At 32.3% G+C, this 288358-nt stretch overlaps 14 protein-coding genes and 2 long non-coding RNA genes across 35 annotated transcripts; 9 read left to right on the top strand and 7 right to left on the bottom strand.

Moving 5' to 3' along the window:
* Window positions 1–90869: 90869 nt before the first annotated feature.
* On the top strand, window positions 90870–99187 carry LOC149094690 (uncharacterized). The gene is made up of 7 exons (XM_089267897.1): window positions 90870–90970; window positions 91032–91088; window positions 96957–97104; window positions 97290–97463; window positions 97523–97643; window positions 97701–98446; window positions 98528–99187. The coding sequence occupies exons 1-7, from the start codon at window positions 90908–90910 to the stop codon at window positions 99061–99063; spliced, it is 1845 nt and encodes a 614-aa protein (XP_089124023.1). The 5' UTR covers window positions 90870–90907; the 3' UTR covers window positions 99064–99187.
* LOC149094691 (uncharacterized) lies at window positions 92239–93846 on the top strand. The gene is made up of 3 exons (XM_089266790.1): window positions 92239–92345; window positions 92404–93149; window positions 93219–93846. Exons 1-2 carry the CDS (start codon window positions 92242–92244, stop codon window positions 92981–92983), a joined length of 684 nt encoding a protein of 227 aa, XP_089122916.1. The 5' UTR covers window positions 92239–92241; the 3' UTR covers window positions 92984–93149; window positions 93219–93846.
* On the top strand, window positions 94674–96935 carry LOC112538521 (uncharacterized). The gene is made up of 9 exons (XM_025160164.2): window positions 94674–94774; window positions 94842–94912; window positions 94981–95128; window positions 95199–95335; window positions 95476–95715; window positions 95793–95936; window positions 95994–96266; window positions 96355–96468; window positions 96547–96935. The coding sequence occupies exons 1-9, from the start codon at window positions 94714–94716 to the stop codon at window positions 96655–96657; spliced, it is 1299 nt and encodes a 432-aa protein (XP_025015932.2). The 5' UTR covers window positions 94674–94713; the 3' UTR covers window positions 96658–96935.
* A 3108-nt stretch (window positions 99188–102295) lies between the features above and the next one.
* Window positions 102296–105833, top strand: LOC107371938 (uncharacterized). Its single transcript, XM_089267888.1, has 10 exons — window positions 102296–102435; window positions 102521–102658; window positions 102712–102984; window positions 103061–103174; window positions 103233–103289; window positions 103643–103790; window positions 103965–104138; window positions 104204–104321; window positions 104380–105119; window positions 105197–105833. The coding sequence occupies exons 1-10, from the start codon at window positions 102433–102435 to the stop codon at window positions 105736–105738; spliced, it is 2307 nt and encodes a 768-aa protein (XP_089124014.1). The 5' UTR covers window positions 102296–102432; the 3' UTR covers window positions 105739–105833.
* Window positions 105834–126933: 21100 nt separating this feature from the next.
* Window positions 126934–143816, bottom strand: LOC107372198 (uncharacterized). Its single transcript, XM_015940385.3, has 4 exons — window positions 142641–143816; window positions 129880–130118; window positions 129459–129559; window positions 126934–129378 (listed from the first exon to the last, which is right to left on the bottom strand). Exons 1-4 carry the CDS (start codon window positions 142804–142806, stop codon window positions 128229–128231), a joined length of 1656 nt encoding a protein of 551 aa, XP_015795871.2. The 5' UTR covers window positions 142807–143816; the 3' UTR covers window positions 126934–128228.
* Window positions 143817–145028: 1212 nt separating this feature from the next.
* Window positions 145029–158125, bottom strand: LOC107372201 (uncharacterized). Of its 3 annotated transcripts, XR_016197825.1 has the most exons (15): window positions 157981–158125; window positions 155548–157886; window positions 154817–155008; window positions 154117–154741; window positions 153345–153588; window positions 152915–153216; window positions 152598–152835; window positions 151780–151854; window positions 149820–151593; window positions 149457–149736; window positions 148128–149281; window positions 147808–147964; window positions 147340–147608; window positions 147095–147280; window positions 145029–145319 (listed from the first exon to the last, which is right to left on the bottom strand). XR_016197825.1 is itself a non-coding variant. In XM_089266011.1 (8 exons), exons 1-3 carry the CDS (start codon window positions 155977–155979, stop codon window positions 154738–154740), a joined length of 414 nt encoding a protein of 137 aa, XP_089122137.1. In that variant the 3' UTR covers window positions 150359–151593; window positions 151780–151854; window positions 152598–152835; window positions 152915–153216; window positions 153345–153588; window positions 154117–154737. The 3 variants fall into 3 exon arrangements, 1 of the variants encoding a protein (XP_089122137.1); XR_001570973.3 differs by lacking the exons at window positions 145029–145319; window positions 147095–147280; window positions 147340–147608 and having other exon boundaries at window positions 147630–147964; XM_089266011.1 differs by lacking the exons at window positions 145029–145319; window positions 147095–147280; window positions 147340–147608; ... (2 more) ...; window positions 149457–149736; window positions 157981–158125 and having other exon boundaries at window positions 150359–151593; window positions 155762–155979.
* Window positions 158126–158224: 99 nt separating this feature from the next.
* On the top strand, window positions 158225–166867 carry LOC107372202 (uncharacterized). 13 transcript variants are annotated; one of them, XR_016197830.1, is made up of 11 exons: window positions 158225–158800; window positions 158930–159196; window positions 159281–159475; window positions 159552–159654; window positions 159828–160058; window positions 161105–163390; window positions 163566–163847; window positions 163987–164368; window positions 164976–165193; window positions 165308–165495; window positions 165693–166867. It is a non-coding gene; the product is annotated as an uncharacterized LOC107372202 (long non-coding RNA). The 13 variants fall into 13 exon arrangements; XR_016197827.1 differs by having other exon boundaries at window positions 163987–164651; window positions 164976–165495; window positions 165693–165721; window positions 165950–166867; XR_003081687.2 differs by having other exon boundaries at window positions 163987–164651; window positions 164976–165495; window positions 165950–166867.
* Window positions 166868–167015: 148 nt separating this feature from the next.
* On the bottom strand, window positions 167016–168995 carry LOC107372200 (peroxisomal membrane protein PEX13). The gene is made up of 2 exons (XM_015940386.2): window positions 168862–168995; window positions 167016–168689 (listed from the first exon to the last, which is right to left on the bottom strand). Coding segments are annotated over exons 1-2 (1092 nt in total). The 5' UTR covers window positions 168863–168995; the 3' UTR covers window positions 167016–167598.
* A 191-nt stretch (window positions 168996–169186) lies between these two features.
* On the bottom strand, window positions 169187–176740 carry LOC107372197 (mitogen-activated protein kinase kinase kinase 15). 4 transcript variants are annotated; one of them, XM_015940381.3, is made up of 8 exons: window positions 176544–176740; window positions 176005–176477; window positions 174702–175751; window positions 172934–173114; window positions 172704–172837; window positions 171750–172601; window positions 170712–170804; window positions 169187–170459 (listed from the first exon to the last, which is right to left on the bottom strand). In XM_015940381.3, the coding sequence occupies exons 1-8, from the start codon at window positions 176640–176642 to the stop codon at window positions 169391–169393; spliced, it is 3951 nt and encodes a 1316-aa protein (XP_015795867.1). In that variant the 5' UTR covers window positions 176643–176740; the 3' UTR covers window positions 169187–169390. The 4 variants fall into 4 exon arrangements, with proteins under 4 accessions (XP_015795867.1, XP_089122135.1, XP_015795869.1 ...); XM_089266009.1 differs by having other exon boundaries at window positions 169187–170438; XM_015940383.3 differs by lacking the exon at window positions 170712–170804.
* A 95-nt stretch (window positions 176741–176835) lies between these two features.
* Fip1 (Factor interacting with poly(A) polymerase 1) lies at window positions 176836–178682 on the top strand. The gene has a single exon (XM_015940087.2). It carries the CDS (start codon window positions 177033–177035, stop codon window positions 178578–178580), a length of 1548 nt encoding a protein of 515 aa, XP_015795573.2. The 5' UTR covers window positions 176836–177032; the 3' UTR covers window positions 178581–178682.
* A 108-nt stretch (window positions 178683–178790) lies between these two features.
* Window positions 178791–179626, top strand: bisc (TM2 domain-containing protein 1 biscotti). The gene is made up of 2 exons (XM_015925754.3): window positions 178791–179301; window positions 179390–179626. Exons 1-2 carry the CDS (start codon window positions 178935–178937, stop codon window positions 179617–179619), a joined length of 597 nt encoding a protein of 198 aa, XP_015781240.1. The 5' UTR covers window positions 178791–178934; the 3' UTR covers window positions 179620–179626.
* Window positions 179627–180818: 1192 nt separating this feature from the next.
* On the bottom strand, window positions 180819–182609 carry LOC107372036 (uncharacterized). The gene is made up of 2 exons (XR_001570944.3): window positions 181785–182609; window positions 180819–181676 (listed from the first exon to the last, which is right to left on the bottom strand). It is a non-coding gene; the product is annotated as an uncharacterized LOC107372036 (long non-coding RNA).
* A 924-nt stretch (window positions 182610–183533) lies between these two features.
* LOC107359287 (insulin gene enhancer protein ISL-1) lies at window positions 183534–210007 on the top strand. 3 transcript variants are annotated; one of them, XM_089266781.1, is made up of 4 exons: window positions 183534–184262; window positions 184432–184640; window positions 199995–200473; window positions 208803–210007. In XM_089266781.1, the coding sequence occupies exons 1-4, from the start codon at window positions 184087–184089 to the stop codon at window positions 209022–209024; spliced, it is 1086 nt and encodes a 361-aa protein (XP_089122907.1). In that variant the 5' UTR covers window positions 183534–184086; the 3' UTR covers window positions 209025–210007. The 3 variants fall into 3 exon arrangements, with proteins under 3 accessions (XP_089122907.1, XP_089122908.1, XP_089122906.1); XM_089266782.1 differs by lacking the exon at window positions 208803–210007 and having other exon boundaries at window positions 183534–183726; window positions 183821–184262; window positions 199995–200729; XM_089266780.1 differs by having other exon boundaries at window positions 183828–184262; window positions 184432–184664.
* Window positions 210008–230748: 20741 nt separating this feature from the next.
* Window positions 230749–245046, top strand: LOC107359326 (potassium voltage-gated channel subfamily A member 1-like). The gene is made up of 4 exons (XM_015925810.3): window positions 230749–231687; window positions 242520–242738; window positions 242817–243354; window positions 243763–245046. Exons 1-4 carry the CDS (start codon window positions 231578–231580, stop codon window positions 244657–244659), a joined length of 1764 nt encoding a protein of 587 aa, XP_015781296.1. The 5' UTR covers window positions 230749–231577; the 3' UTR covers window positions 244660–245046.
* A 4617-nt stretch (window positions 245047–249663) lies between these two features.
* On the bottom strand, window positions 249664–254236 carry LOC107359314 (uncharacterized). The gene is made up of 14 exons (XM_015925800.3): window positions 253983–254236; window positions 253844–253914; window positions 253626–253773; window positions 253405–253553; window positions 253073–253312; window positions 252848–252991; window positions 252518–252793; window positions 252321–252434; window positions 252204–252260; window positions 251764–251911; window positions 251365–251538; window positions 251179–251302; window positions 250381–251120; window positions 249664–250304 (listed from the first exon to the last, which is right to left on the bottom strand). Exons 1-14 carry the CDS (start codon window positions 254041–254043, stop codon window positions 249763–249765), a joined length of 2988 nt encoding a protein of 995 aa, XP_015781286.2. The 5' UTR covers window positions 254044–254236; the 3' UTR covers window positions 249664–249762.
* A 1071-nt stretch (window positions 254237–255307) lies between these two features.
* On the bottom strand, window positions 255308–260862 carry LOC107359200 (ATP-binding cassette sub-family C member 1). Its single transcript, XM_015925673.3, has 11 exons — window positions 260723–260862; window positions 260478–260654; window positions 260251–260376; window positions 259951–260088; window positions 259751–259882; window positions 259200–259679; window positions 258665–259123; window positions 258457–258603; window positions 256844–258385; window positions 256335–256763; window positions 255308–256211 (listed from the first exon to the last, which is right to left on the bottom strand). Exons 1-11 carry the CDS (start codon window positions 260756–260758, stop codon window positions 255432–255434), a joined length of 4446 nt encoding a protein of 1481 aa, XP_015781159.2. The 5' UTR covers window positions 260759–260862; the 3' UTR covers window positions 255308–255431.
* Window positions 260863–288358: the final 27496 nt, after the last annotated feature.

Here is a 288358-nt window from a genome sequence, read left to right as displayed (position 1 = left end):
TGAACCTGGCCAGCCTGAGATTCAGCAAGAAGGTGAGCAAAGAAATGAACCTGAGGCGGAGAACACGGTTGAAGAAGAGTAACGAGCTGACGAATAGATGAAAACTGATCCGGTGAGTGCGCCATTACCTACACGTCAATCTGTTATGATACTGGCAGCTGCAGACCCTTGGCCATGTGAAACTATGGATATCTCCGAAATGTTTGACAATGTTTTGTAATTGTTAATCTTCACTTTTTCATGTCATACATTTCAATACATTTTCTTTGATGATTTTTCATTGTATTTTGTATTTCCTATACTTTACATCATGAATGCTTTCAATACAATTTGAATTGGAGGTATTTTGAATGTATCAAGTTCAGCGATCGTAGCTGGACACGTGTATAAATTCCATCATGAAAAAATATCTGTATTATTTTCAGTTTTTTTCCTTATGCACACTCTTTTGGAGAGTATTTTTCACTTTACGCGTAGACTTCATCTTACCTGGCTACTCTTTGGTTGAAATCATATGCTGATCATATTCTCTCTATCACTAGCTGATTTGAGGTATTTATTCAAACAGGATGAAATGAGTCTTGAAAAAGTGGAGAAATTCAAATAGCCCAACGAATTTGGAGTGATGCAACCTCACTACTGTTTATATTCAGCCCGTATCATTATTATCCATGCCTTTAACAAACAACCAAATCATATTGGCTATGAGTTGTACAGTGGAAGGTATAATATCGATCAGTTTGTGAGGTAAATTTGATAAAGCATGATAAGTTAGTAAATTAGACAAATAGCCATTGGTTTGAGGTATAACTTGATTCATCTAATAAAGTGGAATCAAGGATGAAGAAGAAAAGTAAAAGCAATGTTGGTAAAAATAGCATAAAAAATATATTTGTGATTCGTTCTGCAGAGAGAAGAAAAAAAGATTTATCTCTTTTTGCTTTCTTGCAATGATATGGAGAGTGGGAAGAATGAAGGAAAAGGGGCTAAAAGGAAAGAAAAGGTTAGATGAATTGGTTCAAATGAAAAAGAGGTAAGAAAAAAGGATAATTTCCAAGAAAAATAAAGAGTTGAGCAGAGAAAAAAGTATTACTCGAATAGTTATAACAAAGGTTATCCAGAATAAAAAACATGGAAAGACATGAGAAGATAAAAAAGTTGCTAATAACAGTTGATATCCACACAAGTTGTATTTTCCTCTCATTTCTACTAATGTTGAAGCTAAACTTTCACAAGGGGTAGAAAGGAGTTGTAATGTTTCTATTCTTGCCAAATTCCAGATTAGAACAGTTTTTGTTCTTTTCTTCCAAACATCGGTTCTAATGGTCAACTTGCTTGTTTAGATTTTTTATGTTACAATCTTGTCTACCAATTGATTACAAGACTGAAAAAAAGTTGAAAAAACACTTGTTTTCCAGTGATAACGACCAATTTCATCGTCAGTGTAATTTCACTTGACATTAGACAAAATACGAAAAAGGAACGATTCTGAAGCTGGACAATGCATTTTGATCATCAATGAAATGTCTTTATATCCTTAATGGCACGTTCATTACAAGAAAATTGCTTGGAATAAATGAATGCAGAATTTGTGCGACAAATGATTCTATTTCAGTACAATTACAGAACCTAATTGTGCTGTTAAGTGCAAATGAGTAGAAGTGAATTGCATGGTGCATCTGAATTTCCATGAAATTTGAAACAAAATTAGAACATTGTATTGTATCTTGGGGCGGAAAACTTTCTAAATGAGAATAAGTAAACGATCATTTTTACCTGCAGGTAATTTTGGTCCATTTTTTTTCATTCCTTCTTAATCAAAAACCAAAGATAAAGGCAAAGAGTGAGAACAAATTTTGTTGCAACAAAACATCTGTATTACCATGGAACAAATTGCAAAGTTTATTCACAGAAATTGAAAGAAATGGAAAATGCTGATGAGTATAAATTAATGATTACAAGTGAATAATTTTTCCATCTTCTTTACTCATTACCACATTACCAGTGAGGAAAAAACTCCCAGAAGGCGATTTAATTTTGAAAATCAATTTTTACTCCAAGACATTCATAATTGTTAACCTAATCATTCATTTGTATTAAAGTTTACATTCAACTTGTATTCATTTTGCTAACAAGAATAGAAACTGTTCAACTGTCTCAGGTTGCATCAACCATCATCATGCTCATCATCATTATTCCATTGTCTGTGAGGTGCAACAAAAAAATGAGTTTCGAAACTTATGTACAAATATTGTTCTTCTTTTTACTCAGTGAACTGAACACAAAAAAAAGAGTAAAACTCTTGTTATCTTATTTTCTCCTCATCACCTTTCGTCTTGCTCTTAATTCCCATTTGCAATTACTCGAAACAGTTTGTTACATTTTAACTTTTTATTTTGCTTTTTTGTTTCTCTTTGACTTTTCCTTGCAACATTTGATAGATCATCTAAAAGCTTGCAAATAATGCAAGAGATGAGGAGAGAAAAAAAACTGTTGACATTTTAGCGCTATGGTTACCATGAATTACTGAGCACGGTGAATTGTGATTATTGTTTGAATCAAGAGAAGAGACGAAGAGAAGAGTAAAAAAACAGTAAAATTCTCACCCAAACTAGACTCGAGTTTTAGTTGTAGAGCATCTTTCCTTGTATCATTAGCAGCATCAGTAAACAATGGTGTAAAACAAGGAAAAGAAGAGCTAATTTGCAAGATAAGTTAATACCTCATCAGTTTATTATCATCATTAGTATTCAACTTGGAGTGTGTATAACTTACGCATATGTATTTACTTTTAATGATTTGTAAACACAAAGTAGCAACAGTAAAAGTAGAGAAAAAAAGCAAAGAATCAAAAGTTTTCAAGCAAATTGAAATGAGACTAGAGACTGGAAAAAGAGTGCAAAAAAGCAGATAATCAACATTAATTGAAATGGAAGCTAGAAGACAAATGAAGGAAGAAAGTTGCTGGGAGTTTAATTGCAGCAAAATGTTGTTATGGTTATAATGGAGTTGAAAATTGAATCTTGTAATCTTATAAACTTGTAAACTTGCGAAATTATTGGATTGATCTTTTAATGTTTCAAGAGGACATTGCCAGGGAATGCGGAGTAAAGGGAAGGAAGAGAAAAAGAGAAATCTCTTTTTATTCCTGATTCCATTATCAAATGTTTATCAATATTTGATTGCAACTTGATCATCTTCTTTCATTTACTATTAATCATCACAAGTTTCATCTACTTTAATCTAAATCAATTTTGGGTTAAATGTGACCACAGAGTTTCGGTTCAAATGATAATTGTTTGATTAGAAGTGTTCAAATGTGCAAATTCAATTGACACAATCAACATTAGTAAACTATTCTATTTTGTTGCTGCTTTACCAGTTCCAATTCATGTTTGTTTCATTATTGCATCAAGAATTTCATTTAACTTCATTAAGGGAATGATGATCATCAGGAAAAAAAAGAAGATGAGGAAGATGAAGCAAGGCGAAAAAAAGAGAAACAAGGAAAGAATGAAAATGTTGAAGAGGCAGAGAAGAGTGAAGAGAGAGAGATAGAAACAGAAGATGCGAATGAAGATGAAAATGTGGAGAATGATGTTAAGCACTCGATACAAATTATCTGCAATCACAAATTAATTTGACGCTTGATTGAATAGCTATTGATCCATTAGAGCTGAAACAGTGAAAAACTGTTGAATCATCTTTTTCTTCTCTTCCTTCTTGGTGGTGTTGATGATGATGATGATTAAGATGCTACAGAAGGATAGTGTTAAGTTTAAAGAGTTGAATGAAGAGGAAAAGGAAGAATAAAGAGAGAGAGAGAGAGAAAAAATTCATTTTTGAAGCTGTTGATTGAACCAACAACGCGGTTTACCCCAAAAACAAGGCAAAAAACACATGCAATACTCTTTGAATGAAACGATTAATTGGCTTGTAAAAATTGGATTAACTTTCATGTAACTGTATGCTTTTGTTTGGCAGAAACTTTTGTTCATTTTCATCCATCATTTAAACGATCAACTGATTTTCCTTCCACTTTATCTCTTGTTGGAAAAGGCAAAGGCAAAGAAATGAGTTGCATTGCCATCAGGATTACGGGTGAAATGAAAATCAGATAAACTCGAGCAATAATTTGCTACTTACTCAGCCTATTGAATAGACTGGATTCACCTGTTTATCAACTTCATTCATCAACAACATTGTTCAACACACTTTACTTTTATTCTTGTTCTCTTCATTATCTAATATAATTATTTTGTTCATCTTTTTCCATCATTCTTTTTTTTCTCTCATCTTCTTCCTTTGCTTTTTTTGTCTTACTCTTTATCTTCATCACTTTGAATTGTTTCTTTTCTTTTCTTCTCTCGAGGCTCTCAGTCTTGACATTGCCAACACAACGGAAGGTGATAATTTATAGCTCTGTCTTACAAGTACAATGTGTTTAGTTTGCGATCATCAATTAACCAAATCTCGGTTTTTTCGCTTTACTCCACTCATCTTAGACTTTAATTAAAATTGAAAAATTTTCTCGCAACTCTGTTTACGTTAATTTTAACGCTAATCACCATTTGTTTATTCATTTAGCGCTCTCTTCCAATCAACATTACCTCTGAGATTGTTCATCATTTCTCACCTTTTTGATGAGCTTCATTAATTTAAAAGTTTTTTTGTTCGCTCATTGTTAATGAACAAAAGACGCGAATGTAGAAGAGTTTATTTTACCTTTTCTTTTAGCCCTGCAACAGATTAAACCATTTACCAATTTGAGCATGCAAAGTTCATGTTGATAGCAAGCCATGCATATTAGTTTTTGATGGTAAAATGAAAAATCCAATTAAGCAAAAACATTGGAAAAACATGGAAAAAGAAAATCAAATTTCAACTTGAATTGAATTTCTAAATGAAAATGCTCAAATTAAATCATTTACTCCAAAAAATTGAGATACATTTGCTTATTAACCTGTAACTCTGCCTTGTAACTTGTCAATGTTGTGCTCATCAAATCATGAAAAAAATTCAGTTCGCATATTAGCAAATGCCAGTAATTGCAACCTCTGGGAATCAATTTTATCATGCAAAGCAACAGTAATTTTTCAATTTTTGCCAAAAATATTGATAATGATTGAGTTCAACTTTTGATTATTGCTTGTTGACTTTATATTTGATTCCATTATCTGTGTCAAAATGAAATTTGAAGAAGAAGAAAAATCATGAAAGTTTTAGAGAGAAAAGAAAAAAAATAGTCGATATAAAGCAACATAATAACCTTGTTTCATGTTGTTCCATTGATGGTAACTTGGAACTGAAAAATAACAATAATACTTTGATCCATTTTAGCTTGATGCAAGTCTTGTGAAGCGCAAACATGTTTACTCATCTGAATTAAATGTTGCAATTTTTATACTTGAGCTTATAATATTGTTATTTGTGTTTTTTGTTGCTGGGTAAACGATATAATGTATTAACAAGTACCAAGTGCTCAACTCACTGTTATTATGGGCAAATGTTTGACCGAGAAAGAGGCAAAGGCTAAGGTTAAAAAGCAAACAAATCAATCAAAGTTGATAATCGTAAAAATGGGAAATAAAGGAAAAAAAGAAGCAAAAAGATGAAAGTTTTCTCGTTAAGTGATAATAAAAATAAATCAAAGGCAAGTTATGAAGCAAAAGTTTTGGATCGTTTGAATCAAAAAAGTTGGTAAAGCTACAAATGATGGTAAACATGAGAAACAAGGAGCGCAAATGTACAATGTTGATGTGAGCTCGAGGGAACGGAAGTTTCACTCTGTTAATACCATTTAAGTTGACGCGTGCAAATATCCGTTAACAATTGCATCTTAAAGTAAAGAGAGAAGATCATTGTTTGGTGGTGGTCATGATGATGATAATGATGATTATGCTGATGGTGATAGGAATAAAGGCAGTGTACAAGAAGAGAGAGGGAAACAGAGAACCAAAAATGCGATATAATGGACCAGTCTCTTTTATCCCCTTTCGTAATATGTGAATGTGTGCCTTTCAATCAGTGGGCAATTCTTTTGCTTATACTGCCCATAAAGAGTCTCTTGTGAATCCAAATGCATCACTTGGATCATTCATCAAATTGAATTAAATGGCTCTTGAAGTAACCCACTAGTTACTCTCTTACTTTTCCACTTTATCCTTTTATCCTTTGCTTCATCATTTTCATCATTATCTTCAACAGAAGAAAAATGGAACCATTCTTAGGATTGTACATTACTCAATGGTTCATCTTTCTTTTCCATTTCATGGCTACTGAGCTCAGATTTTCGGAGGCAATCATCGTTGAGATTTTTGGTCCAAACTCAAAAGATTGCAATTATAACACGAAAATTGTAACCATTCTAATGCATTGCAATACAGTTGCTTGAGGACAGTTCATTCACTAGGCTAGACAGAGTCAACAAGAAAAGCTGCTAATTTGATGCATGAATGAGCCGAGGAACAAGAAGCGGAACAGTAAAAATTCAATGACATGTAATGACTTGTAATTTGTTAGCGATTCTATGGTTTTTTCCAGCACTTTTTCGCATCATTGTCTCAAAGCTAAAATATCAAATTGTAAAGTGTATTTTGAATAAGCACATTTTCCGTTCAACTTGGAAAAATTTGTTGCTTAACTGAAGCAAAATTAGATAAACGAAATTGTAGAACGAGATTGAGAAGCTCTTGAATTGCAATCATTCGAGGCTAGATTGATAATATTCTTGTGTGATTTGCAAATTGTACGCGTGCAGTGTTTTTGCTGCCGGCTTTGAGTAGATAAACATTGAAATTGAAAAATCCGTTTCTCTGCCTTTCTCCAGATTATAATGCTGAACGCCTCGGTGATTCGAAAAACTCGAAAAAACTTTTTCTTTTATACCAACTCGCAGATGTTTCCTGACAAAAGATTGAAGATCGGTTAGAATAATGCTGTAATGATGCTCTGAAATTGTTTGCTCTGGAAATAAAACCATGAAAAGTGGAACTACTTTAATATTAACACTTGTTAACTGAATATTTTTATATTCAATTTCAATTCCCAAGCTTGAACATGCTTACAAGTTACTTTACTATTTACATTTCAATCTTTATTTTTTTATTAAAATTCTCACCTCTCAACTTTTTTTCACCTTTACTTTTACCTTTTCAAATGAACCCATTTTTTCCATCATCACAATTATGTTGATTTGATGACGATAAAAAGAAGTATTAAATTGCTACATTTTGTTCAACTGTTGGAAAGAACTGAAAGAAAAGGAATGCAAAAAGTAAAGGTAAATGTAAAAAGTGAAACATTTTAATACATTTACAAACTTGATAACAAGAGTGAACAATAGAAGGGAAATTAGAGTAGAGAGAAAAGTTACAAAATTGGAAAAACTCAAGTTTTGCATGTTAATAACTTTCAATGGAAACATTTACTCAAATTAGCTCAACACTTTTTTTGCACATTTTAACTTGAATACCATTGGGATGACCAAAGACTGATTTGCATTTAATTTATAACAATCATTATTACCTGGATACTGTAATATTATCAATCTTCTTCATTTGCATCATTCTCATTGTCTGCTCTTTCTCCAGTCAACTTCACTTTTCTTCTCATTTTGTCAAAAGCAAAATCTTTTGGGATTTTCTTGTGAAAGATTAACAAACTGTGCAATGTTAAACATTGTTCAGTTGAAATTTAAACAGAATGAAGAAGAAGAACAAAAAAAATAAAGTAAAACATTCAAGTCTACATCAAAGTAAAAGCAGCATTTGTTATTTTTTAATAAAAGTTAATGAATTTGTTTCATTTTAATTCAAAGTGCAGCCCAACAGAATATACTGAATTATCAGAATAAGTTACTTATGATGAAAATTTGTTGCACTTGTTTTACTTGTTTTGCCTTTTAATCAATTTAACCAACTGAATCAATCAACAGCTCGATGTTTATAAATTGTTTCATTTTACTGTTCAACTTTGAACTCGAAAAAATTACAATTGAAGCATAAAATAAATTTGAATGAAAATGAACAAAATGAATTTTTAAGTTTCAGCACTTTATACTTGTTGATGGATGAACAAAAATTTAATTATAAATGCAAAGCTATCATCATGCCTTTGAAGAGCAAAGAAGCTTTTGCTTTAATCGACTGAAAAGCTTTGCAAGACTTTTCAAGACATTTATAGAAGATCTTTTTGCGATAAGATGCGTTTCAAGATCCAAAACGCCAATGACGATTGAATATAAAAAAACTTTTTCGTTGAATTGTAGGTTTGATCAAATTGTTTTGACGATAAAATATCGGATTTCCAATACAATAAGAGAGAAAATTGAGAAAAAGTCAAAGATGAAATAATTGTTGAGATGGTCAAGAGTAGCATTGAAAATGACAGAAAATTGTTGCTACTCTTGAAACGAGTATCATTATTAAATTCATTAATATAACAATAAACCAAATGATAGGTAAGTGCAACTTGTGTTAGGTTTGATTAAATGATAACTTTTTGTCCTTTATATTAATAGATTGGGCTGCTTTGAATTAGTGTTTTTGTCTAGCTTGTTTGATTGATTTACGATACAAAAACTCAGCAATAATAAAAGTTAAACAAATGGATAAAATCATTGTCATCATATTGTAAAGATGATGATGATCCAAGTAATAATAATAATGATAATAATAGAAAAATGAAAAGGTAGAAGCAAAAATAAGAAATGAACCTTTTTCGTTTCCATTATGGTTAATGTGTTCTGTGATTATCTGATTTCAACTTTTTTTTCTACTCATTTCATTGTCAATTTCATTTGTCTTTGTCAACCACACCTCTTATTATTGTTTGCTCAGTAAACCCGGAAACCGATACATGGATGATGATGATGAAACAAGATTAAAACAATGGTTGACATTAAATGATAAGCCAATTGCAAAAAAAGTTATAAATCACAGTAAATTAATTCAAGTCAACTTGGATCTGATTAAGTTATTAAAGAGTAACATTGGATAAGCTGAGAGACGAAATACAAGGTTGCTACCTTGAGAGTGCAATTGAATTGTGGAAAATGCTGCAAATGAAGAAATAGAATACAAGAGATGAAGATGAGGATGAGGATGAAAAGGGAAAAACAGGGAGAAAATTCTCTTGGTTGCATGTCAACAATCAACAGTGGGTAACCAAATTGAGTTTCGCTACATTTACTTTAATTGGTTTATGGACCAATGAGAAGCTGCTTGAACCAATGAGACCAATGAAAACCTTTAACCTCACTCTATTCAAGTTTTCCCCTTCATCATCTTTCTTCTTTTCTGGTCTTCTACTCATCTTTTCATTGCCTCTCGATTTTTCCATACTAATCGTAAGATTGATCTTCTCAGTTCTCTATCATTGATGATATTACGTACAATGAGTCTTCTTTTATCTCTTTTATTCTCATCTTCATCAGTTAGTTATTACTCCAACCTTTGAATCCATTCAGTCTAAACTTGGAATCATGCTTGACCAAGGAATCATTTGTGACACAAACTATTTTCTCCATCATCTTCAACTTTATCCTTTGATAGAAGTAAAACACACGCACACAACATTCCCAAATGACATTATCATTTACTTTTACTAGTTAACTACTTTTTAACTTTATCCTCTTCCATCTTGCAGCTTCAAGATAACTATTTTCATCCTCATCCTCATCTTTATCTTCATTTAATTTTTTCTTTGTACCCTCTTTTCTCTCTTTGCGCTCTTAATTCATTCACATTCTATTTACTCGAATCGACAAATATCTCTCTTATGCTAGATGAATTTCATCCAATTTTTCATTTTTGACTCTTCTCTTTTCTTAGAAATCTCTTCAAACTTAGCCTTTTTTATATCTGTTTTGTTAATTATTATCTTACAACTGAAAGACAGCATTTCAGGAATTTTGGTGCTCTATAAAAGAGACAGGCCAGTACTGCATAGAAAGAATTTTTTATGAACACAAGTGCAAAATTTTTTGCTAAATACGTAAGAACGTAAGAAAGGACAAAAAACGTTAGAGATGCAGGGAAAGAGTACTACAATAATGGAAGGTGAAACACGCTAGAAAGATTCACGCTTTTTAGATGTAGAGTTTGATTTCAATTCTAATGAAAAGATTGATTTTGTTTTGCCAGCTTACGAAAATCGTAATTTTCTCTATAATTTGATTATTGCAGAAAATGGCCAGTTTTACGGGTTTTCAGTCGAAAATAAATCACTATAGAAAGTCAATATTGGATTTTACATCTAAAAAATCTTTTTCTAGCTTGGTTCAAATTGGTATTTCCAATTAAATTTGAATTGTTTCTATTTGGGTTTAACGCATGATGAACATTCTTTCAACAACTAACAATCTAATTACATCCAACAATACAGAAAAAGCAATTATATTCCATTGAAGAACGTCGCCTTTTGGAAAAAACAACCGATTTTAAAAATTGTTGCCTATCTAAAATCATGAAGAATCAGTCTGTGTAACCGATGTAAATTTTCTGTTTAAATTTATAAAATGAAAGTAGTATGGAAACATACGCTTCTGAGCCACAGAACGGAAACGGAAATAGGGAAAAAACTCGTGCGCCCCCTCAGTCACTGACCCCTTGACAAACACCGTCTTTCAACGGCTATTCTATCCCCTGAGGCACTTCCGCTTGAACACCGTCTTTCAACGACAATTTTACCGTCTGACATTCCCGGTTGTTCACCATCTTTTAACGACTATTTGAAGGTCATGTTTACAATTCACACCGTCTTTCAAAGAGATTTTTTTATCATGAGGACAAATACGATTAACACTGTCTTTCAGCTAGGTTTTTAATAAACACCGTCTTGTAACGACGTATTGTTATTAACTTCATCTTCCAGTATCATTTAACGATCGAGCATGGATATTGCAATACGTGCCGTTTCTCTAAAAATCGCCGAATCTCCTCCGTTACAGTCCAGCATAATCTTCTCATGAATGCCGATCATTTGACATTTTAGCCGAATCACATATATGGTTTGTCTGTCAGAACATTGCGAATTCCAGGTTCAAATTCGATCGCTAGACCTAACCGATGGATAATTGAAACAGTATTGGATTAGCCAAGCTATGATTTTTCAATGCTTAGAGTTTAATGGAAATTGAATAGAAAGATATAAAAGAATTGAATGGTTTACGTCTAAAATGAATACAAAAATAAATGGTTACAAGAAAATAATTTGAAGAACAAGAGATACATTCAAAATGAACCGAATACGAAAAACAAATGGAGTACAAGAAAAATCATTTGAACAATAAGGGATACATTCAAAATAAACGAAGACAATTATAAATGTGTATGAGAAAAAGAATCTTTTTAAGCATAATGATTAAACCAAAATGTGACTTCAATCACCAGTCTTGAATTATTGTTTATAATATTCAACTAAATCTTTTGGTACATCAGGATCGTGCATTGCGTTGCTCATATCCTCTTTTTTGATGATGATAGCATATGGGTATATTCCAATATTGTCAGGCCTTGAATACGACAAAGGAATACTGAGTTTTTTGATTTTTGGATTCATTGCTTTTTCTCTTGCAAACCTTCCTGAACAATCCAATCGTAAATAGGTTCATTCATTCTCAGTATATTTGATACCACTCACATGTCTTTTCATGTAATACAACTCATCATCTGTGTAATTACAATACGCACATTTATAAGTGTACGGCTTTGATTCAACTCTTTTAGCAACTCTTGCCATTTCTGTTGAATAATGTTTTGCTCCGCTTTCAATCACTTGTTACATTGTGTATTCTGGACATTCTTTTGTAGTCTCAGCATTATGTAAATATTCTGTAGTATCATATTAATTCGAGAAATCAAAAAGACGCTTTTCTGGATGACCTTTAATGGTACCGAGAATATTCACTCTCCACTTACTGCAAATATTTGTTACTTTTGCGAATGATTTCCTATTTACGAGCTGAATCTGCCTTGCTTTCCCTGAGGAAACTTTTGATTTACTTCTGGTTGTAACTCACCTTGATGTTGAAGGCACTGCCTCTGTGGTAGTTTGCAATCTTGAGGTATTGTTTGATGGTAAAGGAGAGGATAGAGTAGAGGTAGTGGCCAATGTCGGAGTCGGAGCTAAAGGCAGTGTTTGGAAACATTTGTCTTGCTAATGATGTCGCTATTGATTGATCTCTTGGGTTTTTAAATAGTGAAATATATTGTGAATTCGAAGAAATATTTCTGCTCTCATAAATAGGTTTTGACAAATAAAAATTACAGATACATTTCTATGATGACTGCCTTTCGTAAACACATTGATGCTTCATACATTAAATCATCGATTATAATTCAAGTTGGTCTTTTATCCAGCTTAATTTCATCAGGTAAACCTTTGATGAATTCAACTTGCTGCAAGGAATCGAAAATTTCTTGGTATTTACAATAGAAATAAATTATTCTTTCTGGTATCGGATCACAAATCAGTTCTCTTTTAACAAGTTTTCAGTTTCAGTTTTCTCACAAATTCAGTTTTTCCACTTTCTGTTGGACCCGCAATGAGCATAGTAAAAGAATGAAGTAAATAAATTTTATAAGACATTTATTTTTAAATAAGATAAGTCATGCTTATATAATTTATTACAATTTTTATTATTTGATTACGATTTTAGGTACATTTGCTTCATCCTGCGTTTCCAGGCATATTACCACAAACATCTTGTCCTCGTTGCTGTTTTTGATGAGCTGGGCCTTTCTCAACCCATTTTTTGCATTCCGATCATTGCATTAAGGCTGTCTCCCCCGATCTTTTTATGAAGCGCACATGGTTCCAAGTTTGGCAGCATATTACTCAAGGTTGCACCAAGCTTTTCAATATTCTTCTGGGGATTCCGAGGGACTTGAGAATTTCCTCTGCCTCTTTTGACTTGCAAGCGATAAGGAAGTGGTCATCATCAATGTTCATATCATAGAACGTCCATCAATTTTGTTCAATTCGGTTCCCGTCTTTACGCGAAATGGCAAACCGTGATGATGATTTGTTAGGTATGTTGCTTGTCTCTGATCACTAGCTGATAGTTGCTCCAACTTCAAACCATGATCCACACTGAAGACAGTTGCACCTGCTTCACTCAGTACAGCAATTGCACGAGGATGAAACTTGTCATTATGGTAGAAGCCATTGAAAGATGATATATTGATGCCTTCAAAAAGGGTAACATTCGTTCTCCTTCTTTCAGTCAAAATTCAGGTCGAAAATAGACATTGAAAGACAGTGTTAATCGTATTTGTCCTCAGGAAATAAAAATGTCGTTGAAAGATGGTGTTCAAGCGGAAATGTCAGACGGCGGAAGTGCCTCAGGGGATAAAATAGCCGTTGAAAAACGATGTTCGTCAGACGGTCAGTGACTGAGGGGGCGCACGAGTTTTTTCCCTATTTCCGTTTTCGTATGTTTCTATACTACTAATGAAAAATTGTAATCAACATTCTGCAGTCATGAGAAAGAAGAAAAGTAAACTGACAATAAACAAATGAACTATCTCGTCAATAGATTGAAATCCTTCAAGACGGTCGCTCTAGAAGATAATGTTTGCCGCAAAGCTCAGGTTTTTATTATGTTGAAGAAACTAAATTGGTGGCTTGTTTTTCTTTCGGTTTGCAAATCTTCTTAAAACTGGTGAAAAAAATAAAATCAATGATTTTAATGCCAGCTTCAGTCCGGATTGCCCCTTCATTTGCTGGCGTGATATCAGCCTTTGTACGGCATATTAATATAGCGAATATTATGGTTATCCCGAAGAAAATCTGCAATTGGCTTACAGCGCTCACTTGACTTTGAGATCGAGCAGAATCGAGAAGCATGCTGATATTTATTCACAAAAGTTTCTTGAAAGCTTTGTGATAAACCCAGAAAAAGTTTATCAACTCTTTCAAATGCAAATTATTTGCAGATACTCTTTCAAGGACACTCTATTACCAAAAAGCTAAAAGCTTTCTCGTTGAAAGTGGCTTCTTTTACACGGGGTTCAAACAAACAATACAATGTGCTTTCCGTCGGCTGGCTACTGATAGCATGTCAAATTAAATTGCATCATGAACTTAGTCCAAATTGTCCGTTTTCTAACCATGAAAAATATGACAGTGAAAGAAACTTCTGTGTAGTTTGCTTGGTGCAAGTGGCAAAAATACTTCATGTTACCTGCCACCATCTATCCGTCTGCAGTAATTGCGATGTAAAAATGAAGTCTGAAGATCAGTGCTGTCCCATATGTAGAATGAAAATCAATCACAAGATAACTTGTATATCTCCTTAAAAGTAATACTTTCCTTAAACAAATCCATGTCTCCTAAAGTCCTCCTAAATACTTTATCATTTATAATTAAATTTTCTAATTTTTTGTTCTTTTTTTCTTTTTTTATCATATTTTAGTTAACATGGTTGCCACTCGAAGACCACGAACATTCATTCATTAAACTGCATCGTGAATTAAGCCCGAAGTGCCAATTTTTGAACAATGAAAATGAACAGTGAAAAATATTACATTGAAAAAAATTTCTGTGTGGTTTGCTTGGTTCAAGCTGTTAAAATATTATATGTTTCCTTGCCATCATCTGTCTGTATGCGTATCTTGTGATGAAAAAATGAAAACTGAAAATCAGTGCTGCCCAATATGTAGAGTTAAAATTAATGACAAGATCACTTGTATATCCCCTTAAAAGTAATTCGGAATTCCTTAGACCAATACAAGATTTCATTTATTTCATTCATTTATTAATTTTTTTTGTTTTTTTTCTTTGTTCTTGCAGGAAAATGGTCACTACACGCAGGTGCAACGATTTCCGACGCAAATTTGTCAAACGTGCTCCATTGAGAAGCAAGATCTTTAGTCTTTATTGGGTGCTGCGTGTCAACAAGATTGTCTTTGGTGCCACGCTTAACTCGAGGGTTCGTACATTAGACGCGTCTTTGATGTCGCCAAGTTTACAACATATGGGTGGTGCGGAACGGGAATATATCAAGAATATTTTGGAGGTGCTGGAATAAAATGAATTTTATTCAGATGACTCTAAACGGTTGACGAACAATCTCTTAGATATGTAAATAATGATGAAATCTAATGAGTAATAATCATTGCTTCATGTTCTTGCATAGTTTTTATGTCAAAATTTCAAAATGACTTATGTACACGGTGATTGGGTTTTACTTTTTGATGATTAAATATTTTTAACTCATAATCATGTGTTATGTTGTCTCTAACTGGGAACTTTTGCTATAAAAAACATGTATAATAAAATTTTATCTCAGTTGCAAACAAAACATTGCGTTGACTACATGAATCCTTTCATTCATAAACCAGTAGTTAGTAACAGTGTCTACATTTATTAGGGGTATCAAAAAGTTCTGTCGTTTTTTCACTACTGATTTAGCTTCAATTTTAAATAAGTTCTGATTATTAGATTGATCTAAAAATTTCAGGGATACAAGAGCGTCCATATAAAAGTATGCAGGTCATTTTTCAAAAGGATCGGATATAATTAACTATAATTAATTAGCTAATCAATATGCACCAATTTAAAAGAAATTTAAAGGTGCCAGAACTTATTGATATTTTTGATGAAAAAATTCAAATTAAAATAAAAAATTAACGTCAATCGAAAGCTTAAAGTCCATATAATTGTTGATCAAAATTTGATTCTTCTAATCATTACCATTATTAAATTGTTTTATTATAAGTGGGAAAAAGTTTAACATTGAGTTTCCATAGAAAGACTTTTTTAGACTTTTTTTTCAATTTTGATGAAAAACCTATTGAAAAGTCTCATAGAAAATAGTCAAAAAAATGAGTTTTTTTGAGATATTAATTTGAATAATTTAATAATGGTAATGATTAGAAGAATCAAATTTTGGTGAACAGTTATATGGACCTTAAGCTTTCGATTGGTGTTAATTTTTCATTTCAATTTGCTTTTTTTCACCAAAAATATCAATAAGTTCTGACACCTTTAAATTTCCTTTTAAACTTGTGCATAATGATTAGCTAATTAGCTATAGTTAATCAACTCCGATCGCATCGGAAAATGGCCTGCATACATTTAAATAGATGTTCTTGTATCCCTGAAATTATTAAATCAATCTAATAATCAGAACTAATTTAAAATTGAAGTAAAATTTGCTGGTAAAAAAAACGACAGAACTTTTTGATACCCCTAATATAATGGCACTGAATTGAAAACTTTCAAATCATGTTTCATATCACATTTGAAGATAAATTTCTCAAAAAAGTTTTTCATCTACTAGTTCAGGGAAAAGCAATCGTATTCCATCGAAAAACGATTCCTTTAGGATAAATCAACCGATTTCAAAAATTGTTAATTTAACGAAAGTTCATGAAGATGTAGTCTGTGTGACTGAAAATTGCAAGAACCCTTGCTTAGCTTCACTGTATGGCAAGTATCTAAAAAAATTGCATGAAAAATCACACATGAATCAGTTCATTGTCAAACATGTAATAATTCTAGATCAGACATATTGATAGACAAAAAAAATCGTCAATAAGCAAAAATTACAAGTGAACTCGAAGACCTTATGTATATTTGCACATAGAAACAAATTCCCTAGAGTTCGACAACTTAATAATTGGTTGATCAACTGAAAATTTACTTTAAATTGAAGGTTTAGATTGTGTACTTTCACTACTACTCATTTAATTTAAGATTTTTTTGAGCATTTGACTCGCTAAAATTCCTAATGATCTATTATGGAAACCAATGTTAAATTATAACAATAAAAAATTGTCTTCCAAATGTTCCTCTATTCCATTGATCTTTACATCGTGTTGTTGATTCTTAGTGTTGCTCCTTGGCGAAGTGAGAAAATAGTGAGATTAAAGGGAAAAAGTTATCAAATTTTGTGCAATTGCTCAGGGAGTGAGACTAATGTAAAAGTGTGATCATAACAAGATAAAGATGCTGATAATCATGATAAAGAGTTGCGCTTCATCAACTCTTAGGATTTCTGAAATTCATTTGTAAATGCGTGATTCTCATTGAGAAATATTTCCTCATTTTCTTCTTTTCTGATTTTCGTTGATTAAAACAGAAGTTCAGATGAAGATGGAATGCTTAAGTGAGGGAGAAATAAAAAAGTAAAATACAAGAGAATTGTGACTTGAAATAGTATTATTTTTCTATCAATATAATATGTGTGTAATGTAAATGTGAGTACACTTAACTGTGAAATCAGGTGCATCCTACCATGAGAATGTTTTCTGTGTGAATACAACATTCAATTTCAAATTCATTGTTGATAATACAAATTTTCTTCTTCCATTTCTACTTTTGTCTGTTTTGTTCATCTCAGTCAGCCTTAACTTTTAGTCTATTATACTCTAAAAGTTCAACTTTATCAAAGAGAAGAATCAATGGAAAAGAAAGAATAAATAAATAGAAAATAGAAAACAGAAAATAGACATGGGCCTGAAAAAAAGTTCATTATTGCTCACAATTTTTGTTCAGTTTTTTCTTCTTCGTTTCTCTTCAAATCATGTTCTTTTGCTTCTCCTTTTCTTTCATCAGCACAAACAATGATACAGTTTGTATTGGCTGTAATAAGATAACAAGCCAGGATAATGAATCAATAAAAGTTGTAAAAGTAACCAAAATACAGGATGAAGAGAACGTCATGAATAAAAGAATGAAACGATTGAAACTTTATTGAATCTAAAGATAATATTTTTTCTTCTTTTCTATTGCACTTTTTTTCACAGCTCAAATACCGTTTCCAGTGAACACTTAACGAGTAAATATTTTTGTTTTGCCACTTATTGTTTACTCTTTTTTCCCCTCTAAACTGTTCAATCGATTGATTGATATCAATTCAACTTGCCTGATGATGATGATGATGATTGTGGTTTCCAATGATTTTTGGCTTAAGATTTGATGAGGGTAAGAATGAGATTCAGTAGAGTTTAACTATTAATGAGCTAATCAAAATGTTGAGATTACTTGGGAAAGAAATTGCAGAGAGGCAAGCAAAAAAAGAGTTAGAGTTTGTTTAGTTGGTCAGTTAGAAAGGTCAAGAGAAGAGGAAAAGGAAAAATAGTTTCAAGAGAGAAGCATTACTTTTGCTCTTTTTTCTACTTGTTCTCCTTCCTCTTTTGAAAAACCTTTCAGTGGTACACACTTGTTTAATCAGAGAAAAATCAGTTGAAAAAGTATGAATTGAAGAAATGAACTGGACTGGAGTAGCAAAACCTTGTTTGACCAGCATTTGGAGTCACAAATAGATTTTTGCCTAAAAATGTTTCCTTCAACATCTAATTGAGAATTCAAGTCAAGGGTTAGAAACTTAGCCAATCATCTCATCTTTTTCTTCACACATCTTCGTGTTGCTCTGAAAACACTGAATCAATCCCAAGATTGATCCAGTCTCGATAATTAGATGATTATCAGTTGTGAAAACATCATCACGAGTTTAGTTGAAAATTTTTATACTTCAGGCACATTTAGACTAAAATGACCAAGTTGAATTGCCAAAAGTAGAAAACGTATAAAACTTGATTCTCTAGTTTAGCAATCAACCTTCGCACCGTTATTGGACGAAAATTTGATATTATAGATGACACGAGTTCATTTTCAGAATGCACAATGACAAGATTCTGTTTTCATTAAAATAATCGTTCTCCATGCTCTTTAATAGTATTTTTATGGGAAAATTTTGTCAGTTGAAAATTGTTGATTACTCTAGCATCGATCCAATGAATCAATTTTCCCACTTATTTCATCACACTATTTCATTGATGAAATTGTAATTATCTTTAGGTTATTGAACCATTCGACTTGCAGCTATATCGGTTACATATTATTTTCACTTAATAATTGTGTATTCATAAAGATCTTGTACATTTACAAGGATATGAAAATTTAGGTTGACGATAAAGATGAATAAATGGCCAACTTTTGACTGATTAATAGGTGAAGGAATGATAATATGAAACAAAAAAATGTTATCGGACAGAAGAGAGAAAGAGAGTGAACTCAAATTCCGAGAATGCTAATATTGCAGAGTATGAATATTTTGCTGATAAAATATTAATAATATTAATAATTATAATAATCAATCGTACACATGATGCAGAGTTTTCTTTCTTCTCCTCTCTTTTCTGTATCTCTGCATCTTTTGCTCGCATTAAAACTCGTAATATTATTATTATTAACATTATGATTACACATATAAATATATTTTTATGTATGAAATGACAAAAAAATATCCATAATTAGAGGAATGGAAGCGATCCCTCAAGAATCATTGGGCAAAGTTACCTTCCATCATAAACAGATGCATATACTCAATCATTATTATTGCATACATAAATTATATTAATATTACCATTTAAATTCTCAAAGATGCACACAGCTTTTCATCATTTATATCCGGTAATGTGTGAATATTGAAAAATTAAATTGACGCAAATAATGGATAACCTCTGCCTCTATCTAACTTATAATCAAGACTAAATTAATTGGAAAGACTGAATCGAGGATTCACCAGTATGTTTTCAACAACTAATCTTGAACCTTTCAGAGTCTCACTTTAAATATTACGATATGCATAATAGTTGGTACACTGCAATTCGCAAAAACTAGTGAACATACCACAAGATAATTTGCAAGCAGCACCACACAGCAGCCTGTTATTCGCGATTATACCTCCACCCAATTTGATCATTAAAAATACAACTACGATGGCTTGCTTTTTTATATGCATGGTGCCACTGTGCGCGTCGATTCGGTGGCTTAATAACTGTAAATATAATACAACTCATATTTCTTGAGGACAACCGAATAGTTTTGATAGTGTAACTTCAATGATATCACTTTATGCAGTTTTTCAGTTCACTTGAAAACGAACTGTTAAGATTTCTTTACTTTTACATGTCTTATATTTTGAAATATCGTCAAACCTCAAATATGCCAAAACTTTAATCGCAACCAAATGTGAATTCACTGTGCCCTTTCAGAGATTGAAAACGATGTATCAGCCTTAGATTCCAGGCTCCTGATGGAGAATACGATTCGCAAAGAGCACTTAGACAAGGCTACATTGACCCTCGAAGGTTACCAGCTGACCATCATTTGACCGTGTTTTTACTAACCTTAGCTCATTTCCCCGAGAGTTAATAAATCAAGAGATTCAAGAACACACGAATTGAAATACATCAAATACCGTTTCCGTTGGGGCAGGCTTTGGCTAGCTGGCTTTCGGCCCAATATTGGCATGAAAAATGTAAATGAATTTTTGCTCCTGGAAACATATTTAGAGACTGCTCTTATGATGGTTTCAACAATTTAGATCCCATTGACCGAGAATGGTAAAATTGGAAGTTTTTTAAATGAAGGCTTACCAAAAAATTTTAACATGTAAAACAAGAAGAGTAATAACAGAGAGAGTACTAGGGAGCCAGCTGACAGACATTGACGTTATCTTCGTTTCAGCTATACACTAGTTTCACGGATAAGTTAATTTTTGATCTACGCGCCGTCTACTATACTACCAATGGTATAATTAAGCATCTTACGTATAGTAGACGGCGCTGATCAAAAATTAACTTATCCGTGAAACTAGTGTACTTCAAAACAAGTCTCTATTCAAAACGATGAAGAAACTTGAAATATTAGTTAGACTGTATTACCTATTGGAAATATTTCAGAATAAACGATTTCTTGATTAGATGAGCTTAAAATCAATTTATAAGGAAAATATGCAATTTATAATACAAGTATCAAGAATATGACCAATGAATCTTATAATCTTAAGATTGGTCTTAAAAAGCACCAGAAGAAAAAACTGAGAATGGCTGACAATTATGGAAATTGCCATTGAATGCAATAATAATTGATGATAGTGATATAACAATTGCTATTTATTAGTTTGTTTTGTGCAATGCATTCTTTCTCGAATTGTTCACATGGGAGACTTTGACCTGACCATGTGAGCAGAGGGCATAAAGTAAAGTTCTGCTTTTTTGCCAATCTCTCCATTCACTAGTTTCAACATCAATGTCATCATCTCTGACTTGCTTTCCATGATGATCACGAGGATTATTACGGTTATGGTGATGATGTGAAACCATCATCAATAACTGTAGAGGAAAAATGATAAAATAAATTAATAATATGATAACAATTTTACAATTGATATTGTTTAGTTTGAGATTTCTTGTTTTCTTCATTGACTTTGTTTTATTGTTTTTGTTCACTGATGTACTTTTGTTTTCTGTATACTTTACTTCTATCCTGAACTGTTTTGTTTTTTCATCCTTCATCCTCTTCTTTTTGGGCCCAAATAAATTGAATATTTGTATTGAAATAAATTTCTACTTGCAACTTTTCTCTTTTCGCTCTTTTTTTCTGTTCTCTTCACTTCATCATCATCGTAGCCTGTAGTATCATTCACAGTAATAACAAACTTGGCTGAGCCTTTTTTTCTCACACAATTTTCATTTTCCTTTTTCTTGCTATTCCAATCCAAAGAATCCAACATCCCAGAAGACTCTTGCTGTGTAACCTCAATTCAAATTGATAAATTACTTTGATGGATGAAGATTTAAGTTGGAGTGAACAAAGAACGAAGGCAAAAAAGAAAGAAGCAAAAAAAGTGGAAAAAGAAGAGACAGAGGAGATCTTGATTTACTTGTATAATGGTTACGTTGAGTATGATGATGAAGCTGAGCATCATTTTCACAGAGAGAATCTGATAAACACCAAGATGAACAAATGTACAAATATAATAATAATGATGATAATAACAATTCAAAGATGATGTACTTCAGTTGATTCAGTTTTTTTTCATTTTCAACTTTGGATTCAGTTTTCCATTTCTTTTGCTCTCTCCTTTTCCGTATTCAATCTAGGAAAATACTGAAAAAACTATTCTCCAAGAAAACGACATTTAGTTCTGCAGAGAGAAATAAAGAGTAAAGAACAAAAAAGTGAATGAATGAAAATGGAAACTTTGTAATGGAGTAAGAATAAAAAACAATGATGAACAGCGAGAAAAAAAGGGAATTCAATTTTGCATTTGACGAGGATTCGACAGAGAATTTGCAGGAAAAAAAATGAAAAAAAGTCTGAAGAAAACAAGAGAAAAAAGGAGAAGAATCAAACCATTGGAATAATATTAGTTATCATATTCATATCTACTGTTATTAAAATCACATGAACATAATTTGAGTCATGAAAAGCAAACATGAATTACCTTTTGAGAATTGAAAAGCGTATAAAGATGAGTTTACTCGTTTTTTTGCTTCGAAATGAAAGAATTGAAGCAAAGAAAAAAAGAAATCTTTCAATCTCTTTTCATTTTTGTTTATGAAAAGCGACATTAAATTTGTGCTGAAATTTTCATCACAATTGTATTGATTCATTTTCCCTTTTTATCAACAGACTAATGTGATTGTTGGTTAGATCAAGGATGAAATGGATTCAAGTAAATATTACAAAAATAACATTCAACAGAAAAAGTTTGATGCAGGGTTTAATTACCTTTATCATTATCGACAGTAACTAAACTTTCTGGAACCAAATAGCACACAAAAAGAGCAAGCTAGCAAGTTGATACAAGTTCAAGTGTGTTGGGTTAGAATCAATAAAGTGTGAATGATCAATAATTTGAGAATTATCGGAAAGTGAAAAGAAAAAAAGTAAATTTGCTAAATTAAATTACCTTATCAAAGTTAATACAAATCAACATCTTGTTACAAGGTTTACTCGAGATTCAAGTGAATAAATAATGTTTATCGAGAAAAAAACGGATAAACTCGAGTAACGTTCAACTGAATGTAAATCAGAAAAAAGATTGTAATGATGAGGAAATTGGCTAAAGTTGTATTTTTGTTCACTGAGTTTGAATTTTCCTATTGAATATAAACACTGAACTGGTAAACACCAATTACTGGGAAAATTAAAATTCTCTCACTCTGCCGTCACTAATTTTCGCGGAAAAAGTTGACCTTTTGTAATTATTATATGACTGCAAGATACTTAGTTACAAAGACACATAAAGACGTACAACTAAAGGTATTTCCAGGTGTCGAGCCAACAACATTAAACAAGCTAAACATGAAATTTGCAGTCAATTGATTAAGCATTGGTCGACTGTACTTTCATTAAGTGAATCATAAAGAGGACAAAACTTGGGGATAAAACAGATAGTTGGTGAAAGATGAAGAAAAGGTGAAGAAAATAAGGTTGAATTTTAAAACTTAAAAAAAGGGTATGTAAAGCAAAATCTCACTTCTGTTGCGGCCTAACCACAACACTCACAATGCACATTTCCAAATTAAATCTAGTTTTTTATCAAGCTCTTTTAGAATATCATTACTTGAAAAAGTTTAACAGAAGTGCGATTTTGCTTTACATACCCCTTTAGTTGCACTGCTTAACGAAATAAACACTGTTCTCCGTACTAAATCTTTAAAAGACTTTTCTTAGCTTATACTTATTTCATCGCATCAGGAATGAGGAAATCGAAATCAGTATCAGATACGCACGGTCCTGTATCGTTTCACCAAAGTAATTCTTTTACACTTTAAAAATAGAGCTCAAGATTTAACAACAAATGTTTCTTAGCCGAAACAAAGTAAAATAGTGTAAGATTATTAAACTTACTCTAAAGGGAGTTCCAATTGAACTGAACTTTTATTATTCTAAACCATTTACTTATATCTTGATTACAATGGTCCCTATCGATCGAGGCACAGCTACGATCGATAGGGTGTAAACCTTTCTTAATATGACTTTTCTAATTTATTACATTATATATTATTCATTCTAACATAGGTGTGTAACATATACCGGCCACCATTCTGAACAGCCACTGTTCAGTTACATTAATAGTGTAAGCCTGAAATGTCAATCTGTTGTTCGTTGGTGGGTCCTAATCTTTGAAGATGAATGCCATCCCTCAAGCTCTATGAGAGGAGAGTTTATCTCCGCTCCTATGGTATATGAAATTTCACCTTTAGAAGATTTGCTCCTGAGTATGATCCCACTTAAACTTCTAGGATCTTCATTTCCACACTAGCGACAGCAGTTTGGTCCAACTCCGCAGAATTCAAGTTGATAAGTCTCTTCTTCTGTGAGGGGAGACCAAGACAGCATCCTTTGTTTTTCGTTGGATTGTCTGGTCGGAATTTTTTACAACATCCCTTATAATCGGACTTGTGGATTGGTATACAGGTATTCAGTATTCCACTCTTCACAACACCATTTACAAACTATTGAAAATTGACTACGAAGACGATTGAATGGACTACCAACTAGGGTAAAAATGGTAGGATATTCTTCAAAATCTAGGGGAGGTGTTGAGAGGGCAGTACGAGCAAGTTCGGAGTAGCATTCACAGAACACATTAATATTTGCATCACTAGCCAGGATAAACTGTCTCTGATCATAATTTATTAAAGTACCTCTATGACAAGGGATTTTTGTCATGGAAGACTGTATCCAAGATCTTCCCAATCTACTGACCGGAGAGAAAGGAACAACATCGACGAAAGCAAAATCCCAAGGTTCCAGTGGGTCGTTACAATCTTCAAGATAATCGTACTCGGGTTCGACATTTGCATGTCTGACTTGGCATTGAGATTTAACAGACTTTGCAAATGCAGATAACTTAGCGTCATTGGACGAACCTTCAATAGCATGGTCCATACTAATAAATAGTCCTAAGGCAGCTTAGTCCGCATTATCTGCAAATTCTTCATAGGAAATTTTCTCAAGTCCACCTTGAAAAGGACAACAGAAGGAATAGGAGGCACCTCCAATAATGCCAACATACTGGATGGTTCCGTCCTAAACTGTATTTTTGAGACCCAAGTCACTAGCATAGTGTATTATATATTGCCAGAATACTACGCTTTGTCTACTTCGGCTGCAGAATGGAATGAATGCCTTGTAAGATTTGTCATTCATCTCAAGGCCTTCATTGTAAGATAAAGAGATAGGCCTTTTGTTAATTGGATTTAGGATAAGGGAATTACAATTATCATTATGTTCAATAGAGCTGCATTTATAGAGTTACAATTTTTAGGAATAAAACTATGTTCTAAGGATCTAATACAATATACCGGCCGCCATTCTGAACAACCAATGTTCAGTTACAATATTATTCAGATGGTTCAATACCTATAATATTTAGCTTTATCTTTGACTTTTGGTTTACAGGGATATCTATAGGTAATACAATAATAACAGTTGGTTTAAAACAATATTGGTGCTGTCTGACAAATTTAGCATCATCTAACAGAGTATGGTCTAACCTCAAGATCGCACCAACTTTACAACCAATAGTTTCCTCGATCTTTTGTCTTAAAACTGCACCGGACTCAAGTAAGGACAGGTTATTAACTTAGAATGTTTTATCTAGATATACCAAAAAAAATTTAGTGTACTTTTCATGCGGGTTATTAACACTGCTCATGGGATTGGATGTAGATGGTATTGGTATCATGGAATCACTATGTGATCTGGCTAATTCTAATTGAATTACTTTATTTTCTAATTCTTTTATTCTTGTTTCTGCTCCTGCTGTAATTTGTTTTCTGAGGGTATTTTCTAAAGTTAATTTTTTAATTTCTTCATCTTTAGATTTAAGCTCTGCTTGGTTAGAAATGAGTTCTTCCATACAATAACTTGAATGTATTTCTTGATTCCAATTTTTGGAGGTGCATCTCGTGCAATTTTGGGGCAAGTATTTGTGTGTGAATCAAACTCTGCGTTGTCTATGATTTCTCTACATGTAGGGAATCCACAATATACTTTTAATCTATTCCATTCTTCTATTCTAAAACTACGAATAATTCTATTTTTTACTCTAGGTTCTAATTTGCCAATATCATTTAGTTGTTGTATTTGGGCTTGTGTTGTTGGGTCATTTCTCTGTTCTTCAATAAGATTAATATTTTCCTGTTCACTAATTAAAAGTGCGAAGATATCGTCGCCTTGTTCTTTATCATCATCATCTATTTTACTGAATTGGGGATCATTGGTAGGATAACGACTTAAACAATCGGCATCGGCGTGTTTTTTCCCAGATTCATAAGTTATTTTAAATTCGAAAGCTCGTAGCGTCATGGCATAACGCATTAGTCTTGGGGGTAGTTTAGTCTTGGATTTTAAGAAGCATAATGCACAATGATCAGTTACAACTTCGAATGTGATGCCTTCGAGATAATGTCTAATCTTCTCAAAAGCATAGATTATAGCAAGACATTCTTTGTCTGAAATGGTATAGTTGATTTCTGCACCTCTTATTTGTCTACTTGCAAAAGCGATAGGTTTCCATTTATCTTCGTGTTTTTGTAGCAGAATTGCTCCTAAACCTACATCAGAAGCATCAGTTCTCAACTGTGTTTCTAGCATGTAATTATAATGCGCCAAAACAGGTGCTTTGACTAAACAATTTTTCAGGTATTCAAAAGCTTCTATTTGAGTTGGTCCCCAAATAAAAGGAACTTCCTTCTTCGTTAATTGGGTTAGTGGTTGTACAATTTTAGCAAAATCCTTGATAAAGGAACAACATCGACGAAAGCAAAATCACAAGGTTTCGGTGGATCGCAACAATCTTCTAGGTAATCGTATTCAAGTTTGACATGTGCATGTCTGACTTGGCATTGGGATTTTATTGACTGTGTAAATGCTTTGAAGTTTACTGGAAGGAAATCAGATCTTTTAACCGAGATTGATATGATTTTGATAATTGAAAATGCAATAAGAGACGGAATATCATGCGAGGTGTCAAGATATGCAAAAGTAAATAATTCATTCAAAGCAAACTAAAGATGATCAATATACGATATGGGTGGGGGATTGGAACGATGTGAATGATGAATATCAATCAGTTGATGTAAAGAATAAAGACCAAGCAGGGGATGAAAATGATTAAAAAGATGTTCAGTTAACTGCGGAATGGGATTTGTCAGCATTCGAAGAAATTCCCGAACAACCACCTGATCAAAATATGGAGAATATTCCTGAAATGTTTGACAATGTTTAGTGCTTGTAATAATTTACACCTTTGTATTTGTTATAAAATTAAATAATGGAATTGGCTAAATAAAAATGTCATTACTTCTCGAATTTACAAAATAATTTTTCTATGAAATTCAGAATCAGTGGCATTGCTTGCTCATTAGACAAAAAAAATTATAACAATTATAACAATTGACTTACTGATTATCATTTACATTGTTCCTATGATAGTTATTTACAGTAAAAAAGTCATATTGTCGACTCTGTTTGAGTTCTCAAATTCGTTGCGATAAAAATTACTGTTGCATTTTAAAAGGATTGTATAAAAATATTGCATATTTCATGTCTGTAGTTACTAATTTTCACCTTTTTGTGTCGTAAATACATCTTTGTGAGTCGAGTGATTCCTTTGCAAATATCTTCTTTAGTTCAAATATTACTAAATACCACCAATCTCCTTGGTTCATAATTATCTGCATTTAGAATTGCTCGGATGTCTTTTATTCGATTTTCGGCAACCAGTGCACGAGCGAGAGAATGGAGAGTTGATGATGAAGCTATTTATTTAGTGCTTTTTGATGAAATTCAGATACAATATCATTACTTCCTCAATCAACACAAAACAATTTTTAATTAAGTTTACAAGTTTTATTTGGTTCAATACTAATGCTCGAATAACAGATGAAAAACAATATACCTCCAATAAGATTAATAAGAATTCTCTATCATTATCACCCTCATTGTCATCATCAGTCTTCGCCACGTACAGCTTCGGATGCGACAGTACAGTGCTAGTTTTGTTATTCATTTTCATGATTTTTTAGTCTTATTTTGTTCTCCTGGTTTCAGTTTCCTCTCAACGCTATCTTTATGATGAACTTTTCCAGCAGAAAGCTGAACTTCAAATAAGGTTCATGTTGTTCTGAATCTTTCTTTCCATGGCTCACCTTTTTCTCACTTCCATCTCCTTCAATGTATTAGAGTTATGATTAAAACCTATTCTGTGTGGTGCCATCTATTGCATTGGTTGATTGAAGCTGACTGAGTTTTTCGCATACCTGGATAAATGGATTACCAGAGTTATTTTCATTTCAGGTTAACCACCAAGTTGATGTCAAGCACATTCTCATTTTGAAACTTCACTCTTTGGTAAACCATTTTCATTAGTTTGAATCAATCTATGTGTTTCGATTGATTTTGGTAAAAATTATGAAATCTGTTGCCGGAGCGATGAACAAGTTGTTTCAAAAATAAGGTTATGCCATTCTTTTTATTAAACCAAAATCAATATAAAAGTTTTGAAATTATGATTTAAACTGAATAAAATGCATTGGACAAATAATGTTAGCCAAAACTAAACGTCTCTTCTGTATTTTAAATTTGACTCCAAGGGTGACTCAAGTTTAATTTGTTGTGGGCCATTTAGCTTTGGCTGCTTAAAAAACTCATTTTACATGCTATTAAACTTGTCCGAGTTTCATCTTTTTCCAAACAAGTCTTTCAATTTCCTTCATTCCCTATCCTTTTGGGTTCATTCACTATCAACAATATGCAGCTTGAACATCATCTTGAACACTTGAACTTTGATTGAGCGCAAAGAATCGCAAATTAAAACCAAACCATTTATATCAAACCCAGGTGACCTTTTTTCCAATGCTCCTTACAAATGTTAAATCAGTCGAAAAAAAGGTTAAAAATTTTAATGCAAAAATTGATTCCATTGCAAAAGGCCTGATAAAATGTTGAACAAGTAGCTGCAGGTTTACAGTAACATGAGTGAAGCTACCATTAAAGCTGCCAAGGTAAAAGTTGTATCTTGAGCAGAACATTTTTCAAGTAAATTTAATGACTATTTATGGTTATTACTTGAACCTTTTTTGACCATTCAATATTTCATCATTTTTTTCGCTCTTTCAAGTTTGTTATCATAATTATAAAAGCTTAACCTGATCTTAACGATAGTCGATTAAATGATCCCTGAAACTTTTATATTTATTAGTTTAATGTTGAAATATATTTATATTATTGCATATAAATATTAGACTATAACTGAATTAATTTCAACTTTTATGCTTGTTTAAAGCTTTCAAGCTCAAACAAACATCTCATTCGATTAGCCAAAGTGATAATCAATATGGATGATAATAAATGCCAATAAATTATGAAAACAAAAATAGTGGGCAGAAGAAAAGAGTTAAAGCGAACAAGAAGAGGAAAAAAAAGAGAAATGAAAAGTTGGCAAAAGTGTGCCAAAAGGATTGAAAGATCATTTTTATTGTCGAAGATTAAATGAACAATTGAAATGTTTAATGTGCTGCTAATGTACATAAGTAATGGTAATGAGTTGATGACTATCAGTGTAGCATTGAAATGATTGAGCAAAGTAGAAAGAAGGAGAAAGAATATAAAAAAAAGAAAAGGTTTGACTTTCGATTTTAAAGGTAATAATAGCGAGAGTGAAATGAAGGAAATGAAAATGAGCAACATTATATATAAATAACAAGAAACAACAATCGTCAAGTTACCGGTTAACCGCAGGAAACTTTATCCACTTCTAGCTCAAAGGTAAACATTACTTCATCTGTAGATCAACAGTATACATTAATAATAATAGCTTGTAACATATACATTTAGTTTGCTTCTGAATTATTATTATTATTTTTATGATGCAAACCGAAGGATCAAGTCCAATATACTCTGCTTATTTTCCCTTCTTTTCCCTATTATCTTTAGGGAATGATAAACAATGATTTAGATATACATAGATGTACATATTTACGTGTGTTTCATGTGTACCATAACTGAATATTTAGATTTCACCAGAGACAAAAGACTTTGCAATGGCCAAACATAATGTAATGCCATTAAGTTAGAATCTGTTGAGAGAAAGTTTAGGATTCAAAAGATTAACATTTTGAATTAAAAGCAAAAAGCATTTCTTTTTTTTGCAGAAAAAAACTATTTACTGTGAAAAGTATTAATAGTTTAGTTTTGCAATAAATGTCGGCTTGGATGAATTATGAAAATGGGTTAAATTTAGATTCAGCAATATATTGAAAGTTTCGAGATTTTTATTTCTTCTTTTTCTCTTTGAGGATAATTATCAATAAATGTTGGTATGGGCTTGGCTTGCTTAAATTAGTAGATAAGTTATGAGATTTTACTGGCAACATTCGAAATTGATTTTTTCGATTTAGTTCTATTTTGAAAGTCGGTAAAAACTTTGATAAACTTTTGAAATTGAATATTTATTAAAGTTTTTGCAAGGTTTCACAAAGTTTGGCTTGGTTCTTTTCTTGCATTGAAATTTTTGTTGATTCAAAGCGAAAGTTGAATCGAAGCAAATCAATAGTTCATCTGGTAAAAGATGAAAAATGAAAATTTAGTTGACAATATTCATGGGTAGAGATTTAGTGAAAAAAAGCTATTCTATTGCACCTTTTACTGAACATTTTTCACACTTGAAGATGTGCATGTTTAAAAGTATTAAGAGTGAAACCTTTTCTCTTCTTATGAAGCATCCTTTTTTAATCGTCAACACCAACACCATTATGATAATTATTATGAATGATACAGTTGATGCCTTTGAAGTAAATGGACAAGAAAAAATGACAAATTATCTTGAAGTGCAAAACTGAAAACATGTAAATTGAGAGTGAAAAGTGTTGGATACAAAGAAGTGTTGATGATGATTTTGATGGTGACAAGAAGAAGGAGAAGCAGAAAAAAAGTGATGAAAAGAAAGTTTAGTCTGAAAAGAGAGGCAAGAGAAGAGCGTAAAAAAGTATCAAAAGTCTGAATGGTTGAGAATGTAATGATGACAAGAGGAAGAAAACATAGGAAATAAGTGATGTTACAAAGAGTGCTAATGAAGAGATGAAAGTAGAGACAGGGCAGAAAAGAGAAGCAGAAAAAAACATAGTCAACAGTATTAAAGACAAACATGGAAACAAATGATGTTGATGATGATGAAAATGAGGATGATAATGAAACAAAAAAGTGAATACGAGAAGCCAAGCATAAACGGTTAATTGTCATTTCCGCCCAAATATTAACGTCTAATGGGTAACCACGCAAAGAATCAGGCTAACCTTATCCAAGGTGTGCTCAAGAATCGTGAGCTTTTTTTCCCCAGTTTCCTTTGGTAAACTTTACTTTTGACTTTAACTTTTTTTACTTTCTCTTGTTTTTGTTGCAAATCAATTGGCGATCTCACCATTTGCGCATTCATTTATATACACTTGTTATGTTCAATCAATTGTGCCACATTGACCATGGTCAAAGCAAAAGGTTAACTTGTTTAACTTGATGTGACATTAAAGACCAGAAAAGACTGAAGGTAGAGACGAAAATAAAAGTTTCAATTTTGATAATTAGCTAACTCAACTGAAGCCCAAGGGAAACCATTTTTGTGTGTCAATCATATTGTTGGTTGAAACAGCTTTTATCAAATTGTTCAAGTTTTCACCTTTTTTGTGTTTTCCCTTTTTTTATACTTTACCTGACCCAAAACTGCTACTTTTTTCACTCTCGATAATAATAATGATCGTTATTTTTATTAATATACTTTGCCAACGTTTTTTACTCATTAACTGATTTTCCTAGCCTCTCCGATAATTGCAACTCTCATGGTTCCAACCAAGACCGGAATTAATTAATTATTTGCTTTTTTCTCTGTTGGCGACTTTTTTGTTTCATTTTTTTTTCTTCTTCTTCTTCCCTCGTTTTTTATTGTGCTGTTTATAATTTTTTCATCATCATTTTATCGTAATTATTTTTTGCAACTTTCATGGTCATCATGTACTTTGAATTTATCCACTTGTAAACATTGAAGCAAATAAAAAAGTTGAAACAAAATCACTTTTTGAGGTAAAAAGAAAAAACTTTTGATGGAAAAATGAAAAATTGATTGTTTCTTTACTTTGCCAGTAATTAATCACAACTCACCTTTAGTTTAAAACTTTAATGTTACAACAGAAACAGCAGCAAACTGAAACATTATATCATTCAGATGATTTCGTTTTATTCGTTTTTTTCATTCCACTTTCTTCAAAGCGTAAAAACTTTTATTAATTGCCCACAACTTTTCATTGATCAAATGGATAACATTTAACCGTGTCTCTGTCAAAATCCAAAAGAACTTTTCACTCGCAGAAAAAAATAATCAAATTTCCAAATTGAAACTCTTCTCTTGAAGATTACACTTTTGTGAATCGATACTAAAATGGACCAAATCATTTCCAGAATTTAAATGGAATTTTGATTTTCTAATTCAATATAAATCTGGACAAAAACATTGACTAAATCAAAATGTAAGGATAAACTTTTTGCTGATCTTTGAATGATGAAAACTGTCACGAGGAAATTGCAACTCTAAACACTGAGATGAGTAAAGTTTGTTGAGTTGGATTGGCAAAAGAAGCGTTTCATCAATCATCAATTGTTACCTCAATATTGACTCTCTATTTGTTTTATAATGCAAAAATAATTTATCCAAGTCAAAGTAATCCTTGAATGGTGAAGCAATGGAAAAAATTAAATCTTTTAAATCTGCAACGTTTCTTCTTCTCTCTCGACATTCTGTATCAACTAATCTTGAAACAAGTTAAACTCGATTCAAATGGAAATGACGAGTAAAGTTGTAAATATGTTCAATGTTTTTTTCTACCATGAAAAGTACATTGGAATAAAAAGAGAGGAGAAAGAGTAAAATAAAATATTGATGTATTCAAGTTTATTCAACTTTAAAATTTGATGAATCTTTTTGCAACTTTTTCTGATCCTTGTTTCTTTTTACACCTTGCAAGATTTTCACATTTTTTGAGGTTTTCTTTTTGACCTTATCCCGAAATTCAATTGCAATTCAAGGAATATACTTTTCCATCAGATTCGACATTTTTTTAAAAAGAAATTGGTGACAAAGTTTCAACAAGATTATCATGCAAAAGGATAAAGGCAAAATCGAAGAGAAAAAAAGATGAAAATTATTCAATCAATCATTTATCGTAAAAGTTGTTGAATGGCAAAAAGATTACAAGATGGGAAACATTTCAAGAAACAAAAGAAGAGCAGAAAAAAAAGAAAAACCTTTCATGATGATGACAAGTAAACTTTTTTTTATCGTAATCATTTTACATTAATCAATCTTAATCTTACAGAGTCAATAAGATAGTAATTAACTTAATCTAATGGAAGCAAGATTTTTCTCTCTGCTTTTTTGCTCTTCTCTTGCCTTTCTCTTGCTCTTCCCTTCAATCAATTTAGATTCATTTATCAGTCACTGTCCATCGCCCAGAAACAAAATATAACCCTGATAATGTGTTAGCATTTATTTTATTTCCATTTTTTCTTCTTTTTTCTCTTCTCTTCTCTTCTCCTTTCCTTTCCATTTTCAGTCTCAGTCAACAGGGTAACGTTGATGCTCATCATTATTACAACTACTGCCATTATTATTAATAATAATGTATAACATTATATTTCCCTAAGCTCAAATAGTTTTTACCCAATTCATCTTATTTCGTTTCACTCTTTTACTCTCCATCTCATCATTTCTTTTGCATCATTATCATTATCATGGTTTTGGTCTTCATCTTTATTAGATCAGTTTGCTATCGAAGGAAGATGGAGAAAGCAAAAACAGAAACATCTTTTAATGGCATTGGCTTAGAATTTTTTTCATTTCCCATAAAAATGAAAGTCTGAAAGGTCTTTTAATACAAAGGCAAAAAGGGTAAAAAAGAGTGGAGCAACAACAAAAAAGTACAACAGAAAAGGCAACAAGCTCACCTTTGGAAGGTGCATTTTCCTTTCCTTTTTTTCTTCTCTTTCTTTTCTTTCCATTTTGTCTATCTTAACTTACCTTTAGCTTTAATAGTTCAACTTTATTAGTTTTCCCTGTGAGATTCTTATTATCTGATGATGATAATAATAATGATGATGATAAGCTGACCAAAGTTGAATCAAGGTAGTGAAAGCGTGTTGAGCTTTCAGATACAAAGTAAATTTTTGTATCAAATGGATTCTGTTAAGACATTTACTTTAATCACATGGGATCAGCACGAAACCTTTTTATACTTTCAACGCTCAGTAAATGTCTACCTACATACACAGCACTCACACACACATAATACATTGGAAAACTGCATTTTTTTCAATTCTCTCATCATTAACATGGTAAAGTGATATTTATTGAAAGGAAACTCATTCCGTTATCAAATCAATTTCGAGTCAACCAAGCAAACCTGATTCAAGGTATTGGATATTGAATAACCGCAAAAACACTTAGAACACAGAAAACTTTTTTTACACCTTTTCTTGTTCAATAAGGTTAAAGTAAATCAGAAGAGAAAAAAATGTTAACACAAAGACAGAATTATCTCTAGTTTAATCATGATAACAATAATTATCAGATTGAACAAGATTCTTAATTCGACAAAAGCATTTCAGTCACTTTTTCTCTTCTTTTTCGTCCTTCTCTCGCCACTTCATCAGCATTCTAATGTTGAACAATAGCCGAGATTCTTGCCTTTAATACACAGCCTCCCAGTCTTTCACTTACTCCCTGTCTTTCGCCAAGAATTTGGAATGATTAGGAGGTGAAAGAGAGGAAAATGTATTCTTATTCCTTTAGCGCTATTCTTACCTTATCCATTGTAATCTAGTAATAATCTGACTATAATAGGAAACTATTATTTCTTCATCAACATTCTAATAGTTACTTTTTTCTCTTCTTTCTTTTTCTTTTCCTTATTCATCTTCTTTCTGGTTTCATACATCATTATAATAAAGTTTATCCATTTATCTAAATGTTTACAGTAACAACTTGTTATTCTTGAATCTTTTTCCTTTTCTTTCTACCTTAATATCTTTACTCCTTGACAAACACTTTCATTTTTTTGGCTCACTCTATTCTTGCTTCTTCATCTTTATCTTCTTCTTCTTCTTCATTTCCATTTCCACCAAGCTCATCTCTTCTTGCATCAACAGAAAACTCAGATTCGTACTGAACTCGAGTTTCCTTTTCTTTTACCTTAAATGTCAATCCTCGGAGTTTTTCCTATCCTTTTTGCCTCCCAAGATAATAATAATATCAGTTATGTTCATGTGTAAAACTGTTTATAATACCAGTTATATCCAAACATTTATCGATGAATATACAGAAACTAATACTTTTAGATAAAACAAGAAGAGAAAATAAGAGAAAGAAAAAAAGTGTTTACAATTTTTGCTTCTTATTCCAATTTTCATCAAGCCCAATTGAGCATTGTTTATCTTTTAGTTGAATGTCAAAACCGACGAATTGCGAGTCTTTAGGAAACAAGCAACGAGTAAAGCAAAGGTAAACTTACCAAAGTAAAAAAACGTAAAAATGCTTCAAACAAAAACTCGAAACTGATAAAGGATAGGAAAAGGTTGCAAAATTTTATCAAGAAAAACTTGCTTCTTGAAAACAGTAAAGCTGAACTTCTATTCATTCATTTTCTATTTAACCACAAAAGTTGCTTCGCACTAATTGCAAAAATTTTGACGGATAATTTGAAATGTCGAAATGAAACTTGTTCTTTGTTTCAATTGGTTCATGTTGATTTCAGATGTTTCCTTCATTGTCTTATCTTCATTCAAACCTTTCATCAGAAGCTTAAATTTTTGGCTCACCAACAACTGCACTTTTCACTCTTCTCTCCATGAACTTTGGTAAACTTGAACAATCTGTCTCATGGTGGATATAACTTTTGATACAAGAGTAAACAAAGTTTATGTAGGTACAAACTCATCAACATGAAGATGGATCTGAAGGAATGGAACAGGAAAAAATAGGTTAATAATAAACTGTTGAAACTGACATAATGTTGTATCAATAATGGTTGAGATACAGAGATACATCTTGCTAAATAATTCTCACTATTTATTCAGTAATGATAAACATAACAAGTGAAATTGCATTTATCGATTAGATGAAACGGAAAGAAAGAAAGGCAACAGAGAGAAAAAAATGTTTCTCATTGAAGGTTGTATTCATTGTTTTTGTGTTCATCAAAATGCAATAAGTACATGAAAATAAATCATCAATCATGCTCATCAACAGTTTTAATCTCAACTTTTCATGATTGATAATTTTGCACTCATTATTGCACGGATTAACTTTGTCCAACCAACTTTAAGGTGAAAAAAGTTGAACATTTGATGGAAAGAAATAAAATTTTCGAGAAAATTTTTACACTTTTGGTGCAACTTTTTGCCCAACATTGAAAAGTTTAACAATAATTGACATGGAATCTGATAACTGGCAAAAATCAGTTGAAAGATTAATAGTGACATTAACCTGTTTATGGAGGTTTTATTGTGCAATTTGATGGTGAATGTGCAAGAAAAGGTTAAAAGTTTCAATCAGAAAGCTTCAAAATTCATCAAGCTTAAAAAAGTGAAGCAAAAAAAGTAATCAAATCCATCTAGAAGCTAATCAATATTGCGAACTAATGAACTCGGATGAACTCAAACATTTTGGTGACTTTACAATGTGAGAGGTTAATTGTTGACAATTTTTATTTTCCAAGCAATCTTTTTCTTTTTCCCAACTCACATTCCAAATTTTCAACACGTAACTTTGACTCAATTATTTTTGACTGAAAAAAATAATTGAGACAACATTTTGACTCCATTTTTATTGGCTTTTTGATTCCATATTTGTTCAACATCATGCATCAAAGCAAGCGATTGTACTGATTAGTTATGCAGTTGGAAGAGAGAGAAAAAGGTCAACCAAAATTCCGTCCAAGATTACTTGGATAACATTTGTTCACGCTCATCATTATTATTGTTGCTGGTACAACATGATGATTACTTTTAATCCATAAAAGCAAAAATTCTAAAAGCGAATGTGTCCGAGAATAGATTTCTCAGTTGGATTCCAAATGCTGGAAATCGCATTCAATAATGTTATTAGTTGGATGGAGAAGGAAGAAAATGCTGAAAGGGAGTGAGAAAAAATAATAAGCAGAAAAAAAACGTCAGATGAGATAATAATAAAGGGAATAAGGGATAAAAAAGCAAGAATGAGAAGTAGATGAAACAGATATTGTTAATAATGATGATGATGATAATGATAATGATAATGATAATGATAATATAAAAATAAAAGGTATTATGTTTTGGATGATATTGTATATATTTGGACAGTCAAAGAATTGAAACATATTGCTTGGTCAAAATAGTGATTAAAATGAATGATAACTGATATGGAGTGAAAAGTTATCATTATTGATACACTTGGAGTTAAGTGAAAATGCAAAGGAAATACATGAGTTTTTGTTTACATGAGAGTAAAAAGGAAAACAAATACAGAGTTTGAGAGAAGGAAAAACGATAGGAAAAAAGAGAAATGTTGACTTGCATGATGAGCAAGTGAAATTGAGAAGACGATTTTTTCTCTGATAATTATTGAGTTATTTAGAATCAAGATTGAAACCATTTTTTTCTTCTTCTTTTGCAGTTCACTTGCAACTGCTGATGATAGCAACATTCAACTTGTCAGTATTTACCATTAGTTGGACCACTTGAAATTTGGCTGATCAAATATGAATCCATCAAGTGATTGGTAAAAATGTCCATTCAATATGAAAGAATAGAGAAAACTGTTCAATTGATATTCGTATGCAAGATAGCAGATCAGATGTTGACATGAATTATGCAGAAAACTTTTTTTCTGGTCCCAGATTTGGTAACATTTTGCTTTCCATTGGCACCAAGACAACACTCTTTTAGTTTTGTTTTTTCTTCTCTCTTTGTTCTCTGTATAATATCTCAAATTAGTTTTAGCAATGATTATCATAGCTCTTACTGTGAAAAAATATTGAATTACATGAGTCGAAATGATTTTCTTTTTTGTTCTGTCGGGAAACTTTTTCTCTCCCAATCATCATCTTGTCCTTTCTCACTCCCTATTTATTCATGTTTTCACCATCAAATATGCAATGAAATGTTCTTTGCTTCTCATTGTTGATTCACAACATTCAATCATGAAATGTGCTACGTTTTATTGAAATAAACCTAACAAATTGCAATATGATATTGCAATAAGAGAAGAGTGAAGATGAGATGAAAAGATTGAATGGAAAGCAACTATTAATTGAGTTTTCATCAAAAAGACACAATTTTGCCTGCATATGATGCAAATCTATTGTGATGAAAGGTGAAAAACCTGATAGACTGCAATCAGACGAACATTAATTTTCACACAAGATTAACAGTTTTCGAGATTCATTTATGTATTAGGTAAACCAGAAAGTCTTTGACAGTTTTTTAATAAATGATTTCAAATGATTAATTAAAATAGTTAAATTCATTCAATTGTTTTGATTTTTTCTAAAATTATAAATCAAAGTTTTCTCTTTAATTTGCACCCAATTTCATGATTAAAAACATTGGTTAACATACTTAAATTGTGATTTAATTAAATTATCATTTCTTAAAAATTTCAAGTTCTAAATCAAATTGTTGATTAAAAATGATCAGAAATTTTTAATTAAGAGTATTTAATATCAATCGAAAGCTCAAATTTCATATAATCATTGATAAAAATTTGAAATCTCTAATCATTACCATTATTTAATTATTTCAATTAGAAAAAATCAAAACAATTGAATGAATTTAACTATTTTAATTAATCATTTGAAATCATTTATTAAAAACTGTCAAAGACTTTCTGGTTTACCTAATAGTTTGGCGGATTTTAACTTTTTTCAAGCTCTTCCCACTTTAAATCAATTATCAAGTTTTCACTATTTTTTCTGGATTATTTAATTCTCACGGTATCTATTCAGGTGAGATAATCATAAATAAAAATAAAACAACTCTCTCAGTTATTGAATAACTAATTAATCAGAGACAAACTGTAATGAAAAATCTCATTTTCTTTGCTATTTTCTTTGCTCTCTTAGTAAATTCAATTGCTTAAACAAATCGTTACATTTGATTTAATCTCAAGAATTTTTTCATTTCTATGTTACTACATCGTACATCAAAGATGCAAGATCAAAGCAATTGCTTTTAAATGTACAGATTTGGCAGTGCGATTGATATTCTATAAGAATTGAATTTTCTAATGACATGGCGATCTGTTCGAAAGTCCTCATCAAAATTTCGATATTTCAGCTATTTCAGATGTCATAGATGGACAAATGATTCATTTTAATCGCGAAACTGTGCTTTTTAACGTGATAGATTGTTCATTAATCAAATACTGTGTAACTTCGTAATCAGTTGAGCTACAAAAGAAATTCATACACCAAAATATTAATAAATATTAATAAATCTTTTGAAGTCGGATTTAGTTTTTATTTGTCCTTGCCCACTTTTTCTAAATAACCAAGTTTTGCCTGTGCAAACGATGCTGTTAGAGAAACCCAAAAGTCTTTGCATTTTCTCAGGTTATAAGTATGAAAACATACGCTTCTGTGGTACAGACCGGAAATGGAAACTACTTCCGGTTCATTAACCCACCTGAACACCAGCTTTCAACGTCTTAATTTGAACTTGAATTCTAGTTCATTAACCACAATGAACACCATCTTTCGACGACTTGATTTGACCTTGAATTCTGTTTCATGAACCCATCTGAACACCATCTTTCAACGGCTGAGCAAGAAATCAGCGCAGGGGCCCGAGTTGAACTTCCGTTTTCACATTATGTCTATTTTAACCTAATTTAGAAATCATGAAAAATGATACAATGTCATCATCTGAATCCTTCAGAGCTTTTAATCATTCAGAAAAGCAAATTTTGCGCATTTTAATCTTCTTCTTTTTTGTTGCATAGCAACACTTAAACAGCTGTTTATATCGTCAAATCATCATTAAAGATGATTTAATTCTTTTGTGACAATTTTTAAAGTTAATTATTAACATTTCAATCACTTCAATTTTTTTCATTGTGATTTAACTTACTTTGCAAGCGTCAAGTAATGAATTCAATTTTATTTGTTCTGTCTTTTTTGATCAATTTGGGTAAGTTGTTTTCTTATTGTCATGTAAACCATGTACTAAATTTCAATTTGTGTCTCTTTATAGAGAAAGATTCATCTTCAGATGGATCGCAAATTGGTGACCCGATTTCGGCAACAGAATTTCATATGCCTGTCATTGAGCCTTCTTCTGTTTCTTTTCCTTCCAATGAAGATTCAACATCAGTTCTCCCAATAGAGGCTCCTCCGTTGCCCGCTACTGAATCAGCACTACCAGATGAATCCACACCCTCAATATCAACCTCTAGCACCACTGTCGATCCTGTTCCTTCCTGCTCAGGAATATGTATCAGAAGGTCACGATCTGGAGTATAAAAATCAGTTGCAGCTCAAACCAGAGAAAGAAAAGGACGAAGAATTAAGAGCTATTGTACAGTGACCTCTTCTGAAGCAAATTGGAAGGTAAAAATTGATGCGTTATGCTCAGATAAACTAGGGTTTTATTCATTGTCCTTCCCTGGATATTATTCTACTAACTGGAAAAATTTACTAAATGTAGAAATTCCTGCTGACATACCACATTTACCATATGCTCAATTGGTTCGTGGAAGATACAATTATGATAGAGAGCAACGTGCGGCAGTTAAAAGAGTTGAACAGACACCAGTGAATGTTAAATGTGCCTATTGTGGTCATACATGCGATATTCTTAAAGCACTGGCACAAACATGTAGTTGGCCGTAAAGGAAAAAAATCAGGCGGAAACCAATACTGACGGATTGATTGTGTACAGCGAAAAATTGATGAAGGGGTTTAGAAAAATATCCATATGATAAAATCCCATTAAGTATTGACGGGCCAAAAAAGAAAGTCTGGGCGAAAGTTAATCTTCAGGATGAGAGTCAGAAGAAAGAAGATGGGTCATTTGATATTTCAGCAACTCTGAAGGAAGATTGGTACTTATATTTCAAAGAACATTTGTGATTAAAACAAAGAACATAGTTGTAGCTACTATATTGGGTTGTAAATTTACTAACACACACTTATTTTTATGGATTTAGAGAAGGTCAGAAGAAATCATTTCAACAAACCACTCGTTAGATATAGAAGTTCGAAGGAAAAGATTCTTTTAAAATAGAACTGTACTATTTTTGAATGATTCTCTCACAAATTTTATTAAATTTGTAACATCTTCATACAGAATCGTCTCAAGGTCAAACAAGTTCATTGTTCTAGAAGTTATTATTCACACCATGTCTCACACAATACTTCAATACATTCTATTACTCAATTCTAGTAATGAAATAGGATAATTATATTGTAAGCAAAGAGCTGATCAAAACCTGTTTCAAAACATAATTTATGAATTTTCTGATTCGACTCATGCAAATTCATGAAACAAGTGAGTCCTCGTTGGGTTTTACAGGTTTCAAGGTTAAAATGAGATAAACACTATGATAAGATAAATAAAATCCAGATAATTTTCTCAAATCCTTTCACTTTAACTTTATCTCTCAAAGTGAAAAGTTATTTCTAATTTCTAACTTTTGTTCTCAAAGTGAAAAAAAGGACGCCAACAATGTTGAAACTACTCCAATGGAAATAGATGAACCGCAACAAGTTTTTTCAATGACAGTGTCATTAATGTAAGTGTTTGAATTAAATTAGATTTCAGATCAGCTTATGTATTTTCATCTATTCTCATTCCAGGAAATTGCTGCGAGATTTCGCTCATTTTCTTTCTCTGACTATAATTTGAATAAATTTAATGAACTCGGTAAGAATTTAGAGTTGATTACTTTGGAGAAAATAAGCGAAAAAAGGCACATAATGCATTACGGAACAATTTGAAAATTAGAATTAGAAATAAAGCATATAATATATGTAATCTTTCAATAAATTGAGAGAACAAAAGAAAAAACTAAAGAAAATCAATAATGAGCGTTCTCTTTTGCTTTATGAGCTGATTGATTGTCATATTTGGACAATAAAAAGATATTATAAGATTGTGCAATAAAAATGCTGAATTTGAAAATAAAGATTTTAATCTGAAAAACTGCCTTTTTCATCTACAATATTTAACGCGAATGTTTTCCGTTTCAGATGAAGTGTGATTGTTGCAAAGAGTCTTTCCTCAATCTAGGTGAATTGATTTCCCATAAATGTCAATGTAAAAAAACTCAAAGTGTAATTTTTGAAGCATTCAATGAACCGCCAGAGAAAAGGAATTGTTTACGGTTCCCATGTTGTGATAAAGCAAGTGAACTACTTAATGAATACATAGCACATCATTGTATTTGTACCTCTAATTGTAGAAGATTTGAAATCTTTTTTGATAGTGAACCTTTGATCACAGGATGCTCCAACTGTTAAATCAAAACCTTCAAATCCCAGACGCAAAATCAAATTTGGAAAGTGTAAATCAACCTTTTCAAATCCAGAGAGATGCGCATCACATAGAAAATTATGTGGATCTATATCTCTTCTCGCACCACCTCAGCCTTCATTCGAAACAGATTTCAAGGTAATTCATTCAGCTTTCCAAAAGTGTTTCCGTGCCTATTCTCTAGTCCTCAACGACATGATTGATATTGACATTGTGAAACGATATCACAAAGCAAAAATACGAAACCTACAGGGCAATTCCGCTAAAAGGTATGTTTTCTTTTGACTGTTATTCAGCTCTTGGTTGACCGATTGACCCATGATTGTGTTTATGCAAGTTTCGCCGATACTTATTTGTCATATTTCAAGGTCAAGGTCGTACAAGGTCATTTTGCGGGAATCGCTCAGGAAGACTTTAGAGGTCATATGAATGTCATTTCATAATTTTTGACCTTCAAAAATTATTCTGACGAAGTTTCTTTCTTCTGTGATTAGTCATTCTCAAGTTATTATGATTTGAATATCCAATTTTTGTTTTTTATTCAAAATAATTTTTGAGTGCAGAGCTCCTTTTGAGTTACCCAGCCAGTACCACGTGGAGGGGGAGTTGCAATTTACTGGCCATCACTTAATAAGAGATTTCTCTGCCTATTAAGCGAGGTTTTTTTGAGTTTTCCATCTCATTCTCTTACAAATCAGAGGAAATCAGCTTAACTGTAATCTTTGTGCAGTTTCAGCTGCCTGCCTTCGATGGCAACGCAAGCTCGACAACGAACTGCTACAGAGATACAAGCTCTGCTGATTTCCTCTTGAGCTAGCTCTTGAAACTCCTCAAAAATGAATGATTTCAGCTCATCCACTGTTCGAGGTTTTCTTTTGAAAACTTGGTCTTTCAATCGCCCCCAGAGGTAAAAATCGCAAGCAGTCAAGTCAGGAGATCTTGGTGGCCATTCCGTCGTGCCTCTTCTTCCGAACCACTCAGAAAATGTCTCACTCAAAAGCTCTCTGACAATGACTGCATGGTGTGGAGGGGCTCCATCTTGCTGCCAGATGAAGAATGTCCTCCAATCTTCCCTTACCTCTGCGAGCTTGGGAAAAACAAAGTTCTCCAGCATCGCTCTGTAAGAGCTCCCTGTTACATTTTCCGTGTAAAAATAAGGACCTATTCTGCCACCTGCCCATATCCCACACCAAACCATGACCTTTCTAGCCCCAAGATTGTCTGCTTCGAAGGATTTATCTGGATTTGGAGAATCCCAGTAAACACAATTGTGCCTGTTAACAGTCTGAGCAAGACTGAAAATCGACTCATCAGTCCAGATTAAGTGATCACGGTTAATCAATCAATCAGGTTATCACGGTAAACATCGTATCAAGAAAGGACCTTTCGTTGTCACTAATGTCTTTTACAAAGACAAATTACCTAAGACAATTCAATATAAAGACGCAAATGGCAAACTTTCGATTGCTCATATTGCTAATATTTCTCTTTATCACGACCGGAGTCTAGTTTCTTAAGTCGGGGGAGATGTTGTGACCCTAATCACAAACTACAATTTAAAACTTTTCATTTTTTTATTTCTCCGCCAATAGGCTATATCTCCGCCAGCTATAATAATTATCAAAATGTTTCTTATTATCTAAAATATTATTGCTAGATGTAAGACTTATGTTAACCACATGTTTTTCAATTCCTAGAAACCGTTTTCTTAGAAATCTTCCTTTTTTAACATATTGTATCCAGATGTTAACATTTCTTGGTAACCTTACTCAACTTAACTTGAGTCCTCGTTGAGTATGCTTTTACGTTTGACCAATCACGGTCGACAAAACATCTCACTATGCTTAAACATATATTCAAAACATCACTTGCTTGCTAACCCTCAAGTCCATCACTTAACATTAATATCTAGTCACCTGACTAGAATTTATTTTCCTTTTCTTTTTACTTATATTTTCAACCACAGATAATCCAACCTTTTATTTTCAATAAACTTGAATAATTATTGTGATCATAAGTTTTCAGATCTTAATTATTTCATTTTGAGTAACCTCAACAGATATTTCATTATTCTTATTGTTCAATTTCATTTTATCTGAGAGGACTACCTCACTATTGGAGGAGAATTTGAAGGTAATTGGACACTTAAAATTTCACATTTTATTGAAAGTTTACTTACAATGATTGAATTGATATCGGCTGAGATACCTTCAACAATGAAACCTTTATTACCCGGAAGTGATTTAAATCAACAAATTGAGAAATCTTTTACTGAAATGAAGGAAATTATTGAACAATATACAGAGAGAGAAAGTGGTTTCATCATTGTTGACATTGAATCAATCGATGTAAGGATAGCTCGTTTTCAACCACATAGAGGTGGATGTCCTCAATTCAAATTACCTGATGAACTGGCAAAAAAACATGTAATAATAACTTTTGAGTGTGAAACTGATTGTTTTATGTACTCGATTCTGGGCGGACTCCAAAAAATGAGCACAATCCAAAGCGATATCAATGTAATGGTCAATTCGTCAATTGGTCTGATTTCGCAAAATGGAGAGGCCATGTTGATCTTAAACAAATGTAATCATTTGAAAAAAGAATCCGATTTAAATCAGTGTTTTTTCCTACAATTGCTCTCAAAACTATGTGCTTTCATTTTATATCATAGAAAATGAAAAACCGCTCCATGTACGCTTATTTCTACTTAATAACCATTATCATCTGATAACAAACTTTGCAAGACTTTTAAACAGTCGTAAAATTTATCTCCTTGATAGCCAGATAGCCTGGGCTCTATTCAATAAGTTCGGGTTAAGTTTTGAAAGTGACAAAAAGATTGACTTCAATATCGTTGCTGAAATGAAACGGAGCAACATAACTGTGAATCTTTCGAATTTCATAGGTTTAAGCGTTATGTAACTGATGCTTTGTGATTGACAAATATTGATAATGAGCAAATCTTTGAATCCATCCCAAGACATATAATCAGCTAATGCATTTACACTGCGTTCATATAAGTTGAATCAAGCATTCAATTACTATGCTCAACATGCGTCACCAAATAACAAATTTGAGCTTTGTAAAGAAACCCTCAGTATAGACCTTTGCTATGGCACAGCTTTACGTGTTATGGCCCTGTTTTAATGAGAGCTCGAATAAAATCGAGCAATCTTAGCACCAAACGCGTCAGATACGTTCTTTTCAATTTAGAGCAATCCTCAAAATATCCATCATTATTCATGTAAAGTTGGTTTGAGAACTGTTTTTCTTTTGCACACATTCGCACATTGATATGGTAGCTTTGTTAAGTTTGATACAGAATTCTATTAAAGTTTCTCAATTTAGTGATAATCCAGTTTATTGTAATTCTTTTCTTTTCTTTCTTCTTCTGTTTTCTCTTCTTTACTTTTTTTTCATCACTTTCTACAATAAATAACATTTATTTCAATAAATAATTATGAAAAATAAAAACGTCCGATGTGGCTGCTGCTGTTTCTGTTGTTGCTAGTAACAAATAAATCAATAAAAAAGTGAATATGATTGAGCGATGCTCTGCTTGGTTTTATTAATCGGTAATTCATATTCGGACAATAATGAGACGGTCTATTGATACTTCACATCACCGACCAGTCATTTGTTACTACACAGTTCTTCAGCTGTCCAGTCTGCATCCACTCTCCGTTTTTATTGCCTGACACGGTGAACTCAAAGTAAGTATTATTTAATCAGCATGCTTAGCTCCATGAACCCTTATGTTATATTCAAGCCTAACATTGCTATCAATACAATTAATCTTTAATCTTCAAAGATTTGATTTTAATATCATTGGGATCGTCAATGATATTCAGGATGAATTTAACTCAGAAAAGCGTAGCCTATCCCATAGTTATCTTTAATTTTCTTCACTTTCTCTACTTCTTCCTTCAGATGACTAAAATTGTGAAGCCGAGTACATAGCTTTGAAAGATGAGGTATTTGAATGCGAACTCAAAGAACCGGTTAAGCATTTGTTCGATACTGTTGTAGGCAAAAGCAAAGGAGGGCTGCGGATTAGCCAAGAAAAAAGCAAGAAGCGGGCTGCATTTATAAACACAAGCTTTTCGCCTTTCAATTTACGCTTTTAGACATAGAGAAGCAAAAGCAGATTTCGTGTCGAGCAGTACACACATCATACCAAAAAGCAAAGCAGAAAGCTGCAATTAAATTGTTAAAACAATTAAGAAATGTAACGCAAATGGTAAGTGAAATTGAGGATGTGTAAAAAATTTCCCCCAATACAATATTTTCATTTATTTCATGCAGCCAAAGAATCTTATTGGGCTTCCAAATTACAGAGGCCATTGCTATTTCATTCCCGTTTTTTTGCAATTATTCTGGAATAAATTTTTTGTTGAAAGTTTGAATCGTGCAACAGAGATTGCATCATCAAATAAGTCTGAGTTCAAAATTTCTTATTGCGTAAAGAAATTATTTGAAGCTTACCGAAAAGCCAGAATGCTAGAAAATTTTGAAATCGTCAATCAATCTGGTCTAAGTAATCAACCTGGTCCTCAACCTGATTTGAAGATTGATGGTTTTATTATCAATCTTTAATTACACCTCAGGACTGAAAAAAAATGTTACGCAGAACCAGGTTTGTCCTTCACAATTTTATATATGATTTATTTTTCACCTTTGCTTGTATTTTTTGAGTCTAGGATGAAAAAATACAACTTTGTTCAAAGATACTTTGCGAAAGTTGTATGATGAATTCAAAAATTCAAATCCATTTGAACAGGTCCTCAATTTCAAATTTAAAATTGAGTACGAATGTTCAGATTGTAACAAAATAGATACAAAGATTGTTAACCAACCATTTCTTGGTATTAAGAGAAGCTACTTTGGAGTTTTTGACTCTTTAAATGACGCCATGGATAACGAAAAATCTTTTTTGAAACTCGGAAATGTGAAATGTAAATAAGCGTTAGTCGAGAGAAATAACTAAACGAAACTAAAGACATAAACTAACAATCTTTTTCTCCAAGGTAAAGGTAAAGACTGTAACGGAGATGACTTCACAGTGAGAAAAAAATGATATCTTTGCCATCAATTCTTGTTTTTCTGATTGAAGGAAATACCAAAGACGATCTCTCGAATGAAATAAATATAGAGATCCCAGAAAGTTTGAATGTATTTGGCACTGCCTATGAAAAACATGCATACTCAGTAGCCTTTCACACATACAAAGTTGGTCAATCTGACAAATATAGACCATTGCGACACCATCGAGGCAAGCCTGGAGATACAAGAGCGTATGGTCACTGTATCCTCCAAATGAAACATGAAGGAAGATGGAAAGAAATAAACAATAATGAAATTTTAGAACCACTTAGAGATTACCCTTACGGAAGGGAACAAATATTAATTCTTTATCGGAAAATTCAATAAATAATTCATTTAGACAATTGTAATTTATTTCTTTTAATTTTATTATTTCTGTAATACTTTGAAGCACATAGCCCAGTAGCTACGGATATAATAAAGTAACTTGAATTAAAATCATTGATTTTGGTCGATTAAAGATCTTGGACCAATCCAGAACGCTGCAAACCTAATATCTTATTCGTTCATACCAGTATTCAGTATTCATATCCGCATTCATTCACGGCTGACGAAGAGAATGTGGCTATCATTGATTGTTTCACCAATTTTAAATATGCTCCCGATGCTTTTAAATCTCCCCCTGCTTACTCAAAAGGTACAGCACGGAGATGGTATACCTCGACTTTTGTCTCATTCGTAAAACCAAAGTAGCAATGATTGCTGACTTATACCCTGCTGAATAGCATACGTTGATGACCCTCATATTGTGAACCTTCCCTTCGGCTAAATAATAAATATTGTGCTACAGCGATATAGTGATGCTAATTATGATGGGGATGATGCTGATTGTGATGATAGCTATAATTAAACAAATCAAACAGCGAATTAATTTAATTTTCTGATGACATGGCGTTGTGGGATGGAGTAGGTACGTGTAGCATTGGAGAGGTAGCCAATAGCTACAGAAAAATTTGCTGTCGTCTGAAATTTCGCCGACCATGCTGCCATATATAGGTAGAAAATTTATAAAAATTTGCGATGTGCAAATGTTACAGCAACTATACAGCAAAGCTTTGACAGGCTGTAAGGCTATTCACAAGATTTTAAATCTCGAAATTTTGAGTTTCTAATCTCGTCTGAACCAATGACAGTGGACCTGTTGATTATATTATTATTAGCAATATTGGTGCGTTTTAAGTTTTGTAAAGTTGAAGGCCAACAGAACACCAATAGCAGCAAAAGAAGAGATTTACGCAGCAGCACGACACGAAGATGCGGTTTGAAGAGATGTGGTAGGACATAGTAGCTATGAAACAGTATTCACGCTTGCATAGGAGTTTCTTCTTACAGGTGTAATCTTTTTTTATTTTCATGGGATCCCTGACAACTGACTCCTGGTTGTAACCCCACTTGAAGTTGATGGAATCGGCTCTATAACAGTTTTCAATACTGAAGTAGTGTTTAATGGTTAAGAAGAGGGTGAATTCGAGGTTGTAGTCAGTGTTGTAGTTGTTATAGTAGTTGGAGTGGTAGAAAGTGTTGTAGTCGATGTTGAAGCTGATGATGTAGTTGTTGTTGGTGGTCGTGTACAATCTATATATAGGTAAATATAAGTGTTAATGTGTTGGTTAATAAATGATAAAATGAACTCACCATTGACCATGAGAAATGAGAAAATATCCAAAAGGCCAATCATATTGTTTATAAAATGAACAAAATGAACAACAAAAGCAAGGATAAGTAAAAACAATCGCACACAAATTAAATAAAACTTGATCAAATGAATGATGGCTTGTGGTCTTGCTATAATGAACAGCTGATAATGGTTGCCAAGTGACAAAAAAACACTTTTTAGAAGCGCTTTTTCAAAGACTCCATGATAAATTTTATCAAATTGGAAAGAATTCCTCTGTTATAATAAATATCACTTATTTTTACCAAATAAATTGAACTTTTAATAAGGGTTAGAATTTTAACATAACATTACAAAGAAAGAGAATTAAGACTGAAAGAACTAACTGCATTGTAAAATTATATATATATGTATTTTCATCTCTTCATCCTCATCTTCATCTTCATCATCATCTTCATCCATGTGCCGTGTGCACAAAGCAACCTAAAAAGGTGACCCGAAACCTATTTCGAGAGTTGGCAAGATAAGATTGCCAACTCTCTTATTTTCAGCACTTCCCCCTCCTCAGACTCAAAAGGTCCCTCTTTTGATTAGTAGATGATGATTCAGATGATGGGTTTACAATAATGATTAAACTACATGACCACCATTTACAACATATATGGTGATCATTTACAATTAATGTTCTAAAGGTTCGTTAGCTAAATTAATGTTATTTTCAGCATTGCTAAATTCATCTAAAACTTCTTTAGGAAAAAGTGAATAATAGTCAGTCATTTGGTACTTTTCTAGTAATTCTTCGAAATCATCTATTAGAATACAAATAAGTGTTGTTAAATCCCGGATTTTTCTTCGGTGGTTCTCAATTTTTGCCCGATGATATCTGCAATAGGTTTCGACAATATGTACCATGTTTTCACATATATATTTTGATGTGAAGAAACTTCGTCTTTCGCCTCTGTCGAAGGGAATACTTGATTGTAGTAAATCGTTGATGATTCTAAGTTTAGCTGATCTCTTCATGGACAACCATCTATTTAATCTGTAGTCCATTCTAAAAGAAAATAAGAATTAAATGAATTAAACAAGTTGAACAGAATTTTATCGAAGGTACAATTTGGTTACAAATTTTCCAACTAAATGGTCTCCATTTACATCATATATAGAAACCATTACAATTAATGATTTTAAGGGTTAATTAACTAAATTAGGGTCATTTTCATAGTTTCTGAATTCGTCCAATATCTCCTTTTTGAAAAGCAAAAAGGTATTATTCAGCTGACGGGCCTCTATCAGTTTTGCAAACTCTTCCTTTTTGTATACATAGATCCACTTGCAAATTTTGAGTTTCTCTGGTGAAATTTCTGGCCTTAGCTCGGTAATAGCGACAATATATTTTAACCATTGATATCATTTTTCTACAAATACGCCGACCCATCAGTTATCTATGGAAGAATGGTTCGGAGGGATGAAAATCGCCGGTTTCAAATAGAAAATTAATGCTTCTAATGTGGTTTATGGCAATTTTCCGCATGACCATCCATTTTGTACGCTGAACCTCCATTCTACTAGGAAACAAAATAGGATTATATGAATAAAACAGAGTTTTTGAATTTTTTTACAACATTTACAATTAGTAACTCTAAAGGTTTAATTAATAAAATCGAACAAAGTTTTTAAACTCTTCTATATATTCTCTACGTATGATGGCGTAGAAGAAAGTTAAGTTGTTGCATTCTATATATCGCTCTATTTGTTCTAGTGCGACAAACATATTTCCAACCAGGGCCTGAAATCTCCTGGTTCTACCGTGTCCATGTAGTTTATTGAAATATAATTTTCTATAGGTGATAGCAGCTTCTAACATTAGTTCCAAGACGGCGAGATACAGCATGTAACGATATCGTACACGCCTTGAAAGTGGGAACTCATCGTCTAATATCTGATCGTTATAAAATTTAATTTTTTCCTCGGCATACTCTACAACATGCCTCCAATTAGCCAGACTGGATCTATTTGAATCGTCCATTCTGTAAATATTTTACAAGTATTATTTAACAGCTAGTAATGAATAGTGGGACTAAAAAGATCATATATACTTGCTAGCATTAACAGGTTGAGCTAGAAGTTTTCATGTTATTTATCCATAGGATAAGTCATTTATCAGATGCAATATCCCGAGAATGGATATTCTATAAGTTATCGTAAATTACTATTATGATTATTTCATTTGATATAATCATAACCAGTTTCTTATTTGTTTCACATAAGATAAACAGATGCGAATCCTATCACCATTCAGGGTAAAGATTCCAAATATAAACTCGTGCAAGCATAATAAAACAATTTGTTAGTGGAAATATATTTCTCTTGTTACCTTAAATCATGACTTTACAACAGGATAAGATTGTGCAACTAACTCGGAAGAGGATTAAGTGGTAGTTGTTTTGACCAGCCAATACCCTTAAAGCCACATCTGTTTAAATGATGAAACTAGCCGCTCCACACAAATCACTCACTAGGTCACTTTGGTTAGATGCACATCCTGGCAAGATCGCCAATTGGAAAGAATTCCTCTGTTATAATAAATATCACTTATTTTTACCAAATAAATTGAACTTTTAATAAGGGTTAGAATTTTAACATAACATTACAAAGAAAGAGAATTAAGACTGAAAGAACTAACTGCATTGTAAAATTATATATATATGTATTTTCATCTCTTCATCCTCATCTTCATCTTCATCATCATCTTCATCCATGTGCCGTGTGCACAAAGCAACCTAAAAAGGTGACCCGAAACCTATTTCGAGAGTTGGCAAGATAAGATTGCCAACTCTCTCATTTTTAGCAAAATTGTTTATCTTGTTTCAAGACCGTTGGTATTTATTTAACATAGCAAATTATGCAATCATGATTGCAATGTTGATTCACTGATAAAACAATTTCAACTAGCATTAATCACTATCGATTATGCGTTGCTAATTTTGAATTACTTATCCAATAAACATCAATACATCTCTTTCCTTACAGCATAGTGCTTTCAGTTCAATGAAAATAAAATAGAAAAATTCAAAAGAATTGAAGGTATTACATTATAAAATGAATACAACACACATAACCTGTTCGGAAAAAGTTTGGTACAAGTTAGTTAATCTTTTTTCTCTGAAACTATTTGTTCAATAAATTTGAAACTTTCTAGAAATGATTATAATGGTAGTATCTCTATTCAGTCCAAATTTCAGAAAAATAGCTTGATTAGTTTATTAGATTTTTCCCTTAATTAGTTGCGTTTCATACAGCCAAAACGCCGAATTTCTGAATGCCCTTTTTCATGCGTTAGCTTTCAGGTCATGTAATTATTATTACCTTCATGAATTTCTTTTTTTTAAAACTTATTGTAATCACCTAAAGTTCAAAGTATATGCTGGTAATTTTTAGGACTTAAAACTTATCGCAATCAATTAATACGAACAAACAATTATAGTAATGCTTCAAAAAAATGTTTTTAGAGAAAATTTTGAAGCCTATGACAAAATGCGAGAAAAAAAGTTAATCCTGTCTCTGAGGGCGGATTAAATGGCCCTACTAGAAAATACTGATTTTCAGCTTTTGATTGATATATAAAATGTTTAATAATTACTACCGCTTAATAGTTAAATTTCATCTTAACAATTTGTACCAAACTTTTTCCGAGCAGGTTACAACAGACAAGCGACTGCTGTTAACAGAAGCGACTTTCTTGCTTCTTTGCTTAGGATTTCAGTGATCATCTTTTCCATTAATCCTTGTCTTGCAACTTTGTTTCTCATCAAAAAATTTTTCACCACTCTTCAATATCATGATGAAACAAGATAAGATGATGATCTAGAAAGTTAAAAAACATTTATCAAAGAAGAGTTGAAAAAAAGTAGTGAAAATAAATTGTTGGCAAACAACTTTCATACAACATTTAAGCTCTTCTTCTCATTCCTATAACCTTTTTCGGTAATATTTTGTTTACCTCCCACTTTTTTCTACTTTGGCTTTACAGTGATGAATGATTGTCAACCTAATACTCTAATAAATAACAACAATAGTTAACCAGCTTAATCACACCATTAATAATCCATCTTCAATATAAATGGACATTTTCATTGCCATTATTATTATTTATCAATTTTTATTTTCGATTCACTTTCAATCCTCCGAATCATTATCAGATAAAAAGACTTGACGACAAGAGAACTTTTTCATTCAATGAAAACACGACTTACATTATTCACAATTCCTCCAATATTGAACTATCTGTGCACTTATTATGTACCAAAAGTCAAATTGTTGTCAAATATCAAAACACTTTGAACGATGAAAAAGTATTTGGCACAAAATGAGAAAATAACGTTGAATTTTATCAAAATTTTACTCTACTCTCATGATGATGGTGACTGAATTGAATCGCTAGCTTAGCCGAGGTTAAAAATTTGATGATCAACCTGTCGCCCTATTATCGCATTTCTTTATTGCTTCTAATTGCCAGTTTTTTATTGCCAATAAACAACAATCAAATCTTCTTGTTGAATGTGTTTCCATCTTGTGCGCTTTTTTATTTCTGCCATCCATTAGAGCATTTTTGTCTCATTTAGTTTCACCTTTCAAACAAGTAAACACACACTTTTCTTGATTATTTCACTTACTTGGCTTTACTGGCAGTTACATGATGCGTTTATAATTGCATTAAAAGGCATTGATGATTGCTGTATTTTCAATTATACACAGTTGAATCAAGAAGATGACTTTAAATTCCCTGCCAAATAACTTGTTGTCTAATCCGTCTGTTGCCAAATTCGATGTAATAAGTGTCACAAGTAATCCAATCTAACAAGATGCTTAACAAGTTATCAACAAGTTTCTTTCATCAGAAAAAAACGTACGAAACGAAAGAATTTTCTTCTTCTTCTTTTACACTTAGAACTTTATTCTTTTGTAAAGTCGTAAAATGAGTGCAATATTTTATAATCGACGACAATTTTATCCCTTTTTATTTTTCTGTGTAAACCTTTGTTTGCAAAGTTCAGAATACTCTTTTTACTGATTCAATCGTATCAGATTTTAATGTTGATTCTGTTCGTTCATTTCTAATTGAAAATAAAATGACAACGAAAAATGAACGAAAATTGCAGTTTAACAATTTTCTCGCTAAATGGGAAAGTATTTGGTGAATCAAATGACACAGAATAGAGTTGTTGGAAAGATTATTAGCTATTTTGATCCTGAGTGAAGTTCAAGTAAAGATAAACATGACTTCATAATACAATAGTTGAGTCAGGCTTGTTCAGATGTGTGTTACTATGAGCTGTATTTTCTGGTGGAAAAAAGGATTGAATAGGAAAATGAAAAGAAGTACAATTCCAATTGAATGGTGACAAAATTGTAGTACAGGGTAAAAAGAATTGGGTTGAAAAAGAAAAGAAAATTTGTTTTTCTTCTTTTTTTTACGTTTCCTTTTAAGTGCAAATGGCAAAAAAAAGGATTGAGCTTTTGTTGGAGTTCCATTGAGCTATGATAAAGATGATGAAACAGAGATTCAATTGTTCAATGATAACAGTAGCAAGAACAATAAAAATAACAGACAAGAAAGGAAGCTTAAGCAAACTTAACATTCGTTTAGTTTAGTTGCTTGTGAATTTATAGTCGACAATTTTATACTTCAATTAATTTGATGACTTTTAATGAAAGCAATAATATACTTATTCTGATTACTTTAAATCAACAATAGCAATATTTTCTCTTCTATCTTGTAATTATTTTCTTGATAAAAGAATATATTTCATTAGAATTTCATCATTATTCCAACACAGATAATGCTCTTGATTACGAATATCATGCATATTCAATTGCACCATTAAATGAAACAAGGTTCATCATGTGTCATTGCAATGCGAGTCACTCAAAATTGCATTTCATTTTCAAACCATTAATCGTAAAAGCTAAATTAAGTACAATTAATGACGAAAAGACATTTTTAAATTGATTGAGATTCGTTTTCCCTAAATAAAGTTATTGAATAATCCAAAGATTGAAGTGCAACTCCGAATAAAAATATAAGTTCAACAAGGTTTATCTGTTACTATGTTCGAACTTGTAACTTGTATTTCGATTCAGTCAGATACGAAAGTCATTCAGTTGATTCTCTTTGTATTGCAAAGGCTCAACTTACAGAGCTTTGATAGCTGGCTCTAATCCTGAATAGTTGATCAATCCATCAATCATAAGTAAATCAAATAATTTCTCACCAAATCACAGTGATTCCGGGCTGATTCAATGTTGCCAACCTTGTGCCAATGAAAAATTTGACTCTGAATGAATTGAACATTCGAACATTTTACAATAATTGAAAGTGTTTACCCAATATGACCATTCATTTTTGCTTGCAAGCTGCAAGTGTTTATTGCTTGTGCAAAATGAATTGATGGATGTTATTAGTTTGTTATTTTGTGAAAGATTGGAAAATATCTAGCTTCAACTCGAGCTTTACCTTTATGATTAATTTAATGCAATCTAAAAAAGCATGAATCGGTACAGAAAAAGTTGTTTTCATCGATATTTTTTCTTCTTCTCGATTGTAAAGTTTCATTTTCTCTGTTCAAATATTCTCACCTCATCTTTCCAGGCTTTCCTGAATTTTTAACCTTTTATAATTTACCAAATCAATGAAGTTTACTCAGATTGTATTTTCGTTTGGCAATTTTTCATCTCCTATCCTTTCAATTGATTCAATTGAACATCAGTTTTTTCAGTCAGAAAATTCATTATCGTAAATCCCATTTTCAAGTTGCTTTTCATTTAACTTGCCAATTGTAACCTTTTATAAGGATGGAAAAAAAGAGGAAAAACAAATCTAAATTCCAATATCTCATGTAACTTCTTATGCTTGATGCACCATCCTCCAACAAATAATGTTCAACTTTGTTTGAGTTCTTCATATTTTTTCCTTTTCCCTTTCACTTGCTGGTCAAATAATGAAATTGCCCTTCTCTTTTCTCTCGCTCTTTCTCTTCCTCTTTTCATCTTCGTCTTTATCCTGATTCTCATTTCAACCATCTTCGTTTTCTTCCTCTACTGTTGTTACTCATTTTGTACCAATGTTTACAATTTACTTCAAAACTAGATCTACAATTTAATCAGCAAACAGTTTGAAGAGAATAGACTTTCATGCCTAATTTAGCTTATCATCAGTGTTTACCCACTTCTCAATGAAAATCATGCAATTAGAATCCAAACAAAAGACGATTCACAAATTTTTTCTCCTGATGACTTTTCTTTCATTAACTTTTCTCCTTGCTTTTTTCATCCAATTTCTGTATCATCTTATCCACTCAGCATTTCAAACTTGAAAACCAACAAAAACATTCTATTAATAACTCAAGATGAAACAATTGAAAATCAAGATTCCCTTTCAAAGCCAAAAACTTTGCTTTCTCCACAAACTTTACCATCATTTTCAACTCTTTTCACATTTTCCAAGTTTCTAACAAATTCACAACAGACAATGGCTCTTTAACCATCATGAATTCAATTGACTTTCAATCAACTTTGAATGAAGAAAAAACAAACTCGAAATGCAAGCCAACGAACACAGAATTGCAAACGAAACTGAATCAATCCTTAAAGGCGTAAAATGCATTGAAAGTTTTTCCTCATTTCTCCTCAGCCAATGACTTGAATCATTATTTCTTTGTAAACTCGTCAAAGATATGAAATTTCATTCCAACTTTTCATTTTCTCAATTTCATTTGGCATGAGTCACCTCTTGTAATGATGATAATTTGTAAAGAAAAGTAGTTGAATAAGGAAAGAAAGTTGACTGGTCAAGAAATCTCATCAACCAACGAATCGAACTACTGGTCAAATGAAGCGTTGAACACACATTAAAAGCATTGATGGCTTATTCGATCTTCTCTACACCTCTTTTTGTCAGCAAGTCATCATCATTTTCCAATGTGACTTGTGGTCAGTGTTTATTGTTGTAACCTAAATGAGCTTCTTTTGTTCATAAAATGCCCTCAATGGTCAATGTTCATTCTTCCAATCACCTTCAACCTTCTCCGTCTTATTTTATATCTAACATTACTTTCAGCTCAAGTCATGATTACAATTTTCATTTAAAGCATTAAATGAGGTTGAAATTTTTGCTCCTTAATATTTGACTTTTTTTCCTGTTTCATTTCTTGCCCTTTCCTTTGCCTCTGTATTACTTATATTCAATTGTTGGTGTCCAATTCAATGAACACTGAAAAGAGGAAAAAGAGAAAAGTTGATGAAAAATGATCAAACATGCTATTTCGGCTTTATTATGATGATAATCATCGTCATCATAATGAAACTATAATAATGATAATTGGACTGAAAACTTGAAAGCAATGAATCTTGCTGATTGTTGAAAGCTTGAGTCAACTTTCAAGTGAAAAAAGGAAAAAAAATTAATCTCTTTGATTCGAGGAGAGCAAAAAAAGAGATTTTCTTCTGATCTTTTTCATTTACAAGCGGAAATGGAATTTTATTTTTCATCCGGAAATGAAGGACAATAGTTGAGTTTTCAAACAAACATGGTAAACGATGAGTTGTGAGTGGAAACATGAAAAAGTGTTGACTCCATTGGTCTTGATTCGTTTAACGGTTGAAGTAAGCAAGTTAAGTGAATGTTGATTGTTTCAAGGCAAGTGCTTGGTACCAAGACATTAAACACTTTGCTGCACCATGAAAGACTTGAAACTAATTTCAATTAAAACCAATGTAAAAACCATCTTTAGACATCTTGAAACAACTTGAATCTATTACCAAAAGTCAAACATGTTGCTGTTGAACAAAAAAAAGTTTATGGGAAACAGCAACCAAACGATTCCGAGTGTCAGGAAAACATTAAACTTTTAAAATCAATCAGCATCGCTTTATAATGGGCAATCACTTTTGCACCAAATTCATTTAATATTATAATCTCATCAATGGTAATGATTAACAGTTCATCAAAGCATAAAAAAACACTTAAATTTGGATGATGACAAAGGATACAAAGTAACTAAATCATCAAAAGCAATAAAAACTGTAATGAAAGTCTTTGAGTTTGACTTGAAACTAATGAATTTTTGATTGATCTTAATGAAAGGATAAAAACTAAATGGTTTGCTACGTTGCAAGGGAAGCAAAGTTGACTGCAAAGGTAAAGGTGGAAAATCAACATGTCAAAGAGCAAAAAGTAAATTTAATTGCATCCCCACCATCAGCAGCAAAAGTAATTGGAAAAACAAAGTGCGAAAAGAAGAGAAAAAGAAGAAGGAAAAAAGTTTATTTTCTACTCGTATTTCACCTTGCATTTTGTGATTGACAGACTAACTGTTTACCATGTCACGTTGTCTGAATATTTATCCTTTTCCTATTTACAATGCAACACATTATCAGAATCAACAATCAATCCAAGCAAATTCAGTCGACTCTTCTTTACATTAAACTTGCTCACACTTTTTGATTATTTATTATCCAAAATCGCAATGATTTAGTTTCCCTTGTCCCTGACTTTCTCTTACCCAAAAACCCTGAACATGTTAATCAATAACGACTTCATTAAGTTGAGGTAAGCATGAAGAAGAAAAAGCGTTTTCTCCAAAAAAAAATCACCAAACTGTATCAACTTGTGACTATTTTCAATTCGTTTCGCTCTTTTGCTCTTCCCTCAACCTCTTGCCAGTCGCTATTTTTTGTACACATTGTAACATCATCATCATTACCATTATCATCCCTTTTCCGTAAACAATTGACTGATCATGATCAACATCATTACCATCATTAACTCTCGTTTCCTCATCAGCTTCTCACTATTTGTGTCAATCATTTGAAATGTGATTAAACAAATGGGATCCGCAAAAGACCAACAATTTTTTCAATGTTACCAACATTAAACTCTAAATTAAATCCATCAACTTTGATTGAATTGGTTCAGCTTTAATTAACTTTTTCCACATTTGACCTGCAACTTTACCCTTTCCTATCCAGTTGACAGTCAATTAAGTCCATGAACTTGTAAGGTCACATCATGAAGCCCAAAAAGTTTGAATAATTTGCAAAATTATTTCATTTCTTTTCTTTCAAATCCAGAAAAAGAGATTCCAAATTTAGAAATGAAAAGTTAAAGAGACAAAAGTTTTGCCACAACTTTTCAGTTTTACACTCTTTTCCATGAAATTGCCCCAATTTCACCATTTCTCTTTCAATATTATAATTTTATTCCCAAAAATAAGAGTAAACTTTAAAATTTGGTTTGAAAATGTTATCAACCCATTAACCAATATTATTATCCAAACAATTTCTTATCAAGAGAAGGAAATTTTTCGCTTTCGCCTTGCAGCCATAAATGTATTTCTATTGATTTCTCCTTTTCCATGATGTTTTCATTTAGATGCTAACTCTAACAATATCGACAATAAGATTTACTCAGCATTCAGGAAAAAGAAGAGTTTCCCTGTTAATATTCTTTTTTTTTCCCTTTTCTTTTTATAATATCATTTTCTCTTTCATTATCATCATCATCATCATCATCAGCATCACGATCAAAATTATCAGAATCATGATTACATGATTTTTCTTTGTGCAATTTCGTTCTCTCTTCCTTTTCCCTTTTGCATCACTACGAGTTTGCACCTTGAGGCATTTACAACACAAGGTAAGAGATTAGAAAAGATGGAAATTTTTCTTCTTCTTCTTCATCAACACCAAGGAAAAGGAATGAAAAGAAATGTTCCAAACTATAAGTTTATTCAACCAAATAATATATCGTTTACAGCTTTTACTTGCCATAAACATGAATTATCATCATCATCATTCAATTTTTATCATCTTTTTTTCATAATCTTTTTGCATCAACTTTCATTCCCTTAGAATTCAATTTATACCATTATCTTTTTCTTTCTTGTAATTGAGTTTTTTTCTTGCTTCTCCTCACCTCTTCATCACCACTGTTTACCTGATACTCATCAACTTTTACTTCTTTGTTTACCATGGAAAAAGAAAGAGAAAAGAAACAATAGTTGGGTTGATTTCAGTAAAAAAGTGAATTTCTGCTGATGCACATTTTCCATTCTTTTTCAGATATTTTCCTCTTCTTTTCCTAGTTTAAATTTTTCAACGACGCAAGTGAAATGCATCTTTGAACATTGGCAAAATTTGGCAAAAAAATTTCCAAAGAGAAAAAGTTTTGTTCATTTCTGTTCAACATTTCAACATGATTCAGTTGAGCTTTACAAGTAAGCTCGAGAATAATACCAAAGTCAACTTAATCTGTAGATTAGTTGATCGGTTAATATCCTTTCAGCATTTATGAAGAGTTAGTCAAGAAGTTACAAGCTGAGTAAGTGAATGTGGCAATGATTTTTCAGAATTTAATTTCTCTTCTTTTTAGCTCTTTATTAACTCGCAATCTTGAAGCTCCATGTCAGTCCAACAGTTTATCCAATGTTTTTCTATTCTTTTCAAGATTATTCTGTTTCATTTTCTTATCTTGAAGACGAAAGGAGAAGCAAAACATATTCAATGTTTAAAAGGTTCATCGTTTTTGTTTGTCTAACGACGTTGGTAAAACAAAAAGCAACTCAGATCAAAAAGATAAAAGGTGAATCGAGTAAAACTAGACAAAATGAAATATAAACTGCAATTTTTTTGCAGCTCGATAACAATAGTGCTATTAAGAGCAAAAATGGGTAAAAGTGTAAAAATATTGAGGATAAAGTTTTGTAAACTAAATGAAAAGTTGTAATATTTTTGTACATCTTTTCAACCAATTTTAACCCATTTCACTATTGACTGGGAACAACTTTTTTCTGCACCTTTTTAGCCTTTTCAAAAAGTTGATCACACTTTTTTGTACAAAATTTTTCAGCTTGTATCATAGTTTAATCAGAGAGGCAAAAAAGTTTTCAGTCAACACACTTAGACAGCTGAATATTGATAGGCAACTGGGAGTGATTTTAAAGGTAAAATGAAGTTGAATAAGTCAATAGTGCAAGGTAAAGAAGAGTAAAAAACTAAATTTAGTCTTGAGAAGAAGATGAAAGTTGTTTTATTTTCTTGAAAAGAATCATTTTTTTCCTTCTTCTCAAACTTTTTTTCTTCTTCTTTCCTTCAACTCATATCAAGCTGTATCTAGCATTTGATATGAATGTATTCACTAGTTTTGTCTTTAAATAGATTCTCATATCAACGATAATTGAATGAAGATGAAGCAAGCGAGAAAAATTGATTTTCTGGTTTTCTGTCGACTCTTTTTGCTGCTACTGCTGCTCTCACTGTTCAACTTTCAACTTCACAAAACAGTTTCAACAAGTTTGTCACTTTCATTTTATATCTCACAATAATACAAATGTAAGGAGTAAATAGATCAACTAGCAAATTTAATTGAATTATCATGTTCAATGAGACTCTGTAAACTTTGAGCAGCAAGAAATGAAGTGAATCAATCAAATGGAATAGAAATTTTTGACTTTTTTTCTCTCTTGCAAACTCAAAAGTGAACAAATATGAAGAGCCAAAAAAAGCTTTTCTCAAATCTCAACATTTAATTTTCCATTCAAATAAGTCGCCAAATAAACCAAGGTAATCACACAGATAATGAGATTGAAATGCGCTCTTTTCACTTTTCTAATTTTCTATTGATGATTCAGTAGCAACGTCAAAATGTCATGTCTATTGAAACACACATTTCAACTTTCAAGATAACTTGAATGAAAAGTATAAAAAGTAGAGAAAAAAGTTTACATATTTTTCTAGTAATATTGCTTTCTTCATCATTATCAGCATCATCATCATCTTCCCAGTAAGACACTCTTATTAAAGTTGAATAATATAAATAATATGATAATTTGAAAGTCACATTGGGCTTTGAGATTAAATGCAAGATGAAGTTAAAGATATTTTCATGAGATATTTCATTTTCAAATGTGTCTCCATAACACTTGAGCTCATCTAATATAATAATAACTTTGTCTTTACCATTTCCAAACCCGGGTTGAAATATTTGACGTTTACTTGTCAAGGACAGGTTTAGAACATGTCCATTATGTTTTCTTGGACGAAAAGTATCAATATCAAGCCTTAATATGATTCCAGAGGCATGATGACAATATTTGACTATGAAAAACAAGATATGATCATAATAATTTAATACAGTCAACTTGCTAGTAAATCAATGTGTTGATAGTAATTACAATTAATCACAACATTTTTCATTTTCAATAATGGCCATGATACTGGACTACTAACATTTCTTTCGATTTAGCTACTAGAATGAAAATAAATTTAGATGTACACTAGAAAGGATTTTCACGTTATGGCCATATGCATTTTATTGTAATTTACGGTTAACATGAATACCATCAATTTCTTGTTAATTTAATCATGCTCGTATAATGAATCAACAGGGGTTGCATAGTAAGTATTTGATCTAATTGACTCAATTATTATTATGGCCTTACCCTCTATCCTTTGAATGTCGATTATGTTTATTTTATCTGAGCGTTTTATTTTATGAAAAATTTGCGCATTTTTAACTAAATTAGGGACATTTTTCAGTAGCGCATTTTTCAGTTTTTCAATATTGGTGAAAAGTGACTGTTTGCTATAACTAGCGTATTCACGATAAACCACAAAGATTTTGTCATGGCCACACTTCGTCACACATTCTGGAGTGAGTATGAAATATTGGATTTCTCCATATCTTTTCTCCGTTGTAGTTATATCATGAAAATGGAAGTAATAACTTGCTGATGACCTTCTGTAGGAATAGTTCAATGAGTGATAAATAATATGCCCTTTTTTAGCTCTACCATACACACTCAATTGATTTTGCTGCAGATTACCAAAACGAGAACGTAACATTCTCAGTATGCTTGCGTTTATTTCTTTGTTTTTCAAGGGTTTATCCAAACAGTGTGCTGACCTCCAGGTTTCAGTACTGTTGATTGGCCACGCTGGGTCCATGTTAAGGCTCTGATGTAGAAATGCTTTTGATCTCAAATAGCGATCGACCATTTGGGCGTTTTGTCCACGATTTCCATGTATTGTTTTTTTCAATTTGAAGATGTTGTCTTCGAAAACAAAGCTGGAAACATTGCTCAACGAGCCCATTTTTTTCACTTGATTAATGAGGTGACTCAAAAGATGAACATTGAAGCGCATTGAATTTTCTCCGTAAATTTCTTGATAAGAAACTAGAAAGATTTTTAGTAATTCATCTGCCATGGAAATATCATGGTTACAGCAATTATTTTTAATCAGCAATCGTATTGATACGGTCAAAGCTATTACCAGATGAAAACTTTCGGAATCAATGCACGATCTAAGCAGCGGTGTTAAGTATAGAAGAAATGTTCGGCACTCGCCCGCTTTCCAGTATGTTAAATCAGATATCTTTCTGAATTTTCTTGAAAACTCATGCGGAAGTTGAACTGACTTTCCGATGTCATCTATCTTCTTCGTTGTTGCTACTAAATTGAATGGTTTCATTCCAAAAATTGTCTTAAAAACTCCTTCTAAAACACAGTGCATATAATCGATTGGAAAGCAATCAGGTAGATATATGAACTGTTCCAATGAGCATGGCCCTTTTATGCCCATGTGAGGTGAACCAGAGCTTGCAGCCAAAATTGATCCATTCTTGTAGAAATCGTGATCTTTTATTGGATGTTCTTGACCATTCCATGGAAAGCACATTTTTGAGCCACCTCTGGCTGTTTGCATGGACTCGCCAGGGTGTTGGCAGTATGGACATCCATATTTACCATTATATTGCATGATATTCATTATTTTTGGTTTTGCTACAGAATCTGTAACAATTGCTCCAATTCGGACAATACAGAGCTTGTATTCCCCATCAATAGCGACTTTTATGCCTGTAGTGTTCATATTTTTAAGCTCTTTTGTCACTGAAAACTTCCATAAATCGTCATAACTAGCTTTATTTCCCCACCATAGACCTGCCATGAAAACATTGCTTTTACAGTACCTTCTATGCTCTGGAAGCTCAGCAATAATGAATGAAATAGGGGTTGATGTTGTTCTTGCTGATTTGACAAAAGAAGCGTCATCAATGTTGAAGATGAGTGTAATTCTTATCACGTCTTTTCCTACTGTATCTCTCCAAATTTCGTTGTAAATTCTTGACCCATGGTATGGACCTGTCAAGTTTTCAATAACATCAACTGATGATTTGAGGTATTCCTTGTTAATCTTGACTGCAAGTTCAATTGTTTGACACATGTCAAAAACACGCAAATCACCAAAAACACCAATACAAGAACAGTTTTGTTTTTGAAAAGTAAACACATTACAATTCTCACAATATACATATTTCTTAACACTGATTGAACTCGTTCGTTTCAAAAACTTGCTGAAATAATTGAAAGGAGGCAAAAACACTTTATCTCTTCCAACTGTCCGGATGAGCTCGTAAAGCTTCGATTGAGTCAAATCACTTATATTGATTTCATCAAATAACTTAGCGACAGTCAACATATACTTCTCAATCTGCGATACTGTGGCCATGTCATGTCCTTGGATTTCTAGATGATCATTGTCCTCGTGATATTCCTCTTCATGTATGACATCGTCGGTGAAACTTTCGCAAGAAGATGACTCCGAAGAGGTTGAATCATTCAGGGATATTGTAAACGATGGAGTTCTGATTGAAGTTACTTTTTTACGCAAATAAGATGAAGAGGTAGATCGGCAATGTCGTCTTGATCGCAACATTTTCAAGAAAACAGGAAAATTGAAAAACAACACATTTGCTTATGAGTTGATGGAAAAAGGTAAATTGCTAATAAAAGTATTTCCTGTGTTGATCTCCAATGAATTGATGAAATATATTTAGACCAATCCAATTAAATTACATACATTACTAGAGTTTTGATTGGTTACCATGATGGCCATGTCATTTCTCAAGAGAAAACAATAAAAGGATCATGATAAGAAGTTGCTCATTTTTTGATCACACTTTGTAGTTGAATTGTAATCTTTGTGTTTATTGTAAATTTCAAAATGACAACCATTGACCCTGTCTACACAGATTGTGATTTTACTGTTGCAGTCGGAGGTGAGTTTCTTTATGTGATCAATGCTGTTATAATTTAAATTTTCAGATGCTTTTGTAATTGTCAGGGATAAAATTTCCAAAGGTGATCCAAGAATTATACAAGCTATATTTTTTGGCAAAAATGTAGTTGACATTGGTCAAAAAATCAAGGATAGAGTTGAAGTTGAAGATCCAACTGGAGTTTGTCATACTGTCATTCCGATTTTTTATGGATCAAATAGTCTTTGTAAAAGTAAACTTCGTGAAATTGGTTCTGGTCCATTAATACTGAGCAACCCAAGAAAGACTCTGTATTGAGATAATCATATTTTAATACTTGTCCCACGTCATGTCCATACTGAAATGGTTCAAATAAATCATCAATTACTTGATAACAACATCATCATTAACCACAAAATTTCTATATGGAAATCCATCTGAAGCTATTTGTATTATATTCAGACCTTAGCATTGAATTGGCTGAAAAGCTCTAGCTTTACATCTCTCATTCGCTATTTTCATGTTGGTAAATTGTCTGAAGCTTTCTTGTTTATGAATCAAAGCTTAATAAGCAATCATCATGCATTTGTTATTTTCTGAGAGTGGTGCTGAAAACAAAAGGTTGATCTCTTAGTCTGGTAAAAGATTTAATCCATTACATGGACATGGGCAAACTGCATTGCAATTTGTTGCCAAGAAAAATAACCCAGTCCATGACAAGTAACAAGCTAAATTTTAACCCGGGAAGCTTCTTCATTCCTCAACATAATCATATCATTACACAAGTTAATACACTTTTCCTATCATTTAGTCTTTGCCATCGTTTCACGATTTTTTAACTTTTTTTTCCTCTTCTTCTTTGACAACTTTTCAATTCGCAAAAACAGATCAACTTTTTATATTGCAATTATTATTGCAATAATAATGTTAATTATGAAATGTAAAACGAAATCATTTCCATGATAATGATGATGATTTTCTTTCCACTCTTTTTTGCTTCTTCTTCAAGCTTCTTCTCAGACATCTTTTTGCTCAATAATATCCTAATCAATCTGAGTTAATCTAATAAGCAACAAAATTTTCATATGAATCTTTTTCTCTTTTCATTTTGTTATCCCTTTTCTATTCATTTTAATACGCTTTTTATTCCAGCTTCTCGAGTGAAGAGTAAAAGGGAAAAAGTAATGTGAAATAATAAAAATAATTAATGTGATGTTAGTTTATCTTGATGGAGAACTAATTAACTATGAATTTATTCTGTTGCATTTCAAGGGAAGTCTTATTATTTATATGTTCCAATGAGAATGAGATTCAAATATTGGGAAATAGGAAAAGGCTGGTTGAGAGAAGAGAGAATGAGTTTAATGAAATATAAAGGGGTAAATAACATATCATATTTTGATTTATATAATCATGTTATTATTCTTCAACTTCTACAACTCATCTAATTTCTGTGTCTCTTTATTTTTCCACACTTTATGTTCCTTTATCTCTCATGTTTTTTTCCCTCCTTCATCCATCTCATCAGCATTCTCATCTCTTTGCTTCTTCTTTTTGCTCGACTTTTGTCTCTCAACAGTCAACACTTGACAATCTTCCAAAAATGTTCACTCTTTGTTTCTTCTTCTTTTCTCATCATTTTATTGTTTTTTTCCTTCTTCGTCCTTCATCTTTTACCAGTTTAAACCTTCAACATTAACGAAAGCAACATTACTTTTTGTTTCCGTTTCTTGAGTAGTTTAAAGATAATTTATCGTTTCATTTGATGTAAATAGCGTAACATATCAACAAACTAGCGTTGATTGTTTAACAAATCACATTAATATTCTATTATCATTCAGCTTTCACAGTTTCAACTTATCCCCAGTTCTGATCATTTCTGCCTTTCATATAAATAATATTTTCAGATATTTCTCTTTACTCGACCTGCAAGGGAATGAAAAATATTAAGAAATAGCAAGCTCAATTCTGTCTTTTCTGTGCTTTTCACTTTCACTCCATATAAACCAAAACTTTGATATTCAGTGTGATATTAACTAGGTTCAGCGTAAAACTAATTTTGTTATTGACTCAACTCGATTTTTTAACACCGTAACGATAAACTATTAATTTACTGAGCGAAACTGAGATCGATTGATCAAATACACATTTATTGAAATGCGAAAAAATAGCACCTAATTGGCACTTGACTCGCTCTTTTTTACAGCTTGATACGTGTTCCCTTTGACTGGACTGAACATTGAGTAGCAAAGCATCAAATCAACAGATGCAAAGGTTTTAGTTGCATTTTCTGCAAACAAATAGTCATTCAATCAAGACGATTCATTAATGTGATTGAATCTGCTTTAACGAATATTATCAATAGCAACGATAACATGGATTAATCATGATACTCATTGTAATGGCCGAAGCTGCATGTAGCCAATCTTAAGCAACAACTACGGAACTCTACCATTGAACTGTTCATCAATCATCATGTAAAATAGCAAAAGAAAATAGATGAAATGATAAATAGAGAATCGAGACAGAATGAATAGAGGAAATTTTGTTCTGGTTAACCTTGTAATTGTCATGATTAGCCCTTTGGTGTTAGTGTCGTTTGTCTCTGTCAAGCTAATTGACTTTTATTCAATAAATGAATATGTTTCAATCTCATTGTTGAATAATGTAATATCACAATCTAATTATTATAATCTATTTTTCCAAAGACCAGAGAATGTTGTTCCTGGAGAAGCAGATAGAAGAAGAAAAAAAAGAGAAAAGCTGAAGCACACTTGGAATGAGCAAATAAAATAAAGATATTCTTATGTACAGATTACAGTGCACTTAGTGAATAAATCATTTTCATTTGTCAACTTTAATTGTTTCCTTTTATTTCCATTTGTAAAATTACAATACAATGTATAAGAAGAAAAATTAAACGAATTGAATTAATACATGTTAATGAATTTAATGAACAACCATTATACAACATTCGCCTGAAAATGGCAATACAAATAAATGCAGCTCAATCAATCATGAGATGATCAAATTTACCTGTAAATTTATCATGGCAAGTTAGTTCATTAATATTGAAAGATATTTAATATGAAAGAGCAAACAAAGTTTCAATGTTTAGTTCTTCTCATGATGAACCCATCGACCACCACATATCAAAACCAATGCTGATGAAAAATTGGTTCAGAGATTCAGATACTGCAAATGCTTCAATTAGAAACTTAGAATTCGTTCTTTTTCTGAATCGCGATTGAATAGAATTGTAATCTTGAATTTTCGTTCAATGCTTCTTGTTCAATTTTCTTGCCTTTTCAGTCATTTACTGCAAAACTCGAGATTCAAGACTCAATTAGGTGAGATTGCAATCCAAATATAAATCATTCACTTTGATTGATTTCCATTCAACTTTTGATCATCAGTTTTCGTTGACATTATCTAATGAATTGTAAAATTTTACAGATGAAAGGTGTAAATACAATTGAAACTATTTTACAGGAATCTAGTTGATCAGCACTTTTGAATTTCAAGAGATAATTACATTTTTCTGATTGCATTGGAAAATTTGAAACCATCATCACTAGTTGATTGATTAAATCTGTTAACTGAAAGGTCATTTTGTCAGGGAAAGCAAAACGTATCAAAGCACAAAAAAAACATGAAAGGTTAACCGGATGCTCTCTGATCTCAAATTAATGGCCTGGTCAAGCGTAAAAGTTATTATCTTTCAATGTTGATGCTCTTTTCTCTACATTCCTGTTTCACCTCAAACAGTCAACCATTTCGTTCGCTATTGATGGCACTTTTGTTCTCCATGATGATGATGACTTTTTTTCCTCTTGTTGCAAACAAAGATATCAGAATCATGGTAAAAGCAGACAAAAAAATAGATAATCTTGAGTGTTACTTTTCTATCTTTGATCTTCTTCTTCTCTTTTTTTTCTTGTTCACTCTTTCCTCATCTCATTCCTCTACTTTTAGGTTAAGCTTAATTCATCTCGATTTGTTTCTCCTTTTGTACAATTGTTTGATTAATAGCACCATTAATCGTGATTTAGGATGTCCACTCAACAATCTTCATCCTTTTCTTGCTCCCTCACTATCCTGTTCAGTTTTACTCTTTCCTTTTTTTCTATCCTCATCAGTTAGTTGCTTTGCTTCTTTCAACTTGCTTGTAATACTTTACATTGTCAAAAATGGTTCCTCATATCTAGTTGGATGAACACACGATAAACTTATTTCATTTTACTCTTTTCTCATCTCTATCTCATCCAACCCTTTTCTTCCCTTTCTTCTTCATCTTCTTCTTCTTCTCTCTACTTTGAGCCATCTTTTCATATTAATTTATAGCTTGATAGTTTAGACAGATTCAGAAGTAAAAATGTTGGATCAATTTTCCTTGGAATGTTTTCGATAATATTTTTACACATCAATCTTTAGTACTGATTATTTCTCTCGATAAATAACTTTTCTCTTTCTCTTTCCTTCTCTCTCTATTATCTTCAATCTCGTTCATCAGATTCATCATCTCATTCCTTGTTATCATCCGATTCTTTCCCATTTTCCAGTTCAACTTTTATTCCATTAGAGTAATAAAGTTTTACTCTGATAAACAATAAACTATTTTAATCAAACATTTTCACATTTGAGTATCTTAGCCAAGGAAAATAATGAAACTAAAAAATGGAATTTCAAATGTTGAAAATCCATGAAACTAATTATTGAAACTAAACTCTTGATGAAACAAAATATTCATGTTTTCCTGTTGCCCAGGCAACATTTTGTTGCATTCCCTAGGCTTGCTTAATTAACAAGCCTTGTGAACTACCGATGACAAAAAAATGAAACCTCTGGTGGATCCAATTTTTTGCTAGCAAAAACAGTACAGAAAAAAAGATTCTACTGAAAACTTCTTTTTTGCTCAATCAGATTCTTATCAAAAGACAAGACAAGCTTTCGATGAAAATTTTTCAGAAACCGTGATTTCGTTCAAACATTCTTTTCGCCTCATCTTTGATGAGCGTTCTCTTGTACGAACAGGTGACGGACGAGACGGAAAATTACATTCTATCGATTAATGTACATTTTCACACATTTTTGCCTCATTGATCTGCTAAAGTATATTTTACATCTTAAATCACATTTTAAATTTTCTTTCACATGAAAATCTCATTTCATTCCCAGAATATTTCATTATATTATGTCGTGATAATAGTGATGAAAAAAGATGATAGCATTTTTTTTCATTATTGTTCAACTTGCAAGTACAGTACAAAGTCATTCATAATTTATGTTGACAATGGATTGATTGATAAGAAGGATTCTCAAGGTGAGTGAGAATAAAAAAGTTGACGATAAACTGAAAGGCAAAAGAAAAGTTGATATCAATATTGGGTAAGCAGAGTGAAAAAAAGGTGCAAGCAAGGTACCAGAAGATAATGATGCTGAAAATGTTGATGAGAACAGAAATGATGAAAAGAAAAAAGAATGAAAATCTGATAAAAAAACTTTTTCTTCCCTCCCCAGCCATTGATGAAAGAATAAAAAATAAATTTCGAGTAAAAAATATGGTAAAAAGTAGAGAAGAGACAGAGTATAATCATGATCATCATCTACAGTAAACTGAAGATCAACTTTTTTTGTGTATATTAAATAGTGTGGTATTAATTAGGGTGTCAACCGATGGAAACAAAAAAAAGTGAATGATGAACTGATAGAAATTTTATTCCTCCATTCATTGAATTTCATCGCATTTTATCATTCTGTAATCGATCAACATGAGCTGCGATCAAAAGTATTAGTCAACTTTCATTTTTTCAGCCTATTCTCTCGCAATGCACAGTTTTGTTCATAAGCGTTTTTTTGGTAAAGTTAATCTTGAATAACAAGTTAAACCAAATTTAATCAATTTCGTGTCACCTTTATGGCATGAATAAACATTCATATTCATATTGATATATCTATATGTAGCTACATTTGCATTATTGAGTCAAATCGTTCGTTGGCTGGAAAATGTGAATATAAGTTGGAACGAATTCAGTGGTAAAATAAAGATTTTACTTCATTCTTATTATCTCTTCTAAAACAAGCATTCTGAGTAATTGCTCAATGATGGAGCTCTGAAAGGAAGTTTACAACTACAAGCTCATCTATTCTTGGAGATTTCGTGATTTTATTGCACGTTCATTTTTTCTTGCTTCGAACTTCGGTCGAAGGCAAGGGACTTAAACATTAAGTAGAAATAGTCGTTTATCTCTGTAAAACCAAATGCCAGGGTTGCACTTTTTTCCATCATTGAACTTGAAATAGAACCAGATTTCCATTTTTTGTTCAAATAATGATACAAAAGTGCTCATCATGATCATTTGACAAAGTAGACAAAAGCGTGAATCATTCAATTGCTTTTGTTGAGACATGAGTCTATTACAAGTTGTAATGAGTTGAAATCTTGAAAATTTACTGAGCAATTAATGAGGCAGATAAGTTTTGAAAGATGAAAAGTGAACATAATCAATGAGCATTCAATAGAAAAGGATGAAATGGCAATGCCATTAACTCAAAGATAATCATCATTATTGTATCAATTCCATAAATGGAAAGATGTTTGCTTAAGCAGAAAAAATTCATCATAATATCTCAATATCATAACTGATGAAGAAACGATAATAATACAAGGAGGAAAAAAAGAGGCAAGAAGAAGCTCTAAAAGGAAGTCGATAAAGAGTTGATTTTGACTTAAACTTGTAAAGACGATATTAAATGCATCCTTTTGACGTAGTGATAACTACCAAGTCTATTGAGCCTTCCAAGTATCAGCCCAGTTCATGATAATATCAAGCTATTGACAAAGAAAATTGTTATTATGATTGCAATTATTTGCTCCTTTTTTCTCTTGCTCTTTTCATTCTGTTCTGCTATAGCATTATCATGGTTGATGTTTATCTAGAATGAAAGCAATGATGAAATGAGAGTCAATCATAAAGAAGGCAAGATGGAGCATTTGTAAAGATGATGAACAAGGATGAAAAATATGAAAATGAAAAGAGATGAAAAAAGATTGGCTTGAATGTTAATCATTGAATGCAATCAAATTGACAAACATTTTGCTTCCCTAAATGAAACTTTGAGTGAAGCAAAAAAGTGAATCAAACGATTAACTTGAAGGTTATAATCTTTACATGACAATAATTTCATGATAAACTCGAGTAAATTAACTTGTTTTTTTATTATTAAATGAATCTGATAGTGAGTTTCCCATGAGATGGACAATGTGTACATTAGATTGTTACTTTGCTCTTACAAGTAAAATGAGAGAAAATAAAAAAGTCGAGAAAAAAAGGATGCGAAAGAAGAAGAAAACAAAACGATAATGATGATGATAAGCAAGAAATATTAGTTAACTGCATTATAAATAAGGCCAGTATAAGGTCAACAGCTTGAGGAGATAAAGAGTCACTACTTTTTGTCCAAATATAATTCGAGTTTATTGATGCTTTTTTTATTAATGATGGAAGGAAAACTGGAGAGAAAGAGAAAGAAGAGAAAGAGCATTTTCTCTTGATGCACTTTTCCATGGACAGATCATGTTTTCCTCTTTATTAAATTGCTGTTCATCATTTCATCTGATAATGAGTAGCAACTTTATCATAATTTACAGTTGATGGTTATCCTTCGACTAATTAGGCTTCACTTTTGGCCAACAACGAAAAAAGCTAATGAAAATTGAGAGCAAAAATGAATGGCAATAAAAATCTTATGCTCTATCAGTGTCAAGAGATGGCGTTGGTTAAATAACAATTTGACTCTTTGGGTTGAAATGAAGTTTTGATTTAATTAAAATGTAATGCAATTCAATGAGAGGATATCAATGTCACTTTTGTCAAATCGATAATAAATGAAAGCTGACAAATTTTTCTAAACGAATTAAAAGTGGAAAACCGTTGAGACTGAAAATGAAATACATTTTTGTGATGACACCATGAACTCGATTCATCACATAGCTCTTGGTTTTGATAAGTTTGACGATGCAAATGCTAGACAATTTAGGACCATTTCTTTCGTCAACAACTATAAAAGTATCCACCAACGATACCATCAAGGTAATGAACAGAATCACCTAAAAAAATTCATTTACCAAAGTACAGAACGCTTGAGTGTCTCTAGACTAACGTTAACTCTGAGCAATGAATCTTCTAATCAAGAATAAATCAACTCTTTAGAAAATTTTATTGCCAAATTGTCCATTCAGCCATTTTCGACTGGTCATTAAATAGATTGAATTCAATTACAATTTTGATGGAAAACATAAATTACTATTGAATAATTTTCAACACTTTTCACGTTGTAATGGTTCGATATTTAGTTTTAAATGATAAAGATTTTTCTTCTTTAGCAATTCAACTTTTAACCACAAAAAAAGTTGGCAAAGTTTCACGTTGAGATTGGCGAATAATTAAAGAGTCGATTGAATGAGTTTTAAAATTGGATGGTTTGATGAGCAATCTTTTTTCACTCCTAACTCTATTTATCATCTTCACTAAATGTTATCATCATTACAAGAGTAGATCATTATTTGTGCTGTTAACAAGGATTCAGTGATAGTTGAAAAGAAATACAATATAATAGAAGTTTCAATGTTGACAAAACTAGAGAAATGTTTCATGTATAGCTTTTGGTGTAAAATTGGTTACCAAAGAACCATTTCAACCCACAAATTATTTTCCTCCTTTTTTGCTTATTCCATCAATTGAAACAGAAGAAGAATGAAACGAACCTTGTCAAGGAAGAGAAGAAAATAAAGAGTAAAAAACAAAACTTTTAATGATAATAATCATGATAAAAGTGTTTCATTAATGTTAATAGTAATCAATATTTAACGAGGCAAAAATACCTTCCAGTTGAATATCAAATTGAAATGCAAGATGAACCTTTGCTTTCAATTGTAATAATTTTCTTCATCCTTTTTCCCCTCTTTTTTCCAGCTCTTTTACAGTTTACCAAAAATTTATTTATTTTCACTTAAGCCTACCAGTTTAACTGGGAAAGGGTTCAATGTTTTTTTACTGCTTCACTCTATCTTGTCTATTGAGTTTCAGTTGAACAATATTGGTTGAATGGTAAACATGGATAAAGTTCATTAAAATGGGAGAGAAAAGACAAAAAATTTATCACATTATTGATGGTGAAATGATCAGTTGGGAAATTGCGTGTCTTGCTGTCTCTCAATGTTGGATATTATTTTAATTAAGGTAAGTCTTCAAGTATCTATGAACCAATAGTTATCAAAGCGTTAAATGAAAAAAGTCAACTGAAACATTAAATCATGATTATTCAATTCACTTTGTCCTTTCAAGTTTTTAAACACTGTTTTCATTTTCCAGACTTGTTTCACTGTTTTCATTTTAATCACATAATATCCATTCAGATTAAAATGTTTCAAATGAAACACTGCTTATCCCTGCTGGATTTGCCATTTGTTGTGTTCATTCTATTCAAAATCAATGAACAGGATAAATTTACTGAAATAATTTCATTTACTTGGTGTCTCTCAATTTTCAGGTGGAACGACCTTTATTGAACAAATTAATTGGAAATTTTAATTAAATTTTACTCAATATTCATTTCATCTCTTTTTCTCTTTCTCCTGATCAACTGAGAGACTTTCTGTTTCAAAAGGATTTATTTGAAAAAGTTATCAACAGTAAAAATGTTTAATTGAATAAAATGGGTGAACTAATAAATCGATTTTTTAAATTATTACTGAAATCAGTCCTTCCACCCACACTCTTCATCAGTCACTGTCTTGAACCATGTGGTCTGTAAGCTCCTAACTCCTCACCTATCGTAAGCCCTGAAGGCCCCTCTACAATTTCCGAACAACTGAACTCTTCTTGTTCATGATATCATAAAGATCGTGTAGAGACCGGTGCAATGAATTGTAGTGTGGCACAAAAAAGTGGTACAAGGCATTTTGTTATCTGTTTTGGAGTTGAGGACAAAGAAACGGATGGTGCTGATGTTGTTGAAATTGGCGAGCAGGTTTCTTGGGAAGAAATTACAAATGTACGAACCTCTATTCCGGGCTGAAAAGAAAGTCCGTGCGTCGGCCGTAAAGAGACAATACTGCCTGAGATATGAGGGATTCCATACAATTTAGTTACTCAATGGCATTTATGAAATTTCATTTATCTTGCCAATGGTTAGAGTTGTGAACATTTGACTAACATTGGCCGGCCTGCAAAGTTTTTCAGTTTCAGAAAATACCCTTCCAATTTCAATTAGAGATCAAATGCAGAATTGATCTTGAATAACCTCTAATCGACATTGGAAGGTCATTTTCTGAAACCGCAAAATTTTTCTGATCCGATGTTAGTCGATGTTTATAACTCATACTGGCTAAAGGATATGAGTGATTACATACCATGCAGTTAATAAAACCTATTAAGGCAAAATTCATTTATCCTTCCAATGGTAAGAGTTATGAACATGTGACTAACATAATCGGTGTAAAAAATTTTGCGGTTTCAGAAAATGACCTTCCAATGTCGATTAGATGTAAAATAAAGAATTGACCTTGAATAACCTTGAGCGTTTGAACTTATGGTTGTTCAATCTGAATAAGCTCATGGTTCAAGTCTGAGGTCTTTAGCACTAATTATTCGTGAGTTATGCTTGCAAGAAGGCGTAAAATGAAAAAAACCGCCCGCTATATTTTCCTGGAGTTTCATCAAATGATGATTGTGCATTACTTTTGTCGTTACTATCGATAGTCAAAAAAAAGTTTTCGATTAATCGTAGATTGAGTGCGATTGTAGTTCACAAGTCATATCATTGACGAGAGTAGAAATAACTTTCAATACGCTTAAATAGGCATGTATTTACATGACAATCAGTTGATACAGAAAAAAGGAGAAAATGTAAACTTGAAAAGAAGCAAATTTCGTTCAATTTTAGTTCAATTCATTTAAAGCTTTTCTCTTTGCCGTTCAATTGAACTGCAAAGAAGGAAACAAAAAAGAAAATTCCAAGAATATTGTGAATAAGCATGAATATTAGACTATTGCCTTCATACATTATTGATGAGGTCACTTCTTCAGTTGAAGTTTTGAAGTGAGAAAAACGAAATTAGAGTGAAAACAAATTAGAAAATGGAAAATGTTCTTGATCAAGATTGAGTTTTCTCCAAAATTGGAACAAACTCTATTTTCAAAACCATGAATGAAACATTGTAGAATAAATAATTTGGGTAATCAATTGGACGATCGTACTTCAATCGATATCTCAAAATGCAAATTTCGATGAACTTTTTTCACTAATTATAAAGTTGTTTCACAGCAATTCCTAAACAATGAAACTTTGAAGCTTTGGCAAGTTAAAAAGCTGTCTTATTGACTTGACTCAATTAGATGTTGTCGATGCAAATGATTAAAATGGCTTTCATTCCTATTTCGTCTTTCACTGACCAACTTTACCTTTACCATTAAAATATTGTTATTATTTTATCGTTATCGTACAACTTATTTCAGGGAAAAACTCATCATCATCTCTGTTCATATGTTTATTTACTTTTCTATTAAACTGCTGATACAATGGAAACAAAAAGAATCGCTTAATCGATTGTCATTGAGCTGAGAAACAAATTTTCTGCTGGACTTGACTTGATAATGGTTAGTTTAATGCGATTTTCATTCTTCTCTTCGTCTCTCATCCTCATCTTCACACATCTTCCTATTTATGTATTCTTTTCCATCTTCATCGTCATCTCTTTCTCTCTCTTTCTCTCTATTGTGAATAATTTAACTTGTGAGATGAAAGGATGATTTGTTGAAACTTGCAAATGTAAATAGATAAGTCAGCTTTGTTCACAACCAAAAATCAATATCAATTTAAATATTGAAATGTAGTAATACTTGTGATATACATGTACCAGAAAAGTTTCAAAATCTGTCCGATTGCACAGAATTTTCAGCCTAGATTCAATATTGAACAGTAAATGGAATGATTAAAATTCTCTTTGCTTTTTGGTCAACTGAGAAAAGAAGAATTCAAGATTTTTTATCATTGCTGTTCTTTCATGAACAGAGAAAGATTGATTGATGAACAAAGGCCTGCAACAGATAAAAGTTCATCTACAGATGAGTAATTGAGAGGCAAAAAAGTGTATTAGGCGACCATTGGTGATCAAATAGAAGTCGATTGGAAGTTGAGTGTCAAATTGAATGGGTCAAGATGAGGCCGAGTGTAACGAGAAGAAAGAAGTGACCAGAAAAAATGAGGGGAAAATCATTGAGGTGAGAAAACAAATATATTATTATTACATTGAATATATTTAATTCATAATAATGATATATCTTAGCATTTATATCGAAAATATGGGAATTGATAAAGATGACAAGAAGAGTTGAAGATGAAATACAATAGGAACTGTGAGTGTGTCAGAATAGCATGAATAGATATGTTTCACAAGTAATTAAAACTAGAAAGTATTCCTCATGACTAGGGTCAGATAGTGATGGAAGAAATCAGGACTGAAACTGGGAGTAATTTTTCTGTTGACCTTCCAATAAACAAAGATATTATTGCAAAGAAAAGGAGTGATCAAAAAGGCTGAAAAGTTTTATTTTTCATTTTGGTTTCTCTTGCGTGCTCCACTTTCATCTTTATTGTAGAATTTTCATCCCAGTTTTCAATTTCTTCTCTTGTATTAGTTCATCTTGTAATAGTTCATGCCAAGTTGGACTGTGTGCCGGAAATTTGATTCACTTAAAGGGTTGTGACAGAAAAAGAAGTATTCTGAATATTTTTAACAGCACAAGAGAAGAATAAAATTTGGACTTTAAAATTATGAAACAAAAATATTTGCAGTGAATGACGAATTGATTTGTGAACTTTTAGATTTACTGAATTTGATTCGTTTTCAGGAATAGTGACAGATAGAGAAGCTTCTGTAGTCCATAATTTTTTGCAGTGCTTCGATATTTTTCACAATACAATAACTAATAACGTATATCAATGTTCAACCAACTTCCAATTGACAAGCGTGGTTTAACTTAAAATTGTGATTTCTATCGACTCGTAAAATCAAGACAGGTAGCATTTTTCTCTCCTAGATTCACGAAGCAGTTACAGCCAAATAGCTTCAGACAAAAAGCACGCAGTCACCATATAATAATTAGTATCGAAATTTCTTTTTGAAAAATTCATAGTGGATCAAGGAGCCACTATGAAAAAAACTATTAAAATCTATGCTTAAAAAGGTACGAAATTATAAATTACAAATACAAAATTTATTGAGGGTCAAATGATTGCTGTCAATTCAATTTGATCCGCTGCTCCTTGCTTGAAATCACAATTTCTTTTCACGTTTTCCCCCCATCTTACCGGATTTGTTGCCAATTCGACGGTCAACATCATAAGTGAAAATACCTGGCCCGAGACAATCCGGCTTGCAACCATGGCAAAGATGACCAGGAGCCCCCGGTTCTGTGCACTGCCGTTCGTGCCGGTATTGGTTACGCTTTGAAGTGAAGCATTTGGCACACCACCTGCAGCCCCATGAATCATCGCAACTTTTTCCAAAATTCTCAGGATCTTCGCAATCTACCAAATTTTGCCAATTAGTGCCCAACCCTTCAGGCACAGGATCGGTGCTTCCGGTCATATTGTCTGGATGGACAAGGCAATCTTCCCAGGCCACGCGATACCGAAAATTTTGATATTTTTTTTCACCAAGATAACCTTGACCAACAACTGAACAAGCGTACCTGCATCCAAGGGGAATAAATGCTTGTTTCACCTGACCAGTAGACTCATGTTCATCCTCTTCTTCCGTGGATCCATCATATTTGTCGGTTTCATTCGCACTTTGGAACGAGTGATGACCACTACCGCCGTCATTCTTATGCAGATTTTGACGCCATGATTCAGAGGGACCCGCGATTTGCCCAATAGGGTTTGTGATAACGGTGTTAGCAGAAACAGTAGCAGTATCTTCAGTGGGAGAAGTATCGGTTAGACGCGGATCTATCGTAGGAGCTCTTATTCCAAGTGCGTTCAGGTGCATCGTCTTCTTTTTTGGCATTTCGAAAAACTATTGAACAAAAGTTAAGTAATGAAAAGCCTAATAATTAGGTTTGAAAATGAATTGTTAAACTTTGTAAAACTTTCTCGGGTAAGAGTTTTAAAATACTAACAAATTTTTTAAATTTAGCAACACATTAGTAGAAAGTAAAATAAAAACACACATTTGATTACAACCAGTTAAATACTATCTCCAAAATGAATGCCCTTCATACTGTTTGTCTACAAACTTGTTAGTATACCTGTTACGGCAGACATTTATTTCCTGCTATAAATGATCTTCAAGGCTGTCTGCTTGATTGGAGACCAATTTCATATTTGAACAGAGGCTGATTCTATGAAAACAACTTCTGTTATCTAATTTCACGAAAAAATTTTCCTCGCATGTTTAAATTTTCTTCAGTGTTTTAATCAAAGTTTGATTATGGCTCGTGGAACTGAATTTAATGCAAATTAAAAAAGACAAATTGATGCTCATCATAAACAGAGAATACCATTGAGGAAAATTGCTGCTGAAATTGGTAAATTAGTTTTGTTGGTTTTTGTTAGATGCTCATAACTCTTGCCATTTGAAAGATAACTGAATAATTCGCAAAACCATTTGATAAACTTGATGGTATGAAAACACTCATATCCTTTGACCAGAAAGAATTATGAACATCTAACAAAAACCAATTGATCCGAAAAATATCTATCCTCTGCAGATGACCGAGTTTTCATTGGAGGTCAAATAATGAATTGGTCTTGACCGTTCAAAGTTATGGTTCTCCAATCTGCGGAAGTTTATGGTTCAAATCTGAGGTCTGTAACATTAATTGTTCATGAGTTATGCCTGCAAACAGGCGTAAAATGAAAAAGAAACGCCCGGTACAAACACTAGCAAATTTATTTTTATCAACTTCTTTATTTCGCTAACTAATTATGCTAAATAGCTCATCTTTGCTTTGGTTACTGATCAATATGTTCTTACATTGTTGTCAGTCTATTCTGAAAAATTTATCTTAATCTTGTTACTAATTTCTGAGTAAAATTAATTCGAGATTGTTCTCATTTTTATTCGGGATAGGTTAGTCTCGATTGAATCATTCAAATGGACTCTAAGATTGAACATAAACCTTATCAAAAAGCCCAAGCTTATTTGTCTCTGTCTTAATCTCATCATGATTATCAGAACATCAAGTTGGGAATGGAGAGAAAGTTTGTTTACAGTGAAAATTAAAATAACGAAATCGTTGTGATAATTCCCTGTTCTTTTGGGAGGACAAGAGATGAAAAATAATTACGCTTATAGTGAGATTTAACGGAATGGTAATTGATGATAATGATGATACTAAATCTGATATGATGGTTGTAATGATGAGAAACAGCAAACATGATCAAAACAATAAAACATTTTTATACTGCAAAGGTTTGTTTTTTCGGCTTATACTTTTCTTGAACCTTTAATAGTTCTAGAGAGAGCCATAACTTTTTTCTTCTTTTCATTCAGAGAATTTATTTTTGCTCTTTTCCACCAATCTTCGTCTCTCAATGTATTTTCACGACGACTGAATTGGTGTTGTTTGTTGTTGTCGATAGTGATTAAAAGAAGAAAAAAAGTGAGAAGCGATTACAGGAGAAGAAGATGAAAACGAGCAAATTGAGAGATTAATATAATGATTTTGATGATAGTTTATTTGGTGGTTTGCCAGTCAAAGAATTGTTGAAATGAATCACAGTTTAATCAATTGCATTTCAACTGGGAGTGCAAAAGCAAGAGTGAGAGACCAAAGTGAGTATAAAGTATGATGAAGAGTAATCAGAGAATCACAGAATGATGTGAATGAGCAGAAAGAAGAAAAATTTATGTGATCAACAATAAGATTTACTTTTTGGTTCAATTTCTTGTTTCGTTTTTTTTCATCAACACACAGTGACATGATATTCCAACCTTTCCACTGAATTATGGAATGATGAGAATGATGATGACAAAGTTGATTGGTAGCAAAAAAAAGGTTTTTTTCTTTGGATTCTATTCTGGAGTGAGAAAAACACCCTCAAGAATTGAGCAATGGTCAAGGTTTTTTTCACTCTTCTTTTTTCGCAATTTTCCCCTTATCCCAAGTAAAATGCTGAAAAGTGTGAAAAGGTAAAAAGGCAACAACACAAGATGATAAAGTTAACAATGAAAATTCATAACATGAAAAATAATATTTGGTTACCTCAATAAACTTAATAACTTTAAAGTCAACATTAAATTTTCCTCTTTTTGTTAACTTTACTTGTTAAGATAAATAATGGCTTTTACAGTTTTGCCTTCAACTAAAATTATGTCCAATCAGATAGCTAAGCCTGAAGCATTTTTTTTCATTTCTCAACATTTATTTCAATCGTTTTCTTCTTCTTTTTTTTCTTTATTCATTTATCAGTTCAATTTTTCTTTCTTCATTTTCCTTTCCATTTTCAAACCTTTTCTTTGCTCTCCTCTTCGATTTACACAGAATAAGAAAAGAAAATGATTCAACTTTTCATTCAACTTTGCTTTCCAATCATCCCAACAAAATTGAGCAATGATAAATGTCCGTTATAAATGTTTTTCCAGTAAAAGTATTCATCAGTTTAAATCCACTTTAAATAAACTTATAACATTCAACTGCAGTCGATAATGTTCATATTAATAATTCAATAGATTATCAACATGTTTCAACAAGAGAAAAAAATTCTTTAGAAAATTTCGTTTTCGTTGAAACAAGTTTGTGAAAAATGATATAATTGAAGCTTTACGTTTCAATTGTAATTGAATGGTTTAACAAGCAAAAATGAATTGAGCAAGCTTTCGTTTGAAATCAGAATAACTCATTCAATATTACATGATGAGTGAAAATTAATCATTTGACAACTTGGAATGATTTAGTTTACCATTTTGTTGAAATGTTTACATCAACTTTGAAATGAAAATTGAAATTTCTCTCCTCATTTCACGTCTCTTTTGGACTACAATAAATTGTTAAACTATGAAACAAGATCGTAAACTTTTATTTCTATGGCAACATTTTTCAACTCAACAATGAATGAAATATTCAAAACTGCAACCAGAATAACATCGATTATAACATTATACATTTCGACGTTAATTTTTACTTCTTTTTACATTTGTTACAACATGTTTTTTCCTCCTCCTTTCCAGGCATTTACTTTTTTGTTCCATCATGAAATTCATTTTATACCAATACAACTTGTTCATTTGATAAATATAATGATTGGTTCAAATAATTTTTTTCTTCTCCTCTTCTCTCTTTTCTTTTATTTACTCCAAGTAATATTATTAGGTTGGCGTTACTGCCAATGAATTGAATGAAACTGCCAGGGAATGGAAAGAAAAGGAAAGAAAAACTTGTAGCATCCTTGTCTTTCCAATTTTCCCCATTGAATAAAAGAGAAACCGTTTGTTTTATCAACTTTCATTTTGATTTGATTTGCTTTGAAATTTAATTATCAGTTTTACTAACTTATTAAAGGGATTGTTGCTGTTGTTTTCTTGGTTCTTCCCTGTTTGCTCAGCCATTCACAGGGTAAGACAGCAAAGGGAAAGAAAGAGTTTGAAAACAATCAAAGCTTTTAAGATTTATGTTGAACATTACCAAGGAAGAGAGAGAAGGGAAAAAAAAGATGTTGCAAAAAAGAGAAAGAAAGAAAAACGATGAAATAGAGGAAATTGAATATACTGAACAACTTGACGAAAATAATGGCGATGATGAGCAATTCCAAAGGTGCTCAAAGGTTGTTCAGAATGATGCATGAATCAAGGTTGCTGCTTTTTTCTCATCATTTTCAGATGGTGATGATAATCAAGAGCCGAGACAAGAAGCATTTTCCGAGCATTTTCAATTACAATGTTGAATGGAAAGAGGAAATTTTTCTTGAAACTGCTTCAATTAAATAAAACAATTTTTGTCCCTTTATTCACCGAGTTTCATGTTTATCCAATTTTTTTGTCACTCCAAAGTAAACTTGATTAGTTCAAGTCAATGAAAATGATTGAAACTATTCTTCTTTATCATTGTAACATGGAATCTTTTCTTCTTTTCTCCTTTTTTTCCTCCATTCTTGATGAAAAGTTGATGAATAGAAAATTGATGATGAAAACAAGCCGGTAAAAATTGTAACTTTGGATTCTTTTGTAATGAGCAAAATTGAAATTGAATAATTGAATTGACACCGATAACAAAATGAACGAGTTTAAAATGTTGCACTGCTTTTTTTTCATCATCAGCAATGGTGAAGGTTGAATGAAATGGTTGAGCAATGAATTTTGCTGAACTCTATTTTTTTGTTCTCTGTTTGCCATTCAACATGTTTTTTATGCTTATGTTTCAATTTTCCACTCAATAATCACAACTCTATTCATTTTAATCTTTATTCCCAAAATTATCAGCTTTTCACCATTATTTGAATGTGAACAGGAACAAAAAAGTCGAGTTACATTTTGATTTTGCTTTACATTGTATTACCTTTTACTTTTTCGTATTTATTTTGTTGCAATTTCCAATAACCCATTGTGATTGATGATGGAGGAAATTAACATTTCAAAATTCTTGAGCATCTCAACTTTGAAGCGCATTATTTAACTAAAGAAGGATGAGGAATGGGTAATTTGTAAAGGAAAATTGAAAAGACACATTTTGTCCTTGAATAACAAACTATGGTGAAAAGATTGCTCAGAAAGCTGAACTCAAAAGCAGCCAGAGTAAAGTTAAGTAGATTCCCTAATCGATTTTGTTTCAATTTCGCTCATTTTGTTACAGAATTTAAATTCTTGAGTTGAAATCTTCTGAAAAAATCATAGAATAAATTCCCATTTTTCTCAATCATTTTGATCAATTAAGAAAATGACCTTTTGCTTCTTGAAATCCATTTCATCTTGACTTCAATTTTCTGAAGTTCATTATGATTATTAGTTCGAAATTTATGAATAGTCTTTTGGAAATCTTCTATGCATTAGCGTTGATTAAGTGCTAATGATCGAAAAATCTTTGACGAATATTGAAACTTGTTTGGTCTTCTAACATTAGTGTTATCATTGACGAACTCTGATGAACTTTCTTGCTGAAATTGTTCTTTTTGAGGGTTCATGAAAAGTTTTTCAATAGTAATTAGTCTAAATAGTTTAAGTGGCTGAAGAAAATATTGAAGAAGAATATATGTTAGTTTGATTTCTGATATTAACTGGTGATTTAATTTGAACCCAATTTAACATTGATTTGTTTAACAGTGATTCGAATAACTTGGTTCAACAAATCTAAGATTGAATTTGTTATCTTCTCTTCACTGGGAGTGCTATTAATCGTAATTCAATCAATGACTTTTCATCTTTATTTACTTTTTATTATTTATTTATTTTCTCTCTTTTATTATTGGCAACTGCACTGATATCAGGTATTTTTGATGAGCTTTGTTGACACTTTCAGGTAATCTCAAGACATGTAGCTTGATCAACATGAATTATATTTTATCAAACTGACAACAATGTAAGCAACTTTTTACTTCCCAACTTTACTTTTCCTACACCTTTTTGTACCTTTTCACTTTCATCAAGCTACTCTCAACCTTTTCCTTTGTCAATTTCATTGTTGAATGGAATTTTTTCATTCTCTTTTTTATGAGATAATTTACTGAATTATCATCATTTTTTGACACAACTGTTTTTTTCTCCTTTCACCTTTGAATGTGTTCAAGATCCCTACCTATTGTTGACCAGTTGATTGATGACGATTCTCATGGTTTCACCAGAAAGAGAATCAGAATCTTCTTCAGAAACTGCAAACTACAAGATTGAGGAATTCAATTTGAATATGTTTAAGCATTTACAAAAGACTATGGACAGTATTAATAAGACTATGGTGATGTAGAAACATGAACAAAAGTTTTTACACCATTATCTAGTGAGGCTGAATAACTCCTGGAAATTCAATGCTGCACACAAATAAAATAATATTAATATTGTTAGGCAGCAATTTTGCGATGCAAACAAGTTGATGAGATTATTGATTGATTTGGACCTACCTTGGAATAATAAATTCACTTGGTGTGATGAACATAGAGAACTGTTCTTTATTGAAACTATCTTAGGTTTGCATTAAATTTTTGACCAAACAACAAAAGTACCATGCTACGAGGATCACCATACGGTCCACCAAGGGTCACTTGAATAGGCTAGGGATACTCAGAAAAGATATTGCTAGCGTTTCTGCTCTTTTCACTGTTTGTCCGCCTGTTATTATCTCTGATTAGCTTAATATTTCTACATGCTACTTTCTGAATTCTATTAATTCGTTTCTATTTCATTCATGATTATCAGAATTGACTTAAAAGAAATCTGGAACAGCCCAGTCAAACACTAGACATACGCGATACCAATGAGCGTCAAACGAAAGTCTCAAATAAGAGGTAGTTTGCCGCGGAAATTTTGAAAATGGACGATGAACGTTGATTATCGCTTGAGAAAGCTACAATTCCAAATCCTTTTAAAAATTCTTGAATTTTGCTAACTGGAGGTAATTGGAATGCTTGATGTCATTCAACTCATCATACAGCTTTGAATACATGACTTTTAAGGCTTCAATTTTCGGTTGTAATGCCTTAGTTAGAGATACAGAATTCATATTGGTTGTAGCACAACGATGACAAGTTATATTTCCATCCGACTTTGCGAATTCAGCATTTATTTTTGAACACACTGAACACAAACCTTTAAGCTTATTCAAATAAAAAGGTTGTGGTGAACAAGAAAAATTCAATTTTTCTTCTTAGAGACAATTTATAATGTGACATCCGTCACAATAAACGATTCGGATTTGGAACACATCCATCGACCTTTTTTGTCACACTTTCGATGAAGAATGCAGAATGGCGGATTCTTGATGGCAACAGTAAAAATTGAAGATTCTGGATCCACACATTGGTCACAGAGGCATTTAAAATTCTGGAAGTGAAATTGTAGATTTCCAGTATCGTTACAACTTTCACAAATGGGATGATCACTTGAATTCGTTATGAATTCATTAGTTCTGGATGAAAGAATAAAAAAAATAAGAATAAGAATAAGAATAAAAGATTAGTTGAAATAAAAGAAGTCGCAAAATTAAAATTAGCTTAGTAGCCAAAATATACTTACATTGAGCTTAGTTGAGCTTGCATTCTGAATTTAGCGTTACAATAAGCTTATAGCTTTACGTTTGATATAAATGAATTCACTTGATTTACAGAACTATTGATAATTATAATTGCCAGAGATAAGAATATAATGCAATCTTTGGTTATGATGAGAATGTCAATGTGCGTTTAACGACAGAATGTTTCTCTCTCTGTTGGCCATAAAGAGGCAAAGACGCGGCATATGGCTGCACATAGAATGAGCATTCAATAGCATTCTTTGATTGCAATCTTATCTTGAATTATACAGATTTTAGATAATTTTTTGATCTTTTACCTCAAATGTGGTTAAACGTATTGTAAGTTACTCTCCTCAACTTCATTCTTATCACGCTTCATAATGTGCATTCAAAGCAATCATATGCTTACAAAAACGTTTGACTGGGAGGCAGCATTAATGGCCTTAAAAATTAGCAAATATCGTAAATATTCGTAGTATATCTGCATTAAATATTAGATCAACTCGCCAGATCATATCACAAGTTACTTGTGTTTACTTTCAAATCGTAAGCGGTACACCTGTGACACTTTTTTCCACCAATTACTGAGTTGCCGTCAGCAGCCTAAGATTTAGGACGCAAGAATATTAGAGGTAAAAGTGTGAAGGAGTAATATTTCTTAAAACTCAAATATTCGAATTTCTTACATGATAAAGAAGAACATTTTAATGCAGGCCAATAAAAGAGGTAACCAAAAATTGCCACTTTGCTATCTTAATAGATCAGCAAGACTCCAACTTTTGGTTTTACAATGGATTCAACTAGCAAGATCAAAAATTTTTTGTTCATTTTTTATGCACATCGACAGCTTGTGCTTTTCTGGGCTCAAGATTGAGACTGATTCGATATGTTTTTTTGACAACAGCGCTTTCATTCTTAATTTCTTTCGATGCAAACTGTTGAAAGAAACTCTAAATGACAAGCTCATTATATGGCTGAGCTCAATCTAGCTGAATAATGAGCGTATTTTATTATCTACAATAAATTAAAATGTCAACTAAAGAGTAAAGAGAAAGAAGCAAATAATTAATAAGCTACAATATAAATGTATCCAAGTCCTTTTGGGTATCATGTTATTACATGAGAGTGTACTTTACATATTATCAGATTGTTAGTCTCTCATAAAAGAAGAAGAAATGTTTCTCTCATGAACAGTCAACATGATTTTGGCAAGTTCATTTACTGTTGAGCATGAGGGAATGATAATAATGGGATAAAAAACAACGGTAAAAATTATTCACCAAAGGTGATGATAGTAAAAGAATGAAAAGAAGTTGAAATTAACTTGAAAAACTTCTCAATGTAAATTATTTCCTCCTTTTCAGCAAGTAATCAGAGTCAGCTGTCAATCAAAGTTATCTATCATCGAAAAACGCAAAGCATTCCGAGCAGAAAAATGTAAAACTTTTTATTTATATTTTTCACCTTTTCAGAATAATTCAATTTTTCTTCTTTCAGTTAAAAACTCAAATCATCATATTAGTTTAGATATTTTAGACGTAAATTTTTATATGCAGATACCTTGAAGTAGTTATCAAGCACGGAACCAGAATTCGTCCACATACAAAATGTGTTGATTTTCGTTATTTTGTTCTTAATTCGTTGTTAAATTCAAAGTCATCATGAGAAGACAATGAAAATTTATTTTTATCATAGTCAAAATATGATACAATTTGTAACAATTTGCTGGTGCATTTTGACGAATGATGAGATTTGGAATCCTAAATCTGCAGATTGTCAAAGGTTGAGCTGAGTTTTCATTAAAGTTTGCACTTGAATTTGCATTTGGGAAAAGGACACCCAATTAGCCAAAAGGCCTTTTGACTATCCTCAACGCTGTTTTGACGAGGTCTTATGTCACCTTTACCGGTTTCCAAACGTACTTACGACAGCTATCATCCTTGCTGCGCTTTATCGAATTTTTTATTCTAATCAAACTCAATTTGTGTTATATCGCTAACGAATCATAGAAAATTTGAGCATTATCATATTCTGAAAGCAATCAGAGATGAAAACAATTCATTGAGATACGAAGCTGATGCTCTATCTACATGCATGTGGCATCCGATAACACACGAGTGCATCAAATTCCTAAAAAGGTAAAATTTGATTCTATCTAAAGTTATCTCTTTATTCAGGGAGTTTCTATAATCAAACTGATTCCGTTAAAAGAAGCATAATAATGCTTTAAAACATTAGGTAATTTAGGTAAAACAGCATCATAAGTCTCAATCATCACCAAGAACAATATGATTTTGTTAACAGTGTTTGTAATTATTTATGCTTGGACAACTGTCAATGGTTATACAGGTAAGTCTCATTACATCGACTGTGCTGACATTTGTGCTAAATTATTATTTGATACAAACTATTGCAGTGATGCCCGTTGATCTTCCATTGGACGTTGAAGATGAGAACTGGCTGATAAAAGCAACGCTTACAATCAAAGTAAGTATTGAAGTGAATAGACTTTTCTTATTCCGTTGGTTTATCAGTCATTCACTTACCGCAATTTCATTTTTCAGGATAGCCCATTACGAATCAAAATAGATGAGTACATTAAATCTGCGAATGGAATAATAAGAGGTAAAATAGTAGTTAAAAAAGACGAAACTGATCCAATCGACATATTTTATACAAACGCCAACCAATACGAAAGATTATATGTTTCAGGTGCGTGTCACAACTTCAAATCTAGCAATGCTTTTTGATTGTTGTAAACATTTCATCTTAATTATTCTTAGGAGATATTTGTGCCCGTTTTAGTTATAATTACGGTTGGTATCAGAATATATTTAAAATAGGCAGTAAATTGGCAACTCATTTGGCATTGGTTGGACCTTCAGTTTTATTCAGAATTAATGAATATTCATTTACCTGGGTAATTCGCCTACTTACTGTTTAAATATTAATGTTTCTCACAAGGGATCGGCATGAAGTGGTAATCGAGTTTCCTAATGAAATATATATTTTTAGATAGCCCATCAGAAGTACATAAAAAGTGAAACGTAGTAAGTGCCCGTTTTTTGATTAACGAAAGTTATTGGCACTTTTATGGCGAGCCCAAGCATATCTCTATGCATTATTCTGAAATTTTTTGATGCAAACAAAAATTGAGACAATTTTACGAAAATTTGAAAAATGAACATTAGGCAATTATTTCAATCAATCAGTGAGTCTAGGAGGCCAATCATGGCAATTACTGATCATAAACATGAGATTTTTTCATTAAATGTTCATTTTTCAAATTTTCGTAAAATTGTCTCAATTTTTGTTTGCATCAAAAAATTTCAGAATAATGCATAGAGATATGCTTGGGCTCGCCATAAAAGTGCCAATAACTTTCGTTAATCAAAAAACGGGCACTTACTACGTTTCACTTTTTATGTACTTCTGATGGGCTATCTAAAAATATATATTTCATTAGGAAACTCGATTACCACTTCATGCCGACCCCTTGTCAGTGAAAAATATGAGCGAAATAAAAATAAATCTAATGATTCAATAAAATTTTAGAGATCAGATCAAGATGAGGTTATCAGAGGCGTAAAACACCATAGTGCATACGCTAAAATTGATTATAATCAACTCAAGGTGTGGTTTTACTACAAAGGTAACAGTTCAGAAGGATTGAAAAGACCGACACGAGCTTTATTTTCTGGTTATGACATCAGCGATTATAGGGAAAAAGAAGGTCAATATTGGTTTGACTTTTATACTATTGCTCGAGTTACCCAAAATTTTGATACTATTGTTACGGTGAGTGATATAATTACACACCTGTGCTATTTATATCCTTTTTTTGATCAAATAATTTTTCTATTCGCATTACAACTTTGCTTCAGCCTAAACCTGGATTAGTTTGTGACCAGTATTTAAACTACGCTTCAGCGAAAACCAGAACCCCTTTTCCGAAATTGACTCAACATGCAGTGCATTTTATTGCCAGAACCAAAGGTTTAAATGCAGGAACAACGAAGAAAGAAGAAGTAAGAAATATATTACTGGATTAAATTATTTAACAACGAAATTGATTTTGACAGGTTTATGCCGATGAAAAGTACCAAATTATGAGAATCAGAAATTCAACTTATCAAAAAGATAGTAAACCCATAACAACTGAAACCATTTATGATTATCAATTAGGACTTGAATATGAATTCACAGAAGAAGGAAATTGTTCAGTTTCTCCAATGAGTTTATCAGTACCTGGTATAGTTGAAGATGCATCATTGACTTACGGCAACTATAAACTCGATTTGAATCGAATGCTTAACTTTCATTTGAATTATCGTTACTTGGGACCAGTACTCTTTGTAAGAAGACAAACATTGATAATCTGATAATTGTCATCTAATTGACATCTTTTTCTCAAACTTTTGTAAACAATATGCTAATAAATAATTTCAGGAAGATCGAGATGAGATTGGAGTACATGCATGGGAAATACTCAATAAAGATATGGAGGTTAATGGAAAAGTTTATCCAAATGTCGTTACAACTCAGTATTTCAGTAAAATAACTGTAAGTCAAACAAAATCTGCCATTGGACAAGAATATAGTTTAAATATTCTGATTTGAACAGGATGGACGAACTGATTACCCACTTGTTGGTACAACATTGAAAGCCTATGACGACAATGTAAGAATGCAACACTGCCAATATATTAATCTTAAAGATATTATAATATAAGGTAAAAGAGCTGATCAAAGTGAGCTAATGTTTAGAAGGTTAACTGCGAAAAATTTTGTGATTTAATTACCATATTGAGCTTCGTTTTACTGTAGTACCGATGTAATCACTGTAAGCAATGTAATCGCTATAATGAGTGCCACCCACATTCAGTTTCATTTGAAATCAGCTATTACACGGTGTTAAGAAAGTTTATGCTCAATTTTGGGGGGAAAAACATAATTTTCTGTTTCTACGCAATGGAGGGATATTTTTTCCCCTACATAAACTTTCTTAACACCCTATATAATAGTATGATAATCATAGGTGTACATAGGCAATGAGCCTAAATTGACTTAAAGATGTAAAAATCGCAGTTTTACAACAAGTTACAACTGATCACCACGATATGATCAAAATTTGTTGGCTGGATAAGCTCTTTTGATTCTTTACATAAGTTTACTCCATTCGCTAAATTTTTCTTGAAATATTTCAGAAAAAATTACTTGATTATTTCACAACGAATTATTTCGATATTGGTTTTAAGACGAGCTCTTCAGTTAGCATGGCAAAGTTTTCAGTTAGAGACTGCTACACCAACCCAAAAGCCAAAAAAACCGCAGCACTCTTCTTCATTTGCGCAGGTAAGTATGAAACTGTTCAGCTGTCATGCCAGTGTCTAATAAGCAGATCATAGTTTTGAAAAATACTTTTCTATGTAAATCCACGGTTTTCTACATCGATATATTTCACCAACTTTATTTCCAAATCATGCTTTGGCTGCATTAATTGTTTTCCGAACTATGCAATGTGTTAATTTTCTTGTAAATTCATAAACAATATCTTTTCAATATTCTAGATACTCCTTGTGACTACTTCAACCAATATTATTATCAAATCCAAGATGCAGTTAAAGAAGCACTCGTCAAGACTGCAACAATCTCAGCATCAAGAATCGCAAACATTGAACCAATTATAAGCTCTAAAGAGATAATTATTTATGTGACGATTTTGGACTTTCCAATAATAAAAAGTAACAAAAAATTTTCGAAAAAATTTTTGCTAATCGCTAATATTTTGTTTTATTTTGTTTCGATGAATAGATGCATTCAGGATGCAAAATATGAAATTAGCTGAGAAAACATTAAAAACTTCATCTAGAGCTATGATTGATGGCGACGAAGAAGCTTGTTTGAGGACAAATTCATATAAATATGAACCATTTACGTAAGTATTTGACAAAAAAATTCAGTTTTGTAACCTTTTGTCTTATTAATATTTGCAGAGCCATTGCATTCTGTAAGACTGAAAATGGTAATGTGTGTCAGAGAATCGATGGCGATGAAACAAAACTCATTGAAGATACGAATGATGGAATTCCTTGTTCCATTTTCATGACACCATTGAAGAATATTTATCGCTATAGTCGAGAATTACCTTTAGAAAATATTCATGAGGAGCTCGGTCACATTAAAATCTCATTGACTTCACCCAATGACAACGAGATGTTCACATTGACTCCATACCAAGTGACAGATGTAACCAAAGTCAATGACGACGCTCCTTTAACGAATTCATTATATGAGAAGATTATTGAAAACACAAAACTAATCGAAGACAAACTTAATACAATTCAAGTTGTTGGTACTTATGATTTAGGTTCTTGTCGAAGAAAATGTATTTCGTCTGCTGAGAATAATTGTCAATCTTTTTCCTTTTGTGATTATTCTGGCAGAGTTGAATGCTTTATATCTACTATTTCAAATGTTTCATCTGAAAAGATAACTCATGATGGATCTTGTGGAACTTATTTAATTGATAATCTAACGAAATATAAGAAAATTGAGTTCAAACGATTTAAATAAATTGAGAAGTCGGTATCATTCGAGAGCTCTCTTGGAAAATGTGCCTCTTTATGTTCCAATTCCGAGTCATGCAAATCATTTCAATTTTGTTCTGGTTTATGTAGTTTAGCAGGTTATTATACTGATGAATCAAGCGTTCTTAGTGACAGTTGCAATATTTATATTCGTAAGTAAAGTGAAATTTTTAATGTACTCATAATAACTTTATTTCAAACTAAACTTCTTTGTATAACAGCAAAAGTATTGGACAGATTTGAATTAACTGGAAAATGGATCGTAGCAGACGTGTTCCACACTGAACTGAATCTCAATTCTGATGAATGTGCCGCTCTCTGTTTTCAATGGAACGATTATGACACAGTTTGTCAGTCTTTTAATTTTTGTCCAGCACATGGTAAAACATCGAGCATGTGTCATTTATCGAAATATTCAAGACATGATACTAACGAGAAACTCATTAACTCTGATACTTGTCAAAATTACGAAAGGACTGAACAGAGTATGAATGGGTGTTCAAGTACTGAGGTTATCACTAAAACTACAAATCCTGGGACAATTTTCGGAATCATCATACTATTTGTTGCCACTGGACTGATTTCTGGAGTTGTCGTTGCAGCAGCATATTTCAAATATTTTTCTGTTAAGAGCAATACATCGGAAATCTACAATCGTAACACATTCAGTTGGTCTAAGCAGCTAAACGATGAAATACAATCTGTGAAAGGTTCATTGCAAATGTCATCTGATAGTGCTGTTCCTGTAAATTAATGACTGAAATAAAACATAGATTTCAATTTGATGAGAACAAAATAATTTATAGTAAAAATATATATAAAATAAAAAATAGTTCCGCTTTTAATTCCCACTTTTGGATCCGTCCACTTTATTTACAATTGATTTTATAAACAGACGGTTTTTGTGTATTATTGTCTAGACAAACCAGTTTTTTAATTTGGACAAATAACTTATTGATTTGAACAGTGACCCAATAAAAAATTCTGAAAATAATCTGTGCTTTTCACGTTCAATTAATGATGCACAATTAACAAAAAATATTCAAAATATAATACTGGGTGACAATTAAGTGCTTAAGTAAAGTAAAGGGCTATAAAAATCGTATTTCTTGATCGATTTTCACCAAATTTTCAGGAATGAAGTTTAAGAAGAAAGGAATTTAATAAATCACATTTGCAAAGGTGAAACCTGAACGGGTGATCATATGACGCAATACGATTTTTATAGCCCTTTACTTTACTTAAGCACTTAATTGTCACCCAGTACAAACTCGTTTTTGACTTTTTTCGTTACAAAACAGTTAGCGAAAAAAGATTGAAACCATCATTGCATCATTTATTAAAGAGCTAACTATCTGCTGAGCTTTATCGAACTTTTCATTCGAATCGAATTCAATTTGTGCTATATCGATCATGAATAATAGAAAATTTGAACAATTATCAACTTCTGAAAGCAATCAGAGATAAAAGTGATTAATTGAGATACGAAGCTGATGCTTTATCTATTTGCATGTGGCATCCGATAATACACGAGTGCACCAAATTCCTAAAATGGTAAAATTTGATCCTATCTAAAGTTATCTCTTTATTCAGGGAGTTTCCATCATCGAATTGATTTCGTGGCAAGATAAACAACATTATACTTTAAAGCAATTGCAATTTTGATTTAGGTAAAACAGTCGAGTATCATCAGTCTCAACCATCATTAAAAACAATATGCTTTTGTTAACAGTGTTTGTAATTACTTGGACAACAATTATCAATGAAGTTTATTCAGGTAAATCTCACTACATCGATTGTAATAACGTTTTGTGCTAATTTTTATTTCATATAAACTATTTTAGTGATGCCCGTTGATCTTCCATTGAACATTGAAGATGGAAACTGGCTGATAAAAGCAACGCTTGCAATTAAAGTAAGTATAAATAAACGTTTCTTACGTTTCTATTTAGTGCGTTCATCAGTCATTCAATTATGTTGCAGGATAACTCGAAGCAAATTCAAATCAAGGAATACATTAAGTCTGCAAATGGAACTGTAAGAGGCAAAATTGAAGTTAAAATAGACAATGACGATCCGATTTACATATTTTATACAAATGCAAATAACAAAGAGCGATTATATGTTTCCGGTTTGTTTCACAGCTTCAAAACCTAGCATTGTTTTTGATTGAGCGAATATCTCATCTTAATTGTTTCTAGGAGCTTTTTGTAACCATTACAGTTATAATCATGGTTGGAGTCGTTACTTAACTAAAATAGGCAATACCTTTGTCAATTATTTGATTTTGCTTGGACCTTCAGTTATATTCAGAATTAATGGGCATTCACCTATCTGGGTAAGTTACCTACTCACAATAAAAAAACTGTTCTTTCATTGTGAATGTTTCGTTTTTTCAGTTTGCATGTTGATGTTGCTCATTGAAAAAATTATGCAACTCCAAATTAATCAAGTGATTCAATATATTTATGATTTCAGAATAGAGATAAAGATGAAGTTATTAGGGGTGTTAATTATCATAGCGCCTACACTGATCTTGGTTGGACCCTCAAGGTGTGGTTTTACTTCAAAGGTGATAGGCTTGAAGGATTGAAAAGACCAAGTCGAGCTTATTTTTCTGGTTATGACGAATACTCAGTGTGGGACAGAAAAGGTCAATATTGGTTTGACTTTTACACTATTGCTCGAGTTGACCAAAATTTTGATACCATTGTTACGGTGTGTAACACCTGTGCAATTTATATACATTTACTTATCTAAAAACTTTTTCTCTTCGCATTTCGACATTGCCTTAGCCTAAACCTGGATTAGTTTGTGACCAGTACCTAAGTTACCCATCAGCCAAAGCCAGAGCCCCTTTCCCAAAATTAACCCAACATACAATTCACTTTATTGCCAGAACCAAAAGTTTAAATGCAGGACCAACGAAAAAAGAAGAAGTAAGCCGTTTTATTGTGTTCAATTAGATAATAGTAACGGGATTTGATTTTTTACAGGTTTATGCTGACGAAAAGTATCAAATCTTGAGAATTAAAAGCTCAACTTACGGGAAAGACAATAAAATCCTCACAAATGATATCCTTTATGATTATGAATTAGGACTTGAGTATGGATTTACACAAGAAGGAAATTTTTCAGCTTCTCCAATGAGTTTATCAGCACCTGGCATAGTTGAAGATACACCATTCACTTATGGCAACTACAAACTCAATTTGAATCGATTGCTCAACTTTGATTTGAACTATCGTTACTTGGGACCGGTATTTTTCGTAAGAATGCAAATAATAACATTGATAACTCTAATCTTTTACTTCAAACACTTGAAAACAATAAATAACAACAAATTAATAATTTAAGGAGGATCGAGATGAGATTGGAGTACATGCATGGGAAATACTCAATAAAGATATGGAGGTTGGTGGAAAAGTTTATCCAAATGTCGTTACAACTCAGTATTTCAGTGGAATAACAGTGAGTCAAAAAAGTCTATCGCTAAAGATGCATTATATTCGTAAGTACATAATAATTGAAATATAATGATTTGAACAGGATGGACGAACTGGTTACACACTTGTTGGTACAACAAAGAAAGCTTATGACAGCAATGTAAGAATTAAACAACTCTCAATGCTTATTGGCAAGATCTTAAAGATAAAGTAAAAGAACTGATCCAAGTGAGCTAACGAGACGCAAGATGTAGAAGGCTAACCTAAAAAAATTTATTAATAATTACTAAATACTGAGCTTGGTTTTGGGATCTAGGAAACAGCTCGGATGATACTGATAGTTGCACAGAGGCAATGAGACTAAATTGACTGAAGGATGTAAACATCAGAGTTTAAAGACAAGCTCAAACTGATCACTTGAATATCAAAAAAATTGTTCGTTGGATAAGCTCTTTTGATTCTTTGAATAAGTCTATACCAACTGAATGTTGAATTTTCCTTTAATGATTTCAGAAAAAATTGCTTGCTTCTCTAACAACAACTTATTTCGATATTGGTTTTAAAATGAGCTCTTCAGATAGCATGGGAAAGTTTTCCGTTGAAGACTTCTATGTCGAAACAAAAGCCAAGAAAACCATAAAATTCTTTTTCAATTGCACAGGTAATCAAAAACCATCAAATTGTTGGAGTGATGAATCAAATCCAAATAAAATCTCCTTTTCCAAATGGGTGATACTTTCTACTTTGATGTTATTCAAATCCTTGTTAATTTCCGAATCATGGATTGAATGACTTACAGAAGTAATTTTCTTAGCTATTCATATTCTTACTTTTTCAATATTTTAGATGTTCCTTGCAACTACTTGAAACAATATTCTTATCAAATCCAAGATGCAGTTAAAAAAGCACTCGTCAACACTGGAACAATTTCAGCCTCAAGAATCACAAATATTGAAACAATAATTGATTCCAATGAGATAATTATTTATGTTACGATTTTGGACTTTCCAAGACTAAAAAGTAAAAAAAAAATCCCTTAAATTTCTTCTATTTGCTGATATTTTTGTTTTGTTCATTAGATGCATTCAAGATGCAAAACATGAAATTATCTGAGAAAACATTTACAACTTTAACTAGCATTAGAGTAGATGACGATGAAGCTTGTTTGAGGACAAATTCATATAAGCACGAACCATTTACGTAAGTATTTGACAAAATAATCATTTTTCGTTTTGTAACTTTTTGTATCATTTACAGAGCCATCGCATTCTGTAAGGCTGAAAATGGTGGGTTTTGTTACAGGATAGATGGTGCTAAAGTGAAACTTGTTGAAAAAGAGAATAATGGAATTTCTTGTTCAGTTTACATGACACCATTGAAGAACATTTATCGCTATAGTCGAGAATTACCTTTAGAAAATATTCATGAGAAGCTCGGTCACATTAAAATCTCATTGACTTCACCCAATGAAAACGAGATGTTCACATTGACTCCATACCAAGTGACAGATGTAACCAAAGTCAATGACGACGCTCCTTTAACGAATTCATTATATGAGAAGATTATTGAAAACACAAAACTAATCGAAGACAAACTTAATACAATTCAAGTTGTTGGTACTAATGACTTAGGTTCTTGCCGTCGAAAATGTATTTCATCTGCTGAGAATAATTGCCAATCATTCTCGCTCTGCGATTATTCGGGCAGAGTTGAATGTTTTTTATCAACTGTCACAAATATTTCTTCTGAAAAAATAACTCATGATAGATCTTGTAGGACTTATTTAATTGATAATCTAACAAAATATAAGAAAATTACGTTCAAAAGGTTTGATAATATTGAAAAGTCAGTAGCATTCGAGAGTTCTCTTGGAAAATGTGCTTCGTTGTGTTCCAATTCCGAGTCTTGTAAATCATTCCAATTTTGTTCTGGTTCATGCACTTTAGCAGGTTATTATACGGATGAATCAAGCGTTTATAGTGAAAGCTGCGATATTTATATTCGTAAGTAAAGTGAAGTGTTTAATGTACTCACCATTATAGTTTTATTTCTTCTAAAATTTGACCTTCTTTGTATTATATCAGCAAAAGTATTTGACAGATTCGAGTTGACCGGAAGATGGATCGTAGAAGACTTGTTTCAGACTGAACTGAACCTCAATGCTGATCAATGTGCCGCTCTCTGTTTTCAATGGAGTGATAATGGCACAATGTGTAAATCTTTTAATTTTTGCCCAACACATGGTAAAACATCTAGCTTATGTCATTTATCAAAATATTCAATACATGATGCTAGTGAAAAACTGATTCACTCTGACACTTGTCAAAATTATGAAAAGACTGAATACAGTGTGAATGAACAACTAAATAATATCAATAAAGTTACACATTCTTGGACAATTTTCGGAATCCTCGTACTATTCATCACCACTGGAATGATTTCAGGAGTTGCCGTTGCAGTAGGATATTTCAAATTTGCTTCTTACAATAGAGATGCATTTCAAATCTACAATCGTAACACATTCAGCTGGTCTAAGCAACTAAACGATGAAAGACAATCTGTGAATGGTGACGGTTTATTGCAAATGTCCTCTGAGTATGCTATTCCTGTAAATGAATGACTACAATAAAATATTGATATCAATACGAGAAGTACCAAATAAATTAGTTTGAATATCGTTCTCATGAATAAAGACAAGCTCATGTATTGCGCTTGATTTTCAATGAAGAAAATGGTAAGTAGATTAATGTGAAACTTTTGAAAACTAAAGAATATTGGGCACAGGGGTGCTAGCATATTTACTAGCATTTTAAGTTTGACACGTTAACTTTTGACTAGTTGAGCAACAAGTCAAATGACTGACCGTTTAACAGTCGCAAAAAATACCGACTAATAGTCCAAGACTTATTCACTACTAACAGCACCGAGTAGTACGCCGATTTCTGTATAAACTCGGATTGCTCCCTCGTGCACTCAATGTTGTTGTTTAATATTAGGTCACCATAATATCGTAATCCACTATGTAATCCACCATAATATCATCATAGACGTGACATATAGCACATATAGCAAACTGGCCTCAATAAAAACTTCTGAAAATATCCTGTCCTTTTACGCCCGATTAATGATGAAATATCTAAACAAATTTTTTTTGATCTCTATCTGGATCTTTTTCGAAATCTCTTCCAGTTCGGCAAAAATTGCCAGCTCATTTAGTGATTGAAATTTCATAAAGTAAATCTACAAGTAAATCTAGTAGCTGTAAAAGTCAAAAGCTAACATATCATTCCAATCTGAAATCTTTCAAATGTTTTTTCCATCACCCAGTAAACTCAGTTAAAATAGTTATATTTGTACAAACGCCAGTTTTTTTATCGTTAGTCAAAAAAGATTGACACTATCTCATCCACGTGCAATTATCATATTCTGAAAGCAATCAGAGCTAAATAAGAGATGCATTGAGATACGGAGCTGATGCTTTATCTATTTGCATGTGGCATCCGATAATACGGACAATATGGTGCATAATACGGTGAAAAAAGTGGTGGAAAAATGTGGAGCTCGCGGCTCATAGTTACCTCAAGCTATCTTAATGAAATCCAAGTAAAATATCCTATCGGTCCTGGCTCTTCAGTCCCCTTGATAGACTCGAACTCAGCTTAAACTGTTGTGATGACAGGTTAGACTGGACAAATTCGACCCGTGAGTGGATATTTTCTCAGTAAGTCAGACCTTCATGGTCGAACATCAAGATCTGACTTCTGATTAAGCACAACCGAGTGTTGAGATAAAAATGATCATATTGCTAAAAAGAATAATTGAGACTGCAGGGGTTTAGAGATCTTGAATGAACTTGAGTAATTTTAATGTTGATCTTGCTGAAAGAGCGATAAGAAGAGTAAAATTATCCAAATTATATTTAGTTCTATAAAAAAAGTTATCGTGAAACTGTCCAGAGCTTCGGAGTGCAAAACAAAGAAAACTGACCATTCATTTCTCAATGTTTGAGAAGATCTGCTTCCTTGAAAACGGCCGACTGTAAGCAATTCAATCGATAGTGGCTTTGCCTCACCTAATTCTGGGCAAGGTTTTGTTGCTCAAAGTTCCAAAACCAACTTTTCTTTACAATAGTTTAAAACCATGATTAGTTGACCTAAATTGTTGCACCTTTGAAAATTAATCTAAGAGAATAACGATTTATTGTGATTTGCAACTGATTTATCTAAAGGGTGCATTGTTTAAGAGTGAAATTATGGGAGCAAAAAGAGTAACATTTATTTACCTGATTGTGATGATTATGATGATGAAGATGTTGTTAAATATGATGCATTTTCATCGTCCATTTTCAACTTTATCTTCATCTTATCAACACATTTACCGTCATAGCCATCACAAGTAGATAAGTAAATGTTACTCTTTGCTCACTTGATTTTTCTCTTAAACAATACACCCTTTATTATTGTTTAATATTTGCATGAGAAACCGATAATGCATTTCTGTATCAGACTTTTTTCCATTGACTGATGATTCCTAAAAAGGATAATGATTGAGGAAATGAATCACAAAATTGATAAGTCTGTTTAGTGTGAATTCAGCGTGTTTCAATGAAATGATTCACCCACAGGCTTATTTGTCCGCGTATCATTGCACTTTTGTATCGGTCTACAGAGGGTTTTGTTTAATGTAGACTTAATATTTGCTTTCTGTCATCTTTATATACATGGATTTCATTCTGAATGTCATTACAAGTGCACACGATTCAAAAATTTCACACATTCGTTGGAAAATCTTGATAAATATTTATGATTAACTTATTAAACGTTTTATCACAAAAAATAATAGTCGACTAATGATTATCGATTTGAAAATTCATAAAAGGAAATGAAAATGATTCCTGGTTATGGTTTGCATTCAATGCTTGCTTATTCAGGGCGTTTTCATAATCACATTGATTTCTTAGGAATATAACCAGAATTGTGCTTTAAACATTCGCAATTTTTATTTAGCTAAAACAGTCGAGTATCATCAGTCTCAACCATCATTAAAGGAATATGCTTTTGTTGGCAGCGTTTGTAATTACTTGGACAACAATTATCAATGGAGTTTATTCAGGTAAATCTCACTACATCGACTGTGACAACATTTTGTGCTACATTTGTGTTTCATTGAAACTATTGCAGTGATGCCCATTGATCTTCCATTGGACATTGAAGATGGTAACTGGTTGATAAAAGCAAAGCTTACAGACGAAGTAAGTATAAATAGAAGTTCATTATTTCGTTCGCCTTTCAATCACCCACTCATCACAATTTTATGTAGAGCGATAGCTCAGTGCAAATCAAAGTCGATGAATACATTCAATCTAAAAATGGAACAATAAGAGGCAAAATAACAGCCAAAATAGGCAAAGAGGACCCAATGGACATATTTTATACAGACGCGAAGCACTACAAACGATTACGAGTTAGAGGTTTGTGTCACATCTTCAAAATATGTGTTCATTGATTGTGATAAACATCTTTATTGTCCTTAGATCCACTTTGTGACCATTTTTTGTACAAAAATAAAGACGGCTGGGATCGTTTCCTGGACGGAGTAGAAAAGGATAACTTTGCCAATCATTTGATATTGGTTGGACCTTCAGTTATATTTAGAATTAATAAATTGTCGCCTGTCTGGGTAAGCTTTTCATTAACTGTTCCTCACTGCAAATTAAAAGAAGCATGAAATTGATGATTCGATACAATTTTAGACCTCAGGTCAAGATGTTGTTATCAGGGGCTTTAAACAGCATAGAGCGACCTTTTCTCTTGATCCAACCCTCAATGTGTGGTTCTATTATAATGGTAACAGTCTTGAAGGATTGAAAAGACCGACTCGGGCTTTGTTTTCTGGTTATGATCACAAATCTTACGTGTGAACAGAAGGTCGATTCTGGTATGACTTATATACTATTACTCGAACTGACCAAAATTTCGATACTATTGTAATGGTGAGTAATATGATGAATGCCTGTGCTGTTTTATTTGTTTTCACATCGAATAACTTTTTTTCTTCGAATTTCAACATTGCTATAGCCTGAACCTGGCTTAGTTTGTACCCAATACTTCAATTATACTTCAACCAGCATACCTTTTCCAAAATTAACTCAACATGCATTACATTTTATTGTCAAAGCCAAAGATTTAAATGCAGGACCAGAGAAGAAAGAAGAAGTAAGCAGTATCATTGTCTTTGATTGTTTAATAACAAAATTGATATTTAACAGGTTTATGCTGATGAAAAGAACCAAATCTTACGAAGCAAAAGTGCTACTTATGGAAAGGATAATAAACTCATTAACACTGATATCATTTATGATTATCAATTAGGACTTGAATATGAATTTACAGATGAAGGAAAATGTTCAGTTTCTCCGATGAGTTTATCAGCACCTGGTCTAGTTCAAGATGCATCATTGACTTATGGCAACTATAAACTTGATTTGAATCGAATGCTTAACTTTGATTTGAATTATCGTTACTTGGGACCAGCACTTTTCGTAAGAATGCAAATAATAATTCTCATCTTTTACCTCAAACACTTAAAAACAATAATTTACAATAAATAATTTTTAGGGGGATCGAGATGAGATTGGAATACATGCCTGGGAAATACTCAATAAAGGCGCAGAGCTTGGTGGCCAATCTTATCCAAACGTCGTTACAACTCAGTATTTCAGTGAACTAACAGTAAGTCAAACAAAGTCTGCTGAGAAACAAATATTATTGTGATATTTTGATACAACAGGATGGACGAACTGATTACACACTTGTTGGTACAACAAAGAAAGCTTATGACAGCAATGTAAGAATTAAATAACTCTCAATGCTTATTGGCAAGATCTTCACGATATAAAAGAGCTAATTCAATATACATCTAACATTATAAGTTATAAAAGCGAGGCTAGCGTCAAGATATTTTGGGCTTAATTCTCAAACTTAGCTCAGTTTTCAAATCTTGAATAAATGCAATTTTAATTTGAAATTGATTAACACAAAATTCACTGGTAGATCAAATTGACTTGAATAAGAAATATTAATAAAATGGCCAAACTATAAGCTCACGCAGATACGCACAAAACTTAACAAAAAAATTAGCTCTTTTAAATCTTTGGTCATGTTGACTCTCTTCAGTGAACGTTTCTTCAAATATTTCAGAATAAATTGCTTGCCTCCCTCACAAAAAGTTACTTCAATTATGATTATAAGATGAGTTCTTCAGATAGCATGGAAAAGTTTTCAGTTAGAGACTGCTATGCTGACCCGAAAGCCCAAAAAACAATAGCATTCTTCTTCACTTGCACAGGTAAGTAGCAAACTATGTTCGAATTTAATATCTTTCTCAGGTTGACAAATCCTCAGTAGCTTTAAAAAGCGTGTCTTTTCAAGTTCAACGCAGTTGCTACCTTGATGTGACTCATCATCTTGCAGAAATATATTGAAACTATTCATATACGCTAATTTTTGTTCAATATTTTAGATATTCCTTGTGATTACTTCAACCAATATTATTATCAAATGCAAGATAAAGTTAAAGAAGCACTTGTCAATGCTGGAACAATTTCAGCATCAAGAATCGCGAATATTGAACCAATTATAGGTTCTAAAGAGATAATTACTTATGTTACGATTTTGGACTTTCCAGGAATAAAAAGTAAAGATAAAGTTTAGACAAAATTTGTTCAATCAGCTAATATTTTGTTTTGTTTTGGTAAATAGATGCATTTAAGATGCAAAATATGAAATTAGCTGAGGACACATTAGCAACTTCATCTAGCGTTATGATTGATGAAGAAGCTTGTTTGAGGACGAATTCATATAAATATGAACCATTCACGTAAGTACTTCAACAAATGTACCATTTTCCGTTTTGTAACCTTTAGTCTCATTTACAGAGCCATCGCATTCTATAAGACTGAAAATGGTAATGTGTGTCAGAGAATTGATGGTAAAAAAGTAAAACTCATTGAAGATGAGAATAATGGCATGCCTTGTTCCGTTTTCATGACACCATTGAAGAATATTTATCGTTATAGTCGAGAATTACCTTTGGAAAATATTCACGAGAAACTCGCTCATATTGAAATCTCACTGGTTTCCCCCAACAACAACGCGATGTTTACATTGACTCCATACCAAGTGAAAGATGTAACTAAAGTCAATGACAATTTAACTAATTCAATATATGAAAACATCATTCAAAACACCAAACTAATGGAAGACAAGCTTAATACAATTCAAGTTTTTGGTACTATTGACTTAAGCTCGTGCCATCGAAAATGTGTTCAGTCAGCTGAGAATAGTTGTCGATCTTTTTCATTTTGCACTTATGCTGATAGAGTTGAATGCTTTGTATCGACGATTTCAAATGTTTCATCTGAAAAAATAACTCATGAAGCATCGTGTGGTACCTATTTAATTGAGAATCTAACAAAATTTAAGAAAATTTCGTTAAAAAAATTTAACAATATTGAAAAATCTGTAGCATTCGAGAGTTCTCTTGGGAAATGTGCTTCATTGTGTTCCAATTCCGAGTCATGTAAATCATTCCAATTTTGTTCTGGTTCATGTAGTTTAGCAGGTTATTATACGGATGAATCAAGCGTTTATAGTGAAAGCTGCGATATTTATTTTCGTAAGTAAAATGAATCCGTTTTTGCATCAATTAGAATAAATATTGCAAACTAAATTTTGATTCTATTTGTATCACAGCAAAAGTATTGGACAGATTTGAATTAACTGGAAAATGGATCGTAGCAGACGTGTTCCACACTGAACTGAATCTCAATGCTGATGAATGTGCCGCTCTCTGTTTTCAATGGAACGATTATGACACAGTTTGTCAGTCTTTCAATTTTTGTCCAGCACATGGCAAAACATCGAGCATGTGTCATTTATCGAAATATTCAAGACATGATGCTAATGAGAAACTGATTCACTCTGATACTTGTCAAAATTACGAAAGGACTAAACAGAGTGAGAATGAACAACGAAATACTGAGATTATCAGTAAAGTTACACATTCTGGACAGGTTTATGGAATCATCGTACTATTTGTTACCACTGGACTGGTTTCTGGAATCGTTGTTGCAATGGTGTATCTCAAATTTTTTTCTGTAAAGAGCGATGCAACTCAAATCTACAATCGTAACACATTCAGTTGGTCTAAGCAACTAAACGATGAAAGACAATCTGTGAATGGTGAAGGTTCATTGCAAATTTCATCTGATTATGCTGTTCCTGTGAGTGAATGAAGAGAATAAAATATTGAAATAAACTTTATAAGATCCAAATAATCTATTATGTTACTATCGTTCACATGAATAAAGCCAGCTTCAAGTATTGTGCTTGATAATTCCTATTGAGAGATAAGAAGTATATTATTGTGAGAGCTTCGTAAACTATCAAATACTGGGCGCAGGGTAGTTGTATGCACAGTTGGGGTTTCCAGTTTGACACGTTTATTTGAACTTTAAACGGGATTTTCAAAGAGCATCTTTCAACATTTTATATTATCAATACTGGTTGGCAAAAGCAATTGGAAGCTGATTTTTAAGTTACAACATTGAGTATTGAAAAAGTTGTAGCCTTATCCGATAGAAGCAGTGGGAAATTTTAGTTTGCCGTTACTTTGACCTTTACTCTTTTGGTAAAAATCAAAACCATTCAAAGATAATCACTCAAAGTCGAAAATTCGCAAAATCTTAGCAATAATATAAAAATTATAGAATCATTTGATCATTAACTGATGAGATCAAGTGGATAAGAATGCAGAATAATGGATTACATTTAAATAGTGATTCAGTTGACGATTAATAAATTGAAATGTTTTATTATTTCTATTATCATTTCTTTTTCTCATCATTTTATGCATTTCATGTTGAGCATTTGCTGATTTGACTTCAATCATGCTAATGATCATCTTTATCTCCTATGACTATGCACAGGTTCTTGAATATCTCGAAGCAAACACAAATGACCCAACTATAAGTGCTTTTATCGAATCAATCAATCCAAGCATTTTTTGCCTTCCTTACTTTACTTCTCCTTCTTTACTCCTCTAAGTCTATAATAGCATTCCAAGATTGCATCCGCATAATTCACTAATATATACTTGATTGTCATCTCTTCTTTTTTTACATTCAGCTTAGTTTTTCTCTTCTACCTCTTTTCCTCTCTCGATCACATCCAAAAGCTCTTTTTGCCCAACCCGAACAAAAAACAGGATTGTCTCTTACTTGAGCTAATTCATCAAACTCACCAATTTCTAAAAGAAAAGAATTTTTTTTCTACTTCACCATCAAAATGATCACCAGCTCTATGACATTTGCTGACTGTCTTATTCATCTTCTGATCATCATCATCATCCTTGCTTACAGCTCCTAAATCTGTAGCTCAGTTTTTTGTATTTTTTTCATTTTATATTTTTCATCATTTCCTTGCAACTTTTTTTCCAATGATTTTCCTTCCTGTTAAGCAAAGACCAAAATGTATTTCTTTCATTCTTTTATGAGTAAACTCATAGGCACAAGTCATAGGATCCAGTGAATCAAGCTCAAGCTAGATGTCATCATTGTTCAGCACAAAAATGATCGCAATGACTTTCATTTAGTCGCCTTATTTTTCGAACTATTTTCCACTAAAATTTACTAAATATTCAACAAAAATCGTTTGCACTACTTTAGCACAAAATGCTCAAAACTGAAAAAATCTAATAATCTCTATGCTAAGGTTTCCCTTCATTTTAATTAATACATCAAAGCTTAAACAAAAGTCTATTATCTCAAGTTTTACCTCAACTTGATGATGAATTTTACTTACTTTGCTTTACTTTTTCCTAGCATTTTGATACTTTTTTATATCAATCATAATTACCATAATGAAATGAACTAGGAGATAAAAAAGTGCAAAGTGAAAAGAAGGAAATGAAAAAAAGTTATAAAATGTAAATAATGATTGTACAGCTTTGGAGAAGTGCAAAAAAGGCCTCGAAAAATTATCATACCTTTTCACTATTCCTTAAAGATATAATCCTTCTCAAGACTGTTAATTCTGATAATTTGTTGACTAAGCGTTTTCAGCCTTCCCTTGACTTGAACATTTATACGGTTTTGATTAATGTCAATTGTCTCTGAAATTGAATCTCTAATACTTTGTTCTTGTGGTTTGAGATAAGTTTAGTTTGACTAATTGTTTCTCAAACTTTTAGTAGTAAATAAAATCCGACATGAATACAGTGAAAAGAAAAGAGTTTCATTCAAAAAAATCGAGATTCACTTTCTTTCGCCTTCGTCTTGATGGAAATTCAAGTTTGCAAAATTGATAAATAATAAACGTCTAAATGCTAACATATAGAATGAAAAACGGACTCAACAGCAAGAGGGAACAGGAAGGAAAGTTGCAAGCTGGGAGTAAAAAGTCCGCAACATTGTATCTTGAAAGTTTAATAAAGTTGAAATGTTAACTTTTGATATTCAAAGAAATGATAAGTCAAAAGAGAATGAAAAATGAAAAAATTGAACATAAAAGATGATGATGCTTTTCTTAGACATTTTGCTGTTTGAATTTTTCTTATGTAAAAAAGTAAAAAGGTTGAGCAAAAATGAAAAAAAAGAGTAAAGCTGTTAGAGCAAGACTTGGACATTATCATGGGAATGATGAATTTTTTGCTGTCCTATTCTCGTAGCCATTGTTAGGCTAAAAAAAGTTAAATATTAATAACACAAAAGAGGTGAAAAAAGGAAGAGATGAAGATGAAAAAGTGAAGCCGGGAAAGATGATCAAGGAAACAAACTGAATTTATGAAATTTTGGAATATTGATAATCCAATGTCCATAGTTTTCTTGCAATCACTTTTTTTCCTCTTCTGTTCATCTTCCATATCATTTTCTCTGATTTTCTCTTTTTCCTACTCAATCTCTCTTGACTTCTTTATGCTCTCTTTTATCCGGCAACGCTTTGATTGAAATGATGCATGTCAGCAGAATTTAATTTGACAACATTTCCCAACTGACTTAGACAAACAAGTTGCAAATCCTTTTTATACATAAACATTAGCTTGGAAGGAGCAATAGGAAGAAGCGCTTTTTCCTCACCTTTTATTTTTCTCCTTTCATTTTCTCCTTCTTTCAGTCGTCATCATCTTCGTAAACATTTTCACCTTGCATTTTGTATCTCTTTTTTCATGTTCAATTTTTCAAAATTTTCTACTCTGCATGATGAAACAAAAAGATAAAGTTACAAAAAGCGAACTGATTTTGATGCTACAGTCTTTTCACACTTATTTTGACAAAAAAATCAGAGCCATCTATTGGTATCGAAACTCTAGCCCTAGCATTAACAGTGCTAGCTTAGTACTTTCGTCTTACTATTGGCAATATAATAGACGGCGCTGTTTTTTTTGTCAAAATAAGTGTGAAAAGACTGTATTTCAATTTCTCTTCTTTTTCAAGATTTGCTTTCAACTTCTTTCATTATTTGAAATCCACATAATCCATTATACCAAAGTCTTGGGGCACACGCAACTAGAAAGAGCGTAAACCAGTGCATAGAATGAACACTCCGATCGTTAGCCTTTTTGCATTTCTTGCACTTGACGCAATTATTTTCCTCTAACGTTTCATTTTCCTGCAAGGGAAAATTACAATACCGACTTCCTTAATGCTTGAAACTAACATTGTAACTTTTATAATTAGTTGATAGCTCACTGGTCAAAGAATCGACAAAGTTGGAAAGCTTTACCAAAGAGTCAATATTGTCCAGATAAGAGAGTTCGGATTAAAGATTGATAAATGGCTAATTTACGATCTTACGATAAGTTAGGCTGGAAAAGTCTAACTTTCACTACTCAAATAGCAGCAATATTGATATTAATATTTAACTGATTTGACTCTCGATCGCAATAAACTTTTTATAAAACGAAGTAAAAAAGTTCTTTGGGATGGAATTGTGAAAAGATTAATTCTAAGAAGTGAAATTTCGACTAGATTGAATATAAACTGTTATAACTATTGAATGACGAGAAATAATGTGTAATAAGGTCTAATGACAAGTACTTTGAACTTGATTATTATGAAAAGCAAAGAGACTGAAGTAAATTCAATCAATTTCGGTAAAAGAAGAGAAAGAATAAGGAAGCAAATGGTGGTAAATGAAGACAAGCCATAAGAAGGAAAACAAAATGAATATATGTGAGACAAGAACAGATAGATTGAGAGAAAAGTCACTTTGGTTCTGACAGAAATAAACTTGTTGGCCTGCAGGCAAATTTAAGAAGGAAAAGTTGGCAACAAGAAACTAACTACATCGAGATGAAACAAAGTTTTCACAAAAGACAAATGAAGAGCAAATAAAGCACAATTTAACATTACAACCTTGCTACCTTCTTACCATAGCAAGAAGAAGAAGAAGAAAAAAAATCAAAAGAAAAAGAAAAGTAAACCAAAAGAAACCTTTAAGAATAACATTTTGCAGAACTTTTTGCTTCCATAACTTTGTCTAACTTGATAACAGATAATATATTAATTTTATTAGTTTTACCTTCTTTCCTTTCATCGGTTCAAACTATTTACTCAACCCATTCAAAGCTAAACACTTTTCATGGTTAATTCTCATTGCCTTTTTCCATGTCATTAAAACAATTTCAAGTCTCGCTTGTTTATACATTTTATAATGAAAAGGTAAATATTGGGTTAAAAAAAGGTTTTGAATAAAATTTTTTTTTAATCTCAAGTAAATTGCTCAGTTCAAGTTGACAAAAATGAATGTTGTGGAAACTGAAAAGATGAAAGGTCAAAGTTTTGGATGAATAGTTGAACAAGATAGAGAGTCAGGTAAAAGGGAAAGGCAAATAAAGGCAAAAATTAATTGAAAGCGCAATCATTGACTAAACTGGTTAAACCGAAAAGATGAAAAGGTTTTCATGTTTTCCCAGATTCAATGTATTCTTTCAAGTTATTTTGTTTAAAGTAAATTATCACATTTAGACTGGGAGTGATGATTAAAACACAACAGACATTTCTTGCAAGAGGGAAAATATTTTCCCTCTCTTTGTGTGCTCTTGTTCATGGCACATTTATTAGCATGTAATAAATTGAACAATGACAAAGAAGAAAAAAATTGACAGAAAATGGTAAATTGCATTGAAAATGTATTATTATTGCTTCTATTATTATCATCCGTCTCACTCTGCTTGCACCATCAGTAAAGGGAGAAAGTAAAGTTTGATTGACTTAGTTTGTCACCACAAATTAAGTTGACTAAAATTGATACTGATTCCTTTGTCAATGTGAATGTGCTTACTTGGATGACTTTTGCCTTGCTCGTTGCTCTTCATCCAACATTCAACCAACTCACTCCCAATGCCATTCCATCTCACTTTTTCTCATCCCTTCTCTTTTGCACTCCCTTTCAATTCACTTTTGTTTCTTATTTTTTTTCTGTTCACCTTTTCTTTCCTTCTCTGGTTTCTTCTCCCTTCTAAGTGAGTTACGTTTTTGTTACTCTGTAATCATATGCATGAACAGTAATTCATTCAATATGGAGAAGAGGAAGAAAAATAAGGTTCAACTTGAATAAGTTGTTTTCTAGCTTTTTATTCATCTTTATCTTCTTCTTCTTCTTCCACTACTTCTGTTTCTTCATTTCATTTAAAAGGTGACAAAACGAGAAGGGAGGAAACACGTAAAGTGACACACTCAAAGTTTCAAGATTTCAATCAACAGTTGACAGTTGATTCCAAAAGAAAAGGAAAAATTAACATTTTTCTCCATTATTCAACCTTTGTCTCTACACTTTGATTGACACAATTTGATTTTACGCTTATCATTTAATAATTGGTTCAATAGTCGACTCAGTGTTTTGTGGTTTCATTTAATAGCGTAAATTAAATTGTTAAATATACTTCAATTGAGCTCAACTTTGGAGCAACAATTTTGTTTCTTTAAAAGACTTTGATAGAGAAATCATTTCATGGAAAAAAAACTTGTTGGATTTCGTCTTTTCACACTCTTTTCGCATTTGCATCATTTGTTCAATCTGTTTTCATTTCCATTTTCATTCAATCGTTGCTGCTTCTTGAAATTGCATTGATTTACATTATTACCTGAGATTCATGTATAAATGTTTAAACAATTTATGATTAATGATGTTTCCTTAAAACGATTATTTAGACATTTTTCATTTACTTTTCTTTCTTTTACCGAGTATTTTTGGGTTTCTCGTTGCACAATGTTACTCGAGAATTGCTCAAAGCTTTTCTGTTGAATTTTTTACTTCTTTTGCCCTTCATCACCGCATGATGATACGAGATGACAAGATTGGAGGTTAAATACGAAAAGTTGAACAATGGAGTGGAAAATGTTTTTTTACCTCTCCACTCAAATTAGCCGGAAGCAGATTGAAATTTCAATTTTACTTTTTCACACTTTACTAATTTCTTGTTATCGAAAAATTAATTTCAATCGTAATATACATTTTGATATCATTTTTACTCCCTTCTTCTGTCACAATTCTTTGTTTCACTCATCATTCTCATTAAACTTGTTTCACTCTACTTTTATCAAAAATACATTTCAATTTGCTGCCTTTCAATGAGAACAAAGTAATTCAGAAGAAAACACTTTTTTATTAATTTTCCTACGCTTCTTGTTCTTCTCTCAAGATTACATTATTGTTACAAGTTTATTGAAACACATGAATAGACTGGGTTGAACAGTTTTCACACTTCAGTACCAAGTATTAATATCTGACAGATTTTCCTGAAAATTACTTTTCCAAGATTAAGTTACATGATTTAATCAAATCTCGAAATTTCCTAAACTAAACCATGCAAAATGCATAACAATTAGCTCTAATTTATTTTTGTCACTCGATCCAACACGATCATCGGTAAAGGAACATGTATCACACAAACAAACCCTCGTCAATATGGCAAAACCTGATTTCTTGTAAGAGGACATCAAAAAGTTATGTTAGATCTCATCAAAAATTGCATGAAGTATAGCGTTAGTCCATAAACGCACTCTAAAGTTAAAAGGTTTGCAATGATGTCTCGCACCCGCCACATGATAGAATGCTGAAGTTTTGTGCAATGACATTTCTTAAAGACACATGGCTATCACTTAACAAGAATGATTTTCATCAGAGATCTTGGATCACGTATTAATAGATCGCTTCACTTTGAACGGTCGGCGTTTTGTGAGACTCATGCCAGGGTTGATTGGCTTGATTGGCGCAAAATACTCCATTCAGTACTGACTTCAGCTAAACAAGAATGTTTTTTTGCTTATTTCTGCAGACTAAATATACTCGAGGTGCAAAACCTAAAAATCAACTTGACTCTGGCTCTTAGCCAACTACTTTTTTAGAATAATAATCAGCATTAAAAACTTTATTTGCTTCATTAGTTGCTCGTCTGCAGAACACATTGTAATTAAACTGTGGATGGAATGAAATTTTATTCGAATTGTTTTTTTTCATAAAGTTCAAAGCAACTCTCTTTCCATTATTTTGCAAAGGCTCAATGAAAAGTGAAAAACAAGTTGCAGTTTTTTTCGTAAAGTTTTACATTTTCAAGGATTTTCATCAAAATTATTAATCCGTTAGACTTGGTTGATCTGCGTGTGTAAAACAAGTTTACTTGTGACTGAATCGGATTAGAATCGACTTTTAAATTTACATTTTCTGATTTCTACAGTAATTCAACTAATCGTTGGTTCGATTGAGTTTCCTACCCTGATTAATTGTAATAGACATTTAATTTTACTTAAACACGCATGTTAGCTTGGTTAAATTAATTTGAAATGGAAATGGTTAAAGTTGCTATCAACCAAGATTAACTAATAAATAAACTTGATGTAAAATCTCTTTAATTACAGTGATGTTTAGAGACAATCAAAGTGGATTATAAGAGAGAGAAGTTGACAGAAGTCAGGATGATGACAAATTAGTCACATTAGGAACATCTACATTGAATTCCTATCCAACCTTCAAGCGAACGACAAAAACTCATAAAAATAGTTGTTTACCACTAGATGATTTTAAAAGGAAACCAGAAGAAGCACGAAAAGGATCCTCGCTCAACATATCGATGATAACGCATTTATGATAACGCATTTATGATAACTTTAAAATATCAATTATTGGGGAAAGTTTCTTTAAATCGAGTTGCTCTGAAGGTAACTGAAAATATTCATAACTCCCAATCCCTGATAAAATGGGTTGATATCTTTTTCTCTTTGATTTGTTCTTTATTAAATAGAAAGTGTACAAAGTGTGGTTGACACTTTTCGCCCTAATAGAAGGTGAAGATGATGTTTCTGATGCGAGATGAGTAAGATGAGATGAAAAGAAAAAGAAAGAAAGAAGAAATGAGAAATGACAGCGAGAAAAGTTGGAGTAAAGATCAAGTGAATGGAAAGCTTATCAAGAAATGATTAGCTGTTGATGCTTTATAAAGTTGGATATTCAGAAGTTGGCAAAAGATGAACCCTGAAAGGGAAAAGTGAATATAAAGGTGAAGGGGCTCGAGGAATGCATGCGAGTGAGCATTAATTTGAAAGGTGCAAACCGGGTTAGCTTTTTCCAAACCTGTCATTTCTATTTCAATCTGGATTGAAAATTTCCTCTGGGAATTGAAATAGTCTCCGGAAATCCATTAAATTGGCTGACAGAATTAAACTCTTAGGCTTCATGCTTTTCTCACTCTTTTTATCCACAATCTTAGCAAGACTTTCTTCTGATGAAGATGGTTCACTAAGATAAATAGGAAATCTATTCTGTTTGTTTATCAAACACTATTTGACTGTTGATTTGAGCTTTGATCTTTTGCCACTTTATTGATGAATAAAGAAATAATGAGTAATTGTAAGCTGCAATAAAAGTCAATGGAGAGAAAAGTAAAGGAGTTTAGGAAGAAGAAGAAGAAGAAGAGAAAAAAGTTGAACCTGTGTGTACAATGAATGGTGAGAAGATGAAGATGAGAGAGAATAAGAATAAGAAGGAATAAAAAGAAGGAGAAGAAAAAATAATAGTTACCAAGCTATCTGATTGAGTTTGGTTTTCTTCTGGAATTGGAAATAAAACTAACAAGATAAAAGATGCTAAGGGAATCCAACAAGAATTCCCAAATCAAGTGGATAGGAATCAATTATTTTACTTAATTTGATGTCATTCACATTGACCACAGAATTTTAGTCGAAAATTGCAATTAAAAATGAAAATGAATCGCAGAATCAATTGAATGGAATAAATGAGCAAAATTTAAATTTAAAATGTTGACCATTGTCTACTTGTTAAGTCGATCAAATTATTCAATGAAAAGAACGAAAATGAAAGTTGAATGGAAATTGATTTTATCACTTCTTTTAACAGTTTTATTTTTCACTTGGAAATGTTCGACTGCTGCTTTTGCTCACTTTTCAGCTAAAAAGTGTTGATTAAAAGTTTCCCGTCAACTCATCTAATCATTTAATTGATAATTCAAAAGTTATTCACTTGGTTTAGCAAGTGTTTAATCAAGTTGCAAAAAGTACAACAGAAGTCTATTTTTCTTCATCATTCCCAGCAATCCATCTCTAACTCCATGATATCCTAAACACTTTGAACGATAATCTATTTTGCTTTATCAGAATAACCTTCATCTCTGCCTTCATCTTCCTTCTCTTCTTGTTGTTCTTTTTTTTGCTTCTTCTCTCTTCTTTAACACTTTATCCTTTGCAATTTACTGAGCAAGAAAATGAATGGATAAAGATGAACATGATTGGTGTTAACTGTAGAATGAGTGAGTAAGAGAGAGAGAGAGAGAGATGATCATGAATGCTTATCATGATACATGTTGGAAGATAAAATAATGATGATGCAGATGATGAGTTAGAGAAGTGAACAGAGTGAGCAATATATTGGTGGATGAAGAAGCAAGTAATACCAAAGTAACAGCAACAGACGATAATCAGTCAATTGTGACTTGGTTAAACAGTTAACTTACTTCTAAAATTAACTTTGATCAATTCCCTAATCATTGTGACTTATTGTTTCAAATTAACCAACTGAGACCATTTAAGGTAAGGATAAGTTTATCATTTCAAATGAGGAGGCGTTGATGAAGATAAAGATGGTTTCATGTGTCCAAGAGTTGCGAAATAAAAGGTAAAGGGAAAAGTATAAGGATAATGATGATGATGATGATAAAGATTGGAGATTAACTTCAGAAGGAAGGAAAAACCATCAGAAATTGTCTTTGAATCTCGCCAAAAGTCGCCAACATCGAAAATTGCTCCAAACCAAAATGATTGAAATTTTAAAAAAATCCATCTTTCTACATCAACAAATTCTCAATCAATCAAAACAAAATTTCTTTACAGTAATCAGAATAACAATTTATATCTAAATCTTTAGTCGCAATAGTTTAACACGGAAGTGAACACAAATTGATCACAAGCGATAATATTGCTATCACAACTAAAACTTAACTAGAACTGGTCGAAGTTTCCATTCTTGGAATTAGAAGTGTATCATTCCTGACTGCTTGGAATGAATGAAACTGAGATTTTATAACTTTGTATTTGGAAGCATTTTTTTGTTAATAAAGCTCTTTGGCTCAAACTTTTCATTTCCTAATTTTGTGTGTTTTTCTTTGATTTGTTTCATTGCATGAAGAAGTGTTGAAGTTTGGAGTAAGTTTTGCGATTCGATTAAAAAGCAACTGTAATGAGATATTTTTGTAATCAAGTAATTAAGTCCTTTCATAATTCCTTCTTTGTTTCATTTCAACATTCAATTTTTTAATCAAATGCAAAAGTTTATCATTTCAAAAGTGAAACGTTTTCAAATTCATTGTAATACTCTGCAAGAGTTAACAGGTATTACTTGGTTTCACGTAATGCATATAAAAATGAGAGAATCCAGATTGAATATTCAACATCTTTATTAAATTTGAAAAGATATTTGATTAGTTTATTTAGAATGAAAATGAAAATGAAAATGAATAGAAAGTTTCAAATTACTTTGAACAAGAGTTTGGCCCAAATCTTTAGTCATTCAGCATTCATTAACCCTAACTGAATGATGCTTATGTTGAATCAATATTGTTATGAAAAAAATCCTCATTTCTAGCAAAAATACCTATTCCAACTCATGTTGGGAATGGGAAACTTTGCAATTTTACTGAATTAATTTACTCAAAACTTTAATAGTTGACTAAATGAACTTCAAGTGTCCACTAAACCAAGCATTTTGCTGATCGTCAAGAGTCCAACATCAAAATGAAAAAGATGAGTTGAAGCATGTTAATCTCGAGTGTTTTCACTTAAAAAGTTCATTAGAAAACTGTGAAAATCTAATTTGATTTTCGCTAAAAATTGGTAAACAGTTGAAATTAGATTTAGAAATAAAAGCTCAATACAAATAGAAATTTGACTTCGACCAGTAAACAAAGTTCTTTCAGAATTCAATTCCGATATGAGGCAAGCTTGATGCAACATCAAAGATCTTCGCTTTTGTTGAAGTACTTTCAATTTCTCAATATTTGCTGACGAAAATGAGAAAAAGCAAAATCATAAAACTGTTTTGTCCAAGCTCTTAATGATTTTCCATCCATCATTTAACAATTTAACGTTCAAAATTGAAACATTGCCGTTTACGAGTTGACACAATAAATAGAAGATTAAATCTCAATTTAGTTTTATTTCAATTACAATTATTCATTAAATTCACCATTACAAAGGTTTCAAAAAGGAAAGTAAATCAAAATCGTTGATAGTTTTTCATTAATCCAAGTTATTTCCACAGAAACATTTCAACTGTAAAATGAAGAGAAGAAGAGGAGAAGAAGAAAAATCAAACAATTTCTTCTACTCAATGTAAATCATTCTTATATAACTCAAACATTTTATCTCATTCCAATCTCTGAATCTTCAACAACTTCAAAAGACCATTTTTCATCGATTTTTCATCCAAACCCAAAAGTAAAATAGCGTCACTCTGTTTGGCAACACTTTTATCTCTGTCATACTTTTACAACTTTTCATGACTGAGCAAAATGCTTTGCTAAAATTTACACTTTTCAAATTTTCTCTTTTCTTTCCTTTTCTCTTTGAACTTTTTTTTCTCTTTCCAGGAAGAAGAAGAAAAAGCAAAAAAGCAAGGAAATTCAGCAAGAAAAAAAGAGCTTGAAATGAGCTTAGCTAGCTTCTTATTTCCTATCATTTTCCACCTTTCATATAATTTATTGCATTCGTATTTGTTTGTATTTAGACACTTTAACTGCACTTTGTACCATTGTGAATTACATATTGTGGTAGTAAATTTCAACTCATCTCATCAAATCACATCAATCCCATCATAAACATTATCACCATCAGAAATGATCAATTGTGCCATGAGAGGAGAGAAGAAGGCAAAATTAGAACTAACTCGATATAAAGCTAATAGCTTTTCAACTCGATACTGCAAAGTACAGTCAAGTATCATTAATGTGATTTGCTTTTCCATTTCTTTTCATTTTTACCTTTATTTTCGAGAGAACAAAAAACTTCTATTGTCACATTTACCGAATTAGTTTTACTTTTTCTTCTCCTTCTTCATCTTAATCAACTTTCGTCGGATCCAGTTGCAGTAAATGTTGGTATAAAGTTGAACCTGCAAGAGTCAAGAGTTGGATAATGAAGCCAATAACTAATCGAGAAAAAAATTAATTAAACGATGAATTATCAGGCAATTGATTTTAATGGCAATTGACATTGTTCCAGTTCCAAAATGTTTTCATTTTTGCGCAATTTTTGCTCTTTTCTCTCTTCTTTTTGCTTTAGCGGAAAAGGATTTGAATTTTTCATGAAAAGAGAAACATTATTACTCAAAGTGAATCAAGATTCATTCATTTGATAAGCTGAAAATTGAATGAAGATGGTGAATGGGTTGAGGGATACAAAACTGGTTGCAACTTGAAAATGTTGCAAATAATTGGATTTCAAGATGAATGAAAAATTATCTTTGAGTTACTGAATCTGTCAAGAATGAAAGGCTGTATTGCATTAAATAGACTCAGCTAATTAACTTTGCCAGAATCGGATAAATCTTTGTCAACCACTTTTGACTTGGATGGTCGGTGAAGGTAACAAAAAAATTGAATATCAATCAACAAAACATCTGACAAAGTTGAAATGGAAAGAAGAGGAAAAAAGTGAAAAACAAAAGAATCACAATTGCAACATGAAAAATCATTATTCATCATTTGGTCCAATTTTATTACTCATCTTCTAACAGCTTCCCTGTCAAACTCGCCGGAATCCCAGTGAGAATTCAATGAGGTAAGGTGTTGATTGTATGACAAGAGAAATGCAGCTAAATAGATGAAAATAAATGTACAAAAACAATTTACGCCAACATGGAGTTGGCAACGATAATGATTGAGTAAAAAAAGCAAAAGAGGAAAGAAAAGACTGAAACATTGCAACAATTGGCTGAGTCAATTTCAGAATCAGTTTGAAAAAAAGTATAAAATTGAAACTTTGAATCAAATTTACTTTTTACCTTTAATGAATTATGAAATTGTTGAAACTTTAAACTAAAAGGATTGACTTTGTATCTAGTTAGACATTCGTAATGAGAAAAACTTTTAAATGTTGAAGGTTCAATTTAAATGGGAAATCGTTTAGTCAAAGATTTCCATCAAAACTCTTAATCAGTGAATTAATAGCAAGATAATTATCAGGAAAAAGAAAATTTTTGCCCAAAAAATGACTGGGAATATTTAAAATGTTGGTTAATAAGGGTAAATGATATGTGGAGTTGAAAAGAAGCGAGCAAAATGAAAAGAGAGTGAAAAGTTGAAGGATAATGCTGAGGGAATATGGAAAGATGATGAGCTTAATGAAACAGGTAGTAAAGCACTTTCATCAACTAAGCTAATTGACTTCATCAGGAGAGGAAATTAGCTTTGAAACTTTGTTATATCATGGGTTTTGTGCAGTGAATAATGTGAACTCTTGCAAGTAAAGAAACCGTGTTTCATGGAATAAGGTAAAAAGAAAATGATAAGAAGGAATCAAGAATGGAAATGGGAAAAAATGAAAAAGTTTCAGTTTTCTTTACCTTTAATTACAATTGAAGGCAACTTGAGAAAATACTTTGAACTTCATATTTTACTTTTCTCAAGACTTTCATTTCTTCAAATGTCTTTCATCAAATATCACTAAACAGTTTCAGATTTATTAGGATAAATATTTTCGACACATTTCGATGTTAAGAGTTTCAGACTTTTCTCGATCAATTTGCAAGAATTGTCTCAACGTTTGACAGAAAAGACTATTTTTGTTTCGTTAAAATGCATTTCATTACAAGTTTTTAATTCGATATCAATGTGCTCTCGAAGTTGTTTGCTAACTTGAGCTCGATTCGGAATAATTTTGATTATTTGATGCCAACTCTTCATATTTGCATTGAATGTCCTGATTACTGATAGAAATGTTTTTTTCTATTTCTTCATTTTATTCTTTGATCATCATTCCCTGTATTGAAATGTCAAAACTTGAATAATGAAAAAGGAAAAAAGCTCACAAATCTGATGAAATTTTGGTGTAAAAGAAGGTCAATAAACATTAGAAAGTGTAAAATTGAATAGAATTGAATAAATGCATGTTTTATCAATGATAATAACCTTTTGTATTTTGGATTCGTTTTGAAATTTTGTTCATTTTTCTCCTATTATTTACCTAAGTTATAAGTTGAATAAAAAAGAAAGGACAAAATTGATAATCTGAAAGAGGTTAAAGTAAAGATGAGACAAAAACACCGTTTGAAACCGGAACTTGAATGAATAGCTACTTGAGAGTGTAAGAAGAAGAACAGGAAGTTTATAAGATGAAAAGTCTACATGAACTCATTTTAGAATAAATATTTTATCGGCGAAAAGAAGAAGATGACGAAGAAGATTAAAATGAGTGGAAAGACTAAATAAGACACTTATACAGTTAATCATCCAAAAGGGAAACATTATCATCTTTTATACTTTTACTTTTTCTCTTCTTCTCTTGAATATTTTACTTCGACTCAAATGTTATCAACTAATGTAAATAATAACAGTTGTCAATAAAAAGCTAGCAATGATCATCATCATCATGATGATAAGAATAAAAGGCAAATCGAAAAATAATCTCAAAGTAATAACTTTCAAGAATGAAATATTATTACGTTTCATGGTAAATAATATCTCACAAATATCATGAGCTAACATACTAATGTGTAAAGTTGTAAATAATAAGAACAAAAGTTGACCCATTTTCCAATGAAAAGAGAAGAGTAAAGTTCTCAGATGAAATTAGCAAAAAGAATTCAACAAAATGAATAATCGTCAAAAAAACGTTCGAGTTTATTTCAGAATCGAAATTATTTCAGAGTTTACATTTTCTTTAACGAATATGAACTTTGAGAAAAGTTATTCAAATGCGAAAAAGTTTAGGAAAAAGTTCGTCATTTTACAACATGAAAGAATCGAAATTAGTTTTTATCATTTTCGTCCCTTTAATCTAAAGAACTTTTAGACATTTTCAAGAAAAAATTTCTTAGAGCTGTACTGCTGCAAGACTAAATTTTGAAATCGTTCATTTAGATTTAAGGTTTTATCCAAAAAGGAAAAACTTTGATAGTTTGTTCAGTTCGTTGAGTCGCTGGTTTTTTGATGTGTTTTTGGACTTGCAATGGATATCGATCGAGAATCTTTTGGCTTTTAGTGGGAACAGCTCTTGGACAAGTATTTTATGTTATTAGGGAATGTGAAAAATCCCTGACACTTGGAGTTCGAGAATCATTTCGACATCTGAACTGGACCTGAAACGATGAAGGACTGAGAAAATTTCCACTCTTAACTGGCGAATGCTAAGCTCTTGATGAGCTTTCAGTTTCATCATCCACATCTGATTCTTACGTTTATCTGAGCTTCATTTACTGTGATATTAGTTCAAGTCGAGTACTCACAAGGCATGAGGATTAGTTGAGCTAAAGAATATTGTATTCAAATTTTTTCTTCTTTTTTCCCGTTTCTTTTTCATGACAACTTAACAGGCTTAACAAATTAATTAATGTTGAAACTTGATGAAACGAAGAAAATCAGATTATCAAAAAAAGAACTGAAAGAATGAAAGAAATGAATGAAACTCTATGAAAAATGTGATTCAATTGAAATGGTTGCCTTGAAAGGGCCAACACTTCTTATCCTTAAACTCATGTTGTTGAAAAATTGTTGGAAATAAAGAAAAGATTATATGATAATGAATTGTAATGATATATAATATGAAGAGTAAAGTAATTATGGTTTGAAAAAAAGGAAAATTATTTCATTTCTTTTGATCTTTTTCCATGAATTATTCAATTGATTAGTCCTTTTCTGACTATATATGGACAAATCGTACAAGAGAGAAAAAGAGAAGAAAAAATTTTCTTTTCCTTTTCAACAAAATTAATGTTTTCTTGATTCTTGCAAGTTTAATATTTAGCATTATCATTATTCACCAGTTGAAGCGCAGAAGAAAAAATAAAACTTTTTTCTTCCTTCTATCATCTAGATTGACCGATACTTTTAATAATGATAATGATCCATGAGATGGAATAGAATTAAAATTAGCTCAACAATGGAATACTGAGAATGATTTCAAGAATTCGTTGTTTAAGATTCCAACTTAACCAGCTAATGTAATGCAACTGTTTCTCCATCAGTTTCATCTTCCATTCTTATTCTCTTTTTGTTCATCATTTTTCGATGTTAAGCTTCTTAAATTATCCAGAACTAGGATGAAGAGTAGAAACGAAAAAAAAAGAAAACTCGAATAGCAAATAAATGTATTGCATTCATTCCTATTACGCTCTTTTATTATCAGTTTATCAGATTATCAGATTATTATTAGCATCATCATCATCATCATCATTATTATTATCATTATCATTACAATTATGATTATTATCGTCATTTTCATCATAGTTATCACATTATCCTACTATTATCAGTAAGACGTATTATCTGGACAGGGAATGGAAATGAAGAGAGAGAATGAAAAAGAGGCAAAAGTTGAGTTGAGTGAAGGCATAATTGAATACAATTTGCGAGAAAAGACAAACCAGTGTTTTGTATCATTAGAACTCGATAATGTTGAAAGAGGGAAAATATATCAAAGTGAAAAATAATTATGATAATATTTGTATCGAAAGGATAAATCATTTGGAAAGACTGAGGATGGAATCGGAAAACAATGGAAACCATTATCATTACAGATTTTGATGATTGTTCGTCTTGGATAAGGTTCATTATGTTTACTTGTTAACATTGTTTTCTCATCAAAACTGATTAACTGTGATTCGGAAAATTTGAAAAGTCTATTGTTTTCGACTGATAATTTGCTGGTTCGACAAATTGCTTTTGATTGCTCAAAGTGTCCTGAAAGGGCAAAAGGCTATGTTTTTTACTCAATCGTTGGTTGAAGTTGCTATCGATTGAAAAAGATTTGGAAAACTTTTCATTTTCCATTTTTTTCTATTACTTTGAAAATTAGCTTTAGCTATAGTTGCAAGGTGACGAGCTAATTGGAAGTAACATCATTGACTTGAATCGTCAATGTCACTGAGGTTTTCGCTTAAAAACGTTTCAAGCTGAAAATGAAAACAACAAACAGATGATGATGTCAAGATGAAGACTTTTAAGTTGAACATGATGATAAGGAAAAGGAGCAAGAAATGTAGTAATAACCATAAGTGAGTCTCCTGTGGTGTTAGGATCCTCCTTCTTCATGTAATTCTTGACCAGGTAACAGCTTAATACAATTGACTGTTTATTACATTTGGTCATTTCTTGTGCTCACTCATTTTTGCCTTTCATTTGAGCATCTTCTCTACTTTTCTTCTTTGCCGTCTTCTCTTCAAGAAGAATGTCAAGTAAGAAGAAAAGTAAAGAAGATGAAGAAATGAAATAAGACTTGGATTGTGATGAATATAATACGCTTAAGGCTTCTCAAATCAAATGACAAAATCTAACTTCATAAGGCATCCCATAGTTTGAAGGAAATGATGATGAGCAAAGAAAGTTGAACTGAAATGTTCTTAAATGTAAAGACGAAGATGAGGAGCAAACGGTGAGAAGACAATGAAGAAAGAGAAAGATGCTTATTCAGAAGTATTCCACTATTGACCAGTTATCTTCCTTTTCTTTTCATCATTTCTTCCCTCTTTCCCTCTTCCTATTCAAGTTGAAACATTGAAATGTTAGATAATGGCTAACAATAAATAGTTATCATAAATACATCTCAATCTTTTCCAATTTATCTCACCAATTTCACCATCCATTCTTGAAACTTTCTTCATTTTCTCTCTTTTTTTTCTTCCTTTTTTGTTTCACTTTTTCAATACATTTTCCTGATTCTTCATGTTCACATCATCCTGCTTTTCATCTCAACAATTGATGATAAATAGTTGTTCCGTTTCCAATTTTCGCTTATCGCCATTCCAATTGAAATCAAATTTTCATCCAAATTGTTCAACTTGCGCCTTCACTGTCCTTGCAACTCACAATGAAAAACAATTTAATTTCAAACTTATGCAGATGTAGAGTGAAACATTTGAAAAACAATCATTACTGGAAACGTTCAGAATTCAAGATGAGTTTGAATTTCAATTTTTATTCCTTTTCAATTACTCCATCAAATGCATCATAATTGAGTTTCAAGAATTGCCTATTTTTAGAAGTTCAAGTTTTACCTTTTTTCAAGTAAAAATGAATTTACTTTGTTTCTTCTCATTATTGTTACATGACAACCAAATGATGAAACTTGCTCATTATCACCATTGGAATTATTCGGAAAACCTTTTCTTTTCATCTCATCATTTTTCCCTTCTTCAACTTTACACTTTGCTGATTAGATTCACCCAAAAATCTGATGAAACAGCAACTGATGAAAGTAGAAAATTTCAAGGAAAAGGAAATTCGTTGCTCAACCTTTGAATCAAGAAAGTCAACCATTGAATGAAGATGATTTTTGCTGAAAAACTTTTCCAACACTTGACTTCAAATTTACCAAAATTGTCGAAATTTTTGTTCTCTTTTACAAATTCTATAAATTATTGACTTTTTGTTGAGTGCACATGAAAAGTTGGCTCATTTGTTGAGTTCAAGATAATAAATTAACCCATCATTATCCAGCTAATTATATTCATTTTGTAGGAAATGAAAGTAAAATTGAATGATGAACAAATTGGAGGAAAAAAAGTTTAATTGTTAACTATTGTTGGTTTTAATAATTTCCTCCTTCTCATCATCTTTACATGATCTGATTACTTTTGAGTGGTAAAAATGAAAAGAGAAACATTTTGATTCCAAATTAACAAACTTTTGCTGTTGTACCGTTTCTGCTTTCCACTGAATGTATAATTTTTGTAAACTCAGATTAATGAGTAAATTGATGTTTGATGAATGTTTCCATTCATTGAGAGTTACATTGAAAATGGAAAATCTCTTTTTGCTGTTGCACCTCAAAAGGAGAAAATATTATTTTTCGACTTTTTTCTCTTCTTTTAATTAATGATGATTGTAAAACTTTTGTTTACCATTGTTTGTTGTTCACTGTTGCCATCCTCTTCATCATCAACATCATCATTATGGAAAGAAAAACTTTGTTTCTTTTTGCGCTTCTCTTCTTGAATTACATTGAAAAGACGCAAAACCCTTTTCCATGGTTAAGCCTAATTTAATTATCTCAACTCGAATCGTAAATTTAGCTGTTAATTTAAATTATTGTTAACAATTCTTTATTCAATGTCTTTCTCATTTTCATGTGCAATTGTCACTTTTTCCTATTCATCTTTGTTATTATCTTGTTATTATCATCCATTTTTGCCTTCAACCACAAGAATACTCAACTTATTGGAATAATAAATATATTAGTGAGAATAAAAGAATCCAATGAAGAAGAAGAAAAAAAGATGCAAATGTGAAAAGAGTTTCAATTTTTCCTGAATTAATAGATTGAAATTTGTGAGGAAAATGTTCGAGATTCAATCTTGATAATTTGAAAAATATTGAAATGAATAAATTGGCGGAAAAAGATAATCTAATATCAATGGAATATTTTTGCAAATTAATTCATTTTAATGGAAAAACATTCATCAGTTTGAAATGGAAATGATTTCAAGATAAAATTTGGTGAAAAAAACTTGCAACACTGGGAGTTGGCATTTACACTCCCAGTCTCACTCCCAGCCTCACTCCGAGTTGGTCAACTTTTGTTGAAACTTTACTTTTTATAAACATTCTAATCACATTCTTTATTAGTAATTCAATATTTTTCAATTCATTACAAAAATGAATTTATCTTGTCGTCAATGACTCGGCGAGTGAAGGGAGTGAAACAATGAAGCAACGAAATGATCGACTTTTTCATTATCTTTTATTGCTCATCGTGGGTCAGTTGAGTTACTTTTACATCTTTATTTATCAATCAAGTGTAAACAAGTCAACATTGTCATATCTTGCAATGTTGATCAGCATTATTACCATTCCTTTAATAATGTGATGGTGATAAAAACAAGAGCAAATTATTATCACAATTTTTGCCATCTTTTTCCACTTCTATTTGTTTTGCTCTTGATATTAACTTTATTTTGATTCATTTGTTTTTCCATCCACAATCAGTTTACCTCATAAATATAATAATCAGATAAACTTGAATTGAAAGCATAACATGGGCAACATTTCCTTCTTATAGTATGCGATCCATGATTCTGTTTGAATAATCATTCAATATTGCCAGTGTTTAAACAAGAATAAATTTCTCGAATTTGCAAAATTACGAATCAATTTCGAGCAAAAAATTTTCATATTCCAGTCTTCATCAGCTCAATGCTAAAAGGAAAAGTTAATCATTCAGATTCTGGTTATGCTAAAGCTTCATCTTGGATAAAATATTAACAGAAAAATCGCTCACAAAACTGAAATTTCCATTCAAACAAGAAGGAAATCGAGAAATCAGTCTTTTATCAGTTTTGATGATCGCCGATCTGATGTTTTATCAACGAAAATATCGTTCGTTGGTAAAGATTAGTCTTGAAATTGATATGATTGTCATGATGGTTACCGAGTATTGATTGTGAATGCAATTCAAGTTGTCTTTTCATTAATTTTCTGTTCTTTCTTTTGTTGAGACTCTTTTAGGCCTTTTCCCGTTCATTGATAACACGATGAGGTAAGGTTTACTGATTTACTTGACAAGACGCTTTAAACCTCAACACCTAATTATAATGAAGATAATTATACTTTTCCTGAAATTGTTGCTGAAGCTCATTATTTTCATCAGCCACTTTCTTTGTTCCATGCTTGGGTTTTCTCAGGTTTCATCACTTACCTTTCTTCTTGTTAATCACGAGGAAAAAGTTGAAGTTATTCAAATTAAATTTATAAAATAAATAAATGTCAAGACTTTTGTTTAGTTTTTCAATTTGCAATTGGATATGCTAAATATTAATATCATTATTATTATTGTTATTATTATTTCATTAATAAGGTGAACAACCAAAGGGTATAACATCATGTTAATGTGCATTTTGTTTTTGCTTTTTGTTTGTTTAAAAACCAGCACAAAGAGGAGAAAATTTTTCTTGTAAGATTTTTTGTCTTTTTTGTCTATTGTTGTGTCTTCATTTTGTTTTGTTGAATTTAAATTTTTTTCTCGTTTTGAGTCTTTGAAGTTTTGCAAAAGAATCAAACGAAAGAGTTGGATGTCAAAGCAAAAATGATAAGATGAAAAGGGAAGACACGGGGAAAGAAGAAGAAATGTGATGATGAAAATGATGAGAGAGAAAAGAAGAATATATTGAACAAAAAAAGAGAAATAAATATTAGAATGAAAAATAAAAAAATGTGAGCAATGAATTTTGTATATATTTCAATTTAAAACGATATAACTAAAAACGATGAGAGGCAAAAAAATATCTGAATGTATAATATATTCAGCAGCGCGAATTGAGTTGTGCCTTGTTTTGGTATCTTTGCTCATCGAAAGCAGATTCAACTCAAGAAAAACAGTCGTTCATTAAAGATCATGAAATTTATCACAAAGTATTCGGTGTTAGAGAAGACAAAATCTTGGTCAGTTCGACTGTGAATTTCATGATCTTCGTGATTGACTCAATTTTTTAATCAAAGTTGCTTTCATGAGCAAAGATGCTGAGAACAAGGTACAACTTGATTTTCGATGCTGTGTAATGAAAAATCTATTGAGTTTTGAAGAAACAAGAGAAAAATGAAGTAGAAAGGAAGCAAAGGAAAAAAGGAAAAGGAAATGATGAGTGTATATTGAGTGATGAGCGAAAATTAGAAGAGAAAGGAAAAGGAAAAGAAGAAGCTGAGAAGGCAAAGCAAGGCGAAGATTTTGTTTTTCTGTGATTAAACTGATGCGGTTTGAAGTGTTTTATCAGGGAAGATGAAACATGATTTAGAGAAGCAAAGGAAAAGAGAAAATTATGGAAAAAAGATTAAGATAAAAAATTATGAGAAAGCAAAAGGAGAAGAAAAGAAAGGGGTTAAAGAAACTTGAAAGGCAAATTGTGATAAAGAAGATGCGAATAAAAGAGAATGATGAGGATAAAAGGAAAAAGTTTTGAATGGCAATCGATTTGAAGCTTTTTTCCATTCCTTGTTTGTCATCATCTTTTTTTGTCTAATTTTGCGCTTGCTTTTTTTTCTTTCTCTTTTCACGATTTTCACTCTTTTCCTTTAATCGACAAAACGAGTGCAAGCCTTTTTCCATTTGCATTGAGTACACCATGAATCACGATTTTCCATTCCATAAACTTTACGACACTTTCTGGTTTCGGTTCGGGTTCGTCGGGTTGGCGATATGCTATGACCCTTGCTAGTGGCCGACGAGCTTGAAGATTGCAACAAGCTTGTCCACTGATTGCTGTTACTTGAATGATTACTAGAGTTACTTGCATTGGTTGGGTTTATGGTAATGCTGGTAGTGTTGGTGGCATTCATGTTGTTGCTGTTTGCTCCATTGGTAGTGCTAATGTTGCTGGTGTTGACACTGGTTGTGGCAAGGTTTACTGTTCCGGTTGCGCTTAATGACGAGGCTAATGAGGTTACAGCAATTACCGAAGTTGTGCTGTTTGTTGACTTAATGTTGACCGGGCTGGATGTGTTGCTACTTAATCGCATAACTTTGGAAGGAGCTTTTGGCGAGAAAAGGTTTACTGGACTTGGACTTGAGGCAAGGAGAGATGCTTGAGATTGATTATAGTGATGATTATTGTTGTTGTTGGCATGATGATGAAGCATGTGATTATTGAGATGATGATGGTGGTGGTGGGAATTTGAAAATGAGTAGCTTGAGTTGCAACTTGTCGAGAAAGACGATGAAAGAGAAGCAGAATCACGTACTTTTGTCGACCAACGATGGGCCACCGAAATACCGGGAATGTTGATCGGGCTTGATATCACTGTCTTCCTTTCCGGTTCCGGTTTAATCTGGGCACTGAGAATAGTTTGATTCACAGAAGTTGTCTGTTGAACATTTTGCACTTGCTGGTTTTGTTGTAGTTGTTGTTGCTGTTGAAGTTGCTTTTGTTGCTTTTGGTACTCAGGATCTTCGTGTGGAGGTCGAGCCATATCAAGATGACTCCAAGTGGGTGAAGGAGCAAAGAAAAGGAGGGAAGCCGAGCTGAGTGTTGGGCTTAGATTGTAATTTGTACTGTTAGGTGACTCTGGTGAACTCGAGACGGGTGACAAAGGACCCAGACTACTGTCACTAGAACATGAACTCTCTTTACTACTAATATTATCAATTTCCATCTCTTCTTCAATTTCAGCATAATAAAATTCTTCCTCATGATCATTATCATCTTCGCCGGTCGCCTCACTTCGTCTGTAAACAAACAAATAAATTCATTTATTAATTCAATTCTCGACTCAATGAACCAGTTTCATCTCAACAATAAAACTTACCCAAGATGAACTATTCTAACATGTTTCTCAATATCTTCAACAAGATCACATCGAAGGCCACATCCACGCCAAGTACATTTGAACACAATTCGTCGTGCCTTCTGTTAACAAAGAAAGAAAAAGAGATTGAAATGATAAATGAAATGAATAAACAATCAGACGATAAAAGAAAAGAAAAAATAAAATGTTTTGGTTAATTCAATTCAACACATAAACCTAAGCACATCTAAATGAAAATATGAATCCATTAAATCAAATTTTCTATTCAGATCATGAGAAGGAGAAGAGAAGAAAAAAATTGGTGAAATAATATGAAAATTGGATAACAAGGAGAAAGAAGCAGAAAGGAACCATTTTCATTGATTATCATCTAATAAAATGTAAATTGATTGTTAAGACTAAGAACTTTTACTTTTCTTACCTCAACACTGGTTTGTATTGGATCATCAATGATAAAATCAATAGTTTCATCCATATCAATTCCTTCATCTTTATTGATTGTTAATCCATTAATTTGTTCATCATCCTTATTAATCTCAATGGCAATTGGGGCAGTTGAATCTTCGTTGATTGTGGTCGGTGAAGGTGTATTGGATCGACTTGTCGCTGAACAATAGCCAACACCAGAATCGATGCTCTTCACAGACATTGAATAAGTGCCTAAATCAATTGGTAAAAAAAGAAAAGAAGAAAAACCAAAAAAATTAATTTATCATAAGTAAAAAAAATACAATAATAAGCACAATTGACAGCAAAAGCATAAGCAACAAAACATACAAAGCTCAACAAATTTGACAAAGAAGTTCATCTTTGACAGAATCAATCTAAATTTAAAATTTGCTCAATTTAATCCAAGATGAGTGTAAAGAGAAAGGTAACAAGTTGACTTGAATACTATTAACCTGTCAAATGACAATAGATATAATCCAAAGTGAAAATGGGATGTAAAGAGAAAGAAGAGAAACATTTAAAGGAAAGGAAAAGACAAAACCAGATTGGAAACATTGAAAGGTAGAAACAAGGTTGAAGATTGAACAAAAGCTAGTCCAAGTGTTATACAATTTTGTCTTCATTAAAATGTAATAATAGTAAGACATGAAATGGATAAAAACATTTCAATGCAAATTGGATACAATGTAAATAATTAAATGCTATCGATTGATAGTAACAAGTAAACTAATGGTAAATGTCAATAGATGGCAAACAATAAAAAAGAGAGACTATCAAATGGTCAATGGATACATTTTGGTCAATGAAATGTCAATATAAATGAATAAAGAAAGCGAAATGAAAATTGGCTCATTGTTTATCGATTATGAGAAATGATTACAGCAACCATCAATGAAATGCAATATATGGATATGGATATAAAAGGAAAAGGTTAATAAAAGTAGAGATTGAATGATATCAAGAATTTGAAAATGAGCCATTAAAGTTATTGATTGAAGGTGAAAAATTAAAATGGAATGATGATTGAAAAAGAAATCATCAAATTATGATCAACTTGAATGGAAATATTTCCAGTTTCAAGTACAAAGGATAAAGAATGAATTTTTGCTAAGTTTTTCTTCGTTTTTTTTCTTTCCTGTGAAAAGTTAACTCAAAAATTTGGTGCAATTTTAAAAAAATTCTGCTCTTCTTCTTGATTCTCTTCATTGTTGATACACAAAATATTGTCTGGTAACAGCAGTTGCTTTATCAGAAAATGTATGCTGGAAAATACATGAAAAGTTATCATAAATATCATTAATAATTTTTCGTTTCTCACTTTTACTTGGAATGATAAGAGAAAGGGAAAAACGAAATGACATGAAGAAAATGATGGTAAAGAAGAAAAAATTTTGTTGATAATATTGTGAATATTACGAGAGGAATAAATGAATAGTGTGTTTACTGATAGGAATAAAAAGTTTCAAAAATTCAAACAAAAGATAAATTTTCAGGCAACTTTTTGTTTATTATCATGATTATTAATAATATTATTGTTCTTGGGGAAAGTGAGCCGAGCAAAAAGAAACATATAAATAACTTAAAATGATGACTTGTAAATCACAAGGAAAGAGAGAGAAAAGGAAAAAAACGATGATAAATATTATCCTTTTCTTCTTGTTCCATGCTCATCTTCATTTTCTCATTCCTCTAACCATTATCATATCATGTTAATTTAATGTCGAAAACAGCAGAATATCAGTCCTATTAGGAATGCTTATCATAATGATGAACATAAAAATAATATAATAATATGGATGAGAAGGAAAGAAAAGGTTCAAATATTTTTGCCATAAGAACTGTTTATTGTAAAAGGCAGAAAACACGCTAATTAAAAGGTTGCTAACAATGTTTGTTTCCCTGCTAATTAGGTTGACCTGCCTCTAAATTTTTCTTGATAATCATGATAATGATCGTCATTGCCAGTTTCATCTTTTCTCTCTTCTCCTCCTTTCTTTCTCATCACTTCAAATGGTATGAAGTTTACATTTGAAAGTAATGTAAACCAAAAGTATTTTTTCAATAATCTTTATCTTCGTCTTTACTCGTGATTACCCCATAAGACAAGAGGTTTTGTAACCTAAGAGAGTCACTCTTGGCGGATCAACTATTAACTCCAAACCCTTTTCAATGTTAATCACCATTATCATATTAGTTTCACTTGATTCTTCTCACTCAAGTTTCGCCTTTTTTCAGGCAAAAATTCATTGAATCATATTTTTGATAATAATAGAACCATCAATAAGCCCGACAAACATAGAGACATGAATTTCATCATTTCTAGTTGCGTGTTCAAACAGTGAACAATACAGCAAAAAGTAATGATGAAAATATTGGATGAAAATTACGTTTTCTGTTTGAAAATCAATAAGTTTCATTTGTTTTTTCCCCTTCAGCATGTTCAGAATTTATCAGGTAATTTTGTGCTTTTTTATTGAAAAAATGATAATAAATTGTAATAGTTTCTCAGGTGGAATAGTAAAAGTGGAAAAAAATGATTTATTTCAAACAATATTTTGCTCTTCTTTGTTTCATTCAAGAAAAAAAAACTTCTTTTTTCCATCCTTTCCTTTTCAACTTAGCATGGTAATGATAATAATTTGATAGAAAGCATTTATATATTTGATTAGATGAAAAGGTAAAAAGGGAGCGCGATCAAGATATTGATTACATTTTGCAATTTAAAGTTATCTAACAATAAGTTGACAGAAATAATCAAGTAGAAAGGTTATTAAAGGTATCAAATTAACTTGTAATGTTGATTAACTTTCAACGGCAAAAGACGTAACCAGTGAAGAGAGCAAGAGTAAAATTTACAGCAACAATGTAATAAGTAAACGTGAAGAGGGTTGAGTAAAAAATGGCGATACAAGATATAACTGGAAGAAGAAAAACAATGTTAGTTGGCAACACAGAGAACCTTGAATGAAATTGAATGGGAAACTGAAAAATGGAATGAAATAATGGAATAACATTTGATAATGATTTGTCATTATTTATAGCAACGGAAGAAAAGTTGAAATGAATAATAAAGTGAAGTCACAAAAATGTTATTGAAACTTGATTTGATTTGCTCTTCTTGTCTTGTTGCTGTTGATCTGCACTCATCAAGGACTAATCAACCAATGATTATGCTGTTTCAGTGATTATCCCTGAAGAAAATTATTGCAACCCTGAAAGCAGAAAAAAACTTGATAGCTTCATAATGATAATTGAGAGAGAAAATGAAGAGAGATTAGAAAAATTGATTTTTGTTCTCATGGCGAAGAAAAGGTGAATGAAAAATTTTGGGTGAAACATAAAAGTAAAGCTGATGAGAGTTTAATGGTGAATACAAGACTGAAAATGGGTTGAATTTGGGTTAAACCAGAGAAAAGTAAAAAAGTAACATTTTTTGGTAACCTTTCAACTTAATAAGGATTATTTGGAGGGCAAAACTTGTACAGAGTCAAATAGGTTCACATACAATGTTTATATGGGCGCTATTATTGCCATGTTATTCGGTTCAATGGATTTCCATGAAAATCGATTCAACATTTTGTGCTTCCATTTCTCACTTTGTTTACCAAAGTGAAAAGCAGCAAGGAAACAAAAAACGTAAAAAAAGCTTGTTGACAATTCAAAAAATAAGGTTGAAAAGTCGACAAGTTTTCTTTCTCATCTTTTGTCTCTTTATGCTACTCATCTTTTTTTTCATTATCATCATCATCTGATGATGAGTAAACCTTTCACTGCGTAAACAGAGTATAAGTAATAGCAAAAGATGAATAGGTAAATTCAGTTTGATGGAAGTAAAAAATTGTATAAAATGAGGGAAAAGAAGAGGAAGAAGAGAAAAAAAAGGTTGACAGGAAAGGAAAAGAATGGGGAAAAGAGTGAATCTTGGAGTGACAAAGTCGAGTTCTTGGAGTGATGAAAATTGTTTAAATTGAATAATTATTGTTTCAGTTGGGAAACAGTCGATTTGATAAGTTTTCAATATCAACAATATTTGAAAAGATTCAACATTTTGAAATGTTCAACTGAAATAAACTTGTCTACATTTTGATAGTCATTTTGATGTTTATCAATTTTGCTCTTCAATATATTGAACCATTTCAATAAAAGAGGCAAAAAAGATTTCAAATTATCGTTAATTTGTTTTTGATGTTTGTCTTAAAAAAAACTCTATTTTCCAGTCAATCTGAAAATAAGTTTACATAATTATATTCATTAGCAAGTGTAAATTGTAATTGGTTTAACTCTAAGTGCATAAAAAAGGATTTCAAAAAAAAGGTTTAAACTTCGAGAGAGAAAAAAATGTTTCCATAAAATCTCGAGTATTCATGGTTATTTATTTGATCGTAAAGTTAATTCCAGATTCGATTAATGATATTTTAGTTTACTTGTTCGTGAAATTTCATTGGTTTCATATTATTGCGATTATATGCAATTATTTGATGATGATGATGATGGTAATGGTGAATATGAAAGAGATGCTATTAGCTAATGGAAGATGTAATGAATAGCAATTTGAAATGTTGGAGAAAAGAGGAGAAATCCTTTTATCGATAAGGATGGATAAAGAGATGATAATTTCGGGTGAAATCAGGTGTGCAGCAGAGAGACAGAGAGAGTGAGCAACCGAGTAAAACTATTGTAATTGTGAAATGAATTAGACAAAGAAATGTGACAGATTTAGACATAATTGGCTTATATAATTATATTGGCTCCATAAAACTCGCAATAAGATGGTTAACCATTGATTCAATCAGAATCAATTGAAGCATCATAACATTTTTTAAAAAGTGTACCTTAATACAGACGCGTGAGAGGCGAAAGAGGATTGTTTCTCATTATTACAGAGAGAAACTGCAGAGACAATAATTTTCAAGATAATGATGAAAATAATGAGAATGATGATGAGCAGAAGGAAAATGGTTCAAGATTAATAATGATGCTTAGGATGAGGGACAAGAGTGAAGGCAAGTAAAGTTGTTCATTCATCGAACCCAAAATTGAATGAAGAGAGTCGTGAATGGATTACAAGATGATATCTTCTTTTTAATTCAAATAACAAAAAGTTCAATGATGATAATGAGGATGATGATGAGAAAGATGAAGGCAATGTTAAAATGTTTTCATTCGTTGTCATCACTGTACACAAGTTAATCTCGTTACTATCTAAAAGTAAATTACATTTTCAAATTGATGGTTGACATTAAAATCTCTAGCTTTTTTTCAAATTTATTTTCAATCTTATTTCATTTCATTTTATGGTTTACTCTCAACTTTTTCAACACATTTTACAGCCTTTCGATTATTTTTCCTTCTCATTCACACTCACACAGTCACACAGAGAGATGAACATAAATATTACAATAAAAAGGGAGGAATAAAGGTGAAGAGAAGACTCTTCAAGTCTTGAAATTGAAAAATTTTGCCTCGATAAACTTGAAAATATATTTATTATTGGATACATTTGTACATTTTTATACTTATAAATGGGCCTATCAAGTGTTTATACATTGATATATATACATATTTATATTTGATGATAAGTTGAAGAAAAAATTTCATCAACTTTACGTTTTTTCCCTTTTTTTGCTTTACTTTTTTAAACTTATCGTTGAACGAAATGAAGGACTAACTTTTTATTTCTTGCTTTTGATTCTTATTTTCATTTTATATTTTTATATTTATCCTAACCTTGTTTAGATTTAAGCTTCTGATTTAAGCTTCTCAGCATCATCCAAATAAGATAATAAGCTTCTCTTTTCAGAATTGAATTTGAAACTTTTTTTCTCCGTTTCTTTCCTTTTTCTTTCAACTCTTTCATGGAAAAATGAAAGGCAAATCTTGTTGATACCTTTTTTCCTTTCCTTCAAATTGTGTACTTTTTCGTTCTCTTCATTCAATCATTATCATAAAAAAATAGAGAACTTTTGGAAAAGAAAATATCACAAATTCTGGTTCAAAAGGCAGGATATTTTATTCCTTCCCTGTTGGAATTGCTGTTATTCCAAGTTTTTTTTCATTATTTGTCATTATTTTTATTTCGTTATTATCACTATTCTTACCCTGGATTACTGGGAGTGAAATAAGATATCGTCAGAAAGAGAGGGAAAGAAGAGAAGAAACCAGTAAAATTATCGTCAAACTTGATGAATCATGTTTGACGATAAATTTACCATGAAGAGAAGAAATAAAATTGTTGATAGTTTGATTCAATTTGCAATTTTATTTTATTTTTTCAAGAGGATAAAGAAAAAGAAATCAATCAGAATATAAAAGCGACCAAAAACTCATTTCATTAAAACTCTTTTCTTTCCATTTCAGTTGAAACTGATAAATTTATCAATAAAATGTTTACCATTGATACGATAAAATGAGAAAAATACACAATTCTGATAAAAGTCAAACTCAGAGAGAAGCATGAAAAGAGAGAGAGAGAAAAGTGAAAAGTTCAATTTATTACTTATCATTTTCCGTTCACTATAAATGTAGATTGATAATGCATATACACTTACAGGGTTGTTAGATGATCACACATGAAGATCAATGATTCTGAGTTGAAATGAACACAAATACATAATTAATATTGAATTTTCATCTTTTTTTTGCTAAATCTTCTCAATTTTTATACTCAATCTTATGAATCTTCTGAATAAGTAAGAAATGAAGAGAGAAGAAAAAAGTGTCACCAAATATCATTTTTGCTCTAAGAGGATTATGATCCCATGGATTGTTGAGATAACTTTTTTCCTCTTCCAAGCCTTTCATCTTTTCTTCATTTTGCAACTTGCATGGAAACAAGTCGAGTTATTTTTATATTTCCAACTGAAAGAGGAAGAAGGATAATGATTATGATGATGAAAAATCAATGTCAATAGAGAGGAATCTTTGTAAATGTAAAAGTTACATTTTAATTTAAAAGTAAATGATAATCATAGAGTCAATGGAAAAGGCAAAGAAATCAAATTCAGTGAGTTGAAAATATATTCAGATTTAGGGTGAAAAAAAGGAGCAAGAAAAAAAGAAATAAAATGAGAGCAAAGAAGAAAAAATTCAGTTTGCTTCAGAATAATATCAATGTTGTTGATAATGCGAGTAAACATGAAACTCTGAATTTTTTGCAGGGTTAGAACCAAGGAGAGAGAGAAAAAAATGTGAAAAAATGTTGGCCAAACAGGAAAAGATTTGATCATTACTCGTTCATCTGTTGGTGATAATATGTAAAAATATTCAGATTCAGTATTTAGATAATTATAAACACACAAAGACAGAGAAGACAAAGAAAAAAGATGAAAGAAAGAGATTGAAGACAGGCGAAAAAAGGAAAGTAAAGAGAAAAATGAAAGTAAAATTCCTTTGGATAAAAGTTGAGTTGTAAGCATGCGTTTCTTTCAATCACCTTCACTGATAGGAAACAAAGTAATATAAAGTAAGGGAATGAAAGAGGAATCAATACCGGCTTTTCAATGCTCTTTCATTTTGGTGACCTTCTATCGCTTTCTTCCTTCTTTGTTCTCTCTCATCTATCTTCTGCTCTTCTTCCTGTTTTCCTCATCATCCATTTCTCGTTCATCTCTGGTAACAGTTTTACCACTTCCAACGATAGATGGCGTTAGAATACAGAATATAAAATGTTTTACTTTTTATCATTTTTTTGTTCAATTTTTCATTCGCCATTCAATGTAATCCATTAAAATCACTTTTTCAAACATTACATTGTAACCAGAAATGCAAAATTTTTAAATTGATGAATTTTTTCGCATTCAAATTGAATAATGAATCTTTGTTTTTTTGTTGTTGCTTGCTTTATGTTCAATATTTTTTTCATGAAATGTTTATATTTTCACATGTTCAAGCTATTAACATGATGAGGAAAAGGAAAAAAACATTTAGCTCAATTTTTTGTCGTTGCTCAACAATTTTTTCCTCTCTCTCTGAAACTGGTGATGAAAGATGAAAAATAAACTTGAAAGTCAACAAAAGTCAAACTGTCAGATGAATGAAATGAAAATTTTTGTTGCTTTTTTGTTCATTTTCAACTCATTTCTTTTCAATTTTGGTTCAATGAGAGGATGGAAATGGACTGACAAGGCATAAAATTTGGATGATTATCGAGTTGAATTAAGTTCTTGACTGGTCCAAATGAAGATGAAAATAGGTGAAGAAAAAGGTTTGACAAAGTGGCCAAAAGTAATTAGTCTTTCTGTTAATCCGCTTTTTGGAAAGGATCAAAAGGAGAAAATAAAAGATAACAGAAAAGGTAAAAGTCAAGGTATATAAAGGATAATAATGTTCAGGTGAAGAGAAGACAATCAAATGAAGGAAAAGTAATTCGTCGAGTCTCAAGAAAAGGCATTCATTTGATAATTACAATAATCTACGATAAAGGGAACAAAGAAAATGGTTGAATCATGGCGAGCAGGGAAAATGGTGGAAAGAAGAGAAGAAAAAAAATGACAGAAAATGAAATTTTGATGAAAATTTCCAATTACACATCGAATCTACATAATCTATTCATTTAAATATTTTCTGTATTAAAATTCAAATGAATTCGGTTGAGGTTAGCAACAGTAAATGTCCATTTTGAATGTTATCACAAGGTTCATTACTAATTAATAAGATGTACTTTAATCATGCAAATTGTCACTTGACTCAGTAAAGGTTTAATCGATTTGTTGCCTGAAAAAGCAGTCAAAATATCGAGTCTCCAAGTTTTATGGAAAGACTAATAAAGGGAAGTGAAAATGGAAATTTACTTTTAGCAAAATCGCGATTCGAGTAAAAATTTGTTCATTGGTCAGGTTGAAAGATGAAAGAACAAAAGAAATGATCGAATCTTTAATCTCTTATCGATTTGAAACATTGAACTTTTGACTGAATTTTTCAAGTTTATTTATCCAATTCAAAGTTGCCATTTACTTTGTTGAGCTCAAAAAAAAGGTTGAAATTTTCAGAATCAATTTGAGTGAATTGATTCGAGTGAATCAAGTAAACTCGAGTTCAACATCGAAAGTGGCTCCATTGGAGTAAAACAATTTGCAACTTTCAATTCTGGTTAATTGATTCCTTCAATATTCACCTATTTGTTGTTGATTGTAAAAACAGTTAACCGTCAAAAAAGCAACACAAACTACGCTATCCAGGTTAGCAAACATGAGCATCAACAACCAGCAGCAGTAGTAACAAGATAGTAAAAAAATCAACAACAATAACAGTTGAAAAGAGTTGATAAATAGGGTTGGAGCAAGTTGATTACTGTTGATAATCACGCAAGAATCAAACATAATCTGGTTAACAGATAAATAAACTTGTTTCAAAATGAAAAAAAATGTGTAAAACATACATAAATGAAAGAGTAATTTAAATAATGTTGATAATGATAACCATGAAAAGTTAATTAAATAGTTTGATTGTTGTAAGTTGAATTTTTTCTTCTTCTTCTTCATTGAATTAATTTGCATTTCAATTCTTATTCATCCCTTTTCTTCATGTGACAATTTCATTTCATTTTTTTTCTCCTTTTTCTGGTGAACATTTTGTTTACGTTTCATCCTTTCAAGTTGAATACAATTGTAAACACATTGACCATAACCAAAACCCTTATCAGGGTTAAAGTTGATCATTTGCCGTTTTTTATGTCAATCATGAAAATTGAATTTTCTTCAAGTTAACCTGAATTTTTACTCAACCAAAATGATCAAAATATTGTTACATTGTTTAAATTGATTGTAAAATAGTTTTTTTTCTTGTTTCTCTTTTTTTCTGATTTCTGCTTATGATGGGAAAATGATTTTATTATTTATTACAAATGATAGTAATAATGATGATAACTCGAGTGATGTTGAATGAATATTTATGAGCACGTTTTTTGCAGCATTTCAGTTGTTTAGAGGTTTACAAGTTTGCAACAATAATGGATTCACATCTGTAATTGAATAAATTGTATTGCAAAGTAATTAAAATACTTTTTCTGATTGATTAACTAATTTAATCAATTGTATACTTTTGGCTTCCATTTGGATAACTGTTCATCTCCAAATGATTATTAATAGGCACGGAAACAAATTAAATTGATTTGCACACAAAACTTAATTATTATCATCATTAACGGTTCTGTTTATTATTAGGATATTTACAGTTTATTGAGGTTGTAAGATGAAACATTTGAACCAATTTTTTGATTGAAATTTACTGTAAATTTGTTTTTTTCCCCTTGCAATTGATTAATTTTTGCTTTCAATTCTTTTCGCCAAAAATGTCACCAGATTAATGAAAATTTGGCGGGAATAAGGTTGGAGATAAAAAAAGATTCATCAAGGAATATCATTATTTTGAAGATTTTTTTCTCTTCTTCTTCATGACAACAGGGGAAAGGGGAAAACTGGAAACATCATCATTCTCATTTTGAACATCATCAACAACATTGACTGGTTATTGGGAAAAGAAAGGGAAAGAATGGAGGAAAGAAGAAAAGTCAATTCTGTCAACACCTTTGTAGGTTAAGGAAGTGGGAATCAAGGTAAAGTTGATAAGATTTACCGAGACAGCTCAAAGAAGAAGAAGAAAGAAGAAGAAAAGAAAGATTTATTTGCACATAATGTTAATGCTAATTAATGATGTTGCTATCATTGGTGATGATGATGATGAAAAAAGATGATACCACTACTACTTTTACTGATGATAATGATGTTAAATGCATTTACAATAATTATGTTGATAAATAATGAATTATCATCAAAATGAAGTGTCAATCTCTTTCTCTTTCAAGTGAACAAGTAGTAAGGTATTAATGGTAGAGAGATGATGATGATGATGATGAGGATGGCAATGAAGAGAAAGAGTGAAAAATTAGAGGAATAATGAACAGAGTATCAGAGTATAAAATAGAGTATAAGAAGAAGAGAAAAAGAAATCTTGTTAATATCAAGAAAGCAATTTACTGCAAAAAGAGATGAAGAAAAAAAAACTGTTAAATGTATTTTTGTTCAACACATTATTCAAGACTATTGCAAAAACTATCATTTGTGCGGTAAAATTTAGCTGTGAAAAAATGCTTCTCACAAGGGGGGTACCCGAGGTCATCCGAACCGATTTCAATGATTAGTGTGTCATTGAATTCGTCTTATTAAAAAACAATATAGTTCGTCCTCTTTTGAGTAGCAAATGGACACAAGGGCAGAAAAGCGCCATTTATTGTCTATCGCTATGCATAGATCAATGTGAAAGCAATAATATGAACCCATTGCGATGAGCCTTTTTGTTTCACTCATTTTGTTTTGTATGCTCTTTGCCATACTTTACATGTAAAAAATTGAATTTTGATTCTGTTTTTCTCGTTAATCTTTAATTTGCTACCCGGGGGATTTCGAGACAATTAAACACTCATAAAGCCTAATTGGTTTATGATAAAAATATTAACTTTTATTCGGATGACCTCGGGTACTTCCCTCGTCAGAAGAAGAAGAAGAAAGAAGGAAAAGCCAACTCTATCATCATCATCATTATCATCATCTTCATTATCAGCTTCATCATAATGTGTCTATGTGCAAAGATATTGTCAAGTTTATGTCAAGATGGCGATTCCAAGGAAGCAATCGTTTTTGACTTTTCATAACTACATGTTTTTATCCTACACATACAAGGATAAAGGTGATAAAGATAGATGATGAGTGGGGAAAAGAGTGTAGAGAGAGAGAGAGAGAGAGAGAGATCAAGTATGATCCAGAAGAGGTTATGTTGTGAGCTAAGAGAGGCCCATTTAGGCCAGGCCATCCAGGGAAAGACAACCTGGCCCAGGCCAACTCAGCCTTCCAGGTCAAATCTTTCATTTTTATTCGTCTTCCTTGTCTTAGTCAGTACTTCTACCACTTCTTGCTTCTTTTTTTCACTCCTTATCCGTGCACCCTCTTTCACAGGGGAGGAAAGCAAAAGAAGGACAGTTATAAGAGGATGATGATAAAAAAGACTGAGGGAGAGATCACTGGTAGAGTATCACTGTAGGGAGTACATCATTTTAAATAGCGATTTGTTTTGCTTCACTTTTCTTTCTCTCGCTCCTTATACTTCATTCAAAAACCTCGTTAACCAATTTTTACTTTGCTTCTTGAGCCATTTTTTAGTTTAATTTTTTGAGCAACCTTTTTGCATCAATTGAGCTTGCTAGATGCAGCTATCTGCTAGAAAAGGGATAACTTTTATTGTAAACAATTATTGCACATAAACATCAATACACGAAATCAAACTGCGAATAATTGGTTGATAAGATGAGCATAAAATGAGAAAGAAAGAAAAATCTCTTATTCGCTCTTTTTGTCTACAACTGACTACTTCTAGGATTTTATCGCTATTTACATCATCAGCATCATCATCCTTTTTTTATCATGACATTGAGTGTATCTAAGGGTAGCTTATTTAATTTCTTTGCGCTTAAATTATGTTCTGGTTTCATTCAAATGGGTAAAAAGGGAAACTGACAAACACTTAAACATTAATAAACATTAATTGAGCTCAATTTTCATCATGCAATTGTTGAAATATATGTAACACAATGAGCCATACAATTTAACCTTTCAATTTATATATTGGGTTAAAATGATTCTTTTTTTTTCACTCAAGTAGGAAAGTATAATTAAGAAAAGCGGCGAAAAAAAGCGAATCAAACAATCGATAAAAATTTTTTAGCTTTTTCTTTCAACTTACCTCGATCAGGAATAAAGGTTGATTTGGGTGAACAAGAGAGACTCATTAGAACCAAAGCGGCTGTACAATCATCCATAACTGGATCGTCTTCGAGGCTGTTGCTTGGTCGACGTTTCCGTCCTTTCCTCACTTCAATATTCACCGGTGACATTATCATGTTATCCATCAATAATCAATCTCGCAATTATAATCAGTCTCCCTCTCACAGGTTATCAACTTGTAAATACTCAATGATGAGACGATAAATAGTCAATAATAATCACAGAACCATTTCTTTTGCTGTTTCTTCAATTTTCACTGTTAAACTCTCGGTGTTTTTGGGTTTCTCTTGGTTTCTTTGTTGGTCAACCTGAACTGGTTCCCTTCTGTCAAATGTTGACCTTGTTTATTGCTCTTCCATCAACACCAATCCAATGGACTTTTGCTGTTCTGGTTGTTGCTTGATGAGTTTAGTGTTCACCGGTAGTTACACAGTATAACAAGGCATTAATCAAATACAATTAATTGGACTTTATGTTGAGTGTGTGTTTTATGATGATGCTAATCACGGTTTCAGGTTACCACAAATCCAAGTTTCATCATGTAAACAGTTTTGTCAAAAAAATATGTAAGGTTAAATGTTTAAAAGACATGAAGGTGAAAGAAAGAAGAAAGGAAAACAAAGAAAAAACAGAGAAAAATGTCGACAGAATAAAGTAAAACAAGCTTAAACAGATAGATAATAAAGTTGGGTTGAAATGATGGATAAAAAGCACAAGATTTAAAAATAAAGAATAACTCTTGTTGTTACTGTTCTTGTAGCTGTTGTTTTAATAGTTGTTGTTGTAGTAGTTGTTGTTGGTTGTTGATGTTGTAAAATGTTTGTTACTCTTGTTGGTTACTGTAAGCTTGTCGATTGTATGGTTGATGTTAACTGTATTAGATGTGAAATGAAACTAATCATTGTTAACCAAATAAGGACTTATACTTGGACTTAGGTTTGAACCAAAAACTATCACAACGTTTACCATTTCATTTAACCAAAAAGACACTTTGAGAATCTGAAAACAAATCAAACTGCAAAGCAGGCGCAAGACTGTAAACCTGGTAGAGTAACAACAAAACATATCTGCTATTAAAAAGGCAACCCGAATCTCAACCTCCAATCACAATATACCTCCATCTAGCGTCTACCAAATAAACTAAAGTACCGGTGAATTTTTTTTTGGTAAACATTTTTCTCTCACTTTTTCTTTCTTTCTAACTCTCCTTTTCTCACTTTATGTTTAACATAAAACAGAGAATTAAATTCTGGTACATTTTCATCTCTTTTGCGCACCAGAAAATAGTTCAAGTTGATCCTGAAATTTGTTAAATAAGCTAATCTATTGATGATTTAACAAGTTACCTAAATATAAATATATAATCATTTAAGCTTGAACAACATTGAAATTTGGCTTTTTTTTCTTGAATCTGTCTTGAAGTGTTTTTTTTACTTGGATAACAAAAAGAGCTTTTCAATCAAGTTTTACCTGGAACCCAGAGTAACATCATGAATAGTCATTTGTATCAAGAAAACCATCAAAGAAATCGTCCAATGTCCATCTTTTTTCTTTTACTTTATACCTTGAAGGCTTTTAATTTTAATTTAGATTGTAAATGTAAGGTTTGGTCGTTGCTTCAATAATGGCCAAACTGTGCAAAAAAAGTACAAGAAGGAGGAAAGGAAAAAGTTAAAGATGAAAGACAAAACTGAAAGATGAAGATGAAGGAAAAAGAGAAGAAGCAAAAGCAAAAAGAAGAAGAAAAAAAGATTTTAATACAAATTTGAGCTTCAATTATCTTCTATGCAATCTCATGTTCATGATGTTGCCTCTCTTCAAAGGGATGGATAGATATGCATAAAATGTTTACTTGGAAAAAGAAGAAGAAGAAGAAGAAGCAAAAAGAAATCCTTTGAAGGAAGAAGAAGCAATTTAAAGTTGACAGTTTTCATTTATCCTGGACCAACATAATCATCATCATCATAATCAACAACAAAAGTAGCTTCAATAGAAACCTTCTGATTTTACCCTGATTAACATGAAAATTAATAAAAATTAGCCCTCACCTTACAGATTTTGAGCTGTTTAAACCTCTTCAAAGGGAACATCATTTTTGTTTTGTTTTTACTTGTTAAATTTATTGTTGCATCAAATTGCATCAACATTATCATCATGATTCTCATCCTTTTTGGTGAATTAATAGTTTCTTCATCATCTTAGTTACATGCAGTTTCTTGTGTTGTAGTTAAAATGAAAATGGTTTGATTGTTGGTAATCGTTTGAGCTGGAAATATTAATAGATACAATATGAAATAATGTTAATGATAACAATGATAATATTAATATGAAAATAACAACAAAAAAGGAAAGTTGAGTTTTTATTCCCTTAAGACATGCAAAGAGTTAACAAGATTCACTAAACAGGAGCAGTTTGCTGTAAATGCAATTTGCTTTTTCCAATTCAACTATCAAATCTGTTTACATCAAAAAAAGTAATAGTTTCAACTCGGCACAATCATTATCATTGTCATTATCATTTATGGATATTTACCTCTACCACGATGTAATGTTTACAGAGTCAGAATCAACAGCCAAAATCCAAGTAACCCAACAGTCGCTGTTGAACAACTTTTTTTTCTTGTTTCTTGTTCCTTTGCTGTTGTTTTTGTAATTGATATTGAAAGCAAAAATGGAGTCAAATGTTTGTTGATTGTTCAAATGAAGTGTTTGAGTTGAGGAAAAAAGGAGAGAAACGAAGTGAAGAAAAAAAAATAACCAGAAAAAAACCACAAAATTGAGTTCTTCGCTTTTTTTGTGTCTCTACCTTTACTCTTGAAATGTACAATACTAATGATGATAATGATGGTGGAAAAGGAAATGTAAAAGTCACCTCATGTTTAGAAAAGTTATTATTCCTAATCAAACATTTTCCATGGTGATGATGATCAGTGTAAATGTTTAAATGATTCGCGTTTTTGGGCTTCTCTTTTTTTTGTTGGTAAGTTATTAACTTGTCAATCAACAATCAGGTAAACATATTTATATTAGCATTTTACAAGCAACAGAAGCAACCAGGTAATATTACAAAACTGGTAATGACTGTTGACTGTTTTAATATTGAAAATAATAAAACAATAAAAGATGAAAATAAGGGTAAAAAAGAAAAGAGTTTTTTCTCTTCTTTTTATAACCTAAAGGTTTACAAGTTTTGGTGATACTCAATCGATCCAGAAAATTTTGCAACTGAATGTTCATCTTATCATCATTATTGAAACTATGTTGGCATTGGAATACAATAAAGGTTTCAAGAAGTGAGTAAAGGAAAAGTCCGCGTGATATTTGAACGTGATGATGATGAGGATGAGAAAGGTAAGAGATAACAGAAGCAGGAGAATGGCAAGTTATGAAATGCTAATAGAAATTTGAGTCACTCGAAGGTAGAGAGAGAGAAGAAGATGATGAAAAGATGAGGATGGAATCCAATGGTTCAGGTAATGAGAGAATCCAAGGTAATGTGATATTATTGATAAAATATATATAAAAGTAGTTTGATTGTGGAGTAGATCTTTTTTTTCTTCTTCTTCTTCTTTGGATGATGAGAACATGAAGAAGCTGAAAGAAGTGAGAAAAGCATAAGTTCATTTTCATCATACTTTTCATCATCATCCTCCTCATCATCACCATTATTATCATCCATGAGGCTGGATCAATATTTGGTGAAGAAAAGTAAACGACCGTGAAAATACAAAGAAAGTTAATTTGGAGTAACATTGGAAAAGATTATTACAATAGATTTACCAAGAAAATTCAGGATAAACTGTCAATAAGTTCAACTAGATAAATTCAGTTTAACAATGGCTAATAACAGTAATAATAATAATATTAATAAAATCAAATAAAATTATTATTCTCATTGATATTAGTTTCATTTTTGTCATCACTTTTGTTTGCCATCTTTTTGTACATTTTTTTTGCTTCTTCTTGGTACATTTATGCATATATTGATATAAATAATTATAATGGATCAACTATTTGTTCAACCTTTTTCTTTATCTTGATTCTTATTGAAACTTATTCAATAATGAATGTGAAATTATCAATGATTTTGAGTCAATGTTTGGTTTAGCTGTAAAATTTGAAAAGGCCAAAGAGGAAGAAACAAAAGGTTTGAAAATGGGTAACAATGTTTCATGTTGAAAATTAATGAGCAGAAAAGGTTATTAATATTGGGTTAAAGGTTAGAGTAAAATTGCTGGAAAGTTGACGATAAAAGATGATCATGATGAGGATGTTGGGTAAGCCTGATGATTGACTAAGCTCATCAAGAAAAATATGGGATAACATGAAATTGACCTGATCGTTGAAGAAATGAAAGTTTATCTTATTCATCTTCAATCTTTTTGTATTTCTCTTCTTCTTTTTAATACTTACTTTTTTCTTCTTTCTCGAGATGATTTCTTTCTTCTTCTTCTTCTTCTTCTTCTTCTTTGGTCTTCATGAATCTTGTTTCACATTAACCATCCTCTCTTTCATTATTCATCATCATCATTATCATGAGAGTTGCTTATACCGATGTTGATCTCATTTTGCTTATTTGCTTGGCAAGTCACCAATTTTCTGTAATTTAAAGTGTTTAAAAGGAACCTTAATCTTTATAAAACCGGACAACCACTTACTCTTCATCATCTTTTTTTCATCTCCTTTCACTTTGAGTAAAAAACAAAGCTCCTTCGAGTGATTATCCTTTTTGCTTCTTCTTCATTCTTTTCATCATCATCATCTTTTAAGGACCCATCATTTTATCGTTATGCAAGCAAAAGTGAAAAAGGAAGGAAGGAAAGATCCAGGGCTTAATGAAAGCAGCCAGTTCAAGAGATGAAGATGAGTATGATGATGATGATGATGATGGTGGTGGTGGTGGTGGTGGTGGTAAAGATGAACAAGACTAGAAAAGGAAAGAAAAGCGAAAATCATTAAATGGTAAAAAAGGAGGTGATAAGTTTACTCATTTAAGACCTGTTGCCCTGAAGCATAAGGCCAAGGTAAGAAACGACTATGATGACCAAGATTATCATCAAGAAACTAGAGACACTAAGCTTCATCATTTCGCTCATCATTTCATCATGAATTTATAAAAATAATACTTTGCCCTGGTTAATCCATTTTCTTGTTTACTCCCAATCATCAAGTGACCTTAAAGTGACATCAAGTTGAATCTCTTTTTTCACCACTTTTTTCATTTTCTTCATTTCCTTTTTTTACCTTTACTCCCAACTCGATGATGATTGTAAGGTGGTCAAGCTAAGAAGCAAATTAAAAAGTAGGAAGAGAAAGAAGATGACAAAGTGAGCAGAACTTTTTTCAAGTTAAATTAATTGGAATTGTAAAGTTATATTGTTTCTAAGTCATTTATATTGTAAACAATATAATGAAAGATAATCATTTTTGTTATTAATTAACTCACACATGGTTAAACTTTTTACTTTTTTTCTTCTTGTTTCATAATTTTCAGGTAAATTTTTCGCAATTGGCCATGATGATGATTATTATCATTATAAAGACAAGTTATCATTAGTTACGTTGATTTAGTGGTCACAACAGTAAACAATTTAATTCGACTTTCAATTATCTTGGGTTATTAAGAGTATGGAGTAGAGATGAAGCTGTACAGGTAACAGAAACGGGTAAAAAAAGGACCAGAAAAAAGAGCAAAATTATATTAATTATCATTGGGAAATCATGGTCGTCATAAATGATTAAAGGTTGTTACAAGCATCGAATCAATTAACTCAATTAACTGAGTGAAAACAATTTTCTAGATTTACTTTTTTGGAGTCAACATTTAAACACGTTTAGTTGCTGCTTCATCCTTTAATATCCACTAATCCAACTTGATCAATTGATTGTTGAGACAAGATCACTTTTTTCATCACTTTTTTGCTTCGTAATTGTAAATCATTCAAATGCATGTTTAAACTGTAAAGTGTAAACAACAAGAAAATGACTTTTTTTTCGTAAAATTGTTTACAGTTTAACCTTTTTGCTTGAAACATCTCATCATCACCATTATCTTGATTTTTGGTCCTTTTTTTGCTATTTACCAATATGAATGAAAGTTTAATGAGAAATAAATTAACCCTAACTTTAAGCTATTAAAACTCAACAAACCATCAACATCTCACCTTACCTTTTCTGCAATCAAATTAACCATGATTGTCAAATAATAATAACACAATTGCTGGGTTAATGGTCATAACATTGAATTAATAACACAAAATCAACTCAACTTACCAGTTTTTTTTGTACTCATTTTTTTCTTCTCTCTCTCTCTTTAACTCTCTTCCCCTCATCATCATAATTTAACTTCTTCTTCTTTTTTTCTGCTTTTTACTCAAACCAACTTTCCTGGCCTTTTTTACCTGTGTTTGATCATGATAATTATGAGATCCTGTAACCACTAATCATCAAGTTCAGTCGACGTTTACATGTTTAATCTGCCAAATAACTGTGGTGATGATCACGTTTCTTTTGTATTCAATTTTCTTTCTTTTTTCGCCATCTCCAATCTCTTGCTCTTTTAACATCCAATGTTGTTTATTATGCAAGCAATTTGATGATCTACAGAAGGAAAGAGAAGTGAAAAAAAGGATGATAATGAGTAAGACTTTTGAATGAATGAACAAAAAGAGATAATCTATGAGTAGAAGAAGAAAAAGAAGAAGCGAAAATGGTGCAAAATTCATAGTTTTCAATAGATGATGAAAAGTGCAATGTTGAACGTATAAAGACTAACACTGTTTTTTACTCGGGTTAAGAGTTGTTGATGTTGTTGTCGAGGAAAATGTTCATCTTCATTATCATCAGTTTCCTTTTACAGTTGTTGTTGTTGTTGTTGTTGTTGTTGTTGTTGTACCCAGAGATAACAATCAACATTAGCGAGATAAAGTGTAGGATGAACAATTTAACGATTAAATATTGTCGCATAAGTGTTGTCAACATTATTTGATTAAGAATGGCTTTGACTTGTTTTGCCCTTTCCAAAAGTTATTTGCAATCTTTTCTCACTTGGACATCTAAAGGAGGAAAAAAGTAAAAGACAAGAAAAAATTAAGTCAATCTCATCTCTTAATATGGTTACGATTACATCAAAACTCACCAACTTTGACTATTTACCTTGATTTTAAACTGCTGTTTAAAACCAACGATGCAACCTAACAAAATTGAACCTCCTTTTTGCAACATTTGTCATTTGAAGAAGATTTGTTTTCCACAATCTATTTACTCTCTCTCCTTCTCTCCCTTTGCTCATCAACAACAACAATAAACAACATTTCGTAGTTATCATCATTTCCTTCTTTGTTTCTTCTCTGTTTGCTGTAATCCTCCATTGATTCTGGTTTTGGTGCAAAGAATTATGATTGCATTGAAAGAATGCAAAACAATAGCAAGTCAATAACATTAAATGTCCTTTTTGTCTTCATCTCTCTCTCCTTTCAAACGTTGACTCTTAATGATAATTTCATTTGGCGTATTTGTTTCTCCAATGAAAAATTTAATCTGCAATTAATGAGAAGAAGAAAAAATTATAATATCAATGATAACAATTGTGGAATGGGTGAAGTGATTAAGAAGAAGAGGAAAAAGTTAATCAATTAATAAATTATATAAATACTATGTGTTAAATTATACAATGGGTTCTGGTTTTTGTTTTGTTTATTGTTGATTTTTGTCTTTGGTGAACAGCAATAATGCAACTAATTGGGTTTAGCGAAGAAGAAGAAAGAAGAAGAAAGTTTTTTTTTCTTCAAAATGAAACCAGGCATGATACATCATTGGTAACTAGATACGCCTTTTGTTCATTAAAAGCACCAAGTGAAAATACAGAATAAAGATTATTCTACATCTTCATCTAGGGATCAAAATTGAAAGGGAAGAAAAGAAAAGGGGTGAAAATTAAGCAATGGGAAAGTAAGTTGAGCCAATCAATGAGTGCTGTTGCTGCTTTGCAAAAAGTAAAATAAAAATCTGGTCAACAGTGAAAAGATGCTTCTCAAGTTTAAATATCAGGAAAGATCTGGCTTTTTTTTTGCTTTGCGGGTAACCTTGAATTTTGAGGGATTTGTAAGTCCGTAGGGTTACCATCTTATCCCATTTGGTAAAGAAAAAGGTAAATGCTCAGATCAAAATGATGCAACAAGGGTAAAGATGATCAAGATGACGAGGAGAAGAACCAGGAATGATATCAAGGATAATGATGTTGATCTGTTGCAGCAAGAAAAGTCCAGCTAACCAGGCAAAGATATCACAAGTTGGAGGACGTTGAACTGTTGAGGGTCGCTTTTCCTAGGCTGTTTTTAATACATGATCAGGAAGGAAAAAGAAGAGGAAAATGAGGCGATGAGCAAAAATGAGAAGAGAAAGTGCAACGATTAAGCAAAAGAGTAACATGGTTTGTTTTGCTTTAAAATCAATTTTGCTATTTTGCAAGTTTTCATCCTACTTCAAGATTTGAGTTCAACTCAAGTTAAAGGTGAAATCAATCTTTGATTATAAATGAATACAGATAAAACTGTGGGCCGTTTGTTGACATCTTCATGTTTGTCACATGGAAAGAAGACGATCATCATCATCATGATGATGGTGGTGGTGATGATGAATAAGAAGATGAAGAGGATGTTGATAGTGAATTTTTTGAGTTGTTTGCAACTTTTTCATGCTAATCGTTTCTCGATAGAGAATTTAGAAAAGAGAGAAAGCAAAAGATGATGCAAATGATGAAAAAAAAGTACGTATTGAATCAATCATCATTATACTCATCATCATCATCGTCATCGTCATTATCATCATCAATTCCAATTGATTTTATGCAATGTCAAAACCTTTGGTTCCATTTTTCAGCTCTCTCTTTTTTCTTTGCATATCTTTACAGCCTAAAACAGGAAAGAAGGGTAAGAATCAGAGATTAATTTACCAAGTAAAATTTATAACATTACATGAAACCAATCAAGAAAATGAATAATTTAATGATTATTTCCCTTTTAAATTTGTAAATTTCCTCTCGGTTATAATAGATATATTTTTATACATAAATATATCCTCACAGTTAATTCACTTACCATTAAATTATCATCATTTTAACCATTGACATCACCATCGTACTCTTTATCATCTTTCGTTCCTTGAAATGGAGACTAAAAAGAGAATAGAAAATCTTCATGATGATGATGATGATGATGGTCTTTCAAGGACCATTCAACTTATTGAAGCTCGATGGTGATGATGATCAAAGTAAACGGAGCAGAAGGGAGGGAGAAAGAGAGAAAAAAATAGATCTAATGATCTAATGTGAACTTGTCGTGTTACAAACTCTCCCACCCACCCTACCTCCTTCCCTTTCATCTCTCTTTCTCAACAGGGTGTCGGTTGAAAAACTTAGTTTATCATCATCTTCTCATTTTCTTCATTTTCTTATGTTACTCTGGTAAAAACTTAAATACATGGCTCTCTCCTTTTTTACCTATAATTTAGCCATCAAAACTGTTTTTTTTTCAGGTTATAAATATTATTATTACTATGCGCTAAAAAATTAGCATCCATTTAATTCTTTCTCTTTTTTTTTCCTATCGCTTTTCATTCCTCCTCATCGCATCATCATAATCATCTAATCTACATTGAATGGCCCAATTCGTAGTCAAATCCATTCCAATTCAATGTGATTGTTTATACATATCAGTGTAATGAAATATCCACCAAATGAAACATTTATGCGTTTCTTTTTTACTTTATACCAAAAACGCATAGTCAATCCCTGAGGCCACCATCAAGTTCATGCCCATGATTACATGTTAATGTATCTCTTTACCTCTCTCCCTTTGCTTTAACTGATCTTAATGCTCCGCCATCATCTTCTTTGCCTATTTTTTTGATATTTTACCTCTTGATTTTTTTTTCTTTTCTTTCTTTTCTTGCTTCTCTTCAATGTGTGTGGTTATGCACAGAACCAATCGATCAACTTTAATCAGACTGATATACATGGGGGATAACATGGCGCCTGATCCATCAAAAAGATGCCACCTAAATTCACAGATAATCGAAGTCCTTTTTTTTATGTCTCTGGTTCTTTCTCTTTCCTTCTCCTTCTTTGTATCATTGATTGAATGGATAAACATGAGCTGTAAATTGAAACAAGCAAATGACATTAGCAATAATATAATTTAAAATAATGTTGAAAGTAAAATGAAAATGGTTGACCTTTTTTTGTTCATAAATATTGCAAGGTCAATCCATGTCTTTTCCCTGTTTCCTTTTGATCACTTTTTCCATGTTATTCTGATTTTACTCAAGTTTTCTTTTACGTCTGTCTACTTCTCCTTGAAAAACATTCAATCTATCGTGCTAAAGTTCATTGCAAGGAACAAGACTTGAAACTGTGTGTGCATGCAAACTTTTAAACAAAGTTGTATGCGTGTTGCATGTGAGACTTTTTGAGTCCATTGATGACAAAGAGAGAAAGTGTTTAACTTGATGATGATCAACGAATCATTTAGGGAACCCTAGACACATATAAATAATTAATGGACTCAGTTACTTGTTCATAGCGAGACTCTTTAGAGAATCAAACATTAGGTTTCAAAGTAACACACAACAACAGAAAGGGAAACGAAGATGAAGTTTAACCTACTTGAAAAAGTTAACATCAGTTAATATATAAATTACAGGTTCTTTGTTTATTGCGAGATTAAGTTACTTGGTTTCTTTTGCTTTTCCTCTTGTCCAGACAAAACTGTTTAAAATTGGAAATGATGTTTCCATTTTGTTCAATTGATCAAATGTTAACCATAAAGAGCACCAATCATGGTTCAAGGGAACAACAAATCGACAAGATTTATTTCCACAATTAACTGGTTTATTATGCACGGTGAAACCTGTAATCAATAGAAGAAAAAATTATTGAAAAAGGAAAGAGAAAAAATGGTTTATTCAAACTCAGTCAATAACCTGATGGAGTATATAAATGTGAATTGAATTGCATTTTTTGTTCATCTTTTTTCTTCGTCATCAACTTCGTTTCACTTTTTCTTTTTGCTTTTTTCTTTCGTTTGATTCGTAACGATTCTTGAGAAAGTTGAACATTTCCAGTTTTCGAAGAAAATTATGATAGAGGACATAAATAATGCATGATAAATGATGACAGTTCTGGTGATGAAATGATAACAACATTTCAATCCAATCATCAGCAATTTGCAAAGCGAAAACAGATTATTGCGAAAAGACGAAAAGAGAAGAAAAAAGAAGAAAACAAGACGAAGATGAAGATAAAGATGGATATGATGATGATAGTAATCAGGATGGAATCAATTTGCTTAATTTTGGAAAATTTTAATGCAATTTCCATGCCAATTGAAGAAACTGGCTTTTTCCTTACTGTTAGGGTTGAATTGAATGGCTCTTACTTTTTGATTTGCTTGGATTTGATTTAATTTGCAATTTTCTGTTAGAAACGGTTAATTAAGATACAATTTTCCACAAAACAGTTCCAGATTAGTTGTTTCTCCTTAATTTCGTATTCGTACCACCTTATCAAGTAGATGCTGATTTTTCTTTAGATATAAATGTTTTCCATTCAATTTCTTTATCTTAATCACCACTTTCCTTACCACATTAGCAACAGTTTACTGCAAAAAATACTGTTTCTCCCAGTTTCTTTTATTATTATGAAACACCAAAGATCAAGGACCAGCTATAAGATGCATGTAAGGAGTGTTCAATCTTGCTTCATCTTTTGGGCTCAGATCATTTTTATTTGTTCCAGGTTTTGCTTTTTTCTTCTTCTTCTTTGATTCCATTGCTTTTCAATAAACCATTTACAATGATGTTGCCCATTAGTCACTGAGCACCAAGAATGGTTAGTTTTTGACTTTACCAATGTTTATCCAATCCATCAATTGCTAATAGAAATATGTTTCAATGCTACTCTCTTGAATTTGCAAATGAGGTCCAAAAAAGAGGAACAATGAAAGATGCCAACCTGGTTAAACTTTAGCGTAGCTGACATATCATCTTTTATTTCTTATTCATCTAATAATAACAGGGAAGAGAGATAAATCTTCAAGTCTGTAATCATTCAACTAATCTAATTCATATTTAAAGTACCTGATGATAAGAAGTAGCCTGGTAAATGTCATTAGATTTACTTTTTTTTGGGCAATATTCGGTGTCCCTTTTTTTTCCATCTTTCTGAATCTTTTAATTTCCTCAATTGTAACTTTGGTTGAAACAGAAATGATCATCTGCGGTTTCTTGTTGACAGTAAGGGTGAATGTTGTGGCGGTGGAAAGTGTGAATCTAAGGAAGAGTTGGAGAAGAAAAAAAACAGTCTTAGTACATGATGATGGTGCATAAAAGGAGAAAATTGAACACTATTCCTGGAAAATTCAAATAATAGAGATAATAATGATGTTGATGATGATGATGGTTCAAGAGGTTTTTTTCATCTTTTCATTCTTTATGAAGAGAAATTATTCCTTTAGCATTTTATGACCTAAAAATTAATACATAATTTTATGTTACAATGAGTTTCGTCAAGGTTTGAAGGATTCATTCTGCTGAATGACCATCTTTTACCAATTGAATGTAAAAGCTGATTGATTACCTGTTAGCCACAACTTTGCTGATTGCTTAATTCAGTAACATAGCTTACTCAGCATTGCTACTTAATTATTTAGTTTTTTTTGCTTAACATTGAAAATAAAAACTGTGCATACACAAATTTATCTCGAGTTACTGTTGCTGTGTGTTGCTGTTAACTCTTCAGTATTTAATCATCATCACCATCATCACCATCGTTATCATTGTCATTATCTCTTTCTTTTTCTGCAAAGTACCAATTTAAAGAGGAGAAACTTGAAGGTAAACAGTTGTGAGTAGAGAGAGAGAAAACGACCAAAAAAATTAACAGCATTAGAATACGGAGAGTTGATGAAGATTTTAAATTAATGACGCCAATGATTTTCTCTTTTCCATTTTCATTCATTAACTTGTTCATTGTTCGTTTTTCCTTTTTTTTCCAGTTATCTAATTTTATACCATGAGATGTACCTGTTCCATCTTGTCATGTCCGTTGTTGAGTTTGGTGGTGGTGGTGGTGGTGAAGTTATTGTTGTTTTAGGTATTACCGGTTTAGCTGACGCCCTTACCCATAGTTTGTTACTAGGGGCCATCATTGACCGGAAAAGGGTGTGGATACCTTCATGAGGTTTTGGTGTAGATGTGGATGTGGATATATGTGTATGTTTTATGTGTACGTATGTATACATTTTTTTTCCTCTTCACACAAGTGAACAATGAGCAAATTAAGTATAATCATAATCACCATAATCATAATCATTATTGTTATGATTTTTTAACTATTATGACTATTATTATTATTATCGACCTTTCTCAAGGATCATCGTCATTCAGGCTGATCTAGTAACGAAATATCTCCATAGACTTGTTGGTGCGTACACTAACAATGTAAATTTGGATAAAACTATGTGTGTGTAAAACTTATATAATATACGCACATAGCCACACCTTTACAGAAAACTGGATAAACTAGGGGAGCCATTACCGTCCAGGATGCATTTTTAAATATCAAAGATAGATCAACAGCAGAAACCCGGAAGATTGTGTTACCAGCCCAATGAGAATGGATGTGTTGTGTGTGCATAATTTTACTGTTGATGATATATTGGTTGTTAGTGTGAGTGTGTTTGCATATATAAACGTTGGTATAATTTAAATGGATGATGAAGTTTATAATAATTGTGAAGAGGGAAAATGATGAGGAAAACAGTGGATCCCATTGTAAGCCTTTTTTTTACTTGCGTAACCAGGGTAACCCAATTCAAAGATTTAATAGCGGGTTTCAGGTTTACCGAGGTTGTATGAATTAGGCTCTATGCTTGGACTGTCAAGGTTTTTCCGTGATATTTCACTACCTGGAGACCTTGAGAACTTGTAGATTTAAAAAAAAGAGAAGGGAAGAGAAAAGAAGAAGAATGGTGAGAAGAAGAAAAAAAGAGGAGAAAAAGGAGTAAAGTAGATTTAGTAACAAGAAATAAGAAAAAAAAGTTAAATAAATAGCAATTGATGTACAATTGAAAAACAGATTTATGAAAAGATGATTGAATTGAAAGACCTTGATAAATCCTCAGCTTTTGGTTAATTATACTTTTTCTTTGCCTTTCTCCTTTTTTTGATTTAATGCCGTTGTGCATAAGTAAAAGTGTTAAAAAACATCATTCCAAGGCTCTTCAGTTGTGTATCCCATCCCTCATCATCAACGAATAGCACAAGTTTCACATGGTAACCTGTTTTCTTTTCTTTTCTTTTGAATGTTGCATTTGCTTTTTTCTCTCTTTACATCTTTTCTGCTTTTCTTGGTAACACAATTCAACACAACCCTTTCGTTCTTTATTCCTGGATCTTTAAAGGTCCGTTCAAGGTTTTGGACCTCGTTATTGTATGGCCTTCTAAATAGTGAAAAACGGGTTCCTGTTTTCTTTTTGCTTGCACTAAACTCTAGCTTTATCAGTTATGGACCAGAAATCCGTTTCTTTTCTTGGCTTGTCAATTTAGTCTTGCAACTTTCATTAGGATTAACTCAGGGAGACAGTTTTCTTTATTGGATTTTTTCGGACTTGTACTGTTATCAAACTAGGCTCCCATGAATACGGAAATAAATTATAATTATACTTTTCCAATTTCACCAAGCTTATCATCATCATTTTCCAATTCCGTTGGTTCCTTTGTTTTGCCTTTGTTGTCTAATTTGAAATGTATTTTGTAACAATTACTTTTGCCTTTTGTTTCCTCAGATTCTTTGTAAAATGAAATTTAGAGGACACGTCAACCACAGGAATTGATACTCATTCTAAGCCATGCCAGAATATTTTTGGGTTTCCAAGGACAGCAGCAACTTCAAACTTTTTTTTCACTTTTCATCAGTGGAACCAAAAAATATGAACAGAGAGATGAGATGAAGAAAAAAAAGAGAGAAAGAAAAGTGTAAGAAAAAAAAACATTATCAGATAGAAGGGTAAATAACTGTGAACAAAAATAAACTTAAATTGATTAATCTGTAATGCTTGAGCAGTTGATAAATGAATGAATCCCTTGTCCGTACCAACAGTTATTACATCATTGCGTATACTTGAGAGAATCTGGAATGAGAAGTCACCTAAAAGAGAAAGAAGGTAAAATGTATGCGTTAGGAAAATAAGACAAAGTGAATAAAATTGCATAAAAATGGTTAGAAATGGTGAGATAATTACCGTTACCAAAAATCAATTTATAAGCTGGCTCTTGCAAAAAACGTGTTGGAAGTAACCGTTGAAAGAAACGGTCTTTTTATGGAAATTTTCTGGTTTGTGAACTCGTCATGGGTCTAACGATCATAGTTGAAATGGTTATCACCATTGTTAATAAATTAAAATAGATAAATTGGTGCAACAAGACAAAAACAAGTGACTAGAAACCCAACCGCAAACAAAGCTTTTAAAGAGAACAAAAGAAAGGATTTTTTTTTCTTTAACCGATTAACCGCCATCTACTGAAAATTAAAGCCGCGTTTTATTATTCAAATGTTTATCTTTTGGTTTTAATTTAATTTAAATCAATTAAAGTCAATTGTTTTTAATCTAATTTGTGATTTGAACAACATTAAATGCTCTGTTAAACCAGTGTTGTCTTCGTTTAGTACACTTTTCATTTCTTTTGTGTTGAAATAAAAATAAAACCAGTACCAGAAATATGTTACCCCATGAGCTGGTTCATTAAGTAGCCCTTTCTCAAAGCTAAATCAAGAGGATATAGCTAAATGTGACATTCATCGTATCAGACGATATGTTGGCTGGTGAAGACAATTAACTTCTGCCTTGGTTTCGTTTAACACATGCTGATTGTTTGAATGCTGCCTTTGGTTTCGGACTATGGACACTGTCAATCTCTTTTTGGTGATACAAATGGTCGTTTGTTATTGCTTATTGAGGGCGATATGCAAAGGTTACAACTAAAGGAACAGAAGAAAAGATGGAAAAATTTGGTATAATTTTTGTGTCAAAGAGTCTTGTTAGCCCTACGGATTAATCTCAGGTAATACGCTTTTGAGTAAAATAAGTTGCTTCATCTGTTTTTTTTTTCGTAGAATGAAAATAAATTCCAATCTTTATTCTTTCATTACATTTCTTTCTTTCCCATTATGTCTAATTAATTTCAATCTAGAATCATCGATTTTTGTTTGTAAATTTGGCGTCTTTTACTTTCTTTCTTTCTGATCTAATATACTTTGATTAAATTCAGTCTTCACACTTGAGTCTTCGCAAAAGAAAAGTGTTCAAGGGTAGTAGTAAATTAGGTGTTGGTATCGAGATCATTAGAAGGAAAGTTGACTTTTTTTTACTAAAGACCATCATCATTATCATCAATTGCAATTACAACAACATCGAGTATCATCATCATTATCGTTGTACAAAGGGAAAAAGAATAAAAGTAAGTTGATGAAATTGAATCAAGTTAAAGATCTAAATGTTGTGTATATTCTCTATGTGATTTACTGCAACCGGATGGACACAGACAGGTCATGGGAAACCAGGTTTAAAGGGTGTGACCTTTCAAGCCAGTTTAATAATCAAACAATGACGTTCCTAAAATAATAATGGCTACCAAGCTGAAATGATGACCTTACACAATTATTTTTAATACCTGTTATATTAGCTAAAAAGTTATTTAACCAGTCCACCAATGTGATCACCATGTTTTTTTATCTGAGTAAGTCTTTTCCCGTTTGTTTTTCTAACCTTCCCTCAATTTGCTGCCCTTCTTCAGTTAAGTTTATCTGTTTCAGTGTCTGTTGACCCTTCTTTTAAAGGCCAAAAATCCAATGTAAAAGGAGAGTTTTAAAAGAACGAAGCTAAATAAAGAAAGAGTGACTCCTCTTTACCCTAAGGGTAAGTAACATTGGCTAATATATCTTGTTGTCAGTGTATCACTATCATTATTACCTTCTTCATCATTTTCCCTTCATCTCCCAACAAGTCTTTAAGTTAAAGACTACAAGTTTTGTCCTTTTTCTCTGGTTGACCATTAATCTAAACTTTTCTTTCTTCTCTTTCTCTTTTAGCCTTTTCCATCCATCTATCCTGAGTTTTCCCAGCACATTAAGGAACATCGCATGGCTACTCACTTTGAAAATTTCAATTTTTTCCACCTTCTTTCTAAATCTTTCCATAGAGATTTGACTCCTCTTCAGACCTCTCCTCTCACTCTTACCTGAATATGAATTTCCTTGCAATTTCATAACTTCCAATGGTTCCCTTTTCAACTGTCCATAATAATTGTGTAATAATTTCAGGTAAACCGATTGCTTGCATTTACTCTTGTAATTTTGTTTCTACTTTCTTCTTCTCTTTTCCTCTCTCACTGGACCGAATCTTTACCTCGGACATGAGTTGAGTTTTAAAAGGAATTGGCATTGGAAGAAAAGGTAGAAAGTAGGAAAACAAAAAGCAAAGACAAATTGTCTTAATCAGTCAACTTTTTTGTTTTTATTGTTTTTCATTGTTTCTTTTTTTACCTTTTTTCTCTTGCTTATTTATTAGTCACCTTGCTTTGTCCCTAATAATGATCATGACTGTTATAATCATTATCTTTTTTTTCATCATTATGACCATTATTTTGAATCACTGTGAATCTAACTATACAATAAATGACAAAGTCCATAAGGCTGATTGTTGTGATGTAAAGGCGTTACCCCACACTCAACAAACACAGCAAAAAAATTGCATTACATTTGCCTCAATCAAGTGGGTACTGATCAATACTAAAGTTAAAGTTGCTCAGATCATGCAAACATTATGCAACTATCGTAACTTGATATACATTTTTTTAATTCCTATCTTTAACCCGTGATAAAAGTTGAAACCGTATTATTTCAACTGTTTTTCACGCGTTTACTTTGCCCAGGCAAGAGTAAATTGTTTGCATAATTGTTTAAGTAACTTGTAAACAGAGAGTTTAGTCTTGTGATGCCAAGTGATCTTAATTTGTTGAAATTAAGACGCAAACTTGTTAACTATTGATTGGTGTGAGGATTATGAGAACCCAATTTTGTTAGGGTTACGCCTTTACCCAGCATATAACTAACACAAAAATATTAACCAAAAAAGTGAGAGAAAAGACTAAACTTATCTTTCCTTTTCACATTATTCTGTTTACGCTCACACAATTATTAAGGGTTATTATTAAAGGAAATAACTGTTCAACTTGAAGCTCAATGCCAATACTGGATCAAAATTTTTTGTCGATTTTTGTTCTTTTCTCTCTTTATTCTTGCTGTATTTTCATCTTCCTTTCTCTCTTATGTTACTAACAGTTCTATCCTTTCATTTTTTTTTGCAGAAGAAAAAAAAAGGTTCACATTAAACAAGGAGAAGAAGCAAAAAAGCCTAAACCAAAGGGAAAACAAAAGGAAGAAGAAAAGAGAACGAAAAAAAAGAGAAATCGAAAGTAAAGCAAATAAAAAAATAAAGAGTCAAGATTACCAGGAAAAAGTAATCATCATTCTACAATCATGACTTTGGGTGTAAAACATGTTCACAATATTCATCAGCTGGTGAGGTTTAGTGAATCTAAAATCTAACCCTAAAATCATCAAAATAGATTGGGTTTTAATTTATTGGCTATCAATAGTTTGTAAATGCTTCAAGTTGCTTGGATTGCTCTTCAGAGAAAATTATTGCACTGGTTTTGTATAAAAACGCACGCGTCGAGGTTAAGCCAAGACATGATTCTCAAGTGAGTGACTTGAGGACACCCTTTAATTCATCATACAGGCTGCTTTAGTGTTAGGTGCATCATGCAGAAATCTAGAAATAAACAAAACTTGAAATTATTATGAGCCTAATATACAAAAATTTATAATAATCGTTATCTTTTTCATCTCCTTTATCGTCCTCTTGAAGTGGTTCCAAGCAACTGTCCATGGCATGTTATAATCATTAAACAATGTATCAACAGATTCCATGTTTTAATGATGTTCTTAATAAGCGATCAGCTTAGATTTGACCAGAGACAAAACAAACATCCTGAAGCTAACCGCCCTCATCTCCCGACATAACATTAACATATCCGCTCTCTCAATATCGCTTTATATAATATAATTCATGCGGTTCATTGTTTTGATCAGACAGAATAATTTTATTGTTATTTAGTCCATTCTTTCAAATAATTTTCATCAGTCTTCCCATTTACACTATGAGTTTAGTTTTTAGTTTGATGCCATCAAATTCAGGTAAAGTTGGAATGTCCCTTTCCGTTATTAATTTTAGGTTTTTATTTAAATTTTCATTTTCAATTTTCTCATTATTTATTAGAAAAGTTCATTGAGTTAATCTTTCAGGAAATTTTATCAGCACTAAGTCCATATCGTAAAACAATTTCTTAAACCAACAATAAGGAATGAAACTAATTGATGACAAATTGGTTAACAGAACAATTAGATAATCTTCAAAACATGAACAAAATTAAAAAGAAAATTTTTAATCGATTTCAATTAAAATTGAATTTCCATTTCTGACATAAACAATTGTTTTGAGTTTTGACAAGAAAGCAAATCTCTTTCTTCCTTTCTTCTCTTTCCTTACAACATTAAGCCGGCTTTCACCGGCTTCGGTATTTTGCCGGTTTCACATTGTTACGCCATCTATCGAGTAATCTGGTTCCTTCAAATGTAAACAAAGAGTTTCAATATATTCAATCTTTAGAGCAATTGAAATATTGTTTCATGGATTGAATTATGTCCATAGTAATTAAGGCATCAATTTTTACGTTCATTAGTACCTTCTTTGCCTGTTTCATCCATTAGTTCCAATTTATTTATTAATCTAATTCTGTAACTGAATTATTAACTAACTTGTTCACATTTCTTTTTAATTTAACCAATTTGTCCTTTTCCTCTAATTTGATGAAATCTTGCTTCTTTATACGGCCTTTTGTGATGATTCCTTTTTTTGTTAAATAATCTCTTTTCTGTTTCTATTTTTCCCTTTATTGATGGTGATTAACTCTGTTTCGCTTTTGAATTTTACTTCACAATTTAGGATTGCAAATTATGGTTATGCATTCTCTTGGTGAACAGATTTATGATTAACTCATTGTTGTAATTGTTGACCATTAGTGAAATATATTAGTTAATAATCTGGGTTCATTTTGTTTCAACTTTCAGTTATCAAATGAAGCTTTATTTTTTGATGAGTCTCTTTTTATTAAATTGAAATTGAGTTGAAACCGTCCTTACATTGTTATATGAAAATAAAGCAAAAAAAAACAGTAGAGAGAAGATTGATTTGCTCAATCGCGTTAGCTTTCCCATTCCTTTGTTTCATTGTACTAATGCTTTCCCGTTAATGTGTTATGGTTCAATTTAATTGCTATTATATTATTATCTTGAGCCATATTAAAGTTATAATTTGTTATTCTCCCGATTTGTTTAATTACCTGTGGGCTCCTAATATTTTCAATGCCTTTTTGGGTATATTTTGGTGATATTTTTCATTTATTGGTGTGTTGAATATAAATTGATAGGGAAGAAGAAGAAAAGGAAAGAGAGAAGCCCAGCAATCAGCAATTCAAGTCCTAACCAGAGAGAAAAAAACGAATGGAATTTATCATTAAACTCTATCTACTGTTAGTTAATCAATCGTAATTGTTTGTGGCAACACACACAGAAAATATAGAAATGTAGAGAAAAAAAACTCTTTTCTCTCTTCTGTGTGTGATAAAAATGATGTTTAATCTATATTCTACATGTTATCAATATATCTAATATAATCTCTCCTATTAAATTGTGTTTTTATTACAGTGGCAATCAAATGAGAGATGAGATTATTATTGATCTACTTCTTTCCCTGTGAGATGAGACCAGGTATTTGATGGCAAAAAAGAAGCTAAAAAAGGAGGAAAAAGACTGAATCTCTTTTCAGTCTCCCATAAATGATTCGGAATCTAAAGAAAAGAATTGATGGAATCGAGTTAAACTAGTAATGGCCGTAATTGAAAGCATAATAATCAACATTTTTTTATCAAATCATTTAGTAACTCAAGCTTTCATCCTTTTTTTTGGGTTTAGATCTTTTTCTTAAGTGTAAGTGTCCATTATATCTTTCCTTCTCTCACTCATTTCTTGACTTTTTTTCCCTGATATTAAGACTTTCTTCATCTAACCAAGCAAACCTTTTCTTTCCATTTCTCTTTCTTTCTCTCATCTTTGCTCTATTTACAAGGATTCCAGAGGCAAACAAAGGCAATATGTTTTTCTTTGATATAAAAGTCATAGCAAATAACAAACATCACTATCAACCAATGGAAGGAGAAAAAATTCAGGAAGACAAGGCAAAGGAGGAAAAGATTGTTAATGTGAAATGATGAAGGGAAAAACTCGAACAGCATCTTACGTCTTTCTCTCTGTCTTTCGGAAGATTTGTGGGAAACAAGAATGGTCGTGGTGGTGATGATGATGATGTGAAGGAGGATACATTGTATATATTCTTGGAAGAAAAGGGAAAAAAAGAGTAACAAATATTATCTGGTTTCTTTCTTGGACTCAAAAAAAAGAACCTAGAAAAAGCAAGAAGTGAACAAGCGTCAAAATTGAGGAGTGCAAAGGTTTTTAAAGCAATTTAATGGTGGCGATTTCAATTGAAAGACTCTGATGAAAAGTGAAATACAATGATAATGATAAACATAAAGATAAAGGAGGAAAGAAGGAATGAAACTATTAGTAACAAAAATAAATCAGTAACTAAAGTAATGAAGATGAGGGACAATTCTAGGAAATAATAACTTTGAGTGATTGTATAAGAGGTATACTCTTGTCAAGCAGTATTCAAAGAAATCAACAAATCTCACGAATCATCATCATCAACATCATCTCAATAGTAATCTAGAGGTATACTTTTTCAGAAGAAAACCCATGAATTCCTTTTTTTCTTCTTCTTCTTTCTGGTATAGCAAAATTTCCTTTTTCCTCCTAAAACATAATAAGGTTCAGTTAATTGTTATCAATTTGATATCGTTCTTGGCAAACGCTTTTCCTTTAGATTACTGTGTTAACCTTTCCCCATTGTCTTCTTTCATCACTTACTTTCTTCTTCTCTTTCTTTTTGCTTCTTTCTTTCTGGTTCTCTTTCAAGACAAAGAGTCGAGTGTCATTAAAATAACATTTGCTTTTTTACTTATACTTTTTTTTTCTTTCTTTCACATTTTCTTACAGATTTCATGTTATATCATTAATGAATGGCACCCATCAAGAGATGAAATCAAAGAAACTCCAAGTATTATGAAAGTTTGGAAACAATATGTGTATAATGTTAGCAGTTAATACTTAAGGAATGATTGGACTGATAAAAATAATTACATTAGGGCCTCCAGTTTGCTTGTATTTTATCTGCCATCTATTAATAATTAGCCTAATTATAGTCATCTTAGCCGGTAAGATTGAGCTGAACTTGATTAATTACACATTGGTAACAAAGATAACCTTGTAAACAAATCAAGTTTTGTATTTTTTGTTGTTGTTGTTTTCTTGCATGAATACATATAAAGTATTTGATGGACTATCAAAGAAACAATAAATGAGATTGCCTCCAAACTCAAGTGGAAACCCAATTTTGGCATCAACTAAACCAGTAAAGTTTTGAGTAAAACAATAGGGACCCCTCAATGATTGGGTTTAAACTGCTGACCTAAATTGACCTCTAGCTGCCCAATTATACTTCATCATCTCTATTAAGGTACATTTTTGTAAAAATTGTTTCATTGTTTATGTCAATTAGTAGTGATGGTGATAATGAATAAAAGTCAACGTTACCTTGACTTGGCTTCATTTTCTGCTTTTTAGTGAAATAAAATGCCTTATAAAGTCTTTTATTTCGACTTTTTCCCCCATCATTCTCATCATCATCATCATGTTTACCAATTTTCCTTAAAGGTTCCAATATCAACCATCCAAGGGCAAAAGTGAGTTTTTTTCAGTGTTGATCGATAGAAATGATAAAAATGGGAAAGATGTGATGTTGGCGAAAGAGAGAAATAATAAAGAAAAGAGAGAGAAGATGAAAGAAGGCGAAAGAAAGAAAGGCAACAACCAAAATCTTCTCTTTTTTTCTCTCTTTTTATCTTCGTTTCTCCATTCAGAAGAAGAAGAAAGCAAAAAAAACTGATGTGGATTTTTTTTCGTCACTAAAGTTATTTCATTCTTATCTGCTTCTCTGAGTTTCACCTCCCAATAAGAATTGAACCAACAAGGTATCATGTTAATACGGTAAAGGAAAAGACGAAGAAGATGAAAAAAAAAGGATGGAAACGAGAAGCCAAAAAGCAAGAGGAACCAAGAGGAAGACAAAGAGACCAGGATGAAGCAGTTGATGCCATTTTGATGATGTTGAAAGTTAACAGAGATTATCCACATGAAATATCAAAGAAATAGAAGCAAGCCTGTGTAAACCTTATAGTAGATATAATTGACATTGAGTTCAATCGATGATATCGAATTAAAGCTGTACAGAGAGGGGGAAAAGGAGAAAGATGAGAAGAGCAAGAAGAAAAGGAATAAGAGAGAGAGAAAAAAGATGAATAAGTAAAGAAAGAGAAAGAGAATGTTGTTGATCGATCTTAGATTAACCCATTTCAAGTGTGGATCCATTTCGTTGCCTTTCAACCTTCATGACAAACTTATGCTTACAATTTGCCTCAATCACAGATGAAAATTGTATTAAAAGACTATCTTTATCATTTACCATTCAACTGAATCTCCATTAATACTGGTTCAATATTGTTTACTTGTACGTAAACAATAACCATAATAATTTGAGTGCAATCAATTAGCTTCTCATTCAAAATATCTGTTTGTTTCATTTACTCTTTTCATTCTTGATAATCTTTTCTATCATTTCGCATAATTTTCATCTTTCAATCCTATTTGAACCGTTTTCTGCCTCTTCTTTATACCTTTTCATTTCCACCTCATAATCTTGCGAATCCTTGTTACTTTCATTTCATTTTTTCACATGATGTTCATCCAATGATCATCTTTAGTTGTGATGAACCAGAAAATTTCATCATAACTGAGTCCCAAATCTTTTCAAATTATCTTCTCAAGTTCATTTTCCATTACCTTCAAAAGTCTTGACATTTTGATTTTTCCTCATCTTCTTGCTCTCCTCATCATTTTCATCCTCCTTTTCATCATCTTTACCATCATAGTGTTAACCCATTAGCTCTTGTTGATATTGTAAATGATGAAAACAATAAGTCATGAAATCACCTAATAAATTTATTATTTTCATTGTGGCACCAGAAAAACAGTTTGCTCTTTCCTTCAATCAATAATGTTGAAACTTATTGCGCTTTTGAGTCAATAACACCATTGAATTACATTTAGATTTTTTACCTCCAGGCTTGATGAGCATGGAAAATTGAATTTACAATTATGATATCGTCCAATCAGGTTGATGATTGATAAAAATTTGGACCACACAAAAATTCCCATTGATTGATGTTACAACTGTTGATGAGTGGATATTGCTTAATGGTTCAGATAAATCCATGGTTGAATGGTTTATAAATGGTGAAAAATTAGGCGAATTAACCGGAAAATGAGAAATTCATTTTCATTCTCTGTTTTTTTTCATTCATTACGGTTAAATATAAAAACTTGAGCTCAACAAATGTATATAATAATTTGAATTTTATCATGTTTTGCATTTTATAGGAATCTATCAATAACTAGAGTATAACAAATGTAAAAGGAGCGATGAGATGTACAAAATTTTGCTGTTTCCCGAATTAAACAAATGTGGACAATGCATAATGTGATAATTAAATGCTGGTCCATGTTATAGCTTTTGCTGATCTGTTTTACCAGGTGAAGGTTTGTGTTCAATAATTTTTACATAATTTGCAGGAACCAGGCCAGTTTTACCGTCAATTGCAGCTAATAGCCAATCACCTATTCTTGGTTGAACATCTTTGGGGGCAATTATAATCTTCTGTCCAACTGTAAGAGGTAATTCACCTTGAGCATTGGTCGTAAAGGCATACAGAGCTTTACCAATATAATGTTCATCTTCTCCCGTTAACCATTTTGTATTTACATGAGATAGTGATCTATTGTATCTTCGTATTAATGACCATATCATCCATGGTGCTCCTAAAACTAAACCAAAAAATATCAAAATTGGTAAAGATGATCTATTTGGAACATCTTTTCCGCTCAGAAATGGGTTAAAGGTTCCATCTGAGTTAAGACGTATATTTCCCGATGAAACTTGTCTCCAGGCATTTTCATGATCACTCAGACTATTGGAAGATATTAGGCCAAGATAGTATAATAGTTTCTTTATAAAAGATATTATTATGCGAACAACAGGCATTTGTTCAGTAAACTGATTCAGTTGATCTTTAAGAGATGATAAATGATGAGCAACTCCGAGTACAGCACGAAATGATGAATGTATAGCAAAATAAGTAGACTCTAACATCATGGCCACAGAAGAAACTGATTGAACAACTGATTCCAAAGATTGAAAGCTTTGTCCACAAGTTTCCTCAGCAATCCTGAGAAAATCATTACCAACCATATTTGATGGATAACCTCCATAACCACCATACCCTCCTCCGTAACCCCCATAACCACCATAACTACCGTAACTACCATAACCTCCATAGCCACCATAACCTCCAGGCATTCCAAATGCTCCAAAACGATTCAAATTGTTGTAACCATAGTTCATTGATGAGCCCCAAGGCCTTGAAACTGAATTGTGAAATGGACGAGCAGGTAATGGAGGAGGTCCATTTAAAGTTGTATCATTAGATCTATTGGTATTGCTTGATTCCATATTATTGTTGTTAATTGCACTCTCATAAAAATGTCCACTTGTTAAAGGTGAAGCCTCATGTTGATTATCAAATAAAGGATCAGACACTGTAATATAAGAAGAGAAAATTAGAATAAATAGGAAAAAATCATCAAATAAATGTTATAGCCTGAAAATAGAGGTCAATCGGAAATGTTTGACGTTTCACTTATCGGAATGATTTGCAATAAGTTGTTCTAAGTGATTCTAATTTGTTGAATTTAAAATAACGTTACTTACTTGTTCATATTTAGCCCAAGAATTTGATTTCAAACCTTTAATTGTTTGACCAAAGATAACACAAACTTGAAATAATTGAAACAAGGAAAAAACTGTCAACAAACCAGATTAAAGTACAGGTTGACATACAGCAAACGCTGTTTACATGAAAGTTGGATATTTTACACAATAGATGGCACTTACTGTCTTGGATTTTCACGATTCTCAACTTGAAAATCTCAAGTTTAATGGTTCAGGTTTACCTTGATTGGTAAACAAGATTTGGTTTTGCACAAGAAACTAACATTTAAAAGTTGGGTTGTCTGGCAATGTGTTTTCATTAATATTGTCTTTCTAAGAATAATTTATTCTTATTGCTAAAAAGTGATTAAATTTACAACAGTCAGTACATAGATTTTGAGCTTGCCATGGTACAATAGTTTTGAACATTTTTTTAAAAGGCACTGAATAAAAACAATTTTAGATACAAAATAAAACAATCAGCAAAAAAAGTCATTGGATATTCAAATTGAATACAGTTTGAATAAAATTAGGAGTTGAAACCTTTTTCGTTAGCATGTTCTTGGTCATGTTTGTGAGATTTTAACCAAGTAACTAAACCTTGGTCACCATTGGACGAATCACCTCCGATGACAATATTTGGTAACTTTGGGACGGTTTCAGGTTCAATCGGCGGTGAATTTTCACTTTGGGATCCATTTGGTAGAGAGAGATTTCGGTTAGATGAGATTAACATTTCCATTTGTTTTTGCTTCTCATTTAATTGATTTTTTAATAAGAAATTAATTTGATTCTCGGCTGAAAGCAGCTTTTGCCATAAAGATATATTTTCTGTCCTAATTTTGTCATATTTTCTTCTTAATTGGCAAATTTCGTCTTCTTCATTTTCAGCCATCACAGGTGAGTCAGGCCTAAGATGTTGATGATTATGCAGGTCATGATGATGAGGTATATGAATAGCTGATTGGATTGAGGCTAAAGTTGATATTGCTGAAGTAGTTGACGGATCGACTCCAGGTCGATTATCAGGTGGACTTAATTCACGGCTGTCTCTTCTTGAATCACCAGCAAGGTTTTCACCCAGTTCTGGTGAAAGGATTGTTATGGCTGCTTGAACAGCTCCTCGAACCAACGAGTCTAAAGCAAACATCCAATGAGGTTTGATGTTATGACAACGAAGAACTCGATTGACTGCATCTTGAGCTAAAAGAAGAGCCAATTGGATTTGATTGATTCCATCAAATTCGAGATCCTCCTTAACATACGCAATCGCTTGTGCCAACGGAGCTCTATCTTGTTCCGGAATAAAATCTCTGATTCCCGCCAACAACTGATGCAGGTGATCACTTGTCAATAGTAAACCTTGAATGTTTTGCTGAAGTAAGTGTAACCAAGTATCACACATTAGATGTGAATCGTCATTCAAAACTTGAACCAAAGTCGCTCTCCTCTCCGAGTCCTTTTTGAGTAAATAAAAGCCACCAGTGTCACCATCTCGAGGTGTTGTTGACGCACTTTCAATTGGTGGACTCATTATACTTCCACTATTTCTTCGAGCATAAGGGGCATCCTCAGAGCTGTGAAAATAAGGCGAAAAACTAGAAATTATAAGCTTATAATTTGAATTGACTTCAATTTATTTGAATAAATTTTAAAAATCATTCGATCTTTCTCTCGGTCAACATGGAAACGTTTAAAAAGGCAAGTTAAGGGCGATAAAAAATACGGTTAGTCGGTTAGAATCTTCGGTAAAATACGAAACTGCGATCGTAAATTAATAAGATTTGAAATACAGAGAAAGATTGAATCGTTATTGTTAAAATTAATTGTTAAAATGTTTAAGTGAGTACCTTAATGAACTTTGGGAACCAGGAATAACAAGACGATCTAATTTGGGTCTCCGATTCTCTTTTTTTCCGCTACAATTTGTTTCATCCTTTAGTCTGTTTGTAAGGCAAATCAGGAGGTAGCGAAAATAAGATTATATATAAAATATTAGTAAATATTCGAAGTCATACTTTCATGCATTATTTAAAGCTTTTCAATAGCAAACGCATATTAATCTTGGATAGCAAATGAAAAACAAAAGGGATTAAATAACAAATTTATCAAAGATTAACCACTAATTGAAATGATAGTTTAAGTTTATGACAATCTTACAGGGAAAATATTCATTCGTTTACGCAATTAGAATAATCGAAACTCTTGCAAGTTTTGATGGTTTCGTTTCTCAGGAAAACAAAAATTGAAAGCTTATTTTTAGAAGTGTTACGACGATAGTAAAATGTATGGGAATGAGAAACGTAAAAGTCATTACAAAAGAATTGTAAAGTTACACTGAATAATTAGCATAAACACTTTTTTTCCCAAGATGAATGTTGATATATTTTTAGCTCTCATGGAGATAATTCATCAAGAATAATATCAATCATTATATTTTGAATAAGGTAAGGCCTCAAGATTAACATGAAAGCAAAACCACTTAACCTTCATCTGAATTATAATCAAGGATAAATTATGTGATCTTGATATGCAATTAATTGTTATTATAAGAGATTGTCAATGAGAAGTATTGTGGGTCACTGGTTTAAATACAAAATATTATGATTGATATTAATAATTGTAAATAAAATTAAATTAAATAAGTTGAAATCATAACAAAACAAGTTGTTATTTGACAGAATGTAATGTCTTTTCGTGATGTATTCACAAACGCAAGATTAAAATGATTTGATTGCGAAAAAAGCGAAATTCGATATTAAATATAAATCAATCATTTAAGGGATAAATTAAAATAAATAATTAAAAGATCAAGGTGGTTAGTGTTTGGATAAAACTTACTTGCATCGATATTTAAACGAGTCAAGAGTTGAATAATTGAAACTTACTTGCTTGTATCATCGGCACTGGCAAATCGATTTCTTGAGTCTGTATTTCGATCATCTCGAGGAAGATGTGATTCAGCGGGAACTGAGATGCTTCGATTAAAATCTAGGTGACTTTGTTTGTGAGGTGTTGGTGAGGATGACATGGGCATTGTTTTCTTCTTCCTAGTACCATGACCATGGTTTTCAGCAAGAAAAGGATGTTCTAATAGTTCAGCAGCAGTAGCTCGAGTATCAGGATTAGGATCAAAACATCGGAGTATAAATTCTTTGGCTTTTTCCGATAAAGATTGAGGAATCTCAGGATGTTCCTTGTGAAATCCTACTTTGAAGATAATTTCAGGACCAGAGATTCCATCTATTACTGGTGTCCGTCCAGTTGCCATTTCAACAACTGTACAACCCAATGACCAAATGTCTGCTGGTGCTCCATAACCTCGTTGTCCTTGATCAATCACTTCTGGTGCCATGTATTGAAAGGTTCCAGTAAAGGTTTCAGTGTTTGGATTGAGACCAGCCAAACGTTTGGAGGCCCCAAAGTCAGAGATCTTGATTATTCCCGAATATGTATTGACCAGTACATTGTCGCCTTTAATATCACGATGGACAATCTTTTGGTCATGTAAATATTTCAACCCTTGGAGCATTTGTTTCGTATAATAAGCCATTGTCGACTCATTTTCCTTTAAAGGTCCCCACTTAGAGCGCAACAGTTGAGATAAACTTCCACCAGGAACTCGTTCCATAAAAATTTTAAAAGTGCGGTTCTCATACATTGATCCTAAGTATTGAACAATGTTACGATGTCTTAACTGCGAATGAAGTTTAATCTCTTCGTGTAAAGGCTGGACCTCTCTGTGGTTGGATGAAACAAAGAAATTTCATTATTATAATAGTTGCTAAATTTCCATTAAGATTTGATGGATGTAATTAAGTGGCAGAATGAAAATTACAAACCCTTCATTCTTGACAGGTATTTCTTTTATGGCGAGTTCAATTTGTGTCCTTTTATCACGAGCGGCATAAACTTTACCGTAAGTTCCAGCGCCTAATACAATTGGTCTTCTTTGATCGTCTAAATCGTACTCATACTGTAATCAACAAAAATCAATAAGAAAGAATTAGCTATTTTTCATTGATTTATATCAAAATTCCTGGAGATTTTTTTGTCTTGTTTTCATAATCACCTGGAGAGGCTCATTGTCATGTTGAGCACCAAGATCCGCAATCAAGCCTTGATCACCCGTCATCTCAACAACCAATTGATGAAATCTAGCTCGTAATGCTTCTGAAGGGAAAAACATTTGGAAATCATCTGAGTTCAAATGAACATAAAGGAAAAGGCATCGTTCATCTCTTTTGTACAAACTAAACAATAAATGATAAAAATAAAAATAAAAAAATCATATTTAATTAAATTAGCTAGTTTTGTGCATGCTAAATCAGGATAATCAGAGTCAAACACCCTAGAATTGAAAGGTAGAATAAAAGTGAATTCAGATCTTGGATAGTGTCAGTGCTAGCATAATTTCCTGTACCTGTTGTAATACATGCATTATCTGCACCTGTATAAGTTCCGAATTCTTTGAACAATTCGACAAATCATTTTTTGTATTATTTTCTAATGTTTTGATTGACTACTGTACACCTTGAGAATTGTCAGTTTATCATTACGAATAGAAGATTACGAATAAACTGATATATTTTCTGGCACTTGAAAACTTGAGTGATTTATAAAAGCAATCAGTTACATTTTCAATAAGAGTATCACAAAACATACAAATTGCGTGTAAACTGGATGTTGCTTTGATAAAATTGAATAGCAATGTCTTCAGAGCGTATCGAGTTATACAATCAAAATTAAATTAAAATGTAATCAAAATACAAATGATATCAGAACAGTATTTCAAAGTGAAAACAATAACTTATAAACAGTCAATATCCGAAGTGAAATGTGAAAGTCAATTACTTTAAAAAATATTTATTAGTAACTATGGCCTCCAGCTATTACTTCCAATTATCATTAAAAATATAAAAACTTGGCCATCAAGATTCAATTTGTATAAATAAATAAGAAAGATAGAGAGATATTGATAGTACAAGTGAATGTCCAAGAAAAGATGGATAATCAATCATGTTGACTTGAATCATTCTAATGAAATGAATAGGATAGATTTCAGGTTTCCCGTATTAATGAAGCAAAAATTGTGAGAAGCAGCAGATTATATAAAAAAGTTTAAATAATAAATAACAATTGTAATCAACTAACTCAACAAATATCTATCTTGAGGTAAATAATGATATTCATTGTAATAGTGAGCTATTGAAATCACAAAATTGATAAGCATGAACTCAGTGATGCCAATAAATGATAACAAATTTGGCTAGTTTGTTCATGAGGTATAATAAATGAAAAATTTCCTTTCAATGTTCAGAGAGGAAGGAATCCTGCAAACGTTTAAATTGTTTGTTTATCAAAATAATAATAGTCGTAATTATGATTTAGACTATCAAATATACAAGATATGAAAGTGTTAGGATATCATTAGCAGGATGTTATTCAGTTAACTGTTTCTGAGAATTCATAAATTCAAGACATGAGAAGAGAAAGATATTTTAATTAGAAACATTGAGCAATTAATGAGTTGCCAAGGTTACTTTTTCTCACAAAATATCAAATCAAATTGAATGATTGAATAAAAAAAACAAATTTTATGGGAAAGTGTCAGTTTGAGGCAACAAGAACAATAAAATTCATGCCAAAATTATCATAAATAAACAAAAAGGAATCAAAATCTACAATAATTGGCAAGCTTTGTGAGACTAATTTGTAATAATTGACAAGGTTTTCCTAGAAGCTAACTCAATAAATAATAAATTGGGAAAAATCAGAATAATTGAAGTAACTGCACAAATGAAACTGTGAAAACAAAATAAGTAATAAAAAACACTTACCTAACTCCTTTTATGGATGATGCTTCAATTAACCAATTATGTGGTCGACGACAGTCCATTTTTTTCATACATTCAAGACAGACATTAGTTATTTGAACTGATTTCTCATCAATATCTATATTAACGGTAACATAACTGGGCTGATAAGTTTTGGTTGGCTCTAAGACTAGAATAGGAAATTTAATTACACTAATTTCTTCCTCGGTTGCATCGATAAAGTATTCCATCCAAAAATTGAAAATATGTTCTTCCGGAGATCGCTCAGAGTCTTCAGGTTTTTTACGAAATCGATTGATAAGTCGAATGTTGCCAATAGTTGATTTTAAATACCAATTGGGAGGTTTCAATTTGAACATACATTCTGATGCTTGAATGGCTTTAGAATAATTTTCCGCCAAAACTGAAATCTCAAAAAATGTAGCAACATCCCAGTAATCTTGAAGAGATGTTAAACTACCTTTGCGACCAATCAGATTACTCAAAACCATACCAATTCTTTGTAATTCTTCAGAAGCTGCAAAATTGGCTCCATCGATGACTAGAAGAGTTGCCAAGTTGATACCAGCGTACTCATTTGGTTGAACTTCAAATCCTTTGCGATACCATTTGATTGCATTTTTTAAACTGTCTACATCACTGTATCCAGACTCGACAAATTTATCTTTATATATTCGCCCACAAAGACAAACAATATCAGGTACATGACCATCCGTTTGTTCAAGAGCCATGGTAATAAATTTTATTGCTTTTTCCCGGTCACCCTCTAAATTGCGACGATTGAGAGCAAATGCATAAAAATAGAGAAGAGTTGCATTTGAAGTTAATTTAAGGTGTGGAACTGATTGGAGATCGGTGAAAAGTTTAATCATTGCATCGTAATCTTGAATCTCTCGGAATGAGAGAAACATATTATAAGCAGTTTCTATGGACATTAAGTTGGGATCATCAAGACGTTTCCGTAAATTGTGTAAAGCTTCTCTTAATTTGTCTCCAGTATGATCATCCCGAGCTTTTCGTAAGTCACTGAGAAATTTTTCCTTCATATGTGCCCTTGAAATAGAAAAAGAAACAAAAATTTGAGAAAGATGTACAAGGTTATTATTTAAGGATCCTTTTAAATTTAATGGCAAGCATTTTAAATACACAGTTAATTTGGATTGGTTTTTTTTCACTTGAAAAAATTCCAATCATTTTAGCTTCACATGAAAACCAATTTCATATGCGTATGTGTAAAAGATATAATAAATTTATTCTAATTATTATCATAAATTAAATAATCAAGATAAAATTATGTTATACTTACTTTGTTTGAATTTCAATTTCTTGTAGAATCTTTGTTAACTTGGTGTGAAGTAAGATTTTTGTTTCAGATGATTGAATAATATTGCCGTTATTCAACATATTGATGACATTTGGCTCGGTAACAATACACTGTTTGTTTTCATTGACTCGATATGAAATTAATGAATAATTTGAGCAAGAAAGTCTCAATTGTAAGGCACCTTCGGTTGAATATTCGTTAAAAAGTAAAATGTTTTGTTTCATTCCAAAACTTTCACGTACTCCAAGTAGATACAGTAACGAATTTTGCTGCTCTTGGATACTCAAATCAATTATGGCCACATCAGCTCCGTGAAACTTTTCAACAGCAGACATTTCACCGAAATCTAATTTTTGAAATAAAATTAAATGAAGTGATGCATTAGCTGCATCACAGGCTTCCTGAATTTCTTCATAAGCAATTTTCCTTTGATACAAAGATGAAGAAGCCAGCGTCTGAAAAGTGTGAAAAGTAAGTTATTAATACATTGTACTGGATTCAATCAAGGTGAGTATTCTTACCAAATCCATGACACAGACAACTTCAACCCTTGGTCTCTGTTTTGATTCAAACGCGTCAGAAACCATTTTATCACTTGCTGATCTTTCAATAGCACTCATAATCACTAATTATTAGAAAGATGGAAACAGTAACAAGTGAATGTAAAAAACAAAATCACTATTGTGTGTGTTGTGTCGATAATGAGTGTTATCAGACTGGTGATGATAAAATTACACACACAAAATAGATGAAACAACAGTAAAAAAGGCAAAAACCAGAGAGCATAACAAGAAATCAGCGCCATCTATTTTTGTTTTGTGCATTTAGAATTTTTTTAAAGATTGAAGTCAGGATTTTCCTTGCTGCTTTTTATCTTTTTTTACTATTGTTTCATCTATTTTGTGTGTGCAATTTAATCATCACCATAGTCTGATAAAACTCATTATCGACACAACACACACAATAGTAATTTTTTTGTTTACTGTTACTGTTTCTAATAATTAGTTATTATGAGTGCCATTGAAACATCAGCAAGTGATGAAATAGTTTCTGACGCTTTTGAATCAAAACAGAGACCAAGTGTTGAAGCTGACTGTGTCATGGATTTGGCTCTGAAAAGCCCAGTTCATACTGAGGACAGAAATGATGCCGATGACAGAGAGGACAATGATGATACCGAAGGCAGAGAGGACAAGGATGATCCCGATGGTAGAGATGACAATGATGATCCCGAAGGCAGGGAAGACAATGATGATGCCGAAGGCAGAGAGGAAAAAGATGATGAAGAGAGCGATGATGGTGATGATGATGTTACAATCACCATCGGTGAAATAAAGCCATTGGATCATACACCACCTGCTTACGCTCCTATAAATTTTAATATACCCAAAAGAGGTCCTACATTTGGGCAAGGAACTGGTACTGGTACAAAGAGCAAAAATATTGGACTTAATATTGAAGCTGTAGCAAATTACAATGGTACACCTATCTACGATTTGAATTTAGATACAATTACAGACAAACCTTGGAGAAAACCAGGAGCAGATATAACAGATTATTTCAATTATGGTTTCAATGAAGAAACATGGAAGATCTACTGTGAAAAACAAAAGAAGATTCTATCAGATATAGCAGATGGAACAAATAATAGTTCTAGTATTCCTAAAATTGGTACTATTGAAAGATCGGTTGCTCCTAATGGCAATAATAATCAACCAATACCGCCATTTACAACTTCGGGCCCTAAAACAACTGGCGCTCCAACTCAATCGGTTACAGAGTCTCCTATTCCCATAGCTAGTATCAACGAAAATTCAAAATATTCTGGTATGGGATTAACCAAAAAAGCAGGTCCTCCTCCAGGTAGAAAACCAAGTGGTACCATTGATGTCATTGGAGGTGGAACACCAAACAGTCCATCAATGATCACTAGTCGTCGACCTCCGGATACACCCGATAACTTCAACTCTATGATGAATCAAGTTCCACCCGGGCCAGGATTACCGCCAGGACCTTTCCACTATCCACCGCCGCCTTTCGGGATGCCACCACCACCACATGCTGGTATGGATTTCCATCTCATGGGCCCCAGAGGAATTAATCCATCTATGATTACAAGCATTCCGCCTTCTACAAGTTACCCGCCACCCCCCATCTTAGATTATAAAATGATTATAAAAAGAGAACGCGATGATGATGGCGAGAGTGACAAAAGAGAACGGGAAGAAAGGGATAAAAGGGAAAGAGAAGAAAGGGACAAAAGAGACCGGGAAGAACGAGAAAGAAGAAGTAAAAGAAGAGATAGAGAGGAGCGTGACGAGCGCGAAAAGCGCGAACGTAGAGAGAGAGAGAAACATGTTAAAAAAGAGTTTAGAGATGAGAAAGATAGAGATAAGCGAGAAAGGCGTGATAAATATGATAAGAGGCATCGAGATGATAGAGATGATCGCGATGAAGGCAAAAAACGCAGAACAAGTGAAAGTGATTCCAGAGATCGAGAAGAGAGAGTGAAAAAAGAAAAAAAAGATAGAGGGGAAAAAGAGAGGAGAGAGAGATAAAATATCCCGCCGTCCTGTAAATGCACCATTTCATGTCATAGTCCTTAATCATTAACAGATTCAACTATTTAATAAATGAACTGAAAAGTTTCTCATCACTTACTCATGTAAATTCTGGTAAACTGTAATCAAAATGTGCTATAGAAAATTCATATTTGGCGGTTACCTAAACAGCTGATTTTGACTGACTTTTTTTTGTAAATTGTGAACCCTAGGTAACAATTTTATTTCATTAATTACTTCTAACAGTTAATTTAAATACATTTTTATGAATCTAGACTTAAAATTATTTCTTAGCTGTATTTGATTACACAGTTTCTATGTTTACTGGTTCAAACATTGCATACATTAATCATGTGGTCTGGTTATGGCCTTTTGTTTTTATTTTTTGTGATTTTTCAATTAATTTTATTTGCTAATTCAGCCATCAATACTAATATGATACCTGAACATGCTAAAAAGAGTCGAAAATTGATTCCTGCTGATTGTTCACAACCCTTAGTTGGTCAATACGTTTGTAGTGAACCCATTATTGATCCAACCACGCAACAACCAGTTAATTGTGATAAAAATAACAAAGCTAAAGTAAATTGTACCCTTCGTGATGGATTTTACTGTGATGGTCAAGAGAAAAATGTGACAACTTTTTTGCAAGATATTGACTGTCTTTACACTAATGGATATTATTTTGAAACTGCTCTATTACTCTCCATTTTTCTAGGTTTGTAAAATTTTATTTACTAACTGTTTCATTGTGATTTAGATTCAATATCTCCACTTTCTAATTCTTTTAATCTCTTTTTTTGCAGGTATGTTTGGGGCAGATCGCTTCTATCTTGGTTATCCAGCTATCGGCCTACTGAAGTTATGTACATTTGGCTGTTTTTTCATTTTACAATTCATTGATGTGATACTCATTGCGCTGCAAGTTTTAAAGCCTGTGGATAATTCAAATTACATTATAAGATATTATGGACCGCGTTTAAATATTGTACATATGGATAATAATAGCTGGCCACTGAATAAAAGTGAATTATAAACCTAAATTCGTCCAAAAAAGGCTCAAATTGACAAATTCTACTGCGGGATCTGGTAGAAATGTTTAAATGCTGAACACAGCATCTCCGACACTTTTCAATCTGCTAACCTGAAGATATCTTTTATATTGAATTATGCTGATGAAAATAGCAACTTCAAGTCTAAGTTTATCAACTTGGGTCAACCTGCTGTTTACATTTTTGACGTGCAAACAATTTATTACTTGATAGAAATTAATTGAGTTGTACTGAGTAATGCTAGCAATACTTTTAAATGTTGAGTTGGCTGCTTGACAAAATGTATAAATATTTAACAAGCTGACCAATGGATTACAGTAGAAGAGTTAAGTCTTCCATAGAATCGGCATGTAAATATTTCTTTGGATCATAGCTATTGAATAAAGTGAACTAGTGATATGATGATCATCGCGTTCATATGCTCTTCACCTCCTTCAAATTTTTTATTTCAATGATCAAATATAATTTCTCCAGTATTGCGAGTATGTTCGTCAAAATATATGATGCAAGCCTGGAAAAGCTATTTTTATGTCCATAGCTTTACTTCCACAAAATATCACATCATGATTCGAGTATCAGTTCATTTATCCCCATTTTCCCCCATCATTTCAAGTCGCTGAGAACAAAATTGAAATAAAAAAACTAAATTCTGATCAAATATCAACCTTTAATGGCCATTCTAAGCAATAGCTTCATTTCATTTCGACATACAGTCACAGAATAGCTTATTTTCTCTACTCTTCTGGCAGCGTGATTCATAATTTTCAATCATAATAGATCAAATTTAACTTGAAATGTTGCTTTAAGCTGATTTCGCGAGTTTTTTTGATTGAAGTCAATTGATCATCAAAGAAATCCCATCGAAATTCGACGAACTTCGAAAGTACAGTAAAGTACCAGATAGTGTCACTCCTGTGAAATTGCAATTTGTTGGGCGAAAATGTTCAATTAATCGAAATAGCTAATAAAATCTAAATTATTTGTCAGAAGGCGCTAAAAATTAACTAGCTTAATATTCAAACTGAGATACCATTAAGTTGAAATTTGCCAAAAATTCAATTTTAGGTGACTTCCATCAACCATTTATTGAAATTAAAAATCTCAATATGTGCTGTGACATCAAACCTTCCTATCTTCTTTCCATGAATCTTTCAATTTAAAAAATTAATCTCGATTCGATGAATTAAGATTTGATGGAAGTCAGCTTTTATTAATATCTTGATAATTTCAACCAGAACTTTCTTCAAGAAAGTTTCTTTACATGAAACTTTAGGGACCGTTAAATAATCTAATGACATTATCTGGTACTTTAATATTCAATCTTCAGATGGCGCTGGTTTCTTTTGTCAAAATAAGTGAGAGTTTACTGAATAAGATACAAAAAAGTTTTTTAATTTGAAAAATCATCATTTGCAATGTTAGTCCAACTATTTAATTGCTACTGACAATTCACCTATCAGTTCATCGAGTTGTGTCCGTAATAGCTAAACTCATGCAAGTCAACCCATAATAGCCATCAGCTGACATCTGAAGTGCCAATCTTTAGATGCTGTTTTATTAATAGTTAGATAATTTGGTAACGGAAGATTTTTCGATGCTTGGCGTTCATACCTATGTGTATAAACATATTTACAAATATAATAATCTTTTTATTGAGTTTGTCTCGGTTTCTTGTTGAATCTTTCATCAGGCAAACTTTTGAACAAAATTTTTTTATCCCATTGTGATAACTCAATTGGATTACCATTTAAGCATTATTTTGATTTGTGTTTCAATTCTTTATCCATCAGCTTTGGTATTTACTGTTCAATGTATTTTTTGTTTCAAACATTGTTAGCAATAGTATTAATCTGCTTAAATATTTGACTATTGAAGATTTGAAATGAAACAAGAGGATACAAATGAAGGATGATACAAGTAGCGAAGGTAAGAGATGAAGATGGCTGAATCGAGATGATTGAAAGATGATAATTAGGATTAAGCCAATGGACCAGTGGAAACAATTACTGTTAGTTGATAAATTTTGAAGTGAACAGCAAAACTGAAATACAAAAAAAAAGACAAAGAAGGAGTGAAAATGTTTGAAGGGCAAAGAAAAGGCAAAAATGAAGATGAAATGTTGAATCTAGGCAAAAGAACTGTAAATTACCTTGAAATATAGCGTGAAAAGGTGATGTTGAAGTGAAGTTAAAAATGGTTTAACAATGAATACAAGATGTAATAGGATGATGATGATGTTAATAATAATGATAATTGTAAGAAGTGAATGAATAGTGATTGTGTTGCATTGAATCTGTCGACTTATCCAATTCAAAGTTACTCCAATCGTAATAATGATTGGTATTGGAATCTGTTTCTTGAAAAGTACATTCAAAAGAAGAGTATTATTTGGTACATTTCTAGGAGCAAAGGATGATGCTGATGATAAAGAAGAGATGAAGAAAAAGGCGGAGGAGGTTGTGGTGGTAGGTTGTAATAACAGGTTAGGGAATGAAGAAGCAAAAGAAACATAAGACACACACAACAGAAAAAGAAGAAGCTGAAGAGAGAAAAAAAGAAACTTTGACATGCAGTTACAAGTCGTTTTCACAGAGGGTGGTGAACACAGGGTGAACAGTGAGTTGAGTTGTTGTTTCTACCATAAAGATAACAGCACATCAAGTTGTGTGTGTGTGTGTGCTGAGCATAAGCACATAAAGTGAGACAATAATAATAGTAATCATAATTGGTCACGAGCGAAGCAAAAAGTCATCCAAAGTGAAAAGAAAGGTCAGCGGGTTGGAACCAGTAATTTGTCATTCAAAAGGCTAAAGATATTACTTTGAAGTTTATTTCAATCTTTTTCTTTCATCCCTTGGATTTATGTGTCAATGGTGTCAAAACATTTTTTAATTTTCATAACACTTTTATTCATAATGATAAATCACTTGATAATATACTAAAAATTCAATTGAATAACAGTTAGAGATGAATAGAAACATATGGATATCGAATCAACCGATATGTATCGATATTTTTCTTGAACCGATATCAATATTGGTTAAGACGTAATCGATATAAATGCATAAAATAAAATATCGTCAAGTTTCAGCTTTAGGCTTTAATTTGTCCAATTTTTTCCATGACCACTCTTTCTTATTCTTAAGATATTTTTTCTGTTGTAACTGGAGAACATGCTCGAATTAGGTTCTGATAGTCACTGAACATTCAGTCAATCAAGTCAACTTTCAATATAAGATTTTCTGGTGCTGTTTGATATGCTGATATTGAGATACTAATATTGAGCATCTCTAACCTAAAGGTGAGTTTCAGTGTTTCCAAGAATGTTGAATGAATTTTACTTACTGTGAACACTATTTTATCGAAAACTGTCGATTAGATCTTTTTTATTGTATTTAAACTGGTCAAGACAGCTAAAAAACAGCTAATATTGATTTACCTTTCTGGATATTGACTGTAAAGAGATTTACTCGATTTACAATTTAACCTAAAAAGACGTTTCTATCTCATAATCACTCTTTCTAGTTTACCTGCAAGTTTACTGGGTAAATACTACACAATCTGATAATCGTGAAACAATTGAATGCTATCTATGATTAGAAATTGTGATTTCGATTAGTGGCCATATGAACTTTAAGTTCTGGATTGATTTTAATTTTTTTTCAAAGTTTGATTTTTGATCATTGAACCAATAATTTGATAAATCAATTTTTTGCTTTTGAAAGCAGTAAGAAATGACGTGCAAGATAAATGTTATCAATCACATGTTAATGAAGTTTATTAGATTAACTAAGCTTTCTTGATAAGCTCGTGATTAAGATTTAAAATCGCTATCATTTCATATGCAACAACCTAATATTTACCTGAAATTGAGACTTTGTTCAATCATAGATGGCAATCTAAATTAGAAGAGCATTGAGAAAGTGTTAAGTCTCATTGACCAGACAGTCTTTTCTGGTTCAACGTTGGCTTTCATTTTTTAGCTTTTTTTTGTTTCTTTTTCAGCATTTCATCATAAATTTGGATTGGTGCCTCGAAATGGCGCCAAGTTTATCGTCAGCCTTTTGATTAATCTCATTGGTGTGTCGTTGGTATGAGAACATTTTTTTTTAATTTTCATCATTTCAGTTGTATTTTTATTCACATTTCATGATCTGCCTCTGCTCTCCTTAATCTTCCTCCCAGCGACTATTTTCACTGTTACACTTTAAGCCTGAAAGCTCCACCTCACCTAACCCTCGATTGGGTTTATAGTCGTACAAGGCGTGACTCTGTTTTATACGCACTCGTATTGCAAGTGTTTTGGGTTAAGGTTTTCATGCTGCTCTTGAGTGATGCTTGAGTTGATGGTTTGATGTTGAGAGTTGATTATTGTGAGCAACAAGAAGCTGTTTAAGTCATCTTTTTTTCATCGTTTTTCTTCTCATGGGCTTGTTAATAACATTATCATCATGAAGATGGTTTCTTGTGAAGGTTGTGGTCAGCCCATTAAAGACCGCTTCTTGGACAAAATATTGGACCGTGCTTGGCACACTTATTGTGTCGTGTGTTTTGACTGTAAAAGTGAATTGACTGAAAAATGTTACTCTCGTGAAGGCAAATTGTTCTGCAAGCAAGATTTCTTCAAGTAAGTTAACCCTTTTCATTACCTAACGATATTGTCTCATCAAACTCAAAGTCATCTAATGGACCTTTTTTCCCTCCATTTCGCCTTTTGTGTGTTTTCCATCGCAATCATCTGTCAACTTGTACAACGTGATTACCAACCAAATGGATACAACTTTACCTTTAACCAGACGATTTGGTAAAAAATGCGCCCGATGTTCACAAGCAATATTCCCTGAAGATTATGTTCGCTGGGCTCGCAACAGTGTTTACCACATTCGCTGTTTTACATGTGTTGATTGTCACAAGGAATTGTTAACAGGAGATGAACTTTACATCATCAATGAAGATCAACTATTTTGCAAGAGAGATTATCTAGCATCAAGTCAACAAAGCCACGGTAATTATCAATCAATTGATTTCAGTAGGTTTCTTCATTTCAGTTTCACCTTTCAAACCTTTACGCAAACAGAAATTCGTTCAAATTAAGCTTCAACTGTCAACGGAAATGATTGTCTCCAATTGCTGTCAACACATTCGGATACGTGATGTGTGATTTCACTTGTTTTTCTCGTATTTTTCCAATAGAACCCTTTAGGTGTTGAAAATAAGAGTATTAAAGCGATTAAAAGATTAGCAAAATGAGCTGGAACCTTCTTCTGCTTAAAGCTGAATCTTCTTGAACAGCAACACCAAAAGTCGATTCGAGTTGTTTGTTCACCTGAAAAGACTCTCACACTTCAAACTTGTACTAAGCTAAGAAGAAGAAGAAGAAGAAAAAAGTAAATGAAGAGCAAAAAAAACTCTCGATTATGTATATTGAAGAGGACAAGAGCTAACAGTGATGATGAAAGAAGAGATGAGAATAAACTCGTAGGTGCAGATGATGAGGATGAACTGGAAGCGTGTTGCATCCTCTTTGTGTTGATGATGGAAGATGAAGATAAATATGAGAAGATTGTTTACATTGTGACCAAAAATTTGCTTTTAATACAACAAAATAATTTGAGTTTGATTAGCATCACATTTCAACCTTTAACATTGATTAATCTTGACGAGAAGTAAAAATATTGAATAACCCAATATTGGGTTGAAAATGGCAAGCGTGCTCATCTTGTGTGTCAACCAAACAGTCGACCCCTAATGTGAACCTCAATTTTGACTAATCAATCTTGACTCGTTAATTACAATTGAAACATTACAAGATGAATGGAAGCAGAAAAAAATGATATCAAATTTACTCGACACTCATCATTGTATCAAAAAGAGTAATGAAATCAGTGTTGATCAATTTTTACCATTCATTACGACTTTTCCTAATTATTTACTTTGTTGCAATATCATTAACTGTTAACATCATTAACTTCATTTGTGACTCTTAATGATCAATATGAGAGCAAAAGTATCTTTTATTAAATACATTTATTTACTCATTACTGGAACATCATTACAACGAGTAAATACAAACGCCCAAGTTGACACCCTTAATTAATAGGCGAATGACCATTAATTAAGAAACTCGTAATTTCCAATATTTCAACCTTTTCTTTATTCAGATTATTCCAAACCTTCGAGTCCATGTGTGTTGAGTAAACATTGAAACTCTGTTTGGTTTGAATTTCATTTCAATCTTTTTTGTCGAGTTCAATATTTGCATGATGACGGACAAGAAGAGTGAAAATGCGATTTTTCAGTTTTTCTTCTCGTTTTTGATTTTTGGACCAAAGTTTGAAAATTTTCTCTTCTTTTCTTTACCTGATTAAGGTCAGATGATATTGAGTAAACCTATCAAAATTGTAGAGACAACCTTTCTTGTGAGTTTTATATTCAAGTGCCTGTGTAACAAGAAAAGTAGGAAGAATGGAAGATGAATGTCGGGTGAGAAAAAGAAAGAAATGTTTAGGATGAAAAAGTTCATCTTCTCTGTGGATTCAAGTTACCCAAGTCTCCACCTTTTTTCTCCTTACATCTTCTTACCAGGTTCTTTTGCTTGAACCAAGAACCTCCCATCTTCTGCCTCCTCCTATTTGCTTTTCATCCTCATCTTTTTTCTTCCTTTTCCACTCGCCTTCAAGCTTACCATCTTCATTATCATCAACATCAAACTTACTCTTGGTATCAAAACTTGCAACTTTTATTACACTTTTACATTTTCCAGCTTTAAGCTTTTTCACATTTTCACCATCATTTTATAATCTTTTTGTGTCTCATTCATCACAGTCATCATCGTGATTCTCAATCCCTTGACAATAATGACAATCTTGAAGGAAACTTTTCTCTTAGCGCCTCGATTCACATCTGACAATGAAACACCATGAAAAAGTCTTGGAAAATGACAAAACAAGAGAAACTCTAAATATTGATGAAATTATCGCAATGATAAACATGCAATATTTGTACTTGACTTAAGGTTCGTAGTCGCCTTAACAATTTGCAAATAGTCTTTCATCATTTCAATTGGTTTCATTGAACAGGCTGAATTTCCAATCCTTTTCTTTATTCCCTGCAAATGAGAAGTTCAACAGAAAACTTTCTTTTACAACATTTCAACTTTGACTGGCGAATGTTGAGGTTATTGATGATCGAGTTGATTTCAAACTGATAATCTTGAAATTTTTAGAGGAAGGGGAAGAGGGAAAATGGCAAACACATGGATTCGAAAGGAATACTTCATGAGATTGTATCTTGTTGCAAAATAGATTACATTTTCTTCTGATAACTTCGAAAAAAGTTTCTTCTCTTTCCTCTCTTCTTCTTTTTTGCCATCTTCATTGATGCCTTTTGAACTTGAAGACGAAGGCAACATTTGAAGAGACAAAATTTACGACTCATAACTAAATGTCGCTAAGTTTTCCTTTTCTTGACAAGTTGAGTTAACATCTTTTACTTTCCATCTTTAGGTTACTTTTACTATTATGTTATTATTATGCCTCAGTCTATCTTATCATTTCATTTACATTTGCTATCATATTCAGCTTTATTACTTCAAATCTTGACTTCTGTCTACAAATTGAGTTCGAGACATTTTTTCTTGATTCATTCGCATTTACCATTTCTTTCGTCAACCAATTAAACTTTAAAAATGTTACTTTCCATTATAGCCATTGAAATATAAATAACTTTAGACCGGTGAAAATTTATCGAAAAGTAAATTCATCTGTTCCAACAGTGATTCGTCTATTGAACAGCTTGCATTTTCTTGATCAGTTTCTTTCGATTGAAATACTTTCTTGATTACTGAGAATTTCGAATCGTTATGAACGAAATAATGCAAGATTGATATAAATGTTGAGATAGTGCTTTTGTTTGCTTCTTGCATTGAATCTCAAGTTTTATGTTTTGTTTTGCTTTCACTTGTTTTTTTGTTTCTTTGGCATTTTTTTATGATTTTTGCGCATTTCAATTGACAATTCCCGCAATTTCATCTTATCTTTGCCCAAAGATATGAAGTACTGCAACTAACGGAGATTCTTTGAGATTTGCTAGAAACAGTAAAGATATCGATAAACGAGCCTTTCTTACTCGTTGCTCTTTTTGCAACTTAATTACTAACTCTAAATCAATATAACTTCGCAACCTTTCCTAATGAGTCAATAAATATTGTCAAAACAAGCACAAGTTGACCTCGGGATGGCTTCATTTTGTGACCATCATTACCTTGTAAATAGTTTTAAAGGCCAAAATTATAGCAGCAGAAGCTCAACAGAAGTACTAAGAGTGTAATAAACTACCCGGGTTACTCTTTTAACTAAATATTACCAAAAACTTGGTAATGAGCGGGAGAATAGCTAATTTTTTTTCAAACTCTCGTTCATTTCTTGTTGCGCTGATTTCTCACTCGCATCTAACTGTTAGTTCACCAAAATTCTTGGTAAATTTTCTTGACAAGATTTTAGCAAAATGACCATTTTTTTATTGGCATTTACTTTAAATTGATTTTTCAACACAAGAAAGCTTAGCTTAGTGGTTAAAGGTATGGTCTGATGCTTCGGAGCGTTTGGGTTCGAATCCCAATAACCTTTTTTTCAAGTTTTTAATCTAATAAATTATTGGTAAAAATTCAATAAAAAATTAGTAAAATTTGAGCTAAATCAGTGCCAAAACGTTATCAAGCTCTTGATTATGTAAGTTGGCTAAATTTAGGCTCTTTCCTGGTCATAATAGTAACCCGGGTATAGCTAATATCAGCTTATACACTAAGAAAGGGAGAAAACAAGAAAGTCAAAAAAAAGTAGAAAGAAATACTTAAAGTTAGTAAAAAAAAACTTGCGAAAAAAAGACTCATTTTTTGGAGCCTTTGTGACCTCAATTAGGCCCTTTACAGAGACAAAAGCCATGAGCGTTACTCCAAGCAATAAAGCCAGTAACCCACACAACGTCACAAGGTCAGGAAAGGTAACCTCTGGAGAATCGATTTGCCCACTAATCTCAGTGACTCTGCAAAATGTGGAAATTTACCTTGAAAAATGTTCGAAAAAATGAAACTTGAAAATCACCTTTTCCCCAACAACCATTCAACTCTTTACTACAAAGCAAACAAACCAACAATGTTTGTACCTTGTTTAAATCGAGTTAATCTATTGTCATTCAATACTATTGAGCTTAACCATAATCTCTTAATCTTTCAGTAACGTTGAGCCATCATTAAATGCTTCCTCATTCACTAATCAAAACCAAGGTTTAAAGGTTCAAAGAGAATCGAAAAGAACGCAACACAAAAAAAATGATTACTGACTTTATGTTCATGTCAATAACGCCTCCCTTGAATCATCACAATCATGATGATGATCATGTAATGTACATTTGAGTGAAGAAGAAAAAAAAAATTACTTTTTTACATCAATTTCTTCAACCTTGAATTTGCCTATTTCCATCTTTTCGCTTGTCAACTTGACAACCTTTTTTCCTCCTTAATTTCTTTCTCATCATCATCTCGATCATCTTTCGTGTACAATCAGTCAACATCCTCGACTGTCCATACTCTCTCTCTCTCTCTCTCTCTCTCTCTCTCTTCCTCAATCATCCTAATACACATGATTGAATCACGTGACAAAGCCACGGTTAAAAAGTCCATTGATCGATTCAACAAAGTCACGGAACAGTTACAATTTTTGTCTTGTTTAGTCTTTCATCTTGTTTTCATTGGATTCATTGTACCTTGCCAGTTGTACCATTCATCTGGTCCAATATAAACAATGATGATCACCCAATGAATCCAGTTGATTCACAGAGTAACCATTGTCTTGTGTTTACTCTTATTGGCTTTTCTCATTTTTCTGATCAACAATTGACATTAGACTGTTTAAACAATCAATCTCATCTTGTGCTTATTCAACCTCTAATCTCTGTTTTCATTGCATCTTTCAATACTTCTGTTTACATGCCTCAGGTAATATTGATTATTGAATTTAAGAATTGCTACAAGAGAGAAACTCAGACTCAGAACACACACACACCAGCAAATAGAACAAGAAAAAAGCAAAAAAATCACTAAACAAACATTTTAATCATTTCTCCTTTTCCCGTTACTTCTAGATATTGATTGAAACAAAAAAATCAGTTTGAAGTCGACTTGAGACAAAAGTTGAGTTTTCACCAGTTTGGATAGGAATGGTTTCACTTGAAACATTTATTATTCACAGCAAGATATATACACAGTACATCCACAGGGAAACGATAGGCAAGAATAGTTCACATGAAAATCAAACATGAAACATTCTCCATGTAATATGTATAAGAGTAAAATGGAAGAGAGAGAAAAGAGATTTTCTTTTCCCTTCTAAGCAAATATTATTTTTCTTGAAATATTCAAAGCATAAAAACATCACCATTTGCAATATATTTGGCTTATTGTATAGAAGGAAAAAGGATGAACAAAACGAGATAAAGTTTACTCTTTTCCGGTTCCATCATGAAAGCATTAAAATTTTCTTGTTCAACCATTTTCGAAGCTGAAAATTTGCTCGAAAAATTCTCCTCTTGAAGTAGGCTTTTTGTTTCTGCAATATTTTTGTCAACTTATTCATTTGCTTGTTTCCATTTCAATTTGTCAGGCAAAGAAGAGAAGAAGAAACAAAACAAATGAAAGTAAAAAGAAAATGCAATTTTTTCTCTTTTTCCTCTCATCACCATTATCATCATCATTATCATCAACAAATGGTATTATAATTTGAACCATTTTGGCACCCATTTAGATAATCAGTTTTGCCAGTTTTCTGTTGATATTTTTGTTACGACCATTGCTTTTCATTTCTCGATGCCTTAGGTAATATTAAAAATTTATACGGAAATGTATCAGTGAAAAGATTCATGAGATTATCATTGATGTAGCGCTTGGAGGCATCAAGCATATGTAATAATAAAGCTTATGAAAGGCAATTGAAAATTGGATGAAAGAAGAAAACATAAGCCTGAATGAAGATGTTTACCAATGAATGGTTCAGGGTGTGCGCCGCTTCCATTGTCTTTGTGTCAGTCTATTGCGTTTGTTGACAAATTGAATGATTTGCAAAGCGTGCTCAAGACTTGAAAGACTTATCAGGTTTTTATATTATTCAAGTGTATTTACTCATTGTTTCATCAATCTTTTGAATAACTCAACTTTTTTTTCTCTCCTCTTCTCATCTACACTTTGAAACTCTTACCTTTTCACCTTTGCTATACTTTTTTCGCTGCGAAAGATGAAAAAAAGTTTACATTTCCACTTTTGCTTATTACTTTAAATAAACACTTGGTTTGTTTTTCATTTTTCACTTCATTCATTTACATTTCGCATTTCAACTTATTTACCTTTCCTCGCATCATTTTAACCCTCACGATGTTTAACAAAGTTCAATATCAATATCACAGGTTAAGTGAATTTGTGTGTTTTGCTGACTTTAAACAAAACTCATTGCGCTTCACTGGCTTGGTCCATCCAAAGCTAAATCATTGTTTGGCTTTTTGTTTCAATCAAAGTCCAAAACTAATGATAAAAGGTGAATCTAGATAAACCGATTGAATCTGGATTGGTTTGTCCAATGTTTCGATCAAAGAGAAGACTGAACTGAATATCGATTCAACTAAAAATTTGAATCATTTTCTTGTTCAATATCTGATTCGAAATTTATTTTGATCAGAATTTTGATTGCGAACAGATTTGATGCAAGTTTTGAGTCGAGCGTTTGTATTGATTTATTTGATAGTTGATCAATTTTGATTTGATAAACTGTTGATTTGGATGTTTGACAGTTTGTTTCACCTTGCAATTCGAATGTTGACTTCGTTTTTGTTGTTGCTTTCAAACTGTTTGAATGTTTACCATTACAGTTGACATTTCGACAATTAACATTGATCCAACCCTTTGAATGTTGAATTTTTGTTGACCTCTTTTTGTGTGCTGCCTTTTAATAACATTTAGTTGATTCATTTAATCGTTTGTTAGTCGCATTACTGTTACCATTGTATTTGGTTTTGTCTGTTAATCCTTCTTCTTTTACTGTTTGTACATTCATTTTCAAATGTTTGATATTTTTCCTTCTCTTCATCTTCTTCTTCTTCTTCTTCTTCTTCCATCGTTCAAGTGATAAAAATATTAAGTGAACAAACAGTTTTTTAAACGTAAACTAAAGGGTTTCAAAATATCGCTAATCAGTTGACTGAGCAATCATTGGACCATTTTTAATATCATCATTGATAAAAACACTAGACTTATAATATACTTATTGAAGGACATTTTTAAAAGGCTATTTTGCTCTTTCCTTTATTCCAACCAGTTACTGGACAGCAACCTTTTGTTGCATCTTCATCTGCTTCTTCATTGTCCATTATTCGTGTCTGGTCTGTTTATGTTTGTTTATTTGTACTCTTGGATGTTGTTGCTGTTGTTGTGGTCAACCAGTCAAGTTGAATAATGTTCATAATTCACTCACAAATTTTACATTCAAATATTAGTCTTTTCAGTCTTGTTAACATTATTAATCTGTTTTCACTGTACATTTGGTGTCTAAGTTTATTCAAGTCAAGATGTTATCCTTTTGAGCAAAGCTTCATCTTTATGCTTAAAAGGCAACAAATTGCTCAAATTATTCAGTAAAGTCTAAAATATCCAATTCGCTCGAGACGCTAAATATTCCTAAGATGTAACCATTTACCGAAAAAATCAGTCATTTTTCTTCATCTTCCTTTAGTTTCAACTATCAAGCTTTCACAGTTTCATCTGAACTTTTATTTCATGATCATTGCTGAAAACTGTGAGATTGTGAGAAAATTTAAAATTTAAATCGAAATTTTTTTGGAAAACTCTTTGCTTCTGATAGATTCGTCAACATTTCAATATTTAGCTTTTGTCTTTGCTCGAGTTTCGGTTCCTTTTATTAATCAATAAACTTTGGATTGACTTGTTCAACAAGATTGTGAGTCAATGAAGATTCGTGCATTTATCAGTTACGCACTCATTTATCCTCTGATTACAAGTTAAATACATGAAAAACGATTCTCATTACTGTCTTTCTTTTTCACTCCCTTTTGAGACAATGATGATGAAGATGATGAGGAAGGAGGATTTGAAATAAACTAATATTTGAACGTAAATGTCTGTTGATTACAAGGCGTACATTGACAATCCATATTGAAATGCAATAAAGTTACAATTTTCTAATAGCCTAACTATGTAGAGACTTTTCTTCCTCTTTCTTTCTCTTCTCTCTCTTTTTGACTTGATTGATGATCTTATCCTCATCATCTTCCATCCTCTCTAAATTTATCACCCTTGCAACATTTTCTTATGCTCCATCAGTTTCTCTTTCATCTTCTTCTCTTCAACTATTTACCTCTCTTTAACACTATTGATGATGATGTTCAACAGTTTATATATTGTCAGTAGATGAGGAGAAGATGGCAGAAGAGAGAGAGAGAAGAGAGAAAATCGAGTCTTTTCGCTGGTCTATTCGACAATCGAAGTTATAATATTTTTAACTTGGAGTGGTGATGAAGACGAACAAGAATGAATTGCTCCTTTGAGGAAAATGATGATTATAATGATGATAATGATAATGATGAGTAGGAGAGTTTCAACTGTTGCCTATTGCCTGTTAACCCTGGGATTTGAAGTTGGTTTGGGAGACTTGATGATGATTATGATAAAGATTTATATCTTGTTCGTCTTTCTTCTTGTGGATGACCCAGGAAATAAGCGAAACAATGAACATGAAGAGTGTATGGTTCGAGTAGCCTTTTGCCTGTGTACAGCTTTGAGTGTCTTCCTATTTGTACAATTGAAATGAACTGGACGAGAACAGGATGCCCTGGAAATGACCATAATGATAATGATGGTGATGATGAAAGGCGAACAACAAGGAGAAGATGAAAAACGAAAAGAAAAATTGCCTCTTCAAATGATATTATTCATCTTGTTAATCAGATTATTTCCAACTCATAAAATGCCCACTTTTCAAACATTGTTGCACCAAAAAAAGTTTTGTTTTGAAAATCACATTAGATACTCTTGATAAAACACCAAATCAACTATTAACATGAAGCAAAGCCAACAGCTTGATTCAATTTCGTCATTAATTTAATCAACTTTTTTTGTGTCAAAAAAAGTCACCTTCAGTTGACCAAAGCTTTTCAAAACTGTTCGAGTAAATCAGATAGAAATTTCAATTTTCGCATTTTTGAATAACTAAACATAATTGAATCGATATTGAAAAGGAAAGATCGACTGAAATTTTCAAATGAATTGGAATGAAACTGAATCAAATTTTCTTATAAGTTCGAGTCATGAGAATTGAATCTATGGATCGAATAGAGCTGAGTCTCTGATTTTTAGATGAATATGGAATCGAATTTTTAATCCATTTTCGATGATAATTTTGGTTCGTTTCAATTTGATGCATTTTCTGCTAATTTTTAGCTTGAAGCCTTTACCTTACACTTTTATTGTAAAGTGAATTGTAATGAATAAGATTGATAAATTGATTACAACTTTTCATCATTCACATCATTTTGATCCATTTTTCTGCTTCTACCTTCTCCTGCTTGTAACAATGATTGCATGAGAAGGAGAAATAATTTCATGGTAAATACAAAAAGACAGGAAGAACTCACCAAAAATTATATTTAATAGTAGATTACTAATGCTGCCATGCTTCATCTAATTTATCGTTTGATTTTTTGATATATATTATTGAAGAGAGAGAAAGAAAGGAGAAAAGATGAAAGTGATGTTTAGTCTTTTTTTGGAGGATAAATGATGATAATGATGAGAAGAAGCAGAAAACGAGGAGAGAAAAGGAAGAAAAGCGAAAAGAGAAAAAAAGCAAATCGAAAAAAAAGAGCAAAGAATGAAGAAAAAGCTTTACCTTTACCAGTAATTTGGTGATCTACCTTTTGACAATAAGGTGTAATGATTATCATTTACATTGACGTGTGAGTTTAATGTTGGCCTCGTACACACAAATGTACATAAATATGTAAATGGTTAAACCATTGAAAATGAACAGTTGCAACAATTGAATATCAAGAGAATGGCAAAAATAATTTAACCCAAAATTTATTCCGTAAACCTTTACATCGCTTACCAATGAGAAGTGAACTCTCTTAACCATCAATTTGGGCCGAAAATGATCATTTAGTGTTAGACAATTGATAATTATCGGATTGAATCGAGTGCTACAATTCACACTGTTAATGCCTTTAATCTGAATGTTGATTCCTAATCATTGTTTAACTTGTAATGGCTTTTTAATCAACTTGACATTAACAGCTGGGTCTGTGTGGTAAACAGTTTTTTAATGCTTGTTGGTTGACTCTTTGATATCACGCCAAGTCTATCATGTTTTGATGTACATGATAAAACGAATGGGCAAACAAAGATGAATGATGATGATAAACATGTGAAAGGTAAACTCCCTGAAAATAGGTTGAAAGGCGTCAGTTTTTTGTTCCAATCAAAATATCGAGTTTTCTTTGAAATCATTGAACAATCTTTTTTGTTTTCTCGAAAAAAATGTTTCCTCAATGACAAAATGAAGCAAAATGAAATGATAATTTTGAATGGAAAAATGTTAACAGAAATTGTTATTTCACTTTCATGTTTCTTTATTGTTTTTTACCACGCATATTAATAACACTGAATTTTGCTGTTGAATTGAAATGTTAATCATGTTTAACTTTATGATCATTTAATTTACTTTCCAACCAATTGGTTTACCGTTTTCATTCATCATTAACATTGATATTTACTTTTCATTTTTTTACATTCAACTTTGAAAGTTGCTAATTTGTTTAAAGAGTAAATTAAACTTGATTAATGTTCAATATCTTCAGATTCATTTTCATTGTTTCCATTTTTTCGCATTTCAACATTTCTCTTTACCATTTGATTTATTTCATCAGTTTTATCGTGTCTCTGCCTTTTGCGTTTCAGCAAATTTCTTGTCTCGATGAAATTCAATTGCATGGAGATTGATTTTTGCCTTTATTTCGATGCATTTGTTTTCATCTTTTTTTTGCACGAAAACATCAAATGAAAAAGAGATTCTACTTTTTGTTATCTAAAGCTTATCATGACTCGAGTTGGTCCACTAAGATGAAGGTGTGAGCAAGTTTTGGTGAAACATGGCCAACTCATGAACAGAGAACAAAAGAGTTTCAAATCAATAAATTGATTCACAATTGGTTGAAACAAAAGGTTGATCAAAGTATTGCAAGATTTTCTCGTGAGTTAAGTCGACTTGGAATACAAAGTAAATAGCAAAGCGTGAAGAACTTTTAATCAGATAATTCTTTCAATTATCCTGTAAAATAAATGATGAATGACAATAAAATTGGAAACAAATTTGGCTTCTCTCGACATTTGCAATGATAATGTCGACTGATATCGATGAAGCGACCAGAGTAAAATAATTATTGAATGTAAACCATTGCAACAACATTTTGCCTTTCAAATTCATCTTTGATTTACCATTGAAAATGTGAAATCCCAATGAGCTTAACTTTACCAAGTCAGATTATCGAGATATAAATTTACATGATTCTTATTGGAATATGAAAGTAACAATGTTATACCTCAGAGAGCACAGAATGAGGAAAAAAGAGAGAGAAAAACTTAACATATTCTTTTCTTTATATTGTCTAAAAAGCCTCTTCATTTCCATCATCATCATCATCTTCATCTTGGCGCAGAAATAAAAAGAGTAACTATCATCAATCAAACATCTATATAAACAAGTCCACATTGAAAAGAAAACTTAGGTTTTCTCGATTCTCTTTTTATCCTTTCCTTGATCGTTTCATCTTGATGATGAGGAAGAATGATGATACTATAAGTACAACAACTTAAACTTGTCGTTTACCATTAAAATGTAGGGATGAAAAAACAGAGGAGAGAAGAGTGGGGAGAAGAGAGAAGAAAAAAAATTTCATCTTTGATAACTTTGACATTATTCTTTTGATAACATTGTTTGACGATTTTTTGATAAACATTTTGGCTAGTATTTCCATTATTACCATTTCAAGTTGACATTATTCATATTAATCAATTCATCTTATCATAATCATCACCATTATCATCATAATCAACCTCTTTTTTAATACTCTATCATTTACACAAACACAATATTAAACAATTGATTTCATGTTTTTTTCCCTTGCAAACTCATTCTCTCTATGTGATGAGGATAAGAGAAAACATAAAATGCATTTTATTGACCAAATAATTGATGTTTGATATGTCCAATGTCGAGTTGTGATGAACACAAAAAGAGTTATCACTTTATCTTTTTTTGCTCTCTCTCGTTCTGTGACTTCATCCATCTTCATTTGGTTTTACAGTAATCATTATTTTCCATCCATTCAACCTCTTCTCTTCACTTTGTCCAATTGTTTCCATCTTTTCGAGTTTCTCCTCGCTTCTGTCTCTCTCTCTCTCAATTACTTGGATTAATTTTGGTTACAGAAAAGTTGAACATGATGCGACTGATGAAAATGAAAGAGACAAGAAAATATCGTTATCGTTGGGTTGCACTGAAAAGAGATGGAAATGTTAACATGATTAGTATGAAGAGGTTGGCGGAAATGAAGTGAAATTAATTGTGACAAGTAATGTTATCTTTCATTTACTTTTTTTCCTCATCTTCTGGGGTCAACCAGCATTGTGAATTGCTTTTGCATCCATCAACGTGTTCCAACCCTGTTCGTGTCTTCACTTGGTTGAAACACAAGACGTTGCTTCCATTGTGTTTGTTGCAACAAATTCAGTGAAAGCAAAGAAAAAAATTATTCATAAAATGACAATTTCGATGCAACATCCAAAAATTCAATTTGACAGTTTCTCATGTTCAATCAACTATTCATATTGGTCTTGACTTGGCTAATCATGAATGAGTTCTTTCCATATTCAACAATTGAACATCTTTATTGTATAAAACTGTCCAAACTCATCATGATTGTCAAGCTGCTGGAAAAAATCGAAAAAATAATTTTTCGAAAAGTTGCTTTCAGATTGAAATGATTCTTTCAGCTCTACTCATTTGGTGAGGGAAATGCAAATGAATAAACTTGAAATAATGTCATAAGTGTTAACCCTTGCTTTTAATCCATTCTTGTCGTCCTTTTCATTAACACAAGTTGATGGGTTAACAGAATTAATCGACCAATAGTTATCAATATCAATAAAGATTGACGCTTGAAAGATTCAGAACTGGTGTTTACTAATCTGTTTAAGTTAATCAAAGTGAAAATGGTTTCACTTTAATCATCATCATCATCAACACAATAATGATTCCTCCTTTCCTTTCTTCTGACCAAACAGATTCATAAAAGACTGGAGAATGTTAAACAAGATGAAATTTAGTTTAATGCAATCTTCAATCAGGAAGCTACCCTTGACCAGTGAAAGCCAAAAACATCTCGACACAAAACCCTTTTCTATTATTAGATTAGCCAAGTTTGAAAGTTACTAACCGTACAGAGCAAGTGAGAGCAAGAGAAAGATGAATAAAATGTACAATCATCATCATTCTCATGATAATCATGGCAACATCATTTCTCTTTACCATTACGGCTTTCAGTTTCAAATTTCCGATTTAAACCCAACTGAATCCATAACAAAATTTCCGTCTTTCCAGCAAAAAGCGCAACAAAAGTTACCGCAAAAACCTTAATCTTTACATTTCCAATCTATAATCAACTCGATCATTAAACCCTGTTTTTGCAGTTAAACAAAATTACCGCTCAGCTTGAAACTGAAAGCAAATGATAATCGAAAAAGATAATCACATTTTCATCAACATTCATCTGACCTTAAATGACGAATTTGGAGAAGAAGAAAAAAAAATCGAAAAACTTGTCACTTTGACAAAACCCTTTGTATCGATTCATCTGTTTGCACAGTAAACATTGAATTGCCATTTAATTTGTGTTAATCAAATTTTGTCACTCCATTGATATTGATATCTGAAAAGGTGCAGAATGAAAAAGTAAACGTTAAATAACTTGAACTTCGATCGAGTTAATTAAGGTAAATACACATTTATCGATTATTAGATTAGTTGATCAAACAAATGCTTAAGGTTAACCTGTAATCTGATTGTCTATGTTTGATAATGGCAACAAAAAAGTGTACAACTTTCTTCCTGTTTTTTCAACATTTTTCACTTTTCTCTAGTTACCTTTACTCATCATTATAATCATTTGAAAGCAGTGCATGTGTCCAGTTATAATCATGATCATCATTACCTGTTATAATGATCATTTCACCTATCATTTAATAATGCCTCAACACCCTCATCATCATCATCAACAACATCATTATTTGGTGTCTCTTTTTAATCATTATAATCAGCCTTTGCCCACACAAATGACAATCACCTTTTGACTTTACATTTCAGCCTCGTCTTGTTCATTAGAGATAAACTCTGGCAACACTAAATGTACCTTTTACCTGTTCATGTTAACCTTTTGTTTGTGTTTCAATTTTTTTTCTTTCCAAATGATTATCATTACGTTTTGCACAATTTGCCATCAATTTTTTTCTCTTCTGAACGTAAATTGTTTTTACTCGTCGATTGAGAGTAAAATTGGCAAACTTTTAACAATAGTTTTATGCAACTTTATTGATATCATTTGTGCTGTTCATTATCAACCACACCCAGACTCATTAAGAATTGCAGAGTCGACTTTTAATCGGGTTACCCATTGATTGTTAGTCAATTTTCAGGTTAATATTCATTCCATTGACAATCATTTACCAGTTGGCAACTCTTGTTAGATAATTAATCTCATTGACTTGTCATTTGCGTCAATAAGATAAGCTACTGAATAGTTTGTTAATCCGTCAAAGATTAACAGTGATTAAATAGATTTTCTTTCAAGATGGAAAATTTTCATCAATGAAACACTCATGTTCACACAGCTGAACTACATTCAATTGAAATTCAATTTACACAATTTTTCTTTTTCCAAAATCTTTCAAGTTTCAATGATGAGATGAATGAGTTTTTGTTTGCATAAAAGGTTGAGAAAAGTGATTTAACACAAAAGTAAAACTTTTTGCATATTCATTCAAATCTAATATTATTTGAACTTGATCAAAATCGAAATCGAGATTCACATTTTTAAGAACTTTTCGAATTTTGGGAAAATGTTGATTTTTTGAACGAGTTTTTGTTTGCATAAAAGTTTTGAATTGGAATCTGATTTTAGCAGAAATGAAATTTTCATCTTTCATTGAATTTTTATTTATATCTAATTTGTTTGTTTCTTTGCCTTTCAGTGAAAGATGAGTTAATGCAACCAGAATTAAGCATGAGTCCACCTGATAGTATGAGCTTGAATCAAAGCGATCTTAGCATGAACCAGAGTGACCTGTCCACTTTACCCTCATCGACAACGGACCATTTAACGGGTTCCGTTCTTCCAACTGGAGACCTTACAACTGTAGTTTCACCTGCAGATTCTTTACCTGAATCTGTTGGACATCGTCGTGTTTCCGTTGTGCGACCAACTTCAGGCCATAAGCAAAGTTCATCTGAACACAAACCAACAAGAGTGAGAACAGTTTTAAATGAAAAACAATTGACAACCTTAAGGAGCTGTTATAATGCCAATCCTCGACCAGATGCTCTACTCAAGGAACGCCTTGTTGAAATGACTGGACTTTCTCCTCGTGTGATACGAGTTTGGTTTCAAAATAAACGCTGTAAAGATAAGAAGAAACAAATCATGATGAAACAAATTCAACAACAAGAAAAGGTAACTTCACCATTTTTTCAAGAAAGTTTTTGAACAAAAAATGAACAGAAATTTCACTTCATCAGCCAAAAAAAAGTACAGAATCAAAGACAAAAACTCGTCCAGCAATAAATCAAAAGTTTATTTTCACATTCCTTCAACTGTCAAAAGTACCATTAAACTTTTATATTGAAAAATCAACTTTTAAAAAGTGAAGTTCCCTTTCAACTTTGCAATATAAAATTGACAAATAAAAATATTCATTTCTAGAATCAAACAGTTTTCAGAATAAAATTTTCATTTAGAATTAACAAATTTGTCAAATTACTCAATCACGGGCAAAAACTTGGGATATTCATTCATCAGAAGTAGATAATTAATTGTCACCTTATGAGTCTTGATCAATACTTGACTCTCACTTTTTGAGTTTAATTTTTAAAATTTTCTCGTCTCTGCCGTTTCTCATCAAAACTTAGATCAAACATTTGATTTGCAAGTCCATTAGGCTACACATAGTAAGGCATGAAACTAAATATTCATATCATGATGTATTCAAAGATCAATTATAGAAATGATAACTTTCCAAGTTTAATCGCTGTTGCCTGAAATATTCCTTGACCGAACAAGATTTATCCCAAAAACCGGTTGTTTCATTTATTTACAAATGGTTCAACCAGATTACCTTAAATATGTTTTTCAGTTTCAATTAAGTCGTCTTTTCCTTTGCCTTTCAAAGTGAGAATTAGATAATGTTCACATCTTCATGAACCAATCCATAGAGTGCAATGATATTGAACTTGAGAACTATAGAAAGAAGAGAAAGAGAGAGAGAAATGTTGATGTCAATAAATCATCATCAGTATCATAATAAAGTGAAAATTGTTAATTGCAACTGATATCATTTTTATCAAGCTTAGACGCAAAGATGAAGATAAGAGTTTCATGAGTTTAAGTAAAAGTTTCATTTTTTTGATATGAAAAGAAGAGAAAATGTTGATCAGGTAAAAGACTGAACAAGTTGCCTCTCAACTGCATGTTACAAAAGTGTACAATGATTCCTTTTCTCGGCCGAAAAGTATGTTCATGAAAAACTATTGATTCCACATGATTGACCAATCAACTTTATCAAGGGAATTTCTTGTGCAAAGCTTCATTCAGTCAGATAGAAAAAAAAGTAAAAAGCAAATAAGTCATGATATTTTCTTTTCCTTTTTTTTCCTGCGCAATTCTGCATTCCATATAATACAAGGTTTGATGGTAAAATGATACAGAATCTTGTTCCCATAGGAAATTAAGATAAAAACAGTAAATCTGTTTCATTGATTTGTGCATGAAATTGAGTAAAGAAGAAGATGAAAATGAAAAGATACAAATGAAGTCGAAGAGTTGGGTTTGCGATAAAAGTCAATCTTTAAACAATTAATTTGATTAGCTCGACTGTCATCCAAAAGGTAACCTGTAAAATGATTTTCATTGACATCATTTAATGATCATGCATCATCAACAGTAATCACATGATGATTTGTTGATTGGTGATTATTAATTGGATTGGTAACAAATTGATATCACATTCATTTGGCATGATGATTAGTGAAAGGATGGTAAGAACGAGACAAGAAGCGGCAAAAGATCAACTTGAAAGGTTATCATTTGTTTTTACTTTTGGGTTGCTTCTCATTTTGTTCATCAGAGACTTGGTTGAATGAAGGTAGAGGCAAGTCAAAAGTGAGTCTGAGATGGAGCAGCACAATTAAGCTGTCCAACAAGAAGGTTGAATTGTGGCCAAGCTTTCCTTTTCTTGAAACGTTTTGTTGAAACTGAAGAAACCTTTGCCCTTAACCTTTCGTTCTTTTCACCTTTTTTCTCTGGTTCACTCTCTAATCCAACAAGACTCATCCTTTTTTTTGCTGGCCAATGTATATGTGCATATATTGTTAACTCAAGGTAAAAACTAAATAAATGTTTTCCAGTGATAAAAGAGACTTACTCAAGCATAGATGATGGTATAAGCTTTTTAACTCGTAATGTGGCGTGTAAGTGCAATCCTAGTCAATTAATGTGCCTACTGTTAAACATACAAGAAGCAAGAAGATGGAGAAGAAGAAGAAGAAGAAGAAAAGAAAGAGAAGATCTTTTCATGTTATTTAGTTTTCATCATCTTACCTTTATGAGAGTAAAGCAAAACATTATACGCTCAGAAGAAGAGATAAAATCTGTTACAAATGATGAATCAAGAGTAATATAAAGTGAAACGGACAAAGTGAGGATAACGGCCGACATTGAGAGGACGATGGATAAAAGGTTAAACACGAAGAGATGGTGAAGAGACACCAACAAGAGTAACAACAACAACAGTCAACGGTAACAATGAAAAAGTAATGCAATGTTGATATAAAAGACAGAGAAAAGTGTGAAATAATTGTAAGCCAAAGCGGACCAAAGAAAAGCTTAAAAAAATAAAGATATCAAGTTAGTTAATGTTAAAAGCTCTTTCCTCTTCCTTCAAAGCACACAATCCTCGCTCTTGTACATCATCTTCATCCTCAATATCATGCCTTTTCACCCTTACTTGGATAAAAAGCATTAACCATTCAATCTAACCAATCAACCTCAATATCCACACATTTTATTAATTCACCAACCCAAATAGTCGACCATTTAGCATCGCTTTTCACCACCTTTCAACTGCTAACATTACAAACATTTTTTTCAGTTTTTCTCATTTTACTTTTTCGTCTGTTTTTTTCATGAATACTTTTCAATGACATTTTTTTGCCATCATAATGTCGCTGAGAATTGCGAGTTTTTTCAACCTTTCTTGATCGACAATCTTTTCATCTTTAATTGATAATCTTTTTGTTTGTTTTCCTCTTTTTTTACCTTTCCATTTGCATCATGTTTTGAGGTTTTTTGCTTGTTTATGACTTAACAGCTTCAACTCACTTGCTTCGTGCCTGTTTACCGGTGATCATCATCATCATTATACAACAATATCATCAATGAGACGCCCTTTTGATGAAATATTAAACTTTTAATCTTACGGGATTCCACTTTAATGTCTTTACTCCTCCCTCTCTTTACTTTATTATTGATTATCTTTTTTAGTTGTATCAACCTTTAGCATGAGGAAAATGGTGAAAAGAAAAAAGTTTTTTTCTTTCGCTTTTCTAGGCTTTTTCAGTTTACGTTCTTGTCCCTTTCATCTTTTATGCTTCTTCATCATCATGATATGATCATCAGTATAATAATCATGATGATCATCCTCCTTGTTATCCACAGAAAATTAAAGGACAATGTTTCACCTTAACCAACAACGGGTAAAAAGTGAAAGAAGAGAAATTATTTATTCATTATTAATAAGATAGTAAAACCTCAATTTAAGGCTTTTCCCGGGTCACCTCAAGCTCATTTTCCCTCTCATCATCATCATCATCTTTTCTCTCTCTTCCTCATCAATATATTAACATTGGCCCACCCAAAACATCATTCACCTTTCTCCTCCTGCTCAATATCTTTGCTTCTATGATACAGAAAGGAACTTGCAATATAAAAAAAAATGTCGATAAAATCAACTTTCCAAATGTCCGTCATTAGACCAGCAATTTTCTCCATCAATTAAACATAACACGCTAGTCTCGAAATGCATAAAATGAACTGCCCAATGAATCACAAAATAACTCAACAAAACCACAGACAATTCGACATTCAGTAGAATTTCTAAATGTTCCTTTTTTCAAGAAAGCTTATCTTATTGACCAAATTTTAAATCATAACTTTTTGCAAATCTCAATTTCTTAAAAGAATGACCGCATTTTGGTTTTATCAAAAAAAATTGACAAAGTTTCTTAACCTGATATCAATGTTTAGTACAATGTTCATTTCGAACAACTTGATCTTCAGAACATGGAAAAGCTGAGATTCTTGAGTCTTCCAGTATCAGCAAACCGTTCAATATCATCTTTACACAAAAATAGTTTTTTGTTTCCTTTTCATCTTTACGTTTTTTTAATATTAATCATTACAGTTTTTTTGTGTAAGCTGATAATTGCCCTCAACTGTATCCATATACTTGAGTTGAAACAAAGAGGAAAGTAAAAAAACAAAAAGCAACACAAAAAACAGAATCACCCATTTACTATGGTTGGTTAATTTCAAGGTGAAACGGTCAACAGGCTGAATATAATGCCAACAATGAGCTTTACTTTTTGTTCATATTAACATTCTCATTGAACCTTTCCTTGTCTTGACCAAAATGCAAGCTTAATAATGATGAATATATGTACACATATTGTTATCATTTAGTCTCTCTCTCCTCTCTGTCCAACTTGAACATAAAGTTATATTTATATTATAGCGCATTTGATTGTTTCACTTTTCAACTTTGTCATGATATGCATTGAGAATCAATTAAAATTATCGCTTCACTGAACATTTGTCTCTCTCTCTCATTCACATGAATCTCACTGTAACCACATTTTATTATGTAAATCATGTCGCTCTCGATAGACACTTTTACTCACCTTTTTGCCTGTTATGATTAACCTCATTCCTCTCTCATCTTTATTATTTTTTGCTACTTTTTTTGGCCACAATTTTCATATCATTAACCATGGATACAGCAAGAGAAAAGGTGAATCAAGGAAAAAAAAGTGTTTAATGTTGAAACAATGAATACTTTTATCCAAGTCAAGCCTAACGATTTAATCGAGACAAAAATTCATTTCAATTAGAGTTTCAAAAGATACTTGTTGATGTGGAAATTTTTGTTTATGTTTTTTCTCTTCTCACTCTGTTTGTTTATCTTTCATGGTTTTTATTATTGAATTATTCCGAGTTGGATTCTTTACCACCAAGCTTTGTACCTTGTACGTGCAACCGGCCAAATGCAATGAATAAACTGTTTTATTCATGTTGTAAGATGAAATAAGAGAAACTGATAACTTGAACGTGTTTGGAATTGAATATTATCTTTTCCATCATTTTCACCATTTACTTTCATTTCGCTTATTTTACCTTTTTGTTTACCCTCACATCTTATCATCATGACTATTTGAATGTAGACGATTAGTTGATACATGAGAATTATCACAGAAGAAGAAGAAGCAAAAAAAAATCTTGCCCTGAATTGGTTCAGAATACCATCCTGGAATACCATTAATAACAATGTGGAAATGATAATAATAGATAATCAATTATTCATGAATGGAAACATTTGATGAGACCAAATATCATCATTTGATTGCTCTCAATTATACATCATGCAAACAGTCGACTTGGCTTACTTCAAATATTAATGATTAAACCTCGAGAATCCAATTGATGTTTGACTTTTACTTTTCAACTTTTTTTTCTCCTTTTCTCTCTTTTCTTTCAAAGTTATTAATTTTGTGGCAAAAGCTTCATGTAACATGTCATGAATCCTCTCGAGTTTGCAAAATAATTTTGCAACCTGTAAATCTAAAAGAACAGTTTATCTTTTCAATTTCATTTATCAATTTTGTTTCATCTTGCAGTCGAAGGCAAAGAAGAAGAATGAAGAGAAAAAAAATTTCCCCTGTAACCTTGTTCCACTAAATTAGATTAATTACCAAGAAAACAAGTAAATTAATATCTTGAAGTTTAATATAGTAAAGATGATAATATAATAATAATATCGTTATTTAAAATTCTGGTTATTGTAAGGCTGTAAAGTTGCTCCTCTTGAAGGTTCAACTTGAAAATAGATTTTCATCTCAATTCTCAGGAGATGTTTAGCTGATGTTGCATATAATTTCAATTTTTGATACATTTTCTTTTCTCTCACTCATCTTCATCCTTTGACATTGCAACAAAAAAGTGCATGACAAATTGCAAGATTGTCCTGAACATTTTACAAGCGAGTCTCGACACTATATTGAACAACAACAACCAAAAAAAGGACAAGAACAGGAACAAAATTACTCGAGGGATTTATGCATTTCTTTTCATTCCATGTTTTTGTATAACAAAATATTATTTACAAATTTATTGGTTTACTCGAAAGAGGCAAAACACTGTCACGGGTATTCTTATCATCATTATCAACAACAACGACATGATTATCTTCATCATCTATACGATGATGCGTCTAATTTCATATCTCATTACTTACTCATTAGATGCTTTTCAATTTTCATCCGTAACTTTCCTCTTCTCCTTTTTTTTACCCTGTAAAAGCTGAAAACATTTTCCACTTCCTACAATCTTTTACTCTGTTTATCATCATTTTTTCCTTCAGATTTATTACAGATCTTCTTCTCTCTCTCTCTCACTTTCTTCCGATTCCGTTTCCTTTCTTGTTGCCTCATCTTCCATCTTCTCATCACATTACTCTTTTCTCGACTTTTCACCATTCATTGTTTCCCCTCTTCTGTTTATCCATTCAATGGTTAAGGTTAAAATAATGTTTGCCTTGAGCATCATCTTTTTGTTCCTTTACTCTTTTATCTTGTTCATCTTTGCTTCTTCTTCTTCTTCATCATCATTATCATCACTCTGGCCTTGTTTCGCCTTCTATAGAGCCATTAGTATCTTCTATTCAATTGAGACAAATTTGAGAGAAAACGATGAAAAAGATGAACCGGAAAAGGGTTATCATTTGAAAGAATCTCAATATCTCTAACAGCGTGGGAGCAACAATCATATTCAATATAAAAATGCTGCTAATCTTATAATAGCAGTGATAATAGCGATAATAGCGAAAATCAATTGAAGAAAAGAAGAAATTGTTTTTCTAATTTTTCTTCTTCTTCTTTTCGATTTGCGTTCGTTCCGCAATTTTTCAATCAAACCGAGTTTGCAATTTATTCATTGCTCTTGCTATTCAAGTTGAATCACTTGAATCATTTGGTTGTAACAAAAGGTAAAACTTTTGTTTTTCTCGGCTTTTTTTGATCCTCTCTTGTATAAATATCTTCAATTGATATCGTATGATACTTGTTGGTGTTTCCTTTTTTTACTTTACTCTGCACCCGATACATGCAAAGGTGTTCGGCATGGCTTTACCAGACACTCGAGACACTTACCTATCAGCATGTCTCGTTGATTGTTTACCTTTTTCATTTACTTTTTTTCTCTCGCTTCTCTCTTCTTCAGTCTCAGTCTTTCAATCACACCACTTCTAGTTGCCTTTGTTTCAATCAATTTAACCGCCGAGGTAAAGCTATCTTTCCTGATAATCTTGATATCGCACTTTTGTGACTCTTTCCGACCCTCTTCAGACTCTTCATCCTCTTTTGCACACTTATTGTTACTTGCTACTTACTTACTTGATTAGCCAATTGAGTGTAACAATTCACATGAATAACTTTTTTCCCCTTTTCATGATTATTAAACAAACTGACGTCTTTACCAACAGCATGAATCAGCATTTCAGATCACATTTCCATATTTGCGTTCAGTAATGAAAATTTCATTACTTTATTCGTTAAGGTTTCGTTTGCAAAATTTTCAACTCAATTAGATTTGATTGATTGGATAAAGATTTTCATTCGAACTTGATCTCATTTTTCGTCACAAATAATTAATTAATTAATCAATCCTCTTAGTTGATCAATTGCACTCATCTTAAAGAGAGTTGATCTCAAAATGTCGAATCACAAGTTGGACGATTTTGGATTATATTCCCGGTTAGAGTAAATATTGAAACAATGCTCATCATTTTGATGCAATCGCATCAAATGACGAAAAGGTTGTTTTGAAGTTTGCAAAATTTTCTGTCAATTAAGATGAAATCAACTTTTTGAGCAAAAAAATTTATTCTCGAATGAAAAAGTTATAGCAAAATTTTCGTCTCAAATCAGACTGGAAATGATTTGATTGAAAATAAACAAAGTTATCAAGATACTTGAAGATGAACCATTACTCGGCTTACTCACAGGCTAAGCCATAAAAATCTGAAGGGTTAGAGATTGTGAAAATAATGGTGATTTGGTTGCATAAACTTGCAGCTATTCATCAACTTTATTAGATTAAATTGGATGAAACATTTGCTTAGTTTAACCATTGAAAGCAAAATGAGTAATCCAAAGAGCTTCACTCTATCCATAAAAAAGGGTTAACTTAATGTTCACTTGAAGCTGAGAAAAATGTAAAAATAATTTGTCGAAGAAGAAAAAAATGTCCAATAAAAATTGATGCTTTCAATGTTTCAAAAACACAAAATTTAATCGAAAAGTTGAGTCGAAGAATTTTCAAGATAAACTGGAAAAAATTAAATGCTACTTTAAAAGGAAGAAGAATATTTTCTGTTCAAATTTTGACCAAATATCAAATAGAAGAAAACCCGAAAAAAAATGTTTAAATTTCTAATCTTTTCTTATGTTCTCTTCAGGATGGAAGGCAATTACAGAGCATTGCTAACATGCAAGGTGTCCCATTGGTAGCAACCAGTCCAGTACAACATGAGATTCCTCATCCAATCGAAGTCCAAAGTTATCATCCGCCCTGGAAAACATTAGTCGACTACAAGCAAATACAAAGCGATTGTGATCAAGATGATCCTCATTTAGGACAACATATTGACGTTAATTATCATTGTCCTCTTCATGTATAACATTCAGGCTCAACAAAGTTTTTATTTTTTACACCTTATTCAACGATTTGTTCCCATCTTTTCACCACCGCCGTCACCATCATTTCCACCATTTTCTTCTTTTCCCATTTTCTCTTCTTCTCTTTCACTCTCTTCACCTCTCTTGCCCATCTTTCATCATCATCATCATCTATACTATTAGATGGTGATGCCAAGATTCAGTGAAAACCTACTCTATAGGCTTGAAATCCACTCCATATCTCACCTTGCCTATATAAGAATCTTCCTTGTTTCTTCCTTTTCTTTCCCCTTTTCTTCTCTTCTTCCTCTTCTTATTTTTCATCTTCTTTTTTCTTCTTCTTCTTCTTCTTCTCTTTTCTGACTCTTTATTTTCATCTTTTTCAATCCACATCATCTTTTTCCTTTCCTCATCTTCTTATTTCAACATAAATATTTCATCCTCAATGTGAACAACTCATCATGCAATTTCTCATCCTCATGCTTCTCTTTCTCTCTCCATCTCTTGTTCCTTACCTTTCTTGCCCTCTTCAAAGATGTAAGAGAAGATGTAACAATTAATAAAACTCTAAATCAATTGAAACAATTGTTAGTTTCTATTTTTCTTCCTTTTCTTTACTCTTCTTTTTCCCCTCTCAACTTGTGTTTCAATATTTTTCATTTTCATTCATTTTGCCATCCTTTTCCATCTTTATACGTTTCTAACAATTTTGCTTATTTCTTGTCCTTAAAAAACAAACAAACTAATCAAAGCAAAAGACAAAATTTTTACCATTCAAATGTCCACATTTATTCAAAAGAAAAAAGTTCAATGTTCAATTATTCATGATTGTTATTTCCTTAACCCCAATTGATTGTTCAGATGAATGAATATCTAAAGACGCAAAAAATAAAACAAATAAGAACAAAAATATAAACAGAAATTATCTAAACATAATGTAAACACGTAAAAGAAACTAAAAAAACTAGAAAATTTGGGAACAAAACAAGTCTCAATTTTCATTTCACCATTTTCATGATTTCAAGAACTCCATTGAATAACAATTCAACTGAAGTTGCTATCATTTACTCATTTACTTTCCAATTCAGAGTTCTGCTGCTCATTTCTATGAATTATCACAATTCAGTTCATCTAATCATTTCGCGATTCCATGTTAATTGGTAAATGCATTAATAATGATATCAACTTGCAGACTTTAATCATTTGCATTTGATGGTCCATTGAATCAGACACAAGATGATGTTTAGTATTGATTTGTGGTTAAGAAAAAAGATTGAGCAGAAAAATGATCGATAATTTGTTTTTTAGACAAAATCATTTTTCGCAAGTTAATCAATCGATTTGAAGGGAAAAGTTGAAAGATTAGATTTTGGAAATTTACTAAATCAATAACATTGTTGCTTGCAATCAAGGCATTAAGAGTGAAAAGATTTACAGAATTTTTGAAAAACTCATTTCTGTTTACTATTGGAAGAATCCAAGAAAGTTTTCGTTTTTACCATCGGAAATGCATCGAAATTGATTTAGCAAACAAATTAAATTATCAAAGTGCAAGAGAAATGTTGAACTTGATTCAACTGAGTTGGACAATAATTTCATGGAACCACAGGAATAAAAAGGCTGAATTGGTTGTAATAAATATTGAATGGAAAAGAAGAAAAAGAGATTTGAGTTTGTATATTCTTGCCTGATACTCTGTTGAAACCGCAAAGTTTGACATGAATCGGAAGGAAACTCGAATTGATTGTATAAGCATTATGAGGAAAAGGGAAAGAAAAGGAAAAACTGATTGTTGAGTGGAGAAGAATATGTTTTCAGCAAAAAGCGAAAAGAACAACAAATGAAAATTATTTATCCCATATCACTGTTTACGGCACAACTTGTGTACCATTTGTGCCTCTTGTTGGGTTATGCGTGGCTGCATCCATGGCTCAATGCGTGTGTCTGTTTTCTTGCCTTGTCCTGTTCAGTCTCAGTATTTATCATCAGCCATCACAATGATTACCTATGGAAAGGCAGAAGAAGGCAAAAAAGAGAAAACGCAAAAATAAAAATTAACTCAATCCATAGTTTTCAATTTACAAACATGAAGATGATGATGATGATAACACGTGTAGACTTGACGCAATAGGAAGGAGTTGATTACACGCGTCTCACTTTCAACTGTTCAAACTTTTCCTTTTTTTCTTCTTATAAACATTTCCATTGCATCTTACTGGGAATCACTGGGAGTGAAGTTTATGTTTATAGCTAATAAAGTGAGAAAAATGGAATCAACAGAGCTTTAGATGTGAGCTAAACACAAAAAGGCTAAGGTAAAGAAGGCGAACAAGAAGAAATGTTGAACTATATCTCAAGTATTATTACAAGATAATATTAACAACAAACATTCAATCTTGCTAATCAATCTAATCCTCAATGAATCGACAACTTCCGTCCTTTGCTGTTGATTTGTTTGTGTTTTCATTTTTATCCTCTAATGATATTGATTTCAGGTCGATTAGTGTAAAGCTTAAAACTCATTTACAGCTTCACTGGATTTACAAGTGGCTTTCACTTTATCATATTTATATCACTACATTTGCAAGAAAGGAAAAGTTTTCAGCTTTTCCAGTTTTTTTTCTTCATCTTCTTCATCTTCTTCTCATCTTCCCTGTCTGATGTAAAACACTTGCCAATCAAATTATTACCAGTTTATTACAAGTATATAAATAAATTTCCTATTCTTGTTGTATCTTGAGAGAAGTAAAAGTGTTTGAAAAACTGCAAAATGGCAAGTAAAACCAGGAATAGATCTTTGTTTTTAAAGTGAACACAGCAAGTCATCAAACAGTGCAAACTGAGCCTTCAACTGTGGCTTAAACACGCGTTAAGTGTCACCATTATGTATGAGTTTCCCGCATTCCTGGTTCTTCTCCATATGCTTTTTTCCCCATTTTTCTTGTTCTGCTTTTGTCCTCTCCTCGAGCCTTTACTTCAACAGTGCATCTTTACTCAGATTATGATGCTCTTGATAGTTTATTCAAGTATAAATAAGAGATCTAAACATGATTGTTCGATTAACTATTGAAACTTGAGTCAGTTTTCTGTTTACCATTTTACTGTTTTTACACCTTCAAAATCACTTCTCACTCTTTCCGAGTATTTAAAGATCATTCAATTGATCATTCAACATTATCATCATTATCATTGATATATCCTAATGAGTGACCTTTTTTTCTGTCAATGTATAATCAAAGGATAATTATCACTCTTTGAAACCCATTTTCAGCTTATTTATTGATCTTTGCCATTGCACCTCATTTTTGGTATCACTTTTGCAATTTTCTTTCATTCCTTTTTTCACCCAAAATTTCCAGTTACTTTCTCTTGTATTTCAACGAGAAAGGATGAAAAGTGAAAAATAAAGATAATTTTCCATTCTTTAAATGATGATGAGCTAAACTTTTTTTCAAGGAAAAAAATGGCAAAATCTTTTAGCAGATTCTTTTAATGATTTTGAAAACTTTTTGATTGACAACAAAAGCGACAAAAAAGGAGCAAAAGAAGAGGAAAAAGTTGATGATGATGAAGATTGAAATATATCAATGGATGGAGTGAAAAAAAAGAGTTTACATTACACGATACAAGATGAGAGTATTACATGGAAATGGATGACAAGAGGACAGAGAAAGAAGATGAAAAGTGAATGGCTAAAGAGAAGGGAAATGAAATGAAGATGAAATGGAAAGGAATAAAGTTGAGCGAAAAAATGGAAAGATTCAAGTGAAGAGGAGTTTTGTAAAAATGATGTTCCTGTGACTCTGAAGGTGTGGAAAGCTGGAAAAGGTTCAGCATTTGAATGATAGAAAAAACTGAAACGACAAAAAATGGAAACTTTTTTTTGACGTTTCCGAAATAGCTGCACAAGCTGAATAGAAAGAAAATTCATGAGGAAAACATCAGTTCGTTGGAATATGCAAGTGCGAAAAAAGTGCTTTACTTTTCATGTAATGGCGAACAAATAGAATGGAAAAGATTCAAAGCTTGAAATGTTCTTTTTTTGCTCATTCCAAAGTCAAGACATTCGAATGATTTCCGACGAAATTATGTGAAAAGATTTTGGAACAATTTATTATTTCTTTTTACACTCTTTATCATTTTCTATTTGGACTCTGATCTTTTCCTTTTCAACATAATCATCATTTTCATGTTTTCATGATTTTCTCTTGAATTGTAAAGAATATGTTCATTTCTCATTCTCCTTATTCACAACATTATCATTTATCTATTCAGGCAACCTTTTTTTTGTTCAGACTCTCAGTAAACTTGGAACAATAAAGTGTGAAAAGAGAGAAAAAGAAAGGTTAAGAGAAAAAAACAAATACTGAACCTTCTTCGCTCATGAAATGTAAATGCAATTTAACTTAATTCAATTTAGTGATTCTCTGAATTCTCATTTTGAAACTTTTGCATCTCAATTTTTGATTCTCATTGATTGATTGATTACATTTTACTCTTTCTTTTTGTTCACCATTTTCCTTTCTCTCTTCATTCAACCAACAATTGATTGATTAACCTGCAATTTCATTGAATCATTACAGTTGGACAACTTTTTGCATGAAACAAAAATGTAAAGTGAAAAATGACGAACTCAATTTTTCATTACAAAACTTGAAAACAATGAAAGGAAACAATTAAGGTTAACAATTGGAAATCGTTAAACAATTGAAACTTCAATTCGAAAATTAATTTCCCATGAAAGGTACAAGTTTCAAGACTGATTGGAATGTCGAATGTCTAATTAGTCAAATGCAGGCCAATGAAGAAGAAAAAAGTAAAAGAGAAAAAAAAGTTTCAAATGTTCAAGATTTACATAACACTTGTGAAAACTGTACATTGAATGATGATAATTGAAATGATAATAACATGTCTTAAGAAAAGGCAATTTATGGGTAAAGTGAAATGCGAATGATGAATGAAAATTAGCTGAAAATGGTCTTCGAGTTTACATGAAACAAATACTGTGTAAAGAATTGAATAAATCACCATTTATATATTTATGCATATTCTCAATCATTTTGATGATAATGATAATCTTTTGTGCTAAAATGTTTCTCTACTTTTTTCCTTCCCTTCTTCATCTTGTTCATCTTGTGATTTGATTTAATAACCCAGTAAAAATCACCAAACCGTATCAGATCAGTTCACTTACTCAGTGTTGTTGGTTTGTGTCTTTGTAACACTCATTGTACCAACCAAGTGAATTGCTAGTTTTGTGAAATGAGAAGAAGAAGAAAAAAATGATATAAAAGCACACAAATCAATGAATAGTCTGAAGGAGGAAGAAGAGAAGAGAGAGAAAAACTAAGAAGATGAAAAAGTCACTTTTGACATAATTTTCATCAAACTTTTTTCTCTCTCTTCACTTGATATGAATATGTCGACTGGTGATCAAAGCTCGACATTCATCATCTTTCCGTGTTTTCCTACTTTGGCCAACAAAGTCAAATTGTACAGATGAATAGACACTTTCACTGACTTTATTCATCATATGTTGACACAGAAAACGCTCATTGCATCTTCATCATCATTTGATTGAGATGATTCGATATCATTAGATCAACTTTTCTCTTTTTTTTTGTTACTCGAAATATTTTGCATTTTCAGAGTAACCTTCACCTAGGCTAAAGGGAAACATTTGAATGCATTTTAATTCTCATTTATTTCTCTTTTTCTCTTTCTTTCTTCTTCTTTCGGTGGTTTTACCATTCATTCATGAATCAATTGTATATTTACACTTGACTCAACAATAACAACAGGCCAAATTGAATTTATTCATAGTGACTTGACTTTTACCCTGAAAGTCAAATAAATAATAAAAATAATGTTAATAATAAACATAATGATAAAAAATAATATTACATTGATTTAGGACAATCAATTTATTTGATTATATTTTTACACTTTCATGCCCTTGATTACCAAGAAGGGATCAAGAGGGAAAAGAGAGAAAGAAAAAGATATTCCTTTTTCGGTCAAAACTTTTTTTTTCTCTTCACTTTCTTTTCTCCTCTCTTTTTGCCTCCTTTTCCTTCATGGTTAGCTAAACACAATTCTGATACTCAGTTGACAGGTTGCACAGAGATTATTATTATTAACAATGAATATTATCATTAGAACCATTACTGTTATTAAAGTGTACAATATTGGCAAATGGTAAAAGTTGGTCGCAACACACAGAAAACATAGTTTTCAAAGTGTTGTAAAGAAGTTCTGGAAAATGAAAAGTTTGATAAACTTTTAAAGTTGCCCAAGTTGACTTTAGACGAGTTTGTTTTTATTGCATTTTTCGTGGTTAACCAAATGACCAGTTAATGTTCATCTCAAGGTAAAGACAATAAATAGCATTGAAAATTGATTAATAACCATAAAGAGATTTATCAATACCTTTTTACAAACCAAGCTGGTCTCAACTTGGGCTAATAAGCGCAATTACTGGACCATTTGGAGTTTCACAGTTTTTATATTATTAAATCGTTGCTTAATCTTCATTGATAAATGTTGAATTATCCAAAGGATTTTCGCTTTTTATATTCTTCTTTCCCTTTTTTTGTTTCTCCTTCTCTTATCAATCAATATTAACATCTAAAAACATTTGAATAGCCTTTCACTGAACCATCAGATAAACTGACCATAAACATTTTATTTATTTATTTATCTTATCCCAACATCGGAGAGACTTTCATTTTATCACATTCTTTATAACCATATAATATTATCATGATAATAATAATGAAATAATATTCCAAGTGAACAGAAGAAGAAACAAAAAAAGGAAGGAGAAAACATTCGACTTGAAATGGCCGATGATAATAATGTTTAGTATTTATTTATATTTAGAAAGATTAATCTGTAAATATTATCAAGTCAAAACCACAGATGAAGAGAAAAAGGTAGAGAAGAATGAAGAGAAGAAGAGAAAGAAAAATGACAAAATTGGTGGTGAAGATAGGATGATTAGAATGATGATGAAAGAGAGACAGAGAATGTATTAAAAGCTCATGGATTATCCATCAATTTTGTATTCAATGAAAGCCAGTTAATCGGCTTAAAGTGTTTCTCCTTTACTCTTCTTCCTCATCTTCATTCTGCCTTTTCCATCATCATAAGCCATTACAACCTTAGACCTTCAACAATGCAAAAAACACTGACAATGGGTAACACCAACAACAGAAGACATTCAATGAACTCACTGATTCTCTCATTTTGTTCATCATTCCTTGTTTTTTGTTTTTTTTCCTCTTCATCATCTTCTTGTCTCCAAACGATATAGACTAAAGGTAACCAGCAACCTCTGTCAATATCACATCATCAATGCTCTTTTCTGTCTTTTCCCTTTCACTCTCTCTCTCTCTGTCTACTCATATTGTCATGGTTGCCTTGGTTTCCACTCTTTTCTCCTCATCTTCTGACCTCGTATCATCTTCTTTCTTCATCTCAGTCCACTTTTTATCCTCTTTTTCTGCTCTTCTCTCCTTATCCGCCTTTCGACTGGTTATGGTGAAAGTAAATTTAGACAACAGGTTTTTCAAAGTTTCATCTTTCTCATCATTCCTTTTGATGAACCATTGGATTAGGTTAACTTTTCTCTTCTCTCGTCTCATCTTCTTGCTCTTCCCCTCTCACAATATGATAAATGTTGATATCTGTTTAACAAGAATCGGAAAGGGAAAATGAAAGAAACTTTGATTGAATAAACAGTCCCAAGTTACTGGTAAATGTAGTGAAATGCACAGATAGAGACTGGATGATAAGTAGTCGAGGAGTGAGCATTGGATCAACATTTTTACGAGTTAAATTATATGTTAACTGTTTCTATTTTATCATCTTTTCTCTTCTCTTCTTCCCTTTCCTCTCTCAATCTCATAATATTCATGGGAAACATTTTTTTTCTTCTTTTGTTTTACTAATGTTAGACTCGAACAAAGTTTATCAAACAGAAAAGCCTTTTACAAATTTACCTTATCCACCTGACTAATAACATTTTAATGATTATAATTTCAATTGAAACTTTTTTACTGTTCAGTCATGTTAATTATCGAAATAATTAGTACTCTTTAAAACTCATTTCATCACCTGAAACCATCAATTGTAGTAAAATATACAAAAAAAGAATTGAAACTTTTACTGTTCAGTCTAATATCAAAATCAATTCATTTCCTGGCTAACGGTTTATTCATTACTTTTCAAAATTTAATGATCAAAACATTATTACAGTTTATTGTTTTAGCAGTAAAGATTTATTGTGTCCCTCATGTCATCATGTGCAAAATATTCTCATTTCAAGTTTATTTTAGAAATATCTCAACCTTGTTTTGCACTTGAATATCTGTTCAAATAGTTGCTCAAATGTTCGAAATTTTGGTAATATCGATTAAAGGGCCATAAGAAAGTGGACGATGCAGACATGATGATGAAAAAATCGTGTGATCTTATCGAGTAACCAAAACAGTCTTATGTGCATGAGGAAAGTCTGCACAAACTTGCCATTGATAAACTTTGAGTGAATTTGAAAAGATCACAGCTCAGCGATTTTAAGATCTATTAAGACCGAAGTAGCAGGTTTGATGTTATTATCAACCCAAACCTGAATGCTTTCTCTCTATTAAATTCACTTAAAGTGGTTACACCAATATAGTTTTACCTATGGCCAGACTGAGAGACTGAGTACTTAACGGTATCGTTGCCATACAATGACATGATTCTGACTTAGAGGTGTTCATTCATAATTCCTTGACGATAGTGCGGGCCATCAGGTGATTCGTCTCGTACTGGACCGAGTATCTTCTGCAATTACAAGTCATCAGTAAGGTAAAACTAAGATCTGTTACTCAACGACTAACTTGGTTTTTACTCAAAAATGCATCCATTTTCATTTCAAAGCTCTTGAGCGAGATGAATAGAGCATCAAAAATTGTATCTTTATCATTTAATCGAGACTGAATAGTTTACATTCTGACATTGAATCTTCATCTTAATTATTTCAAGTAAAAGTTATCATATGCATGTCAATTTACACGATGCATAAGCAACAACTGAAATGAAACCGATATGACCGGCTTATTTCACGCCACAATTGGAATCAGAACATGGGATAAGTCGCAAAAGTTGAATTTAGAGGTGTTTATTTTTAGTGCTTAGGTGCATTTAATTTTGCAAAACGTATTGTCTGCACACCATTAGAGTAGAAATTTATTTTTAATGACAAGAGAAGAGTTTTGATTCTCGTTCCGATTATCAAAGAATGGACAGGATGGTGATTCGAGCATTTAACCTGTTTCCTGCATTATCGAGTCTTTCATTTACCTTTGAACAGATCATATTTATAGAGCTTGTGAATTTATTTTCTTGTTATAGTATTTTTTGTGTTGCTGCTGCTTCTTGTTAAAAGCGGAAGAACAACTGAAGCTATCAGCTTTCAATCATCTTTTCCATCTCGACGTCTCAAAGGAGGAAAAGCAAGCAAGCAAACTGAAGATGAAGAAGATGAAGAAGAAGAAAAAAGAGAAAAAAAGAAGATGATGATGGAGATGGAGAAGAAAATGATGGCGAAAAGAAGAAGCCATATCTTACCCGCCTTAGGGATCAACTATAGTAATGTGTATATTAACTATTCCTATGAGTTTATTTCATTTTTCGTCTCTTTTCTTCCATGTTCTCACTTGTTCCTTATCATTTTTCCTTTTCTCTTTCCCTGCAAATATTCTGTACAATTTTCCAGTTCATGAGAGACAATCTTCATTTTTCTTCCCTTTCATTGATTCTTCTCCAATCTTAATCATAATATCATCTTAATCTAGCCTCAAATAAAGACGAAAGGCTAAGTCGACTTGAAAGAGGAAAGCGAAAGAATAAATTCTTCTTCTTCTTTTTTCCGTTGTTTTCCAACAACAAAACTTGTTACTCCAAAGCCAACCAAATATTCAAACAATTGTCTTTATACTTGTTCATGTAAGCAGTATTGAGCTTTACAAACTTTTTGTTTGTCTGGTCAGTTGAACAAAAAAAAGGTCTAATAAAGTAAAAGTAAAAGTTCATTTACAGTTCAATATTGAGCATAAAATTTGACTTATTTACATTTACTTTTTCTCTTTATCCTCATCTCTTTGGATTTCCTTCCTACAACAACATTTATCACTTTTCAACTGAAAGCTACTGAAGTTTGAGCCACCGTGAAAGATGATGATGATGTTGATGGTAAAAAGAGATAATTTGAAAAGAAGAAGAAAAATATTTACATGGTAAAATGGATGAATTATTGCTTACCTGATAAGTTAATTGAGTTATCATCAGAAAGATGATGGCGAAAGAAGAAGAAGAGAAAAGAAGACTTTGCGTGACCTAAAGGTGCACAGATCATCTTCGGCATTGCTCAACTATCTCTTGCTCCCTTGATTCTGTGGTAAGAAAAAAAATTTCAACAAAACTACAGTAAGATGATCTTGATGATGAGAAGTGAAAGAAGATAGCAAAAAGAAGAAGCAAAAGGCCAAAAAGAAGAAAATAAAATGTTTATTGAACGAAGCAGGTCAATGCAGCAATACTTGTAACAGTAATAAATGGCCAACCCGGTGCCACAGATAGTAAAGGGACAAAGATTGTGACCAATAATTAGCCTAAAGAGCAAAAGATGAGACTTGATATAAGCTCAGTATAATTGATTCAAATGTGATAAAAAGTCATCTTTTGCTTCAGTTTTCTTCTTCTTCTCCTTTCGTTCAGTTCCAATGTGCTAAATTTGAACCATATTTGTTTCCTTCTTCACAGGCTAATTAAGGTTGTAAAAAAATGTTGTAATTGCTAACGCCATCAATCACGTTGCAACAAACTGCTCTCAGCTTGAGCTATTGAGACTCAAGAGAAGCGCAAAAGAAACAAAATAAATTCTTCTTTGCCTCTGGTTTACCTTTACCTGCCAACTCGATGTGTACTTTATTAATATAACACATTTCAAGCAATTAATATTTTCCTCTTTCTACTCTTTTCATTCCCAGCCCTACTTATCTGATACCAATTTTGAAATTTCCTTCTTCTTCTATTTCATGCAATTATTCTTTTTCCAGTCAAAATATTGTCAGTTTCAAATGATGGTGAAAATGATAATCTTCAATTCAGTAAAGTTTCATTGCTAAAAAAATGTCACTTTTTTTGGGAGTTTTTTTCTGCTTCTCACTTACAATAAGTAAATGGTTATTTAATCAAAAAACCTACTCTTTTTTGCTCTGCAAGAATTGTTGGTGAAAGTCTCATGTTATTGAAATTATTGGGTGTTTCAGGATCAAATTTTCTCTTATCTATTAATGAATGAAAAGGAAAAGTCTTGATAAAACTTGCGCCCTTCATCTTTACCTGAAACTTTTCTTCTCTTAAATATTGTCACTCTGTTTACGAGTTATAATTGTCCATCTATTTGATGGTCGGTGCTATCTATTCAATCAGCTAATCAGTGTAATTATCCAACATGAACTTGAAATTGATGGGAAAATTAAACATCCACAAGTGATGAATTTCACTTTTCATTGATTTTAATCAAGATAAGCTCAACTGTAGCAGAAAATTTTTGAAACTCAAGCTAAAAATTCATTCACAACGTAAAAGTAAAATTATGAAAATCTTAATAAAAATATGAAATTACGCAAAGATCAAGCTATCGTCTTTAGTTGAAAAATGGGTCCCAACATGTATACACATTACAACATGAAACAGTCATGATAGCTCCGTGAAGGTTATAACTCTACCTGATGTACAGCCTACATGCAAAAAGACCGATTTCCAGACCTACTCATGAGGCTATGTAAGAAGCCAACTGTAGAAGTACGGATAACTAGATCAAAATTCAGAGCTAATTCAGAGTAAATACAAAAGTTGATTTAATGCTAAATGAAAAATAAAAGGTTCATGTTTTCAAAAAATTTTAACTCAATTTATTAACCTTTATGATCAAATTGAGCAGAATTGCATTTAAACAAAGAATTTTAAGGTCATTCATTGAGCAATCTCAATGAATCAGTGCAGATGAATGAAGAAAATATTTCACGAAATAAACTATTATAGTGATTGCAACCAAGACGCAATATCAAAACAAGCGAATAAAAAAGAGACAAAATGAATGTCAAGAGTGTAATCATCACTGTGTGTTTATTGTTCATAATGATCAAGACAAAAGCCTTCAATAGTAATGAATTTAAGTAGTATCATGGTAGATCAGAATAAAGCCACCAAAGTTCTTGATACTTGATAACGCTTTAACCATATCAATAGCAAAAGAAAATTTTCACTTTTGGTTTTTAACTTGCGCTTTTTGTCACACTAGTAAAGCTTTGGTTTTGAATGAATCCTCATCTTGATCCAACCTAATCTAACCTAATCTGACCCATGATTGATTTACATGTCGTCATGTTCAACTAATTATGTGATTTTCTTTTTATTGAAATTTCTCCCCATTTTATCATTTTCATCACCATTCATTGACATGATGGCCTTAAGTAACTGAACCTTTGAAAAGGATTCAGACCTTCAACCCATAATAGAGCCAATATTGTACAACAGTTGATCAGTTTTGATGAGGCAAACTTTACGCTGGATTACCATCTAATCTGGCGACAATCATTAAGCCACGTGTCGAAGCTAATTTTTAAAGATGCTTTGACAACAACCTAGATTCATCCTTTAGCCTTTCTGCTTACACTCTCACCCAGACTCATTGCAAGTGTATACATTATTCAGAGTTGACCTTTTGGGAGTTTTGGGATAAAATTAAGTTTATTCCATTGAGCACTCAATTGAAACAGTTGTTGCTGTTGATGTAAAAAGACGGTCATGATAATGATGATAATGATGATAATAATGATGCTGATATAAAAGTTAGTAAAGGTCACAAGAGGAGTAAGCGTGTCATTTCAAGTGTAAAAGATTCTCTTAGGGAAAAGAAGGAGAAGGATCATCATCATCACCATCATCAGATGAAAAGGTAAATCTTTTTATATCGGTTAACTTGTGAAAAAAGAGATTCTTATTGATGACACGAAAAAGGAGAAAAACTTAAGACCATAAGTCCAATTGATGGTTTTCAGATTTGAGCAAAGAGTTTCTTATCCATTTCATCTTCATCTCTCTCTTTTTTTGCATCTCTTCATTTTTCTCCATCAACATTATCCACATCATTTTCCTTTCCTTTTTTCGCTTCTCCTCATCAATATAAATAAATAGACTTTTTTTGTCCATCACTTTCTTTGCCTTCGTTTTCATCTCTTTTTTCGCCTACTTTTTCTCCACCAAACATTATTCGTTTTTTCAAAGTCCGGAAAAGTTTAAACGCTTATGGATATCATCAACAGTTTTTTGCTTCTCATCCACTTTCAATGCCTTGGAAGAAGGCAAAAAAGACTCATGAAGATATCTTCAGGAAACTGTTGATGGATTGGCAAGTGATGAATGTTTATTTAACTTTCATTTCTTTCCTTCGCTTTCCTAGGTTCACCATCTAATGCGCTTTTCCGATGTTGATCATCATCTTGACTTGAGTAAAAAAATGAGTAAACAATTTAATTTGCTAAATAGTTTCAAAAAGAACCGACCAAATGACCAATTAACAGCGAAAAAAGGTGTCCATATATCATCATTACCTTTCCAGGTAAACTCGAGTAAAACTTGGGATTTTTGCAGCAGAATAATATTCGAATGACATTTCTTGGTTTGATATTTTTGCCATTCAATATTTCCAACACTTTTCATATGTTGGCCAATTGAAACCTGAGAGGCTGCTCTTTGACACCGGAACGAGTAATAATGATTTAAAAACGTGTTTACTATTTTGTAAGTGACTGTACCGATTAAATCAATGTAAACCTCTTTCAGATAATATTATTTTGCCTTCTTCTTCTTCCCTCTCTTCATATATGTTGAATATGAGTATTTATCCAATGTTATTATTATATTATAATACACTGATTGTATAATATAAAATAATATTGAATTGAAAGAACTTAAGCTTTTTTCTTCGCTTCTACTTTTCGCTTTCCATTCACTATTCTTGGTCAATCTAATAATCAAATCGTTTAACCGTATTTGCAAGGCCCTTAATGGAATTAAGCCTGAAGAAGAAGAAGAAGAGATGAAGATGGTAAAGAAGAGAGATGTTGATGGTTCTAAGGCCATTAAAAGAGTTTTTTTTCATTTTTCTCCTTTTCCTTTCGCTCTCTCTTTCAACTCTCATTATCTTTCCTTGCATTCAACAAATTGTTCATCACTATCATCAACACTATCATCATTATCATCTTGATCGTCCTTCAAACCTGGAACGCGACTCAAGAATGATATTATCTAAATTTATTGAGCTAAACAGGGAGACGAGAAGCTGAAGAAGAGAAGAGAAGAAAAATATAATAAAAATAAAATTAGTTGATAACATAATATAATAAAAATATACTGTCGTAGTAAACATTAGGGTAAAAGAATCAATCAATGGTGTTATTATTATATAATGTATAATAATAGTATAAATAAATGTATTAATGTGTTCCTTCTTGTATCCACAATGAATATAATGTGACACCGATATTTTGTCTGATAGCGAAAAGTATTTGGCCCAGAATAGAGAGAGAGAGAAAGGAAGCGAAAATTCGTCTCTTTTTTCTCCTTTCTTCCTATTTATGTTATTGAATATCGACTAAATGATGATAATGATAACACTGAACGTAATGTACAATTTGTAATGCAAGTTTCGGCGACTGGAAGAAGAAATGAAAAAACTCTTTCTTGTTTTGCCTTTTTTCAATAGTTTAATGGATTTAAGAAAAGTCTCATTTCCAATTGAAAATCGAGGAAATAGGAAATTACGTTTTATCTACATTAAAAGGAATCACAATGTTCAATGTTTAATAATATTACAATGATGATAGTTTCAGAAGAAAACTTTTTTTAACCTTGATTTTTGTCAACTCAAGTCCAAAGTGTGACCTTTATTTTAATGGACAGGGTAAATGGACTCATTGAAATACTTTCTTCTTTTTACATTAAGTTTGCGTTTTCGTAACAAGAGTTTTCTACCTTTTTTTTCTTGAACAAAAAACTTTCTTCGAAACGTTTCAAGATTTACCTTTTATTTTGCTGGGTTAAACAGAGTCGTGTTTTGTCTCTTTATTTTGTTCCAGATATGAGATGAGTTAAAGTAATGTTATCAAATAGTCAATGGGTTTGCGACCAAGTAGGATAAAGTTTAAGTAATACGCAAAAATAACATTGTAAAGTCTCGTTTTGTTATTTTGCGCTTCTTTGGCGATTCTTTTGCGAAAATGAGTTGAAGAAGAAAATGCCACTTTTAACTGTTTCTTCTTTACCATCTTCCTAGACTTTTCTTTTTTTCTTGGCTCTTCTCTCTTCCTCATCTTCATCACATATTACTTGTAACTTCAATTTTGAGGTTCCATTTCTTTGGGTTTGTATTCTTACCTTTTACAATTATTCTTTTATTGTAGTCATCATCATCGCTAGCCAACCTTTTTTTTATTACATCAATAATATCGATCATCATCATCATCATCATCATCAGGTAAGATGAAAAACTTTTCTTTTTCTTCTCTCCTTTTAGATGATCGATGGTCAATCAATTGTCAGATTTCATCAATGCAAACCTGTAGACATGAGAACTGTTACTTGAAAAGTAAGGAAAGAGGAAAAGCAACGTAAGAATACAAAAGCTTCAATGCTTGTTCAACGATAAAGGAAACTGTCCACTTTATCATAATGATAATATAGATTAGTGTGATGATTGGAAACAATCAAATGAAACAAAACAAGTAATCGAGTTGAGTAACAAGTTGATGAAGGTTTGAGAAAAACTTTTCCTGTTCCATTTTAAGTTCGATATCGATTTGTTTTAAATTTACTTTATCACTAGTTTAGTCATATTGGCATTTGAAATTTTAAACTATCATTTAACAGACCATTATTTGGATTTGGACTTTTTTTCATAAAATTTTTCTGGTGAGTTATTGTAAAATGTTGATGATGATTTGTTGATGTTGAATAAAGTGATGGACAAACGAGAAAAAATTTAATTTACAAAACAAAACTTTACATTGGTAAATGTTGTGTCAGTGAAAATGAAGTGATCATTTATTTTGGAGAAGATGAAAAATGGAACAGAAAAGTGAAAAATTCAAGCTTTACTGAACAATTTAAACTTGAAATTAGATAATTTGAGTTAAATTTTATTTCACTTTTTTTCAGAAAAGCTAAAAAGTCATTTAATCGGACTAGTCCTTTTAAAAATCTCTATTGAGTTAATGAATCGATTTCCTTTCCTGCTCAGTTTATTTTACAATTTTAGTGCATGAGCGTATTTTTTGCAATTTAAACTTTGTAAGCCAATGAAAAGTTGAAATTTTTCACAAATCATAAATCAAAAAGACTAAATTGTCAAAACACTTTGCAACACAAGAAAATTTCATTTCTTTAAATTGTCTCTTTTTTAAAGTGCATTCTCTTATCGAACTGAATGACAATAAAATTGCGCGTTGATGAATCGAGTCAAGAATAAAAAACTAATAATAATGATGCAAACTCAAGTAACCGTTTAGAGGATCAGTCATTTTATCAAAAGGCCAAGTTGGATAAATCATTTAGTAAAATCAGTATCACAAGTATGGGACCAAGTAATAGCTAACCTCAAGTCTGCATTAAAATTAATCAACTACCTAAAATTGAAGAGATCTCGTCTAAGGATGAAAACTAAAAGTGAGGAAAAACATTGAGTGCAACTCGTTCCTCCACCTATTGATGTAGAGTTCAACTACTCTATGAAATATTTTCCAAAATCAGAAGTTAATCTTTGATTCACTATTCATTGTAATACAGAATGTATTATTTTCATTTAGCATTTGGGCTTTTTAATGTCGTTTGTCCTGCTCAATGGAAAACTTTACGATCAGTCATATTTGATTCAATGTGATATTTGAAAACGGAAAAGCTAAAATGAACTACTTTTATCACCGTATAACGTGCAAGATTTTGAATACTAATTGCTTTTAGTGCTTTGAAGTTTACATAAAATTTTTGCAAACCTGATTATCCTATAGATCTTCAGTTAATCAGATGACATTTGAAATGCAACGCCTGCATTCAAAGATTATCATTAGAAAGAATAATAGCAAGAATAGACGGAGATATAATGCTGAAGCTGTAGTGTAATACTTATTTGAAGAGAAGGTTAAACATGTGGGTCATCAAATTAAAAAATATGTTAAACAATTGAAAGATAAAATTTGAGTTGCAATATATATCAGGGTTGAAAATATGTGGTAATGAGTTAACAATACTAGTTAATGTAAGGTAGAGGACGTTATCGTTGGTAGAAGTAGGTAGGGTCACCTCAAGAGTCAAGATAGTGTTTGTATAGTTCGATGAAAAGGATTTTCATTTATCCCTTCACTCTTAACAGAAAAGTTTGAATGTTTTCAAAGATCTGAAATAAAATAAAAAAATCAAAGATGGTTGCGTGAAGAAATCTAATGGTGAAAGGTCCAGACTATAAGGTGGGCACGCAGCTTTATCACAAAACCGATCAGGAAAGCTCCTTGCAATAACTCGGTCATAAAAATTTTCTTTCAGATAATCAAGAACTATATTGGTTAGAGCTCTATCCTGTTGCAACCAGTAATCATCAATCTGGTTTTTTCTTTGCAATTCTGGGATGACTTTTCCCACCAAAAGGTCTCTGTATCGATCATTGCATCGAAATCTTATATTCTTAAGAAAGCAAACTTACCTTCTTATTCTTTTCGATGATTGTGACATTAGCTGGAGCAACCTTGCTTGGTATTAACGCTATGTTTACATTGGAAAGCGCTATCTGTAATTAGGCATAATAACTGATACAAGTCTATATAGGTCTATGTTTTGTCTTGAACAATGTCCAGTAAATCGCCTCTTTCAATAAAAAGCTTCTACCGGTCGCAAGTTCATAATAACAATAACAATAACAATTCTGCTAAGTCCAGCTATAAACGAAAACTTGATTCAAGTGATAACGCATCTCCCCCATTTAAAATACCCAAACTAATTGATCTTGTGACGTTAGAAGACTCAGATGATGGAGGTTCACTGAACAATGAATTCTTTACTGTCAGAGGAAGTAAGTATTAATTTAATTTATATCCTGGTAAATCTTGAACTAATTTTGATTTTTTAGTCTCTCTTACACCATCTTCAGATGCTTTACCTTTTGGTATTAAGGAAACTTTTAACTCTCCAGGAGATCCAGCGAAAGACCGTTTGTTTGAAATATTTTCTTCAAATCACAAAACTCTGATATGCTACAATCAGCCTACAATTCGCTTTCACATGTTTAATCCTCGCTGGATTAATGTATCAGAAATAGATGAAATGATCTCACCTCAACTTGTTATAGTCATAAGCGGGTCATTTTTTTCACATTCAAAATGTCCATATCTGTCATTACGGGGACTACATTTTTACTTAAAAGAGTTTAATAGAGTTTTTAAAAGAGGCAAAAGGTAAAATTGTCACTGGCAAGTATCCTGCCACTGTTAAAAGAGTTTCCTAAAGAGGCAAAGAAAATGATAGTTACTGATACTCGTGGTTGACTACGCTTGTACTCTTATAAGAGTTTCTCAAAGAGGAAACAATAAATTAGATCAAAATAGATTAAAATCTCAAACTGCTTGTCCCGACAATTTTTTTGAAGCTGGCCCAATTTTGGTCCTTATATTTTTCATGAGGAACGTTCGCTACTGGATGGCTTGTTACTTTTAGCTCCGTAAATATTGCTTTGTGGTCCGATATAATTGTATCCAAATCTTCTAATTTTCTACAAAAGTTCAAATTGGATGTATATAAAATATAATCGTACCTAGCAACTGTATTGCTGTGGTCACAGAAATAAGTATTTTCGGTCAACACCACGCTAGATCCGAATTCTTCGATCAAAGTCTTGAGAGATTGATCATCAGCAGATGAATTGTCAACAATGCTCGCGTTGAAATCACCAACGATAATTAAAGCTTTAGCTGGATCCACTTTAACTCCATACTTGTCAGTACCTCCATGGTATAATCTTGAAATTGTGCAACGCAGTGTATTCCAGTACACTCTTCTTGTACCAGCATTCATATCTGGTTTCCTGTGTGTGTTGATGAAACCAATACCTATTGGAGAACTTATTGCGGTGATCATCCTATCACCGGTCTGAAAAACAACAGAATTTTGCCTTCGTGTTGTTATGGAAATAATGTATGGCAATCTTCGAGATGAAAAAAAGTCATTTTTTCACTTGGGTCACCACTTTGATTTCTTGATGATCGGCGAAAATCCTCAAAAAAGTCATTGCTACTGTCCCAGCATGACTTAGGCACCTCTTGTGAGCCAACAAAAACTGACCTTTAGCTGCATATGGATTGACTTTGTCTTTCACGCGTGTAAATAATTCACTGTCTTTATGTTGAAAGTTAAAACAAAATCTCCGGGATCAAATCCAAAATGAATTTAAAGAAGCACTCGTCAACACTGAAACAATTTTAGCTTCGAGAACCGCAAACATTGCACAAAATAATAAGTTCTTAAGAGATAATTATTTATGTTACGATTTTGGGCTTTTCAAGGCTAAAAAGTGGCGAGAAAATCTCCTTCAAATCGCTGCAATCTGTTGATATTTTCTTTTCTTGTATCCACAGATGCATTTTTTATAAGATGCAAAACATGAAATTAGCTGAGAAAACGTTAGCAGATTCATTTCAAGTTATAGTTATTGGCGAGGAAGAAGCTTGTTTGAGGACGAATTCACATAAATATGAACCATTTACGTATGTAATGCAACAAAAGCACCATTTTCCGTTTTGTAAATTTTCTTCTCTTCTATAAAGCCATTGCATTCTGTAGGACTGAGGATAGTAATGTATCTCAGAGAATCGATGGAGAAAAAGTAAAAATCGTTCAAGTCAATGAAGATGTATCCGATTCACTATATAAAATGATCATTTAAAGAACGAAACTAATCGAAGACAAACTTAATACAATTCGTGTTTTTGGTACTATTGACTTAAGCTCTTGCCATCGAAAGTGTGCTCAGCCAGCTGAATATTCGTAAGTAAATTAAATCTTTTTTTTATCAACCAGAAGAAATATTCAAATTAAATTTTGTTTCTATTTGTATCACAGCAAAAGTATTGGATAGATTTACGCGAACTGGAAAATCAATCGTAGCTGACGTGTTCCACACTGAACTGAACCTCAATACTGATCAATGTGCTGCTCTTTGTTATCATTGGAACGATTATGACACAGTTTGTCAGTCATTCAATTATTGCTCGGCACATGGCAAACATCGAGCTCGTGTCAATGATCAAAATATTCAAGACATGATGCTAATGAGAAACTGATTCACTCTGATACTTGTCAAAACTACGAAAGGACTAAACAGGGTGTGAATAAGCAACGAAATACTGCGGCCATAACTAAAGGCACCCATTCTGGAACGATTTTTAGAATCATGATACTATTTTTTGCAACTGGACTGACTTCTGGAATTGTTGTTGCACTTGCATATTCCAAATTATTTTCTGTTAAGAACGATGCATCTCAGCTCTACAATCGCAACACATTCAGTTGGACTAAGCAGCTAAACGACGAAAGACTATCTGTCAATGCTGACGAAGGTTCATTGCAAATTTCATCTGATTATGCTGTTCCTGCAAGTCAATGTCTAAATAAAATATAGACATAAACATTATAAAAGAATAAATTAACGTTAAATTAAGTTGGTATATAAGTATCGTTCTCATGAATAAAGTGAATGAGTATAGAGCTTGATAATTTTCGGTGAAATTTCTACCTCTGTATTGCCTCTTTGAGCAAGGGCATGGTAAATATTAGCTACATCAATATACGTGGCTATTCAGTTACCCACAAGCACAGTGCCTTTGTTCGTACGATTTTCCAATTTTGTTGGCTTATACTGTAGAGGGCGAAAAATAATGAGACACATGAATTAATTAATTATATTTGCATAATTGCATTTGCTTTTCAAACTAAATAACAGTAAAATTACGAGCTGAATCAAGATGGTGATAAATGAATTATGATGCAAACTCAATGGACTATTTACTGTATCAACATTTTTAACAAAAGGCCAAGTTATATTAAATCGCTTTGTAAAATCATGGTCATTCATTAAAGGCCAAGTGAAGGATAGCCTAGAGTCTAAGTCATCTAATACCATAATAATTGCCAATAATGAAATTAAAATGTGTCAACATTAAACTACTCAATACACAACTTGTCTCTCCATCTGTTGTTGTAGAAATCAACTACTCCATGAAATATTTTTCCCACCAACAGATATCTTTGATTTAATGTCTATGTCTAGTATTTACATGATTAGTATCAATTTCATCCAAATTTCATCTTTTTCATTTTTCTTCCTTTCATTTTCTGTCAGCAACTTACTTTTATCAGTCATTTTAGTTCTCTGAATCTTGTTGCTCCTTTTTCACTCTTTGCCTTTTCTTCCTTCAATTATTAATTTGGCAACTGGTAGCGTCTAACCCATGCCAACATGTAATTTTAGCAACTCAAGTTTACCGACTCAGTGAAAATGAACGAAGGTATCCTTTCAAACCTTCTGGAATCACACTTAAAAAGATTCATTTTCGTTCCCCTTCTCTCTATTTCTCTTTGATCTCATCACAATCATGCTTCACCCAAAGCACCAAGGCTACTTTCATTTATATCTTGTGCTCCTAAAGGCACACCATCATTATCATCTTCATTCTTCGCTTTCTCTATCTTCCAACTCCCAACTTTAACTTGTCTGGATCCAATTTTTGCTTCATTTTTCCCTTCAAAATTTTCTGAATCTTTCGCTTTTCCACTCTCACTCTTCTTCATTTTACCTTGTTACTCTTTCTTTTACTTACAGCATCCTTATCTCCATCCTCATCCTCATCCATATCTGCGCGGTCTTTTCTCCCATTTTTGCGTTCTATTCTCACTCTTTTTTTCGTTCTCCCAAGTTTCTCTTTTCCATCATGAAACTTGTCAGAAGAACAAGAAGAAGATGAAAGAAGGAAAGAAAGAAAGCAAAAGAAACTCATTGGAATAAATTTCATTGTAAGCATCTCTATTTTCATATCATGTGTGCTTCCATATCATCTATTCAAATAGGATTTAAATGATTTAACTTGTATAATCATCACCATCATCATCATCATAATCATCTTCACCTTCATCACCAACATAACCATTATCATCGACCTCATCTTCACTTTCCAGTGCACGAGAAAATAAACAAAAGAAACAAAATCAACGAGGTAAACATAGAAAAATAGTTTTTTTCGTTATTCAATTGTTAAAGTCACCTTGCAATCAACATCATACAGTTTCATGATTCATGTGGCCAATACTTCATCATTGGTGAAACAAAAGGTTCATTATAATTTACCATCAACAAAAATCTCAGTGATTGTGGAGTAAAAGTGAAAACAAATTAGTCACAATCATGGCAATGATACGAGCAGGAGGTGGAGGTGGACTAAACACTGGACCATGGGCTGAGTTGATGGAGAAATTTCGTGAAAAGCAACATGTCCAATCGAAGCGCGATCAACAGTAAGTTCGAGTTCTGTTTAGTAAGTCAGTGAAAGGATTTGTAACATGAGACTTGAAACACCAAATGTTGCCCTTCAAAAGTTGAGACTCGGAAAAATTTTTCCTCTTCAAAGACATCATGTGCAAAAAGGCACCATTTGTAAATGGTGACAAGACGAAAAGAAAGCTTTGACATTTGAACTTTTCGACTTTAAATGGCAAAGTATATTATTGAAAGTTTTTTTACTTTACTTTCAATTTTTGTATTCAATTAAGTTTAACCTCTTTTTATTCATCACATCATAGCTTTTGCATGTTGAATAATATTTCTTTTTGCATCCATTTCAAGAAAACTTGGCGTAAAAATGATTTCAAATTAGTACGATTGACTTGCAGTGGAAAACTTGAAATGTTCACTTTTCTGATCATTATCACTCTCTTGCTCATCATGGTTAGGGAAACTTTCAAAACGAGGAAAATTTTACTCATTTCTTCTTTAATTCAATTTAATCAACCTTTAACAATGTTACATAATAAAAACAGCTTGAACTTTCTGTTGATTGATAAACTGGATTCAGTTTCTTCATGGTGATGATGAAGATGATAACTCAAGTAATAACAATACATCACAAAGAAAATGAAAAACAGGAGAAACAAAACGTTTCTTTTTTAACTGAAAAAAACCTTTTTGCTTGGAATAATTGATTGAATGTTGCTCATTAACTTTCAAGATCGTTCCAATTTTAATCATCCGATTGTCCTAAAAGGTCAACTTAATGAAATTTTCAATTGAATTCTGTTTCGAAAAATTTTGTTTCATATTTCAATTTGATTATCCATTCAGTGTAAAGTTCAATTTTAGCTCTTTCCAAGTCATCTGATGATGACAGATTCTTGCATTTGATGGAATGTAAAATGAAGAAAAATTTTTGAAAAAATTTACATGGAAATGATGTGAAACATAACATGTTTCATATTAATATAAAGATACAGGTTATCGAATATTATTCAGCAAGAAAAATTGAATTGATAGCAGAATTTGGCAGATTGCAATGTTTGATCGCGAGACAAAAAACTGTTGCTCTGAGATTGGGCTGAGAAAAATAAAAAGTGAAGAAAAAAATTTTGTTCAATTTTCATGAAACTCTTCATTCTAATATATTCTCGTACTTGAGTTTTTTGCTAACATTTTAAAATGAGATAACAAGAAGGTAACAAAAAAACCTTTCCAAATATAATGATAATAGCCAGGTTGGTAAGAGTTTCAAGAAAATGAATTCAGAGGTAAAAAATAGCGAAATAAAGTCATCATAATCATGATAATGATCATGATCATCATGAATCTCTTGCTGTATAAAAAGTACTTTTCATTTTGTAGGAAGATACAAAAATAAGCGAAACAAAAAATGAAGCAAGGAAAGTTATCATTCTCTTGATGAATAAACTATTCCGGAACAAAGATGAACATGGGATATACTGAGTGTTAAAATGAAGTATTTCCTCTTTCAGATGATTGGAAATTTTGAACTCGAGAAGCTGCAAATTTTAAACTGACGCCTTTTGATAATAAAATGTGCAAGTTTTTATTGTCCAACCTTTGAAAAAAATCGCTAAGATTATTTTTCGAAAAGTCGTCGACTCGAAAAAGGGACACCTTTCGATGCATGCATGTGTCTTGAATTTCATGTTCTTCCTAATGATGCTACTTTTACTTCTCTTCGTTAATGCATTCGAAATTCAATATCACTATTCAATGCTGGTTAATTTCTCATTTCTGTCAAAGCTAATCAATTTTTCAGGCAATAAAATTGTTATTCACTATTTGCTTGACATTTTGATATCATGAGACACTTTAAGCTTTAGTTCAACGCACATTGTCATCTTCATTTATCTATCTTAACGTTTCTTGGACATTTCAACCGTTTTCATCATCATGAGTTTTGATGAGCACGAAAAAGCTTTAATTTGTATTGAATAATCAGAAAACAATTTTATACAATCTCTTAAGGAATCATCTCAAACTTCTTAGTTATTGCTGTGTTCAATTGAAGAGTTTGAGGTTTGAGATCTCTCGAGGAGACTTTACCTAGCAGATCAACCGCTAGAAAAAGTCACAGGACATCATATCAGGGAATTGAGGTGCCCGCTTAATTCAGCCTTTGAGTCCTATCCAATGCTCAGTTTGCTGAGCGTTATATTAGGTTTCCAACTAAGTTCGTTCGTTTTTTTATTACTAAGTTCAATTGATAATTTTTTGGTGAAAAATTCATCTTTTCAATATTATTTTTTACCTAAAGATAGAGAATTTATCAGGCTTTAATCCAGTATAATTTTCATAATGATAACAATTAAAATAAATTGTGAGTTAACAAATTGAATTGATCAACTTTTTACAGATTTTATTGGGCCAGCGTGAATTATAATTATAATTAGTTTTTACATTGTGATTAAAATTAAATTAAATGCATCAAATAGCTGATAGTCTAGAGTATCGGTGTATGGAATTTCAAGTCTTAAGATAAATCAATTAATTAATTAATCAATTTAAACTCAGAATTCATTTAACATTGAAAATCCATAGACGTCCAATTTTTGATGAAAATCCAATATTTCACTATTTTTTAATTCAGTTTTAACATTGGATTCGACAGAAAAAATTGAAAGTTTACGGATTCAAAGTTGATTAATTGATTAATTGATTAATTTGAAGACTTGAAATTCCATACACCGATACTCTAGACTATCAGCTATTCGATGCATTTAATTTTATTTCAATCACAATTAAAAAACTGATTCTAATTATAATTTACAATCGACCCAATAAAATCTGTAAAAAAGTTGATCAACTCAAATTGTTAATTATTTTTTATTTTAACTCTAATCATTATGAAAATTATACTGGATTGAAACCTGATAAATTCTCTATCTTTAGGTAAAAAATAATTTTGAAAAGATGAATTTTCCACCAAAAAATTATCAATTGAACTTAGTAGTTCAAAAAAACGAACGAACTTAGTTGGAAACCTAATACCAACGAAGATAAATCAAAACTACACCGAAAGAAAGAGCGTAAACGCAAATTTAAGACACATGCATGCATCAGAATGTGTCCTTTTTTCGAGTTTGACTTCTCGAAAAATGATCTTTGAGAAGAAAGTTAATAAGATCAACCAATAAAAATTTGCAAATTTTATTATCGAATGGCATCATTTGCAGCTCAACGGACTCAAATGTTACAAACGTCTAAAGTTGGTAGTACGTCATTTTGACACCCAGTACATCTTGTTTGGTTACAAATATAAAGTCAAATCTTACGGATTAGATCTGTCACTGTCAAAACCCTCGAGACTAACCCAACATTTCCGTGTTCATTTTTATCTGAACTTAACTTTTACAGTTTTTATTTTCTTTACAACTGAAAATGGGAAAAATACTAAAGAAATGTACTTCATGTTTGCTGATTGTTGTTTCATTTGAAGAAGCAGTTGATGATGATGATGATGGTGATGAATATGACACAGACAAGAGTTACAAAAATGGAAAAAATTTCATTTAATAAAAGTAGAAAAGTAATGTTGCAAAAATAAGAGGATGAAAATAAAAAGAAAACCTGAGAAAAATTTGAGAAAAAAGTTCATTCCTTGCTCAGCTTCAATGAACAGCCTCTACACACCTTGAAAACTTAGATTAATGCAGTGTAAACTTTCACATTTAGAAAAAATGAGTTTTCTTTCTTTGAATATAATGAAGTAAACATTCAGTAATTTTCATCTAAATTTTAATTGAAACCAACGAATATTTGAATTATTCAAATTTATAAAGTTATGATGCAAAGTATTTGATAATCATTGTAATAAAATCTAAAGCTGTAAATGTAATTCAAATTGTCGAATAAAATTGTGAATTTTTTGTGCAAGAATTGAACTATTAATAAAACTGAGAAACTGTTTGCTCAGCAATACAGGAATATCAAACGTAGAGTGGGAATGAGCAACTGTATCTCAACATCAGAGAAGAGTTACGAATAGAGAAAAAATCTTTAGAAAATAATAGATTAAGACTATCATTATAAGGTAGTGTAACTACAAATTGACGAATAAATTGAAATCGAAATTTGAGAACGGCTAAGTCTAAAGAGAAAAGAAGGATAACGGACTAAGATTCGAAGTTTGAGCAAGATCACCGGTATAGACGATGAAAACTGCTGAAACAGCCAAAAACAATGTTTGACTTCTGCACTAATTGCTTTACGCATGACTAGCTGAAAACATCAATAGATTTGTACCTGTAAATGTAGCTTTTATTCAGTGTCCTTCTGTTAGACAATCTTGCATAATTGAAAAAAGAGCTTGATCTGAAATTTGTTAAGTAAACCTGTCCAACCTGGTATATCATGTGTTTACTCAGCATTGTCACTATCAACTCATCGAGTAATATATCATTCTTCAGAGTAGGGTTGATCAATATTGTCACTTTACGACGACGAATATGGACGAATTTGTGCACTTAAAATTGAAAATCAGGGAATAATTGAGAGACAATTCTTTGAAAGCGCGAAACACGAATTATAATAGTTTAACTTGCCACTTAAATGCAATAAATTGACAACATAAAGCTTTAATAATATTTCCTGATGACAAAACATATTTAAGTTTTGTCGAGATGTCCATGGTGCATGTCCATCACATTAACTGTATTGCTGTCTAGACAATAAGATTTTGTTGGTCTGCATTATTATGGAAATTAAGAGGAAAAGAAAATTGCTGCCGAATTTTAGGAAATGTTTTGCAAAATTGGAAGATGCATTGTGTACAAACTAACATAAATCTGTGTTTTAATACAAAAGCTTTTTTGCACAAGTAGAAATCACGAGTCAAGTAAAATTTTGACAGAACAATGAACTTTACAAAGTGCAGTATGAGCTAGAGTATCAATTTCTCGAACAACTACTTGCAAAGTCAGGTTTGCATAAAAACTTCCTGACGAAATAATCTGACAATGCATAAAGCTATGAAGTTTAACGTCTGACTCCAAATTTTTGGTTATTCGAGTGTTCAGCTAAGTTAATCTATTGTTCTTGAAAGATAGACCACTCCACTCGGGATTTCATTAAACCTTTACTACAAAATATGAAGAAGATTGAATCTCATAAAGTATATGAAAATAAGATTGGGTTTACCAGTGCTCCAAGTCAATGGAAAATTCATAAACCGCTTCATGAATAAACTTTGAATATAAAAACTTTGTGTCGTAGAATCCTTTATTAATAAGTTTTCCACGCTTCATTATATGCAATGAGATAAATTGTATCAATCCAAAAATAAATATAACTCTTATAATATTATGATATGTCAAATTTAGCCATAAATAAATAAGATTGATAATAAGCAAAAATATTGAAATTTTGTCTAATGATTATTGAATGTTTTCTAGCAGTGAATGTTGAACTAACCCTAACTAACCCTTTGTTTAATTTCAACTTTAGACATTGAGTTAAACATCGCTTTCCTTCTTTCATGCAGTATAAATGACGGCCAATTAACAATGAAATATTACAATTCTATTAGATTTTATGCGATAGAACTGGACATTCAAGTGCATGAGCTTAGAAAACAAATGCATGGATCGAAGTCGATTATTAGTTGCTCTTCTTTCCTATTTCGATTTCATCTTCACAATGTTTTATTTTGACAACTTCACTACATTTTCAATGATCAGAAATATATAATAAGAATAGTTTGTGAGCCAACGTTTGTCAGAGTAAAACAGTTTGAGTGAAGAACTATTATATTAAAAAATAGCTGTATAACTGAGCGCTTCTGAGTTGAATCTGAATCAAATTAAACAAAGACTAATTAAGTTGACCCTCTACTCGCAAAAATAGCCAATATTTCTTTTGCAATAAAGTTTTCGATTCTTCAGCAAACTCGATTAGCCTTTAATGTGAAGAGAAATCCTAGAACAAAAGTAGCTATTCCAAATATCTGTTGAATTGACTCAATTTCACCTTTTTTTAACCGAAAATTGTTCTGTTTCGAGTTTGCAGAAACTGTCTCGTCTCAAAGTTTTTCACCCTTTATCATTAGCTAAGAAAATTGAGTTGCACATCAAGTTGATGAATTAATTGTTTACAAACTGAATGTAATCAAATGGATTTACATCGAAAGATGTTTTAAAATTTTGAGATGAAAGTAATTTCAATTTACCGTGAAAAGGTAATTTCAACTCCCAATGGTTAGTTTACTCGCTCGTCGATTTGAATATCAATCAATGAGCTAGTTTAATAACTTTATATGCTATGGAGCTACATTTTCATCAGTCTACTGATATTAAAATATTTGCTTTTGTTTTTAATCAACAGCATTTAGCATTTTATAAACATCAACTGCAGCAAAGGCAACAGCGAAAAGGTAAACATCATTATCAGAATAATTTGTTAGAACCAGAATTTTTCATTTTTACCTTTTCCTTCTTTTCCATCTTTTTCTGATGGATAATGATTTTGTTATTAAAAAGGCTTGAGCCTGTTATAATACTTGACTCCAAGTGTTGCCTGATCTTGATTCACTTTCCAACATTTTTGAAACATTATCTTTACTTGATATTAATAACATTATAATATCAATAATGTTAATGCTTCAGGTTACGTTAAAAAAGCCATTATAAACAAAAGACTACCGTTAATAGTGTTGGTTAATTTCGTTGTTGATTTACCTTTTGTGTTGAGATTTTTAGACCAAAGGCAAAGAGAGAGAAAGAGAATGTTCTGAAAGATTTCATTTTGTTCTCCTTACAGCATGTAATGTTTCTGCACAATGATTTATCATGTCTTCCCAGTCTTTTCAGCTCATTCCAAGTTCATTACTTTTGGTCACAAGTAATGTTGTTTAATAAGGATAAACATAAAATTGGACAGGAAATTTTTTCTAAAAAAATTTTTCTTCCTTCAACTTTCCAGTAGCAATCTTGAACTGTTAAAAAAACTGCATAAAATTACGAGAAGAGGAAAATGATGTCGGCTAACAATTTGAATGAAAGCCTTTGAAGTTATGCTCGACTGACTAACTTTGAAGTCAACTTTTCAAATTATTTGTGCATCGACTTAATAGTCATTAAACATCATAACAGTCCTTAGATGCATTGGACATAATAAAATGGTAAATTCGCGGATAAATATGGAAGCAATGCTTTGTGTTATTACAGAAAACTGCAAAAATTTGTAGTTGATGGATAAAGTTTTATTAAAATCAAATAACATGAAAATCAGAAGTTTGCTAGCAATCAAATGATTCCTTTCAAGAATCAACTCAGTTTACCAAACCACTAAAAGACACTTTAGATGCTAATAAAATAATATGCTGCAACCATTAAAACGATCAGTAAGCGAGAAATGTTGAGCTATTGCAATTTTAAACAAAACAAACTACATCTTTGCATGGATTTTGCGAGATTTTAACGTTATCATTTCGATCAATCGCACCTTTTTGCAAAGGGACAAGGAATATGATCAATAGCTCTAGCTACTTTTGTAGCTAAATGCTTGTAATTTTCTTATGTCCTTTAAGATTTCAGGAGAGGAATTGGAAATTCCATCTCCCATAAGAATGACAATTTATGATCTTTGTGATGTATTTCTTAGCTGTTTAACGATAGCATTCAATCAAGATCACATTCAAGATGGTTTTCTTTCCAATTCCTTTCCAGCTAAACAGTCATATTTATGCCCATTAGATGATTAGTATTAACAGAATGTTACGTTGTATTAATTGTTTATGTGGAAGAACATCTGAGAACATGTCCAAGTTCATGAAAATCTAAGATTCTGATACCTGAACATCCTTCACTTTCAATTATTTCAATCAAAAGTATTTGCAAACATTGCTCAGGTAAAGCTTTTGTGTACAAAGACTTGTTCAATAATTGAATCACGCAAAAACCTTTGCTAAATGCATAATGAAATATTCAACAAAAGTGCATCTGTTGATATTTTGACAGAGAATAAACTACATCTATTGATTTTCTCTCTTCTATTGGGTTTCACCAAAACGAAATTTTCTCAAGTCAGAGTCTTGAACATGCAATTATAACTGAATTTTGCAAATTAAAATGATGCAATTTGTTCTCAATTTTCGTTGTATTGACATTTTGCAAAGAGTTGTTAACACCTTTTTGGGTAAACAAAAGGTTATAAAGAACCCAAGATCATGACCAATTGCATCTCAACACTTTTCATGACATTCAGTTATTAATTACAGTTTACAAATGGATATTTAACTCTAATCAGACAGTTAATTTATCCTGCCAAAAATAAGACTGGAAAGCAATTAAGTGTGATTTATGTTGCTCTGCTTTTTGGCCCGAACCTTATGCTTGTTGTTTAAATATTTTGATCTCTTCTATTTATGATATTTTGGTCATCTGAGTGTCAAAATTTGTTTGTTTTATTCGCTTGTTATGCCATTAGTTTTTATTTACAATCACTTTTTACCTTTCAAGTAGAATCAAAATGAACAAATATTAGTTCATTCGATTTGCTCTTTTTTCATTAAAATTGTTTCCAATGGACTCTAAGATATAAACATCCATCTATGCCCATAACTTTTGATCCATACTTATAAATGTTATTAAGTTTCTTTCAACAGACTTTACTCCAATTTTATACTGCCTTAGATTGACCATCTTTGCCCGTGACTCCCTTCAACCAATGCTTCTGTAAGACTGGTTAGTCTTTTCAGTATCACGTCTTGATTTGGGCTAAATTGTATTTCCAATCGATTTATTGAAGATTCAATTTTCAATATACTTTTGCACTTCAACTTTTAAAGTCCTTTCAATCAATTATTCGATAAATTGTGCAAACAATGGCTTTGTAGACGTCTGGAAACTATTTTGCAAAACTTCACTGGCTATGATTTTGCTATTAAACTTAACATTGAATCAAACAGTTTTCTCGTTTGCAATTTATAGCGAAAACAGATCGAAAAGTAGCAACAATTGAAACATTTTAACTGAACAGTGGGCTAATCAAGTAAAAATGCAAAATGAGGCTCAATTAATTAATAACAAAATTTAACCCGCAAAATGAACCATCTAATGTTTAATGTCATGCAAAAGACTTGAAACCAATCTTTACTACTCATAGTTGTTTCACTATGATCAAATACTAGTTCATGGCTTTTCTAATCATGCATTGTTGCATATTTTTCAGGCGAGGTTATATTCATTATTATATTTTCTGCATTTGAAGTCTAGCATTTGTTTGCAAGCATTTTTAGCATCAGAGGAATCAGATTACGTGCTTTCAATTTAAATTATGCCGTAAAAATACTTTTCTGCATTATTTGCAAAAGTTGCTCAGTAATATTTATTATTACTTTTGTTTCTCAAATCGTTTTCAAGCCGTTTTCAAGATTTGTTTTTATTTATTCTCGAGCTTAGTAGTATCAAAAGTCTAATGTAATCTAGTATTTTGATCATACGAATGTACAAATAATAAAGACTAAAAGGAAGATTGTATCGCACTAGAATTTTTATTTCTTGCTCAAAAATGTTATTAATCGCAGCATAAATACAAATGGACGCAGGCAGTTTTGACGCAAACTATTCTATCGTTTGCGTGGATAGAGAGAAGAGATTTAATTGAGTCTTAAAAGGGAAGAGTTGGACTATTAGATAACTTCACAGGTCTTTGACACAAAATTATACTCTCTGTCAAACTACGAACACTTTCAGTTGAAGATTGGTTTACCAATCCAAAGAAGAACTATTAGTAACTAATAGTAACTTGAGTTAGCATATAAATTCAAGTACAAATGCAAAATGATTAAAAATGAACTTAAATACGTGTTTCTCATACAAACTGATCTGTCGATCGAGCAATCGATAACTCAACAGTAAGAACATTTGTCTTCTTGATTTAACTTTAGTTAGAAAAGCAAAGAAAAGAAAAGATGGATTTCATGTTGATTTGCTCTTAGAACCCAATTTCAGGACAATTAGCACAATAATAAAAGAGTTTAGTCTTATGTGGTCAACTAATGGATGGAAGACTTTTAGAGTTGAACTTTCTCTTCTGATTACCGAGTCTTAACTTTAACTGATTCTATTATATCGGACACAATTCTTGTTTCTTTTCGTTAGACTGAGTTGACTTTGAGCTTTTAACTCAGAGAACTCCATTTAACGTTAAGTTTAAATTTAATTTTGAATTTCGCTTTACTCTTTGGGTGAATCTGATGAATAGTTATCAGATCTTATACTAACTTGTTAATTGACTTCTTAAATAATACAGTATATTGCATCTTGTAACAACTCATTCATTCATTTCTCTCAATTATTCTGTAAACAAGAAAACAACTGAACAGGTAATTTTGGTTCATTTGGAGGAATAAAAGTTAGAACCCAAAGGAACAAAAAAGGAAAGAGCAAAGAAACTTTACTCTTTCACAGAATCTAATAATAATATCGATTTTTCTTTTCCACTCACTCATGGACTTTCCTTTTACTCTCATTTCAAGTTTACCTGTTTCAATTCCATAAAATTCTCACACAATATCCTCATTATTTCCATCAATTTTCAATCTATTTCATTTCTCAAATCCAAACTCAAAGTTCAATCAAATTATTTATACTTTTTGTTTCTTCATTTTCTCAACTAAATTCCCTCGATTATTGCTATTTTACACTGAAAACCATTTTATCTGGCCATTTAAACCTTTACTTCAACGTTATAACAACCAATTTAGATCTGAACAACATTTAAATTGCTTTTTACTCTTCGATTCAAATTGTATTGCAAAGTTTCTTGAATCAATTGCAATTTACGATCTTCTTGTTTCATTTTGTTTCTTTAGATCATTGCCAAAGGTTGCAACTGACAATCTATTGGAAAGAACTCGATCTGATGCTGGCATTGAATTCGGACCTCGTCACCGATTTGAACAGATAAGCCATGATCATACGCTTTGTGAACGGGTAATAATCAATGTTAGTGGAACAAAATTTGAAACTCAATTACGAACTTTAAATGTTTTTCAAGATACTCTTTTAGGTGATCCTTTACGAAGAATAAGGTAAGAATGAGAAAATGTATGAAACGATGCGAGCAAAATTTTTGTTCTCATACACTTTTCGCTGATTTTTGCCTCTAGATATTTTGATCCAAATCGAAATGAATACTTTTTCGATCGATGCCGAGTTGCCTTTGAAGCTATCCTCTATTATTATCAAAGTTGCGGTCGCCTTCGCAGGCCTGGTAATGTTCCGTTGGACATTTTTGTGGAAGAAGTTAAATTTTATGAATTGGGCGAAGAAGCGCTGGAAAAGTTGAAAGCTGATGAAGGTTTTGCAGCTGATAAAGAGGAGCGACCTTTACCAACCAATGAACTTCACCGTAAACTGTGGCTACTCTTTGAGCATCCTGAAAGTTCGCAGGCTGCTCGAATAGTTGCCATTACGTCAGTTTTAGTCATCATTGTATCAATTGTTATCTTTTGCCTGGAAACATTACCACAGTATAAGCATTATAAAATATTCACAACATTCGACAATAAAACTCGAGTCATTGAAAACGACGTGCCATCAACTTCGAACCCCTTTTTCATTATTGAATCCCTGTGCATTGTTTGGTTTCTCGTCGAGTTTCTCATTCGTCTATTTGCCTGTCCATCTAAAATTGAGTTTATAAAGGTACTTTTTCAGACATTTTCACTACTTTCAGCTACTTTAGAGAGCAAAACGCAATACAGTGGAAGTTTTTTTGTTTTTTAACGAGTGACATTTCGATTAATTTCAATGAGAATTTAGATTAAGAAAACTAAATTGCCTAATTAGCTCACGCGCACATTCGTTTAATCCAATTTCAGGTGATTTTTTTTAAATTTTATTGACTATTTTAAACCTTTGCCAGTTTTAGTTTGGCTGATTTGAAGTGGAACTGCTCTACGAGTTCAAATAAATTTTTATAATAAAGTGAAAAATATTTCTCAGTTCATACAGTTTATTTTTAATGTTTGCAAAAACGAACAGATTATTAACAATTCATTCAACTATTGATAAAAACAATTAATAGATTTTTTATTTTCTATTTCATTTCAGGACATTATGAATGCAATCGACTTTATGGCAATCGTTCCATTCTTCATAACTCTTGGAACTGTTTTTGCTGATAAAGAAGAACCCAAAACCTTTAGTGGTGAAAAACAAAATCAAGGAGCTTCCCTGGCCATTCTCAGAGTTATCCGTTTGGTTCGAGTTTTTCGCATTTTCAAGCTTTCTCGACACTCCAAGGGCTTACAAATATTGGGAATGACTTTGAAAGCTTCTCTTCGAGAATTGGCCTTATTGATATTTTTCCTTCTCATTGGTGTTATCCTTTTCTCTTCAGCCGTTTACTATGCTGAAGCTGGATCCGAACGATCCTATTTCAAGTCAATACCTGATGCCTTCTGGTGGGCTGTAGTCACCATGACCACTGTCGGCTACGGAGATATGGTTCCACTTGGTGTTTGGGGTAAAATGGTTGGCTCACTGTGTGCCATTGCTGGTGTACTTACTCTAGCCCTGCCTGTGCCTGTGATAGTTTCCAATTTTAATTATTTTTACAATCGAGAGATGGGCTCGGAAGATTTAAACAACATCAACCTGCATCATGTCAAGAGTTGCCCTTATATTGGGCTTTATCCTTATCAAACAAGCTCATACACAATGGATCCAGATGAAGACAATGCATCTCAAACGTCTTTCCCTGATGTTTCCAATCATCATCAAATTTCATGTCAACCCTATCATCATCATCCTCACCAACAACACGACCATCATTCCCACTCATCTAACCAGCAATACTACCATCATCCCAATACCTATCAATCAGATGGCCTAATTTATAATAAATTAGATACTGACAATGATCCAAACAACTCAGATTATCTAGACTGTGATTCAATTATGCAATATGATATAACTCAATTAATAAATCAAAAAAGGCAAACTTGACTTTCTTTGTTCATTTCTTTTTGTCACTCCCTTCTCATCACTCCCTTCATCTTGGACATAATCTATTGCATCATTACCACCACTTTGACCATAAATCCAAACTCGAGTAACTCATTCGCATCAATGAATAAACATTTTTTTTCACATTCATTTCAACATGCTGATATCAGTAACTCTATGCCTTTTCACTCGAAATTGAATAAACAACAGCCACTGAATGATAATTTTTTGATCGTTTTCTGCTTGTTTCATTGGTTTGCAAATAATCGTATCATAATTGTTATATTTCATTGTTACAATCATTTTTGTGGGTTTTATGACTTTTCTATTTTAATTGTAAAAAATCTGTCTTTTGATGAGCAAAATTAAAGTTTATCTTTACCTTGATTTGAAATTATAGCTGATTCATTATGTTTTTGTAGTTTATCTGTTTGGAACAGCTGTTTCAAATCTTTTCCAGTTGCGCCATAAAATAAGTACGATCCAAAGATCTGACTCAATGATTGTACAAAAGCGAATCCAAGTTTAAGCTTTAAATTCGTTTTGCTTGAGAATAGGCGATAAGAGCAATTTTTCATTGCCCAAATGGATTCAGTTTACATTTCCGATAAACCAACAGAGTACAAATGCAAAAGAAATTGGTTAATTAAATTTATTTTTGCCCGTCTTTGTCTATTTATGTCAATCAGTGCTTGAATGTGACAACTATGACAATAGTTCAAGTTCAAACAATTACGACGAATGTCATAGTTGTAATAATTGTATTTTTTGAATTTTTAGTAACAAATAATAAATTTTACATGCGTACCTGATATCAATTGTATCTTGTTGCTTTAATGTTCAGCAATTTTGTTGCAGAAACTTAATGAAAGTCCAAATTGACTAGACTAATTAGACAATAGAGCTAAAGCCAATTTGATCTTATCGTTTCTCCTATCTTGGGCGTTTCTGCCATTTACGTTGTGGATAAAAAAAAGTTAAAATCGAGATTCATTTTCTCTGTTTAGACTTTTATATTAATGAAAGAATTCTGACTCATGTAGTTCACTAATGGATCGAACACTTTTGATTTAATTTTCCCTTCTAAATGCCGATACTTACCTCTAACTCAATCCTTTATAATGTTACTAATATTACAATTCCATTAGTTTCTCGATCATATTTCAACTCAATACCTGATGCCTACTGTTATTGTATTAGCCACCATGACCACTGTCGGTTATGGAGACATGGTTCTACACATGGTTCGGTGTTTTAAGTAAAATGGTCGATAACAAAAACACCACGAAACAGAAAAATCATCGATACTTGAGGAAGTTCAGAAAATGATTGTCAATTTCATCATTATGATTTCGAAATAAATCCACTAAAATATTCCATTTTTTCGTTTCAACCACAATCATATTATTAATAACACACTTGTAAAATAACATTCAATTTTTCGAGAGCATATAAAATCCATAGAGGTCAAATTAACCTTACTTCTCAACTGGATGATCAGGTTCAATTAAGAAAGAGTCGCATTCGTACATACATTTCCTTACTTTGCAAGTATCATTTAAAGATGATCGGGATTTCTTATGAATAATGTAATAAACGAGTTATTATTGTGCTTGCGAGATTGGTTTGAAAATTTTGATCAATTAGTATTCAATATCAAATTACTTAGTTTGAAGAAATATATTTCTGTAACTTTATTATGAGGATTCTAAATAATCTCAGCAATCAGTGTACAATTGGACTCATTTGTTATCGAAACCTAGTTTTTTGATTACCAAAGATCAAAATAAGATCTAAATACAGTTATGGCAGTCAAAAATATTCCTATTAAAGGATTTACTCTATCATGGTCCTGGTTTTCATCATCGACATCATGTTGGTTCACAGAGGCTGGTGTGGTATTAGCGACTCTAGACTCATCGGAGACATCATTTTGATCCACGGAGAGGGTTGAAGTGATTTCAATTTTAGGTGGATCGTCGGACTCATGTTGATCCACAGATGCTGTCGAAGAAGTTTCAATTTTAAATTTATCTACAGTAATTGGATCAGAGTCAAATTTTACTAATTGTGTCATAATATTATCAGAATCATCAGCCTTATAAATCAATTTCAATGGTGTATCATCAAAAGAAAATGATGAATATTCGCTACGAAGTTTGATCGCTAAAAAGATGCCACATCGAAGACCATCAATGTGCTTTCTAAATATATAATTGTTCAATACTGGATCTTGCTTGGATCCCATCTTAGTCGAAACAATAACATAATTTCTATCATAATCACAAGAGATAGATATTGAACTGTTTTTTGAATTGATCAAGGTCACATGTCTAGGTTTTTTGTCTTCGTACTTGGAAAGGCGGTAAATAAAAAACTCGAATGAATCATTTTCTTTCTTCAAAGTTATCATATTGCTACCAACATCGTATATTGTCTTGTTACAGTACCGAGCATATGACCAACGATATATCGGAAGATCATTCACGGCCACAGTCTTATCTCTATCCAAATTTGACAGCGTAATTTCCACTTCGGATGGCTGGTTAATGTTGCCTATTGCCAATGAACCAGTTCGTGTTTCCTTTCCGATCAGAGCATCCACCAAACCAACCTTCAAAACCCACTTACACTTGTTGATTACGGGAAATAAAGTGCAATCATTTGATGTCTCGTCGTCAGTAAAACCAGAGCTGCAAGTTGCGTCTTCATAAGGATGTTTGTTACAGCTGAATCTATATTTCTTGTCATTGAATTTAAATGAGATGTAATTTTTAAAATAACGATCGAACCTGATAGGTCTATTATCAATTAGCTCCAAACTTAATGATGGTTCAAAAGCATTTGCCCATTCCATTGCGAAAACCGCTGTTAGTGTTACCATCACGGTCGAATAATTTATATTCAGATGGTTCATGAACATCCTCACACTGACTTTCAATGATGGTTTGGCTTGAAAATATAACATTGCACGAAAATAAAAGTAATAAGCATGAAAAAACTTTGGAAATCATTTTACTTGCAATTAAATTACAAGTTTAAACTAGAGAAACAGCAATTTTTGTTCAATTATTATTAATAGATATTGAATGATTTTTCATCGGCATATTTATACCGAACCTATGGATAAGATATCAAATTTAATGGTGATTACTGATGAAAATTTTGATAAATGCTTTTCTCTTTGCTAATTAGCGCCTATTGTGCAGAAATCATTCGATCTTATTGTTGAGAAAAAACAATTGCTAATAAAATGAACTTAAACTCTGATTAGTAAGCAGTGATTACCGATTCTCGCAGTCGGTAAATAATGAGGATTGCATTTCATTGGATTGAAATTAGGGCGTGTTTCGGGTGCAATTTGCTTACAAAATTGAGTTCCAGTCTCATGAAATTCCTTAAAAGGAAAATGGAAAATCAATGATTCATTGAGATAAAAAGCGATGTAAAAGATAAAAGAGTGAAGCAATACAGTAGGGGGTTAGGGTCATGTTAAAAAAACAGGGTCAGAGTGCAGCTATTTTCAAGTGTTATTAATACAATCAAAATCAAAATCAATCTACAGAGAAAGTATTAACAAACAATAAGCAAATATAAATTCGATCGCAAAGTTGTTTTTGTTGAATGTTGACTACGAAAAAAATCTCGGCTTTCGCCAACTTTATTTAAATATTTAATGTAATTGAATTTGAGAAAAAAGCAGTGACTTTGTAGGTTTGTAGGGGCTTAAAAGCAGAATCCATTATTACTAACCTGTTGGGAAAAAGTTTGAGAATTTTGGGGTTTTTCTCATATCTCGTCGGATAATGACTGAATTTTTCTGAAAATTCAACATGTTATGTTACAGCTTTGCTATCTGAGAAATTCAGAATGAAAAAAACAAAGGCCACTTCACAATTATCGAACAAACTCGGAGAAGAAAAATTTCAGATTAGTCGTTCGAAAGATATTCAATTTTAAATAGGATTTTGGCATAAAAAAAGTTGACTTACAAAAGCTGTTAGTCTCGAAATTTGTTTCTGTCTATGAGAGTTTAACATGTTTCAAAAAGAAATTTCAAATCTTTTTTTCTCCTCCGCGTTTGATGGATAATTGTGAAGTGGCCTTTGGATTGGGGTTATTTTGAGCAACCAATTTTGAGCAAACCTTTTATGAGCAAAGCATCTTAAGGGCAAAAGGGGTTTAAGCAAAAATCTTTGTAATTTAAAATTCATATCAAATCAATTCAATTCATTTCTTTCCTTTCAATAAATCTATCTAACAAAATGAACCAAGAAATTAAGTTTATCGCATCTACTCGTGGTGCTGATTTATTTACAATTAAGTTCAATATATTTTATATTTTACCAATATTTTTCCAGGCCGAACGCAATGTAAAATTTTTGCTCAAAAGATATCGCTGGAATCAGCTTTGCTCAACTGCAGAGTTGCTCAAAATTGGTTGCTCAAATTAACCTCTACGGGCCTTTGTTGACACTGATTTTTCTGACGGATCTTTAGTGGATCAACCAGATTATGCACTTATTGCAATAAAAATTCTGTTTATGCACAACAATCATTGAGCGTCCAACAGTAAACCAAGCTAAAAAATCATCTACTTCCCAGCACAATGCTTTTCAACACGGATAGTTTGTCAAGCTAATTTGGTAGTAAAATTTGTTTAAGAATCCTTTCCCTTGCCATCGTTTTGACGTAAAAATGACTGATCATGCCTTGAGTTTTTTTCTCTGAGTAGGTGATCAAACCGAAATCAAAAACACGATTTCTTATTCAAGGAACCATTTCCAGAATAAGAAATCAAAAATTTAAAATCTTTAGATCATGCAACATTAATAATATTCATTTTGGAATGAAAAAAAGCCATTCTTTAAGTACAACTAAATGTTTTCGTGCAAGCTGTGAGTTGATCCTTTGTTGGTTTTGATAAAATCCGGAATTTCTTATTCAAAGATTGTTCAAAATGCTGCTATAAAAATGACTAGTCAATGGTAATCGTTGGGCGCATTATTTGAAGTTGCCTTTATTTATGAAAGCTATACATAAAATATTGTATTTATAAAATTTATTGGTACATATAAAGTGGACACAAATATTTTATTGCAGTCATTCACTCACAGGAACAGCATAATCAGATGACATTTGCAATGAATCGACAGCATTCACAGATTGTCGTTCATCATTAAGCTGTTTAGTCCAACTGAATGTGTTACGATTATAGATTTCAGATGCATCGCTTTTAACAAAAAAAAATTTGAAATATGCTACTGCAACTACTATTCCAGAAATCAGTCCAGTGGCAACAAATAGTACGATGATTCCGTAAATCGTCCCAGAATGAGTGAGATTTGCGATAACCTCAGTATTTCGTTGTTCACTCACACTCTGTTTAGTTCTTTCATAATTTTGACAAGTATCAGAGTGAATCAGTTTCTCATTAGTATCATGTCTTGAATACTTTGATAGATGACACATGCTCGATGTTTTTCCATGTGCTGGACAAAAGTTGAAAGACTGACAAACTAAGTCATTATCGTTCCATTGAAAACAGAGAGCGGCACATTGGTCAGCATTAAGGTTCAGTTCAGTGTGGAACACGTCTGTTACGATTGATTTTCCAGTTAACGCAAATCTATCCAATACTTTTGCTGTCATACAAATAGAAACAAAATTTAATTTGAATATTTCTTCTGATTGATACAAAAAAAGATTCACTTTACTTACGAATATAAATATCACAACTTTCACTGTAAACGCTCGACGCATCCGTATAATAACCAGCTAAAGTACATGAGCCAGAACAAAATTGAAATGATTTACATGAATCGGAATTGGAACAAAAAGAGGCACATTTTCCAAGAGAACTCTCGAATGGTACAGATATGTCAATATTTTTAAATCTTTTGAACGAATTTTTTTCATACTTCGTTAGATTCTCAATTAGATAGGTACCACATGATGTATCATGAGTTATTTTTTCAGATGAAACATTTGAAATCGTCGATACAAAGCATTCGACTCTATCAGCATAAGTGCAAAATGAAAAAGATTGACAATTATTCTCGGCTGACTGAACACATTTTCGATGGCAAGAACTCAAGTCAGTTGCACCAACAACTTGAATTGTATCAAGTTTATCTTCGATTAGTTTTGTGTTTTGAATGATCGTTTCATATAATGAATTGGTTGCATCGTCATTGACTTTGGTTACATCTGTCACTTGGTATGGAGTCAATTTGAACTTTTCGTCGATATTGGGTGAATTCAAAGAGATTTCGATGTGAGCGAGTTTCTCGTGAATATTTTCCAATGGTAATTCTCGGTTATAACGGTAAACATTCTTCAATGGTGTCATGAAAACTGAACATGAAGTTCCATTATCCTTATCTTCAACTAGTTTTACTTTTTTACCATCAATTCTCTGACACACATTACCATTCCCAGTCTTACAGAATGCAATGGCTCTGTAAATGAGACGAAAAGTTACAAAACGGAAAATGGTATTTTAGTTAATTTACTTACGTAAATGGTTCATATTTATATGAATTTGTCCTCAAACAATCTTCTTCATCGCCATCAACTATAACTCTTGATGAAGTTGTTAATGTTTTTTCAGCTAATTTCATGGTTTGCATCTTAAATGCATCTGTTGGATGAAATAAAACAGAAAATTAGTAAATTGCAAAAAGTCTAGGAAATTGTCGTTACTTTTTATTCTTGGAAAGTCCAAAATTGTAACATAAATAATTATCTCATTGGAGTTGATTATTGGTTCAATGTTTGAGATTCTCGAAGCTGAAAGTGTTCCAGTGTTGACGAGTGCTTCTTTAACTGCTTCTTGGATTCGATAATAATATTGGTTTAAATAATCACAAGGTGTATCTAAAATATCAAACATAAGGTTGAGTAAATGAATAGGTAAGAAAATCGAACTTTTTTGCATGATTCGGAAAACAATAAAGATGATGAGTAATATCAAAGTATGGATGATACCAACTTGTATATTTACTTTCAAAGAAAACTTGTTTACTTGCTAGAAAAGGTATCTTCGACTAATACGATTTGTCGATATTAAACTTGAACATAAAATTGTAGTTTCATGCTTACCTGTGCAAGTGAAGAAGAATGCTATTGTTTTTTCAGCTTTTGGATCGGAATAGCAGTCTCTAACGGAAAACTTTTCCATGCTATCTGAAGAACTCATCTCATAACCATAATTGAAGTAACTTGTTGTAAGGTTAGCAATCATTTTTTTCTGAGATATTTGAAGAAACGTCAGCGAAAGGAGCAAACTTATTTAAATCAAGCAGGGTAAAGTAACCCAAGATTCAAAAGAGCTAATCCATTTAACAAATTTTGTTTGTATAAGTGGCCAGTTTGAGCTTGTCATTTTAGAGTCAATTTAGTTTAACTTTTCTTTACCAGTAAACTTCATAATAGCCGATTGCATTGATGAAAATCCTTTATATTTTAAGTCTCATAGATTAGCTCTATTAGATCTTGATTAATTCATTGCGAATATTTATTGCCAGTTGTTTTATTCTTACATTGTTATCATAGGCTTTCAACGTTGTACCAACCAGTGTGTAATCTGTTCGTTCATCCTGTTGAATCAGAATATTTCAATTATATTTATGTTTCTCGACAGATTTTCTTTGACTTACTGTTAGTTTGCTTAAATATTGAGTAGTTATGACATTTGGACGATTTTTGCCCCCAACCTTGGCACTTTTGCTGTATATTTCCCATGCGTGTATCCCAATATCATCTCGATCCTCCTGAAATTATTTATATTTTTGTATTATGAATGATTGAAGCACAAGATGAGAATTATCAATTTTATCAATATTTGTATTCTTACAAAAAGTGCTGGTCCCAAGTAATGATAATTCACATCAAGGTTGAGCAATCGATTCAAATCAAGTTTATAGTTGCCATAAGTCAATGATGAATCTTGAACTATACCAGGTGCTGATAAACTCATTGGAGAAACTGAACAATTTCCTTCTTCTGTAAATTCATATCCAAGTCCTAATTGATAATCATAAATGATATCAGTTGTAATGAGTTTATTATTATCCTTTCCATAAGTGGAACTTGCAATTCTTAAGATTTGATTCTTTGCATCAGCATGAACCTGTGAATAATCAATTTCGTTATTAACCAATTTAACTCAATAATAACTACTTACTTCTTCTTTCTTCGCTGGTCCTGCACTTAAACCTTTGGTTTTGGCAATAAAATGTACTGAATGTTGAGTTAATTTTGGGAAAGGTGCTCTGGTTTTGGCTGAAGCGTCACTAAAGTATTTATCACAAAATACTCCAGGTTCAGGCTAAATCAATGTTGAAATGCGAAGAAGAAAAATTATTCGGTCAAAAATAGTCGCAAATATCACAGGTGTAATATTACTCACCGTAACAATTGTATCAAAATTTTGGTCAACTCGAGTAATAGTATATAAGTCAAACCAATATTGATCGTCTATTCGCCGGTAAGAGTTGGGGTCATGTCCAGAAAACAAAGCTCGAGTCGGTCTTCTCAATCCTTCAAGACTGTTACCTTTGTAGTAAAACCACACATTGAGATGTGGATCAAGAGTTGCAGTCGCACTATGCTGTATAACACCCCTGATAACATCATCTTGACCTGATTTCTAACATCGTATTGAATCATTGGATTAATTTCAAGTTTTCTTTGATTTTCAGTGACAAAAATTATTCCTTAATCAGTCAGCAGAAAACTTACCCAGACAGGTGCAAGTTTATTAATTCTGAATATAACAGAAGGTCCAACCAATATCAAATGAGTGGCGAAGTTATCGCTTCCTAATTCACTTATGTAATAGTTCCAGCCGTAATGATCTTTTTGATACAAAAAATAGGTACAAGTAGCTCCTAAGAACAAGTGAGATGAAAATTTTATACCAATCGCAAAAAAATGCCAGCTTTTGGAGTTTTAACACAAACCTTTAACCATTAATCGTTCGTAATGATTTTTGTTCGTATAAAATATATCGAATGGCTTGGTGTTGTCTACTTTGACTGCTACTTTGCTTCTTATTGTTCCATTTGCAGATTGAATGTATTCATCGATTTTGATTTGCAATGGGCTATCCTGCAACATGAAATTGTGAAGGTGAATGACTGATAGACGAACGAAATATGAAACTTCTATTTATACTTACTTTGATTGTAAGCTTTGCTTTTATCAGCCAATTACCATCTTCAATGTCCAATGGAAGATCAACGGGCATCACTAAAATAGTTCAAATGAAATACAGTTGTAGTACAAAACGTTATCGCAGGCGATGTGGTAAGATTTACCTGAATAGACTCCATTGATAATTGTTGTCCAAGTAATAACAAAAACTGTTAACAAAAGCATATTGTTTCAATGGTGGTTGAGACTGATGGTACAAGTTAGTTTTAAATGAATCAAAAATTGAAAATCTTTTAAAGCATAATTCTGGTTATTTTTCCACAAAATCAAATTGATTATGAAAACGCCCTGAATAAATTAAAACAAAATAAACAACAAAAACATAAACATTTATTTCGATTGCCTTTGTGAATTTTTAAATTGATTATCATCAATAGTCAAATGATATTTTTATATTTTTTTTGTGATAAAACGTGATGTTTAATGTAAATATTTATCAAGATTTTTTAGTAACATGTGTAAATTTTTGAATCTTCCGCATTGTATTGTACTGGACTTCACAATCAAATACATGTGAAAACATGTGTGAATACCACCTATCGTGAACAAATCAACACATGTAAGTGGGTTCATTTCGTTAGTACATTTAGAGTCAACCCTGAACAAGCTTATTCAATTTTGTTAATCATTTTCAGCCATGGTTTTAAACATGAATTAATTTTAATATAATCAGAAATATTTTGTAAAATATGACATACGCAGATATGACTTTTACCTTTTTAGGAATAATAAATTGAAGACAACAAATCTAATAAAATAATGCATTATCGGATACCACATGAAGATAGATAAATCAGTTCTAAAGAATGATGCATCGTTTTATCTTTGATTGCCCGCGATTTTAAAACGTGTAATCGTGATTTTAAACTATGCAAAATCAAGTCATAATATGATAGTTCAAATTTTCTATGCATTAATGATGCAAGCCAAACTACAGATGATCTATTAATAAATATGAAATCAAATAAAGCTCAGCAGATTGTAAGATTGAAATAATGATTCAACGAAAATTTCAAGCTTCGAAACTAGGCATTTTTCACGACTTCTCGCTAACAAAACATGATAAAGTGCTGAATTTCTGTATTAATTGCAGTAGTGTTAATCCCTAAGGCCTCTTCTAAGCCAACCTTGAGCTTCTGGATCCACTTTTCACCCGGGTCTAGAACAACTACATGACCGGGTTTGGACCAATGTTTCCCTTGGTTTCTTTCAACTTTTTGCCCTTTCTAAACCAACTTGGCAGACCTGCACTAAAAAATTTTATGGTAAGCACCTTACCTCAGATGACATGATGTTTTTATTGCACTAAATTAATATGAATAAAAATGAAAAAATAAAATAGAAAGATAAACTTTGAAATTTTAAAACAAATAATAAACTTTCAAGAATAATGAACTGTTACTATAGCAATTTGTAAGACATTTACCCGCAAATATTCGAAGCTCATCTTAGGTATCATAGTTTATTAAAATCTACACAAGGAAAAGGTTGTAATTGTAAAAATACAATTCATTGCTGTACAAAATGTTAATAACTTTGGAAGCAACTTTCCACTAAACAAGTTTAGCATCTTTTGCCATCTTATAAAACTCAGATTCGTTGTTTTTCAACAGATTATCCGGAGAATCATATTCAATTATTTGCCCTTTATCCATCACGATGACTTTGTCATAGTCCATGATAGTATTCAAACGATGAGCAATCGTAACAATAGTACAATCTTTGAATTGTTTTCTAATTGTTTGCTGAATTAATTCGTCTGTTTCCACATCTACTGCTGCTGTAGCTTCATCAAGAACAAGAATTTTAGATTTTCGCAGCAGAGCTCGAGTTAAGCAAACAAGTTGCCTCTGACCAACACTCAGATTATCTCCACCTTCAGTAATTTCATAATATAGTTGGTTATCCAACGAGACAACAAAGTCTTTTAAATTTGCTTGTTCAAGAGCATCGTAAATTTCATTATCAGTATGCATTTCCAAGGGATCAAAGTTTCTTCTAAATGAACCAGAAAAGAGCACAGGATCTTGAGGTATAACAGTTAATCGTGAACGTAGATCATGAAGTCCTAATCGAGATATATCTTCATCATCAATCGTAATAGTTCCGTCAGTGGGTTCAATTAAACGGAATAGAGCTAACGTCAATGATGATTTACCTGCACCAGTTCGTCCAACAATTCCAACCTTTTCGTTAGAGTCTATGCAACAAGTGATGTTTCTCAATACCAAATCGAGACCAGGTCGATATCGAGTTGAATATTTGTTAAATGTAATTCGACCCTCAAAAGGCCAATCTTTTGATGGTCTATGAGACGGGTTGGCCCATGGTGCCTGTAAGCAAATTAAAAAGTATTAATGGAAAAGTAATAATAGCTTTTCAGTGTCAATACGAGAATATTTTTCCATGCTTGACCTAATAAGTCAGTATCTAATCAAATTGAAATTCATCTTCACCTCAGCATCCAATTTTGTGTATTCCAAGCAACGCTCAACGGAAACTAAATTATTTTCAAGGTCAGAAAATGAACGAACTAACATGTCCAAAATACTAGTTATTTGGGATGCATTACTGATGGAAAGACCTATTTTCCCAGGACTCATGCTTCCACGGCCAATTACAGCGTAAAGTGCAGTCGATGTTACAATAATGTTGCCAAGTAATTCAAGTCTAACTGATAACCAACGACTAGCGGCAAGATTGGCCATAGATGCACTGTTGTTTACATCAACCAATTTGAATAATTTTTCCGAGAATCGATCTGTTGCTTGATAAGCTCTGATTGAAGTTGAACCTGTAACTGTTTCAGTATAATGTGAGAATATGGGTGAACGAGTAACTCCATCGATTCGCCTTAATTGTCGTGAACTTGCGATGTATATTTTCTGAGCAAGAAGAAAAATTAATCATTAATGATGTGAACATTTAACAAACGGTTTTAAATGAGGAAATCAAATATCAATACCTGAATCAAAATATAAACCAAAGCAAGAATAATGATCATTATTACCAAGAATGGTGTTTCCTTGATTATAATTATAACTGCAGTAACCGAATTAAATACTCTCATTAGAAATTGCTGTATGCTAAAGATCATTGCTGAATCAGCTAAATCAATATCCTTAGTGAATCTGTTCAAAATCCGTCCGGTAGGTGTGGAATCGAAGAATGACATTGGTGCTCGAATTAAACGTGATAACATTTGTTCATGAATCCACTGTGAGCCCTCGACAACAGCAATACACAGCACCAATGTAAAGGCCAAGATGAAAATGGCTTGAAAAGTGCCCAATATAGCGTAAACTATTAGTCGTTTATTTCGCAAAGCTGTATTATGGTAGTTGAGAGGATTTAAATAGTCATCAGCCCATTCTGTTAACCATAGACTCGAGGCTAAAATGAAACCACTGAAAATGGTGCAAAATAATAATATGACAGAACAGTTTTTCCAACCAATGGCCTTGATATAATCAAAGTAAACCTTGGAACTAACTGAGCTAGTTTCAGCAGTTTCCGCTTCAATGAGTTTGAATTTGTCTTCTTTCGCGTCATTTTTCGATGTTGCTCTTGATTTTTTACTTTTACTTTGCCTAGTGTGTGATGCTCGACGACGAATGGCCGAAGTCTCTGAGTCAGCAGAAGATATGGATCGGGTGAGTGATAGCTTTTTCTCACGCTCTAAAGCTTTAACAAAACTTTCATCTTCAGGATCCAACTCATCTTCTTGTTCAATCTGATATTGAACAATGAAGTTGAAAAATTCACCCTTTTTAGCCATCAGTTCACTAAAAGTTCCACTTTCGTAGATTTTTCCATCCCTCAAGACAATTATTTCATCTGCTTGCGGTAAGAATGTGATTCTGTGAGTGACCAAAAGTCGAGTCTTATTTTTAAGTAAACCTTTGTTTCCAATTACTTTTTCAAATAAATGTTTAGCAACATGAGCATCGACAGCTGAGAGTGGATCATCCAAAAGGTAAATATCTGAATCTGAGTAGACTGCACGAGCAATGGAAACACGTTGTTTTTGTCCACCGGATAAATTAATTCCTTTCTCACCAATTTCAGTCAAGTCGCCTCCTGCTAATATCTTCAAGTCAGGTGTCAACGCACAGGCTTCAATAACTTGATCGTATTTTTCTTGAACAAAGGGTGACTCAAACAAAATATTGTCACGAACTGTTGCATTTTGAATCCAAGATGTTTGAGGCACATAAGCGACTTTGCCATCTACATTTACAGTACCATGTTTCTTGTACAAATCACCTAGAATAGCAGACAGTAGAGTAGATTTACCAGAACCAACAACACCGACAACAGCAACCAATTTTTGCTTCTCAACTTGTATGTTTATATCTTTAAGGGTTGGTTCTTCATCACGAGACCAAGAAAAGGTTGCATCCTTTACTAGTATTGGATTAGTTGAATCAGGATTATGATTAATGGATTCAGTATCGAGTTCATCTCCCGCGAGAAATTTATTTATCCTTTTCACCGATACCAAAAACTGCAAAATGAAATGTTCAATGAAATTAAAAGTAAGACAAACTACAAGCAAACAAGACACTTCATACTTACACTTGCTCCGGAGGTTAATACGAATGGGAGATAATTTAATGGCATAGTTAGAGTATTTATCAGTGTTATTGATACAAAAGCTTTATTTGCATCAAGAATATGATTTTTATCAATCAGCACATAGGATGCGAAGGAAACTACCGTAACCTAGTTAGAAATAAAGAAAGCACTTAAAATCAATCAAAATCTTAGGTATAAATGTACTTACCAGAAAAGATAAAGAGGTAAAAGGAAATGTCATTCCTGCCAGCCAAAGCGCCTGAGATCTCAAATATTTGATTTCATTTTTTCTGATTGACGCAACAATGTCACCAAAAGCACCTTCCCAAGCATATAATTTCAAGACTTTCATTCCATTTAAAACTTCTGAAACTAATTTTGATCGAGAATCTTTTTCTTTCATCAGAGCGACTTGACATGCTTGGAATCGACTTGCAACGAAACCATTGTAAGGGACAAGAAGTAATATGACTGATAGGCCGATGAACGATGAAACACCCAACTTTCTCCAAAGCAAGTATATGGTGATCGCCAGTTGAAGTGGGGCAGACCATATGATGTTAACGATACCAAAATAGTCAATGACACGTTGAGCATCAATCGCCATTGTGTTGACGATTTCACCAGTAGTGTAGGCACGTTTTCCATGACTTGAAAGCTTGATGTTCTGTCAATTTTCAATTGCAATAAATAATTAGTTTAGCAGCTTATTAGATTATGTAGATTAGTATGTTTTGTCTTACTTTTTTATAAATAATCGAGAAGAGTGTTGCTTTCATTCGTATTACTACTACTTGCGTCCAAAATTCGCTTTGAGATTCTAGAATTGATTGCATAAGTGAAGAAATAAACATAGCAGCTGCGATAATATAGCCTCTCCCTACCGGGTGATCGGAGATGACAAATGCTATCAAAGCATCCATTAATTGTGGACCAGCAAAGATAAGTAAAGTTGAGCAAAATTTGCATACAGCACCAAGAAGGAAAGTGGGCCAAAACGATTTTACCAGAATTTTCAAAATGTCTGTTCTCTGGTCTTTTAAACGAAGTTTTGCCTCAACAGAAGTAATCTTCTTTTCAATAACTGGTGCCGTGTTTGGTCCCCTCAAGCTCCACATGTCTGATTGTAAAAGTGTCCTACGGAAGCCTCGAATGGCCATTGAATCAAACCATGTGAAAAACAGTTTACTGATGAAAGGCGAGCTCTCAAAAGGACATGCATTCTGTATGAAATGAGTTGAAATAAAACAATTACATGAGAAAGATAATTAAAACGAAAAGAAGTGATCTTTACCTCGCTTTCTTTACTCGGCGTTTCTTTTTTCGTATCAGCAACACAATAAAGCAACAGTTGGCAGAGTACACCAGAAGTTTGTAGAGATTTGTTGACCACATCAGTTTTGTCAAATGACCAAGAGAATTCATCCTTTAAAACAATTAAATTTCCAATTGTTAAATAACAAATAAAATGTATAAAAAATATTGAATACTTACACGATGCTCCAAAGTAACTATAAGGGTATACAAATTGAAAACTGAATAGATAGTCATGAGAAACCAATAAATGGTTAATAACACTGAAGTTTGGACTCCTTTTGCCCGATGATACCAAATTAGCCATAATGAGAGTAACTAAAAGATATAAATTCAGATAAATCACAATTACCATTAGAATGAAAATTAGAAATAAAGAAAAGAAAATCAAAAGAGGTCAATTTAGACTCTAAATTTTAGAGTAACACTCAAAGAGGAGCTCTCTTTGGTAACACTGAAACAAATGTTAGAACAACTTACATAAGTTGAAAGCTTAATAGATGGAGTTAGGTAAGCAGTTGGATAGACAAGTTGATCATTTTCAAATTCAATCAAAGAATCAATCAATTCGTAAATGCTCGATACAACGAGAACCAATCCAATTGTCTGTATCAAAAAAACAAATAATCAAAATAAAGTCAATTTTATTAAATAAAAACAATAAATAATATGGAAATATCAAAATATCTGCATGAAAGATACTCAACCAATTTTAAAGCAATAAATAAAGTCCAAGAATGCTTTTTATGGGAATTTGATTTCAGGAAAAAAACTGAGAAGGGCAATGAAAGGTAAAGGTAGAACCAAGTAATCCAAAGTAAAAAGGTATCAGTGAAGCATGGTGAGATTACGAATGAATTCGAGTTCCATTGTTCAACCAAATCCTGTAAATGGATAAATAAACGAAGAGTTACATTTGATTTACTCCGATGAATTGAATGAATTAACTCACCCATGGATTGTAACCACAATAACTTTCAAGTACCATGTTTGAAAGTGAATTAGACTAGACTCATTGGAATTGATTCATCGAGAGACTAATGATGCAATTCAATCAACATCTAGTTTCCATATTCTTCCACTTGATGATTGGTTCCTTTATTAAATAATAGATCTTTATAAGGTGCGACCTAAAAAGTTTGCAACCTCTCTTATTGTTCGTACGTTGATTTGGGCTTATACCGTTATTTGAATGCTTTTATGTTGTTCTTTTTCGATAAATATTGTCAATTAGACAGACTCATATAAAATTTTCAGGCTAAAGTCCACTGAAATCGAGTTCAGCCGTCGGCAATTTTGAAAAACGCGCCAAATTTTTCGAATCCATTTTTTTGGCCTTTCGACCAGAATTTTCATAATTTGTTATTCCTTCATCGCTCCTGAGTCTTTTGTTTGCCAGATAAACACTGAATTCTGAAATTTCTAAGGCTATCAGAGTATTACCACACTGATACAAAGAAAGGCAGAGACTAGTCAAAAAATCGATCTCCGTTTATCAAATGTTTAAGGTCCATTTTCTGATTTGATACTGAATCAATACATACAAAAAATATATCAAAATGTTCCTTATATTTCAACTAATCCTGTAATATAAAATGATGCCAAAGTGTCTAGTTTAAGAGGAGCTATGACTAAAAAACCGTTTGGTTGCAAACTTTTTAGGTCGCACCTTAGCCACTCAATACTTGATTATTTATCTTGAAACTTATCTGCACTCGCTAAGCTTTTGTGATCTAATGATAGCTCGCATCCGTGTAGTGAGCATGAAATAGCAAGTGTACACATGCTAATAAAGATTTATGACCTTGAGCTCGAAAACCTCGTGCTGAAATCAAAATGATTATTTGAATTAATTTGAATTAAGATTGAATTAATGTTTAAATATTAATATCAATAGTTGTGACAAGTAATTTACACCAAGAATGGGTTATTAAGATGACAAGAGCTTAAATCTGAGACCTAAGTTGCTTTATCTAACAAGGGTTGCACTTCATATTGAGATAACCATGCAATAGCAATATAAATTGCCCTCGAAAGTTAATGATATTGCACTTGGTTCTGCGATAAGCGAAAATTGGAATAAATCTATTTTTAATTTCCGATTGATTGTGATTTTCTTCCGAGTAATTTAAGCTCCTTTTTAAGTTACAACCTTTTTGTTCATTATAAGTTTCGATCCAAAGCTCAATTCAGCTTTTCATCAACGAATAATTAATTTCTTGGAATCATAAATTTTTTTCAAATATCAAATGAACTTTTTATTATGTATTCCAATGAATACATCCAAGGAGATTGATATATTATTTCAATTATAACACAATCAATACACTAAAATATATTAATTGACAGATAATAGTGACAAAAGTATCGATTATCCAACAAATAATTATCAGTATTACATGAATCTGATTTTGAAACATCTAATGAACGAAAGAGAAATAATGAGAAAAAGTTCGTTGATGAAATGAAAATTGATTTGAAGGATCAATCTTGTTGAATCTCAAGTTAATCTAAAAATGAATCAAGTAACTTGTCAAAGTCAGTCTGTAAATCAATAGAGAAAGTTGATTCCTTGTTACATTTTGGACAAGATAATACAATTTATTGTAATATAATCATGATAATGAAATTAAATATCATAATGGTTTACTCATTAATAATGATTACCAGTTCAACCAAAATAGGTAACAAAACCTTTACTTTATTGTGCAAACCCAAATTGTAAAAAACAATTTAACATTTACTTATCAACAGGTTTAATTGTGAACCCAAATGATCGGCTAATTGTTTCAATTGTTGAACAAGCTTTGATTGATTATAAAACGATTGAACCAAATGAGGTTTACTTGGTTGTGATGAGAAATGATTATCCATGTGACCAGCAATTTGATTTAATTTTTGACTATTCAATTAACAACAACATCAACTTGAACAATACCTAAACCAAATTGGTGTCAATTAATTAGTCTGAGCGAAGCAAATACTGTAAGATACCTCCTACAATGCCTCAAAAGATGACTTTGCCAACAATAACTTTCAAAGTACTGGGTGACAAAAGGGGTATGACTTTTTTGAGTACAAGGCTAGTTGCTAAGAAACAAGTGGTGACCTCTTCAACTATATAAGGTACAGTAAGTGACAAAAGTTTAAGACCACTAGATTTTTTTAAATAATTATTAAATGAAAAGCGATAGTGATACCAAAATAACCTTAAATTATCAATTTCTTATGACCTTTTCATCAAGCAAAAAATAAAATATAAAAAAGCATTAGAAAAAAAGTTACATAAGAAACAAAAAATTTGGCGGTGACAAAATTATAAGACCACTTGGTTTATTAATGTTTAATATTTAGTTTGAGCTCCATTTAATCTAATAACTTCAAAAATTCGATTGCTCATTGAGTCAACAAGGGATTGGAAATATTCAGGCTCAATAGAATACCAGATATTTTGAACTTCTTGCCATAGATCCTCAATTTTATTAAACTGCCGTTGATTGGCATAAACCTTTCTTGCAATTAAGCCCCATAGATTTTCAATTGGGTTGAGATCTGGACTACATGCTGGCCAACCCAATAGCTTAACTGAATTTCTATTAAAAAAATCTTTGGAAGCATTAGAGACATGAATTCTAGCGTTATCTTGCTGAAAAATCCAATCCCTACCTGCGTTGAACTCAGCATTTGGAAGTAAATTTTCTTCAAGAACTTTGATGTAATCATTAGAATTCATTGAAGTTGAAATTTTGACAATTGGTAATACTCCGTTGTAGCTAAATGCACCCCACACCATAAGAGATCCACCTTCAAAATTTCGTTTAGAAAAAACTTTTTTATCCTTGCGTAAGTCATGCCAATAACATTTCAAACCATCAGGGCCATCCAAATTAAACTTTTTTTCATCAGAAAATATCACAGAAATCCATTCGTTTTTCCATGTCATATGCTCTTTTGCAAATTCCATTCGTTTCCTTTGATGTTCCTCTGTTAATTTGGGTTTCACATCCATCGAAGTGTATTCATAAAATCCAGTAGCTTTTAAGGTTCGATTGATGGTTCTTGGGGACACTGGAAGTTGTAATTCAGTTGCAATCTTTGCACATGTTGTATTCTCGATCGAAGACATTCGCAAAACTCTTCTTACATCACGATCATTAAGAGCAGGGGGGCGACCAGATCGAGGTGAGGTACCATAATTTTCTCCTAACTTTGCATAACTTTTCACAACCGTTGCAGATCTGTTGATTAGCTTTGCAATTTGGTTCAAGGAGTTACCTTGTTGCATTAGAGCATCAATTTGACCCTTTTCGTAGTCATTTAGAGATGTACCTTTAGGCATTATGTAATTTGGATCAAAACTTGTATAAAACAAAAAACACAAAGAAAATCAGAAAACTAACTATTGCAATGGAAAGAACGAGTGAAAATGACCCAGAAAAACTGTCTAAGTTCACTTTATATTGCTAATTTAGCCAATTGTCTTAATTAATTCCATCTGGTCTTATAATTTTGTCCCTGTGTTAGCCATATGAGATGCATTATTTTAATACTTTTAAATCCTTAATCTATGCAAAATTAGCTTAAATCGATTCGGAGAGTGTTTCTCATGAAGATTAAACTAATCCAATTGAAAAAAGACCGAAAATAACCCGAAAAATCAGTTAAATAGCTAAAAATCAAGTGGTCTTATACTTTTGTCACTCAGTGTATGACTGGTAAAGTTTGTCAGTAAATTGAAAAACACAAATTATTAAGTTAATAGTAATAACACATTTATTTATTCATTCGGATTACCGAGAGAGGACCTTTTTCAGCAGCTATGCTAATTTTTTCTTTCTCATAGGCGAACAGCCTTTCGAAATAATCAGAATCGAACTTCTTTAATTTAGAATTGATGCGTCTTTTCAATGCTCCAAAATCAGTGGCATAACAGTTTTTTGCATAGACTTTTTGCTTCAAATGAGCCCAAAACCTTTCGATGGACCTAAGCTGAGGTATACTTGGTGGGTTTTGATTTTTTTTGACATATTCTATGCCATATTTATCGAGGGTTTCGAGGGTTTCATTTGCGTAATGACAACTAGCGCCATCTGGCCAGAATAGATATCGCCAGTTTTGGTATTTTTTGCGATAAATGGGACCAATCTTTTCACAATACATTCTTCCTTGTACATAGCTGCATTGACTGCACAATTGGCAGGAACAAAAAATGGTTCTGAATGGCCTCTTCGAGAGATAGCGATCCAAACACACATTCGAGCTTCGAATTTTATTCGCGGTCTGAATCGGGTATTTTCATCAATTTTTTCAGGGATTTAGCTAAAAACCATTTATTTAACTTGCCTGCTAGTGGAAAATACGATTCGTCGTCTTCTATTATGTCGATTAGACCATTTACAGGTACCAACTCCTTTTCCATTATTTGCAACCTTTCCTGTTGCTTGATTTGTTGCGCTGGGGTTGATTTGGGTGCGTCAATCCTTTTGCAGGCTTTAATACCAATTTTCTTTTAATAATTCCTGGCAGTAGGCCAAAGAAATATCAAATTTTGCTGCCAATTCCACCGTTCCATCCTTCTGCTATTTGTTTAAAACGATTCAACCTCCGTTTCGTCATTTTTGTGGGTTTACGGCCACAATTATTGTAGTCAGTCAAATTTTCTTTATTCCTGGCCTTTGCACTAACTCTGTAGGGTGACCTCGCGTTGATACCATTATGCTCTAATTGCTTTGAGCACTCGTATAAACTCAAATCTGGATGGTCACTTACAAAAGAAACTATTAATTTACGGCGATCACTAGCACTAAGAACCATATTGACCAAATAGAGAATTAAAACTAAATAAAATTCATATCAAATGAAAGCCAAGAAAATTTCCGTGAAATTAAGTCTAAATTTTTGCAAATTTGTCCATACATTGAGCCGCCATCAAAGATTCTAAACTTTACCAGTCATACCTTACCATCGAAAACGGAAATAGTTGAAGCTTTGTTTGCACCAAAAATTTTCATCATATACAGTGTGCTCCATAAAATATGGCAGATTCCTTCGTTCAACAAAAAATTGATTTAATCGAATTTTATTATGGTAATGGCAAAAGTAAAGCGGAAGCAATACGCAAAATGAAGACAAAATACGGGAAAGATCACAATTTTTCGACTCAACACTTGCAAGGTAAGAAATTTCAAAAATGAAAAATTCGTGTTTTGCCATTTTTTTCGTTTTCTGTCCTAACTTATTTTAATGTATTCTGTTACTTGATTATTTGTTTTTTTCATCATTGTAGGTACATTGAGCTGTTCATTACCACTGGTATTATGGATGACCAAAGAAGTTCTCAACCTGGGCCAAGTTACACAGTTACTACCCCAGAAGTCTTGGATGTTATGGAGAAACATTTTAAAGAGAATCCAAATAATTTTATTCGCAAAGCAGCCGATAAACTTGGTTTAAATCGCGAGACAACACGCCTAATTATGCGTAGATTTTTGAAAATGTTCCTATACAAAATTAGCATCCATCAAAAGTTGACTGAGGCTGCCATGGCAAAACGCAAGGAATTTGGTGCAAAAGTTTACTCCATGATGAAAAATGAAGAATTGTATGGCGATAAATAATATTCAGCGACGAGGCACACTTCCATCTCGATGGATATGTGAATAAACAAAATTATCGGTATTGGGGAACACAGCCTCCAGTCCAATCGAAATCAGCGCATCCACAATGCTTCATTATCTATAACCAGTAATTTCATTTGTGTTTTTGTCCTTCTAGCCTTTTACTCCAGACACCCTTTAAAAGGACTATTGAAAAATTTCGATTTCACAGTTAAGAGTTTTGGCTTTGTGATTTTTTCGGTGATAAAAACTAAATCTATTAGTGCTATTGAAAATGAGTAAGACATACCGGTAAAAATAAGTTTCAGATCTCACGCTCTTACGTTCACAGAAAGCGGTCAATTTAATTTTAAATCGTAGTGATCTGTAGATACACAAGATAACTCATAAGCTTTTAATCGATAATTTATTAATAAATTTGCCCAAAACTTATTGATTAAGTTGAATGCATATAAAAATGAATGCGGAACTATTTTTGAACCTTATGAGACAATTATCTGCGTTCGAGTTAAAGGTTTATTGTTTGCAATTAGTATGTATGTAAAACATAAAAGTTTTTCTGCTTTGCTGATTAATGTTAAGGGTTAAATATTGATGCTTTTGCACTCAATCAAGTAAGTTTAGCTAATTGTTTTTAGTTATTACAAAGACCTCCCAATAATTCAGACTAAATTTTCAATGGTCCCTATTGAAAAAGGATAAAATTTTGTTTTGATTTAACCAAATTTCATTTCGTCTTTTTTAGCTATTAATTTACTATTTAGATATTATTTATTTAATTTTCTTTCGTAAAATATTAATCCAACATTTTAGGTTAAATTTACTCGATTAAGGAAAATTGAAAGGCATGAATTATGCTGCTGAACGAATGTTGTAAATAAGCTATTTCAAAGGAGTCTGAATTACTGGCAGGTCTCTGTATTTTAAATAATTATTTTGAAACTCATCGATGCACAAAAACGAGGCAAAAAAATTTTTGCGCGAGGCATGCAATGGATAATTGAAAACGTAGTCATGTGTAACCCACCCAATTTTATGTAATCAGATTGCAGCTATTTCTAGATTGGGAACACCCTTATTGATTTTATGCATTCCATAGCATGTTAAATATTAGATGGTTAACAATAAAGATTCAGTTCTAGTTAACCAGAAAACAATAAACTGAAAGAAACGTGGACTCGAAGAGTTACTGCTGAAGCATTTATTGACTACGGGATAGGTTAACAATGTACGGATAACTAGATACAATACTGGTTACACTATTTCAAAGTTACAATATTGTTACAGTATAAGTGATACAATTTGAGTCATAAAGGATTTAAGGTAACTATTAGGTGGATAGGCAGGTTAGGGAACCATCGGAGCCCGGCTTGAGCTCTAGCGATGGTTTGGAAATAAAGATAAGGAGACTGGAAGGATAATATGATTAAACTGAGAAAACTAATCCCTTTTTATATCATTTTTAAACTAAAGCTCCCTTTAGCTCACTTTGTAATTACGCTAATAATCAATAATTAACAATAGAGTAAGTAATAGCTGACCATAAGATTAATTACCAATCCTAATAACTGAAGACGGAGCCAAAACGGTGCTTCCACTCTTATCGGATGTAATGGTGGATTAGTTTTACCCAAACCTTGTTTGTTCATCTGGCAACTTTTGCAGTTTTTGACGAATTTAAGTACATCTTTCTTCATCTTTGGCCAGTAATATTTTGATTGAATTTTCTTGTAAGTTGGTAAGAGTCCAGGATGACCAGAGATTGGATCGTTATGATAAGACTCCAAAACCTTAGTTACCAAGTTTTCTGGTAAGACTGGAACCCAGGCTTCACCAAATTCAGTTATTACCTTCCGCTCCAAGATACCTTCTCGCATTCGGTGCGAGTTCTTTTGATTATTACCTTTACCTTCCATTTCTTGTATTTTTTGTTGAACAAACGGATCACTTCGCTGTTCAGTTAGTAACTCTCCTTGTTCCTCTTCTTCTTTCGAAATTAACAGTGTAAATATGTCATCACCTTGTTCGATATCATCTTCGTTCAACCGATTGTATTCAGGGTCGATCGTCGGATACCTGCTTAGACAATCAGCATCTGTATGAATTTTCCCAGATTTATAAGTGATGGAAAAATTGAAAGACTGCAAAGTCAATGCGTAACGCATTAGTCTAGGAGGTAATTTAGCCTTTTTGTTCAGGAAACACAAAGCACAGTGGTCCGTTACTATCTCGAAATGAATTCCTTCGAGATAGTGCCTGAACTTTGTAGGGTAAAATTCTGATTACTGAATTTAATCAATGCTTCTCTCCTTTTGACTTTGAATCTCTGAATTCAATCTTTTTCTCGCTTATTCCATCATTCATTTAATTCAATTATAATTGTTTTTCTTAAACTTAAATTTGATTTCATTGCTCAAGCAATATTGATTTACTCTGTCCATTTTTAGTCTCATTTCATCTTAAGTGCTAAGTCTAATTGTAATCTTAAAACCAAATAATTAGCTGAACTAATCCATGTTAAGTTGACCACAATCTTGGTTAACTAAGCATTGAAATTTAAGGTTGAAAATTGAGTGTCAAAAAGAAAGAGTACCAAATTTACCTTTCTATTTTTGTCTTGTTTTCAACTTTTACTTCACCTTAGTTTTAATCTCAAAAGCACTAAAAAGGCTATTCTTATCTCTCAAGAGATATCTATGTCTAAGACTTGTAATGGGTAAAGCACAGTAACATTAACAACACTAATTACTGATAAGACTTTTTAGTCACCATATTGTAACCCAAAAAATTAGACAACTGTCGACAGAGAAATCTTATCCCTTTCATATTGTTCCCTCCAAAATTATCCTTTTGTTTCACAGTTGGTATAAAACCAAATTTAACTCACTTTTCAATTCACTCTACATTATTGTAAGTCACCCCAACAGTTACTCTTTCATTGTTCAAATTAAACTTATTTCTCAAGAAATATCATTACCTTCTTCATGAAGTCTCAGTATTCTTATACTTTCAAGTTAATTTCAATAAAGTTATTTCCAAGTAACTCAGTATTCCTCAAGAATTGTGCTCTCATCTCTAAAGAGATATCTATTACACTTTGTGCATGTACAAGCCAGCTAGGACATACAAGATCGGTCCTTGATACGAACTTATAACTTGTAGTGAAAGCAAGTATTGCAGCCTTCTAATCAGATAGCTACCGAAACCGACCTTTCACTTGGCGACCTTGGCAGGATCGCTTTTGTGTTTCCGTGCTGTTAAGTTCTGTGTGTGTTCATTGTGTTTCCCACTTGACTCAATTTGACCTTTTTGACCTTCTCTTATCGGACTCGCCGTGCCTGTGTTTAAGTGCCTGATTCTTATTCTTCAGTTCTAGTGAACTATCTTCAAATTCAAAGATTCATCGAAATCTCCTCATTCAAAGATTCTCCGTAATCTCTTTCCCAATCAGTTACACGTAATCATTCCAATAAGGTAAACTTGTATCAAGTCTTTTAATTCAGATTATTCCTCAAAGAATATTTCTTCCGACACAATTCCTTTCATTCAATTCAAAAATTTCAAAGAATACTTTCAACCCTCATTATCCTTTTCAATTTTAATTCAAACTCAAGTTCCCTGAACTCTTTCAATCCTTAACGTTGAACATTCTTCAAGAATATCAATTCAACTCCAACTTTCCAATTCAAACTTCTCCTTCCGACTTCAACTTTAACTCAACTCCAGTTCACTTCGAACTCTTTCTCAAAACTTTTCATCTTTACTCATCACTAAAGTGATATCATTGTGAACATTTAACTCATTGCATTACTCATTCAACATAAATGGCAGCTACTCGACGAAAGAAATTCAATGTCCCTTCAGATACTCCAATTGTTTTTGAAATGACCCCTGACAATGTTACCGAAACTTTAACTTCTTGGCATATTAGTACACCAATTGCTTGCCTGGCCAGAAAGCGATTGATCGAATGTATTAAAACACATCTAATATGGCTTGGAGATTCGCTCAGCGATGAAGACATCGAAAGTTTACCAACCGAAGAGGTAACAACATTTCAAGTTCCCGATTGGATGGCTTCATGTCGACGCAGTGGTTTCACCGAGGCAGAAATTCAGACCATCATAAGAACATTAGGTCGTAACCGCGAAGCAATGCTTCGAACAACTTTCAATGAAATTATTTCCATCCCTCTTCCCACTACAAACCAACGCAAACTTATTCAAATATTGAATGCGTTAGGTGCCAATATTGTTGACCCTCCTGAATCTCCGATTCCTCAACCTTCTCCATTATTCAGTAATGCTTCTCCTCCTCAAAATGAATCACAATTCAATTCTCAAATATTCCTTCATGCTTTATCTAACTTGAAACCAGATCCTCAAGTTACTGAATTTAAGAAAGGTGAAGATGCTCTTGATTTTATCACTAATACTGAGCAACGACTCGCTCAAGAAAATGTTGACGATGCTACTCGTTTGAGATGTCTTAAAAAGTCTTTAGCCCATGAACTTTTAGCTGTTTCTAAAACATTAGATCCTACCATCAGAACTTATAGGGAATATTTAACAGCGTTAATCAATGCAGTTAAAACTCCTGCAATGCAGTATTCTGCACAATTCCAGCTAAGACAACTTAAATATAACCTCGCCGATCATCCCAATACCTTCTTGTTAAAATTAAGAACTTCGCTTACTAAAGCTGTAGGTACATATTCAGAAGAAATCTTTAAACATGAACTCCTAAACCATCTTCCTTATTATATTCTTACCGAAGTCAATACTTTAGGCATCAATGATGACCTTCCTAAAATTACTAATTTACTCATTCGTAAACATTTCGAAGCCGAGCAATCCAAAACTTATAACAAAAATAAAACTAATTCCTCTCAACCTCCTCGAACTTCTAGTGTTAACCAATTGTTAACCAGAAAACCAGATACTAGAAATCAAAACAACAGATCTCAACCTTATCGTCCTCCTACTCAATCCAATTCCAATTCAACCTCACTTTTCTGTAATTACTGTAAACGTACAGGCCATACCCTTCAAAATTGTAGGACCCGACCTCAAAACCAAAACAATCAAGCTTCTTCTCGCCCAAATCCAAATATTAGAGCAATTACTGCACCTCCAAGTGCAACTTCCCCTGCAAACACAACTCCATCATCTTCCGCTAATTTAGCTATAACTCTTCCTCCTGAGCCTCGTACTGCAGCTATAAGAGACTCATCAATTGCATTTACCCTCTCATCAGTCCCAACTGTTCCACTTCTAACTCAGTTAGGTGACACTAATTTGACTCACATGCCTCAAGCAACCTTCCGACTTTGTAAACCTACTCGTGAACTCGTACGAGAAGGCAGAGTTTTGCTTGACACTGGTTCAACCTTATCAGCTATTGACGCTAAAGTTGCCGAAGAACTTGGTGTTCATATCATCCCTTATTCAAGATCGTTAAAGGGAATTGCTGCTAAACAGTATGTACCATCCCATGGATTTGCATATGCTGTTGTTAAACATCCGCAGATGGCTGAATCAAGAATTTTACGCATTCATATCGTAAATGAATTTGAACCCGTATGTCTCATTGGTAATGCATTCCTTCATCTTTACTATTTTACACTCAAATCCGATGGAGAAAATTATACAACAACTTGCTCTGAAAATTTCAATTCAACCCCGCTTGATCCTACTTTCCTATTCCGTTTCTGTACTCCTGACGAGACTCAACAAATCTTCGAGAAAACTACTCTTCCTGCTAATAATACTGATGAAAATTATATTCTTGACACTCGTCCTAAACAACCTATTCAAGTTCCTGTTCAAATCGAGAGTTCCTCCGCAGCATTAATGGCGAAATGCGATTTCCATACTCCTGAAGAGTACAAGGAAATTAAAATTCAACCTTTTAGAGAGAAAATAGCCGATAGAATCAATCCTGATTTACCAAAGCCAATGCAAGAACAATTAGTTGACCTAATTGATTCCTTTCAATCGAGTTTTTCACAATCAAAGAATGATTTAGGACTCGTCCCAGCTTCTGTTTGTCCTGTTCAAATTGATTTAGATAATCAAGAGATTCCCAATCAGAATCCATACAATTGTGCGATTCACAGAAGACTCGAGTTTAAAAAGATCATTGATGAAATGTTAGCCAACGACATTATTGAACATAGTACCGCTCCTGGTGGATCCCCTTCCCTCTTAGTTCCAAAACCTGATGGAAGTTTTCGTATGGTAATTGATTACCGAAAACTTAATAGAATTACCAAGGTTCCCCGTTATCCCATGCCTCGTATTGACGACTGTTTGGAAGTCGTACGTGGTGGTAAATACTTCAACATTTTTGATTTAGCTCAAGGTTACCATCAAATCGAGCTACCGCCTGGAGAACGAGAAAAGACTGTCTTTGTAACGCCTGATGGTAAATACCATTACAAACGTATGCCTATGGGTCTAGCAAGCGCTCCTTTCATTTTCCAGCGCCTCATGAACAAAGTCCTCGAAGGACTGATTTATCAAAAATGTATTGGATATTTTGATGATGTTCCAGTTGTAGGAAAAGATTTTCCTGATTTACTGGCTAATACCGAACTCGTACTTAATCGACTCAAAGAATACAATCTCAAAGTAAAACTTGAGAAATGTCATTTTGGATTTGAAGAAATCCTTCTTCTTGGACATCTTGTCTCTGGACAAGGTATAAGACCTGATCCCAAGAAAGTCGAAGCTTTAAAGAATCTACCCTATCCTCGCAATGTCCGCGAATTGCAATCCATACTTGGTTGCTACAACTACTTCTCTCGATACATTCCAAATTTTTCAACATTAGCTGCTCCTCTCTATCGTCTCATTTCAAAAGAAAAAAGATTCCGCATCCTTCCTGAGGATAGACAAGTCCTCGATACCCTCAAAAATTCATTAATCTCCACTACTATGCTTGTTCATTTTGACCCTAAACTCCGTAGAAAAATCTCCGCTGATGCTTCAGATCATGCAGTTGGAGGTATCCTTCTTCAAGAAGATCCTAAATCCCCTTCATATAATTCACTTACATCCATCGAAGAAGTCAAAGATTGGCTTCCTCTCTCATTCTACTCTCAGAAACTTCAAAAATATCAAAAACATTACTCCGTCTCTGAAAAAGAGCTTTTAGCAATCTTTGTTGGTGTCAACAAATTCAATTATTTCCTCGAAGGAGATTTATTTCTCATCGAGACAGACCATCACGCTCTTTGCCAGTTAACAAAAGTAAACTTCAAAAATTCCCGATTGCAGCGTTGGTCAATTATGTTGTCAACATACAACTTTAAAGTAATTTACAAAAAAGGCTCAACTCATCCTCCTGATTGTTTCTCTCGTTACCAAAACTTCTGGTCTCATCGTAAAGTCATTGACCCTGAAGAAGAGTTTCTTGATCGCATTTATCTAGTTGACTACGTCACTGATCCCTCAGATAATCGCTATTACGATATTGGACTAAATGCACTTTGTTTCGATGAACTACATCACTCAAATGATTTAAATTGTATTCCAGCAATTTCATATTCAACCAGTTCTGAAACTTCACACATCAAGAAATCTTCCAATCCAACTCCCTCCGAATTCAGTTTATGGAAAGACAAAGTTCGTTCCACTCAATCTAACAATGCAGACATTCAAAAAATTATCACCCTCTATCACTCTAATGATCCAATTGCTGTTAAACGATATGTTATTAGAGATGGCCTACTCTATCGGAAAGACATCAATACTCCCTTTGGTTCTCGTCTGGTAATCGACTCTCAACTCCTGAAAGATATCTTCTCATATGAACATGAGAGCCCCTTAGGTGGACATTTTGGCCCTGAAAAAACGTATCTTCAAATCTCAAGAAGATTCTGGTGCCAATACTTATATGATATGGTCAAACAACTCTGTGACAACTGTATCATCTGTCAAATTGCAAAGCCTACAAGTGTCATCTATGTAGATCCCTCAGTCAAACCCATTCCTAAAGAAATCTTTGAAAGATTTGAATTGGATGTTCAAGGCCCTATTGTGGTTAATCAAACCAAAAAGTACATAATTGTATTAGTGGACATACTTTCGAGATATGTTTTCGCAAAGCTTACTAACAACCAAACAGCTTCTACAGTTATAGCCTTATTAACATCCCTATTCCAAACTTATGGTTTTCCAAAAGTTATCCAAACTGACCAGGGTACAAACTTCACTTCTGAAGCCGTACATCAGTTCCTCAAGGAAAATGGAGTTAAACATGAGAAATCAAATCCTTACCATCCTCAATCTCAAGGCATAGTCGAACGATGTAATCGTACGATTGCTGAAAGATTGAGATCGTATGTGATAGCTAATTCAACTAAGAATTTAAAGAATACGCTTGAAGCGTCTCTATTTGCAATTAACACATCAGTCCACAAAATTACTCGCTTTAGTCCCTACTTTTTAGTCTATGGTAGACATCCGAGAAAACCTTTAGACAATCTATTGGATTTCCCTGATGCTAATTACTTTAATGTAAATCAAGCTAGAAAGTTAGCCTTCGCCAGACTTCATTCTCAACAACTTTACCAAATTAACCGAACAAAAAGTTTACATCAGTCTTCCCCATATCGCTTAGGCGATTTTGTCTTTGTTAAGAATGAATCAATAGATCCTAAATTAGCAAAGAAATTTCGTGAAAAGTTTCATGGCCCTTACTTAGTCTGTGGAATCCAAAAAGGATCAATTTTATTGTTAGAAACTGAAGATTTAGGTTTGTTTAGTGCAAACGTATCTAATACAAAACTTTATCGAGGTGAGCTCAATGATAGAATGATTAAATTGAAAAATCAATATTTCAATCCTGAAACATATTTAGAATCAGAAAACTTTAACTTCTCTAATTTACCAGATTTAAGCCAGACAGATTTAACTAATGATTTAGATAGTTTAGATGATCACTTAAGTGATATTAATTCCTCAAACTCAAATGCAGACTTAGATTTAGATTTTAATTCAAATGATTCTCAAGAATCAACTTCAAATTCAGAACAATTAGAGCCCCCCTTAATCATCTCAAAAGATGATTTCAATTTAAACAAATTTCTCCAAATTCCCTTTGATTCCTCTGTTGCTCAAACAACTTCAAATTCAGAAAATTTAGCTACAAAAATCATATCTCAAGATATACAGGGCATTTCAGCTAATTTTACCGATGTAAATCGGCTATATCTTTGCTCCTGAGAGAACTTGAGGTGTGATATTTTGTTTATGACAATTTGGGCGATACTCAATTGTCATATTTCAAGGTCAAGGTGATTCAAGGTCATTGCGTTATTTGACCTCTAACTGATATTTGGAGGTCATTTTCTAAGGCTGCAAAAATTTTCAGATTGGTTGATGCTAGTGACATGATCACAACTTATTCTGGTCAAAAGATATGAATGTTTACACATTGATGTGTCGATCAATTGGTTTTAAGAAAAACGCATTTATCTTTTCAACGGTTTAAGATACCAACTCGTAGTAAGCATCAACCAATCTGAAAATTTTTGCAGCCTTAGAAAATGACCTCCAAATATCAGTTAGAGGTCAAATAACGCAATGACCTTGAATCACCTTGACCTTGAAATATGACAATTGAGTATCGCCCAAATTGTCATAAACAAAATATCACACCTCAAGTTCTCTCAGGAGCAAAGATATAGCCGATTTACATCGGTAAAATTAGCTGAAATGCCCTGTATTTAAAACAACAAAAAGCCAACCGAATTTATCTCAAAGTAAAACTCAAACTAATACAATTAACCAAAGTTTAGATTCTCAGTCAATCTCTCAAGAGATATTAGACTTAAACAATTCAGATTCTGAAAGCCTTAATTCAAATATTGATTCAAATTCAATAATTCAATTCAATTCAAATTCTCGACAAATTTCTGATAATTCTAATTATATTGATAATCAATTTACCATAAAAGCAAAGAAGCCCAAACCCAGAAAAAAGTATGTAACAGCAGATAGAGAAATTTCCCACCAAAATCAAAATTTGGTTAATCATTCAAATGATATTACTAAGAGACTAACCAGAGCCCAGATAAGAAACCTAAATTTAGGCGCCAACACTTATGTGTTATATTCATTTTATGCTATCTCATCGGTAAACTTAACAAAGCCTGGTACTGATAAACTCTTACCCATATCAAACTTTGCTTTAACCGATTCTTCAGCCAATCAAAATTGTCCTCGCAATCAAGGGAAAGAAAAATTTTTCCCCCTTTGTACCAATGGTACCAAAGCTAAAACAATAGACTCCCTCAGCCTTTCACTTTACTGTTCGTCTTTCTTCAGACATCTTTTAATCCTTAGAAAAATTTTCAAGTTCTTCATTTCACTCTTTACCACTAATCCGACCACAAACTTACCTTCCATTTTCACTTTCAACTTTCAACTTCTACTTAATCTTTTACCTGTTCTGAACTTTAAGTTCTTCTTGCAATTGTTATTGCTACTTCAGTTGACCCTTTCAGTTTCTGAAAACTGTTTCAAATTCTTCAAGAATTTCTATTCATTTGTGAAAATTCCATCTTCATCCCTCAAAGGATATCAGTTTCAACAGTTCCTTAGAACTAAATTCAAGTTTTTCTTAAAACTTATTTCTCAAGTTAAACTTATTCTTTGTGAATATTCAATTCTGTTTCCATTCCATCATTTCTCAAGAACTATTCCTAAGTTTTCATTTATTCAATTTTGTTCAAGTTTCCCTGAGTCAAAGTTTTCTAATTCTCAAATCATGAACCCAGCTAAGAAAACCATAATTGAAAAGATTCTTCCTTCGGGAAAAACTGTTAGAGTTCCTACTCCACCATCAAGACCTTCTCGAGACATTCGATCTCCATCACCACCAACATTGAACAAGTTCCCTGATGAACACTTAGTTCGAGCTCGTTTCGCCGATGATCCAAACTCTGTAATTTATGTGCATCAACGCTTAGCTCATCACTCTAGTGATACAAGTTCAAATTTGTCTGAACGCTTTGCCCGATCGACTAATCCAACTCCATCTAATAGTCGTGACAATTCGAGTGAATCGAAAATGCTTCCTCCTCCACCTCCTCGTAACAAGAAGTATAATCAAGACAATTATGACTTTAAGTCAAATGTTCTCAGTGATGAAAGTGCTGATGAAGAAGAACTTTTGGCTATCAGATTAAGCCGTGAACCTCGTCCACCCAGTTCAACTTATCCTGACACACTCGCTCATCAAACTTATCAGGAACCTCCAAATCAATGGAATCAAGAAAACTTCGCGAAGAAGTCAAATATGATGAATATGCCGTCTACTTCTGGAGTCAAGATTAAGACTGATTCGACCAAGAAGTCAAGTCCTGAACCTCTCATTTCAAATAATTCTCAAATTGTTCAAATTGGTAACAGTAAGTCCTCAAACTTTAACCCTAGTATTTCGAATCAGTTACCTCGATTTCCCTTCCGTCCAACTCCTATGCCTCCTAAAATCAATACTTGCCGCAAAATGTGGCCTAATAAATATCTCAAACCCGCTGACTATCCTTTTGCTAAGAACGAATATCCAGCACCTCTTCCTACTGCTCCTTTACCCTATTTCTGTCCAGATGAACATTTTCTTGAAGTAAAAGAAATAGTTAAAAAGAAAGCTCAAGTTTTCTCAACAATTAAACAAGATTTTGATAGAATGATTAGACAAAAGATTTTTGATAATGTTTATAACAATCCTGAAATTAAAACAATGTCTCTTCCTCCGATTCCTCATGGAGTTATTAAAGCAAACATAATTAATCCTGAGTTAGATTCAATTGCTGAATCAATTAGATGTATATTGTGTGAACAATATGCTATTCAGCCTCTCGAATGTAGATCATGCAAATCTTGTTATTGTTATGAATGTATTCATTGGTTGAGAAAACTTGTTTGGACTTTGAAGCTCCTTCCACTCACTCATAACTATCAATTCTTATGCATTCATCCAAGATGCATTCAATATCACGCACAAAGAGATGATTATCCCTTCACTCAATCCCTCTCCAATAAAAAGACCCTCGAAATTTATGATAAATCCACTTTTAAATGTCGAAGAATCTTGTGTACTGAAAGTTTCCCCCCTGAACTCTTTGTTAGACATGAGTTAGGTTGTCGATTAGGTTTGTTCAGTGAACAAATTGTTTTAGATAATCCAATCAAAGAAATAATTACTCCAACAGTTCGTGAAGAACTCAAAAAGGCTCCTAAGAGCATCAAAAATTTTCTCCCGCATCACTTTCATGCACAAAACTTCGACCTTCCCGAAAATCATCGATCCCACGACAATCAGTGGTATGAGAAAATGCAGCTTTGGGCTTGTTTATCTCACATGAAAGATGAAAATCCCAATGACCCTTACCTTCAGCCAGCTGCTATCAGAACCATAGCTAATTTCAGTTTAGGTTTTTGGGATGCTACTAAGCAAATCAAAGATCCCACTCATCCTCTTTCCGAAGGTGAATACTTTGTCCAACATATTGTTGGATTAGATCCTATTAAAGGAACAAAAGTAGATCCTAAGGTTATCAAACCTCGACCCCACACTATCATTTGGTCCAATGTCCCCTTCTACCTTCTCACTGATTCGGAAGAATGGGTAAAAGTAGCTCGAGGATTTCCTCCAAAATTTACACCTAGCTACGCTAAAACTATCGCTCCTGATACTGAGGATCGATTAACTCCTTTTATTAAAATTAACCCATTGGAAAGGTTATCACCCGAGCAAATTGAAAAACTTTTCGAGTTGGCCAAGCATCACTTTCCTTCTATGCGTGGATTCCGTATGGAACATATCTTTCCCTCAACAACAAGTCAAAAACATTTAACTAATCGAGCAAATAAACTCGCAGTAGCAACTCGAGAATTTCATTCCCTCACTACCATTCGTATGCCAACTCTGAGAGTCAAAACTGATAGATTGATTCAAGAAAATATCAAGCTCCATCCCTCTCCTGAAACTACATTTTGCGTTCATATGGCTTATTGTCGTATTGCTGGTGTATCTGTTGATGGCTATAATGACGCTATGCGACCACGTCCTGTATGGGTCGTTATTGTGGATGGATACCGCAATATTGTATACGAGTCTTTAATTCGACATGATCACATTGATCATATGGATACCCAATTTCACGGGTTAACTCCTAAAGATATCAAAGGAGCAAAGTCATTTGAATCTATTAGAGATCAGCTCCTGGCATTCTTTCTTTCTGCTACCGCTATCATAGGTTCTGGCCTTATCAATTTGATGCATTCTCTCGATCTACACGAAGATGAAATTTATGCATTACAGCATAAATTCAGGGAGATAACTCAATTCTTTTCCCCTTACGCTGGTTCTCCTGCAGCTTTATCTTTAGTTGCATTCTTATTATTACCTGGTTTCACTATAAAAGCTGAACCACATTCTCCAGCAGTTGAAGCCATTACTGGAATGAACCTTTACATGGCTCATTGGCAAGAAATTGAGACGATGGCATCGAAATTTGGAGGTATCAATCATGAAAACATTACTCGCACTTGTGGTAATGCAAAAGTTTCAAGATTGTTGCAAATCTATCGTAAACGAGTTGAAACCAACCAAGCTCGTTGGCCAGCAGATTGGTCATATGTCTTAAGACATGGTAAACCTGAATTCAAGGCCCCCTGCGTTCCTCCTTCATCTTCTCCTGCATCATCTCAATACTCCAATTATGGTTCAGACGGTAACGTCTCAGTACGTTCAATAAGCTCTTCATCTTCAACCTCATCTGATTCAGTTCAAGTTCTAGAAGATTTTGGTCTTAACGGTACTGAACCTCCAGAATATATTCCACCTGCACCTTCAAATAGCCCTCGACCTGAACAAGACTTCCCTCTTATCGACCTATCCGATGACTCTGAATCTGATTCAAGTCAACCAATCATTCCTCTGGTACCAGTTCAAATCCCTCAAAGTCCGGCTTCACCTCAACACTCCACATCATCTCAATCATCTGAATCAACTCATTCCAACTGGTCAGATGAAAATTTAGCTCAAGCTAACTCTAATTCTGATTCTGAATCTAATTCAAGGAAAAGAAGACACATCAGTGGTGAAGAACAAAACCCTGATTTTCCGCCGCCTCTCATTGAATTTGATGCACCAGCATCTCCCTCCTCTTCAATATATTCTTATATTGCTGATCTTCTCAAGACTCCATCTCCACCAACTTCAAACCCTCGATCATCTCCGGTATCACTTTCAGGCTCAACTTCAACAACTTCAACAACTTCAGATTCAACTTCTTCTTCTTCTGCATCAACAACTTCAACTTCTTCTTCACATTCTTCTTTTTCCTCCTCATCTTCTTCTTCATCTTCTTCCTCCTCTTCTTCCTCATCACCTTCTAATCCACCATCAGACAGATATAGCCGAGGAAAAATCATACCAATTCCTATTCCACCGAGCCCTCTACAAAGATTACCAAGAATTCAGTATCAATCGGATACATCAAATTATTCCAATCGGTCAACCCAATCAAGATCTTCAGGATCATCAAGTTCAAGGAATACAGTCATTCAAGCCAGAGAGATTGGACCATCACAAGTTCGCTCCCACATCTTTTATCCTACAAGACAAAGATCCTCATCCCGAGATTCAGCTTCAAGTAGAGCTGCATCAATCTAAATTCAATAAGGATCAAGGTCTTAAATTCAGGGAAGTGTAGGGTAAAATTCTGATTACTGAATTTAATCAATGCTTCTCTCCTTTTGACTTTGAATCTCTGAATTCAATCTTTTTCTCGCTTATTCCATCATTCATTTAATTCAATTATAATTGTTTTTCTTAAACTTAAATTTGATTTCATTGCTCAAGCAATATTGATTTACTCTGTCCATTTTTAGTCTCATTTCATCTTAAGTGCTAAGTCTAATTGTAATCTTAAAACCAAATAATTAGCTGAACTAATCCATGTTAAGTTGACCACAATCTTGGTTAACTAAGCATTGAAATTTAAGGTTGAAAATTGAGTGTCAAAAAGAAAGAGTACCAAATTTACCTTTCTATTTTTGTCTTGTTTTCAACTTTTACTTCACCTTAGTTTTAATCTCAAAAGCACTAAAAAGGCTATTCTTATCTCTCAAGAGATATCTATGTCTAAGACTTGTAATGGGTAAAGCACAGTAACATTAACAACACTAATTACTGATAAGACTTTTTAGTCACCATATTGTAACCCAAAAAATTAGACAACTGTCGACAGAGAAATCTTATCCCTTTCATATTGTTCCCTCCAAAATTATCCTTTTGTTTCACAGTTGGTATAAAACCAAATTTAACTCACTTTTCAATTCACTCTACATTATTGTAAGTCACCCCAACAGTTACTCTTTCATTGTTCAAATTAAACTTATTTCTCAAGAAATATCATTACCTTCTTCATGAAGTCTCAGTATTCTTATACTTTCAAGTTAATTTCAATAAAGTTATTTCCAAGTAACTCAGTATTCCTCAAGAATTGTGCTCTCATCTCTAAAGAGATATCTATTACACTTTGTGCATGTACAAGCCAGCTAGGACATACAAGATCGGTCCTTGATACGAACTTATAACTTGTAGTGAAAGCAAGTATTGCAGCCTTCTAATCAGATAGCTACCGAAACCGACCTTTCAAATTTTCAACTGCGTAAATAATTGCCAAACATTCTTTATCGGAAATAGGATAGTTTAATTCCGCTCCCCGTATTTGTCGACTGGCAAAAGCTACTGGTTTCCATTTATCGTCGTGTTTTTGAAGTAAAATTGCGCCTAGTCCAACGTCTGAAGCATCAGTCCTTAGTTGTGTTTCCAGTTGATAGTTGTAGTGCACTAAGACTGGGGCCGTACACAAAAGTTCTTTTAACTTTTCAAACGTTTCATTTTGTTCGTCAGCACAAACAAAAGGTACATCTAGTTTAGTCAAGTGGGTTAATGGTTGTGCAATTTTAGCGAAGTCTTTAATAAATTTGCGGTAGTAAGAGCAAAGAGCAACAAAAGATCTTACATCCCGTAAAGTTGTCGGGGTGGGAAACTGTTTCACCGCTCTGATCTTTTCTGGATCAGGCTCTTGTCCTTTCTCACTGATGATGTGACCAAGGTACAAAATCTTTGTTTGAAAGAACGTACATTTGCTGGGTTTTAAGGTTAGACCAGCCGTTCTCAATCTTTTGAAGACTGCTTCAAGTCTTTCAAAGTGTTCTTCGATCGTTTTGCTAAAGATGATTATGTCATCGATGTAAACGAGACAGGTGTTGTATTTAAGACCAGCTAGACAAACGTCCATTAACCTTTGAAATGTCACTGGTGCATTACACAGTCCAAAAGGCATGACTTTATATTCGTACATCCCGAATTGGGTGACAAAAGCTGTTTTCGGTTGATCGATTGGATCCAATTCCACTTGGTGGTATCCGCTACGTAAGTCAAGTAGGCTGAAGTAGCGGGATCCTTGCAATGCGTCCAAGGAAACATTAATGTTTGGAATCGGGTAGGAATCTTTAACCGTTACTGCATTCAGTTTACGGTAGTCCACGCAGAGTCTCCATTCTCCAGTCTTTTTGCTCACAAGTACGACAGGTGAACACCAAGGTGAGAAAGATGGTACAATTATTCCATCTTCAAGTAACTCATTTACTTGCTTTTTCGTGATTTCACGTTTAACTTGACTCTGACTATAAGGGGATTGGGAAATAGGAGGGTGGTTTTCTGTTCGAATCTGGTGCATGAATAAATTGGTTCTTCCTAACTCACTTGAAGTGACGGCAAATATGTCCCGATATTCAGATGCTAGGAGAGTTAGATGTTCAACAACCTGTGCTGCTGTCCCTGGCTGTACTTGTAGTTCTAACTGGGTTTCTATTGCTGCTGAACTGAACTCAGAATCATTAACTTGTTCAGATTCCATCACTTCAGAATCATCTTCAGTCGAAATAAGTGACTCTGTATCGGTATCACTGAAAGTGAAACTGTCACTATCTGGCGCTGACTCTGATTCATCTTGCTCTGATTCTGACGTTAAAAGAGTTATTTGTTTTGTTGGGTCTTTAATATTAATTGAACCATCAGAGCAATCAATTCTGATTCCTGCTTTCTTAAGTAAGTCTTGCCCTATTAGGACGTCAAATTTCTTCGGCAATTGCTTGAAATGAATTGTAATGAAGTTCTAATAATCGCCTTTCTTTTTCCACCAGGGCTGCAGAGGTCTTCCTCGTTTTTTAGGAGTTGTAATTTCTTTTGGTTTAGTTTCTTCTTTCTTATTTTCTTCTGGTTTCTTCCAGCCACTTGTACTGGGTTTAGGTTCTGACTCTTCTTTTGGAGCCACTTTGGGAAAAGTTTGTCTGTAAGTATTTTCTGTTCTATTAAATTGTGGCTGAGGAATGCCTTGATGAGGAAACTGAGGGGCTTGAATCACTGTATGAGGTGGATTAATTGGATACTGAGTAGGATAGAAAGGTCTGTAGTTCTGGTTCCTTGCTTTCCTTCTACATTCATCTTCGACATGACCTGCTCTATCGCAAAAACTACAATGTCTATGAGGAGTGTTTTGTCTAGATAGTCGCTCGACTTTATTAGCTAGTTGATTAACTACTCCTTGTAAATGAGTCATTGTTTCGTTTAGGTTCTCTTCTGTCTGATGAATTTTTGAGGTTTCTTCAAAGGGACCATTACAACTACACATTGCCCTCTCTGCTAACCTAGCTGACTGAATCACTGTAGTTAAATTCTGTGGGTTCTGAAGTGTAACTCCATACTTGATTTGAGGCAGCAATTTCTCCTTTGCCATACTCACTATGAATACCTCAGGTGTGTTTTCATCAATCCTAAGACATAACTCTTGAATTTCATATATAAAATTAATAGAAGGCTGACCTGGCATTTGCCTAGCTTGCTGAAGTTGTTGGCTTAAGTAAGACCTGTAATCAGCAGGACATAGGTCAGCGATCATAGCTGCTTTCAGTTCAGTGTAAGTAGTTGGTTTAGATTGGTTTGAACTGAAAGTCGAGGTGTACCATCTTCGTGCTGTACCATCTAGGTAGGCAGGAAGAGCTTTGAACATATCGTCTTGACTCCATCCTAAAGCCTCAGCGGTATATTCAAAGTTGGTAAACCAATCTATGATATTAACATTTTCCTCGTCTCCAGTGAAAAGGGATATTGTTACAGGCATGCTTGGGTATGATACGGAACTAGTAGTTTTATTTGGCGCACCAATATTAGGAGTAGCCCTAGCATAAGGATTCATGAAGCTTAGCATGCTTGCAAAAGAATACTAGACTCACCTTGATTCCCGACGTAGAGCAAAATCAGGACTGAAAAGGACGGAGTAAGGACGGTCAACTATTGGCTGGCAATTTCACGTAAGCAGAATGAACAGCTAGCAGCTAACAGCTAACAGCTAACAGCTAACAGCTAACTGGCAGGCACAGATATCACGTGGTTAACAGGTAACTGGCTGTAGATAAACCGGTGATGACTTATACACGATCTCGGTGGAACCTCCAGTTGAAAGAAACGTGGACTCGAAGAGTTACTGCTGAAGCATTTATTGACTACGGGATAGGTTAACAATGTACGGATAACTAGATACAATACTGGTTACACTATTTCAAAGTTACAATATTGTTACAGTATAAGTGATACAATTTGAGTCATAAAGGATTTAAGGTAACTATTAGGTGGATAGGCAGGTTAGGGAACCATCGGAGCCCGGCTTGAGCTCTAGCGATGGTTTGGAAATAAAGATAAGGAGACTGGAAGGATAATATGATTAAACTGAGAAAACTAATCCCTTTTTATATCATTTTTAAACTAAAGCTCCCTTTAGCTCACTTTGTAATTACGCTAATAATCAATAATTAACAATAGAGTAAGTAATAGCTGACCATAAGATTAATTACCAATCCTAATAACTGAAGATGTCAATTTGATCGATGAGTGAAATGGTTCATCAACAAAAGGTGCCTTTATGATTAATTAACTGATGGTCAGTTATTACCAGAAGATCAATTTATTGATTTTATTTGTTACAGTTAACAATAAAGATTCAGTTCTAGTTAACCAGAAAACAATAAACTGTTTGTTAAGTAAATTTTTTGATAATTTCATGAATGTGTGATTTAATTACTGTTGATATTTCAATTTACTATTTCCCAGTGAACCTAAAATTTGATGATCAATGTAATGAATAATCAATACGTCCAGTAAAAAAGTGCATAATAATGAGCAATCTTTGGTTAAATTCATAATTAGGCAGATAGAGATGCTCTATTGATTTCATGTTTAAACAAATGCATAGTAATGCTCTTTTGATCTGTTAATTGGTAAATGTTGGGAGTAATGCTTCATTGCATATGAAATTTTCGTTATTCATCTTTACTAATTGCTAGATGGTTATTAATGTTGATTAATTGTTTATATTCATATTGTATCTACATGCGGGAGAATAAGGGAGAAAAAGAACCTTTGGTATAAAAAGGATTGTAATGTTCAGTTTTAACTTATATTCACTCCATCCTATCAGTCTAGAATCAGGGCCTGATCCTTGAGGCACCCTTACCCTCCTTTACCACCAATACCTTCAACTACCCTTGTACTAATATTGTTAACCTTTTATCACATATATGTAAACCTCCTACTAATTGTTGTACCTCTTTATATCTACTGTTAAATTTTTCTCCTAATATCGTAAATGGGATATGTTGTACCTCAAACCCTATCTTCAACTTGTTAACCTTAAAATATTATACGTTGAAATCCCACATGTTGTTAGCCTCCCCTTTAATCAAATAATAAATATTGTGCTTCAGCTGCAATTCTCCGTCCGTCCTGTTAAGATTCTTTCAATTGGTGGTCATTATGAGGGCTGGAATAATCTACGCCTATTGAGTCGTTCCTGTCCGGAATTTTATCTCCGGTCAGCCAGTTGATATTACAAAGTTCTTCAGCTGTCCGGTCTGCATCCATTCTCCGTCCTGATTGCCTAACACGGTGAACCCAAAGTAAGTAGTATTTCATCAGTAGTATTCCATAGCAATTAAAATATTAAAACAATAAAAATTCAGTACAATAGGAACTCTGGTCGAGCTGTGTTCAATTCTTAAAAGATATGCTCTCTCTGATGCCAAATTATCATTCTACTTTAATTCCGTTGTCGCTCTCCAACATCAACATCAACAACATCAATAAGAAAGTTTTTTCAGTTTTATTTTGTTCAATTTTGTTTTATTCAATTTTATACAGTTTTTCTGTGTTCTTTCTTACACAGCAGAAGGTGAGTTGTTCATTTCGTTTACTTTTATTTTGGTTAAATATAATATTCAATATTTCCTTTCTTTTCTTGCAGCATCAAACAAACCAGCACCCGCAACAATACAATCACGAACTACAAAAGGTTAGCCTTTTATTATTTATCGGGTATAAATTGTGTAAATTTTCCTTTTTTTCTTGTTTAGCTTCGGCGCCATCATCACCAACAACACCAACAACACCAGGATCTAAACAAAAATCTAACGTGAGTTGTTTTTTCCATAACCCTTTTTCCCTCTACCTTTTTCTACATTTAACTTTTCTATCCTTAACCTTATATACTCCCTTACCTTTAGCTCTTTGTTTTCCTTTCCTTTAACTAAACATACATTGACCTTTATCTTGAATAACCCTTTCCTTCTTTACCTTTACCAACTTTTGTATACATTTACGTCTACTTTACCTTCATAAGCTTACTTTTCCTTACATTTGTATTCCTTTGTTTACCTAAATTTCCTTGCGCATGCACTAACCTATGCCTTAACACCATCCCTTTTACCTATACTGTTGCCCCTCTTGCCTTTTCCCTTTCTTTTTACCTTCCTTTTCATTCCTTTTTACCTTTCTTTTAGTTGTCTTTTGTCCTTTTTTTACCTAGCTTTTCACCTTTTTTTTAGTTGTCTTTTACCTCGCTTTTTCCCTTTCCTTTTCCATTCCTTTTAGCTTTTAGCCTTTCTTCTATCTATGTGGTTTTAAAAATACATGTACCTGTACTTTCAGATGTACAAGTAACTGTAGCTGTTCATGTTAAGATACATGTACATGTACCTTAAACTTTACTTTTACATGTGCGTTTACTTGTACACTAAACTGTACCTTTTTTTACTTACGTTTACGTTTATATGCATGTTTATATTTTATGTTTATATTTGTACAACTGTACCTGTACTTTGCTCGTATACCTTGTCCTCTACCTGTTCATGTAAAAGTACAGGTAAATGTACATGTACATCAAACTTTACCCTTAACTGTACGTTCACCTTCACGTTTACATGTACAGGTTGACTTGGGTAAACCTCCATACAAATATGCCTCGACAACTAAAACCGAGCATTCAAACCCAGTCCGTTGTTGATCTTGAAGCTAGAAGTACAGACGAAGACTAGGTGCCAGATTTTTACCGAGAAATTCGACATATGCCTCCACGGAAGTGACGAACTGGGACGATATCAACAGCCCTGGTACATACAGATCAGATGCTAACAACAACCAGCAAAGATTGGTTGATGAATCTGTCGAATCTACAAATCCATTTCAACTGACACAAATCATCTATAAGATCAAAATGAAATTGAGAATTTTGAATGTGGAATTTGTTTAGATGTTTTTATAATCATTTTAACATAAAAAATTGGGCAAAATGCTTAACTTCTCTCCGTCCAGATATTTGCCTTCCTAAATATATAGATAATCAAGTAAAGGAAATAGAATCCAGACAATCTGAGGAAGAAGTAAAATGCCCGAAATGTCAGACGCCTTTGCACCGTATAGAAAGACCTCAGACTGAGCCCAAATTAATAGAAGCTTTTGGAATCTTACATTTTATCTGTTATCTCTATCCAAATTTTAAAAAACTCTACTTGTAGCGAATTCAGTTCATGTAAATACAATAAAGAGAATTG

Source organism: Tetranychus urticae, chromosome 1, assembly GCF_039701765.1.
Source record: "Tetranychus urticae isolate SD_2017Ah chromosome 1, NJAU_TeUrti_SD_1.0, whole genome shotgun sequence".
In the NCBI taxonomy this organism is placed as follows: Eukaryota; Metazoa; Arthropoda; class Arachnida; order Trombidiformes; family Tetranychidae; genus Tetranychus; species Tetranychus urticae.
The sequence above is the reverse complement of the archived record's forward strand: the minus strand, read 5'-3'. Positions and strand labels throughout refer to the sequence as shown.

Coding starts and splice junctions, on each gene's coding strand:
- LOC149094690 (XM_089267897.1), top strand. CDS start 90,908: ATGGAGGTTAATGGAAAAGTTTATCCAAATGTCGTTACAACTCAGTAT. Junction 91,089..96,956: donor TGAAAGCCTATGACGACAAT/GTAAGAATGCAA, acceptor TAATGATTTCAG/AAAAAATTGCTTGCTTCTCT. Junction 97,464..97,522: donor GGACTTTCCAAGACTAAAAA/GTAAAAAAAAAA, acceptor TTTGTTCATTAG/ATGCATTCAAGATGCAAAAC.
- LOC149094691 (XM_089266790.1), top strand. CDS start 92,242: ATGAAATTAGCTGAGAAAACATTAAAAACTTCATCTAGAGCTATGATT. Junction 92,346..92,403: donor TATAAATATGAACCATTTAC/GTAAGTATTTGA, acceptor TAATATTTGCAG/AGCCATTGCATTCTGTAAGA.
- LOC112538521 (XM_025160164.2), top strand. CDS start 94,714: ATGCTTTTGTTAACAGTGTTTGTAATTACTTGGACAACAATTATCAAT. Junction 95,336..95,475: donor ATGGGCATTCACCTATCTGG/GTAAGTTACCTA, acceptor TTATGATTTCAG/AATAGAGATAAAGATGAAGT. Junction 96,267..96,354: donor ACTTGGGACCGGTATTTTTC/GTAAGAATGCAA, acceptor TAATAATTTAAG/GAGGATCGAGATGAGATTGG.
- LOC107371938 (XM_089267888.1), top strand. Junction 103,290..103,642: donor AGAAAGCTTATGACAGCAAT/GTAAGAATTAAA, acceptor CAAATATTTCAG/AATAAATTGCTTGCCTCCCT. Junction 104,139..104,203: donor GGACTTTCCAGGAATAAAAA/GTAAAGATAAAG, acceptor TTTGGTAAATAG/ATGCATTTAAGATGCAAAAT.
- LOC107372198 (XM_015940385.3), bottom strand. CDS start 142,806: ATGGATAACATGATAATGTCACCGGTGAATATTGAAGTGAGGAAAGGA. Junction 130,119..142,640: donor AACCTTTATTCCTGATCGAG/GTAAGTTGAAAG, acceptor CAATTGATTTAG/GCACTTATTCAATGTCTGTG. Junction 129,560..129,879: donor CAATACAAACCAGTGTTGAG/GTAAGAAAAGTA, acceptor CTTTGTTAACAG/AAGGCACGACGAATTGTGTT.
- LOC107372201 (XM_089266011.1), bottom strand. CDS start 155,979: ATGTATACATACGTACACATAAAACATACACATATATCCACATCCACA. Junction 155,009..155,761: donor GACATGACAAGATGGAACAG/GTACATCTCATG, acceptor ACTCTTCCTTAG/ATTCACACTTTCCACCGCCA.
- LOC107372197 (XM_015940381.3), bottom strand. CDS start 176,642: ATGAGTGCTATTGAAAGATCAGCAAGTGATAAAATGGTTTCTGACGCG. Junction 172,838..172,933: donor ATGACAATGAGCCTCTCCAG/GTGATTATGAAA, acceptor TGTTGATTACAG/TATGAGTACGATTTAGACGA. Junction 170,805..171,749: donor AGTGCCGATGATACAAGCAA/GTAAGTTTCAAT, acceptor CCTTACAAACAG/ACTAAAGGATGAAACAAATT.
- Fip1 (XM_015940087.2), top strand. CDS start 177,033: ATGAGTGCCATTGAAACATCAGCAAGTGATGAAATAGTTTCTGACGCT.
- bisc (XM_015925754.3), top strand. CDS start 178,935: ATGTGGTCTGGTTATGGCCTTTTGTTTTTATTTTTTGTGATTTTTCAA. Junction 179,302..179,389: donor ATTACTCTCCATTTTTCTAG/GTTTGTAAAATT, acceptor CTTTTTTTGCAG/GTATGTTTGGGGCAGATCGC.
- LOC107359287 (XM_089266780.1), top strand. CDS start 184,087: ATGAAGATGGTTTCTTGTGAAGGTTGTGGTCAGCCCATTAAAGACCGC. Junction 184,263..184,431: donor TGCAAGCAAGATTTCTTCAA/GTAAGTTAACCC, acceptor ACCTTTAACCAG/ACGATTTGGTAAAAAATGCG. Junction 200,474..208,802: donor AAATTCAACAACAAGAAAAG/GTAACTTCACCA, acceptor TGTTCTCTTCAG/GATGGAAGGCAATTACAGAG.
- LOC107359326 (XM_015925810.3), top strand. CDS start 231,578: ATGGCAATGATACGAGCAGGAGGTGGAGGTGGACTAAACACTGGACCA. Junction 231,688..242,519: donor CAATCGAAGCGCGATCAACA/GTAAGTTCGAGT, acceptor TTGTTTCTTTAG/ATCATTGCCAAAGGTTGCAA. Junction 243,355..243,762: donor CTAAAATTGAGTTTATAAAG/GTACTTTTTCAG, acceptor ATTTCATTTCAG/GACATTATGAATGCAATCGA.
- LOC107359314 (XM_015925800.3), bottom strand. CDS start 254,043: ATGCTTTTGTTAACAGTTTTTGTTATTACTTGGACAACAATTATCAAT. Junction 252,794..252,847: donor GACCAGCGAAGAAAGAAGAA/GTAAGTAGTTAT, acceptor GATTATTCACAG/GTTCATGCTGATGCAAAGAA. Junction 251,912..252,203: donor TGAAAGCCTATGATAACAAT/GTAAGAATAAAA, acceptor CAAATATCTCAG/AAAAAAATGATTGCTAACCT.
- LOC107359200 (XM_015925673.3), bottom strand. CDS start 260,758: ATGGTACTTGAAAGTTATTGTGGTTACAATCCATGG. Junction 260,089..260,250: donor CTATTAAGCTTTCAACTTAT/GTAAGTTGTTCT, acceptor TATATCTTTTAG/TTACTCTCATTATGGCTAAT. Junction 256,764..256,843: donor TGGTTTATATTTTGATTCAG/GTATTGATATTT, acceptor CTTCTTGCTCAG/AAAATATACATCGCAAGTTC.